We start from the raw sequence: 288358 nt of genomic DNA on the forward strand, positions 1-288358 counted from the left end.
AATAGTAATGCCTAATATGATAAACTAGTCCTTGTTCAATGGCAAACACATAAACAATAGCCTTAGCTGGGAGGAGTCTTGCCACAAAGTCACCACTCCTTTAATCTGTTTATCTCCTTGAACTAGGATCCAGCTCCATTTCATTTCCTGGTGCCCCTTTCTTTTTTTTATTTATTTATTTTTTTTTTTTATTAACTTGAGTATTTCTTATATACATTTCGAGTGTTATTCCCTTTCCCGGTTTCCGGGCAAACATCCCCCTCCCCCCTCCCCATCCTTATGGGTGTTCCCTTCCCAACCCTCCCCCCATTGCCGCCCTCCCCCCATAGACTAGTTCACTGGGGGTTCAGTCTTAGCAGGACCCAGGGCTTCCCCTTCCACTGGTGCTCTTACTAGGATATTCATTGCTACCTATGGGGTCAGAGTCCAGGGTCAGTCCATGTATAGTCTTTAGGTAGTGGCTTAGTCCCTGGAAGCTCTGGTTGCTTGCTGGTGCCCCTTTCTTACTTGAACCATACGTTTTTTACATTTTTCCTTTCTCTGCTTGCTATGCGTGTTTAAAACACTCTTCATGAAACTTAACCAGACAACAAAGTCTGTGTTGGGATTTCTTGAGACTTCCTTTGTCAAAGCAATCAATATAAAATCTCTTTACCTTAGCCTCAGATAGACTCTTCAGACAAGGGCTAAAAGCAGCCACATTCTTCACCAAAATATCTGTACATATTAAAATTCTCCTCTGAAACCTCTAGAGCCAGGTTTCCACAGTTCAAATCAACCTCAGCAATGTCTTACATATTCCTACTAGGACAGTACATTAAACCCCATTTTAAAGTACTCCACTACGTTCCAAATCCCAAGTCCCTAAATCCATATTCTTCCAAACAAAAGCAAAGTCAGCTATCACAGCAATCCCAGTACCTGGTACCAACTTCTGTCTTGGTTTACGTTTTATTGCTGTGAACAGACACCATGACCAAGGCAACTCTTATAAAGGACAATATTTAATTGGGACTGGCTTACTGGTTCAGAGGTTCCGTCCATTATCATCAAGGTGGGAGCATGGGAGTGTCTAGACAGGCATGGCATTGGAGGAGCTGAGAGTTCTACATTTCACCCAAAAGAAGCCAAGAGCAGATTGTCCTCAGGCAGCTAGGAAGAGGGTCTTAGAGCCCACCCCCACAATAAAACACTTCCTCCAACAAGGCCACACTTCCTCAATAAGGCCACACCTCCTCCAACAAGGCCATACCTCCTAATAGTGCCAATTCGTGGACCAAGCATATTCAAACCACAACTGCTGCCTAGTCTTGCCTCAATAGAAGATGCATCTAGCCTTACCACAACTTGATATGCCAAGCCTAGCTGATATGCATGGGAGGCCTCGCCTTTTCTGAAGAGTAAAGGAGAAGGTGTGGATAGGGGAGGGGTGTCAGGGAAGGACTAGGAGGAGAGGATAAGGGGAAGCTGCCTGAGATTGGGATGGATGTATAATTAATTAACTAATTAATTAATTAATTAAAGTTAATTTGAAGTCAGCCTAAGCTACATAGAAAGTTTGGGGTCAGCTTGGATTACCAAAACCCTACTTTAAAAAAATCAGAGTAATATATATGTAGATGTATATGCATATATAGATGCATATATATAGATATATATGTATAGCGTGTGTGTGTGTGTGTGTGTGTGTGTGTGTGTGTGTGTGTGTGTGTGTGTGTAGGAGGAATAGGAAGAGGAGAGGAGACAGAGGTTGAGGTTATCTCGATCTTGCCCAGGCTGGCCATATATTTCTGGATTCAAGCCATTTTCCTGTTTCTGCCTTTTTCTCCCAAGAAATGGGATATAACAGGTTGCTTCCTGGATTCTCCCCCTTGATTCAGTCTTCTCTTGAATCTGTTTAATCCAGCACTTTCACTGCTACATGCTGTCTTCCCACATCCTCAGTAATTTTTTTCTAAGTCTATACACACATGCTTTCAGTTTCCCGTTCTCCATTCCAGTCTCACTTCTACCCCCAGTGTTCATGATCAGACACTCCGGCAAAGAGAACAAACAGCATTTATCTTGCTCAAAAAGACTTAACATTCAAACAGGATACAAGAAACAGAAACATGCCATATACAATAATGTCAAGTGACATTAGGTCCTTTGAAAGATGAAGAGCTCCTGGAGTTTGCCCAAAGAGAATGGACAGAGGAAGAGTGGTTCTTCTAGGAACTGAAAGAGAGTTGCAAAGACGTGGAGAGTTGTGCAGTGGGTTCCTTGCACAAGAGTAAGCAAGAGAAGAGGCAGCATGTGAATTCGGGGAGACACTAGCTTGTGAAATCATGTGTGGTTCTACAGACCCCAGAAAAGGTTTCTGAGAGTTCACAGAAGACTCTGAACAGAAGAGAAACCCTGTCTGATGGTCATATTCAGAAAGATCACCATCTGGGCTGAGGACATAGCTTTGTGGGAGAGTATTCTCCTAGCAGGTTTGAATTCTGCCGCAACAGAAAAAATTGAAATAAAATGTCATAAGTAATAATTCACCCTTGCTACTGTGTTCAAAATAGAACACAGTGGGGGGGGGTAAGGGGGGGAGGCACTGAAAGCAGCAATAGGAGCACTGTTATATAGTCTTAGGAAAAGCCAGGCATGGTGAAACGTATCTACAACTCTAGTATTCAGAGGTCGAGATGAGAGGATGGCCAGGTGTTCAAGGCAAGTCTGAATCGCATAGTGAGTTCCAAGCCAGATTGTGGCTATCTTGTCTAAATAAAAACACATAGTTTAGAGGGAAGACAGTGGCTGTGCGGGCTGGGGAGAAGGCAGTGTTTCAGGAGCCTGAGTCCTGGTGTAGGCTGAGAGAGGAGGCCCATAGCTAGTCTTCCTGTGTCTGAGAACTTGTCTCCATTCCATTTCTAGTTTTTTTTTCTTCTCTGCCTTTTCCTTTTTTTTTGTTGTTGTTGTTTTTAGGTTAACAGATTGCAGTGAGGATTTGAACTAATTTTTATGTATTTATTCAACTTATCAAAGAGGATTTATGTCTTCTTAGTGTTAAAGGACTTTAAACATATTCAGAATTTGCAAGAAATGGAGTTGGCTGATGTTCCTAGGATTCTTATGCTGAATGGCCAGCAGCCATATTGCTTCCCAGTGTTTCACTTCACATGAAAACAGTTTCCTTTTAGCATGTAGCTTTTAAAAAGGTATTATAGTAGCATCTTTAGGAAGTATACAGTAGCTGATTCTTTACCGGCATGGCATTCATCCATCCATGTTCAAGGCCAGCCTAAGTTACATAGAACCTGTATCAAAACAAATCCCAGAAGGCAATTTGAAGAGACACACCCACTGGCAGTAATTGGACAACTGGAACAACATTACCAATTACCACAGACTAGGTAACAGTGAATACACTCTGTGCAGGGAGACGACTGTGGGCAACAGTAAGATGTTAAAACTAGCCACTACTAGAAGATGAGGACGTTGGGCTGGAGAGATGGCTCAGTGGTTAAGAGCACCCGACTACTCTTCCAGAGGTCCTGAGCTCAATTCCCAGCAACCACATGGTGGCTCACAGCCATCTGTAGAGATCCGATGCCCTCTTCTGGTATATCTGAAGACAGCTACAGTGTACTTACATATAATAAATGAATAAATCTTTAAAAAAAAATGAGGACGTAGTCTCGTGTTCTACAGACCAGCAAAGGAAAAGAAATAAGACAGCATTTAAATAAGGGGAGTTTTTTAAAACCCGTGAAAAGTAGATTTAGTCAGGGTGCTGACAGTGACATTAGTTATTGAGAAGACTCACAAGCTGTTGAGTGATAATGCTTACAGATCTTTAGAAGGGAGAATCAGCCAGTGTGCGACCATTGCAACAGCATCACAGGCCAGTGTAACCCATGGAGAGGCTTGCCGCCCAGTCTCTCTGTGTCAGATGCACTGATTTACGGAGATGGCCCAGGTAGTCAGAAAGGCATGTGTGATGCAAGAAGAGCAGAGGCAATTTGGACCAGTGAGGTTCAAAGAAGGCAGAAAAAGGGCAGAGAGTGGAGTAAGTAAGAGCAAGTGTGCTTTCCTTGTGTTGCTTGGTTTCTCAAGGTGTTCATTTAGTGAACCTGGAGCAAGTCAGCCATTTCCATGAACTCTGTAATTAACAGAAACAATAGCATATTATTTCAAAAGAACTGTGTAAAGGGTTTACTTTATTAAGCTAATTAGGCCAGCTCCTCCTGGAAAGCTTATGTGGTTGTAGAAGGTGTGAAACCTGTGAAGAAAACCTTCAAACCAGAATTTCACCTTTACTTCCACTCCACGTGGCTCTTCAACCATGACAAACGCATCCTTGGTAGAAAGTAAAATGAAGAACAAGCGGCAGGGCCGAGAGAGCCCAGTCAGTACTTAGGATTCCATCTTAGGGGACGAAACATCTTCATGACAGAATGCATGAATGATGGGGCTGGAGACATGGCTCAGTGGTTAACAGCACTGACTGCTCTTCCAGAGGTCCTGAGTTCGAATCCCAGCAACTGCACGGTGGCTCACAACCATCTGTAATGAGATCTGATGCCTCCTTCTGGTGTGTCTGAAGACAGCTACAGTGTACTTATATATGAATAAATCTTTTTTAAGAATGCGTGAATGGTGTCAACATGAAGAGTCCCAACAGTTTAACTGCATCCAGGGGTGTGATCCTCATATTAGGTCTCTGCTCCCTATCGTTCCATCTCAGAATCACAACATCCAACTCATTTCTAAAGTGCAGGACACTTAAGAACTTTTATACAGTAATCACATAAAAACAGACAGTTAAAGATGATCCCCAAACTAAAAGCTTGCACGTCCAGAAACAGAACATTACCATGCCCACAAACACTTTACATCCATCCACTCATGCCCTCTTTGAGAGGTTAGCATGCTGCAATGAGAAATACTATATAGCACAAAATCTGTCCAGTGAGAGTATTTCAAACTCCCACAAAATCAGCACCACCTCCACTCTATAGACGGCCGCTGTTCTTTTCCTGACTTTGAAATGAAACAGAATCAAACACCCTGAATTCTTTTTTCTGAGTTTCACTCAATATAACACCCTGTGCTTTTTTCCATACTTGTCACAGTATTTCTATAAAATTGCTAAATAGTGTATACATATAAACATGTATAGAGACATACACACATGCATTCTGTGTTGTCTGTAGTGTAAAACAAATGGAAAAACAGACACTGACTTCCCCAACACGTTTGTCTATACATTCACTCATTGAGGAAGTGCCCTGGTTTCTGACTTCCAGGCATGTTGTTAAAAGCTGCAATAAACAATCCTTTGTCTGTTTTGCTTTTTGAGATGGAATCCTACTCTGTAGCCCAGGCTTGCCTGGAATTCATTAGCCTCAAACTCATGACCCTCTCTCAATGTCCTCAGTGCTGCGTTTACAGGCATGAGCCACGATGCTTAGCAACAAGCCTTTCATGTATGTGCATTTTCATTTCTCCACAATTAATGTGTAAGGCTAGAATTACCAATAATGGGAAAGATCTGTAAAATTCAATGTAAAAGCTGAAAACTACTATTTTCACTTCTATGTTCTCCACACCGTCCCTCCCCTACACTCATCAGCACTTAGCATCATGCCTTCCTGTAGACATTCTTGTATTTGGGAATGTGTACCTAAACCTTGATTTTATTTTGAATTTACCCTTACTTGAAAAGCTGAGATTGGAATGTGACTTGAGTTCAGAAGTTTAAAACCTGTTGGAGCATTGTAGGGGCATACTATCTTTGTTAATAAATATAATTAATATGTTTTATTAATGAAGCCATTTGGACCCTGTAGTGCTCTTGTGCTGTAGTTTTTCTCATTGTAAACTCCAGGCAAGCCTGGACTAGAATAAGACTCTATCTCGAAAGGTAAACAAAACAAGCTTGCTCAGTAAGCTGCTTTGTGTGTAACTTTTCCGTTTGTCTAGTTTGCTACATATGTTTGCTTATAGTCACACCTACATTTCCTTAGTACTATTTACATCTCTGTTGACAATGTAATTCCACTCTTTGTGTCTTCCCCATATATTCTAAGCTATATGGTAAATTGGCATACATTTGCTTATTCCATCACTTGATTTTAGTAAATAAATTGTTAGAATCTTCTGGAGTATTTTCCTGTGAAAGCCAGTGTTCTTCACTGCCTTGTGATATGGGTTTCGATCTGCGCTCAGTTTCCTTCATCCTGGAGCATTTCAACTTCTTTTTCAATTCAGGTAGCTGGGGGTGGTTATCACTTTATCTCTAGACTTCCTTGAGACACAACTTTCCCGGAAGCCCAGACTGGAACACTCTGGAAACTGCTGCCTCAGTTCTTCAAGTTTTGAGATTTTAGGTCACCATGCCTGACTAACTTTCATGTACCTTAAAAGCATCTTTGTTTTTGCATTAAAATTTATATTGATGTATGTATGATATTATTCTTATGATGAGGATGACAATGATGACAACAATGACAGTCTTCTGTAGCTCAGGCTGGCCTTGAACAATGTAGCTGAAGATGACCTTGAACTCTTGACATTTCTGCCTTCACCTTCCAAGAGCTCAGATTAAAAGTGTGTGCCATCACTGACTTGTCTTCATTTTTGACAGGTACTTTTCACTGGCTACAGAATTATTGACACTACTTTTGTGGGGTGATATTTCTATCATCATTTGACATACATCACTCCTTTGTCTTCTAGAATCCATTTTTTTTTCAACAAAAAGTAGCTGCATTCCTGGCCTCTCCATTCAGCGGCTCCGTTTTCTCTCTGTCTGCTTTCAAGTTTGTTTGTTTGTTTGTTTTTCTTATTTATGATTTTCAGTAGTTGGACTGAACTGAGTATATTTGTGCTTTCCTTTATCCATCTTTCCCAGAGTATTCAGAGCTTCTTGGGAATTGACAGGAGCTTATGCTTTTAACCACATACTTTTCCTTTCCTTCTAAGGCAAGTGTTGTATGCTCCTGTTCTCTCTACCCCCCCAAACCCCACATACACTAACATTCAAAATACTATCTTGCAAATATTTTTCTCTCTGTTGTTCAGGTTGAATAATTCATACACACACACACACACACACACACACACACACACACAAACAAACAAACAAACAAACACATATACAAGCATATATGTATATATATACATTCTGGCTTGCTAGATTTTTGCTGATGGGAATACCATGTAGGGCCTCCACAAAGCCCAGACAAGTGCTCCCCCACTCAGTTATGTACCCCACCCAGATAATTGATATCCATCTCCTTATTTATTGATATTTTTAATCTACTGTTCAGCCTACACATTTTTATTTATTATATAGTATTCTTCAACTTTAACACCTCCATTTGAATTTTTCATAGTTTTTATATTCTTGCAGATATACCCTATATATTTGATTGCCATATATTTGAATATGCTTATAGTAGTTACTTAAAGTCTCCTGTTCTCTCATTTCAAACTTGAGTTAAATAGGTTGACAATTTCCTCATCCTATGTCTCCTCTTCCTCCTATTCCTTCTCCTCTTCTTCCTCCTTCTTTCTCTCTCTTCCTTTCCTCCCCTCTCTGCTACCACACCTAACTAGAGAGGTAGGTTTCTATAGTTTATCTTGTTTGGTTCTGTCTTAAGGGCTACCTACCAGGCTTTGTAGTACCATCTCATACTTTGACTTGACATTTCTATGCAGAATCATCTTTTGGAATTTACTGGTTTCAGATTGCCTGGACTACAGTATTGTGGAACTAGAGTATCCTTTCCTCTGACTGAGGCAGCTTTGCTCTTAGGCCATGACCTTCCTGGGATCCCACTAGATTATTCAGGACACTCATCCTTGTGGTTTGAAAGCTGAAATGGGTGGGTAGGAGGTATTGCAGCTGTGACACACAGAACATTGCACAGTGCCTGGAGTTTGTGTCTTACACAGCAGCTGCACAGCACCTGGTCTTGTGCAGTGTCCATGTACGTGTGTTTGCTTACTTTGTGGTCAAGGCCTTAGGCTGGTGCTATGCAGAATTCTGAAGCGTCTTTTCTGCAAGTTCCCTATTTTCAGATTGTTCCAGAATATACCTGCTTAAGTGACCCTGAACTTCAAACAAAGTCTCCCTTAGAAGCAATTATGTTCTGGATGGCCTGCCTTCAGTACCTTCAACTACACTTTGAACAGACACCGGGTAGCAAACTAGAGCAATCTGTTCTTGTTCCATTCATCGCTCCTTTGTCCAGTGTCTGAAAACAATTCCTGCGTATCTTACCCTTGTTCACAATTATCCATAATAAGGCTGGCTTGTCTGGAGAGAAGGCTTTCTCTTTCCTCATTATAAAGGTTTTCCTCCCCTAATTCAGTCATCACTGAATAGCACATTCTTTATCTGGGATGCATATCAAACACCTCATTATTTATCCAAACATACATTCAGTTACTCTACAGGATAAAATTGGATTGATCGGAGGGGTTGCTAAGGGCCAAGCCCAGGTTCTTGGCCAAAGAAAGCACATCCTCTACCATTGAACTATACCCTTAGCCCAACCTTTCCTTCTTCTGCCCCCTCTTATTGTTTTACAGTCAGAACACTCAACAAACTATTTAATTAACCTGTGTTGCTTCTTATTAGCTATGTTTGTGTCCCTGGAGATTATAAATTGAAGTTCTCACTCACAGTACCTCAGAAAGTGACTTTATTTAGAAGTAGGTATCTTGAAAATGAGTTTGGGTTACTATTGTTGTTATAAAACACTATTACCAAAAACAACTTCAGGAGGAAGGGGTTTATTCCAGCTTGCAGGTCCATCATTGAGGGAAGTCAGGGCAGGAACTCAAGGTAAGATAAGATTAGGCAGAGGCCTTGGAGGAGTGATGCTGACCAGTTTGTTCCTCATGGCTTTCTTAGCCTGCTTTCTTATACAACTCAGGACCACCTACCCAGGGATGGCATGACCCACTAGGATGGTTCCCCTACATATATCATTAATCAAGAAGATGCCCCACAGGCTTACCCACAGGTCAATTTAGTGAGAGCATTCTCTCAATTGAAGGTGTGTCTTCCCAGCTTACCCTAGTTTGTGTCAAGTTGACAAAAACAAACAAACAAACAAGAAACAAAAACAAAAAAACAGTCTGCATATTGATGAAATCCTGAGTAGAAAGAATAATGCTAGAGAGATCATCATATCTGATTTCGAGTTATTCTACAGAGTAATACTAAGAAAATTAACATTCAACTGGCACAAAAGGAGACAAATATATCAAGGTGACAGAATAGAGGACCTGAATAGAAATTCATAAAGCTACAGCTACCTAACACTCAGTACGTGGTGCAACAAAAATTAGATATTCACATGTAGAAGGATAGAACTAGATCTGTATGTCAGCATGTTTAAAACAACAACAACAGCAACAATAACAACAGCAGCAGCAACAACAACTTTAGGATGCCAAGCAAGACGAACCCTCTAGGTACAATAATGGTAAGTCTGTTATGGAAGCAAACTAGCTATTTTCTGATTGGATGTGATGCTTGCTACACAGAGAAAACTCAAGTCTGGTACTAAACTGTCATAATGAAGCACACTACTATATATAATTAAGAGATGCTAATGAAAAAAGTTTAAAAACTCAACTTGGAATGGATCAAAGACCTTAATGAAAGATCAGAAACTAAGACTGATAGAGGAAACAGCAGGGAAAGCCCTTAAAAAGATAAGCACACACAAGCACTTTCTAAATAATTCTCCCAGCATTTAAGAAAAAAGGCCAGTGATGGGCAAGTTGTGCCTCATGAATTAAAAAGCCTTTGTATTGAAAAACAGTTACTCAAGTGAAGAATCAGTGTTCAAAATGGAAAAAGTGCTAATTGTACATCTGAAAATGGATTAATGTCTAGATTGTACAAATCATTTGTTATTGGGGAGGGGACTGGGCAAGCATCTCTACAACAGGGAAAAGATCTGCACAAAGTGAAGAAGGAAACTTAAGTCAGCACCAATTGTGCAGGCTCATTATCAAGACTTCCAGAGTCTGACCTTAATGTTTATTCTTCTGGCACATTTAAGCACAGGAAAATTTTTGAAAAAGGTTTCCCAATGGCAATTATCACAACAGACCTTTAGGCATAACTATATAGAAACTCCCTAGCAAAGTGGCAAAGCATCCATGAACTTTACAAAAAGAATGAGTTCTGGAAAAGAACTTCTGTGGGAATCACCATCCCATAGAAAGATCAACAATTGACAAATGGGACCTCATAAAATTGAAAAGCTTCTGTAAGGCAAAGGACAACATCAATAGGACAAAACGGCAACTAACAGACTGGGAAAAGATCTTTAACCATCCTATGTCCAATAGAGGGCTAATATCCTATATAGAGAGAGAACTCAAGAAGACATCAGAGAATCAAATAACCCTGCTAAAAATAGGGTACAGAGCTAAACAAAAACTTCTCAACTGAGGAACCTTGAATGGCCGAGAAGCACCTAAAGAAATGTTCAACAGCTTTAGTAATCAGGAAAATGCAAATTAAAATGATCCTGAGATTCCACCTCACACCAGTCAGAATGGCTAAGATCAAAAACTCAGGTGACAGCAGATGCTGGCAAGGATGTGGTGCAACCGGAACACTCCTCCATTGCTGGTTAGATGGCAAGCTGGTACAACTACTCTGGAAATCAGTCTGGCAGTTCTTCAGAAAATTGGACATAGTCCTACCTGAGGACCCAGTTATACCACTCTTAGGCATATATGCAAAAATGCTCCAACATATAGCAAGGACACATGCTCCACTATGTTCATAGCAGCCTTGTTTATGATAGCCAGAAGCTGAAAAAAACCCAGATGTCCTTCAGTAGAGGAATGGATACAGAAAATATGGTACATTTACACAATGGAGTACTACTCAGCTATTAAAAACAATGATTTCATGAATTTGCAGACAAATAGATGGAACTAGAAAATATCCAAAGTGAGGTAACCCAGTCCGAAAAGAATGCACATGTTATGCACTCACTGATAAGTGAATATTAGTGCAAAAGCTTGGAATACCCACAATTCAATTCACAGATCAAATGAAGATGAAGAAGAAGGAAGACCCAAGTGTGGATGTTCTAGTCCCATTTAAGGAGTATCTTAGCTAGGGTTTTATTGCTATGAACAGACACTATGATCAATGCAAGTTTTATAAAGGATCACATTTAATTGGGATTGGCTTACAGGTTAAGAGGTTCAGTCTATTATCATCAAGGTGGGAGCATGGCAGCATCCAGGAAGACACAGTGCAGGAGGAACTGAGTTCTACATTTTCACCAGAAGGAAGCCAGGAACAGCCTGAGCTTCCTCAGGCAGCTAGGAGGAGGGTCTCCAAGCCCACCCCCACAGTGATACCCCTCCTCCAACAAGGCCTCACCTTCTAACAGTGCCACTCCCTGGGTCAAGCTTATAGGCCTTCATGTTTAACAAGCTTATACAAACCATTGCGAGGGGGAACAAAATAATCAGGGGAAGTAGACAGTGAGAGGGACTTGGGAGGAAGAAAAGAGATGGAGGGGGAAAAGGGAGAGCAGGATCAGGTATAGGAGAAGACAGGGGTGGGGAGAGAAATACATGGAGTCAGGAAATTGAACAGAGGTGTGTAGCAATACGGGATCAGGAACTATGGATAGTCACCAGAAAGTCCCAGAAGCCAGGAAAGCAAGAGGTCCCAGGACCTAACAGAGATGACATTAGCTGAAATACCCAACAAAAGGGAGAGAGAACCTTTAAGATCACATCCAGAAGTTAGGCACGGCTCCCAATTGAGGGATGGGGCTACCCCCACCCATCTCCTGAATTGCTCCTGTCTAAAGGAAATGCAGGGACAAAGAGCAGAGCAGAGACTGAAGGAAAGGTCATCCAGAGACTGTCCCAGCTGGGGATTCATCCCATATACAGACACCAAACCCAGATACGATTGTGGATGCCAAGAAGTGCTTGCTGACAGAAGCCTGATATAGCTGTCTCATGAGAGGTTCTGCCAGAGCTTGACCACTACAGAGGCAGATGCTCGCAGATAGCCATTGGACTGATCACTGGGTCGCCAAAGGAGGTGTTAGGGGAAGGACTTAAGGAGCTGACTGTTTGCAACCCCATAGGAAGAACAACAATATCAACCAACCATGTCCCCCAGAGCTCCAGGGACTAAATCACTAACCAAAGAATACAGATAAAGAGACCCACGGCTCCAGCTGCATATGTAGCTGAGCATGGCCTTATCCAGCATTAATGGGAGGGGAGGCCCTTGGTCTGTGAAGGCTTGATGTCCCAGTGTAGGAGAATGCTAGGATGTCCAGGTAGGAGTGAGTGGAGGAACACTCTCATAGAAGCAGAGGAAGGGGTAATGGAACAGGGGTTTTTTGGCAGAAACTGGGAAAGAGGGTAACATTTAAAATGTAAATAAATAAAATATCCAATCAAAAATTAAAAAGAAAAAATAAGAAAAATACATAGTTATAAAATGGTTTAGACTCTATTAATAATTGCAATTATACTCATGATAAATATTGCTGTTCTAATATACATAAGAAAATGATGTAGATATTTATTGAAAACCAAAGTTGAAAATGTTTTACAAAACCAGTAAATATTTAGCTAGATATAAAATTAAATCAGACTCAAACTAATTAAATCATAATGAAAGTGGGGACACAGTTACCTACAAATCATTAGAGAACTGTCAATAATGGCCAGAAAAAAATGGTCCTATTGTCAAATTGCATTCCAAAAGTTTGTTTGTACCCATAGATTTGTGCTGTACTTAACTTTGTTCAGATATATTTCTTTTTCCAGTGGGCCATGGTTAACAGGAAAACTGAGGGCTGCTCAAGGTGGCAAGCATGCATTGTACTTCATTGTTCAGTCTTCGATGGGTTATCTTAGCAATCTTCTCCCATCCAAGGCTTAGGAGAACACCATGTCAATATGGTGAGTAGAATGTAACAGCAAGCAAATGGTGAGGAGATTTGTGAAAACTGACATTTGAAAATGATGTGACTTTTAAAATCAACCACATCCCCATTTATATATGGGCAGCACTAATAAGACTCAAGGAATTTGAAAGAACAAGAAAAAAAAGATAAGCTCTGAGACAGACAGTGAGGGGACATTAGAGGGAGTTTGTAGGAAGGTAGACAGATATCACCAAATACATTGTATAAATGTATAAAACTTTCAAATAATACATAAAATGTCATTTCCTAGAACAGTCAAAAGTTATAAAAACAAAACAAAACAAAAGGAATGAATACTATTAGCTGATAAACAGCACTCAGGGGAAGGCCTAACAAGGAAGAATTAATAATAAGCATTCAGACAGACTCTATTGATGGAAGATGCAAGGACCTGGGACCTCTTTCATAAGGATGAGAGACTAAGCTAAGGATTAGAGCCTAAACAAGGCTCACACTTTTGGAGGATTCAGGAGACTGTCTCCATATAATATAGCAAAAGACTACTGGGTTATTAGACAACATCTACTCCAGCCTTCCAGGTGACCAGGCTTCAGTCATTTCCTTCCTCTGAAGAAAATAGGCCTTCATGTTTAACAAGCTTTGTCCCGCCAATGTTTTCTGTGAACTGTGCCTTCTTTAATTTTAAAAACTAAATAAGATATTAAACAATCCAATAAATGAATGAGTTAATGAAAAGAGAAGAAATTTCTCAAAAGATGAAATATAAATTTCCTATAAACATATGAATAATTTTCAGCTCAAGTAGCCATTAGAGAAGTACAAATCAAGACTATATCAAAATTTCTTTTTACCCAAGCCAGAATGACAGCCATTAAGAAAATAATGTAACTAATACAGACAAGGATGTGGACAAAACAGAGCACTTATTCACTTGGGGGAATGTAAAGTAGCCTAGTCACCATGGAAACCATTATGGGGGCTTTTCAACAAACTAAAGATAGATCTAACCTACAATGAAGCTATACCACTCCTGGGAACTTTCTCAAAAGTTTTAAGTCAAGGTCAGAAAGATTATGTATACATCAGTATTTACTACTATTCAGAAAAACTGAGTTATAAAATCAAACAATAGAGAAATGGATAAAGAAAAATTGGTTTATAAATGACACTTTCAGCTATAAAGAAGGAAATTATGTCTTTAGCAGGAAAATGGGTAGAGCTGGTGATCATTATGTTAAAAGAACCACACCAATCTCAGAAAAGCAATATATATATATATTATATATATATATAAAAGCAGAGAATTCATCACAAATTGAATTTCCAATATATAGAAAAATGTGTTTCTGAGTTATTTTATTCCAGCATATACTTCTGTTTAAAGAACACCAAAAATAATACTTTTATTATAAAATATATGCTAGGATATATCTGTTGCATCATCATATTTTGGCGGTTTTGTTTTATTTATTTATTTACATCCCAAACTCTGCCATCTTCCAGTCATCCCTTGACAGAGTTCCTCCCTCATTTCCCTCCTCTTCTCTGAGAGGGGGTCTCCCCCGTTTCCATACACCCCCACCCTGGCACATCAAGTCTCTTCAGGATTAGGCTCATCCTCTCCCACTACAACCAGACAGGGCATCGCTGTTGGGGAATGGATTTCACAGTCAAGCTATACTTTTAGGGACAGCCCCCATTGCAATTGTTAGGGGACCTATGAGGAGATCAAGGTGCATGTCTGCTACATATGGCCTGGGGGCCTCTGTCCATCCAGTGTATGCTTGTTGGTTGGTTGTGCAGTCTCTGACAATCCAGGGATACAGGTTAGTTTACTCTGCTGGTCTTTCTGTAGAGTTCCTATCCTGTTCAGGGCTTTCAATCCTTCTGCGACTCTTTTGTAAGAGTCCCCAACTTCTGTCCAATGTTTGGGTGCTGGTATCTGCATCTGTTTCAGACAGCAGCTGCATAGGACCACTCAGAGAAATTATTCTAGGCTCCTGTCTGCAAGCAGAGCAGAGTATCATTAATAGTGTCAGGGATTGGTGCTAACCCACTGGATGGGTCTCAAGTTGGTCTGGTGATTGATTTATTATTCCTTCAGTCTCTGCTTCTTTCTTTGATGACTATGAAGTGTCCTTCCCCATCTCTTCTGATTATTTTTTAAAGTCTATTTTATTGGATATTAAAATAGCTCCTCCAGCTTTTTTTCTTGGGACTGTTTAGAAAATGTTTTCCTAGCCCTTTACTCTGAGGTAGTGTATTTTTTTGTTGCTGAGGTGTATTTCTTGTTTGCAGTGGAATAATGGATCCTATTTAGTATCCAGTCTCTTAGCCTGTATCTTTTTATTGGTAAATCGAGTTCACTGATGTTGAGAGATATTAATAAACAATTATTGCTAGTTCATGTCATTTGTATGTTGGTGGTGATACTCTGTGTGTATGATTCTGTTTTTGGTTTTGCTTTGATATGATTGATTCCTTATGTTTTTTGGGTGTAGTTACCCTCTTAATGTTGGAGTTTTCCTTCTTCTATCCTTTGTAGGGCTGGATTAGTAGAAATACATTGAATAAATTAGGTTTTGTCATGGAATATCTTGGTTTCTCCATATGTGGTGATTGAAAGTTTTGCTGGATATAGAAATCTGTGGCTTCTGTGGTCCCTTAGAATCTGCAAGGCATCTGTTCAGGATCTTCTGGTTTTTAGAGTCTCTGTTGAGAAGTTGGGTGTTAGATCTGCCTTTATATGTTATTTGGTATCTTTTCCTTACAGCTTTTAATATTCTTTTTTTGTTCTGTACATTTGGTGTTTCAATTATTATATGGTGGAAGGATTTTTCCTTTCTGGTCCAATCTATTTGGTGTTCTGTATGCTTCTTGTATGCTGCTTATAGGTTTGGGAATATTTCTCCTATGATTTTGTTGAAGATGGCCCCTTGAACAGGGAATCTTCACTCTCTTCTATTCTTATTATCCTTAGGTTTGGTCTTTTCATAGTGTCCAAAATTTCCTGGATGTTTTAAATTAGAAACTTTTTACATTTGGCACTTTCTTGTACTAGTGTGTCATTTTTTTCATTACTCTCTACATTTAAGATTCTCTCTTTTACCTATTTTATTCTATTGGTTATGCTTGTGTCTGTAGTTGCTGTTCTCTTTCCTAGGTTTTCCCTCTCCAGGGTAGCTTTCATGTGTTTTTTCCTTCTTACTTCTATTTTCATTTTTAGGTCTTGATGAATTCTATTCACTTCTTTCACCTGTTTGTAATTTCCTGTATATCTTTAAGGAATTTATTTGTTTTATCTTTAAGGACTTCTACCTGTTTAATTGCATTTTCCTGCATTTCTTTTAAGGATACTTTTATATCCTCTTTAAAGGTCCCTATCATCTTCATCAGATGAGATTTAATGTCACAGTCTTTCTCTTCAGGTCTTGCTGTAGTAGGAGAGTTGGGCTCTGATGTTGCCATAATGCACTGGCTTCTGTTGATTATGTTCTTGTCTTTGTCTTTTATCGTCTGTCTGTCTGTGGTTCGCTGGCTTGGTAGTCCCTGGGTGTTCTGGGTTGGTCCAGGCCTCCTGGGAAGGAAGAGAAGCTGTGAGGTTAAGAGTGGGGTGCTGATTTTCAATTGTAAGTGGGGGTATGAACAAGAAGGAAGATGGAGGTCTGATAGGGTGGGGCAGAGCTCACAGCTGCTGGGCTTGCTGGGGACACAGCAGGTGGGGAGATTGGGGTGTGGGTATCTAATCTGAGTATCCCCCAGGTTGGGGCTGGCCTCCCAGGAGGCAGGCAGAGCTGTGGGGTAGGAAGTATTATTTTATTTTAGTAGTGAAATTTGTCTCTATTTTTTGTAGTTTATCTTCTGAATATACTATTATGTGAACAGTATATATTAGGTATCACTAGTTATGAAGTATAACAACTACATATATATGATAGTCAGAAGATTATATTATATATTATATTCTTAAAATTAGTTAAACTTAGTAAGTTTAATGACTAATGAGATATGAGGTTTATTTTTACTCTTGAATATACTGCTCATATATTTATATAACAAATATAAATATTAGTTAAATGTAACTTTACTATGTTTATAAAATGTAAGTATATATTTAAGTGATAACTAATGAAATCCATCAGCTTTACCGAGATGTCATCATACATGCATGTATATGTGTTCTGTGAATCTGTCATATATAGATTCCTGTAACCACCTCAATTAAATACAGAACAACTCTAACACCAGAATACTCTGGAGTAAGTTTCCTTTTATAACCACCAACTGTTCTATCCCTCCCTTATTCATACTCAGCATGCTACTCTCATCTTTATTAGTTGCTGTTTTAAAAGTGCTGTATTAGTGAGGTTATATAACATGTAGCCTGTAGAGACGAGTTTTCTTCACTCAGTATCATTCTCTTGAGACCCATTCAAGTTGTGTGCTTCAATAGTTTGCTTTTGTTGATGACTAGTTAATTCCATGATGTGCCTGCATCCATTAGCCTGCTGGAGATATTTGGTCTATTTCTAATCTTGACAACCATAAATAGATTTATTATGTTATGTGCATATAAATTTTAATTTATCTAGGGTTAGTGCCCTATAGTGCAGTGGTTCTATCATAACATAAATACACATTACTTTATGAGAAGTTATCACATATGATTAATAATATTCTTCTTAGTATTGCAAGTAATATCTGTGATATCAAAATATAGTAATGCCCTGCATGTAGGTTCTTGAGAATTATGCTTTTATCCAGTGTTGTGTTTAATTAAGTTTTGTTGACTGTGGCTCTAGTTAACTTTCATTTTGCAAGTTTATTTTATTTTGTGAATACAACAACCACATCGTTTTATTTTATGACCAAATTGTACCATTTATGAATGTGTTATTTATGTGGAAAAGTCCTTTGTACATTTTCTTAGGAATGAGGATATTGAGCTTTGAGGATTTAATTTTTGAATGAGCTATATCAAACACTAGCATGGTGGGTTCACAATTCACATGCCCAACCAGCTGTACTTTTGTGTTTTTCTAATCCACATTCTTAAAACCAGTCAGTATCAATTGGGATCTTAGCTTTTGTCAATGCACTATACTGTTACATTCCTATTTCTAGATAAATGATGCTTTTGTCCTTATTTGTTCTTTGTCTGCAGAGCTTTGCTTCCCTGTTTCCCTTCTTTGAGGATGAACCATCACCATCTCGGCCTGCAAGACACATTCTTATTCCATTCTGTCCCTTCTCATATACAGACGGCTTCTTCTGGTTTTGCTTCTCTGAGGATTTTGGAAGTTATTTCATATTATTTGTTCGGGACTCTATGTAGATCATCCTCATTATCAAACATAAATATTTTTTTAGGCTTTTAAAGATGGGGTCTAGCACAGCTTAAGTCTTAAGCTTGCTACAAAGCCCAGGCTGGCCTAGAACTCCTGACTCTTCTGTGTCTACTTAGGGAAGAGGTTACAAATACATGCCACCATGCCTTGTCCTTCCCTCCAATTTGAAATCCTCTTGCCTTTACCTCTCATGGGCAGAGATTATGGTTATATAACCTTTGTTCTTTGCATTAATGGTTCTTGAGGAATGAAAGTTGAAAGTCGAGCTTTTAACTGTTTTGGGAACTTTTACATATATGTCCTAATCTATCAGAGGTGAAGATGCTAAAGGGCTCAACTATCAACAAAACAATAAGCATTGCTAATTCATCATAGCATCAACTGCTTGAAGAGACAGAAATATTATCTACACTGATACCACCTACTTATCAGGGCCAGGGTATTTAGCCATGCTGACACTTGCAAACATTTCTACTATTCCTTGTTTGCTCCTTTCTTGGCAGCTTTACTAATAAAGAGGAAAATCCCACTTGTATGAGTTTCTTTTATACTGTCAGGTGTTCTTGAAAACCCCAGTGACTTGACTGGAATGCAGGCTCATGCTCATTACAGATGTAGAACAGATGCGACTAAACCTGGCTACTCATAATCAGCCAAGAAGTCTTTAGCAAACATGGTGCTAGAACCTGCACGTCACTGTGATTAACCATTCTAGCAGTTTTAAATGTAATCTGGCAACAACAGAAGATCATTTGATGACATTAATATGAAGCTAGTTTGGAGAGAAACGACCTGTAAATCTCCAGCTTGGATACAGGTCATACCTGTTCAGGATGCTGTAACTCAGTGGCCTCATTATTTTCCCAACTGCTCCAAAATAGCACAGGCCTACTTTCTTAGATTTTGAGCTTTCTCAAGGGACCTCTTGGGGCAGTGTGGGGGTGTGGGGTGGGGAAATCACCTTTTTTATACATATAAAAATGTCATTGCTAACTTAATTCTATAATACATAGTTATCTTTCCACATATGCAGGATGCTAGTTTTAGGATCTGCTCCCCAGTCTTCCTCCTCTATGCAGATACCAAAGCCCCAGATTCTCAAATCTCTTATATTCAAAATTGCCTAATAGTTATTAAAACCTATGCACACTCCCGTATTTTAAACCATCCATAGATTTTTCTAATACCCAAAATTGTTGAAATGCTATGGAAAGAGTTAGACTATATTGTTCAGAGAATAATAGCAAAGACATAGATCTGTACATGTTCAGTGCAAATCCACTTTCCCCAAAATATTTTGTAGCTGTGATAGGTTGGATCTTTGAATATAAAATCTGTTGACAGGGACAGGCTGATATACTTCCAAACCACCTCCTAATTTATTGCCCTATTGGATCCTGCTGTGTTTAGCACTCATGCTCTATCTATTAAAAGTTCAAATCAGTCCTCTTCTCCCACGCTTTTGTCTTGGAGATCCATGCTTCTGTGCAACTGCAGCAAATACAGATTCAAACCCTGTCCCTCACAAAGGTAGTGAATCCCTGCATGCTGACAACTCCGCTCTCAACTTCTTGTATATTGACTGGCAAACCCTCCTCTTAGACCTTGGCCTTCCTGTCCAACTCTGTTCCTGTGGCTTTGCCCTATGGGGATGTGACAGTCGCCTCTATCCTGATAATACTGTGTTATTGCCTGCCCAGAAATAATCTGTTCTATCCCATTTATTAGAGATGCTCCCCCCCCAAGAGTGCTCAGACTTGTGTAATCATTTGCACATAACTCCCTGTAATGGCTAAAGAAACTTAATACGGTACCAGTCATCCCTTAAGAGCTGTTGACCATTGCCCTGGAATGCCTGTGAGATCCTAGCAGCCTGCAAGTGAGATGAGAATGAGAATGGGATAATGGTGTTCCTGCTATGAGGTATTTAACAACTCGCCTTTTGCTTTTGTACACTCACTTATTGCTGCGGGACTGGGAAGAAGTGAACGTTTTATTGCTATATAGCAAGAAAGAGAAACACCTGAGGGGAATAAAACCATTTTCTTGTCCAGGTGTGGATTCCATAGATGACTGTAATGTACATCTTTGATACTTACCCTTATAAACCCTTCCTTTCGACCACTTTCAGCATGGCATGCTGATTGGCTCTAAGGCTGCCATCCTGCTAGAAGTAAGAATAAATTCACTCAATCTAAATTTGAGTTGAATCTAAGTCTTTGGTCTTTCCCAGTAGATTTGAAAGCTATAACAGCACCAACTTGACACATCAGTAGATGGCAGTTTCAATTTCAGCCGCTTGGCCATATGCAGTTCTTTCCTTTATATTCTAACTAATATTAAATCCTTAAGCTCTAAGCAGCCCCCTTCCCCCTCCACATAACCACCTACCTGAGCCACTGTCCCCTATCTGCCCTGCAGTGACTTCTTACTATGCTGCCCGCTTTGCTTCTACTCCAGTCCTTGAGTTGCAAACCTGGATCCAATGACAAACTTCTCACCAGGATTCACATATCTATGAACATCCTGTTTCTGCTCCCTCACTTAGCTCCAGACACAGCTCTTCCTGCTGAACCTAGGCTGCTATAACTACCTATACTTGACATCTGCATCGCTCCTAGCCTCAGGGCTGTTGGAAAGTCTCCGGACTTCTTTCCACAGAGGCAGCAGCTGCATGCTTACCTGTCCTGTGCTCTGTGCTCCAGCATGTTCATGTCTTCTTTCTAGGGATTACCACACTGGGATACGGTGGTGTTCATGGAATATTCTCACAGACTCCCGCACAGGCTTGTATGCGTGTGTGTGTGTGTGGGGGGGGGGTTGTTTCCAAATGAATGACAGACTGTTTAAATTCAGTTCTAGAGCTGTCTGTCTCTGAGGCCTTTGTGGAGAATAATCTCCTCTGCCTGGCTCTACTACAAATCTTGCCTCACCCAGGTTTCATGCCTTGTTGACTCCCTCTCACTTATGTCTCCTGCACCTCTACAGGGTCCCACCTATGACTCTTGGGTGGTTCTCAAGATTTATTTTTGGGGGCTGGAGAGATGACTCAGCAGTTAAGAGCACTGACTGCTCTTCCAGAGATCCTGAGTTCAATTCCTGGGAACCACATGGTGTCTCACAACCATCTGTAATGGGATCTGATGTCCTCTTCTGGTGTGTCTGAAGATAGCTGCAATGTACTGATATAAATAAAATAAATAAATCCTAAAAAAAAAGATTTATTGTTGGTTGCATTCTCTTTCTGTTGGGATGTCAGTGCCATAAGTAAGCTTCTTGACCTTGACAGTTTTCCTTCTCATTCCTGCTGCCCACAAAATGCCAAGGTACTATGCCAATGTTGAAAAAGGCTTACTGAACAAGATGGTTTCAGTGATCTGCCCAGAACCCAGCAGCCTGGTGTCATATAAAGTACAGAGATTTGGGTGACAAGCACTGATCAGGCTACATCACAGCCTTGTTCTTGTCTGGTCAACCTTGGGTCTATGAATTATTCTGGTGGACAATGTCTATGCTCAAAAGTCCTACAATGCATGTGGGTGCATGCATGCATGCATGCATGTATGTGGAACTTTTGGGAGACTAGATGAGTTAAGCCCAATTGGAGATACTGAATTTGGATTGGTTAAGAGCATGTGGGGGAAGATTCCAGACTGGTGGGGTAGTGTGACTCACAGAATCTTGGAATCTTAGCATGGAATGTAGACAGGAGGGACACGGTCTGTTCTGAGAAGGGTAAGGAGACCTCTCACCCTGGGGTTGGCAGGGACTAGAAGGGGCAGAGTTAAACCAGCTGGTGCCAGTTCCCCTAGGGCCTTAAGGGACCTTTGCCTGAGGAGTCAACATTTGACTTTGAAAGCAACGGGGGAGTCCTAGGAGCTCCGGGTAAGGAAATGAAATGAAGTGCTCATGTAACTACTCTGACAGTGGGGACTGAATTGAAGCACAGATCTTAAAAGGTGGTAGACTGACTTGAAGGATTTCGGGCAGTGCTGGAATACCTGTAAAGACAAGAGACAGCCAAAGAACAGAGGAACTGGCAGACCTGGAACTCCACTGAGTTAGGTGATGGAATTGAAAGCAAAGTCATAGGTGTTAAGGACTAGATTTGCTCCTAATCCTGTTTAGGATGCTTCTTGTCTACTCTGAGATAAAATTCTCTTGGGAAAATGCAGACAATTTAGCCCAGTGTTTTTCTGATCTGACTTTCACCCTTCTAATTTGAACCTCTTACTGGGAGTAGGAATTTAAGGGAACTCTTCTCTTCTCTTCTCTTCTCTTCTCTTCTCTTCTCTTCTCTTCTCTTCTCTTCTCTTCTCTTCTCTTCTCTTCTCCTCTTTTCTTCTCCTCTTCTCTTCTCCTCTCCTCTCCTCTCTTCCCCTCCCTCCCTCCCTCCTCCCCTCCCTTCATCTCCTTCCTTTCTTTTGTAACTATTACTTTACTCTTCTAATGCTGGATTCTAGTGTATTCTGCGGGCTTGGTCAATGATGAGACCTCCTATAGCTGGGTAACATGTAAACCAAGGAGCACAAAGTTTGGACCACCCAAAAAGAGGGATAGGAGAAGACAAGAGATTTGAGTAAAGCCAGATCAGGACCCTTAGAGGAAATACCCAGGGCTAGCAAATGTTGCTGAGATAAGGCGAGAAAGGAGGGGCTAGCCTGTTAAAGGAAGAGTTGAAGGACCTCAAATCTGGACACAGAATACTAGCTATTTCTCATTTAGTTCCCCCAGTCATGCCCTCCCAGACTAAAAATATCCCCATTTCTCATCTCTGTATTTGTTAAGGGAGGCACACAGAGTGGAAGCTGTGGGACCTTACTTCACCTGTAGGGTGCTTCCCAGCTCCTTCCAAAGTCAACTTCAGTCTCCCAGTATTCAATGTATATAAACTCCTCGCTCCCATCTACAGGAAAGAAACCCTTTCCTCATATTCCCTCAGCTGCCCATCAGCCTCCCTCTCTGTATGGTCTATTTCTAGATCCCCAGATCAGAGCTGCTTAGGGAATCTCAGTCCTTCACCGGGCAGAGAAACAGTAACTCAAATGTCACTTTGGATGTATATTATAATCTTCTCTTTTATGAAGAAATAAGAAGAAAATCCTACTTGGGGAACAAAGAAAGTTGATGATAATGCTAGAAAAAAAGAATATTTCTGGTTCACCAAAAAAAAAAAAAAAACAAAAAACAAAACAAAACTCAAAGTAAGTGCAGGCTGGACAGTAGGGTAGTGTTTTCTTTGTAGAAGGACAGAAATAGTGACTTTATGGAGAGTTCTTAGGTGGCAATGCGGTCTCCAAAACATAATTTGAAAAGTGGAAAATTGGTATACCAGGGATTCTGGAGTTTTAACTCCAAGTGACCCAGCCTTGAGGAGGTCCTAATTCTGATCTCCAGACACCATTTCCTGGTCCAGGATCAAGTCTGTCTGCTTTAGTGAGAGCACGCGGGCTAGGAGGGATGGGGCGTCCTGATTCTCAACCCTGAAGTCTTCGTCTTTTATTTGCGGCTCAGTGAGTTTGCAAAGTCTCTGGGACTAAACTGGATGCCTCAGAGAAACGAAAGTAAAGCTCTCTAAAGTTTCCAGCGCCGGCTCTTTTTGTTTCCCGCTATCCGCCCAATCTGAATCTGAGTGAGGGCGGGGCAGAGGAGCCACCTCGGCGGAAACCGCCCAGGCCGCCTGGGTGGCGGGAGGGGACTGCGAGGGGCAGAGCGCAGGGCCCGCCCGCGACCTCCCGCCCGGCGGGGACTAGTAGACCTAGAAGGCTAGACGGGCTGGGCGGGCTGGGCGGACTGGGCGGGGCGCGGCACGCTGACCGTGGTCTCTGTGCGTCCCGCAGGAGGGGAACCCGTGCTGCCGCGCCCGGGTGGCGGGCAATGATCACCTAGGAGGCTGGCGCGAGCGGCAGAGGAGCCGGGCGCGGCGACACGCGGCCATGGAGCGGGAGTCCGCGGCGGCCGAAGAGCCCGCATCCCCGGGGCGGCGGCGTCCTCGACGAAGGCGCTGGGAGGGCCGGACGCGCACGGTGCGCTCCAACCTGCTGCCGTCCCTGGGCACCGAAGACTCCACTGCCGGAGCCTCCAAGGGCGAACGGCTGCTGATGCGCGGCTGCATCCAGCACCTGGCCGACAACCGCCTCAAGACCACCAAGTACACTCTGCTGTCCTTCTTGCCCAAGAATCTCTTCGAACAGTTCCACCGCCTAGCCAATGTGTACTTCGTCTTCATCGCGCTACTCAACTTTGTGCCGGCAGTGAACGCTTTCCAGCCGGTCCTGGCACTGGCGCCTGTGCTCTTTATTCTGGCGGTCACTGCCATCAAGGACCTGTGGGAGGACTACAGCCGCCACCGTTCGGACCACGAAATCAACCACCTGGGCTGCCTTGTCTTCAGCAGGTGAGCCAAACTGAGCATCCAGAAAAAGAGTATTGGGTGTGACTTGCACGAGACCAGGGTAGCCCGGGGAGTAGCCTGGGCCAGGTGAGGTCATTCATCCTCAAAGATGCAACAGCGTCCTTGATGCAGAGGTGTGCATTGGTCCCCCGTTCCAGACTAGCACTCAACTTCTAAACCAGAACAAACTCATGGTTGGCATCTGGTTGCACGTGGTCAGTCTCATCCACATTGCCCCTGGGCTTATGCCTAGGATGTGATCACCTGAAGTCCTGGCCTCAATCCTTGGGCAAATCTACATGGCATTCAACACACAGGAGTTTATAGCTCACTCTTAGATAACTGCTGTCTTGGGACAAAAAGTTCTGATTCATCTGGCATAGACCAGATTGAAGGTCAGGCAAAAGCAACGGGGCATCCACTTATAACTGTGATCCGGCCTCAGACTGGGTACCATTTTTTAGTCTCCTTGCTCCTTCTCCCTGTCCCTCTCCCTGTCCCTCTCCCTTCTTCACTCCTCCTCTGCCTCTCCTTTCCTTAAGCTTCTTCCTCAGCTTTCTGCAATGCTTTTGAGATAGGATCTCAATATAGCCCAGGCTGTTATTGAACTGCTGATGATCTTCCTTCCTCAGTCTCCCCCATGCTGGGAGTATAGCCATGAGCCACCACATTGGGACGGCTCCCCCCTTCCTTTTTCCTCCCTTTCTTCTTTTCCTCTCTTTCATTAGTTCTTTCTCTTCCTTCCTTCCTTTTCTGTTTTTTTGTTTGTTTGTTTTGTTTTCTGAGACAATTTTGTTGTTTAGGCCTGGCTGTCCCACAACTCACTAGGTAGACCAGGCTGGCCTCTAAGTCAGAGATCTGCTTCCCTCTGCCTCCTGAGTGTTGGGGTTAAAGATGTGGGCTCCCACTATCCCGCTCTGGCCAAAACTTGTTTCCAGTTTAAAAGAGGCCTTGAGGGGCTGCTTCCCAGGTTGGTGACCTTCAGAGTTACTTTCTTCCATTGGAAGTCTCCTACTCTCAGAACCCTAAGGCTCAGATGTGAGCCAAGGTTTCTTGGTAAACTTTTCTCCCTTTATTCCCCACGTGGATATCTACATGGAGGTGGATCATCTTGGAGCTCTCTGTCCATCAGCTGGGACACCCCTGAAGAAACCAATGTCTTGGCCATCATTTACAGTTCAGTTCATTGTTTGCCTTTGGCTTACCTTGTTGGACATGGCCTTCTAGGTGGATGACGTTCCTCATGTTCAGTTTCCACCAGGCCTGAAAGCACCCTAAGAAGCTCTGCTTTTCAGTAGGAGATTGAGCCTTGCACATATGTGTGATGTTGATGAACCTGTCCCTTGGGATAAGTTAGAAGACTGGGAATCCCTTTCTCTAGTCAGGGTTTTGTTTTTGATACAGGTCCATGCTTTGCTCCTAGGCCAACTTGATTGTTTTGACTGCCTGAGCAGTGTTAAGGCTCTGAGAGGCTAAGTGACTCGCAGCTACTGCAGAGTGGTCTGGGCCTCAAACAGGTTTCTCACATTCCTATGCTTGTGGTTTTCAAACTTTTTGTAAGAACTGCTGGCACTTTTTTTTTAAAGTATCAGCTCTTCAGTGTGTTAGACTTAGTAGGTCTGGGAATAGGCCCAGGAATGAGTAGGAAATAGCAAAGATGTGATTCTTATGTGATGGCCCACATTTGGGTAAGGCCCATTGCTTGCTCTGGAGAGGTGCGCATTGGCTAGTCACCAGACCTGATGACGTGGATGGGAAGGGCTATGGAATTTCCTGAATCCTGTTCACCAGAAGCCTCAGCAAGCCAGTGTGGAATCCTTCATACAAAGCTCTCAGTGTCTCCAACGCCAGGCAGCTGTGTGTCTGTCCTTTGCACACGTCAAGGTGGGGGCTCTAACAAGTCTCTGCATCTGTGAATATGAACTTCCCACTTCCAACCAGCCTGTCATTCCAGTTGCTTCCTTTTCAGAGCTTTAGGAAATAGTTTATTTTCAGTTGATGAAGTGCTGCCCATTTGTCATTCGTCTCTTGATAACAACCCTGCTTTGTGGATGAGAAAACTAAGGCAGAGAACTGACTTAGAAAAACCACATCTACTGAAGTTAAGGTTCCCAGTTGGTTCCTGAGCATTTAGTACAGCCTCCAGGGAGGCCTATGATATTCCCTGTACTCCCCTGCCTCTAAGTTATATTCTTAAATAACTTCCTGTGCTTACAAGGGTACTAGTCACCCTTGGAAGTTTCCCTTCTCTGCCAGGTCAGGCACTGGGTACTTAATGGGCTTGAGAGAGATGGTGGCTGTGTGTGGAGCCTCACCTCAGGTATCTCACCTCCATCTTTGACCTTGTTATCATTCCAGTGCAGAAGTTGCCCCCTCCCCCTTTTAATCACTTCCCAACTGTGGGAAGAGCAGTTAGGCTTATGCCCCACTTTTCTTCCTTGTTATGGGAAGACAGGTCAACTTCTTCCATTCTGAGGAGTCTGGGGTTGATGTTATCAGGACATTTGGGTAGAAGGAAGAGGAAACTGGGTTTCATGAAGGGCTGTTGTTAGGGCCGTGAGCTAGGCCCTGGGCTGGGCTCTTGATGCTGAGATGCTGGGTTATTACTGGGAGACAACTCTCAGAGAAGATAGGTAAGGATTGGCATTGCCATGTAAGGACCAGTGGGATTATGGCCAGAGACATGCAGGGATTAGGCGTGCTTCACACTAGAGATGGGGTAAATGGGGTAGCACATGTGGCCGGGGCATCCAGAGACCAAGAATGAGTTATAAGGCATATGGAGGGAGGATGGACATGAACTTTGACTCATGGGTCACTGCACTCGGTGAGCTCAGGTAGTGACCTGTTAGGTCAGTCTGACTAGTATCTTTGTAAGCACAGGAAGTCACAGGCTACTATAAAATGTGGAAGTCTGTCTTCCTGTGCCTATTCCAGGTGCCATGCTTCAGTTACAGTGCAAAATGAGGTATTTATTCAATCAGAGCATTCCCCCCTCTCCGTTTGAGATGTGTAATCTCAGTCTGGTGCCTAGGCTGGCCCCTGACTCCAGAGCTTAAGGAACCCATCTGCCTCAGTGATCAAGTAGCTTGAACTGTACTTTGAGCTCAAAGCATGAGAGCCCTTACCCAGGACCTGGTCCTTGAAGGTGAATTAGTGACGTGTCGTTCTTTATATGGCATTTCGTGTATCTACTTCCCAGTGCCAGGACTCTAGATCTCCTTGCTCTGAGGATCCTTTATAGTGCTTATCAGGAGTGCAGCTTTCTAGGCAGTGCATGTTAAGCAGTCATTGTCTATGTTCTGAACACATTTTATCCTCTAGTGAATTGAAGACTATTTAGGGAGATCCCCTGAGCCACACTTTGTGGGCTTGAGAAATATCTGTTTCTAGGGCAGGGGTTGAGAGAGACAGCCTGAGCTGGACAGCCCACTGTTAGAGTATGTCCTGATAGGAGTCCACGGTAAGAGTTCTTGCAATGTATAGCTAATAGCAGTCCACAGGGAAAGTGTGCAGCAGGGATTATGTGGGTACCAATTACCCAGTATGCTTCAGTCCCTTGTGTGAAGTGTGTAGTTCTTTGCATCAAACCTTCACACATCCTTCTGGCTACTTTAAATTGACTCTAGATGACTTAATACTTAATTCATTGAAAATACTGTGTAATGCATTGCTATTTTGTATTGTTTAAATTTAGTTCAAGGTTGGTTGGGGCTTAGATGTGTAACCTGCAGGTAAAGAAGGTTGGCTATGCCACTGTGAGATGTGGTAAAGGAACAGAAAGACCCACCCTTTTACTTAATGTCTGGAAGCTGCTCAGTTGTTAGCTTATCAAGGAGACACAGTTGTAGATAGACCAGTCAGAAACAAAGAGAGGCTTTGTCTGGCCCTAGGTAGGACCATGTTTATGCACAGAGATGGGATCATGTCACTCATGTATGAGATGGCCAAGATGTCTCCAAGGGAAGATGGGAGGTGGCCTCATATGGGGCAGAAGTGACTTCTGTAGTCTGCAAGAGAAGCTAGGTGTATAGACCTTGAACAGGAAACTGTCATTCATAACTATGAAAGGATATAAAGAAATGCAGGACAGGTGTTATTATCGCTGCTTTCTGATGAGGAGAGTCAGAGTGGGTGCCTCAGGGTCTTCTGGTCATGTAGCTGGGGGAGAGTCTTAACTCGATGGGCTATGATGGATCAGATGATTGCCATCCTACATTCCTAAAGAGACTCAGGAAATAGTTATGACAAGGCTCCAAGCAGATGGTTTGCTTACAGAGTCAAACAGATTTCCTGGGAAGTCTGAGGGATAGGGTGGAACAGAGGTGGGAGAAAGTGGACATAGAGTTGATTTGGGGTGACTGTGACTGCTCCCATGGGCAGGATTGTTGCACCACAATGAGCTAATAGAAGTAGCAGGGAGCTTTAAAGCCTCAGAGGAGAAAATAGAGGGACAATATAAAGAATTTACAGTGTAAAGGGCTTTACAGTAAAAAGGGTTCCTTTTAGCCAGAGTTTTGCCACAGCATTTTAAAGGTCCTTTTTTGTAGACATATTAGGAATATATGGAGCTTTTGTAGGAAGAGAGCTATTGGGAGAGCCTATATGGTACATTTTCTTTGGGTAGAGAGTAAAATTCAATAAGTAAAACATTTTAAAGGCAGGGTAAAACCATAGGTATGAGAATAATAAGGAGCCAGAGTGGGAGGGTAACAGAGGAATTCTTGCCTGGTTTAATAATACTAAATGTTATTAAAGCAGCATTGCTTGAGGAGGACATACATCCTGTCCTTAGCAATAGATGGAATGCTTTGTACATTTGGAGTACTGTATCCATCAAGGAGTCAAGATGGTCCTGAAGGCTGTTAGGCTGATGTGAGCTAGTGAGACAGAAAGGTTAATTGATGCAAAGAAGGCTTCTGTCCAGCTGTTTGCATCCTGAGTCCCTAAATCAATGTCCAGAGTGGCAAGAACATCGATGAGTTGGATGGACCGTGTCTCATTAGTACCTTTTTAGTGGTCTCCGAACTATTTTTATCTCTTGGTGACTGCTTCACGGCTGATAGTAGGGTGATAAGGGGAGGAGCAATTAAGAGGAGGTCCCATCCAAGGGGTTATGATAAAAACCTAATAGTTGACAGAGATATAGAACATAAGCCAAGAGATTATAACTGTACAACTTTGCGGGGAATATTAAGAGATAAGGATATATGAGGAAAACTTTCACATTGAGATTAACATGAGTTAAACTCAGTTGTACAATTGACCATATACCAGACTTCTGTAGAAGTTCTATTATTAGGTGTTTGTTAACATCAGACTCCTGTAAGGAAGGAACAAGAAACGAGTACTTTGGAAGCTTTGTAAATAGAGTCTGCATCCAAGGAATGAATCTGAACAGTAAGTGCCTGGCTTATTAGGGTTTCAGTGCTGTGAAGAAACACCATGACCACGGCGACTCTTACAAAGGAAAACATTTAATTGGGGGTGACTTATAGTTTCAGAGGTTTAGTCATAGTGTTCGCATTCCCACAGCATTCAGACTGATATGATACCGGAGGAGCAGAGAGTTCTACGTCTTGGTTCATAGGTAGCTGAAGGAAACTGTGCCACGCTAGGTCTAGCTTGAACATAGGAGACCTCAAAGCCTGCCCCCACAGTGACACACTTCCTCTAATAGGAACACACCTACTCCAACAAGCCTCCGCCTTAATAGCAACACTACCTATGGGCCAAGTACTTAAACATGAGTCTGGGGACCATATCTATTCAAACCACAATAATGTTTAAGTGACATCTTTTGCTTTCACATATGATGAACTTTGCGTATTTGTCTTAAATATTATTAAATATTAACAATATAGCTGTTATTTAATGAACAAACCGGACACAATTTGATAAGCTAAATATCTTACTGTCACCTTAAATGACCATATCTGGTATTTGAAAAACATGACATCAAATTGTTATACCCAAGGCTGTATTGTAAACACATTTTATATGTCAAGCTATGAAAAGAGATGATTGGTTGGGGATTTAGCTAAGTGGTAGAGTGCTTGTTTAGCAAGTGCAAGGCCCTGGGTTCGGTTCCCAGCTCTGAAAAAAAGAAAAGGAAAAAAAAAAAGAGATGATTTAATTTTAAGTTGTATTCTCCCCAAAAGAATTATTTTCAATTTTAATTTTAAAAGTTTACTCCCAGAGACAGTGACTGTCTTGCTTTTTCCTCAATAGTTACTTATCTAGAACAATCTAGAACAGTGGTTCTCAACTCTTCTAGTGCTGTGACCCTTAATACACCTCATATTATGGGGACTCCCAACCATAAAATTATTTCATTGCTGCTTCATAATTGTAAGTTTGCTACTTTTACCAATTGTAATGTAAACATTTGATGTGGAGAAAATCTGATATGACCCCTAAGAAAGGATCATTCTACTCCCAAGGGGTCGAAACCCACAGGTTTTTAACCACTGCCCTAGAGCATCCTGAGTCACTACCCAAGTAAGTGCCATGTCAAGAGTAAATGATTTACAGAGTTTTTCAGAATTAACCCCACCAAGAGAACCTTTATAAAAATCGACATTCCCATTCTGTACACTTAGCCAACAGAGGAAAGCAATCAGCCATATCACATCTGTAATAAATAATTTACATTATAGATTGAATTAACAAGGAAGGCTAGAGCCAATTCTTTACTCATTTTGCCCATGGGCAAATCTTTAGGTCTCCATGTACTGATAACAGTAAGCATATTTCATAACACCATTCTACTTAAAAATAGATGACCTTTAACGAGGGAACGTGGATGGTTAGTATAGAGTCCCTGAAATTATCTTTTTTTAAGAGGAAGAATTGAATGCCAGGGTAAAGGACATGACACGTTGAATTGTCATGTGGTTTCATACTAATTAGGTGATAGGCTTAGGTACAAGGTTTCCCTGTTCACAGCATCTCCTTATGTCAGTTTGGGAAACACTGAGGGCAGAGGAATTGTTTTTTGCCTCTCTGTTGCTTGAGACATTTAAGTTGTGGGTGCAGAGCCTGAGATCCTCCATTGAGCTAGAGAATCCAACCCTTTGTCATGTGAGACATGGGGTGTAATTTGTCTTTAGATAAGGTTTTATTTTTTGTTTTCTTCTCCCCTGCTTTGGCCTATATGACCGTAGCTGGTCAGACCTGCATAGCCAAAGGTGGCCAGGCCTAAGCATCCTGAAGCAAAAGCAGCAGACTCCTGGCAGATCTTTTTCCCATGTCTCTTTGTCCTATAATGGAGCTATCATTCAGTGTACTCTGGAGGGATAATTCTCCACCCAAGAGAACTGCCTGAGCCTGGGACTTTCCTGCTATGCAAGTGTTTTAAATTTAAACCAATTTACTCAAGCATTCAATCTTTTATAACCAATTTTAAACATATATCTGGTTTTGAATATTATTACACATTAAATAAACTTTACTTGTTTTGATTTACTCTTTTTAGGTGTAACTTTGACAACATACACAGAATACTATAGGATGGGAGATAACATAAGGTTATATGACAGCCATAAAAATTAGTGTCTCTCTCTCTCTTTCTCTCCACGCTTGTCTATTCTGTCAGAGTTAGGGAATGATACTTTTCTGCTGAAGGACTTCCCTTCTCTGTATCCCTTGTGGACTACAGAAGTCTTTCCTGCCCCATATAAGGTGCGGTCTTCCACCTTCCCCTGTATGTGTTTTGGTTACCTGTGCTTGTGGGTGATAAGATGCCCCTTCAGCATGAATAAACATGGTCCTCCCTAAGGTCAGGCCAAGCCTCTCTCTCCCACTTTTGACTTTCTATAGCTGTCTTTTTAAATCAACCATCGTTTCAGCTGTAGGCAGCAGAGATCAATAGGCTAACCTGGGGGCAGCAGTAAAGTATATCATCGATGAACTCCACTGTGCATGGGACCTTGGCGCTTGATCACCATCTCTCCCTTATTCAAACCCTATCTAAGTTATTACTTCCCTACATCTTATCTGAGTTATGTTTTTTTTTTAATTTCCTGCTACAGGGGACTAAACCTAGTCTTACACATTCTAAGTGTTCTACAACTGAGATACACTTCTATGTTTGACTTTGTCTTCAGTCTGCTGTGTGACCTAAATCATGTCTGTCTGCCTGTCTGTCCATCCATCTGCCCATCCATCTGTCTGTCTGTCTACCTACCTACCTACCTACCTACCTACCTACCTACCCACCTACCCACTTACCTATCGGAATTGTCCTGTTTCATTTCCTGTATTCTCAGTTGCTCAGGGAGCCAGGGTTACTTCTAACCTGCATTCACTGATCTTTGTGGCTGTTGTTTCAGTAGAGCCAAGAACAGAATACTCTCCTATTGTTTTTCATTCCTTCTACAATGCCATGCTCAGTATCCTGATTTCCTACTGCCCTTCTACCTCCATGTGCCTGCATCCCTTTCTCTTTTCTGGTGAGCTTGTTTCTTCCTCTTCAGAGCTTTGAGTCCCTGATAGAGGTCTCTCCCACAAGCATGCCTCCCTGATTTTACTTTTTTAAAAAGGCGAAAGTAGTGTGTTGTTTTGGGGCCTAGAGGTAGAACTGGGATTGTATTCTTTTGACTGGGGGGAGGCAGCTTTGTTTTAATGGGCCTCTGGAAAGCCCAGATTCTTTCACCTTTCATATGGTAATTGAACTCCTAAGGAGTGGCAAAGCTGTTTACACCTCTAGTGTTACTCAGGGAAATAGTGTTAGCCAGAAAAGAAGGATGTGAGCCCATGCCTCTGTAGCCTCTGAAGCTACTGTAATATGGCCAGAGTTGTTTTGTTTATGCTCCCACTTTCTCAGCTTTCGGAGACAAGATCTCCCTACGTAGTACAGCGTGGTCCCATAAACATAATCCTCTGTATCACCATCCACTTATTTTGGAAGAACTCTCAGTCATCGTAACATTTCATCTGTAGATGATTTAAAACAAAACAAAACAAAACAAACGGTTGTAGTAAATGAACCTACAAATACCATTATCATTCCTAAAATTCTTAGGTTCTTTAAATTATTAACTAGCCCAGTTTGAATATCCACAGATCTTAAGTGGATTGTTTTCAATTTGTATGTTTGAATCAGATCCACATAAAGGCTGTTGGTTGCAATTAGCTGCTAAACCTTTCAGTATGTAAATTGCTATTATAAGCCCTCTCCCGCCCATTTCTCTTGGTTTGACTTTAGAGTTTATTTTCAGCAATGGGGCTGTTTGTGCTGTAGGGCCTGTGGCTTGCTGGGGACACCTGTAGTTTTCTTACCGTGTTTCTGGATATTACCTTAGAGCGTCATCAGGCTCATGTTTAAATTTGCTTTGGCCAAAACTATGTTCATAGGTGGTATCTTCACTTAGAGACACATGCTGTTCCCTTGATGCTGTGTGACAGGGCAATGCTTGGGGACCTTCCCTGCACCTCCTGAGTTGCTGGAATGTGTGGATGGTTCTTACTTACAGGGAGTTGTTACTTTGTACAGCTCAAGTAGAAACAAAACAGAACAAAACAAAACACCCCAAAACACCAGAAGTACTTGGCGTTGTTATCTCTTTTGTCTTCCTATGAGAAACAATTAGCTTGCTAAGTTTACTAACTTTGTGCTGAAATAACTTTAGACTCACAGGCAAGTTATAAATGCAGTGCAGACGTGCTGTATCCAGTTCATTTTCTACCATCCTAGTCCCCCTGTGTGATGCTGAGTATTGAAACCAGGGCTTACTCTATCACTGAGCTTTTTCTTCACTTTGAGCTAATGTTACCATTTCCTCATTCCTCCAGTTTTACTACAAAGACTCAAAATGGAAACTGGTGTCTGAATAAAGCCATGAATTTAATACTTTTTTTCCTGATGCTGGGCACTCCACCGGAAAGCCCTTATTTCCAGCTTCAAAACATTAATTAGATTATAATGTTTTTTGTTTATCCCCCCCCCCTCATGTGTTTAGCCCTGGCTTTCCTGGCACTTTAGTTCAGGCTCGCCTGGAACTCTGCCTGCCTCTGTCTCCTGAGTATAGGGATAAAGGCATGAGCCACTCCGCCTGGTTATTCTTCGTTCTCTTTTTGATCCTGATTTCATATCCTCTCTCCCCCTTTCTTTTGCTGGCCTCTCTCCTCTCCCTAACTAGTCCTTGCTTTCCTGCGACATGTATTCCATAGAACATGACATGTCTTGTTCTTTCACCACTTAGCCCCGGAAGATCAAGCCGTTCCAGGGATCCAATATCATTCTCCTTTACAGTTAAGTATTATGCACCACATTTTCTTTATCCATTCATCTGCTGGGGAACATCTAGGCTCCCATGTTTTAGTTTTGTGAATAAACATGGATGTGCAGGTATCTCTGTGCTGGCTTAGGATCCTTTAGATATACCTCTAAGAGTGAGTAGCCGGGGATAGCACAGCCTGTTGTGGAACCTGCGTGTTGCTGTCCACAGTAGCAGCACTAATTATTACTGCTACCACCTCCACCCAGCAGTCTATAAAGTTTCTTTTATTCCAAATGCTAAGCAGCATTTGATGTCATTCTTTTTGATGACAGCCATTCTGACCATGGAGAAGTTGGACTCCCAAAGCAACTATAATTTTGTGTCTCCCTGATTCCTAAAGACGTGGTGTGCCTTTCAAATATTTATTGATCGTTTATATATATTTATTTCTTTTTTAAAAAAGATTTATTTATTTACTATACTACTAGTACACTGTAGCCGTCTTCAGACACACGAGAAGAAGGTGTCAGATCTTATTACACATGGCCCTCAGCCACCATGTGGTTGCTGGGATTTGAACTCAGGACCTCTGGAAGAGCAGTCAGTGCTCTTAACCACTGAGCCATTTCTCCAGCCCTTATATTTCTTCTTTGTGATATGGCTATTCAGTTTATTATCTATTTCCAGACTGGATTATTTGTGGGAGGAGGGAGTATTAGTATTTAGTTTTTGGAATTCTTTATATGTAGCTTTTTTTCCCCTGTTGCTATGGTAAAGCACCATGCTCAAAAGCAACTTAAGAGAATGTTTATTTTGACTTATGGTTCTAGAGCAGTAAGAGACTGTCATGGCAGGGTAGAGGCAGGTGTGGTGGCAGGAATAGAAAGCTGGGAGATCACATCTTTAACTGTAAGAATGAAGTACAGAGAGCAAACTAGAAGTGGAGTGAGACTATAAACTCAGACGTTACCTCCTGTGACATACTTCCTTCCAGCAAGGCCATACTTCCCTAGCATGCAAGACCAAGGTACATTTTACATTGTGTTTTGGCTTCACTCTATTGAATGAGAATTCCATACAAGTATATAATGTGTTTAAATAAAATCCATCTTCCATTCCCTCTCCTCCAGCTCTTGTTTACCACTCTTCCCACTCCTCCCCCAGGATCCACTTACTGCTACCAGTATGTGAATTCGTGTAAGAACATTCGCTAGCGCATTGGTAGCATCTTCAGGAGACACTTTCCTGAAGAAAACTGACTGCCTTTCCCAACTGCTATCCCTCTACAGCTCCTCATCTGAGCGTGCCATGCGTAGCCTCTGCCTCTTTCCATGCAGGGAGTTTACCTGGCTTTCATAGCATGTGCGCTCTCACAGCCATTGTCACAATTAATATGTTCAGCTGCTCTGTTGGGACTGGAAAGCACTGTTTCCATGTAGCCATCCACGGCAGTCACAGTCATTCTACCCACCTCAATGAGAGGATCACTGAGCCTTGAGAGGAGGAGTGTGTGACGCACGTGTCTCGTGGACTGGTGAGCACTCTACAGTCTCGTATTCTTTGCATGTTGACGAGTTCTGGGCCTTGGTGTGAAGCACCATCTACTGCAAAAAGAAGCTTCTCTGATGAGGGTTGAGAGATGCACTAATCTATTGCCCTAACAAGTCATTAGGAGTCTATTTAATACTATGTCTGTTTAGCAGAGTAATAGCAGTAGGCTCTTTCCTAAGGTCTATGACATTCCTGGCCTCAGATTCTTGGCCCTATTAGTAACAGCTGGCATAAGTTGACCTTGTGAAGTGGGCCTTAAATCTAATTATAAAGTTGTTGGTTGGCCCCATAATATTCATGCCACTTTTGCACTAGATGGCATGCTTTGCCAGGCTGGTCGCTTTTACAGCTTGCAGATAGGTAAGTGAGCATTTCAATACTGTGAAAGCTAGCCAGTAGGCATGAAGTTTCCAGTTCAGTACCAGCCTGATTTCTCCACATTCTCTGCCATGAATGTGTGGGATTTTCACAGTAGGGTCTCACCATTAAGTTCTGTAGGATAATCACGAACAATGGCAATAGCCTGTAGTTTGGGGTCTATTGGATGTTACTGACCAACAAAATGAAAAGAAGTAATGCATTCCTAACATTTGGCTTCTTATTTGCAAGCCCATGGTATCTAGGAGAATTAACATCACCCCCAAAATATAGAGTAAATTCACTAAAACTCTGGGTATGTGTGTGTTTGTGTGTTTGTGTGTTTGCGTGTGTGTGTGTGTTTGTGTGTGTGTGTTTGTGTGTGTGTGTTTGTGTGTGTGTTTGTGTGTGTGTTTGTGTGTGTGTGTTCATGTGTGTGTGTGTGTGTTTGCGTGTGTGTGTGTGTTTGTGTGTGTGTGTGCGCGCGTGTGTGTGTTTGTGTGTGTGTGTTTGCGTGTGTGTGTGTTTGTGTGTGTGTGTTTGTGTGTGTTTGTGTGTGTGTGTGTGTGTGTGTGTGTGTGTGTGTGGTTTTTGTGTAGGATGTTTCTATTTGGGTTTTTCAAGAGTCTTCAGTGTTAGTTATCTGGCGCCATCTTCTTTTTAGCCTGCCCTTCCATCCGCCATCCTACTTATCCCTTCTTACTTTATTAATCCCCATTCCCCTTTCATGCCAGCTACCATCTACCAGTCCTTACAAGGTACCTACCTCCTGTTTCTTACTGGTTTCCTGGGTTCTATGTGTGCTCTTAATTTAAACACATATCGAAAGGTTCAGAGCTAGCACCTACCACATATGATAGAGAATATACGATGTTAGTCTTTCAGGGTCAGGGTTACTTCACTCTAAATCACTATTTCCAGCTGCATCCATTCATCTCTAGAACTTCATAACGTCGTTATTCTTAACCTCTAAATAGTATTAAATTGTGACTATGTGCAGCACTTTAATTATCTATTTATCCATTGATGAACATCTAGACTGTTTCCATTTTCTGGCTATTGTGAATAGAGAAGAATGAATATGAATAGAGAGAATATAGAATCCTTTAGGTACATAGCTGACTCATATGGTAGACTTACTTCTAGCTTTCAGAAAACTTCAGACTGATTTCCATACTTACTGTTGCACTCCCACCAACAACGCTTGCTCCAGTTTGCAGTCAGCTACTTTCTTTTCTAGGGATTATTTCATTTAAACCTTTATTATTATGAATTTAGAGACTTAAAATAAGTAATAGGTTTGAGTTAAGTAAAGATGGATCAATTATCTGTCTGTCTGTCTATCTACCTACCTATCTGTGTTTCAAGTTAAACCCAGGCCTTTGTACATGGTAGGCAAGCAACATGCTACCTAGCTATATGCCTTTCCTTCTCCGAAGATATTTTTGTAACTGATACTCTTCAGTTAACGGGAAACATTTGGCTTGACTTCAAAAGCTTTCTGCTATAACCCCCCATCATTTCCTTTGGTCTTTATTTCAGGCTTATCTTACATATTTTCTACTTAATGACTGGATTCATAGATGGTGTTGCTCTTTCTAATGTAATTCTTATAGATGAAGCTCCCATGGTCTAGCTTGGGCCCATCATTTATTATGGTGACTACCAACCTCTGCAGGTTCTGTCTTTCCTGAGGAGAGTGTTCAGGTAGTCTTACTCTAGAGGGGTGACACTCTCAGGTGTGTGACCAAATATTTAGTTGTCACAGTGACTTCCATACTTCCTGGGACTTGATGCTCGTGAGCCACAACTGCGGAATATGATGTTCTTGTTCTGTTTGAGACAGTCCCACTTCTGAACATCATTATTACAAAGCATTTGGGGAAGAACGTTCTGGAGGCAGAGCTTAGCCACACATCTGTATTTCTGGGCTATGGGAGATTGAGATGGTGGGACCTGCAGGCTCTTTGCCCTTCGGAGTTTGTGGTGGCCAGCTTCTTCCTGCTGGGTTCCTGGAACAGGGGAACCCAGCAGGCTTATTTGTTCAAGACCTCCTTGCTATATATAGCAGAGTGAAATAACTTACAGGAAAAATCGCAGATGCTATTTTGATTTCTACATTTTTAGAATATCCTTAGCCTTCTAAGCTTAGTTGGTTTGCATTTGCTGAAGTAGAATTTGTGTACATTGTCCCATACAAATTCTCTGGCCTTTCTTCCACTGGAGATACTATATTTTGGAATACTTTGCAGACCAAGTTGGTTTTACATGGTTATAAGGAATTATTTTATTTACCTTAAATTAGTCAGAGATAATTAAAATCTCTGTGAAGCAGAACCCTTGCCAGCAGGTAGGTGCTGGAAAGTTGCTGCTTTTTATATCCACTCTCCTCATTTAAACCTGAGGAGTATACTCTCCAAGCAGATAGAAGCCCCTCCATGTTCTGTGAGGAATAAGGACCTGAACACAGAAAGGGTAGAGATCATCTGACAGGCAGGCGTACTTATGGTCAGTGCAGCTCTTCCTGGCCGTACTGCAATTTTCGTTTTACTAAGACCTTGACATCACAGTGTGACCAGTCTTCAATGTGATCTAAATGATCTTCCAGCCAAGACAAGGCTATCCTTAGCTCATGTAGCTTTATCATGGAGCACAGTAGAGTATGGACAACACATAATGTCAGGAAGACGCTGGGGGCTGTACACAATCCCAGGTTATAACAGTGGTGACTAGGATCAAATCTTTTGAAAAAGTAAAAGCTATTTGAATTAGCAGTTCAATAGTGTTATGTATATGATGACTTATTTTGTAAATATACCTTGGTTTATGTTTGTTTGTTTGTTTTAAGAAAGTGTTTCTCTCACTTATTTAGCCTTGGAGGATTTAGAATTTACCATGTAGTCCAAGCTGTAATCTGTCTGTCTCAGCTTAACTGATTTTATCTTAAAAGGATAAAGTGGTTGTAATTCACTGACGCGTTTAATGGTGCCTTTGAAATGGCCTTTTTAAATGTGTGTATGTGAATGTGTGTGTGTGTGTGTGTGTGTTTGTGTGTGTGTGTGTGTGTGTGAGAGAGAGAGAGAGAGAGAGAGAGAGAGAGAGAGAGAAAGAGAGAGAGAGAGTGGTGTGTATAGGTCAGAGGACAGCTTGCCTGTTGGTTTTCTTTTATTTCTTCTGGCTTTGAAAAATAATCATCTTCTGTCTGAATAATTATAAAAAACTCAAAAATAAGTCTCTAGTTTCTTAAAGGAATATAAATCAGGACCAGCCTTGCAGGGAGGGAGCTTCCTTACGAAGATGCTGTGGGAAGCCCCATGGAATACATTGGTACTCTGGGGAGCTGAGACCTTTTCCATAGTAAGGAGACGCAAGCTCTCAGAGGACAGGCCTTATTTGTACTTCAGCATCAGGCTTGTGGGAACTGTAGGGCTTTCCTAGAAGGTCCTTGGTGTACGAACAGCTTTGCAAGGGTGCTTTTCTTCCCTAACCAGTATTCCTCAGGGAGAAATTACAGCCTCTAAGGAATTCCACACTATAGGAGTTAATGAAATGGCAGGAATCCCAACATGTCATATTTGAGTGGAGTCATTTGTATGGTTTTAAACAAAACACTTTGCTTTGTTTGATTCTTTTGTTCTGCCTTTTTTCTTTCTTTGTTTTCTTTCTTTTTTTTTTTTTTTTTTTTTTTTTTTGAGACGAGGTCTCACTATGGGTATTCGGGAATTCTCAGGCCACTTGCTTGTTTGCTTGTTTGAAACCAGGCCTTACTGTGTTACACTAGCTGGCCTCTTGGTTCTTTTTCTCCACTTCTGAGAGCTGCAGTTACAGATGTAGGTAACTGGGTCCAGCGATTACTGTTTGTTTTATTCCTTGATGTGCAGGGGACCAAACCCTGGTACATACATAACAGCTGAGCTACATGCCCGCCTGATTTCACTATTGTTAGGCTTTTTGTGTTTGTCCTTCTAATAATGATTAGGAACACACACTCAGAAGTTATGGTTTGGTTCCTGGTAAGAGCCTTTGTCATATTATGATCCTTAGGGACCTTGGTAATCAATCATCTGCACTATCTCACTCGAATTGTTTTGAGTTCCCCAAATTAGCAGATTTTCCGAGCCACTGTGTGTTGGAGATAACTATGGTATTAAATCTGGTATTCTGTCACTGAAATGACATTGATTTACCTCAGGTGAAGCTGAGAGGTGAACTTGAAGATTGTCTCTGGTCTCTACTTCCACATGCCTCTCCTATGACTTCCCGCATTAGGCAAGCTGGCCTGCTGGCCTGGTTCGCCAGAGTGACTCAGGAGGGAGGAGGACATGAGTTCTCTGGTCTGCTTCAACCAGACACCACTCTTGTTCTGTAGTCTGGTTTGCCAGACTCCCAAGCACATGGAGGGCAGTTTGGAGACTTCTGACAATTGCCAAGCCAGAGGGTGTGGCCGTATCCTTCTCTGAGCCTTTCTCTCCAAGTTTCAGTTGGAGATTGTGCAGATTGCAACACACACTCCTAGGGTCTTTTCCTATTGGAACCCCCCTCCCCCCAAAAAACCCCACAAAATCCAAAAACAACAAAACGAAAACAAACAAACAAACAAAACACCCCAATGTCACTTCAGTGACAGAATACTGAACTTTTACTTTAGTCATCTCCAGCACACAGTGGCTCAGAAAATATGCTAACTAGAGGGAATTCAGAGCAATTTGCTTAAGCTAGTGCAGGAAGAGAGTGAGCTACCCAGAGGAGGCAGTTACTCCCAGGGGCTGCCATGGGATGTACCCTGAACAAACTTGTTATTTTACACAGAAGGGAACTTTTCTCTGAATGTCTTATGTAGATAATACACAGAGGAAACAGCTCAGGATGTGGGTTTGGGCAAGGATCTTTTGGTAATAACTCCCAAAACAAGGCAACAAAAGTAAAAAACGAATAGGGCTGTATTAAATGCAAAAGCTTCCACACAACAAAATAGTCAACAGAGTAAAAAGACCCTACACAGAATAGGAGGAAACCATTGCATAATCGTTCTCTCCTAAACAGTCTTTAAGATTATATACGTGCCATTTATTTAGTAAACAATAGTGCTTTTATTAAGCTCTGTGATTTTATTGCATACGTCCTGCCCCTCAGATCTCTTTTGTAGAAAAGTAAGTAATAACATTTTATAATGGTTATTGCTGTCATTATTTTATTTATTCCTTTTTCTATGAGCGATAAGTGAGATTTTTCTTGGCTTCTATTTCTCATAATTACTCTCTCTGAACAATTTTTATTTATAATTTGTTGTATACTGAGGCTTGAACTTAGGGTCTCAAAAATGTGTTAGGTAAACACTGCCCAGCCCTGTAGTCTATCCCTGTCCTTCCTTCCTTCCCTTCCTTTCTCCCTCACTCCCTTCCTCCGTCCCTTCCTCCCTCCCTTCCTCACTCCCTTCCTCCCTCCCTTCCCTTCCTTTCCCTTCCCTTCTCTTCTCTTTTTTTCTCTCTTCCTTGCTTTTTTCCGTCCCTTCTCAACCATTGCTTTGTTATACAAAATTCTGATTTATGATTGAGATCTGACGATTTTAGTTTGTAATTGCTGTGTGTGTGTGTGTGTGTGTGTGTGTGTGTGTGTGTGTGTACGGACTATGAGCAGAAGGTTCCTCTTGTATAGGCTATATGTAGTTAGTTGTATGTTCTCAAGGCCAGCATGTATGAAGGCCAGCATGTATGCCCTCTCCTGTCTGCAGTTGAAGGTTTGTGCTTAGGGCTAGCAAGTCATTCTTATACAAAGTAGAGTTGGTGGTGTGTGCAGGAGGGTTTCCTTCCCCATGGAGGAGAGAACACAGCCTGTGTTTGCACTCACCACTCCCATAATCAATCTCCTTATTTTCTATTTTCCCCTTTCAGTTTCCTTTTCCACTGATTTCTCAGTGAAGTATCTGGTAGTGCACAATAGCAAATGCTTCTTAATGCACCGAGGGACTTGCAGACGGGGAATCTGAGTGCAAGCACACGTATGTAACACCCAGCTCCATTCCCAACTCCTGCTTGCAGTAACATCTTAAATCAGCTCTTCTGTACTAGTCCTGCAATAGTCCTTTAATTTCAGTTTACTACTGATTCTGTGGCATCTGGGACATTGCTGGCCTCTTTCAGGGCTCAATAGTTCCTAGAGAGCAAATAGCTCTTTTGAAAGCATGCTTTAGGAATGCAGACAGGATCTGAGTTCATCCCTGGTCACCTCATTAGGCTCCCTTCATTACTTCAGGTCAGGCTCTATAAAACTAGATATGGGCCATATGCCTGGGGCCTGCTGACACATAGACACACACAGACACAGACACAGACACACAGACACACAGACACACACAGACACACACACACACACACACACACACACACACACACACACACACACACACACACCAGGCCTAAACCCATTTGCGCTGTCTTTTCTTGTCTGGTTGGTTACAGGGAATTGGCAATGGTGCCTTCTCTCTGGCACCTCCATGGCATGAACAGTGAGCCTCCTCCTCTTGAGAGTTGCTCTGAGTTAAAAACTACCTAACCCGGGTTGGGGATTTAGCTCAGTGGTAGAGCGCTTGCCTAGTAAGCACAAGGCCCTGGGTTCGGTCCCCAGCTCCGGAAAAAAAAAAAAAAAAGAAAAAAAAAAGCTACCTAACCACATGGTACACGCATTCATTCATTTATCCATTCATTCATTTTATAGCACTGGAAATCAAATCCAGAGGCTCTCTCAGGTTAGGTAACTGTTTTCCTCTGGATTATATTGAGATCCCTGCTTGTAGTCTCAGTTGCAGTTTCCCCCTATTCTTTGGATTCACCATCCTTGAAAATTAAAAGACAGAATGTATTAAAAATTATTCTAGGTTGTAGAGATGGCTCAACAAATGACGTATTTGCCCAGCAAGCATGAGGACATGGAGAACAGATCCTTAGAACTCAAGTAAAGACAGATGCCCGTAATATTAGGGTGCAGGGGCAGCGGAGGCAGGGGCAGGTGGGCACAGGAGTTTTCAGGAGCAAGCTGAAAACTTCATATATATTCATACATCCATACATATATGTATATATGTATATATATTAAAGTTTTACGTGTGTGTGTGTGTGTGTGTGTGTGTGTGTGTGTGTGCGCGCGCACACTCAGGCATCCACTGTGCTGTGGTGCATCTGTGGAGATCAGTAGAGGAAGAGCCTTCCCTGGAGTAGGCAGCTCAGCTATAAAGAAGTCTGAAGAAAAAAATGCTAACACTGGGGGAGGGTCTTCCTCCTTAATAAATCCCTCCAGGGGATCCCCTCTCAGACCCTTTTGTCTAGTGATCTGTCCAGTAATTGTTCCCAGATCCAGTCAAATTGATAGCCAAGATTAAGTGTCAAATTTTCTCTTATAAAGGATAATTTGCATACACAGGATTTGTCCTTGTTACCAAGAGTCTGAGCCCCTTGAGTACTTTTGTGCTTTTCTTTAAGTTAACTCATTACAGGAAATACAGAAACACAGCACTTATCATTCTGTTAATTTTAGTGGAACAAAGTATATTCACATCGCTCTGTGACCATCAGCACTATCCATCTCCAAAATATTTTCCAAGTCAAGTTTCATACCATTAAACACCGGCAGCTCAATTCTACCTCCCCTGGCCTCTGTGAACTACCTTCTACTTTATGTCTGTGTAGATTGTAGGCATACATTTTTTGCAACCTACTTTTAATAAGGGTTCATCCTCTCCTGTAGCCCATCACCCAGCAGAGGCAGGAGAGGAGAATTAGGATCTGGGTGAAGTGGACCTGTTCAACAATAGTTCTTTAGTGGCGAGCTTGATCTTTGGCATCAGTTCAGTGCAGTAGCAAACACCAAATATGATTAAGCAGCTGCAGACCTGTCTTGTAGGCAGGCAGACATCAGACATGATCCAGCAGCTACAGTTCAGTCCTTTCGGCAGACACCAGACGGCAGTAGTTCAATCCTGTAGAAACCTCCAGGCTCACCAACTGGCCTGAGGCCAGACTGCCTCATGAGCATTTGTTGGGTGAGTTTCTCCCTTCCATTATCACCAGTTGAGCTCAACAATGCTATGTAAAACAAACTAATACATGTCTGTCTTTAGCGAAGAATAGCGAAGCAGAGCAAACCAAACCAATGCTCAGTGCTCATCTCCCACTGTCTGTGGGGTCGTATTTATACTCCTTCATCAAGTGTCCTTTCACATGTTTGCTATATCCAAACTCCTTTCACCTGTGTTTGCCTCAGGAAAACAGTCTTTCCTGTGTGTGCTTTAGCAAGACATCCTTTCACCTGTGTGCCCCAGCAAAACATTTGGCATAGATAACTTTCCAAAGAACTAAAAGTTCCATTTCCACTTTAGTAGATGTTGAAATACTTCATGTAGGTGAAATCATATATTATCTATGTTTTTGATATTGGCTTATTTCATTCAGCATAATGTCTATGTTTTACATGTGCAAGAATTTGCCTCCTTAAGGTCAAATAATGTTTTATTTTATGGACATACCATATTCTGTTTATCTACTTGTCTGAACAAAATTGGTACCAGTTTTGGCTGCTGTTGTCAGCGCTGCTGTGCACATGGGTACACCAGCGTCTGTCTCCTTGAGTATTGGTGCTTTCCGTGCATGTAGACCATTTTTTTAAGATTTAGTTTCAATGCTCTTTTTGGGAGTTGTATTTAGGACAGCATGAGCAAGGAAAAAGACATAGCTCTACACTGCCACACTCATTGATCTGAAGTATCTTCTAAACTTTATAGAGACCTTGATTCAGGCCAAACTGGGGCACATGACTTTCATGCTGAAAAGAAAATCGGGACTAACTGATTAGGATGAGAACAAATTGGAAATTGTATATTAGTAGAAACTTAAGGGTCAAGTGTTTCTCCTCCATCTTTCATTAAAGCTTGGAGCCTGTTGCTTTGCTCATGCTGTGGTTCTGGTCTGGTAGTGAGAAGTTGTTGCTTCCTGTCATTTCTTCATAGATTCTGGGGCTCAGTGGCCATGGATAGAAAAGTAACAATCTCTCTGGATGAATGTTTACAACATTACACACAAGCTCCATTTTGTCTCTGCCTTTGGGTTTGCTGCTTATTCTTGACAGGACTACCTTACTACTCTTTAGTACCAGGCCATGGTACTCTGCTCCATAGGAGGGATGATCATGCTCAAATGGAACAACAATGCTGAGCGTCACAGCTTATGAACCCTTTCTTTTGTATGAGTTCTACCTGTTCAAAGTTTTATTGTGGAGGAAGGTACTTCTTGCTTGTTTGTTTTTACACTTTAGATTTTATTGCCCTCCTGGTCCACCCCCAAAGGTTCCACATCCCATTCCTCCTCCTCCTCCTCCCCCGTCTCCGCAAGGATGTCTCCACCCCACCAGACCTCTAAACTTCCTGAGGCCTCCAGCCTCTTGAGGGTTAGGTGCATCTTCTCTGACTGAACCCAGACCCAGGAGTCCTCTGCTGTGTATGTGTTGGAGGCCTCAGCTCAGCTTGTGTATGCTGCCTGGTTTGGTGATCCAGTCTCTAAGAGATCTCAGGGGTCCAGGTTAATTGAGATTGCTGGTCTTTCTACAGGGTTGCCCTCCTCCTTAGCTTCCTCCGGTTTTTCCCTAATTCAACCAGAGGGGTCAGGAACTTCTCTTTGTTGGTTGGGTGCACATTATCTGCATCTGACTCAACTGCTTGTTGAATCTTGGAGAGCAGTGATGGTAGGTCCCTTTTGGTGAATGCCCATAGCTTCAGTAATAGTGTGAGAGCTTCAGCCTCCCCCTTGAGCTGGAACCCACTTTGGGCCTGTCGCTGGATCTTCTTTTCCTCAAGCTCTTCTCCATTTCCATCCCTGCATTTTTTTTTTCAGATAAGAGTAGTTATGGGTGAGAGCTTTGGCTGTGGGATAGCAACCCCATCTCTCACTTGGTGCCCTGTCTTTCGGCTGGAGGTGGATTCAATAAGTTCCCTTTCCCTGTAGGGCCTGAGAAGGGTACTTCTGAAGGTAGAAGTGGGCCTGAGCTGGAGAAAGGTCAAAGGTTTAAGGGCCCCTGTTCCCACTTGCATAACACAGCGCCCCCCAACACCATGCTGTGTTACATGGCAGCCTTGATAGCTGGGTTTTCAGTCTTTTTCACTGATTTCTTTTGTATGATACTTTCCACTCTGATTTAATAGCCCACCACATGAACCTTGAACTCAAGATCAACTTCTGCCTCCACCTCCCAGGTGCTGGGATTACAGATATGGCCTTCATATCTCCATGTCCTTTCTACTGAATGGTCAGTCTTCACCAGATTGCAATGGTGTGCCACCAACAGTAGCAAGGAATAAGTATATGATCAGTCACCCTGGTGATGTTTAGTGCTTCTTAGGTGCTTTGTGTCCTTGTGCCATTTGTGGTATCTGGCTTCCTCATGTTATGGGTGTGTGTGTGTGTGTGTGTGTGTGTGTGTGTGTGTGTGTGTGTGTCTGTGTGTGACAGTAAATGAAAGCACTTCTCTCATCTTGGAGACGAATTAAGTATTTCTGTGCCATTTGTGGTATCTGGCTTCCTCATGTTATGGGTGTGTGTGTGTGTGTGTGTGTGTGTGTGTGTGTGTGTCTGTGTGTGACAGTAAATGAAAGCACTTCTCTCATCTTGGAGACGAATTAAGTATTTCTGTATTTTCACTACAAATATGTACTTTGGTAGTGTTGAGAATCAAACCCTGAGCCTGGGGCACACCAGACAAGGTCTCTATCACTGAATCACATCCAGAAATAAAATATTGTGATCTTAGGAAAATCCTCCAAAATTGTGTCTCAAGACGAAGTGGAGGAAACAGGTAAAAAGAACAGGCCTGCCCTTTATACCAGTATGCTCTTGTTTTGGAACTTAAGAGTTTCTTGCTTTAACTGGAAAGAGCTCCTCTAGAAATAGCTTTGGCACCTGTGAGCCTGGCAGAGAAGCAGAGTGCTCAAATGTTAGGGGTTTCATATTTATGGCTGTGAGTTTATTTTATTTTAATTTTTTTGTGGGGAGGAGATTCTCCGGGATACTTCCCAAACTTTATTCTATTCTATTCTGTGCTTTGGACAAGTTGAGGAGCTGGGGATTTATGGGATGAAGGCTTTTGGAGGAATGCCAAATGGCAGCTGTATAACTAGAAGTTTGCCTTTACAATCACAGGGTTTACAAATGTGCTTTTGCTGTGACACAGGATATACATGGTAGATCAGTGCAGAGAGGCTCACCCACCTGATGCCCCAGAACCTCTATCTGTCTATAGGGAGCAAATGCTCAGCCAGGCTCTTACTGGTTACTGTGTACCCTTCCTCATTTAAAAAACAATATTTCTTTTGTTTTTAATTCTAATTATGTGTTTGTGTCTGTGTGCGGATGTGTGCATATTAGTGCCGGTGCCCACAGAGGCTAGAAGTTTATGATATTCCCGGAGCTGGAATTACAGGTGATTGGGAGCCACCCTTGGACCCAAGGTGGATTTTATTGTCTTCTCTCACTCTCTGTCTTACTTTTTGAGACAGAATTGGTCATTAAATCTGGAGTTTACTAATTAGGCCAGAATTTCTGACCAGTAATCCCTCTAAGGATCCACCAGTTTGGTGGTTTGAATAAGAATCTTCCCCTAGAGAATCAAATGTTTGTTATTTGGCCCTCAGTTGATGAAGGTGTTTGGGAAAGACTAGAAGCTGTGTTACTGAAAGAAGAGTTTGGGGTTTCAAAAACCCGTGCCATTCCCAATTAGCTCTCCCAGCCCTGTGCTTGTCTCAAGATGCAATCTCTTGGCTTCTGCCTGCTGCAGTGTTCTTCATTCTGATTGTCATGGACTCCAATCCTCTAAACTTATATAAGCCTCATATAAACTCTTTCTACTGTAAGTTGCCTTCGTCATCGTGATTGATCACACCAGCAGAAGAATAACTAAGACAAGCAGTATCCTGTGCCAATATGCTGAGGTGACAGATACATACTGTCAGCCACTGTTACTTGGGTGTTGGGCAACTGTAGCAAGAACTGATCCATATCTCCAGCCCATTTGTCTGCCTGGATTAAGTTGCACATTTTGAACTGAAGAGGTTCCACCAGTCTCTGAATCTTAACATCTGTGAAGCTGCAGTCCTTGGACGCTTCAGCACACCCCAGTGGGGGCTGGCATGGTGAAACTTGGAATGCAACTGATCCAGCCCAGACTGAAGTAGAGGGCTGAGGGCTGGGCCTATTATTGTTGTCAGTTCACCATAGAAAAATGTGAAAACAGAGACTTTTGGTGCTAGAACAAGATGGTATCAATTCACTTTAACCTGCTCCTCCCTGTAAATACAACTTGACCTTCGAAGTAGTTCAACAGGCTACAATAAAAAGTCAAGGGATAATATCAGGGGACCTGTAGGATCAGAGGACAACTGTCTGGGCTTCTGTTCTAACTCCAGGTTCATTCAACTAGGCACAGGAGGTCAGAATCCAAACTACTTGTCTGTGTAGACAAAAGCTTTCACAGTACAGCTTATAAAAGGATCCCGTAGAGGCCCTCTGGATCCAGAGTACTTCATGCCAGGCCCACAGCTAGTGTACCAGTTGGCAGAATGACCCCTTTTGCTTTCTCGTTCTAGCCTTGTCCTTTTCAGGGAATTTTCTCACGTTTTGCTTGTTTTCAAATTGTGTTCTTTGTTTTGTTAATGTTGAATTTTGAGTAGTTGTTATCATCTTATATCTCACTGCTTTAAATTTTTTAAATTACATTTGTATGTGTCTGTGTGTGTGTATGTGTGTGTGTGTGTTTGTGTATCCATGAGTGTGTGTGCTCCTGTATACTCTACAGAGGACAAACAACAGCTTGTTGGTTCTTGTGGGTTCCAGGTCTTAGACTCAGGTTGTCAGACTTCTGGGCAGCTCCATTATCCTCTGAGCCACCTCACAGGTTCCATCCAGTATGTTACCTGTATGTACAGTCAAATAGCTATGGTCTAAAGAGATGTGCTAATGCACATATTCAGTACTGCTCATTATCCCTGTGCTAATTTAGGAATGTCCCAGCCCTTTACTTTTGATGTTGGCATTTTAACTGGTTATGAGGGGAGAGCAATATGAACCACTGTTGGCACTGGGTAAACATGTTAACACACTTACTAGAAGACACAGCATTCATAGAGAAACACTGTTGTATTGTGTTATGAGTTGTTCAGGAAATGCAAAGCTTATGGGTAGATTGGTACCTACTTTTTCAACACAGAGGTTCTCAGTAGGAATGTTTCTGAAACCATGCTGATCACTAATGGTCAGGAAGGCTGCTTTAGCTAGGGCAATAGTGCTCTGTACTATTCCCCATCTTTCTCTTGCTTGCTCAGGGAAACAGTTTAAGGACATATCATAGACAGTTCTATTATCAGGAGCCACAGTTCTTAGAGGGGTGCCTCTTCCTAGAACCCCCAAGAGACTTTACTGCATAGTGACTCTCAAGATGCAGGGCATCAAATTTACAGCCACAACCCTGTGAACTCGCAAGATCTTGGAAGCTAAGCAGGGTCAGGCCTGATAAGTATTTGAATGACAGGAATTCAAAACTTTATCTGAAGTTGAGTGATAACACTTAGTTGTTCAATCAAATTTAAAAAAGAAATCTATTCTAGGCTGGAGATGAAAGGAATAGCTGGGGGAACTGAGCCAAGCCCTGAGGTTATAATTATAATACTGTACAGCCTGTTGGGGAGAGACCTCCTGGACTTGCACACTAATATGTGGCTACCAGGTCACACATGAGTGGCTTTTATGGGGGTAGGACTGTGTTACCATTACTTAGCTGGATATACGGTGGGCCCTTTTCCATCTGACAATCTGGCACCCGTACACCATTGGCTGAAGGAAATGGATGGCTAGGCAGATGATTAATGTTCTAGTGTCTTCTTCCTGTGTTTGTAGGCAGGTAACCCAGTGTAAGCCATACATCCTTAAGCCTCTTGGATTCTTTTTCAGAGTAATGCATGCTTTGATTTTGGGGTGTTTTAGTTTTGCATTGAAAGAGTACAACTATGGTTGAATATCCTTAGTCCAAACATCTCAGAGCATAACCCAAAGCCCCTTTTCTCTTGAGCTGCTGATGACCCAGGAGGCTAAGTATCATTCCTGAGCTCAAGTGCTTTTCTGCGCAGCCACACTAGTGCTGTGATTGCAAGTGTGGGCTGTGGATCCAGTTGTTGGAAACTTTTCGATGCCAGAAGCAGAAAAGTGTTAAAATTCACCACATGTGATAGACTGTGGTCAAAGAGAAGGTGCACTAAAATTATCTTCATGCTGTGTGTTTTAGGGGAATTATAAATACTTTCAGAGTTCACACTTGGGTGCTGTGCTGGCTAGTTTTTATTGTCAATTTGACATAAGCCAGAATTACCTCAAAGTTGAGGTATGACTCAACCTGATTGGTCTCTTGCCATGTGTATGGGAGTCTGATGTGGGAGGGCCTGGTCCTCTGTCAGTGACACTATCCTTGTATAAAAAATCTAGCTGAGAATGAGCCAGTAAGCGATCCAGGAGGCAGCTCCTTTCCTGGTTTCTGCTTCAGCTCCTGTCCTGACTTCCCTCAGTGACAGTCTGTGACATGGGTGTGTAAGCCAAATGAACCCTTACTTCCCCAAGTTGCTTTTGCTCCGAGTGTTTATCACAGCAACAGAAAGCAAACTAGGATAGGTGGCATTCCCAAGACACAGCACTATAGTACAGTGGCTACATACACATAAACATTCCCAAATGAGAAACAGTTAACTGTGAACCACTGTTGATTCCAGCATCTTGTAGAAGGAATACTCTACCATACCGGCTTCTGTTATGTTTGAATTTGATCCAAGGAATGCCCATGTTACCTCAGGAAAACCTGTGTGCCTGGTTGAGTACATATATAAAGTGCTCTTCTATGTGGTTGGCTAGCTTCTTCTGCCAAGTGAGGTGGATTACTGGGAACGCTAGATGAGGAGAAAGTAGGCCTATACTCTTTCATGTACAAATCATAGTGATGCCCATCACCATGGCCTTTGACACCCTCTCCTTGGCTTACTTTTTCTGTAGCTACTTTTTGCAGGTTCTTAGTACTTTTTCACACTTTCCTGAGCCACCTTTCTACTATTTCTGTATATTTGAGTTTGGTTTGATTTTTAAATTCTACTTATGAGTGAAATTATGTGGCTTTTGTCTTTGTCTGTCTGGCCTAAATTCATAGGCTCATCTACTTTGTTATAAATATCAGGGTTTCCTTCCTTTTTTGTTGGTAATGGATACATTATCTCTAAGATACCATGTGATGTCTTGCCACATTTTCCATCTTTTTAAATGCCAAGTAGTAGTTCACTGTGCCTAAAAGCTACACGATTTACTCATCATTGAGCACCGAGGGTGATTTGGAATTTTGGCTACTGTGAATGCTGTTGCAGTGAAATGAGGAGAGAAGAATGTATAAACCTAAGCACTTATATTGTGTTGTATACTGGTCATTTGTTAAAAGCAGATTTGGGGATGAAAACTAACCAACAACAAAATAGAAATGATGGATATGTTAAAATCATCTTTCTGTGTAGTTGCCAAACAAAGCACTATGACGTATAGTTTAGATATATTTGTTGAAGTGCTGGTGACTGAACCCTGGGCCTCACACATGCTAGGCATGTTCTCTGTCATGGAGATACATCTCCATGCATTCCCTTTTTTACTTTACTTTCAGATAGTTTCACTGAATTGCCCAGGGTGGCTTTGAATTTACAATCTTTCCGCTAGAGTCTGCTGAGTACCTGGACTTTCAGGCCTCTACCACTGTACCTGGTATATAATACTATTTAAGAAGTAAAAGAAATCTCCATGTCACTTGCTACATGAGCAGAAAGGCAAATCACTGGCCTTGGTCTTTGAGAATCTTAGGGACTGAAAGTGTTATGGATGTATGTACTGATGGCTTTACTAGATAGGTGGATCCTATGGTTTTAAGGGTGCAGCTGCTGTCCCAGGGTTGCGGGATGGTGGTGGCAGGGATAACACTCATGAGACAGTGCTTGGAAAGTGCTAGGACAGTCCTGTCACTGAAATGATATTACCCCCATATCTGCTCAGAAGATAGGCATAGAGAAGACTGTCTGTGAGAACTGGCTACCGTCATTTTGGCTACTTGGCTGAGAAAGATGTCCTGGAAAAGGTTGAGTTCATGGTGGGTCTCAGAGCAATCTCAGTGCTTGAATAGGCGGGTCATAGTTATACAACAACCACATGTGGTAGCCTAACTTCTGTATTACTGACATTGTGTGCTTTAAATATGCCATATTTTGATGTTGGTATTGTTACTTCTATGGTCAGGAGCTTAGAGTTTGCCAACTGAAACCCATTACATAGAAAGTAGTCCAAACAACCTATCGAAAGGAAATTCGAAGGGAAGAGAATTCACAAAAAGAAAGGGCCACAAGGAGATCTACCTGGGAAGGATATGCAGGAAATAGGAGATGATGTTCCAGTGGAGTACAGCAGCACTCTCTTATTGCGGGCACATGTTTTGAGTTTCATGGCTAGTGCATATAGTATAGGTATCCCATAGCCCTGTGTGTACTGTGTTTCTTGTGTACACATATAGCTGTAATAAGCTTTCACCATTTCACAAAATGGAACATGTTTCTCTTTGCATGTCCAAATTGTCAGCATGGTCTCATGTTTCAGGACTGTTATCAGAGTAAGATTTTCAAGAGGACATAAGCATTGTGATGTCACAAGCATATAAACTGATGACTGAGCCCAAATGGCCAGTCATCTCAATTGATTAGTTATTTGGAGTGGAACAGTTGTTAGATCTGATGATTGTACTCAGAATGGCATATAATTTGAAATTTGGGAACCATTCCTATAAATTTTAATGATATTTTTGGGCTATAGTTGATGGCTAATAGAAATTTCCAAAGTAAAGCCTTCAATTAGAGACATAGGCAAATAAGGTTTTAATTTCTGTGTATCCTTGCCTAACCTCTTGACTATAGCTATTCTGAGATATGAATTGATTATTATGGTTTGATTTTTTTCCACACTTCTTCATCGTTGATGATGTTGAGCTCCTCATATGTTGAGTGACCAATGACATTTGTCAATTTTGGAAGAATACCGATTTGTTGTCCTTTTTAAATTGGATTACCTAGTTGTAATTTTCTTTTAGATGTAAGTAATTTTATTTTTAGATAATCACTGTACTTTAGATACAACTTGAAAATACTTTCCTGGACTAAGGGTGTAGCTCAGTTGGTAGAGTGCTATCCTTGCATGCAGCTAGCCTGGGCTTAATCTCCAGCCCTGGATAAACAAGGCACAGTGGCAAAGGCTTGTAATAGAGTGAGGAGGCCCAAAAGGTCGAGGTCCTCCTTGGCTACACAGCATTTCAAAGTCAGCTTAGGATGTTAAGACTACGGATGAGTCTCAAAAAAAGAAAAAAATATTTTCATATTACATGAACTTTTTTATTTTTGGCTTTCTTGAAGGAGTCTTATGAACTTTGTAGACTAGGCTACCCCAGCTTCAGCCTCCTAAGTGCTGGGATTACAGACCCATGCCATCACACCTGGCAGAGAATGTATAATATTAAAATATTTTTATCAATTTTTCAGTAAATGAAGATGACATGTAGCTTGGCATTTTGAAGTAGGTGTACATTGTAGATTAGTAAATGGGGACATATACATTAAAATTACTAATTTAATTAGTAATTTGTTCCACCCCAAAAAGCCTTGATTTAGCCAGTCAACAACCGGTGTATATTTTCTTAGCTTCAAGGGAAGAGGAATATTTGGCAAATGTGATCTGCCATCAAATGACTGCTTCTGTCCAGTCAGCGTCTAATACTGTGCTTCTCTGGCTGGTTGCTAAGTAACAGCCCTGCAGCATCTCGGTGAGGTCCTTCAGAGAACAAGTCCTACATGTTATAATCTTTTGTTCATTTGCTCTTCTCCCTTAGGAACATGGGTAATGTCGCTTGCGAAGTATCTGCAGTTTTAATCTTTGTAGCTGTGTCTCAGCAAGGTGTGCTCCAGAGCTTCTGCTGTAGTGAGACCTATGGCGTGGATCAGGGAGAGCAGGACACAAACTTTAACATCCTGCCAGATGGGAGTCCTAGGGATGCCTTACAGCAACAGGAATTGTGTCTCAGTTCTGGAACCTGCAGGTCTGCAAGCCATGGTTGGCAGGACCATGCTCCCAGAGGCTCCTAGAAGACTTCCCTGTCTAATGGTATTCCTTGGCTTACGGATGTCTCACACATGGCTGCTTGTTTTCTGAGTGAATCCCTGTGTGTATGTTATCTTCTCGGTAGATTAGGGCTGACCTTAATCCATTGTGACCTCATCTTAACAACTCGCATTGGCAGAGGCCTTGTTTCCTAATAAGGTCACATTCTGAGGTTCCAGATGGACAGCTGGTATTGAGGGATGAAACACAGCGTAGCACAATCACCACAGATTGTAATCGACACTTACAAATCTCCACAATGGGTCTTTTCTTTTCCTTTCTGATCATCTGTCTGTCCGTCTTTCTCTGTGTCTGTCTTTGTTTCTCTTTTTCTTTCTTCATTTCATTCAGTGTTTCCCTTTTGTACCAGATAATGAATTATTAACTGCAGGTGATTGTGTGGTTCTTTAAAAATATATGGTGTTGCTATTTTCTAGAAATATACAGGGACTTGTGTATTCAGACCAGCTCAAACAACCCCTGGCACATCCTGTGAGTTTCAGAAACTCAGAAATGGTACATTCAGTCAGTAGAGTATATATTTTGAGTATGATATTTTGAGGATATTCTACAGCATGCACGAGTCGTTTAAATTTGATAAAAACCTTTCATATCTTCCCACAGCATGTTTTGGATTGTGCTGATGTGTCCCCACCCCATTAGAAATTCCATTTCTCTGAACATTTTTATCAAGTAGATTAACTGTGCATGGATAAAGTTTGCATTTTTCTGGGCAAGGATAAACACGCAGAACCCATTACAGTTATAGTAATTGTCAAACAATGTGCAATGCAGTGTGGAGGACCTTGTAAGGGAGGAGTCCCCCAAAACCTTGAATGCCCCAAACCACACACAGCTTTGGAATGAGAGAGGGTGTGTGCAGATGATCCAGATGGTCAGATACAGTGTCGGGGCTGCTTCACCAGACCAGTGTATGACCTGTCTGCTGAATGTGTGATGGGGAAGGTGGGTGGGTGGGTGGGAAGTGTTTTCGTGCATTTCATTGCATATTCCTTCCTCACCCCAAATATAATTTTGGTTTTGGATAATGTAGATGAAGTACAGTCTGGCTCAACTTTAGGCTGCATTCTAGAAAGTACTGAGAGCTTCCTCAGAGCATTGTTCACTCAGCTAACTGCTTCTCTGGCTTCACTTCATTCTGGGAACTGAATTCTTTTTTTTTTTCCAGGGCTGGGGACCGAACCCAGGGCCTTGCGCTTCCTAGGCAAGCGCTCTACCACTGAGCTAAATCCCCAACCCTGGGAACTGAATTCTTATGTTTGAGGTATTGGTTCCCATGACAGTTACATTCTGGAGGTCTCATAAGGTAGCAGACTTATTTAAAGCTATGTGTGTGTTTTGAAAGGGCGTGGTAGTAAAAATGAAAAGGAGTTGACCATGCTAAGGTTCCATTCCTCCATGGGGCAGTGCTGAGGTAGGGAAATGGTTGTAAGGTTAGAGCTTGGATGAAAGATTACAGAAACAAATGAGCGAAGGAGGGATGGGGTGCTGAAGGGTGCTTTATAGAGATGACACGTGAGAGAGGAATGGAAGGATTCTGCAGGCTGCTTCTTAGAGATGATGTCACAGTAAGAGAAACAAAGAAGTAAGAACAAGAATTCCTGGAAAGAAGCTGTGTGTGCAGCAGCTGATTGATGAGACTTGCAGTGATGTAGGGAGGTTGGAATGTTGCAGGTCCAACCACAAATGACAGCTTAATGTGGACTATTCTTAGCCCCCTTCCCAAAACCGTTCTATACTTACCTCCATGTTGGAACTTACCTGTGATTAACAGATACAAATTCTTTGCAATGCATAGACAGATCCCTAGTTTCTTACAATCAAAGGGGAAAAATAATGCTGTCAGAAAGTATATGAGTTTTCTGTCTATGCTATAACCCAACTATCTAATATACCCACTGAAACCACTGAAGTGTTTAAAAACTGTCTTGATTTATGGCTATCTTTATTCTTTTACTATGGAAATGTCATTAAGCTGCTTTCATGCTGGAACATGGAATTTTGAGTGATTTAAATGTGTGTTCCCTGGCCATGGTCACTCTTACTTAGCTTCAGAATAAACTCTCTCCCCCTTTGAGGTAAGAGTTATTTTTATATAGACTGGAGGGGTCCTACATGGCACTTCTTGGAGGGATTCTGAGGGCCAGTTCTAGAATCTCTAAAAAGTCCAACTCAACATGATTTTCTTTGGAATTATAAATACTTATTACCTAAGATTCTGACACTGGAAACGGTGTAGCAGTAGGTATTTTTAAGATTGCACGTTCTCCAGCAAACCATGTAATTTTGGAGGGTTTGCCCAATTTCTAGGGCATACTAAAGTGACAGCCAGAACTTTCATGAGTATCCTGGCAGATAGCCAGGTGTGCCTTCTGTGAGGTGCAGGAAAGGACAGGAGGGGCTTGGGTTATACACACTCTTGCTGAGGTCCCCTGTCTCTCTCTACCTCATCACTCTGCTGACCCCGCTGTACTTCTGGCTTCTCCTAGTCTTGCCCAAGGAGCCTTGCCCATTCTGTTTTCCTGTACTTTGCGACCATTGTCTTGTTCCTAAATATGATAAGTCCCTTCGTTGTCCTCTGATTGTCACTACCCTTTGCTCTACCCTGGAGCCCAACACACACTACCTTTCAGCTAGAGTGAGGCCTGGAAAGCTGTCAGGGCCCCATGGAATAAGACCCAAGCTTTGTTAGTTCTACAGGACTCTGTCTGGTGCCTCATTCCTTACTTCTCATTACGCCACACCATGTCCTCTTTATTGTGCATGCTACTCCGAGGTCAGCTCCACTTCAGAGCCCTGTGTGGTCATTCTTACTGGAACCTTCTCCCAGCTCTTACTTGAATCTCACTTCACTTTCATACATCCCGATGTCATGTTCCCAGAGGGACCTTCCTTTCTTACACAATTTCTGCCTTACTGGGTTTTATTTATTTCTATAGCGCATACCACTTCCCTGCCCTTTTACAGATTTGTGCACTGGCTGGCTCCCAAACCTCTCTCAGTGTAAGAATGTAAACTCACAGGAGCAAGAACTTTGTTTTGTGTGTGGCTGCATGCCTGGTTGCTATAGTAGAAAACACCTGCCACATAAAAGATTCTCTCTCTCTCTCTCTCTCTCTCTCTCTCTCTCTCTCTCTCTCTCTCTCTCCCTCTCCCTCTCCCTCTCCCTCCCCCCCTCTCTCTCTCTCTGTGTGAAAAACTAATAATAGTAATACTGAGTATTTATTCCTTCCTATATTTAAGATTTTAAAAAAAGATTTGTGTGTCTGTACACAGGGGCAGGTGTGTGTGTGTGTGTGTGTGTGTGTGTGTGTGTGCGCTGCAGCTCCTGTGTGGGAAGCAGAGAACAACTTTAAGGAGTTAGTGCTCCCATTTAACCATTTGGGTCCTAGGGATCCAACTCAGCTCATTCGTCTGAGCTCCAAGTGCTTATATGCCCTGGACCATCTTGAGGGCTCCAAATTTATTTTTTGCTGGCTTTCCCATTTTGGTTCATCTTTAAAGTTCTAGCTGATGCTACATGCCTAACGTAAGTTCAGGGTAGTGAGTGCAAAGTCCTGCTAGTCACTGATTGGTCTATGCACAGAGGCAGAGGTATCATCGTCTTACTCTGTTGCCATGAGAACCTGTGAACCAACAACTCTCCTTTCCATCAACAGATTTGATTAAGTTGTGTAGTTTTTTATTTCTTCTTCTGTGTAAAGGCACATTTTACTATATTCTATCGTGGTACAGAAAGCAAAACTGGAAAGGCAAGGAAGGACACAGTAGACTTCAACTCCCCTGTTCCTATTCCTGCTTCTGAAGATAGGTTGGAGCTGTAGTACTCACTGCTCCATCCCCATTTAAAGGGATCGCAGGAACTGTGTGTCTGGTCTTAGCTGTGCTGTCAAGGTTGCTTGCTATAACCAGCCATATCAAGATCTACTCTCGTTCGTGTTTTGAGACAGAGTCTAGATATGTAGCTGAAGTTGGCCCTGAGTTCACAGTCTTCCTGCCTCAATCTTTTAAGTACTGGGATCATGGTCATATCACCATATTCAAGAAGTCCCTACCTTACTAGAACTCTATTACTAGTTTATCTTTGCAAAAAGAACCTTTAATGAAATTAAATATTTAAAGTGCTCAAATGACCCATTTTTAAAGCGGCAAAACCAGATGCTATGATGTATTCCTTTTTTGGGATGTTGTCTCATCATTAAATTAGATTTAACTACTTTTTAATTACAAGGAGCTGCTCAAGATTGGGTATGATAATACAAGGGATATTAAGCACAGGATATTAAGTTCTCTAGGCACCACTTTGGCTGCTTCCTGTCAAGTTTGGTGTGCTGCGTTTTGCATTCATCTCAAAGTATCCAAATTTATTTTGTCGGTTTCTCTTTGATTTATTGACTTTTTAGCAATGCCTATATATTTATGCTTTCCTCAAAGTTTCGGTTGCTGTTGCCACCTTTTATAAATTTAATTCAAGAAAGATGGTACATGCTGTGGAATTTGCCTCTTGTAACAATTGAGCTGCTTTACTGCTCACCATGCCTTGTGGGCTGCAGAGTGTTGCATGTGCACTTGAGAGAAATCCGAGTTTACTGCTGTTGGGCAGAGTATTCTACAGCTGTATCAGGCTGATTGGTTTACAGTTTTGTTCATTCTGTTTAAGTTCATGCCAGATAATGATGATAATGATGATGATTATTATTTGTTGAAAGCGGAGGCATGAAAACTTCAGTTATTGTTGAATTCCTGCCCTGTTGGTTTTGCCATTTGTTTCTGGCATTTCCAAATCTGTTTGGTGCATCTGGTGTGTAATTACTGTGACCTCCTGATAGAGTGGCTCCTTTATCATTACAGAGTATCCTCTGTCTTCACTCTCAGTGCTCACTTTCAAATAGCCAGTCTAGATAATGTTGTGGATGCTGTATACATTTTTCAACCATTTCCTTCAACTTACTTGTTTTTGAATGTTATCTGTCTTTTATACTGAAAATGTTTGATGCTTTAAACAACTTATTCTTGTTTCTTATGAGTTTGACCCATTTACACTAACTGTGTGTACCAAGAATGTGGAGTTTAAGAGTGTCCTCTTGCTTTCATTGTGTCATATACTTTCGTTCCTTTATTTCCCTTTTCTTGCCTTATTTTGCTAAACATTTGTTTCCTAGAATACCATTTTAACCCCCATTTTCCCTATCTTTTGAGTCATTTTCTTAGTGATGACGTTGGGAATAACTAACATCTTAATTTCATTTCAGATCAGCACTGTTTGGGTTGCAGCTCTGTTGAAGGCTTTGTTCCTGGAAGCTCCCCATGCCAGCTCCCCATTTGCCTGTGCTGTGATGCACACCACATCTTAACACCTCTAAATCTGTTAGCATAGACTTCTAAGTATTGCTTCATGCTGTTGTTAAGAGTTACAGCTCTAGTCTTCTGTTTATGAGGCAAACAGTTCCTGGTGGTTAGTAGCCCTTTATGCTCAAGTTCCGGTCCTCTGTTGGCTTTCATTTTATTCAGAGGACCCCTTTCCCTACTGCTTGAAACAAAGGTCTCTTAGTAGCAAATTCTCAGTTTTCCTCTCTTTATCCTTCACTAGTTGTATATGGATATAGACTTAGTGCCCAATAGTTTTTCTTTGAAAATGTCACTCGGTTCCCTATTGTCTTCCATTATTTCTGATCAGAAATCTGTTGTTAAGCTTATTGGTGCCCCTTGCACAGCAAGACAGAAAGCTCATGCTCTTTAAATTCTGTTACTGAAAGAACAGGGCACTGAGTCTATGCCCCATCGGGCTGTGATGTACATCAATTTAGATGTTTAATTTTTTTTAACCGTCTCCTAAGTTGTCCACTAAGCTTCTGTGACAATTTTATCACGTTTTCAGTTATTGAGATCTGTGTTCCTCTAACTGCTCATACATTTGTATGCACGATGGTATTGCATGTATTTCCAGGGTTCTGTGGACGACTCTGTCTTATTGCAGCCTCAGCTGATGGGTGAGATTGTGCACTGACTCTTCCCCACCAGGAATCTGCTCCAAGTTCCTCAGTCTCTCATTTCAGTGCTTTTCAACTCCAGAGCTTCACTTTGTTTTGTTCTCTCCTTACATGTTTTCTTCACTGATGTACTCTATTTCCAGAGATGTGGTCATCATACTTCTTGTTAGCTCTTTAGACTTTTAGTTCTTTAAATATAATTGTTTGGCCTAGTAAATTCAGCACTGTGCTTGCCCATGGGCTGTGTTTCCTATATGAGTTATACCTTCTTGTTCATTTTCATGTCTTATTAGTGTTTTCTCTTCCTTTTCACAGCCTGTGGAATTGTGGGAATTACAACAGTAGACCACAGTACCTGGCTGCATGACTTTTCTTTGTTGGAAATGATATTTGGAGCCAGTCGGAGTGGTGTGTACTTTTAATGCTAGCATACTCAAAGCAGAGGCACGTGGATCTCTGTGAATTTGAGGCCAACTAGTGTATACAGTAAATTCCAGGCTAGCCAGTGCTTCAGCGTAAGCACCTCTCTTTCTGAACAAAACAAGACAAAACAAGAAAACAGCAAACCATATTTAAGTAAAACAAAGAACAGAATCTGGAAATTGAATTCTTTTTCTTTCTTTGGGATTTCTTGTTGCTTTTTTGTCTGCCTGTTGACTTCTGAACAAACTGCAAGGCCTCTGTGTTCTCTCTTGTTGCACAGGAACGGAAGACTTCTTGGTTAGCACAGTGGTCACAAAGAAACTGACCTAAAAACAAAGAAAAAAAGCATGAAGCTGTAAGAAAGGGGGGTTTCAGCTACTTGGTTTGGTGAGCCTTTCCTTTTGAAAGCAGGAAGTGCTGGCTTTGGAGCATGTGCTATATGCAAACCACTTTGCTTTGCTCCAAGGCTTTGGTTATTGGTAGGTAGGTGTCAGTCAACAAACTTTGGAATGCATCATTGCCTCCTCCTCCTTTCAGGACTAGAGGTGAGCAGGGGCAATAGAGAGAGAGGCTTAAGAGTCTTACAGAACAAAGTCTGTTAAGCCTTCAAACAGAAAGAAGTAAGTTAGTGCTTCACATTACTTTGGTTCATGTGGATTCCTCCCACCCCCCATCAGAGGGTCTTATTGTGTAGCCCAGGCTGGCTTCAGAACCTCTGTACATTCCTTGAATTTGCCCTACCTCCTCCCCTTCCCTGCCTCTGAGAGTGGAGATTACAGATGTGTACCATCACTCCCACTATTTGTTCTGTATAGTTGTGAATGGGAAATATGTTAACTTAGTTTGCATATTGTTACATTCAAGAAGAATGAATTCATCAGAACATTTTTGATATGGAAATGTTTTGTTTTCCTTATGGAAATTAAGACCAACAGAAGCTGAATTAATTTGAGTAATGTTTTCTATGCTCTGCATATATTATGTTTTTTGAAAGCTTGTGTGTGGAAACAAGTTGGTTTAGCAACATGAATTTTAACATTTGAACTACAATATGGTAGATTCGAGTCTCAAAACAGGAGGATTGCTTGGTTAGGGCCTCACTCCCACAGAAAGGTGCCAGATTGGAGGGGAGTGTAGAGGCTCAAGCTTTCTGTCATCAACTGTGTTAACTTGTGCTGGGGAGTCTACTTCTGACCTTCCTTTTTTTGTTAGATTGGTATAATACAGCTCTCATGAAAAAATAGAATACATGGCCCAGGGAAGATGGCTCACTCATTAAAAGCACCTGCTACTCTCTCAGAAGATGGACATTTGGCTCCTAGCACCTATGTATGTACCCATGTCAAGTGGTGCTCTGCTGGCTGTAACTCCAGCCTCAGGGAATCACATGTCCTCTTCTGGTCTCTCAGAGTAACTGCACGCATACACAAGTACCCACAGACACATACATACACATAAATAAATGAATCTTAATATTTTAATATGAGTGAATCAAATGAGGTCATACGTGTGATTATCGTTCAAACTGTAAGAGCTTGAAAGCTACCCTTTTTACTATTATTACTAATAATATTGCTATGCATATAAAGAAGATGCAAAGGAATTTTCATCTGTTGCCAGTGCCTATACTATTTTGCCTTTTAAAAACACATTTATCAACCTCTTCCAATCTATAGCAACTTACTCTTCATCTTTCTTTTAGTCTCCACATAGGAGAGAGAATGAGTGCTGCCTGTTGCTTTGTGTCTGGCTTATTGCATTGAGAGTAATGTTGGTCAGTCCTGTGTGCTGTGCTGCGGGTCAGGCTTTCCTTCCTTACGGCTGAGTGAAATTTCACTGTCTGTCTATACTCTACACGCTCTTTACCCTTTCATCTGCTTACAGTCAGCTTCTGTGTCTTGCCACTTATAAATAGTATCGAGTGAGCATAGGGAGATATGGGTCTATTTGATATAAGATTTTATTTCTTTTGGATCTATGTCCAAAAGTGGGATTGTGGGATCACATGGCACACCCATTTTCAGTGTTATTTTCTTGGTGTCTGTGTGTGTGTGGGGTCATCCATGCTGTTCTCCATGTGACTACATTGTTGTGTTCTTAATAGCAGTATAATAGCATGCTGGCACAACCATGCGATTCCTGGGAACTGAACTCAGAACCTCTGGAAGAGTAGCTGGTGCTCTTAATTACTGAGCCATCTCTTCATATTTTATATTCATTTAATGTAAATAACATTTATTATAGATTTTATTTAGAATATAAAATAATTTGTTATTGTAAACAAATATTTTATGGTACTTTTATTATAAATGGAATTTTATTTTTATTAACGTATTTATTTTGATAATATCTGTTTTCACTGAAATAAGCTGGCATCACTTTGTGATTTGATTACATTTGCTAGATGGCTAATGACATCGAACATTTTTCCATATCTTGTTAAGTTCTTCAGGCTTCTTAAGCATTCTGGATATTAACCCTTTGTCAAATGGGAGTTGGTCATACCTACCTGTCCTTCGCTCATCTTTTCAGCTGCCCCTCCCATTGGCTGTGGAGGAGCATTTCAGGCTGATGGAATGTCATTTGCCAGTTTTCCCACTGTTCTTTCCTGTGCTCTGGGATCCTACCCAGAAAATGGGAGCCTGCATCAACTTGTTTGTTTCACCTGAGTGTTTGTTTGTTTGTTTTTAGAGCTTTACATTTTGCATTTAGGTCTTTGAAACCAAACTTTCATTAAATATGTATTAATGAGTACTCTTAACTAAAAATCAATTCAAGGTTTCTAAACTGAGGACCAAATTTTGAGGTCTCTAAAAATTGTGCTCTACTATGTTAAAAAAATATTATCAATAGTTGGTTAAGGTCTTTAAGTTCACACATTGCAGAAACATTGGGAATTCTCCTGTAGGCTCATAGGTTCATAACTTCATGGATGTGTAGTGTGTGTCTGTAGATGAAAAGTTAAGTGGAGGAGGATGATTTCATAAGAAATTAATTTGCGTTTATTTTAGGGTGAAGATGCAATTCGGTTTGATTAGCTTTAACTTACCACAGTCAAATATACACTCAGTCTGTAGAGTGGGGGGGGGGGAGTGAAGGAGAGAGGGGAGGAGGGAGGGAGAAGGTCAAAATTAACAGAATGAATGAAGTGTGTGTTCAGCCGTGAACTGATAATGCACCGTATAAGGTTAAAGAGTATGTGAGACACAAGGCAAGAGCAAGAGAAATAGCTCATAGGAAGAAGAGTGTTAGAGCTCTGTGGTTTGCATGTGTTGGGAGGCAGGCCTAGGGTTTGTTTCCCTGGTGCTAAGGTGATCTTTTTTTTTTTTGGCAGTTGTGTATGAAACTTATACATACCCTTTGTTTCTCTAGAAGTTGGAATACTTTGTACCTCTCATAGCCTTGTTGTGTGATAGACCATAGTAGTATGATCTTGGCACTCTGATCCTTTGGTCACTAGGGACAGGACAGAACATGGATCACATAAAATGCAGTCTCGCACAGTTATACATCCAGGTTAAAATTTTAATGTATTACTGAAATAAATACAAGTTATTATTGATGGGGACATGTTTTGGCAACAGTTCCCAGGTGGAGACTTAGGATTCCACAATATGAATCAGATTACATCATTGTTCTATAGGATAATTCCCTGCCACTTAGTCCATCCCTGTTTTGGTGTATATATTTTTAGCTTTTTATCCCCGTTAGTTCACTATGATTACATTTATTTTGTCATAAAATATTCTGGTGGAAAAATGTGTTTTTTTCTTTCAATGAGACAAGGATTCTTTATATAACTCTGACTGTCCTAGATGTTGCTTTGTAGACCAGGCCGACCTCAAACTCAGAGATCTGCCTGCCTCTGCCTTCCTAGTGCTAAGATTAAAGAGGTGTACTACAACACCCAACTAGAAATGTGATTTTTAAAGACTACAATGTTTGTGTTTACAAGATTGTTATCATTACTTCAGTGCTGGCTGAGTGTAGTAATGGTGGCCATATCTATTCACAGACAAATTTGTGTGAGTGTGCGTACATGCATATGTGTGTATTGTGTTATTGTGTATGCATATGCATGTATGTGCCTGTGTGTATATGGCTCTGTGTGCATGTATGTGTGTTTCCCTATGGGCATGTTCGTGTGTTCGTGTGTAGGTGCATGCATGTGTGCATGTACACAGGTGTGTTATGGCACATGTGGAGGCTTATGGCACAAGTCAGAGGACAACTTTAGAAGTTAGTCCTCTTCCACCTTGCTGAGGTAGGGCTTGTTTCTGCTACTGCCTTGCATTCTGCAAGCTTCTAAATCTGATCGTCTGTCCTTGACTATCCCCATAGGAGTGCTGAGATTGCAGCACTCCTTCTACGTGGGTTCCTTGGTTGTCAGGCTTGGGTGCCTTGTTTAGCCCAAGCAAAGCTTCCTCTCTTCGATATTCAGTGTCTCTTCTTAAAATACCTTCTTCACCTCAGGATCTTTCCCTAGCCCCTAAATCAAGTCTTTGTCTCCAAGACATACAACTTACTGGCTTATGTCTATCTGGCTGTGTCTCCAGGGAGAGTGAACACCATTTATTTAAAATCATTAGACACATTTTATTTTTTCTTAAAAAAACTGATTTTTTTCATTCCCTTAAAAAATTATGAATTTTGGAAGGTTTTAATAATCAAATCCAGAGCCTTGGCATGCTGTGTTCATCCACCAAGCTACACCTACAGTTCTGGGTTTGTAAAACCTGACAATCCTTTTTTTCTTAATGTGTAAGTGGAGTAAATGTATAGACACAATGCACACAAGTTTCCCATGTTATCGTTAGCACCAGTAACTGTATTTTTGACATGTAAATGTGAAACCTTGGTTATCCTCAAGCTTATACTTTTTTGTTTTCTATACTTAGAAAAACAAAAACCTAAGTATTCTTTGAAACTCTGTCTTCTTACAGTTTGTCTCCTGTTGTTGTGATAAAAACACTCTGGCCAAAGATAACTTAGGAGAGGAAAGGGTTTATCTGGCCCACTACTGCCTAGGGACAGTACTGTCTGTGGTGTGCAGTCCTCCTCCTGCATCAATTAGAAGTCAGGAAACTACTTCACAGATTGCCCATGGGCCAGTACTATCCAGACAGTTCCCAGACTAACACACTCTGAGATAACGTTGACAAGCATATGCTGCGTCATGCTGACGGACACCGACTAGGAGAGATCCTACGTGGTCCCACTGGCTCTTCCTGGAAGTTGGATGCAGATCCGCATGTGCACTCATTCATTGCTAGGTCTACCCAGTTTTCTTGTCTCATTATTTTCATATCTCAATTTGTCACCTTTCTTTGATAGTGTGTGTGATTGAACATAGGGCTGTGAACATGCTAAGCAAGGGCCGTACCCCTTCTTCTATTCTGAAATAGGATCTGTAGTCTAGACTAACTTTTAACTTCACTGAGTAGACCTAGGTTAGCCTGGATCTCTCTGAGCCTCATGCTTCAGCCTCTTGATTGCAGACAGGAGCAGTGGCCTGGGTTTCATCTCATACCCTTTAAAGTTATATTTCCCCTTTCATATAATGAATTGTCCCAGGAAGCATTATTGAATTCTTTCTTCTGCGTCAGCTAAAAATTGTTACCTTTATTGTCTTTACTGGTATGGAAATTGCATGCGAATTCATAAACATTTTTTTTTACTCTAGCCACTGATGTTATCACACACAACCTGAATATACATCTATAAACTTTGTAGTACACACTGGTGAAATTTTCTATCACGGAGATTGGGTCTTTATCTATTTTTATCTATTGTTTTTTTTCCCACATGAAATATCTACTGCCAAGTTTCCCACCTGGTCTGTGTGTTTCCACTCAGGCCATTTGTTTTTGCATTCTCCAACCCCTTTAAGCCATTCACAATGCACTTTCCTCTTGTATCTTATGATTATACTTTGTTATTTTTTTCTCACACTTTCTGGTTCAAAAAGCATGCTAGGTGAACACATTTTTTTTTAATTTGCAACAGGATCTTGAAGCACAGGCCATTGTTATTTTCTCAGTGTGAATGCTACACATAAGTTTTATTTCTTTGCTTTTTGTCATTTTAAGCTCCTGTCTTAGTTAGGGTCATTGCTGTGACCAGACACCATGCCTAATGTAAGTTTTATAAAGGACAACATTTAATTGGGTCTGCTGTACAGGTTCAGAGGTTCAGTCCATTGTCAACAAGGCAGGAGCACGACAGCATGGCAGCATCCAGGCAGGCATGGTGCAGTAGGAGCTGCTTTCTATATCTTCAGGAAGCCAGGAACAGACAGCACATCCACAGGCAGCTAGGAGGAGGGTCTCCAAGCCCACCCCCATATTGCCACACTTCCTCCAACAAGGTCACACCTTCTAATAGTGCCACTCCCTGGGCCACGCTTATGCAAATCATCACAGCTGCTGTGAATGGATCCCTGTCCCTGAACCCCTCTGACCCCTCTCCTGAAGTTCTGAGCTACCTGTTACTGGTGCATAAGAAGCTAGTCCTGAGACTCAGGCTGTTCCATTTAAAATTTTAACTATGATCATAATCCTACCAACTATAGTTTAAAATTTTTGCCTCTATAATTTGGTTTATTCTTTAACTGCCTTCTATTTTAAAATGTTTAACATTAATTTACTGCTTTTTCTTATGATTTTTCTCATATTGAGGACCAATAATATATTTTTCCAGTTTAAAGTGGTCTATTTTTTGTACATTTTCAATTTATTTTTTAAGGTTAAGACTGGCATTTAGAACTATCCCTATAGACCCTGGGGATGTAGCCCATTTGGTAAAATGCTTGCCTAGTTTGAAGAGTGTCAGGGAGTAGGGCCCAGATCCCCATAAACAGGAGTGATAGCATGTGCTTCTATTATCAACACATGGAAAGTAGAGGTAGAAGAATCAGGAATTCAGAATTATCATGGGCCATGCAGACTTCATTTTCAACCTAGGGTACATGTGGCTTTGTCTCAAAGAAACATTCAGTTCCCTTGTATTGTTCACTCAAAGATGATTTTTATGGGATTTAAGATTGAGTTGGTGGTGTAATGTGTTATTTGTTCTTCAAGGTAGCTGTTAGGTTTGGGGGTCTAGTGGTTCTTGTTTTGGAAGCTTGTTCCCCAGTGTTTTGAGAAGCTTGGAGACTCTAGGAGGTGAGGCCTGACTGGTAGAAATAAGCCACCAGGGGCAGAACATTGAGAGTAATAGTCCCACCTCTGGCTTCCTGGTGGCTCAGTGACATGAGGAATTTATGTCATGTGCTCCTGCAATATATAACTTCCCACCATGACACACTGAAGTCTCCCGGAAACCAAGGGCCAAAATAAGCCGTTCTTTCTTTAATACGTTTATTTTTTTGCTCACAATAACACAGCAGTAAATAGTACAATGTATATAGTACATAGTGTGTAGTGTGTGTGTTGCATGTGTGTACATGCACATATGTGTTCAGGAGCATGTGTTGCCCAGATATTTCAATAGAATTCAGTTAAATAGAACATTAGAATTTCTAGTGGAAAAGAAGAATGAGTGCAAGTATGTGTGTGTGCTATCTGTGGAAATGTATTGTACAAGTAGACGTTGATCCATAATCCTCACCATAGTACAAGTAATCCTTATGATTTGTGGGCACATTCAATTTTATATACAAAAGGTCTGAGCACAGGAAAGGTAAAAAACTGTCTAGAGATGAGTGTGCATCTGTTAAGGGTTGAGCTGGTTATGAACTTCAGTGTCTTCTTAAGTCTAGTGGTGGTTGGTATACTGTGGCCATGAAGGGGGTGGGCAGGCAGGTCATGGACAGGAAGTACAAGTAGCTTGTGTACATCTGGACAGCTGTTGTCTGTTCTCACATGTAAATTACTGTAATCAGTTTTTAGACACTCTTGTAATACAAAGTAAACTAAGTGAAATTTTATTTCCAGACATAGGTTGTGGTATGTTTGTGTGTGTGTGCATGCGTGTGTGTGTGTGTGTGTGTGTGTGTGTATGCTTCATTCAAAATGCTAGCATATTCTTTGAACAATCTTCCTGTAACTGGAATTTGATTTTTCCAGTTTATTTTAATTAGTTATTAATTAATTTATGAGACAGGCACTCATATAACACAGGCTGTCCTCTAACTTACTATATAGCTAATGATGACATTGAATTCTTGACCCTTGTGCCCTCGCTTCCCAAGTGTGGGGACTATAGGTATATGCTACTATGCCTGGCACTTAAATTCATTGTTGATTGGTCTACCTACACATGTAGTATAATGTCATCCCTCATTACATGTCTATATTGAGTAATGTTGACTTACTTTCCAGTTGCATACAGATTTGCATAGTTAGAAAAGAATAGAGGAACATTTGATTATAGGTGCATAGGATTTCATAGGTGAAGTAAGTTATAAATATCAAGCAGAAACATTTTTATTTTTTACTTTATTTTTTTATCAAATTCTGTTAACAAATTCTAATCCAGCGGCACATACTTTCAGTAGTCTGCAACATGAACAGCAGGAAGAATTCAACTCCTATTCCCAAACTGAGCTTTTGAGGTTCAGTTTTCCCCGGTGAGGTGAAGGCTTCAAGATATGTTGGTTTTGTGTATAAGCCACAGCTCAGAAATGAGCAAGGATTCTGGGTTGTAGCTCAATGGCACCTCTGTACAATGCTATGGACCTAACAAGTTCATAGGAGGTTTTGGGTTCCATTCCCAACACTGCCAAAAATAAATAAAACAATGTAGTTTTAAAAGGCAAGACAGTCATTATTTTTTCCTCTCCTTAATTTCTTGTAAGACCCTGTGTACTGTTTCACATCTGTGACCTGACTGTTGATATTAAGGAAAAAGAAAAGCTTCTGTGACTAAGGCTATTCTTTACTTTTCAACAGAACTACTAATGGATTTGCAGGATTTTGAAAATGTTGAATAAAAAATAAAAACTACACACAAGTTTTTTTTTTTTTTTTTACGGAGCTGAGGACCAAACCCAGGGCCTTGTGGTTGGTAGGCAAGCGCTCTACCACTGAGCTAAATCCTCAACCCCTACACACAAGTTTTAAATTCTGGTTTTTATTTTTTTTTTGTTCTGCCATGAATCATTGACAGAAATGTGAATATTTGCGCTTTTTTTTAAAAAAATTTTTGCTTTCTATGTAGCCCAGTTTATTCTTTAGGCAATATTGGAAGGGTAAGTCAAAGACTTTGACTTTATGTAGGTTTCCACATTTTTCATCTTTTTTTTAAAAAGCAAAGTTAGAGGAGAATGAGTTTTATTTCATTCATAATTTTTATTAGTCAGCAAATTCTCAGCAACTATGAATATTTAAAATCCCAAATTTAAATATCTTGCTAATAAAGAAACAAATAGGTATCACTTGAGTTAATTTTTCTGGTTGTCCTATAATTTAATTTTTAAAGCTGTTTAGTTTCTCTGCTATGAACATATTTTTATGATATCATTTTTCTCTTAAAACTTTTCCATAATACATGATTCTAAAATAAGTCTTGGATTCTCCAACTGGAATTGGAAAGGTGAAGTTTCCATATGCTCACAAAAGCTAGAACTAATATGAGTCAATTAAAGTAAAACGGTACTGCTCCATTTAAAACAAAAATGTAGCCAAAGGGAGCCTGCCAGTTGCTATCTTCCCTAAACAGCTAGCAAATGAAAGTAGTCTGCTGTGTAACATGTCTGAAATTCTCTCTCCATTAAATCAGACATTTTTTATACATGCAGTCATTTTAAACATTTTTATTTCCAAAAATACATTCAGGTTTGCCCTTAGCATTTGTTCCCTATAATAACCAGTAGAAGGAATTCAATGTTTTGGGCATTTGTTTTGCCTTTGATGAAGCTGATATATTTAAATCCCCATTCTTGGGGCATGCCAGACAAGTACTTTACTACAGAGCCACAACCTCAGTCCAAAATGTTTCCTCTTACTAACTGGTCACTCTTGTCACAGGAAAGTTTTGAACTGGTGGGAGGTTCTAAGCGATGTGAGGATCCAGGACAGGTGTGTGTGTGTGTGTGTGTGTGTGTGTGTGTGTGTGTGTGTGTGTGTGTGTGTGTGAGAGAGAGAGAGAGAGAGAGAGAGAGAGAGAGAGAGAGAGAGAGAGAGAGAGTGTTGGTTGATAGTCTAGCTAGTAGAACAGGGGCCTTGGCTCCTCGGTGGAGGCACTGTGTGTTTGCAAAAGTCAGTTTGCTGGGATGTGGGCCTGTGTAATTGCAGTATTGGCTGAGTTTCCCAACAAATTAGACATGGAGATTTTTTACAGGTATCTTTTTGATAGCCATTTTTAGAGGACTTTGCCACTTGTTGACAGCTTATCATAGCAGCCCAATGCCCCATAGAATAGAATTTCTACAGGGTCTCGGGAGTGCTAGACTCAGAACTTTTGACTAGCTAGTGCTACCTTGACTCTTGTGTGGAATGAGAAGATTCTGTATGTATACAAAGAGAATCCGGTCTGGGAAATGTGAATGCCCTGTGTGGGTCAAAGCCCTTGTACACAGTTCCTTGCTAAGGACACCAATAATCTCCCCTACTCAGTACCCTAAAACTAACCATTACTATGTGCTGGTTAGTCTATCTCTGGTCTTGATGTTGGTGCTGGATAATTGGGTTTTATCAAGTTAAACCTCTATGCTTTGTGGCTTGAGTAAGTTTACTGGAGAGTATAGGGATTGGGGGGTATTCTGTTCAGTTATGCAGACTAACCATCTGGAACTCAGTTGTACCATCATTTTCTTTAAAGGGACATTCTGGTCCCTGGAGAGAACTTTCTTGCAAACTCACTGTTCATAAACCAGATGGATATTTCTGGTTTCTAAGGCACATTGTGTACATACAAAACAAAAGCAAAAAATACCCCCAAATATTTGTGCATGTAGTCTTCTATCTTCAACATGGATCCCAGACTCTGACAGACTTCATAGTACCATGTGATATAGCAGGCTCCATCTTCATTGTCTTCTTGCTCTCAGCTGGGAAATGCAAAGTAGTTCTTTTCACCTTATCGTAGACACAAAATGAGTTTCCAAACTAGAAAGAATACAGTGCCAAAGGCAGTGTGCAATAGCCTGTTTGAAGAAGCTGGCTCCTGTCAAGCCAGTTTTACAACTCGACATCCCCAGGAAATAGATACTTCACGGAGTCCCACTTACCTCAGACAGTGATGTTGGAAGACAAATGGGTTTGGATCCATGTCTCTCAGTGTAGATCATCAGCCATTGTCAGGGAAACTAGGTAGGTGGCACCATCTCTAGTCTGGAAGCCTCTGTTCTCTGGCACCCTTGCAGATTCTCCCAGACTGTTTAATCCTGCTGGAAAGGACTAACTTTAATTTTCCATCTTGCTGGTCTGCCCTTAGTATGTTATGTTCATTTTTATAAGTTTAGAAATGTCTTTAGATCTTCCTTGTTTTGAAAACACATTTTTTGAAGGTAGAACATTATAGGGTTTATCAATTGTCTTTTCATTAATCTTTTTCAGTCTGTCCTTTTGCTTCATTGTTTCCCATGGGGTTTGGTCATTGTCTTTATCTCTACCTCCTTGAACATCATTATTTACCTATGTGTTTACAATTTAATTGTTAGCTTTCAGTAGTTTTGTGAGCCTGGATTCAGATCCCCCCAGATCCCCCTTGGGATTCATTGAACATTTTGAATTTGTGGCTGTAGTTTTACATCATATTTGGGAATTTTTGGGAATCATTTCTTTAGCCACAGCCTGGTTTCTGTCTACAGCTGCCTCAGCGTACTGATCTTGCTCTTTTTGACTGGTTCATATGGGTTCTCATGTTGTGTTTTCAGGTTCAGAATTGCTCTCTCACACAGTTCATATAGTCTGTTAATCTCATCTATCTTTACAGATTTTAAATCTACAGAGTTAGTTCACGTCTTTACAAGTATTTTTAAAATCCATTCTATGTATGTCTCTATATGCTGAGTCTTCCTTCTGACATTTTGGACACGCGGACATATCAGCTGCTCTGACACCCCTGTCAATTCATTTTCCCCATGTGTTATTTCTGTATTTTTCTCTCTTGTGATTCTTACTCTCTCTCTTTGTAGTATGTGCATTTTCCTGCCTTTTTGCATGCCTGCTGTCTTTTTTGTTAGAGACTCCTAAGGTGCACTGTGTCTTACAGAATTGAGGCATTTCTGCTCCTGTATGGACAGGTTCCTGAGTGGTTTTAGATGAGATGGGCTGTATTCAGGGTGGTATGGCTGCAGACTCCCAAGTGGTTTTAGGATCAGTTAACTTACTCCATTTGGTTCTCTGGAGGCCTCTTTTGCACTTTGCCCAGTTGGGATCCAAGCTGCTCTTTCCCCAACCACTGAGATAATATCCAGAGGCCTATTGGCCTCTGAACTGTGGGGTTTTCTCTCCTGACTGGTGAGACCTAGAACTGTTCCTGAGATGCTCAAATCAGGCAGTAGTCTCTGTGACTCCTGTTCTTCTCTTTCCTCATCAAGACTTGGTCAAAGCTCCAGTGGGACCCTTTGAAGACCCCCAGAGGGTACTTTCTAGGGTTCTACTCTGCAACTTCTTATTCCCTTGCTCTTTCTATACCCCAAGCTCTACAGCTTTCAAATTTGAGACCAGGGTACTGCCAGGCGCCTTGTCTTGTTCCTGGAGACTGCAGGAAATGAAATGGGCCGACATGGAAAGGTCATGCTTTTGGCCTTAAAGGAGCATCATTATCTATGTTTCTTTAGTTCAGTGTATAAAGCACAAGTTAAAAATGTATCACTTATTTGATGAAGGTGGGTAGATCCTGGACTGTAATGGCATCTTTGTCAGAAGTGGAGCTCTGGTCATTGTTGAAAAATAATTTATGTGGAGTTGGGGTTCTCACTCACTTTTCAGAGTGCTTGCCACATGCACAGAACCCCTAGCTTCTGTCCCCAGCATCGCATAAAACCAGGACATTGGTAGCACATACCAGTAATGCCAGCACTCTAAAGTGGAAGTGGCAGGGTCAAGGTCATCCTCCCCTAGGAACGAATTAGAGTAGATCCTGTCAAAGAATTATGCTTTGTTTTTTTTTCCTTAAAAAGTCCAGTTCAGAGATTAATAATGTATTTGGCTGCCAAGAGAAAATAATACTAAATAGTGTGTTCCTCTGAGTTGAAAGAACAATAAAGACAGCCTCCAAAATAATAATGATAAAAAACCCAAAACAAATAAATCCTGCTGTAATTTAAAGTGGAACAAAATGAGTATTTTTTTCCTCTGTACTTGAATCAGGTTGATTGCAGATAACTTAAGACTTAGATACCATCAGCAAAACATTCTTACAGACTTAGAAACAAATGTAAAGTGTTCTAGGGAAAGGCTGTGGGCGTGCTCGGGGCGCCCTGGCTATTTTCCTTCACTTTGAATAAGAAAAGAAACATATTTATTTTTATAGTGATAGTTCCTTAGAGTGATCGTGTAGCAGTAGAACACAGCATTGCACGCTACAAAGCAGAAACAAACAGTTTTGTCCAGAGTACAGGGGATAGTATCAAGCTACAGAAGTTCTCTGTGACAGGCGAGAAGCTTCGTGTTGGTTCCTGTTTCCTGCTTTGTTGTTTTGAGTGTGATTGATAGCATGGGCTTTGCCAGTGAATACTCAGAAGCTAAAGAAAGCAGTTTTAAAAAACAAAAGACACTAACATAAAAAAATGATTTTGGTTTTAACTCCTAGCTTTCAGCTCTCCACAGTTTCCAGTTTTTCCCTTAGGAAACATTCACTCTGCCTCTGGTGTATGTGTGTGTTTTAAATATATATTATATATTTAATATTATTATATTATATTTTATATAATATATTTAAAACATTTTAATTAAATATTTGATTATTTCATAGGATGTATTTTGATCGGATTCATCCCAACTCCTACCCATTTCTTCTTCCTAATTCACCAAACCTCTTTATGCTAACCCCTTCAACTTGGGCTCCTCTTTAAATAAATTAACATTCCATTGATTTGAAGTGTGTGTGTGTGTGTGTGTGTGTGTGTGTGTGTGTGTGTGTGCACCTGCCTGCAAGACCATTCTTTGAGATTGATAAATAAAACTATTTATGGAATGGAATAAAACCATTAGATATCCTTAGCTCCCCAGATAGGTGTGGGAACTCACAAACCCATTTTCATTTCAAGCTAAAATGTTGACTGACTTGATCATATAGAGGTCTTATGCAGGCACCCACAGATGCTGTGAATTAATGAGTGTAATGGTCTTATCCAGAAGACACTTTCTCATTCTGGTCCCCTGGCTTTTACACTCTTTCTACCCCCTCTTTCATGATGGTCTTTAAGTCTTAGAGATGAAGGTGTGATTGAGAGGCACCATTTGTGTCTGAGCTCTCCACTGACATTCTTTTCACTCCTAAGTTTCTGTGTTCACCACTATTGACCGCATCAACAAACTTCGCTAATGAAGTCTGAGAGATGCTTTAATGTGTGGATGGAGGGATATGACTTAGGGAAAAGTTTAATATAGTTCCATTTAGTTAAATAATAGTAGTAGGTTCATCCCTGAACCTATGAGCTCCAAAGCATGTATTATTGGTCAGATTTATAGTACCAGGTATGTGTTCCCTCTTGTAGAGTGGGCTTTAAATTTAATAAGGAAGAGGATTTTCACCCCAACCTTCCTTTCACTCTTATACCCATAGACATAGCTTGCCATGCTGTTAGAGTTCACAGAGTTCATAACTAGGTAAGACTGCGAGTGATTTTTCTTCCCCACAGTGAGCAATGTACCTTCCTAACTATGTTTTGATCCATTTCAGAGGGGGTAAGTGTTGAATTAGGCTATTAGAGCAAGTGTTGAATGAGTCTGTAGTCATTTGAGGCTATGTATCCACTAGGGCTATGGCACTCAGCCTGCCTACAACTTCTAGTAGCACGTCAAAGTTTCCTCTGGCAGAAGAGCATTCTGTGCTGTCTCAGAACTTACATTAAGGAAAGCAGGGAAGGTTCAGTCCTGGCATGACAGATGGGACCATGGAAGTCCTGGGAGGCTAGGTGGTTTAGGGTGTTCTGGGCATATTGGGATGTCAGGTCAAGCATCTTTTAAAAGCGCTGATGGTGTCTTTCCGTTCTCATAAGCACTTTTAAAATCTCCTTTCTTGTGAGTTTTCACATTACTTTCTGCCTATAGTCCTGCCACAAACACTTTAAAAATAGCAGAAGTCCAGGCCAGCAAGGGCTACATAGCGAGACTGGCTCTAAATAAAGAAATAAGTAAAAATAGTAGCATATGCACCATCTCTAAGGGATGCTTATTTTTTTTTTGCTGGGTCAGAGGGAGCCAATGAAAAGCCAGAGGAGTCACTGAAGTGTGGAGTCTCCATACTGGCAGGTAGGAGAGCTTTCTCAGCATGCCTCATGATGCTCTTTTAGGTCTTTCCTTGGTCTTTACCTCAGATTTCTTTCTTAGTTCTATCTTTTTTCTTCCAGCTGTGTGTTTTGCTCTGAGGAATTCTTTATTCTTAGTGGCAAGTCCAAGTCTGTAAGAAAAGATTGCTTCTGTCTCAGAGGTCCCTGTATGTTTTCCAGGTCATGATACTCTAGAATATCCCCCTTCTACCTAGGAGAGTCTTCTGGATTTGGACAGGGTCTATCTCTCAATGAGTTACGTTTGGCATGCTCCTATTGTTGTAAAGAGAACTTACAAGTATTTATGGACTTTAATAAATACCATGGCACAAATTCTTGCCAAGGCATCCTCTAGACAAGATGGAAGGTTGTGAGCTCTGCCTGATGATACAATTCCAGACCCTTTTAACAAGTACAGCTTGTGGCTCAGTGTGTAAAGGTACTTGTCACCACACCTGATGATCAGAATGCAATCCTTGGGACACTCTGGAAGGAGAGTGTTTACACCCACAATTTGTACTCTGACCTTCACATGCACATAGTGGCACATCCTTGTCCCTCTCCCCATATCAATAAGTAAAAGCGTAATAAAAACAGTTTTAAAAGCACAGCTTAGTGGGCTTGTGAGTGTGGTTCAAGTGACAGAGGTCTGGGTAGCACCCCAGCACTGCCTGCTGTGAGTAAATAAGTAAACACGTGCAGCTCAGTTATGACTAGGTTAGATTGGGACTCAGATCAGCATTGCACCATCTAGATAGTGAACCTGTAGGTAGCAGGGAGGATGCAGGGTGACTTCCATTTAGCTCTCATGGTTTACTGTGTTTTCACACGCTCTCATCCCCTAGACTTTGATGCTTACCGTTGGACTTCCAGAGATCAGGCCATCCCTTGTCTGCTCCTGTAGTCAGAACTGCTTACTCTGTGTGTACCATTTGGCACACACACATCCCATTGATTTTGTGGCTATTAAAGGCAGTGATGGGGCAAACCTTATTGGACCCACGATATGAGCTTTGTTTGGCTACCGTTTGCTTCTGTCAACCTCCATCAATGCGTACTCTTAGCATTTTCAGAACAATCAATGTATCCAGACCCCGATAGGCATCACTCTTTTGAAAACAAGTACACAAGAATCATTTCTTGGAAGTCTCAGATATAAAGAAACGACATAAGAGACAGGAATAAGCATCAGGCCATGCCTGTCCCCAGACTGAGTGCAATGTACATGCTGAGCATTGCAGACACCTCAAGTTCCTTTGGAGATAGGATGATTCTCTGAACTTGGGGATTTCTCCTGTGGAACCTACCCTCAGCAAATCCATTGTTTCTTGTAACAGCTGTACTGTGGATAACAGTGACTAGGATCCAGATTCTTTGGTTATCTGGCAGCAGATCATACAGAAAGTTTTGGGGTGTGGAAGATCTTTTCGGATTCTTTTCCGTCTCTGCTACCATCTCCTCCCTCACATGGCTGTGAGGTACAGGGTGTTAAGGGAGCACTTGGCGCTCTTCCCTCATCTGATGACCAGGGTTTTCGATTTGTGTGTCCTGGGAATTGAACTTGAGGGTCTGGCGGATGCTAAGCACTCCAGTTCTGCCATTTCGTTACAGTCCCTGTGGGTAATGCTGGCATTTAAGGCAAGTCTCCAAAATAAATGCCACTCTTTTTGGTGTTATAAAAAAAAGAGTAAACAACCTTGGGATTAATTTCTTCTGCTCAGACAGTTTGTCAGGCATGTCCTGGCTGAAGTGTTTGTATTCCCCGGCGTGGGCAGTTCACAGCTTGCCTTGGTGGAGGAGCTCAGTTTCCCCTTTGGATGATCAGGGTAGTACCACCTGGGTGGCTGTAAAGCAGAGGTGAAACTGAGAAGAGCCATAGGGAACGGGGGGGCCATCTGTTTTTTTTTCCTTTTTTCTTCTTTCTTTTCTTTTTTCTCTTTTCTTTCTGTATCTCATTGGCCCTGTATTTGGGGACTTTTGGCAGGCGGCCTCCTTCAGTTACATGGTATCATTCCTCTGATTACAGAAGGAATGTGGTGTGGAGGCCCCTCCTGGCCAGCTTTCCTTGCTGGGAAGCCCATTCACAGGCACAAGCTTCACATATGGAATGTGAAGGACTTTGGAGTTTTCCCCAGAAGAAGATGAAAATGAAATAAAAACGAAGCATTTAAGACACAAATATAGTTTATGTATTACTTTAAATGGGCTTTATTGCATAGACAAAAAAGAAAAAAAAAATCTTGTATTAATGTCCTACATGTTCATTCTTAAAAGCTCACAGCAACTTTCTGATTAAGTGCATGTATTTCTTCAGTTAATCTTTGACACGTCATGTGAGTTTTTTTCCCTTTGGTTTTTAAAAGGAAATGCATTCCTGAGGAAAATAAGAACAAAAAGCACATTTGCCCTCCCCCCGCCCACACCAAGTCTCTCTGAAGCTTCACCTCCTAGGCACAAGCTCTTTCCCAGGCTCATCTCTCTGGTTCTCCTCCATCCGGTATCTTCTGGACCCTTTCCCTCCCTACACTTGGTTGACTCTTTCGTATTCCTCTCTGTCACCACCATCCAACATGCAGCCTGGAAGCCTCTGCAGAACACAGAGCGCACTGTAGTCATTCAGTGTCCTCTTCCCTTGCTTGCTTAACTAGGGCCTGTGGTGTCTTATTTTTCTAGTAGTGTTTTACTGTCCACTGAAGACTTTCAGGTCCTCACAGTTATTTTTGGGGACCCTTTCTAAGCCTGGGAAGGTCTGTTGTGACTTGAGTACTGAGGTGAAACTCAACCTTCTACATTCAGGAAAGTTCTGCAAATTTCCCCAAAAGTGGCACAATGTAATTGGAGCAAAGATTCCAGCTGGTAACCTTGTAGGTGAGAGCAGCGATGTAATAACAGGAAGTGGTCCCTTATGTGGACTGTCTTCCTACCCCGGAACTGAGCTCAATTGGAGGACAGCTGTGGGTTGTGATGAGCAGTCCTTTAAGCTGTCTGCCACAGTGACATAAGCGAATGCCCCAATGAAAATGAGTCACAGGAGTGGCTAACACTTTTGATATGCATGAAGTCTTCGGGTTACTGTCATTTGCAGGTTTAAGAACTGTGCTTATTGTGCATGGGGACAAAGTTCAATCAGAAGGAACATCTTCTCAGGCCACTGATGTATTTGGCCTATGTGACAGTTGATATGATATACTTAACTCTACACATTCTTTTCCTTTAAAAAAAATCAATAATCTTCCACCATGCGGCAGTGTCTTCTACATGCTGTTTGTAACAGGGGATTCTTGTTACAGTTAGGATAAGTAGATCAGGGAAACTGTTTCAGTACATTCATACATTTGAATGAATTAGCTACTAAATTTGTCCATATCTGGTATAGCAGCAAGAAAGGCCAGTGGCAGATACAGAAAAGCTCCTCCAGGGATTCAAGCACAACCCAGCAGTACACTCCCTGTAGCATGAAGTAGCCCCGAGAACCCTGGATGACGGGCTATGCCATTTCCACAGTGCATTTTGCAGTTTCTGTACTGTTCTCCAAGAAGGAGAGTATCCAGATGGAGAGGTCCCAAGGAATTCTGGCTTAAGCAACATCTTGCTAACTTAATACAGGAAAATAGTCTTACCAAGCCCACCAGATGAACAACGGCAGTTTTGTGTTTGGTGTTGAACCTTGTTGAACCCGGTCATGTGGAACACATGTCTTCTTTGTTCATAAGAGTGCTGATGAGACCCTTGGCTTTGGAGTACCAGGAAGTGTCCAGCCTTCTGTCCTGGCAAGCAACTACTTAATAACCTGTGTTGATTTTGTGCCATCCCATTAGTCGACAAAATTGGTCTCAGAAGTAAGTATTGGGGGGCTTTTACCTGGTGAGCTATGATACCACTGCTACCGTATTGTGTGGAATGCAGGGAGAACAGGCCAGAGTAGGTATAGTGATCTCAAGGAGCTGCAGAGAACTGAAAGGTGTGTTTTCTGAAGAAGCAGTTCTTCCCCACCAGATTGGACCAGGAACACCATGGGTAAATTTAGGTCTGATAAATAAGAACTCAGATGTTAATATTGCTTCCTGGGAGTTGAACAGAAATGGGCCTGTGCAGAGTGGTTTTGTGTGTCTTGGAGACTCACAAACTTCTATATGTCACATGATATATACCCAGCTGTATTACCTGTGATGCAGACACACTATCCTCATTACCTGTTTTGAAATTGAGGATGCTGATTCCAAGACCCAGTGGGCTATGCAGCGCATGACTTCTCATGCCAGGGTTTAAGTAGAGAAATAACCTCTGTGTACTGTGACTCTGGTTCCTGCTTTGCAGTCGGCTCACCTGGAGCATAGGTTGCTGTTGGCTAAATGGCCTGCTCATTAGAGGGATGCATTAAATTCCATAATGTACAGGGCATGATGTGGATTAATGCATACTTTTATGAAGTCTCTGCATGAACTCCTGTCTCCCTGGAGGCACCTAACACTTCTCTCTTTTAAGGTTAGTTATTTCAATTAGGACAAGTTTCCTTTCATTTCCTTTCACCCAGAGCAGACTCACCAAGTCCGAGGTCACTATGTACACCCAGTGGGGTAGCACCAATAACTCATTTTCCCAATACTTATTCAAGTGATTTCAGGAATGCACTCATTTGTAAGCACAATTTCTGTGACCTTAGGTCCCACTGCCACACAGGGTATGTGTGTGTAGGATTTGCACACACTGTTGGTGGTAATGCAAATTAGTTCTAAAGAACACCATGGCCATTCTTCAAAGGCTTACAGTGTTGCTCTCTCTGGTTATCACATGTTCTAACATTGGGATAATTCTGGAAAGAGTAAAATGGTCTAAGTAAGAGGAAGACGTGTCTATTAAGGATGCACAAATATTAGTCTCCTTTCAGTTTAAAAGAATAAATAAGATAAAATAGAATTATATGACCCAGTCATCCCACTTTGGACTGTATGTTCAAACCATGAAGTCTGTGTGTGGAAGAGATATCTGCAGCACGTTGTTATTATTACGGCATCATTGACAAGAATTGAGGTATGAAGTCAGTCATCAGCACCTGAGTGGATGAAGAATATGTGTCAGATATCCATGATGTAATGTTATTTCACTTAAAAAGATCCTGTGTTTTTGCAGCAACAGAGGAGAACGTGCTAAGGAAAATAACTCAGATGCAGAAATACAACTTCCTACTTGTATCATCTCATGTACATGTGGAATCTAAAACAGTGGAGCTCATAGCAGCAGGAAGTTTTAGGAAGGTTAACAGAAGCTGAGGGCTGAGGAACTTGGAGATGATGGATAAAATGGTTAGAAAGAAACCATTATCACTGTTAAGGTGATGGATATGCTAATTAAATAATTAGCTCGATCCTTTCATTCCACCTGGCACACATATATCATATCATAGCACACTCCATAATTAATATAATAAGTTGGAGAAGTGGAGAGAGAGAGAGAGGAGGAGAAGAGAATGAGAGAGAGAGAGAGAGAGAGAGAGAGAGAGAAACAGAGAGACAGAGAGAGACAGAGACAGAGACAGAGACAGAGACTGAGACTGAGACTGAGGCCCTAAAGGGAGGAAGAGTTGTCTGGGTATGAAGTTGTCAGATGTTTGAGTAAACAGAGAAAGAGCTCATGTGTCCAGGGATTCAAAAGCCTGAGAAGTTTATAGAAGCCCAGGACCCCACTGAAACTACAATAATGTTCTTGTTCTTTCAGTGTTTTCTTTGTCAGTGTTATTTTGCATACATTTAAATACTTTTCTATTAAAAAATTTTACGCAGTAATGTAATTGTTGTACCTTTATTGCCCTCTGCTTTTTTTTTTTTTTTTTTGACTGTGACAGTGTTCACATCTGCTCTACCCAGGCCCCATGGAGCTCAGGTGAGAGTCTTACTGATAAGCTTTTTAAGAAAAATGAATAAAAAAAACAAAAACAAACAAAAACTCTAAAAACTATTGGAGGTCATGTATTGATTAAGTGTTCTGATTTAAAGATTTTTCAGTGCAAATGTTTATGGAAACAGTGCATTAAACATCTATAAATGGACAAAGTACCTTGTGAGATTAAACACGTAAAGCTGGATGGATTTTGAGCAGCATGGCTGAGCATCGAGCCCTGAACATGAAGCACTGTTGCTGATCTTCCTGTGCTTGACTTACATGTTGGGAGAGGGCCAGAAGGTGCTATGGTCTAGAGTTTGTTTATGAATCCACCCTTCCAGTTGATCTGGGTCACACCCGCTCACACTGCTGTTCCTGGGCCACGTCTTCTCTGGATTTTTACTTTTATTTCCTTACAGAGTGAGTTGAAGTCACTTAGTTGAATGTTTTGTTTGGTTCTTGTTTTAAACAAAAGGTTTTTTTTTAAAAAAACACTTTTGTGGTTCATCCCAAGTTGCTGGCTACCTAAGACTTCCTCAGCCCTCCTTCTGTAAAGGAGGGAGACACTTCTGGTGAAGAGGAGAACCTGCTGGTCCACATGGGGCCTTCAGGTGGGATTATTCTTTCTGGCTTGTGGATCTGAGGGCCTTGTCAGAGAGATCTAAGAGAGGGGATTTGGCAAGCTGTCAGAATGTCCCGGGGGCTGGGCTGTGTCCCCAGTCTGTTGTGTTCTCCGCCATAGGAACCTGGAAGCCATTGTACCAGATTACAATCTAGTACTTCACAGGCAGAAAAAAGGGCCTCTTTTTCTGTTGGTGATTTGAAGCTCCCCTTTGTTCTGGTGTGTCCCGGCCATTCTGTCAACTGTCCAGACCGGCTGTGGAAGGCCATCTGATACCCTGACTCTCCCAAACCTTTTGATACTAGTGTCTTCCGGTGATATGTCATTCATATGGGCCTTTTTTTCTATAGCAAATGATCTATACAGCTATTTTTAAGAGTCTTGGGAGACCCTCCAGACTTCTGACCAGAGGTAGAAGAGTGCTGACAGTATGTGCTGCCCCTTTCTACACAGCAGGGAATGGGATTGATCTGGGTATGGCCCTTCCAGGGACTCAGGCCTTGAAACAGGAGGAACACATTGTTCCAGGTGCTTCCAGTGTACATTTTACCTCAGGGAGACCAGGATTTTTTGTTGGCTTTAGGGTTCCTTTTTCCCACCAGGCAGGATTTTTGTGGCCAAGCATACCCACTGTGGGTGGTGTAGACAAGCTTTGCCAACAGGTGATTTGTAACCAATAACAAGAGGAAGACAGCCTGTGAGGAGACTTCCCTGTTAAGAGTCTAGCTTCCCAAATTTGTAGCCCAACAGATTTTGTAGATGTCCCATTTTTTACAAAGGTCAAGTGCTCCACAGCAAAGTGTCATTTCATTCTTCATAGAAACCTGAAGTAGCAGAGGGTGATCTTTCTGGGCAACACACTTTTGTTTTGGCGGATGTCATTGTAGAGTGTGACCGAGACATAGAACCAATGCTCAGGGGGGAAGTGATGCTTCGCTGTGTTGTGCATTTTAGAAGGGGTATCTTTAGGTTCCTATTTCCCACTAGAAGACAGTTGCTACTTGTTATGGGTGCCAAGTACTCATGTAAAGGAACTCTCTTGGGGTTATCTGCCCTTGGCACTGTACCTTGGTAGAGCCTGAGATCCCATTTCCAGTTGTCCAGTGCTGAAGAGTCAGGTGCTAGACCAGACTGAAGATATCTCAACCCTGTGAGAGAGTCTTTAAATAGTAATTTAAAATAAAAAAAAAAACAGTACAAACTTTAGAAGTGGGAGAGAAGGGAAAGAGGAACTTGAGCTGAGGTGAACAGAATCCTTGAAAGATGTGTGGAGATCTAGAGGCTACAACCCCCACAGGGCTAGTAAGGGCTTCTCCAAACCTAGCCAGTGGCACAAGGAGTCCAGAGACTTATATTTTGTAAAACTTTTTCTGGAAAAAAAAACTACAGTGTGCTGTACTGCAGAAAAATCTAGAAGAGATGTATGAGATAATCTAACTATAAACAAACATTGATTATCTAGACTGGCTGATGATCTCTTCTCTGAAATTTGTAGGACCAACATTTTGCAGATATTTTTTCAGACTTGGATGTTTGTATATACACAATGAATTGTCTTGGGCTAGGACATAAGTCTAAGCATGAATGTCATTGCTGTTTATATATTTTGCATGCCCCATGTACATAGCATAAAGGAAATTTCATACAATGCTCTCCGCATACTTTTGCTTTTACTGTAACATTTCACATGAAACATGATTTAAAAAAAATTCTTGTAGAATTTTGGGGACACACGAAAACTTTTCCATGTTCTATTGAAGGTACTTAGTATGAGTGTGTACACAAACACACACACACACCAACCTGCACAGAAGTAGGTAAAATAGCTGGCCAGGGACTGGAGGTAGGAGGCAGAACAGCTAGCCTTGGTGCTGCCAAGATGATCCAGAGGGTATGGGTGCTTGCCTGCAGGACTGAGGACTGTAGTTCAATTCCAGGAAAAACACATTGTAGAGTGAGCTGACATTTGCAATTTCTCTCTCTCTCTCTCTCTCTCTCTCTCTCTCTCTCTCTCTTTCTCTCTCATACACACACACACACACACACACGTTCTTTCTCACACTCACTAAATAAGTGTGATTAAAAATTAGAGATTACACACACATTAAATAAGTGTGATTAAAAATTAGACAATAGCTAGCTGTTTTTCAAAGTATCCAAGGTTTAAGACATTGCACAGATAAGTTATCTGTAGCACAGCATGGTTGGTGATTACACTTAATGTCTATTTGAAGATTGCTGTCCCCACATTTGTGTGTCTATAAACACACAAATGACATGTGATGGTTGGTATGTTCAATAGCTTGCCTTGCTCATTGCACTGTGCACATGTGTCAAATTGTCACATTGTACCCATACATGTATATTGACAGTTATTGATCATTTCAAATCTAAAACATAAAACAATGAATCTTTCTCAAAATGCAGGAAGAAGGAAATCTGTCCAGTAGGAGCAAAAATTCCTGCTGCCACTGCCTTCTCCATAAATTATCCCTCTGCCTGGCCAGCCAGTCCCAGAGGAAATAGACAGCATTCGGTTAGTGCACACCTGTCCAGGATGTTTGTGGCTGTAGCTACCTGCCCGTGCTCTTCTAATTGTGAGAGTCACCTATAGATTGATCCATTAGTACAGGCTATGTCCTACAATGTCCATGGAGGACAACAGTCATCCCTGGTGACTCATCTTCAAGGCATTTATGTATGTATAAAACCATCATAGCCCACTTGTGGAGCCCTCTGGATTCCAGTCATAGATAGGATGCACACATGGTCACAGCTAGATCTATGATGTACCGTCTTTGATGAATGGCTTTGAATTCATCCTTCAGCCTCAATTTCTTGAGAGTTACAATAGCAGGTGGCTACCATCACACCTGGCTTGCATTTGCGTGCCAGAGTGGTGACATAAGACACTGATACATAACCGCTTTTAAAGTAGCTACTTCCTCTAAGGAGAAGGAAATGTAGTTTTTCAAAGTTAAAGGCAAGAGCAGCAGTTTAGCATCATGCATTTTTCAACATGCTTTCCGTCAGACAACCTAAAATTAGAATATGGGAGTTAATTTATTTGGGGGCTTTCAGTGACTCCCAGCTGGGCGTTGTCTTAACCTTTGCTTTTCAATATCTCCAATTGCAGAAGGAGGATATTACTGCTCACAGGAACATAATAAGAACAACATAGTCATCTTGGGGTTCCAGCTCATGGCTTCCAGTTTTAAAGGATGGCCACCAGTAGAGAGGGAAACAAGGTTTTCTGTGAATTCTAATACCATTGCTTATTCTCTGCATATAATTGATGAGGGCAATTCCTCTAGGTGCTGCCACCTCTCTTACTTTACTGAAGAAAGCTGGGAGGTGAACTCCAAGCTTAAATCACAGAGGTGTCTTGTCACCCCACAAGTGGTATCTGAAGGAACTGCGTCCTTGTAGCACTTTTAAATTTCATATGTAACAACTGTCTACTCCAGTGTCTGCATCCACTAAGAACGCAGTGTTTATTTACGATCCCAGAGTGATCATAATTGTGTATCCTGCCATGATTTAGGACATTTGCTGTAAATATATTATCAGGAGATATTGCTCTGGTGGCATTTTTAGAAAGCCCCCCCCTTTTTTTTTTGGTCTAAAAGTGGTTGCTTTTTATGATGTCTAATTTTGCACTGTGAAGAGAAGGTAGCACCTAGAAAGGCGTGATTGGGGTGGGTTGGAAGGGGGTGCTTTCAGTGAGGGACTGCACCAAGCCTCAGCAAGCACCTCCATCATGGGTGCAAGCTGCTCCTCTTTGTGTATAAGAAAGCCCATTTGCCTTTCTGGCTGTCAGTCTTCTCATAAGGCGAAAGGGAGGGAGGGCTCTTGTTATCAAGTGCTTTAACATATCCTTTAACATAGTTCTGATTTGAAAGACATAGGGGCATTGCGGAAATGGTGGTTTGGACTAACTGTTCTTCTATTTCACACCCTGGGTGCCATCTGTCCAGGGTTCGGGGATAGACCTTGACTTCATACAGGCCTGTGGACAGCACTAGTCACATTTCTTGATTGTAGAGACTCAGGACAAACACACAGAGGAGCCCTGACTTCAGTCCTGAGAAGCAGAGCCTGCGGAGGTTAGGGGACCACCACTGTGAAAGGTACAAGGAAGGTAGCCAACCCTGGGCTGATTCTCTTTGCTTTCATGGCAAAGTCTGCCAAAAGACCTACAGGAAGCTCTAATTGCCTATTCTTGGGACACCACTTCACTTTGCCTTGGGAAAGAACCTGGCATCATGTTAGAAAGCAAACAGAGCCTGAATCTGATAAGTAAGAACAGTAATTTTTGACATAAGGCATCTGGCTACTTCAGAAGAGTATAGAGTCAGACAATAGAACTCACACCTAGAGAAGACAAGCCTCCTAGGAATATTTACAAAAATGCAGAGAGCAGTGAGCACTTAGAAGGGGAAATGGTGAAAGCACTTCTGATAGAAAGGACTAAAATCAGTATGAGGGGTAAGTGCAACAGTTACATTGCTGGACCTACGTAAGGAGAGGAAGAAGCCTGAGTGCAGTCCCGAGTCAGCACAGCCATATCCAGGATCAGACCCATGGAGGACATGGCAAAACTTTCTCTCTGGGGGTGAAACTCAGAGGACAACAGCAATGCCTTCCCTTCTTGTCCATGTGTGGATATTGTAGCCCATGCAGAATACGTACTCCGTAGCTTTTCCCCTCTGGTATGTTAATGGAATACAAACTGCTCCTTCACAGAGACTGCTCCTACTGAGACTAACTAAACCTACCTTGCTGATCCAGCTGTGTATAACAACTATGCCTCCTTGCTTTTCTGCGCATAATAACCCTGCCTTCTTGATCTACCTTTATGTAATAACCCAGCCTCCTTGACTCTTCTGTATATACTAACCTGGTTTCTCTGTTTCTTTGTTTCTCTACCTTCTCATTCTGCTGTGTGCAATAGTCCTGCCTACCTTGTTCAACTCTATATAATAAACACACTGAGCTTTCAGGATGCTGTTGTTTGTTCAGTGGGGAACATAGATAAGCTTCTCTCTCTGTCTCCGTCTCTCTACTCCCTCATTGTCCTAGTCCGTTCCAAGTCCCTGGAAGCTATACAAGGACCCAGAAGACTTCTATTAAGAAACAAACAAACAAACAAAAACAAATGATAACAACAAAAAAACTCCAGCCCCCCCAAAAATTTAGAATGCTGTGTCCTCTGAGTAAATTACATCCCCAGTCCCAACTATCTTCAGCCTCATCCCCAATAAACTACAGAGTATATTTTAAGGAGTGAACAAGAGTAAGACCATATATCATTTTCCTTGGCCCTACATGGGAATTTACAGAGATGTCTTGTCACTCCACAAGTGGGAGCAGAAGGAATTGTATATTAGCAGCACATTTCAATTCATATGTGACAGCCCTTCTATTCAAGTGTCTGCATCCATCAAGACATGACAGTGCTTCGTTATAGACCTTGAGTGATGAGAAGTGTACATACAGCTTGTCATGATTTAGGACATTTGCAATGAGTATGTTACTGGGAAAAGTTGCTCTGGTGACATTTTTAGAAAGCTTTTTGTTGTCGTGGAAAAGAGTTTGCTTTTATGATATCTAGTTCTTGATTGCGGGGAGAAGGTAGGACTGAGAGTGGTGTTGGATGGGGTCAATTGGAAGGAATGCTTTTGTGGAAGAATAGCAGCAAGCCTGTATATATTCTGTCTGGTTCCACCGAGAGAGTTGTATTACCAAGATGTTTAAAAGACAAGAAACAATTTTTGCATCAGACATTGTGACTCACAAGTATTCCAAAGCAAACAATGTAGGAGCTCACCCATCACATGCTCTGAGTCTCACGGGCACAGCCTTGAAGCTTCTCTTACCCAGAGGGAGAGGATACCTTGGTAAGTTTGCAGGAAAGTTCTTCCCTATTCCGGTCAGACAAGTGTGGTGTTGACATGAGAAAACAGAGAGATTGCTAGAATACAGTAGTCAAGCCCAACCATTCTACACAGAGCAGAGGGTGTGGTTTGAATGTGAAATGTGCTCAAGAGGTTTGCATTTTTGAAGACCTGGTCATCAGCTGATGGTCCTCTTTTGGAACCTTTACTAGGTGGAACCTCACTGGAGAAAGTAGGCTACTGTGGGGCAGGCCTGGGATGATTATATAGTTCAGTCCCACTTTCTGTTTTCCCTCCCTCTGCACCCAGACTGTGGACATGATGTAGCCTGCTACCTCACACATTTTACCCTTTAGGTCGTTTCCCCACCATGATGGCTGTATCCTTTTCATGGATTAAAAAAAAATCCTTTCTTCCTTTAGCTGCTGCTTCTCAGATATTTGGTCATAATAAGAAAAGTAATATAGACCCTCACTCAAGTTATAGTATAGAAAACGAGTATCAGATGATTTGAACATTTAAACTGTTTAAGGAAAATACTCTACTCACCTCACAATAAAGTAAACAAGGAAACACCCCCATCACCAGATGCTTCTAGAGGTCTCCTGGAGGTATCAGGTGTATTTAATGATCTACAAATGTAAAGCCATGCGTCATACCACAGGCACAAAGCGCAAGAGAAGTGTTGGGGGAGGGGAGGGAGAGAAATAGGAACCATATCATAGTTTGATGGGAAAATTTCCACAAGGGAAAAGACAGAGAAAGATTTCTAGTTTACATGTAAATGCTCCCACAGGTCAGGTGGTCAAGAAAGGAACAAAGCAAAACATAAGAAAAGAGGAGCTGTGCAGGTGAATTCAGTTCATATGGATTTGAATATCCAAGTGAAGTCCTGGCTACGTCCCTGTGGATGCCAAGGACCTAGTGTGCTTTTGAAAATTCCTTACTATCAAAAGAATGACCACCTTAGAAACAACCGTCCAAAAGTGTTCTAATACTCACAGAGTTTGTATTCCAATCTTGATTCAGGTATCATTTTGCTCTTCTGGGCTGGGAAAAAGTTATTTATCATGAGGATTCAGTGTCATATTAGCATGCATAATTGTTCTCTTTAAATAGTTCAGTCTGTCCTCTTCTTGGACTGTGAAACTTGGCCTATTATAGGCTACCAAAGAAGCCAAGGGGCTTCATGTCTGCTTGATCTCTGCTAGGACATTGCACAGAGCTTTCTGACTTTACCTTGGAGTAGCCAGTATTTCCCATTATTTTATTTATTTATTTATTTATTTATTTATTTATTTATTGAGCTTGGTCTTGTCCAGTAGCCTAAGCTGAGCTCAGACTCAATAGCCTCGTGGCTTAGTTCCCCATTGCTCAACAGTAGATGTGTGTGCTTAGTTCCCCATTGCTCGACAGTAGATGTGTGTGCTTAGTTCCCCATCGCTCGACAGTAGATGTGTGTGCTTAGTTCCCCATCGCTCGACAGTAGATGTGTGTGCTTAGTTCCCCATCGCTCGACAGTAGATGTGTGTGGTTCCATGCTCAGCTATTCCATTCATCTTGATGTGTTGCGTTTAGGACACATGTAATAGAAAATTTAGGAAGTATTTTTTGTCTTTGTTTTTACTTAGTTATCTTTAATTGGCATGCCAAAGTTGTACCTATTTACAGGGTACCATCTGATGTTTTGACAATGAATGTATTATGTAATGTCCAGTCAGAAGGAGCATATGAATGAAACTTTGTGGTGAAAAGTTCAGTCTATTCTCCTGGTTGTCTTGAAGTGTATGCCATTGTTATCCAGAGTCATGCAGCTATGTAGTACAAGACAGAGTTCACTTCTCTGGTCTGACTGTAACTTAGCACATATCTACCAAACTCCTCCTCCTCCAACCTCCTAACTGACTTGTGTCCTCTGCTTTCTTCTCTGCCTCGCTGAGCTCCCCTCCTTTCTTCATCTGGTGTTGTCTGGTTTTTGTGTTTTGTTTTGTTTTTTCCCCCTTCTCTACTTTTGTGAGATCAACTTTTCTGTGAGATCAGAAAGTACACTTCATGCTGATAATTTAGCCGATGGTATTTTTAGTAGTTTAGGAAGGCTCGGTTCAGAAGAGCCACCCCCAGCGTCATCTTTCGCTGCCTCTGACTTCATGTCAGCTTCTGAATCAGTTAGCACATGGTGCTGAAAGAGCAGATGTTTGAGCTGTGGTAGAAGGAACAGCCATCCTGGGTGTTACATAACACATTTGGCTCAGGATTCTGCTTTGGATTTTGCCCATTCTGTTTCAGTGATGAGTTCGCACCTAAGTGATTTTTAAAATATGTTGCACCACGAAATGTTTACTTAATAATTCATTTTCTAGAATATTTTCGTGGGTGCACCAGTGCAACGCCTCTCAAGCAGGGCTGATTCTGATGCCCAGGAAGCTTTTTGACAATTTCTACAGCTGACTTCTCTAGTCAGGAGGAAGGGTGCTGGTATCTTTTGAATGCTATTTGAGTACTATTCGGTGTCCTGTGATATGAAGACACCTTTCTATAGTCAACTACTTCTTGGCTTCCAGCTCCTGGGGAGGCCCAGGAAGTAATTTGGCAAGTTCAAAGATAGCCTGGGCAACTTACTGAGACCCTGTCACAAAACTAAGAAAAAAGAAGTAGAAAGCAAGGCTATCTCTCAGTAGTAGAGTACCTGTTTAGTGTGTGTGAGTCCTGAGCTCAATATCCAATACTGGGGGAGTGGAAAGTGAAGGAAACCTGCCCAGCTCAGAATGTCAGTGGTGTTGAGACTGTGAAACCCTTTAAAGCTCTTATCTCTTATTCTGGGCTTTCTGTTTCCCTGTTTGTTGAGTAAACAGGGTATATAACATTTAGATAATTTTAAAAGTGTAAATTTCTGTTTCTTTCAGACTCCATCTATCTCTGCTTTCTTGCTTCTCTATTTTCTTCTTTTAAACACAGGTACACATGCATGTATACATATACTTGTCTGTCTCTCCATCACCTGAAAAACAAGTCCCACGAGAGGATTCCCTATTCCAATCATAGGATGCCGTCTCACTACTTATTTTAGGAGACTCTGTAAACCAAAAGATCACGGACAGACTTGAAATAGAGCAAAGACAGTTTTATGTGGGAGCAGACTAAGATTCCAAATTGGGAGATAGTGGGTATACTTTTTCATCAGGGTCAGCAGGTGAAGCCTGATGAGGAGGAGGTGATTGTACTTGTATATTCTGTGGGTCTCTAAAACCTCAACATCCAGGGTGAATTGAACTCTGCAGCAGTTTTCACATCCTGTAATGGATTGTTAGGTTCTGAAATGTCTACTGGCAGTCTGTCTCCTGGAGTAAATCTCTATGACCCCACCTGTGGCTTTTTCGTAAGCATTTATTTCCTTTCCTCACATTCTGCAGTCATTGGCTTTTTAAAAAATTTTTATATTTCTTGCAAAAAGACTTCTCTCTGTAAGCCAAAGTACCAGTCAGTTTCAGGGTGCTTGGGATCAGAGGAGTTGATTTGAGTGGTGGGCTCAGTTCTGTGTGCTTCTCATTTTCTTAGATGAATCTTCTGTGGACCTCACTAGTTGATTTACCTTTACATTTACTGGACCGTGATGAACTTTAGAGTACATAAAACACGTCTGACTGCTTTTAACGTTTTCTTTTTTTTTTTTTAAGATTTATTATATATAAGTACACTGTAGCTGTCTTCAGATACACCAGATCTCTTTACAGATGGTTGTGAGCCACCATGTGGTTGCTGGGAATTGAACTCATGACCTTTGGAAGAGCAGTCAGGTGCTCTTAATCGCTGAGCCATCTCTCCAGCCCCTGACTGCTTTTAAAACAGGACACATGGACACATCCAGGCATGCTTGGCCAACTGCATTTCTTTTGGTTTTACAAATTAACCACTTTAATGGTAATGTGCTCACTGTGTCTTAGCAGTATGTCTTAGCAGGAAATATAAGCTGACAGAGACCAGAAGCCAACGTGTTGTCTATAAAAGACCTCTGCTGTTATAGGGATTGTAATTAAATTGGAGAAAGAGAAGACCCTAACAATGTAGTCAGGTTTATATGATTATGTTGAAGTTGTGCCTCTGTGTTTTATTTCATTGAAATCTTGTGAACAATTGCAGTGTCTTTCTCGTTAAAAATGGGCCAGTCTTTGTTTTCATTTCATACCACAATTAACTGTAAGAAGTAACTCCTGGCTCACCTGACCTTATTAGTTAAAATGAAAACACTTGCTTCAAAGGCAACACTGGGGAAAAGTCACACACAAAGTAGCCTGCAAGGTCCAGCTGTCAGGTGCCAAGAGAGGGTAAAGTGCGTATAGCAGGGGTAAAGAGTTATGGGAAGCCTTGTGTGAAGGGGCAGGCTCGCTGGGAGACCGAACTAGCTTAGACTCCTCTTTTATAGATCAGGAAGCTGAGGCATTCAGAAACGAAAGCCTGGTTCTGGGGATGAGTCACATCTCAGAAGAGAATGTGCGTGCACCTGGCTGTGTGACCTTAAATGAAAGCACTGGCCAGATGAGAGGCATCATTAGCAACAGTTGATCACGCCAAAGTCAGTGGCTTTGCGGAAGTATCTTGTTAGGATATGTAGAGTGACTTTGTACCACACGGGACACAAACCTTAGGTCTGTGGCTTCTTCTGCAATGAGGTTTGATTTGTCTAAGGAGGGAGCAGTGCTCAGAGATGTCACTCAGGAGAAAAAACAAAACAAAACAAAACAGCTTGCATGTCAGAGAGAACCCCAGAGGGAAGTGCCCAGATAGGAGGCCACAGTGGAAGACTGTCCTTCTATAACCACAGCTCAGATGGTTCTGGACACATATGGTCCTAGGAATAATGGCTTTTCTCTCAGTCTGCTCAGGCCTATTTAGGGTGCATGTGCCAATTTGTAACACAAACTCTAATTTTGTCTTTTGATGTTGGATGAGGTCCCTCTGTTTACAAATGTGTAGGCATTTTGACAAAGTGAACTAGAGTTGCTGTTCTGTGCCTCTCAAGCCCTTCGATGTTTGCTCCAGCTGCCTTCATTTCTTTAGCATGCATTAGAATATGCATTCTCAGCCTACAGACCTGTCTCTGGCTACACAATTTCAAATGGGCAGGGAAGGTAGATTTCTTATTCAGCATTTTCCAAAGTCTATGTGAGACATCCCTTCTTTAGGCCACCAGATCAGATGTGCTTTTAAGGTCAAACCTCCTTCCACGTCTTGAATCCCAGAGTATCATGCGTTTCTACAATGGACTGCTCAGTCTCTTTAAAATCATTGTTAGGAACAAAAGAGGGTTTCCTAAGATGCAGGCTGGAGAGTGCGCTGTGTGGTGACTTCATCTGGTGTGGTGTGGAGGTTGCAGTGATCATTTTTTTGTTGTAAATCCTACTAGTACTAAGATGATGGAGTCAAAGTGCTGAGAGAAGCTACGATGTAAAACATCTAGACCAGCTGGTGTTTGCCGTAGACACCAAATAAAAGCACTGGTCACGCTGTAGTATCCATGTCCCTTGTCCAGAAGGCTGTTTCTGAAGAGCAGTTGTGTCTAAGCAGTCTGATGTATTTGAGTGCTGCGTAAGTCTCTGGGAAGATGAATGCATGCCAGATGTTTGCAAAGATGACCCTGTGTGTTCATGGGTGAGTCACTGGGAGCTACAGTTTCCAAACACTAGAGGATGTGGCAACTCCATGCACACATTCCAGGACTGTTTTGCAGCTGTATTCTCTCAGCATGGAAGGATAAGGCAGGATTTTTATGCAGAACACACAGCATTCTAGTCTCTTGCTTTCAGTGCCCACAGGACATGGGTAGGTGCCATGGACCCCTATGCTCACCTTCCAAATATGGGCATATTCTTCATCCATCTGGCTTCATTTGATGGTGTATGACCTTCCAGCTGCCCACAGTCTAAGCCTCCCAGTGAACCAGCCTTTGGCCTTTCATTTTTCTCTGCTGCTGTCTGTCCTCTCAACATTCCCTAACTCTGGGATCAAGCCTCACCTCTGCCTGTCCCTGCCCCTCCCCAGAATCTTTTTGAGGATCTTGGAAGAGACATGCACGGGCATGTGTAGTACCATGTAATATTTATGGGCATTCTCAGAAGCATGGACAGCATGGCATTGCTAAAGCTCACGGCACTTTGTGCTTACAGCAGCATGATTGCTGTGAAGAAGACTGACTGCCAAGTCAGACGTGATTGTGCTTTTTATTTCCACAGCTTCTTGTGAAGCGTAGAAAAACTTACAGATGAAACCATTACATTTACAAATTCAGAGGCCATGCTGGGCACAAGAGTAATGACAATTTGAATAATTACAATGACTATTTGTGGACATGGAACAGCAATAGGCCACCAAGGTATTAGCTGGTTGTGAGAAACACCAGATTCTGTCTTCTCCTAACAAAGCAAAGCAAAGCAAATCAAAGCAAAGCAAAACAAAACAAACCCTTTATTCTTTTACTTCTGAGGGCAAATAGCCTAAATGTAAATCCTCTTGAGAGCAATGCACTTAAATAGAAGAGTAGACTTTATTTTCCGTATTAGTTACTTCTCTCATTTCTGTAATAAACACCAGTTAAGAGCAGTGAAAAGAAGAAAGAGCTGATTGTAGCTCACCATTTGAGGGTATAGTCTATTGTAGCAGCAGAGGCATGAGGCAGCTGGTCATGTTGTGTCCACAGACAGCAAGTACAGAGGCATGATTGGTGGTTCTGCCTTCTGAAGTTTTCAGTTTATTTGGTCTGTCACTACAGTCCACGGAATGGTGCCAGTCTTCCCACATCAGTTAAACATCCATTGACACAGAGGTGTGTCTCCTGGGTATTTCGAAACCCAGTTATAATGACAATGAAGATGAACCATCACTCACTTTTTCCTAGAGTTTCCTCCATGCTCCATTCTAGAAGTAGATCTTCTCTACTTTAGATGCACAATAGAGACCATCTCTCTCACCATGGAGACACTGGAGAGCCAGGAGAATTATATACTAAGTGGAAATCATGATATATATGTTTTTAATCAATGCTTAAATCTTCAAGTTATGAAGAACTACAAAGGAGTAATATCAGTTTCCTGGCCTAAAAAAAGTGATTTTTAGCTAGATAGAGCAATTCCTTTAAATTCTACATTACTTTTAATAGTTTTCAAACTATGATTTTCGTAAATAAAGCAGTTTTAGTCAAGCTTAAACTTTTATCAAAATAATGAGTTAGGAGAGCATGAAGTGAACTTGGTCATTCTAATTCTTATACCAGATTCCTTCACCTTTGGAGTATCTATGATAGACAAAGTTCAGATGACAACAGAAAGCAACATGTGCTGGGTTGTAAAGGGTTAATAACTTTTCTCCTGAACAAAACTGCAGAAACCTCAGATTCCCTCATTTCTGTTGAGCACCTTCACTTTCTAGCTGAGCAAACAGAGGCTGAATGGTGATGTCGCAGGGACACAGGTGATCTGTGGCTGACCAGGCCACATTTCTGTCCCATTCTGAGGGTGACAGAACTTGCTTATGCTTATAAGCATAAGACATTCTTTTACTATTTTCTTCTTTGTTTCTTATTTTTAGTACTATACTTCTTATTTAATTTGTTTTAGAATTTTATACATGAGTACTATATTTATTTAATTTTCACTCCTCCTATTACACCGACTCCTCTTGTTATCCCTCAGATTCATGATCTCATTATTGTTACATACATGCACACACACACACACACACACACACACACCCACCCACCCAAAACCAACCAATCACTGACCCCATTTAGCTTTGCTCCTATATACATGTGTTTAGGGATGATTACTTGGGATTGGCTAATAACCTATCAGGGAGCTCACCACTGGAGAAAATTGAATTTGTCTTTCAGCTTTTCAGCTGTCACTGCTTGTAGCTCCTGTGAGATCTCTCCCAACTTCAGCATTCCTTCTGGTGCTGTCATTATGCAGGTCTCCCTTAGACATCCATGTTATTAAGATGTAATGGATGCCAATTTCCTTATCCTATTCAGATACCACTGTTTTGCTGCAGGTATCTCGGTCCTCTGACTTACGATATTTACACCTCATTTCCAATAAGCCTTGAGACTTATATGTAAAGATTGCATAGTAAATATATCAGTTGGTGCTGAACATACCACAGCTACTTATTCTGCACAGTCTGGTGAGACTCATTCTGTAATGGTCTCTATTTGTTTTCTGTAATGGTCTCCATTTGTTTTAAAAAGAGGAGTATTTGATGAGGGCTGAGAGCTACACTTATCTGTAGGTAGAACAGTAAGTATTTAGAATAGTTAGAAAGGAAATTGGTTTAGAAAGGGGACAGAAAGTTATCCTCTAGTGCAGTGGTTCTCAACCTGTGGGTCACAAACTCATTGAAGGAGAAGTTAATTGAAAGACCCTTTAACAGAGGTCATTATTTAAGACCATCAGAAAACATATTTATATTATATTTCATTACAGTAGCAAAATTACAGTTATGAAGTATTCATGAAAGTAATCTTTTGCTTGGGGCTCACCAGAATATGAGGTTATTAAAGGGTTACAGCATTAGAAAGGTTGAGAATCACTTTTCTAGGGTCTATGACCTCTCCAGCCACTGGTAGTTGGTAAGTCTCAAGAACCACACGCCTATTCTCTCTTATAATTGCTCTCTGAACTCTTCTTGGACTGACAGTTTTAGGTTCGTCTCCTCTTGAATCTTGAGTGGTGAACCCAGCTAATAGAAAAGTTGGTTGTTATTCCTCTTGAGTGACTTTGATTTATGATGTGTGACCACATCCCAGCTCATGCTTCAAGGCTGTATGTACACTGTCAAGTTCCTTTGTTTATATGTCATTTCACCCTCTGGTGAACAACACTTCCTTTTCATGAGGTAGTTCTTTCTTTGGCATGGACATTGTAAAACTAAGTGCTGGGCATATTTCTTTTTTACTGCCTGGTTTATATAGACTGTGGGGCTGCCTGGGAGAGAGAAGAGGAGAAAAGAAGGGAGAAAATGGAGTAGGAGGAAGAGAGAGCAGAGAGGAAGGGAGGTGGTGGTGGGGGTGATGGAGGGCCCTGGTCTTAGTGTAGGAGTTAGAGATGACATGTGTTGGTTTTATGGCTGTGTAATAAAAATCACACATAGAAGCTGCTAAACAGCAATCAATCAAACATCACACTTTCTATGGCCAGCAGGGATTAGCGGGATTGTCTGCTTTGAGTCTTGCTAGGCAAAGTTATCAGCTGTCCTCAATAGAAGGTTCCAAGTCTTCTGTATTTAGGAGAAGGTAGTCTTGTCCACCTCTTTCCATTGGGTAGGTCTGGGCTATAATTAGAATGACCCCATAAAAACTTATAAGAAAATTTAATCCTCATTGTAAGTGACTAAGAGATGGGACACTGATCTATTAATTCTTCCACTGAATAAGGAAGTGCTGGGTTATTTCAAGACTGTCTCTGTCACAAAAACCAGTTTGGCTCCAATCCCTGTAGCCCTTTCACATAACTTGTGCTGCCTTGTATGTCTGCAAGTTTCCTACCTGCAAAGACATCACTCACCAACATTGCCTGTTGGCTTTGAACCTCCTACTTTTCATAACTGTGGCCATTTGATTTGTATATTGTCCAGTCTCTGGTATTCACTTATAGCAACAAAATAGTAAGTAAGACAGTCTTAGTTTTTCTGGGTAATAGGTGAGGGCTGCACACTCAAATTCTGGCCATGGGACCCCTTCTTTGCTCTTGTACACATCCTCGTCTCTGACATCAGACGCATGAATCATGACACTCTTGAAGTTGCCCCATGTGTCAGCTTATAACACAATGATTGGTCATCTGGGTTCCATGACTGACTCCATCTCACTCACAGAAGCCATGGAGGATCCTGTTTATCAGTGTTATGAGTCTTTGAGTCATCTTGGAATCTCCTGCACATAGCAGTAGTATCTGTCCTAAAAGATAATTCAATATGGTGGTATTTTTAAAAAGTGTCACTTCTATAATTGTTATAAGGTCATCTGCTGTATTGAGGACTAGATTGCTGTAAACCCTATTTATTTCTCTTCTTTCTTTCTTTTTCTTTCTTTCTTTCTCTCTTTCTTTCTTTCTTTCTTTCTTTCTTTCTTCCTTCCTTTCTTCCTTTCCTTTCTTCCTTTCTTCCTTTCTTTTTTTCTTAATTTCTTTCTTGGTTGCTTTCTTTCTTGGTTGCTGCTTGCTTGTTTTATTACTTTCTGTATTCATGTATGTCTGTATGCATCCATCCGCCCATCCATCCATCCATCCGTCCATCCGTCCGTCCGTCCGTCCATCCATCCATCCATCCATCTATCTTTCTATGTGGGTTAGGATCAAACCCAGGAACTAATACAGGCTTGACATATTCTTTACCACTGATCTACAGCACCAACACAGTTCTGTTGCTGTAGAAAGTGCAACCATGTATCTGAGGTGACCGAAGGTATCCTGGAAAAGAGTAGCTTTTTTTGGTTGGGCTAGACTGAAGATATCTGCAGAGAATGGAGTATGACTCCTGGGATGCTCCCCCTGTAGAATAATAGTTAAATGTGTAGCCACTTGAGCACTGAATACAGAAGCCTGAGAAGAGTGGAGGTAATCCCAAGTAGATCACCTGGCCAAAGCCTCACTGTGTGTCGGGTGAATTTACTTCTGCCTATTCTACAGGCCTGTGCCCTGGTTCGTAGAGCACAAACATGGATAAATCACAGTGTGTTGCGCTCACCCAACCTCCTTCCTCTACTCACCCTTTCTGGTAATTCAGCCTGTGAACTATTCCTAGCTAGATACATAAGATTCACAGTCCCAAGAGAGGTAGTAGTCATACAGTGCCTAGCAGTGGGGATGCTTTCTCACACAGGCATCATCAGGCCATCTTGTTTTGTGGGAACATTCAGAGCAGTTCACACAGTTACAAAGTCTTATATGCTGGTCACTCCGTGTGGTCTCTTGATTCAATCAAGAGACACAGGTAACCATGGGTGCACGAATCTCCTCCCAGAGGAAGCAGCTCACTGCTTTACAGTAAACATTATTTATAAGTGGACGTGTGCGTTAAAATTATCATAAGAGGTTTAGCTCTGTAGTAGAGCAGCTTGGTTCCCCAGCACTAGGGGGAAAAAAGGAAAACATAAAATATATAGTGGAGTAAACATACAAGCCAGTGACATCATCACTCATCATCTAACTTCATATCTTGTACATGGTTGTCTCTGCTGTGCTAAATACAGCTTGCAGTACAGCAGCTTTGTTTGTACCAGGATCACTGCAGACATAAAGTCATGTGTGACACTACGGTGCTACACAGCTTTCTTGTCATTATGTGATGATAACCTTGTAGCTCACTGTTGCAGAGGTCTGGCACTAAGCAGACCTTGTTGAAATAGTTATGTGCTGTATTAACCTATGTGGGCTGCCATGGCCAATATTCTGTTCTAGATCCTTAGGACTCATGTGTCCTTAGTCTGTAAATGGCCATCTAACAGGTGTTCTTACATTCGTTTTGTGTGGACATCTCGGATATCTCTTCCGTTGTCATAAGGGCACAACTCAGACTAGAATAGTTAGGACACCGCTTTCATTCAATTTTCCCTAGAGCAGTGGTTCTCAACCTTCTAATCCTGTGACCTGTTAATACAGTTCCTTGTGTTGTGGTGGCTCAACCAGAAAATTATTTTCGTTGCTATTTCATAACTGTAATTTTGCTACTGTTACAAATTGTGATGTAGATAGAAGTCTGCCAAAAGAGTTGCAACCTACAAGTTGAGATTTACTTTTCTAGAAAGACCCTGTCTCCAAATACTGTCTTAGGTAGTAGGAGTTAGGACTTGAACATAAAAATTTGGTGGAACACAATTCAGCCCATGATTAAAAAGAAAGACTGAAGAGAAGTGGGCAGCCTCTATTATTGTTCCCATAAGTGGGACTTGTATGTATTGCATATAAGCATACGTGCGCAGACATTTATCATGAAAAGAATACAACTTGAGGAATCCTTGACCTGTTGTGGCAATATGTACTCTTATTTTACAAATAATTCCCAACTTCTGGTTTCACAGCATCTGTCCAAGATAGGAACTCCTCCACCTGCACCTGGACCTTTCCTCAGAATCTTATTTTTTCAGGTATCCTACAGAAGGGATGCTGCTCTCGGTTACAGCCTGTCCTGTGACTCATTGAAGACTCGCCTTGGGATTTTTGCATAATGCCGCTGTTGGTTAGCTATGTTAGGGAATCACCTTCAGGATGTACATGCTCCTCTCAAGTACTGTTCTAAAAGTGAGCTCTAACTGGGGAGGCAAGCTAAGCTTTCTAAGTTTTGATTCTGTGTACAGACTTACCAGGGATGGGGTGCTAAGCATTCCTGTTTCCTGTCATCGCTGTACTACAGAAGCTCTATGACATCCATACGGGGGTTCCATTGGACCAAAGCTTTATCCATGAACTTGAGGACATCTATTGCCATTCTTTGTAATGAAAAATGTTTTCCAAAAGGACTGGATCTTTAAATTACTATGCACTCTTTTTTTTTTTTTTAGAAAGTTAGAGAGAGAAATTAGAGGCAAATGCTTCTAATGATATAAACTCAGGGTTTGGCCTTTGACCTTTGGAAATGGAATTATAAGTATGCCTAACGTCTAATATATTTGACATCATGTTCATATTTTTCTAAGTTTGGAAACAACCAGACTAGTAATCAGCAAGCAGTACGTGTGATGGAGTGTTATTTCTACGTGCTCTGTTAGAGCTACAAATCTCTGGGTGGGGTGGAGAAGGGCAACGGGAATCTTAGTGTGATCAGTGGGCCATATAGTTCCCTGGCTAAACATAGTAAGTCTATATGACCATTACAGTGGACACAGAAGGAAGCATGTTTTGTTGTATGGGGTGTTTGGTCAACTATATGGACTTGATTGTTACAGCACACAGGGTGCTCTCTAATAGTTGTGTCTGTCTTTGTGTTTATATTCTAGGATAGGAGCTACATTTAAATCTTATTTTATAATGGTCAGTGTGTACTTTGCGCATAGTTGGTTTGGTGGATCTTGAAGTAATAAAACATAGGAAAATAGAGGCTGAAGATGGAAGAATAGTCAAGGGTGTGGTGTGTAACTGCTACTTGAATTTCTGGGGTAGGGTCATTTGAGTCCAGAAGTTTGAGACCAGCTTGGGCAACACAACCTCTGTATGAAGAGAGTGATCGAGACAGAGAGAGATAAGACGAGAGAGACAGGGAAGGGACTCACGGGAGAAGCCAAAAGTGGCACCTAGAGCAGGAAGCCCTTGAAGTTTGTGGAGATATCCTCAAATCCAGTGTGGAATTTAAGACAATTGAAAATATTCACAGCCAGCTCTCTACCCTCTATATCTAACATCCAGGAAACTGTTAAAAGTGACACTTGTATTGGATTAGAAATTCATATGAATGACCTAGTGAGGGCATTCTGAAGGGTACAGAGGTTGGTGACTGTAGCTGGCATCATGGGATTCTTCTTGGGTCAGTGCGGAGGATGGATCTGGTCTAATGTTCATTTTGCAGACCAGACACTGAGTTGTGGCATTGATCAGAGGTCCTCCCCAGTCCTGCAAGAGCTCTAAACCACCCAATGTCTTGTTAAACTTATGCCATATTATTCTAGTTTCACAGGCTTTAAAGTTATAAACATAACATAAAGATTGCCATTACAATTAAGTTATATTTCTGAAATTACAAAAAAAGTGGCCATTGTAACTATTTTAAGTGTGTAAGTGTATAATTAATGATGCTGTGCAGTTAAAACATCACCAGTATTTCCATAACTTTACCATCATCAGGTAGCAACTATATTCATGAAGAAATATTTTTTCTCCTCCCGCAGCCTTTGATAACTCTAACCTCTTTCTTCCTCTGTATAGTTTTAGGTCCCGCATGAGCGGAGCCATGAGATAGGCCTTTTGAGAATCCTCACTTCACTTAGCATAGCATCTTCAAGGTTCACCTGCATTCTAGGTTTCTTTCTTAAGTAATGGGTAATATCCACTGTATGTGTACTGTATTTGTCTGCCTGTCCATCAGTGGGAGGAAGGGGTTGATTTGACATTGTGGTTGTTGTCATATGAACATTGATGATCTGTATGAATCCTTGCTTTCTGTACTTTGGGGTCTGGGAGTAGTCATTTTGACTATTTTCAAGGAAAGAAGCCCATGGCATTTATGGTCTCCACAGTATTGAGCTCCCATATCATTGTCCAGCTCCTGACCATTTTGTCAGCCCGAAAGCACCCTCCTTGCTCCATAAGCAGTCAGTCTCCATCACCCTTACCATCCAAGCACAATAGCTTTCTATTATCCGTCCCTCTAGTTCTGTCTATTCTGACCATTTCAAATAGAGTGATATGCATTCATAGCCTTAATCTTGTTTTTGTTTTTCTTTAAATAATGTTTTATAGTGAAAACATAGAAATAGTTTTTAAATGATTCTCAAGTTACTCATCGGCCAAATTCAGCACAGTTGGATCTTGTCAACCATGTTAATCAAAGTCTCTCACTAGGGAAGAAAAGAAGTATGTGAATCGATACTGGAAAGAAATCCGAGTGGGCGACTTTGTCCGTCTTTGCTGCAATGAAATCATACCTGCGGACATTTTGCTGCTGTCATCCAGTGACCCTGATGGGTTGTGCCACATCGAGACTGCTAACCTGGATGGAGAGACCAACCTGAAGCGGCGGCAAGTGGTCCGTGGCTTCTCGGAGCTTGTAAGTGGTCTGCATTCTCAAGAGCACCACAGGCATCAGTCTGTCCTGAAAGCCTTTATTGTTTGGCTGGACCAATTTTCCTAGTAATGGAGAGTCTGATAGCCCTTTTTCCTGCCTAAGCCCATGCTTAACCTGTTCCTGTGAGGTAGGGCTTTTTCTGACTGTGATTTCCAGTGTATGCTTTAATGGATTTCTCAGAATGATATTTATTCTTTGAAGAATTGTGAGTGAACACTCTGAAACAGTCAACGTTTACTGAGTCATTGTGCTAGGTCACCAAATGGCAGTATAGTAGAATCACGGCCTGTTCCTGTGTAGGTTGGGAACATTATCTCCTCAAAGGACTTGTTCAGTTCAGCCTCAGGGCTTCCAAAGTTGAGCTCTCCCTCAGATGTGTTAACCAACAGCTAAGAGTGGGGTTGAGTGGGGAGTAGGAAGGGAGGTTTTACCTACAAACAAGCTAAGAAATACAGAATCCTCAAGGGGTTTTCCCACAGGTGTTCTTAAGAAAGGGTTGCCATTTCTAAGTCTGTGCAGGGACATCCACTGCTAAACACCAGGTGAAATAATGCCACACAAGTCCCCAGACATCGGAAGTGTCTAAAAGGAAGTGAGAAAGCCTGCTCCTGACCATATCTACGCTATCCCACAGTGCTTGTCTGAGTCACACCTTCAGGTCTGGTCATTGCGTATGCTGAGGATGCTTTGAAAAGTAGTCAAAGGAAGTGAGTCCTGCATTTAAAGGAGATGTCATTGGAGATTTCTTCTGTCACATGGCGTCATTCTATTTCTCCAGTAGATAGGGCTTAGAAACAGAGTCCTCGGGGCTGGTTTTAGTGACTGGCTTTGTTTAATAGTTTATAGATCTGAAGGAAGACACTGCAGGCATTGTGGATGAAGTGATTCTCTGATCAGGATTGCTGAGGGTCTAGGAGCCCTGCCTCCCATTCTTGCAATGTCTTGCAGTTTACTTCACTTGCCATCGCTGGCAGAGATGCCACTTCACACTCTGAGAAGGCCTCAAAGGGAGATTAATGCTCAGACCTGTGGCAGGAATTTTTGAGCCAGCTGTCTCCATGGATGTGACTTCATTATAAGCCCTTGCCTAGTGTCCTGCTCTTTCTTGTTTCAATCACAATTCCTCATTTATATTTGACTATGAAACAAAAACAAACAAACAAACAAACAACAAACAAAAAAACCCTCTCTGATTTCTACCAAATATATTTTATGAAACCATAGACTTAAAATTTTAAAATTACTGTATTATAATGGTACATGTTTATAATCAGGGCTGATGGAAACTGAGGCAGGAGATGGAAAGCTATGTAAGAAGTCAATATTAAAAACAAAATAATCATGAAAAACTTTATACATTAAACATATATACATATATGTTTTTACATATACATTTAGAGCACTACATATGCATCCACACACACACACACACACATACATACACACACACACACACACACACACACACACACACACAACCAGTCAAACATACACATTCATCTGTTTAAGTGGAGCACTTCTTTCATCCAAGGACAGGAAATCACCAAGCCTGTTGGTTGTTGAGGGAAAGATGATGATATGCAGAACCAAGAGTGTAGTGTTCCTGTTTAACATGGTAGCAGGGATGGTCACAGGACTGACTCCTTAGCTAACTCTAAAGAATTTATTCATCTCATGTCTTTTATTTTCCAACTTCTGAACTCACCTAAACCCCTCTCATTTCTCAAGCAGCAACTGCAACAGTTTGTAGGGCCATCATGCTTTGTATAAAAATGTCAGGTGTAAGTTGGAAGCTTAAGATTCAAAGTTGTTATGTTGGTGAATCTTTTTAATTTGATGGGATAGAGAATCTCCATGGAAACAAACCTTGTACCTCAGACACTCACTCCTGTTCACTTAGGTCTGCCTCATCCTCTAGGCACTGCAGTACTTCTGTGCTGCTCTTTGTACCCCATCCTGCCTCTTCCTTCCTCCTGGTGAGACACTGACAACTGGGAAGGGGTCTTGTGTCCTTTGCTACAAAGTGTTAGTTCCCCACACATCATGTACTTGTCTGTGAGGGATTGATTATGTGGTTCACTGAAGTGAGAGATCCACCTTAACTGTGGGAAACACCATCCCCCGGCCTGGGATTCTGGACTGAATAGAAAGGAGAAGGCAAGCTAAGCACAGGCATCCTTCATGTTCCACTTCCTGACTCCGGATGTCGTGTGTGACTAAGCGGCTTCACATGTCTGCCGTCATGATAGCCATGACTGCCATGGTAGACTATGTCTGTGAAAGTGCAGAAATAAACCCTCAAGCTGCTGTCTGTCATGTGCTTGTCAGAGCAGGAAAAGTAGCTAATACAGGAGGTTGTTCTCTATCACCCTCTAGGGAGACTTGGGGAAGCAAATAGGACTGAGTCATAATCTAGTCAAATTGGAGAACTCTGACTTTTTAGTAATGGTTTCTTGGACAGCAGCAAAATTCTTGAAGATGTATACACATTTGGGTTTTCATATTGATGCATTTTTTCATTTCCATAATTACTATTTTCACACTGTTCGTTCTGAAATTTATGTATTTATTTTCTTTACAGAAAGTAAAAGCTTTGAAATGCCTAACAACTGACAAGACAAGCCTCTCATAGCAGTATTACAGTGCAAGTTCTCTGTAATTAGGTGCTTTTGCTTGCTTGCTTGTTTGTTTTGTTCTTATGTCATAGAAAGATGAAGAATGGTCCAGATCTTGATTGATACAAGAATCAAATATTTTACCCATTTGATAGATAGTAAATTGGAAGGTGTGGAGTGCAGGAAAACTTAAATCAGAAGAGGTTTTTATGTTTGTATTTCTTTAATAATCAACAACCTGACTGTTTCCACCTGAGATGAGTTGTGTCATCAGAGTCCAGTCAGGAGACAAGTCATACATGATTGCATCAGAGAAAGCCTATTAAGGATTTTCATGTGTTCTTGTGGTGCTAGTAATGGAGCACAGGATGCCTGTCTCACTGGTCAGGTATTCTGCCGTGGAGCAAAAACTCCAGAGCACATAGGAAGCCAACGTAATGTGTGACATAAGCAGCTATGAGTGATGGTAGAGAAGTGGCTGTTGCAATCAGAAGGTCTAAGATAAGACACGGGCTTCTACTCAGGGGACTTCCGTAGCCTGTGGCAGTTGGGAGGGCTAGTGAGGAACTATACTTTTGGAACTTACTGGAAGTCTACCACAGAAGATCTTAGAGAGCTGCCAAGCTTGGAAATTTGCTTAATACCATGGGACCCTCTAATCATTGGCCACTGGGGAACACACTCTGTGTGTTCCTGAGTTGGACAGCCTTGGCAGTTTCAGTGGGCCATAATCAAGACAGGCAGATGCTTTCTAGACAGTCACACCAAGAAGCCCTAGCCTTTGAGCCTAGCCACAGAAGTTTTTATGTTTTGTTACTGTGTAATAAATCATGGAGAAAGTGTAGCTAAGTGACTTGAAGTGGGCAGAACAGTGTCCCCCACCCCCTCTCTTTCTCTCTCCCCTCCCTCCTCCCTCTCACCTGGATTTACTCATTTACTCCTCCACCTTCTACCAGCGCCCTCTACTGACAAAGTAGAATTTAGCACCTCTCCTACACATACAAGGTGGATGAAGTGTTCATCTGTTGAGAGACTGTAAAAAAGAGATCCACCAGCTGATGCTTCTGTTAGGGCCTAAAACTGTAGAAAGTGCTTATATTCAGCGATCAAGGGACGTTTCTAGAGAGAGGAGCTTGAATGTAATCTGAAGGTTAGAAAAAAGTTAAGATACCAGCTCTCTGTTGCAGTCACACAGACCTACAAACAGCCTTAAGGGGAAATGTGTTTGTTTAATGAAGATGATTGAATAAAACTGAACATAGTTGAGGGGCTATAGGATGGGTAGGAGGTGGTGGTCATGCCTCACCCAGAACTAATATAAGGATAAGGGTTCCAACTGGGCAGATGGCTCCATCATCAAGCTTTGTCAAAGGAAACTTGAAGTTTTTGACTTAAAGAGAAATGTTTGGTTTAAAGCTTGGAGTTTAATAATAGCATCCAAGAACTCAGAAAGGAATCCCATTGCTAAAAATTACACTCTTTTTGTGCATCACATATGTTATGTTCTCTTATAATGCCTTTGCAATTGAGGTTCAGTAAGCATTTTTAAAATTTACATTCTAAAAAATGAATCCTGTGAAATAATGATCATCCCATGGTGTTACCAGAGTGAAATAGATAAGGCAAATGAAGATATTCTGCCTACCGTCTTTCAGACTGCTGGTCTGAGTGGAGTTGGAGCAAGCAGGGACTGTCTTAAAGCTCAGGGAGGGGTCAGAAGCATTCAGGTTTTCTCTGGGTTTCACCAACCATTCACATAGACTGCAGACCTGGCGTGAGGCTGTGCTACCTCCACCAGAGCCCAAAGAAGTTCTCGCTCACCTGTAATAGTTGCATGCATTGCTCTGAACAATCAGGTATTTTCTCTGCAACTCAAGTCATATACAACTTTGTAAATTTTGATTCACTTCAACAAATATCTGTTGAGGGTCCATTAGGCATCAAAGCTGCATTAATCAAAACTAGGAGCATTTTCTTCTACTGATGTTCATGTCAGCTATGTAAGTAAGTGAATAGGGTGGAAGGTTGGAATGGTAAGTGGTAGGTGGAAATAACAAAACAGAAGTAGTGTCATGGAACACTGGGGTCGGGGTGGGGTTGGAGTTTCAGATAATGGTGGGAAGAGGAGGGCAGGGTAGTCCAGAGGCTGCTACTGTTGGCAAAGAGTCCTCTATGAGAGGTTTCTTTGTCAGTTGATTTACTGAAGGTATGTATTCTGGTGGTTTTTCTTGAGTGGATCTGTTGTCCCAGTTGAAACTAAGTTTCTGTTTATAAGTGGTTTTATGTTTTATGTATTCTTGGACACAGGAATGTAAATGCATAAGTATGTACAAATATTGCTCAGTACTTTTGTATTTTGTTATTACTGACAAGAACTGGTTACGTAGCTCAGGTTGACTTCAAGCTTGTGATCTTCCTGCTTTATCTTTATTTAGTGCTGAAATGACAAGCATGTGCCAGCACATCTGACTTGTATTACTTTTAAATTTACAGAATGATAAGTAATCTTCTCTGCACTGATAACACTGTGTTCTAGAAACAGTGGGTCTCTCAGATACTGTTTTGAGGAACAAGTCTTGTCATTGACATGTCTGTGAATGCAGGACTTAGGTCAGTGTGCCCAGATTGTCCATCCACTACAGAGTGGACTAAAGAACACTCTGCTTTTCGTTGAAGGGGCCCTTCCTGGTGCCATTTATTCCCAGTTGTTTTGGGAGCAGAGTGCCCTGTAGGCAGAAACTTCTCCATGTCCACGGAACACAGCAGGGACAAGCTTGCTGCCTTTTAGTTACAGCCATTGTTTCTGAGGTATAAAAGTGTACCTGTACATTTCATCACGTCGTTTGTTTAGGTTGCATGTGACCGCCAAGAGAAAAAGCTATGTTTCCATTCTCGTTGTGGTGAGAGTGCCTCTTGGAGTGTCACCTATCCACAGGTAGAGAAAATGGAAGCCGAGATCAGGATGTAAAGCAGACCTTATAAGGCATGAAACTGACTTCAGAACACGTTGTTACCTACGCAGGTGTGGATGGAATCGTGGCATCTGACAAGATCAAACTGGGATTCAATAGTGAGATGAATTCAGAGCCTTCCACTTTATTTATGCTAATGAATGACTCATGTGCTGAAGAGTGACTTAAGGGCCCCTTGAGAATCTTAACTAATCTGAGACTGGGACAAAACCAAACTTCTCTAGCCTGTCAGATTCAGTAAAGCATTTTTTAGTCACTCATACTAAAGTGCGCGTGTCAGAATGCCTTACTTCCCACTGTTCCTTACCTACTAAAGGTCAAGAAATGTGGGTGTCACTGACTATGATGAGAAATGTTCTCCCCTAAGCTCCAAAATCAGTTACTTGGGGACATCAGGGAACAGATCTATAGGCCAGGAATTTGCCTAGAACCCTTTAAAGATATTCTCTGTCTTTGTCTTTCTCTTTGTCTCTGGCTATCTCTGCCTATCTCTCTGTCTTTCTGTGTCTCTGTCTCTTTTTGTGTCTGCCTGTTTACACCCCACCCCCATGCCCACGTCTTTCACTGTGGACACTTAGGGTGTATGAAGCCCTGAGATCAACAGCCAGATATTCAATTTGCTTCCCACTCCAAAGATTCAGCTAAGTAAAAATGTTGAATTTAAACTTTGTCTTTGAGTTAAAAGAACAAATAGTTCTTGTTTACCTGGAGTTACTGACTTTCATCACTGGCACCTGACATGGGCTGAAAGTAAGCTTTTCATTGTGTGGTAAAAAGAGGCTAACTTAGGTCAACTTCAAAGGCTTACAGATCTACGTTTGTTTTGGACAAAACATCAAATAGTTGGTTGGTTTTCTCATCCGGCCTTTATCAAGTATGAGGAGCCTTGACCACCAGGCAGGAAATTCTCCAGAGTAGACTCTGAAGCCTGTGCTTTTGCCTTGGCTCAGGAGACCCTATGTACTGTGGGCTGTTGTCATTTCACTTAGAAAGGGTGGAAGGGATTGTGCAGGGTCAGATTCTAAGGCTAAAATCAGACTATTCTAGCATCAAAAATCAAAGGTCCCTTACTTTTAGGAGTGGGGAGTGGGAAAGAGAATCTGGAATTCACTCTTATCCTCAGCACCATAGTGAATTTGAGGCTATCCTGGGCTCTGTGTCTTTCACTGAAACACTTGCTTGGGAAAACTAACTGACGAGACACACAGACTTTTTTGATTCATTGTTTGGGAGGGATCAGTCCATAGCCTGTTGGTTTAGTAGCTGCAGTGGGAACACAAACTGAACAAACTCACTCACTTATGGCCAGACAGAGAAGAGGGAAAGGAAGGGGCCAGTGGTCTCATTGTTCCCTAGTGACTTCTTCTGACTGACCCAGTGTTTTAGCAATTCTTTCAGGTTCCGATGGCATCACACAGGAGACTGCTGTAAAATTTAGGGGATACTTACAGTTTGCACTGGAATATCTTTTGGTAAAGTGGCAAGATACCCTCACTCTCTAGCAGTGCCAACTATACTCCCTTCACCCACTGTGTGGTGCACCCTTTCTCAAGTATGCACTGACATTTTAGGGTTTTTTTAATATGGAAAATACTTTCATACAATATATCCAGATTATAGTTTTTCTTCTCCTCCACCTGCCAGTTCCTCCCCATCTTCCCTCCCATCTAGACCCATACCCTTTCTGTCTCTTGGTAGAAAACAAACAGGTATATAAAACAATAAAATACAATAAGCGAAGACAACACAAGTCAGGATAGCATTAAAACAAATGGGGGAAAAGACACGAAGAAAAAGTATAAGAGAATGCAGAGACACATATTTACATACACAAGAATCCCATGAAAACACAACATGGGAAGCCAAAACTTAAACATGCATAGGTTAAAAAAAATGCCCTGACTCAACATTATGAGGCAGAGACCCTCCAAAGATGATACTGAATTCATTTTGTGTTGGCCATGTACTTCTGGGCATGGATCCTGCCCTTAAGAGTTTCTTCAGTGAGACTCCCTTTGAGAAAATCTACTTTCATTTGCAAATAGTTGGAGATAACTTTAGGGTCAGTAATGTGTGCACTTCTTTTTACAGTTCTAGGAGCCCATCTGGTGCAGACCCATGCAGGCCCTGTGCTTGCCGCCACAGTCTCTGAGTTTTTAATGTGCATCCCTTGTGCTGTTTCTAGAAGGCCATGGTTCCTTGTTCTCCATCCACTCTAGCTCACACACTTTCCACCACCTCTTCTACAGAATCCCCCGAGCCTTCAGGGAAAGGCTTTGTTGGAGACACCCCATTTAGTGTGGAGTGTTTCAAGGTCTCTCATTCTCTGCATATTTTCTGGCTGTGAGTTTCTGTATTTGTTCCCGTTTGCTAAAGCAGAAAGCTTCTCTGATGATGGCTGAGCAAGACACTCATGTATGAGTATAGCATACTGCCATTGGGAGTCCTTTTATTGCCGTAAATTGCTCCTTTGGCTTTCCCCTGGATCCGTGACCTAGTTATTCTCAGTTTTTGGCTACCAAAGAAGCAATGGATATGGGTTTTATGGAATGGGCCTTCAGTCCATTTGTTCTCTAGTCCCACAACTTTGCATTACTATTGCCCAGTGTATCTTGCTGCAGAACACAATTTTAGACTGATGGGTTTGTACCTGGGTTGTGCTTATGTTTTTCCTTTTGTAGTGCACAAAGTACCTTCCAATACTTTGAACACTGAACACTAGTCCATGAGGTGAAGACTCTAGATAGACATCAGCATGACTTCCCCATATTCAGTGGATTGTGTCTTCATCAATAAGGCCTACTGTCATTTGTGGAGGGCCACAAATAGTCTTGGAAATAGCCTGGATTTTCTGGGGATTCCCATGGGACTCCACTAGCCAACAACTCAATTAGATGTTCATGAGTCCAGACTGGAAACTTCTTTTGGTAATGAGACATGTCCAGCTGGGCTCAGTCTCCCCTATCATTTAAATCTCCTTTATATAGGTATATACTCTAGGAGGAAGCTTCTACTCTATTAGGTTTCTCTATGACTCCTCACATGGCCCTTAGTTTTAGCATCCCTCTTTTTTTAAAGTATTTATTTACTTATTAATATAAATAAATACACTATAGCTGTCTTCAGACACACCAGAAGAGGGTATCAGATCTCATTGCAGATTGTTGTAAGCCACCATGTGGTTGCTGGGATTTGAACTCAGGACCTCTGGGAGAGCAGTCAGTGCTCTTAATCACTGAGCCATCTCTTCAGCCCAGTATCCCTCTTTGTATTTGTTCCCTTGTTCCCTCTTTCCTCATCTTTCCTATTCGATCTTTCCATCCCCCCACATCTACAAGTCCATCCTTAACTATTTATTCTACTTCCTAGGAAGATTCATCCCTCCCCTCTACTTCCTTACTCTATACTCACCTTGGTGATTATATGGTTTGTAGCTTGTTTATCAATGTCTCAACAACTAACATCCACATATATAAGAGAATGCATACCATATTTGTTTTTCTGGTTCTGGGTTACATCACTCAGTATGATTTTTCTAGTAACATGCATTTACTCATGAGTTTCATGATTTCACTTTTTAATACCTGAGTGAAATAGTCCCTTTTGTAAATGTACCTCATTTTCTTTAGCCATTCATCTATTGATAGACGTCTAGTTTCTAGCTATTATGAAGAGAGCCACAAAACAAAACAAAAGAACATGCTGAGCAAGTGTCTAATAATAGAATGAAGGTTCCTTTGAGTATATACCCAAGAGTAGTATGGCTGGATCTTGAGGTGGATCCATTCCCAGCTTCCTGAGAAACCCCCAGACAGATTTTTCTAGTTGTTTTACAAGTTTATATTCCCACCAGGAATAGATGAATACCCCCCTTAGTCCACATTGCTGCCCACATGACTTACTATTTGTTTTATTGATCTTGACCATTCTGACTACGGTAAGATGAAATCTCAAAGATGTTTTTGCTTCCCTAATGACCAAGGATGTTGACCATTTCTTCAAGTGTTTTTGGGAATTTGAGTTTCTTCTTTTGAGATTTCTGTTTAGATCTATACACTATTTTAAATTTTGGTTGCTTTCTTGATGTTCAGTTTTTTATATATTTCAGATATTGGTCCTCTGTTGGAGGTGTAGTTGGCAAAAATTTGTAGCCTGCATCTTTGTCTGAATGATGTTGTCCTTTGGTGTGCAGAAGCTTTTTAGTTTTATGAACACAGTAATTGTTGATCTGAGTACATATGCTAATGGAATTTTGTTCAGGAAGTCTTTTCTTGTGCCAATGAGTTCAAGACTATTCTACATATACTTTATCTTCTTTCAAATTCACTGTGTTTGGCCATATGTTGAGGTCTTTGATTTATCTGGTGTTGAGTTTTTGTAAAAAGTATGGGTCTATTTAGATTCTTTTTTTTACATACATCCAGTTTGACCAGCACCATTTGTTAAAAATGCTGTTTTCTTTTCAGTGTGTATTTCTGGGGTCTTTATCAAAAAGGTGTACATAGGAATGCAGATTTCTGGGTCTTCAATTCAACTTCACTGATCAATGGGTCTATTTTTTCCCCAATACCATGCTGTTGCTATTAGTATAGTTCTTTATTATAGTTTGAGGTCAGAGATGGTAACACCCCCAGCAGTTCTCAACCACTCTAAGAAAGGATTTGTCTTCTCATCCTGTGAGGACAGAGTTTTCCTGGAGTGCTACTCTGATGGAAACAGGAAGAAGTGCCCTGTGCTGCCCAGGTCTACCAGGCTCTCCACAGTTATGGAACCTGAGTGGTGTCAGCTCATCCATCACAGGCTAAGAACATAGAAACTCATCCCTTAAGTCTTCACAGAAATAGGAGAAAAGCAGCAGTGTCTTGCCAAGAGAGTGATACCTCATGTGATGGTGTGGATGATATTCTCAATTCATGTTCTGACTTCCAGACCTCAGGGCCTAGCACTACTCAGTCATCGCTGGTCATTTTCAGTTTCAGTGTGGAGGAGTCCAGGAGTAGAGACACCCGCTGTTATGTGTCAGCTGCCAGCTCTAAGAGCTGTTACAGCTGTAGTCATGAGCGGAGTGGTTGAGGGTTCTAACATACATGTTTTAGACTACTAAAGCCAAGAATTACACATTCTGAAACTTAAACTTGAATTTATTTTTCACAGTTCTGGAGTCTGGAAATTAGGGGTCAAGATCCAGGACTTGGTAGGGTTGGCTCCTTCTGAGCTTCTCTCTTCAGCTTGTGGGTAGCCCCTTCTTCATTGTCGTCACAGGGTCTTTCCTCTGTGACCTCATCTTCTTTCTTGTCAGTCACAATGAGTCAGGGCTCTCTCTAATACTCCGTTTTAACTCACATCTTCAAGGGCTTATTCCATGTATACAGTCATGTTTGGTAGTTCTACATGGGACTTTGAAAAGGGAATAATTCAACCATCAGAGTGTGTTTACAGAGGAAAGTTTACTCTGATCACACGGGTCATCTCCATGAACGCTCAGTGCTTATTCCATTTCACTCTGCTTCTAGAATTCTTGATGAATTTCTGGCTGGAAATGTCAGCAATAGTGGAGGAGAACCTTGACTCAGTAATATATGGCTACATTCTTCCAGAAAGCTGTCAGTGTATTATTGTGCTAATTACTAAAATCTGCAAATGACAGGGCATCAGAAGGAACCACAATCTTCCAGAAAGCTGTCGGTGCATTATTTTGCAAATTCCTAAAATCTATGAATGACAGGGCATCAGAAGGAATCAGAATCTATGGTGTAACAATTTTCAGAACTTGTACTAAAGGGGTTTGTTGATTGATTGATTGATTGATTGATTTTAGAGATGTGTCAAATGTCAAGAAATCAGTTGCCAAAACAGAAAATCTTTTTTACCATGTTTTTTCTGTAGATATAGTGAAAGAACACCTTTCAACCCCTGGCTAAAATCTACTTTTGCTTGTAGAGTTTCCTTAAAGGAAGACTAATTTCCACAGGAAGAGATACCTTGTGTTTTCCTAGTTGGTGTTTGTTTTACATTATAAAAAGAGCCAGTCCTTGGGTTGCTTTATTCCCACAGTTGTTAATGAAAAATAGCAAGCAAAGATCTGCTGAGAGTCAGTTTAGAATCCTGACTTGGTGGTGAAGGTAGGCAGGGTGCCGTGGGCTGGAGGAGTGGGGCACATCTATGGCTTGGACCCCTGCCCCACTGCCCCATTATAAACGTGTATTTCTAAGGCTGCATCTGTGAAATATGAACATCAGAAAGCAAGAGCACTGTTTTAAGCAAACGGAACAATTTTTCTCTGATTATAGTGTCCACCCAGTGTCCTCAGTTAACTGTGTCACGAGCACTGAAAAAGGTTTCATTCCGACCTCATTCCACTTTACTGGGTTGTGTCTTGACTGACAGCATTTTATTAGTGGCCTGGTCACTTCCTGGCCAAACTCAGTTCTGCACCCGGAGTCTCACTGACCTCTTGTGTTCAGGAACACTTTGCCTGTAATGGTGATTACCATTTACCCATACACACGGGCTTCTGCTAGTGGGATCAGAACCTGATCCCCAGGAGTACCCAGCAGGCTCCTTGACTATATGTAGCAAACAGGAATAGACCTTTTGATGCACTATTGTGAGGTAGGTCATATCCTGAGGTATCTCTGGGTTCTAAGGGGTGTCTATGCTTGAAGCACTGTGTGGTGGCGTCCTTGTCTTAACAAGCAAGGGGCTAGGTTTAGAGAGGTCACACTTTTTAGTTGCATATCACACCCAGCATTGAGGCTCCAAAGACTATCCCAATGAGCCTTCTGCTTCCTACCTGTGTCATTTCATGTGTATGTATGTATGTATGTATGTATGTATGTATGCATGCATGTAGGTATGTATGTATGCTGAGTCTTGTCTCTTATGTACTTTGAGCACAATAGCTTGGCTCCCTCAGTTGCCTTCCCAAGAGTGCTCCATCATGCTGTGTCATCAGTCTCTGCAGTCAGCCTATTCTTTGCAGCAGCTGCTGCCAGGATGTCATGCCTAAATAATAGCTCTGACCTTGGAACTCTGGCTCAAGAATTTCACTAAAAAGAGGCACATTGAGCTCTCTGGTGACGTAGAGGAATGAATCCCTAGACCAGAGCAAGTGGCAGGTTATTTGATCACCATGCACAAAGCTGACTGCAATATGCTGTCTTAGGGGAAGCTGTGCATGCCAAGAAGCCAGGAAGAACAAAATGTCTATGCATATAGATATCTTTACACACAATGCAACATTAGGGGCAACACTATGGGGCTCACTTTTAGGGGTCATGGGTTTGAAAAGCAGTCTGCACTAATTTAGAATATTGACAAAACCCTCACTAGATTGTTTCTGAAATACTTTCCTATGGTTGATACCTCACTACTTGACAGCTCCGATCCCCAACTTAGCTGTTCTCCCAGTGTTTTGGCAGAGGCATTGTGACCCTTTGCCATTAAGCACACACAGTGAAATCCAGGATTGCAGAATAGTGGGGCCTGGGCTTAAGGAGTCTGCTTTCCTTACAGATGTGGGAACTGGGCCTCTATCCTTCCTAACATGAATAGGGCAGGAGCCATAAGGAGATCTGTTGAGGTTGAAGGGGATTGAATGGTCGAGGTGCTCCATGTGGTCTGTTTAAGCACATTACATATTCAGGAAAGGTAGAAGTGGCTCTCAGTTGGGCAGACTCAGATGGGAGGTAGCTGATCCACAAAGACCTACAGTGTATCAGAGCCCACACTGAGCAGTGGAATGCATTGGGGCTCTTTGGACTTTATGGTGATGTGGCTGTGGTGTGGAGAATGAGATGGCCCTTACTGTGCATTTTATTCCCCCGTTTCATCTCTAGCTCACCTGAGGAGTGCACAGAGCAGAATGGGATGGGTGGGGTAAGAGCTTCTAGAAGCAGATGGCCAGTGTCTACACATAGCTCTAAAAGGTTTCTTCCCTCTCTCAGATTCTTAGAGCACTTTAGAATGTCAGGTCCTGTAGTAGAAACAAACAAACAAAATTTCAAAGGCCAAACTCTTTTTGCTTGAAGTAAGAAACCTGAGTTGGTGGGCAGAACTGAATCAGACTAAAGCTTTCTTAAGCTGCTGAGACCAGACATCAAGAAACGAGAGGCCTTGAGCTCCTGGCCTACACTTAAACACAGAGGGGTTTTCATTGTTGTTGTTGTTGGTGGTGGTGGTGGTGGTGGTGGTTTTGTTTTGTTTTGTTTTAAAGAATGTCTGTATCTTAAGTGCTTAGCACTGGACACCTAATTCTCTCCGTTACAGCTGTCAAAAGAAAGCCTGTGGTTCTCAGGGCAGAGGAGCTGGGCCAGTAGACTAGATACCTGCTGCTGCAGCCCTGGCCCTTATATTGTGCATGTATGGCCACACCTTCTGTGACTTGTGGCTGCCTGCCTTTCTGCCTCTTCCTGTTGGCTCACTGGAAGAGTATGGGAAAGAAGGTGTTGATAAGATCCTAGCTGGATGGCACTTGAAGTTATGTGAGCTGGTATAAAAGTCCGTGTAAGCTGTGAGATCTGTCTTCTGCACTGGCTGTGTTTTGATCTAGAGAAGTGATTTAGTCTCTGTTTTAATATGTGCAAAATGAGGCTCTCATGTTTGTGTCGATCATCCTGAACACAGTATTAGTCTATATTAAGTATCCTTATCAGGGAAACACCATTTTACAAAGGAGCTGTCCACTGGCTGCCCCAAAGACAGCAAATTTGAACTTGCAGGTAAAGTAACATAGAGAAGTAAAGAAGGATCTACCCTATTAGTGGACATCACCATCTGTACAGGCAGGTTGTGCTGCTTGTGACAAAGGGACTCCTCAGCCCAAGAAGCAAAAGCAGAGTCCTGCAAGTCTAGGTATTGGGTAATACCTTGCCAGAGCTGTGGATTCTTGCTCAGTAGGACTTTTGAGGAGGAGATGGTTGAATCACACTGCTCACTCCCTTGCTTAGGAATCCACAAGTGTCTTTCGTTCTGTGCACAGGGCAGGACAGAGTGTTTGCAGTGAGGGTCATGTTGACAGAGGTGGGTTCCTTGTTTATTGTCCTATTTTCTAGACACTTGTGAAATAGACACCCTGCTCTTCTTACCTTCCTATTCCTTCCATAATTCACTAAGACACGTCTTTAAAACACACGTTTGTGTGTGTGTGTGTGTGTATGTGTGTGTGTGTGTGAGAGAGAGAGAGAGAGAGAGAGAGTTTCTTTACAAAGAAAGTGCTTTTGAAAAGCTTTGTTTCAAGAAAGTTTTAAAAGCTTTCTATACAATTGTCTTTAGATATGCTTTGTTCAGGTTGACTATTAATTCATACACGTGGGAAGAACTCACTGCTATGCAACAGTATTCTATGAAGCAAGAGGAGCCTGTTTGCTGGGGTGAACCATCATAGAGCTGATGCTGCAGAACCAGTTCTTGTTCTGTTGCTGTGTCCTGGTCACAAACCTGCAGCCAGTGTTCCATCCAGTTTCCTTAGGGATGACAGACACACACAGCAAAAAGTGTTTGACTTAGACACCCACTCTAACTCACTCATGCAGTCCACCCTCACATGAGTGTCATTGGTGTCCAGTGGTATTTTTCTTGGCAACAGTATGAAAGAGGGGAAGAGGGGTTCTGAAACTCCACCTGAGGGTTCTGGCAGAAGAACCATTCTGCCAGAGATGCCTTTAGAGGTCCATCATCATCTTGATTACCCTCCCACTCTGACCCTAAATGGAACAAGGAGTGAAAAAGAAGAGGGTGGTACACACTGCCTAGGAGGAATGGAGCTGGGCAGTAAGTGGAACTGAGTGAAGCCAGGGTTTCAGTCAAGTCAGTTCTCACCCAGATCCATGATATTTGGCATGAGTGGACATGGTAGGACCACAAGGTCTCTTGAGTCCCCCTCTGCCCTCTTCCATTATATAATACATTTTATGAAAAAAATGCAGACCTTGTAATGGATGGTGTCAGATAGGAACAAACAGAATGAGTGTGCACCTGTGCCCCAGTTATCACAACCTTCTGAACTCTGTGACCTCTTACCATCTGACTCTAAATTTGCCCTTAGCAGCTGGCAGGTGTGAGGCTCTGACTGGCTCTATTTTACAAATGCAAACAACACACAAGAATATAAGGTTCACTTTTGAGAGAGACACAGTGCTCCTTTCTTCACACTACATTCACAATTCCAGTTTCCTTGGGAAAGAAGAGACTCAGACTCTAAAGGGTGACGATTTGAGTTGAACCCTAGTTTGTTATTGCAATATAATGACTGTATCCTATCCTTCTGTAGGAAGGCTAGGGTGATGATCAGAATTTTTTCCTACTTCTACAATGAAAGAGTCTGGCAAAAGAAACTTAAGAGAGCCAAGGAAGGTTGTTGGAACTGTTAGGGGAACAGCGCATGAGAGACCTGATTTTCCAGTTGGGTTTGTCTGGCCTTTTTGTCCTTTGCCCTCACAGTTAATCAGTGGTTTCCAGACTTTCCTGTCATGTACCCCAATCTGAAAACTGCTTGAGTGTTTATTTCCTTATAAATTAGATTACGCATGTTGGGTTAAACCACTCTTCAATTTTGTTATTCTTGGGATCTAACCCAGGTCCTTGTACGTGGGAGACAAGTTCTCTACCAGGTACTTGCACACCCAACCTCCATTACTATTTTGTACGTCAGAATACTAGTACTCAGCATGAGAATTCCTAAAAATCCAAAAATCCAAAATTCTCCAGAACCGAAAACTTTTTTTGGTGACATCACTGACCCATGAGTGGAAAATAATATTTTATTAAATTTTGTTCCATGAGCAAAATTATTTTTTAAAAAATTATAAAAGTGCATTGAGAGTATAACTTATGTATGAAATATAATGAATTTTGTGTTTAGATTTGGGCCTACCCTCAAGATATATCATAATGTGTATGTAAATATCCCAATATAAAAAGAAATCCCAACCAAAAACCCTCTGACCCCAAACACATATAATTTGCCATATTTTACATCCATTATAAAGGTTAAAAGGAGAAAAATTTAAGGATAAGTTTTAAAATAAGCATCAGCAGAAGGCCTACCCCTAAATGCTTAGTTTGCCACTAGCTGGGTGTATGTACCCTTTGTAGGCCCTTGGATAGATGTGCAGGTAATGGTTTACACTCATCACACATTACTAGAGCCTACTTGCTTGTCCCAAAGTGGGGCTATTTATGTGGTCTCTGTGGCCCCGTTGTCTTGAATGTACAACATCAATTAAACATTACTGCCTATGCTGTCCTCAAGATCAGAGACAGATTAAGGTACAGTTTGCTATAGCTGAATATCTCTCCTGAAAGTTCTGCTGAAAACCTGCCCAATTTTATATGTTGATCATATTTGGAGGTGGGGCCTTGTGACTTTATAAGAGGAAGATTGTCTTGGAACATAATGCCTCCAGAATATTATGAAGTAGCAAAGCGGTTCTCACTAGATATGGGTTCTATGTTGTTGGACTTTCCAGTTTCTTACCCAATGCCTCATGTTTTGCTGTAGCAATCGAAAGGAACATAACTTTTGTTCAGGATAAAAGTAGTATGGTTGTGAATAGTTAGTTGTCAGCTAAATGCTGCATATTCTGGATGTTTCTAAGGTCAGAGTGGGAAACAAGCATAGGAAAGCCGGAAGATGAGTTGACATGACTTGGGTTGGGGAGGGTTTGAGTCAATGAAAGGCAGATTGGAGCTACTCTTATAAAGCCGACCATTTTACTGGGGCTGACTTACAGTGTCAGAAGTTTAGTCCATTATTATCATAGTAGGAAGGATGGCAACCTGCAGGCAGACATGAGCTAGAGGAGCAGAAAGTTCTACATCTTAATCCAAAGACAGTCAGGAGGAGATTGAAGATTGTGTTCCACACTTGGCAGAGATTGAGCGTAGAAGACCTCACAGCCCACCCTCACTGTGACACATTTATTCCAACAAGGATACACATACTCTAACACCTCCTAATAGTGCCACTCCCTATGGGCCAAGCATTCAAACACATGTGTCTATGAGGGCCAAACCTATTCAAACCACCACACCCAGTGTGGTTAGGAACAAGGAAAGTTTGAATGTTCTAAAAGTGGGTCCTGAAATGAAGTGAAGGGAGTTGCCGCCAACTGGAACCTTGCTGTCATCTGGAATTAGTCAGCTTCGCCAGTGGCTGATACTCTGAAGTTAATAAACAGATGTTTTATTTATGAGTTAGAATGAAAAAAGAAACCCAGTTCCACTGACAATCATTTAGTTAAAAAATTACATACACAGCCAGGCAGTGGTGGTGCATGCTTTTGATCCAAGCCCTTGAGAGGCAGAAGAAGGTGAGCCCCTGAGTTTGAGCCAAGCCTACTCTACAGAGTGACTTTCAAGACAACCAGGGCTACAGAGAGAAACTCTGATTTGAAAACAGGTCAGAACAACAATACAAAATATATACACATGTATTTTAGATTTCAGAAGATTAAATCGGGACGCTGAGCAGGTAATTTTGCTCATTTTGTAAGTGTGTAGAGGTGGAAAATAATTATGTTATTAAAAACACAATCTCTGTAAGAGGAAGCTAGCATCCATTGGTCAGATGACAGTGCTGCTCCTCTCAGCCAGCTCTTTTAGCTTCCTCTTAAGAATTTCTCAAAAAATAAAGAGAAAACTAGTGTGCCACCAAGGCAAAACACACATGCACCAGCGCACACATGCATACATGTTACCAATTTTAACTTCTTGTCTTTATACTTGTTTTATCGAGATGAGGTTGACACATAGCCAACTGTGCATAGTGAAAGTGTGTACGTGCATGAAGGAGCCCTGGCAAAAGTGAGAAACCCCACAACAGTCAGGCAACTGTCACCGTCAAGTTGAGAGGAGCTTTCTGCCCTTCTTGCTGAGTCCCCAAACTATTGATCTTTACATCACTTAAGACTGGGGTTTTCTAGAAAGTTATGTAAATGCACTTTGTAAATTTGGGGCCTGGCTTCTTTTTCACTCAGTATGTATGTTTAGAAGTTGAGCTACATTGTGTGGATGAATAGTTTGTTCCTTTTTTATAACTGGTAGTGTTCAGTTGTCTAAATGTATTATGTTGCCTTATTCAGTAGTTAATATTTGAGGTAATTACAGTACGAGTTTAACAAAAAAGAAAATCAGATATGGACTGACTTGATCGGTTGGAGAATTTTCTTTTTTTTTTTTTTTTTGTTTTATGATAGCAAGATGTATTTTTTTTTTAAATTTATTTAATACTTAATAATAATTCTTTGGTTTCCGGGCAAACATCCCCCTCCCCCCTCCCCTTCCTTATGGGTGTTCCCCTCCCAACCCTCCCCCCATTGCCGCCCTCCCCCCAAAAGTCTAGTTCACTGGGGGTTCAGTCTTAGCAGGACCCAGGGCTTCACCTTCCACTGGTGCTCTTACTAGGATACTCATTGCTACCTATGAGGTCAGAGTCCAGGGTCAGTCCATGTATAGTCTTTAGGTAGTGGCTTAGTCCCTGGAAGCTCTGGTTGCTTGGCATTGTTGTACATATGGGGTCTCGAGCCCCTTCAAGCTCTTCCAGTTCTTTCTCTGATTCCTTCAACGGGGGTCCTATTCTCAGTTCAGTGGTTTGCTGCTGGCATTCGCCTCTGTATTTGCTGTATTCTGGCTGTGTCTCTCAGGAGAGATCTACATCCAGCTCCTGTCGGTCTGCACTTCTTTGCTTCATCCATCTTGTCTAATTGGGTGGCTGTATATGTATAGGCCACATGTGGGGCAGGCTCTGAATGGGAGTTCCTTCAGTCTCTGTTTTAATCTTTGCCTCTCTCTTCCCTGCCAAGGGTATTCTTGTTCCCCTTTTAGAGAAGGAGTGAAGCATTCACATTTTGATCATCCATCTTGAGTTTCATTTGTTCTAGGCATCTAGGGTAATTCAAGTATTTGGGCTAATAGCCTCTTATCAGTGAGTGCATACCATGTATGTCTTTCTGTGATTGGGTTAGCTCACTCAGGATGATATTTTCCAGTTCCAACCATTTGCCTACGAATTTCATAAAGCCGTTGTTTTTGATAGCTGAGTAATATTCCATTGTGTAGATGTACCACATTTTCTGTATCCATTCCTCTGTTGAAGGGCATCTGGGTTCTTTCCAGCTTCTGGCTATTATAAATAAGGCTGCAATGAACATAGTGGAGGACGTGTCTTTTTTATATGTTGGGGCATCTTTTGGGTATATGCCCAAGAGAGGTATAGCTGGATCCTCAGGCAGTTCAATGTCCAATTTTCTGAGGAACCTCCAGACTGATTTCCAGAATGGTTTTACCAGTCTGCAATCCCACCAACAATGGAGGAGTGTTCCTCTTTCTCTGCATCCTCACCAGCATCTGCTGACACCTGAGTTTTTGATCTTAGCCATTCTCACTGGTGTGAGGTGAAATCTCAGGGTTGTTTTGATTTGCATTTCCCTTATGACTAAAGATGTTGAACATTTCTTTAGGTGTTTCTCAGCCATTCAGCATTCCTCAGCTGTGAATTCTTTGTTTAGCTCTGAACCCCATTTTTTAATAGGGTTATTTGTCTCCCTGCGGTCTAACTTCTTGAGTTCTTTGTATATTTTGGATATAAGGCCTCTATCTGTTGTAGGATTGGTAAAGATCTTTTCCCAATCTGTTGGTTGCCGTTTGGTCCTAACCACAGTGTCCTTTGCCTTACAGAAGCTTTGCAGTTTTATGAGATCCCATTTGTCGATTCTTGATCTTAGAGCATAAGCCATTGGTGTTTTGTTCAGGAAATTTTTTCCAGTGCCCATGTGTTCCAGATGCTTCCCTAGTTTTTCTTCTATTAGTTTGAGTGTATCAGGTTTGATGTGGAGGTCCTTGATCCACTTGGACTTAAGTTTTGTACAGGGTGATAAGCATGGATCGATCTGCATTTTTCTACATGTTGACCTCCAGTTGAACCAGCACCATTTGCTGAAAATGCTATCTTTTTTCCATTGGATGGTTTTGGCTCCTTTGTCAAAAATCAAGTGACCATAGGTGTGTGGGTTCATTTCTGGGTCTTCAATTCTATTCCATTGGTCTGTCTGTCTGTCTCTGTACCAATACCATGCAGTTTTTATCACTATTGCTCTGTAATACTGCTTGAGTTCAGGGATAGTGATTCCCCCTGAAGTCCTTTTATTGTTGAGGATAGCTTTAGCTATCCTGGGTTTTTTGTTATTCCAGATGAATTTGCAAATTGTTCTGTCTAACTCTTTGAAGAATTGGATTGGTATTTTGATGGGGATTGCATTGAATCTGTAGATTGCTTTTGGTAAAATGGCCATTTTTACTATATTAATCCTGCCAATCCATGAGCATGGGAGATCTTTCCATCTTCTGAGGTCTTCTTCAATTTCTTTCCTCAGTGTCTTGAAGTTCTTATTGTACAGATCTTTTACTTGCTTGGTTAAAGTTACACCGAGGTACTTTATATTATTTGGGTCTATTATGAAGGGTGTCGTTTCCCTAATTTCTTTCTCGGCTTGTTTCTCTTTTGTATAGAGGAAGGCAACTGATTTATTTGAGTTAATTTTATACCCAGCCACTTTGCTGAAGTTGTTTATCAGCTTTAGTAGTTCTCTGGTGGAACTTTTGGGATCACTTAAATATACTATCATGTCGTGTGCAAATAGTGATATTTTGACCTCTTCTTTTCCGATCTGTATCCCCTTGACCTCCTTTTGTTGTCTGATTGCTCTGGCTAGAACTTCAAGAACTATATTGAATAAGTAGGGAGAGAGTGGGCAGCCTTGTCTAGTCCCTGATTTTAGTGGGATTGCTTCACCTTTCTCTCCATTTAGTTTAATGTTAGCAACTGGTTTGCTCTATATGGCTTTTACTATGTTTAGGTATGGGCCTTGAATTCCTATTCTTTCCAGGACTTTTATCATGAAGGGGTGTTGAATTTTGTCAAATGCTTTCTCAGCATCTAATGAAATAATCATGTGGTTCTGTTCTTCCAGTTTGTTTATATAATGGATCACGTTGATGGTTTTCCGTATATTAAACCATCCCTGCATGCCTGGGATGAAGCCTACTTGATCATGGTGGATGATTGTTTTGATGTGCTATTGGATTCGGTTTGCCAGAATTTTATTGAGTATTTTTGCGTCGATATTCATAAGGGAAATTGGTCTGAAGTTCTCTTTCTTGTGTCTTTGTGTGGTTTAGGTATAAGTGTAATTGTGGCTTCATAGAAGGAATTCGGTAGGGCTCCATCTGTTTCAATTTTGTGGAATAGTTTGGATAATATTGGTATGAGGTCTTCTATGAAGGTTTGATAGAATTCTGCACTAAACCCGTCTGGACGTGGGCTCTTTTTGGTTGGGAGACCTTTGATGACTGCTTCTATTTCCTTAGGAGTTATGGGGTTGTTTAACTGGTTTATCTGTTCCTGATTTAACTTCGGTACCTGATATTTGTCTAGGAAATTGTCCATTTCCTGTAGATTTTCAAGTTTTGTTGAATATAGGCTTTTATAGTAAGATCTGATGATTTTTTGAATTTCCTCTGAATCTGTAGTTATGTCTCCCTTTTCATTTCTGATTTGGTTAATTTGGACACACTCTCTGGGTCCTCTCGTTAGTCTGGCTAAGGGTTTATCTATCTTGTTGATTTTCTCAAGAACCAACTTTTGGTTCTGTTGATTCTTTCTATGGTCCTTTTTGTTTCTACTTGGTTGATTTCAGCTCTGAGTTTGATTATTTCCTGCCTTCTACTCCTCCTGGGTGTATTTGCTTCCTTTTGCTCTAGAGCTTTTAGGTGTGCTGTCAAGCTGGTGACATATGCTCTTTCCTGTTTCTTTCTGCAGGCACACAGCGCTATGAGTTTTCCTCTTAGCACAGCTTTCATTGTGTCCCATAAGTTTGGGTATGGTGTACCTTCATTTTCATTAAATTCTAAAGAGTTTTTAATTTCTTTCTTTATTTCTTCCTTGACTAGGTTATCATTGAGTAGAGCATTGTTCAATTTCCACGTGTATGTGGGCATTCTTCCCTTATTGTTATTGAAGACCAGTTTTAGGCCGTGGTGGTCTGATAGCACGCATGGGATTATTTCTATCTTTCTGTACCTGTTGAGGCCCGTTTTTTGACCAACTATATGGTCAATTTTGGAGAAAGTACCATGAGGAGCTGAGAAGAAGGTATATCCTTTTGCTTTAGGATAGAATGTTCTATAAATATCTGTTAAGTCCATTTGGCTCATGACTTCTCTTAGTCTGTCTACGTCTCTGTGTAATTTCTGTTTCCATGATCTGTCCATTGATGAGAGTCGGTGTTGAAATCTCCCACTATTATTGTGTGAGGTGCAATGTGTGTTTTGAGCTTTAGTAAGGTTTCTTTTACGTATGTAGGTGCCCTTGTATTTGGGGCATAGATATTTAGGATTGAGAGTTCATCTTGGTGGATTTTTCCTTTGATGAATATGAAGTGTCCTTCCTTATCTTTTTTGACGACCTTTAATTGAAAATTGATTTTATTTGATATTAGAATGGCTACTCCAGCTTGCTTCTTCTGACCATTTGCTTGGAAAGTTGTTTTCCTGCCTTTCACTCTGAGGTAGTGTCTGTCTTTGTCTCTAAGGTGTGCTTCCTGTAGGCAGCAGAATGCAGGGTCCTCGTTGCGTATCCAGTTTGTTAATGTATGTCTTTTTATTGGGGAGTTGAGGCCATTGATGTTGAGAGATATTAAGGAATAGTGATTATTGCTTCCTGTTATATTCATATTTGGATGTGAGGTTATGTTTGTGTGCTTTTCTTCTCTTTGTTTTGTTGCCAAGATGATTAGTTTCTTGCTTCTTCTAGGGTATAGCTTGCCTCCTTATGTTGGGCTTTACCCTTTATTATCCTTTGTAGTGCTGGATTTGTAGAAAGATATTGTGTAAATTTGGTTTTGTCATGGAATATCTTGGTTTCTCCATCTATGTTAATTGAGAGTTTTGCAGGATACAGTAACCTGGGCTGGCACTTGTGTTCTCTTAGGGTCTGTATGACATCTGTCCAGGATCTTCTGGCCTTCATAGTTTCTGGCGAAAAGTCTGGTGTGATTCTGATAGGTCTGCCTTTATATGTTACTTGACCTTTTTCCCTTACTGCTTTTAATATTCTTTCTTTATTTTGTGTGGTTGGTGTTTTGACTATTATGTGACGGGAGATGTTTCTTTTCTGGTTCAATCTATTTGGAGTTCTGTAGGGTTCTTGTATGCCTATGGGTATCTCTTTTTTTAGGTTAGGGAAGTTTTCTTCTATGATTTTGTTGAAGATATTTACTGGTCCTTTGAGCTGGGAGTCTTCACTCTCTTCTATACCTATTATCCTTAGGTTTGATCTTCTCATTGAGTCCTGGATTTCCTGTATGTTTTGGACCAGTAGCTTTTTCTGCTTTACATTATCTTTAACAGTTGAGTCAATGATTTCTATGGAATCTTCTGCTCCCGAGATTCTCTCTTCCATCTCTTGTATTCTGTTGGTGAAGCTTGTATCTACAGCTCCTTGTCTCTTCTTTTGGTTTTCTATATCCAGGGTTGTTTCCATGTGTTCTTTCTTGATTGCTTCTATTTCCATTTTTAATTCCTTCAACTGTTTGATTGTGTTTTCCTGGAATTCTTTCAGGGATTTTTGTGTCTCCTCTCTATGGGTTTCTACTTTTTTATTTATGTTTTCCTGGAATTCTTTCAGGCATTTTTGCGATTCCTCCCTGTAGGCTTCTACTTGTTCTCTAAGGGAGTTCTTCATGTCTTTCTTGAAGTCCTCCAGCATCATGATCAAATATGATTTTGAAACTAGATCTTGCTTTTCTGTTGTGTTTGGATATTCCATGTTTATTTTGGTGGGAGAATTGGGCTCCAATGATGCCATGTAGTCTTGGTTTCTGTTGCTTGGGTTCCTGCGCTTGCCTCTCGCCATCAGATTATCTCTAGTGTTACTTTGTTCTGCTATTTCTGACAGTGGCTAGACTGTCCTATAAGCCTGTGTGTCAGGAGTGCTGTAGACCTGTTTTCCTGTTTTCTTTCAGCCAGTTATGGGGACAGAGTGTTCTGCTTTTGGGCGTGTAGTTTTTCCTCTCTACAGGTCTTCAGCTGTTCCTGTGGGCCTGTGTCCTGGGTTCACCAGGCAGGTCACTCGCAGCAGAAAAGTTGGTCTTACCTGTGGTCCCGAGGCTCAAGTTTGCTCGTGGGACGCTGCCCACGAGCTCTCTGTGGCGGCAGCAACCAGGAAGATATGCGCCGCCCTTTCCTGGAGCTTCCGTGCACCAGGGTTCCAGATGGCGTTTGGTGTTTTCCTCTGGTGTCCGAAATGTGTGTGCAGAGTGTAGTCTCTTCTGGTTTCACAAGTGTATCTGCCTCTCTGTCGTTTTAGCTCTCCCTCCCACGGGATTTGGGTGCAGAGAACTGTTTATCCGGTCTGTTTCCTTCAGGTTCCTGCTGTGTCTCAGGCGCAGGGGTCCTGTCGCTCCTGGGCCCTCCCCTACGGGAACTCAGAGGCCTTATACAGTTTCCTCTTGGGCCAGGGATGTGGGCAGGGGTGGGCAGTGTTGGTGGTCTCTTCTGCTCTGCAGCCTCAGGAGTGCCCACCTGACCAGGCGGTGAGGTCTCTCTCCCACGGGTTCTGGGAGCAGAGAGCTGCTGCGGGCCGGGATCCGCGGGTGTCGGTTGGAGAATTTTCTAAAAAGGCTAAGCCATTTTGCAACCCACCACCAGCAGGGCATGAGTCTTCCAGTTCTTCCTTATTTTTCCAGGCACTTAGCATTGAGGAGCGGTCACCCAGTGTGCATGCTTGAACTGTGGTGGCATAGATAATGTATGATTTGCCACATTATAACTTTCAATGTACAGTTTAATGGTAAAAATTTCTTTCAGGTATTGTATAGTGTTAACACATCCCTCCCCCACAAAACCTATCATATTTCAAACAGAAACTCATAAAAATACTAGGCAGGAACTGTCCATTTCTCCATCTTCTAACCCCTGGTAATCTGCCTACTTGTGTCTCTACACAATTACCTTGTGTGGTTCTCTCTCTCTCTCTCTCTCTCTCTCTCTCTCTCTCTCTCTCTCACACACACACACACACACACACACACACATACACACACACACACGTTTTTGCTTAATGAGGCTTCTCTTTTGTTTTTTTGAGATGTATGTGTGTGTGTATGTGGTGTGTTTGTGTGTGTGTATGTGGTGTGTGTGTGTGTGTGTGTGTGTGTGTGTGTGAGAGAGAGAGAGAGAGAGAGAGAGAGAGAGAGAGAGAGACTTATCTAATTTTCTGTGGTCCTGTCTTTGATGATATATCTGAATTGTACTTGGAAGTTTGATTCCTACAAATGAATTGAGGACTTAGGTCATATATGTGTATTTGTATATGTACATATGTGTACATGTTTATTCGTCTACACAGAGAGGAGACACTCCTCTCTTGGGATTCTCTAACTGTGTGGAATCACTATGAACTGTATTTTTGAACTGAGATTTTCTGGCCTCCCAGCTGAGTAGCTATTTTAACTCAATGTTACAAGGTACTTGCCATGCCATCTCCATGCTGAGAACCTTCCTTTCAGTTCCCTCATCCTCTGGAGTGCAGTTCTCTATGAACTCATAAAAAAACATGACTGTTCATCAGATAGCCATGACAGGGTAAACTGAGGTTGAAAATGAGATTAAATGATTAGTCAGCTTCCTCCAAGATGCAGAGATGGTCCCAGATTATCCCTGTGAATTTAGTGTAACCAGACAAGAGAAAGAAGGCAAGTTATCAAAGTGATTCCACATGAGAAATGATCAGTCTTCTCAGTGCTGATTTTGAAAATGAATGGAACCCAAAGCCAGGGATCACAGTGAATTCTCTGCTGGAGCCTCCTTTGCCTCAGAGCCTGTAGCTAGACTTCAGTCCAGAGAGCAGCTAGGTACCAGACTTGTGTTGCTTTCTGAGTTCAATCTGTGGTTATTTGTTGCATTGACAATAAAGTGAATATGAACGCCCCAGGCTATAGAATTTATTCCACTAGGCTTTATTCAGGGGTTTGTCCTTCTCTTTCAGAGTGAGGAAGCCTCTAAGTTAAAGGGGCCCTGGCAAGACCTGACCTCAGCTCTCTTGAGTTTCTGGCTTATGTGAATCCTGGCTTGATGCCTCTTCATCTTTTGCTAAAGTTGGTATTTGAGATAGGTGATTTTAGCCTTCTGTCCCAGCATGTCCTCGTGTGGAGCTGGAACTCTGGTCTACATTGCCAAGGCCTGCAGTGCTGATATGTCTCTTGAAGCTGATAGAGAAGCTAATCTGGTTGTGCTTTAGACTGTCACATCCCAGCTGCCAGTCTTGCAGTCATTCTCCAAGTTGGAATAAGAATGCTTTACCTGACCATCTTTTTGTATCCCTCATCCTAATTTTTCTCAAAATTCATGTACGAGAAATGTACTACTACGTTCTTATAAGTAACCCTGAGACCTCTAGGTACCTGTCACTCTGTTTTTTGTGTGCTAGAAATCTTCCTTTGAATTCACTTATTCTCTGGGGTGCAGTTTTTTATGGCCTCATTTAAAAAACAAAACAAAACAAACAAATCACCCCCAAAACACAGGTGTTTACCAGATCTGTCCCAGCAGGATAGTCTTTTCTCTCACCAAGCTACGTGCTCAGTGGTATCTAAGACATATAGGTCACAGCCCTCAGCCCATCTTTGCCAACGTCATCTCTGCCACTGTTAGTGATGGAAGAAGCACAAAGTCGTTAGTGGCTGTGATTCAGACAGCAGAGTAGAGCCTGGACTTGTGCCCTGGCTGTGCAGATTAGCTCAGCAGCGCCACTGCAGCATGCTTCCTGTGGTGTCACCGTGTTGGAATAAGTACAGACTCTTTCAAGCCAGATATCTTAAAGAACAGCCCTCATTTCAGTGCTGGGTGAAACAGCATTCATTACTTGCTATCTAAATGCACAATCAGTCTTTGATGCACTTAAACACATTTGATAAAAGGTAATGTGGGGTTCTGCTGACAACTGGCCCACTAAAGCAGCATGAAGTATTTGTGGCCAAGAGGAAAAGAAAGGCTTTGATTTTCAGAATTCAGGCTCAAGCACGGCACTCCGAGCCTTTTGATTTTCGCTACCATCTAAATGAAGCTTCTAGGGTTCTGGGCTGTGAACCAGCCAGGAGGCAAGAGAACAAAGGATGAAAAGGCAGGGAGAGAGGGGAGGGAAAGGCTCCTACACACTCAGAAAAGAACTAGAGAGGGAAAAGCTGGCTTTCTACTCTCAAAGAAATATCACTTTAGTCTCTAATGCTTGGGTTTATGACAAGAAAATTTGCAGTTAGAAGGGAAATGTGCAAAACCCCAAACTCCCATCCTCAACACCTATCAGAAGTGTTGGGCTTCCTGAAGGCCACCTATGGTATGGACATGTGTGAAGTTGTTCCTGAAAAAGGACCATGATGTCCTGATGCTCTTCTCAGGGCCTCGCTTTGCATTTGAAAATGAAGATGTCAGAAAATGGTGAGACACACATCGACTTGTCATATACTGTTATTTGTATGAATGAGTATAATTGAAGTATCTTAAATAGCACCATCGCAGCAATTGTCATACATTAGATTAAATTAAATGGGTCCTGTGTAATATTTGCATCTGGGCATAAACTGTTAGTGTAAACAGTTCATCTGTGAAGCTAATTGGAATATGGTCACTGACTTTTTCCCTTATATGTTCAAAGTAGTCTACCCTGGGGGTGGGGGTGGAGGTGGTAATGCCATCTGAACACTTAATTATTTAACAAATGGTCTTGAATTCCCTCCTACATTTCAGAGGAGCCATAGTGGACTGGACCCATTACTTCCTTAACAAGTTGAAGATTTTGAGTAGTCCAACTCTTACTGGCAAAGAAGTTCACTCACTCATTGGGTCACCCACTCGTTTAGTATAGTATTGGCCCAGTAGCCTCCTGGGAATCCCTGCAATACAGCCAGGCTTGTGTGCAGCACTGATTGCTTTCCAAGTGCAGAAGTAGAAAGGGGTAATTACTTCATCAATTTGGGTTAAAATGCTTGCCTAAATTAGATCAGTATTTTTCACACACTGTCAAGAGATACAGAACAAGATTACAGGCTGTGGAGAAATCATCTTACATTTTTTTGAGATGAAACATGCTAGACCTTGTAAAAGAAAAGACTATGATGCTTAGAGCTATGGGGAAGCTCTCATAGCAGTTACACCTTCCCCAGTGCCAGTTGAAGCCTGTTTGCTGTTTACAAACAGCAGTCAATAAGCTTTCTACCCCTTCACCCCCATGAGCCCAGCACAGAGATTTGTGATAATGAAGAAGCGTGTAGTACATGAGCTCTTTTTAGAATAAACCGACATTAACTCTGGACCATCTCTAAGCATCAAGCTCTGTGCTGGCGCATGGGGTACAGAGTTCCTGTTCTCAGGGGATCTGTGGTCCAATGAAGGAGATAGAGGTCTCTCGGCCTTTCCAAGTGAATCAGGAGGCTACTCCTTTCTCTTTCTCTACTTCCCTCCTCCCTCTTTCCCCCCACCCTCTGTGTGTGTGTGTGTGTGTGTGTGTGTGTGTGTGTGTGTGTGTGTGTGTGTGTGTATGGTGTGGATGAAGGGCATTATGCAAGCTCCAAACAGTGGCACTTGCCTGCTGTCTTTAGAATGCTATCAAAAGTTCCTGGGAAGACAGCAGATTAAGTACAGGGCAGCTATCCATTTTAGTAGAGCGTGGACACAAGGAGAGCTATCCCTATCCCTAGGGTAGGAATGAGGGCAGGGAAGGTGGTCAGAATAGTTACCCTGACAGAGCCTCGTCTCTGGCTTGGGATGTGTTTTGGTTTCTATGAAATAGCAGAGAAATACTTCTGTGCCTAGGCTGGCCTGGTCTAAGCCTATGGCAAGCGGTAAGACCTAATAATGCAGGACAACAGGCAGAGACATTGTTCCAGGCAGCAAACATTTAGGGGCTGATGTCCAGAGGTGGCATATGGACTGGAGAAAAAGGAAGTACCTGGAGTTTCTTTTGACCTAGGAGTATTCTGACAAGTGACACTAAGGATATTTTCAGGATAGGGTCCAGATGCAACAAATGGAAGTGTTTTCCATGTGTTTATTGAAGAGGTAGAGTGGTTCTGACTAGCTGGGAGGTGCTGCTGCACACAGTATGCCCTCCGACCAGGGTCAGTGTCAGGAGGTCTCACTCTCAGTTCTACATGGTAGTTATGCAGGATTCCCAGTGTGCACTCATGCAGTCCACTTAACTCATCCGCTAAGCTTAAAGTTTGGCCTATTCCACTTCTATGAACTGGAAATATCCTTTTGGTTGCCACTGCTCATGTAGTAAGATGCAGGAAATCTGCTTTGCTTTCACTGAATAATTATGAGTGATTTAATTAATGCAAGTGTGAAATGACATTTTACTTTGATATCTTTTGGGGATTGGTTCAAAAAGACCTGAGGATATAAAAATCGGCAGGTGCTCATGTCCCTTGTGAGAAATATTTCCATAGTACATGTTTTGATCTTCCTGAATACTCGAAGTCATCTGATTTAAAGAAGTTAATGGAGCATTAGGCAGACACCCTGCTTTTGAGGCTTTGGGTGTCCCTGAAAGAGAGAACCATCACCTACTTTGGTGACTTTGCTTCCTACACTGATGCAGTTTCTAGCAGAATACAAGTGTAAGGAAAGGCGAGGAGGGCTCTCAGCTGAATCACCATGCCACTTCTTTCTTTTTAACTAATAAGGGCCACCTATGTTATCTCATGTACTGAAACTTCAGAGCTGTCTGAAGAACAGTCACTTAGAGCATTACACAGCCAGTGATCTACATAGCAACTGCTATGCAGTGGGGGAGCCTTCCCCATAGGCAGTTGCACTGAACCCAAGAATATTGGCAGCTTGTGGCTAGACTGTCGAAGGATGCAGCTTTTTTTTTTTTTTTTTTTTTTTTTTATTAACTTGAGTATTTCTTATATACATTTCGAGTGTTATTCCCTTTCCCGGTTTCCGGGCAAACATCCCCCTCCCCCCTCCCCTTCCTTATGGGTGTTCCCCTCCCAACCCTCCCCCCATTGCCGCCCTCCCCCCATAGACTAGTTCACTGTGGGTTCAGTCTTAGCAGGACCCAGGGCTTCCCCTTCCACTGGTGCTCTTACTAGGATATTCATTGCTACCTATGGGGTCAGAGTCCAGGGTCAGTCCATGTATAGTCTTTAGGTAGTGGCTTAGTCCCTGGAAGCTCTGGTTGCTTGGCATTGTTGTACTTTTGGGGTCTCGAGCCCCTTCAAGCTCTTCCAGTTCTTTCTCTGATTCCTTCAATAGGGGACCTATTCTCAGTTCAGTGGTTTGCTGCTGGCATTCGCCTCTATATTTGCTGTATTCTGGCTGTGTCTCTCAGGAGCGATCTACATCCGGCTCCTGTCGGTCTGCACTTCTTTGCTTCATCCATCTTGTCTAACTGGGTGGCTGTATATGTATGGGCCACATGTGGGGCAGGCTCTGAATGGGTGTTCCTTCAGTCTCTGTTTTAATCTTTGCCTCTCCCTTCCCTGCCAAGGGTATTCTTTTTCCTCATTTAAAGAAGGAGTGAAGCATTCACATTTTGATCATCCGTCTTGAGTTTCGTTTGTTCTAGGGATCTAGGGTAATTCAAGCATTTGGGCTAATAGCCACTTATCAATGAGTGCATACCATGTATGTCTTTCTGTGATTGGGTTAGCTCACTCAGGATGATATTTTCCAGTTCCAACCATTTGCCTACGAATTTCATAAACTCGTTGTTTTTGATAGCTGAGTAATATTCCATTGTGTAGATGTACCACATTTTCTGTATCCATTCCTCTGTTGAAGGGCATCTGGGTTCTTTCCAGCTTCTGGCTATTATAAATAAGGCTGCGATGAACATAGTGGAGCACGTGTCTCTTTTATATGTTGAGGCATCTTTTGGGTATATGCCCAAGAGAGGTATAGCTGGATCATCAGGCAGTTCAATGTCCAATTTTCTGAGGAACCTCCAGACTGATTTCCAGAATGGTTTTACCAGTCTGCAATCCCACCAACAATGGAGGAGTGTTCCTCTTTCTCCACATCCTCGCCAGCATCTGCTGTCACCTGAGTTTTTGATCTTAGCCAATCGCACTGGTGTGAGGTGAAATCTCAGGGTTGTTTTGATTTGCATTTCCCTTATGACTAAAGATGTTGAACATTTCTTTAGGTGTTTCTCAGCCATTCGGCATTCCTCAGCTGTGAATTCTTTGTTTAGCTCTGAACCCCATTTTTTAATAGGGTTATTTGTTTCCCTGCGGTCTAACTTCTTGAGTTCTTTGTATATTTTGGATATAAGGCCACTATCTGTTGTAGGATTGGTAAAGATCTTTTCCCAATCTGTTGGTTGCCGTTTTGTCCTAACCACAGTGTCCTTTGCCTTACAGAAGCTTTGCAGTTTTATGAGATCCCATTTGTCGATTCTTGATCTTAGAGCATAAGCCATTGGTGTTTTGTTCAGGAAATTTTTTCCAGTGCCCATGTGTTCCAGATGCTTCCCTAGTTTTTCTTCTATTAGTTTGAGTGTGTCTGGTTTGATGTGGAGGTCCTTGATCCACTTGGACTTAAGCTTTGTACAGGGTGATAAGGATGGATCGATCTGCATTCTTCTACATGTTGCCCTCCAGTTGAACCAGCACCATTTGCTGAAAATACTATCTTTTTTCCATTGGATGGTTTTGGCTCCTTTGTCAAAAATCAAGTGACCATAGGTGTGTGGGTTCATTTCTGGGTCTTCAATTCTATTCCATTGGTCTATCTGTCTGTCTCTGTACCAATACCATGCAGTTTTTATCACTATTGCTCTGTAATACTGCTTGAGTTCAGGGATAGTGATTCCCCCTGAAGTCCTTTTATTGTTGAGGATAGCTTTAGCTATCCTGGGTTTTTTGTTATTCCAGATGAATTTGCAAATTGTTCTGTCTAACTCTTTGAAGAATTGGATTGGTATTTTGATGGGGATTGCATTGAATCTGTAGATTGCTTTTGGTAAGATGGCCATTTTTACCATATTAACCCTGCCAATCCATGAGCATGGGAGATCTTTCCATCTTCTGAGGTCTTCTTCAATTTCTTTCCTCAGTGTCTTGAAGTTCTTATTGTACAGATCTTTTACTTGCTTGGTTAAAGTCACACCGAGGTACTTTATATTATTTGGGTCTATTATGAAGGGTGTCGTTTCCCTAATTTCTTTCTCGGCTTGTTTCTCTTTTGTATAGAGGAAGGCAACTGATTTATTTGAGTTAATTTTATACCCAGCCACTTTGCTGAAGTTGTTTATCAGCTTTAGTAGTTCTCTGGTGGAACTTTTGGGATCACTTAAATATACTATCCTGTCATCTGCAAATAGTGATATTTTGACCTCTTCTTTTCCGATCTGTATCCCTTTGATCTCCTTTTGTTGTCTGATTGCTCTGGCTAGAACTTCAAGAACTATATTGAATAAGTAGGGAGAGAGTGGGCAGCCTTGTCTAGTCCCTGATTTTAGTGGGATTGCTTCAAGTTTCTCTCCATTTAGTTTAATGTTAGCAACTGGTTTGCTGTATATGGCTTTTACTATGTTTAGGTATGGGCCTTGAATTCCTATTCTTTCCAGAACTTTTATCATGAAGGGGTGTTGAATTTTGTCAAATGCTTTCTCAGCATCTAATGAAATGATCATGTGGTTCTGTTCTTTCAGTTTGTTTATATAATGGATCACGTTGATGGTTTTCCGTATATTAAACCATCCCTGCATGCCTGGGATGAAGCCTACTTGATCATGGTGGATGATTGTTTTGATGTGCTCTTGAATTCGGTTTGCCAGAATTTTATTGAGTATTTTTGCGTCGATATTCATAAGGGAAATTGGTCTGAAGTTCTCTTTCTTTGTTGTGTCTTTGTGTGGTTTAGGTATAAGAGTAATTGTGGCTTCATAGAAGGAATTCGGTAGGGCTCCATCTGTTTCAATTTTGTGGAATAGTTTGGATAATATTGGTATGAGGTCTTCTATGAAGGTTTGATAGAATTCTGCACTAAACCCGTCTGGACCTGGGCTCTTTTTGGTTGGGAGACCTTTAATGACTGCTTCTATTTCCTTAGGAGTTATGGGGTTGTTTAACTGGTTTATCTGTTCCTGATTTAACTTCGATACCTGGTATCTGTCTAGGAAATTGTCCATTTCCTGAAGATTTTCAAATTTTGTTGAATATAGGTTTTTATAGTAAGATCTGATGATTTTTTGAATTTCCTCCGAATCTGTAGTTATGTCTCCCTTTTCATTTCTGATTTTGTTAATTTGGACACACTCTCTGTGTCCTCTCGTTAGTCTGGCTAAGGGTTTATCTATCTTGTTGATTTTCTCAAAGAACCAACTTTTGGTTCTGTTGATTCTTTCTATGGTCCTTTTTGTTTCTACTTGGTTGATTTCAGCTCTGAGTTTGATTATTTCCTGCCTTCTACTCCTCCTGGGTGTATTTGCTTCTTTTTGTTCTAGAGCTTTTAGGTGTGCTGTCAAGCTGCTGACATATGCTCTTTCCTGTTTCTTTCTGCAGGCACTCAGCGCTATGAGTTTTCCTCTTAGCACAGCTTTCATTGTGTCCCATAAGTTTGAGTATGTTGTATCTTCATTTTCATTAAATTCTAAAAAGTTTTTAATTTCTTTCTTTATTTCTTCCTTGACCAGGTTATCATTGAGTAGAGCATTGTTCAATTTCCACGTATATGTGGGCATTCTTCCCTTATTGTTATTGAAGACCAGTTTTAGGCCGTGGTGGTCCGATAGCACGCATGGGATTATTTCTATCTTTCTGTACCTGTTGAGGCCCGTTTTTTGACCAATTATATGGTCAATTTTGGAGAAAGTACCATGAGGAGCTGAGAAGAAGGTATATCCTTTTGCTTTAGGATAGAATGTTCTATAAATATCCGTTAAGTCCATTTGGCTCATGACTTCTCTTAGTCTGTCTACATCACTGTTTAATTTCTGTTTCCATGATCTGTCCATTGATGAGAGTGGGGTGTTGAAATCTCCCACTATTATTGTGTGAGGTGCAATGTGTGTTTTGAGCTTTAGTAAGGTTTCTTTTACGTATGTAGGTGCCCTTGTATTTGGGGCATAGATATTTAGGATTGAGAGTTCATCTTGGTGGATTTTTCCTTTGATGAATATGAAGTGTCCTTCCTTATCTTTTTTGACGACCTTTAATTGAAAATTGATTTTATTTGATATTAGAATGGCTACTCCAGCTTGCTTCTTCTGACCATTTGCTTGGAAAGTTGTTTTCCTGCCTTTCACTCTGAGGTAGTGTCTGTCTTTGTCTCTGAGGTGTGTTTCCTGTAGGCAGCAGAATGCAGGGTCCTCGTTGCGTATCCAGTTTGTTAATGTATGTCTTTTTATTGGGGAGTTGAGGCCATTGATATTGAGAGATATTAAGGAATAGTGATTATTGCTTCCCGTTATATTTATATTTGATGTGAGGTTATGTTTGTGTGCTTTCATTCTCTTTGTTTTGTTGCCAAGACGATTAGTTTCTTGCTTCTTCTAGGGTATAGCTTGCCTCCTTATGTTGGGCTTTACCATTTATTATCCTTTGTAGTGCTGGATTTGTAGAAAGATATTGTGTAAATTTGGTTTTGTCATGGAATATCTTGGTTTCTCCATCAATGTTAATTGAGAGTTTTGCTGGATACAGTAATCTGGGCTGGCATTTGTGTTCTCTTAGGGTCTGTATAACATCAGTCCAGGATCTTCTGGCCTTCATAGTTTCTGGCGAGAAGTCTGGTGTGATTCTGATAGGTCTCCCTTTATATGTTACTTGACCTTTTTCCCTTACTGCTTTTAATATTCTTTCTTTATTTTGTGCGTTTGGTGTTTTGACAATTATGTGACGGGAGGTGTTTCTTTTCTGGTCCAATCTATTTGGAGTTCTGTAGGCTTCCTGTATGTCTATGGGTATCTCTTTTTTTAGGTTAGGGAAGTTTTCTTCTATGATTTTGTTGAAGATATTTACTGGTCCTTTGAGCTGGGAGTCTTCACTCTCTTCTATACCTATTATCCTTAGGTTTGATCTTCTCATTGAGTCCTGGATTTCCTGTATGTTTTGGACCAGTAGCTTTTTCTGCTTTACATTATCTTTGACAGTTGAGTCAATGATTTCTATGGAATCTTCTGCTCCTGAGATTCTCTCTTCCATCTCTTGTATTCTGTTGGTGAAGCTTGTATCTACAGCTCCTTGTCTCTTCTTTTGGTTTTCTATATCCAGGGTTGTTTCCATGTGTTCTTTCTTGATTGCTTCTATTTCCATTTTTAATTCCTTCAACTGTTTGATTGTGTTTTCCTGGAATTCTTTCAGGGATTTTTGCGATTCCTCTCTGTAGGCTTTTACTTGTTTATTAATGTTTTCCTGTGCTTCCCTAAGTGTGTTCAGGTCTTTCCTGAAGTCCTCCAGCATCATGATCAAATATGATTTTGAAACTAGATCTTGCTTTTCTGGTGTGTTTGGATATTCCATGTTTGTTTTGGTGGGAGAATTGGGCTCCGATGATGGCATGTAGTCTTGGTTTCTGTTGCTTGGGTTCCTGCGCTTGCCTCTCACCATCAGATTATCTCTAGTGTTACTTTGTTCTGCTATTTCTGACAGTGGCTAGACTGTCCTATAAGCCTGTGTGTCAGGAGTGCTGTAGACCTGTTTTCCTCTCTTTCAGTCAGTTATGGGGACAGAGTGTTCTGCTTTCGGGCGTGTAGTTTTTCCTCTCTACAGGTCTTCAGCTGTTCCTGTGGGCCTGTGTCTTGAGTTCACCAGGCAGCTTTCTTGCAGCAGAAAATTTGGTCTTACCTGTGGTCCCGAGGCTCAGGTTCGCTCGTGGGGTGCTGCCCAGGGGCTCTCTGCAGCAGCAGCAACCAGGAAGACCTGTGCAGCCCCTTCCGGGAGCTTCAGTGCACCAGGGTTCCAGATGGTCTTTGGCTTTTTCCTCTGGCGTCCGAGATGTGTGTGCAGGGAGCAGTCTCTTCTGGTTTCCCAGGCCTGTCTGCCTCTCTGAAGGTTTAGCTCTCCCTCCCACGGGATTTGGGTGCAGAGAACTGTTTATCGGGTCTGTTTCCTTCAGGGTCCGGTGGTGTCTTCGGAAGGGGTCCTGCCGCTCCTGGGCCCTCCCCCACGGGAGCCCAGAGGCCTTATACAGTTTCCTCTTGGGCCAGGGATGTGGGCAGGGGTGAGCAGTGTTGGTGGTCTCTTCCGCTCTGCAGCCTCAGGAGTGCCCACCTGACCAGGCGGTTGGGTCTCTCTCTCACTGGGTCTGGGAGCAGAGAGCTGCTGCGGGCCGGGATCCGCGGGTGTGGGACTTCCGGTAAACACAGAACGTGCCCGGTTCTAGAGAAATTCTGCTTCCGTGTGTCCCAAGCTCACCAGGCAGCTTTCTTGCAGCAGAAAATTTGGTCTTACCTGTGGTCCCGAGGCTCAAGTTCGCTCGTGGGGTGCTGCCCAGGGGCTCTCTGCAGCGGCAGCAACCAGGAAGACCTGTGCCGCCACTTCCGGGAGCTTCAGTGCACCAGGGTTCCAGATGATCTTTGGCTTTTTCCTCTGGCGTCCGAGATGTGTGTGCAGGGAGCAGTCTCTTCTGGTTTCCCAGGCCTGTCTGCCTCTCTGAAGGTTTAGCTCTCCCTCCCACGGGATTTGGGTGCAGAGAACTGTTTATCAGGTCTGTTTCCTTCAGGGTCCGGCGGTGTCTGTCAAGGATGCAGCTTCAGCTCAAGCCTGGTCTGTGCATGTGAACATCACTCTTGTAGCTATTACTGTTTCTGTAACACTGAGCCACCATCACGATCACCATCCTTCTTTTAGAGAAATTTTATAGAATCTACTGCATAACTTCTGGTGTATTACATGTGGCATGGTCTCATGTTAAGACAGCATCAACTGTCCATCTCTGGTGAAACTGGGTGTCTCAGGGGCCAAGGCAGCTTTAGTTATTGCAAGGCCTCTCTGACCTTGGTCAAACGCTTAAGGATTCCAAATTCTCAATAGTGGAAAAACTGAGGAGGCTGGAGAAATGGCTCAGGAGTTTAGAGCATGCCCTGCTCCTGTAGAAGACCCAAGTTCAATACCCAGCACCCACATCTAACTTCAGGGGATCTGAAACGTTTTTCTGGCATAGGAGAGCATCTGCACTCATGAGTACATTCCACACAGAGACACATAACTAAAACTAAAATATACTTTAAAAAACTGCCCCCAGCAGAGTTCTGAAAGAACACTGCTAACAGCACAACCCCTGACATTTGTGTATTATTAAATATTTCTTCCTAGGTTGACCATGCTAACCCTGATATGAGTCAATGGGACTTTCAAAATTTGTTTATATTGGCAATGGCTGTGGCTTGTGGCAGTGCATGTACTTAGTATAATCAAAGCTTTTGGCTCACCCAGTCCCTAGGAAAAAAACTAAAAGTTAACAAAACTAGTTAAAAAAATAAAAACAGAAGAGGTAGATTCAGGCAAAAATACCCACATAGTCAGACGCCTAGTGTGTTACATATGCTAAACAGGGACCTAGGGTCTCACAGAGGCTGGACAGGGGCCTAGGGTTTCTCATAGGGTGGACAAGGTACCTGGGGTCTCATAGGTTGGACGTATGTGGTAAGTTCTCTCAGAGGGTGGACAGATGTGCTAGGGTCCCACAGAGGCTATGCAGCCACCTAGGGTCTCCTCTAGGTTGGATAGGCACCAAAGGTCTCATATATTCTGGACAAATGTGCTAGGATCTCACATAGGCTCCACAGGTGTGCTAGGGTCTCACGGAGGCTGTACATATGGTCTTACATATGATAGGCAGACAACTATGGTCTTACATAGGCTGACTGAGCACATAGGTTCTCATACATTCTGGACAAATGTGCTACGATCTCACATAGGCTGCACAAGTGTTCCAGGGTCTCACAAGCTGTACATATGATCTGCACTGATTATACAGTTAGACAGACTCCTATGGTCTCACATAGACTGGACAGATATTATGGACTTTGAGAGACTAGACAGGTGTTCTTCCACTGAGTTCCATCTCCAGGGTGAGAAATGTTTTAAATGAGAAACAGGAGTGTTCTTGGTATGGTTGTTGGGATTGCCACAGACTGAGGGTTGAACCAACAGACACGTTCATGGTTCTAGAAACTGAAAATCTGAGTTGAAAGTATCAGCAGTTTGCCATCTCCGGAGTCTTCTCCCATGAACATCTTCTCCATATAGACTCATCTTTGCCTCCTTACTCTCACCCCTGTGCCTGTGTCATATCTGCTGCTGATTATAAGGGTACCAGTGCTATTGGATTGGGCCTATCATCACAACCTCATTTAGTTTTAAGTAGTTCTCCAAAGGGCCTGTCTCTAAACAGAAGCACATTCTGTAATCTTGGAGGTTATAACCCCAACATATGTATTCTGTGCATGAGAGGAATACAGTTCAGTTTTTAATGGACCCTGAAGATTCCTCTAGTTCTGAAATCCTCCCCAGTTCCAGATGAAGCCAGACTTCTGTGCCCTGGGCATGTATACTTCCCAAGGCACGTGGTTGGGATAGAACATTACAAATGCTGTGATGGAACCCTGGGGACAGAATGTCCTACTGTTTCCAAGCTGTGCATATTGCTATTTTTCTTAGTGAGAATGAATAATAAACAGAAATGGAATATTTGAAGTCATACCTTCTTTGTATGCCAGAAACCATCCTGGGATTCTTCAGAGGCTACTTTCTTCATGACCATCTTGTATGCTGTAGCTGCCACTGTCTGCTGTGAAAAAGCAGTCAACTAGTTTCAACATAATTCATACAGCTTTAAATAAACACTAGAAGCTGAAGCAGAGCCGGACTCTGCAAATGGAGTGCAAGGCTATTTCAGTAAAGGACAGAGACTTACAATGACTAAGAGACTTTAAGAAAAGCCTTTGTAAATGGCATTCCATGACCCGAAAGTGGAGCTCAGTGGTAGAACACCCTTCTGATGCCAGAGGTTCAAACCCCAACACTTCAAAATAAGTAGAAACTTAAATGTTTTCAAAATCAGCTATTGCACTGGAGCCAGTATTGCCAGATAATTCCTCCTTAAGGTACACAGGACATGATGGGAAACATTAAAGTGTGACTTTTGAGTAATCCCATCTATGGCTATATTGTGTACAAGAAGATACATTGTTGTGATGGAATATAATTCACCTGGACTGATGCAGGCAGTTGTTGTACCCTTTTGTGACATTTCAGCCTGGTTTCCCAATGATATATATAAGCAAAGATAGCTCAGTGGTTTATTGTTTTGTGACACTTGACAGAAAATCCAATGAACCTGACAAGAGAGAGAAGGTTTCACTGGGCTCATTAGGGTTGTTGACTCCATTTTTCTCCTTTATTATCTGTCTCCCTCCTCTCCTTCTGACTTCTTTGGAGAAGGTATCATATCCATCAATGAAAAGATCTAAACATTCCCTTTACAGTGAATTGCCATTTCTTTTACAGCACAACCATAATGAAGTCGCCGAGCTCGTGGCTCATACTTGGCTATTTAAATTCTTTCTGGCAAAGGTCAAAGAAGAATCTTTTTTTTTTTTTTTTGGTTCTTTTTTTTTTTTTTTCGGAGCTGGGGACCGAACCCAGGGCCTTGCTCTTCCTAGGTAAGCGCTCTACCACTGAGCTAAATCCCCAGCCCTCAAAGAAGAATCTTTAAAGAACACCAAGGAAATCAGATGTTAGCAGAAATTCCTATTTTTCACGTAGGAATTGCTTCTTTATATTGCTATGAAGAATTAGAAAAGACCGTGTGTGTCTCAGGAAACCACACCCAACCCTTTTCCTCGCTGGTGCCTCCTTTGCTGTTATCTCAGTCTCTAATTTTGCATTAGAACTAATCATTTCATCTCACTAACTGCAAGTCTGTTAGTTGCTGTTTATAGTTAAAACAATTAGTTATTGCCTATTATTAAAATGAGAAATCATGCATTAAGCACTGGATGTGTGGCATTCTGCAGAGACTCTAGCCAGAGTCCATGATGATTCTACCATGGGTGTGAAACAGATGAACAAGAACCATTTAGAGCAGAGTGGCCAGAGCCTAGGTCTCTCTAATGTGTGTGTGCTATTATTTCAGGTCTCTGAATTCAATCCCTTAACGTTCACCAGCGTAATCGAATGTGAGAAGCCAAACAATGACCTGAGTAGGTTTCGTGGCTGCATGTGAGTATCAGCACCTTTGCAAGCTTTCTTATTTTTCTTTTGTTAAACCATATACACAAACAGATACACAGCTTTCATAACATGTTCTTCAATAGTCTTTGCCACATATATCATTGTTTTGGTTGATCTTGAAAGTAATTTGTAAGATCCTGTCAGCAGTGGGAACTTGTCAAAGGCACTGTGTTATTGAGGAATGACTGATTTTCCCTCTGAGAGATAGAGGAACATGAAAAGGGACAGGAAGCTTATGAGTGTTATATATGGTCTCAAAAATGGAAGTCAAAGGCCATAGGCCAGGCAGGAAGAGCCTGGGTGGAAATGCTTTCCTTCTTGATCACTGAACAACACATTATTGAGTATTTGCTGTTTATTGGTCCTAGCCATGCACTGATTATACAGCAGTAGTAGTTACTGCCTTAATGTTACTTAATTAAGATAAAGGAGATTTGTATGTGCAGTAAGTCAGCCTCCTTATTTGTTCCTAAGTAGAAAGATCAGAGGTGAACAAATGGCCCAGGAGTGGCTAGTGTAGTGATTCTTGGTGAATACTTGGGTATGTGGCACTCAAGAGGTCACTCACTATATAATTCAGTCTGCTCTTAATGTTTGTTTGGAAAATTTCCTAATAGCAATAATGGTAGTGTAGGGAAAACAGTGTATATGGAGTTGTATATGGAACTGCAAGGTGGAGCTGCATGAACTGTTTCATGGAGAATGAAGCAGCTGATAAAGATCTGAGGATACCATGGCATGCCACTGGACCCTTTCTGTAAGAGCCCATAGACTTAGATCCCTCAGCATCCTTGTGATACCACTGTCCAGAGCAGAGCAGCCTTATAAATGGACTCCTGAAAATGGGCCTCATATTGAAGAACTCTCTCTGTGTGAGTCCGTGATTTGCTGATAGTACCCAGCACTGCAGCCTCTGCCCAATCCAGACACAGGAACAGTGGGATTTGGTAGTAGATAGAAGCTTCACAGAAGAAGATAACGTGAACTTGTGACCTGGAGATGAACCAGCCAGTCACTGGACTTGCCCTGGAGTTCAAAACTTGGAAGTCATTAGATGACCCCTTTAAGAAACCAAAGGAGGCTAAACTCCCAAAGGAAAGTGTTAATGTGGTACTGCACAGCCAGTCTGCTGTGCATTTTCTGGTCCTTGTTGACTTCTAGCCTGCCTTCTTCTGGCCTGCTTAACTAGCTTCTAGGAGTTTGCACATAGAACACCAGTTTCAGGACCTCTGTGAATCCTGAGGCCAACTTAATTGCACAGAGGAGATACTAGGTCTTAAAGAAGTCTTGACATTAAATAACTGCTAAAGGAGGTGAAGGCAATTTGTTGCCAACTCAATGAAAAATAGAGGGTAGATCCATTTCCAATGGCTTTTGACCTAGCCCTTGGACTCCGTACCCATTTCCTCCTGTGAGTCCTGAAGGAGGTTTCTGACACTGCAGCATTCACATGCACAGATAACTGTTCATGGATTCATCATCTGTCATAGGGTTAGGTTCATAATAAAGAAGATGGAATTCTTCATCAGACACTTTCCATCCTTCCCCTGAGGACCTTCAGGGAATTACGTATTTTTGTTAGAAGGGAGTTTGAGCACTCAAACCAGCACTCAAACTGAGGTAGCAGGTTCCAGAGACAATACTTTCTGGATAACCTTGAGGCTTGGGGTAGTGGGCATAATTTAGTGTGCCCCTCAGGTCATTGTTGAAAGCTCATTTAATACATAGAAAGTTTTCATAATGGTAAGTGCCTTCTAAACACTGAGCACTGTCATTCTGGCAGCCACTGTTAACTTCACCGCTACTGGGAACATGTAGTGCCAACTGAGAAGAGCCAGGAGATAGAGGATAGCCCTTAGGAAGGTTATTTCATTAGGTGTCTAGGAGGACTTTCTGTCTTTTATGGATACTAGAAAGAACTATATGAGATAGGAAGGTGAATTTGGGGTTTGCTTAGTTTGAGATGATGGCAAATTCATAAACAGAATGACTGATTTGATAGTAAAATCTGGGTAAAGATGTTTATGTAACAGTTTCAAAGTCTGAACGTACAAATTGGTTCACACTGTGACAAGGAACCCCAGCCGTGTGTCTCCATGGTAGATGGCATTGTAGTGCGATTATAAGTGAGTAGGAACTCTATAGAGGAAGGCAGAGCTTAGGGAAGGCCAGTACCTCTCAACACTGACACACAAAATCAAGTGTCTAACACTTGTGTCCTTGGAAAACAACCATGTCAACATTAAACAGCATCAGGGACTGAGGTGAGGGTGGGAACTAGAGGTAAAGATTTGAAGACACTTTGCCTAGATGTATTTAGTCAGTGAAGAGGGCAGGCCATGAGGAGAAGAACATAGGAGGAGAAATAAAAGGAACACAGACAAAATAGCCCTAAAAACTAGGAACATCACCTTTGATGTGACAGAAATGCCACCATGAGGCAGTGTCCAAGGGGAGAAGACATAGTAGAGACATTGGAAGGGTTATTTTGGAGTCCAACAAAGGTGATGACCGCCATGAAAAATGAGATGGAAAGGCTTGTGTCCAGAAGATGGAGAAGCACATTGCTCAGATTCAAGAAGTATGTCTGGTAAATGGTCAAGGGATGAAGGCCTGGGATCAATAGACAGTTGTCAGAAGGAGACAAAGTAAGATTAGACTAGGACTAGTAATGTGTTTAGTTATATGCAAAGGGGATATGAAGGCATTAATATATGACGGGTGAGTCTTGAGTGCTGCAGAGTGGCTTGCGACCTTTTGCTCACCCACAGCACCTAACTCTTAATGTCTCAGCACCCTAGTTCTGCCTTCTCTTCTGGAAGCTGTGGAAGACACCTCATCTGTGGACTTCATTCTTCTAACAAGAGCTTTTCTGATGATGACAACATAAATGTCCTGATGGCACATTTCCAGAGTGAAACACCCATGACAGTATGACGGAGTTTATACCTGGCTTTCCAATTAGTCACTTCTTACTTCTACTTGGTGTCCACAAAGCTCTGGTTGAGGAATAATATGGAGACATAAGTGGTCTAAGTGCCACCTGCTTAGACCACTGTATCCTTATCCCCATCTCACTGATTTTCCATCTCTTTTTGGCATAGTAGTTTAAATAGGCTATAGAATTGACTTGGGGAAAATGGGCACCTCCTCCTGTGCTTATGTTCAGTGGGTCTCTGGAGGTGAGCTGTTGGTAGCAGCATACTAGAAATTTTCCTTCAACTCCGAGACACTACAGAGTTAGAAGCTCTGCCTCCACTCTCCAGACTAATGTTGTCTTCTTGGGAATAGTACAGAGGGAGGGTGTGGATGCAGGAGAGCAGATATCAGGATGGGATCTGTATTGAGGAGTGTACTTTCCCCAGGAGCAGGCCTGATTTGCTGAGTTTCTTATCTGTCCCTGAGAAGGAAGCCTCAGCCTACCTCATCCTGATACTTGTATCAGAGACTAACTCACAGCCTCAGCTACAGGATCTGTCCTTGGTCAGGGACTCAGGTGATCCCACTCCTGTTATCTTGTGTCAGTCTCCAGGAGAGAGAAGCTACTTGCCAGGGCTCCATGGTAAGCCTCTACTCTCACTGCTAGGCATGCCTGAAGATTGTGATCTCTTATGGACCAGCTAACCCAAACTTGGGTCTATAGTCATTGTTACTTAGAAAATGGAACTCAGGATTTTAGCCTACCTCTCCCCCTTGCCAGAGTTGGTGGTTCTAGGAATTATCTTGCATTTCTGAACTCTGGTCTAATTCTGTAGGTAGTATCATTGCTCTTTCAGCCTCAGGTTAATCTGAGAAGCAAGTGAAGTAACCATGTAAAATACCTTGCAATATAGAAGCCATTGTAGAGAGAGGGTGGTATTTGCCCCAGTGTGTGGTTCCATTGATAGGAAATGTATGTAAGACTGTCTGAGGAAAGAGAATAGGAATCAGAGGTAACCAGGGCTTGGGGAAAACAATATAGCCTAAGAAGGAGAAGGACTGGCCATGGTATAAGGTTTCTTTATGGCTAGGGAAAACATTCTTGAATTATTTCCTGGTGATTTTACAGCTCTGAATGTATAAACATGAGCTTTATGTTTTAAATGAGTTGATATTGTGATATAAGAAATACATTGGGTTATTAGGAAGAGATAAATGTCAGGGGCTTCATAATTCAAGTACACTTAAGTATTCTGTGTTCTTTAAATTAGTTTCTATAGTTAAGCCCTTATGAGATCCTCAGTACCTGAAAATACCAGCATTCTCCACCACTTTCAGCTATTTGCAAAGTTCTCTCATTAGCATAGGTCTAAGCCTTGCCTTTCCCTGTGAACAAAGAGAAAACTTTCTCAGGTAGCCTCTGTTCTATTACGTTCAGTCAACTTCACAGCATGTGATGATTTTTTTATTATTATTCATGAGTATGTGTGGGTGGGTATCCACAGAGCCCAGAAAATGTCAGAGCCCATGGAGCTGGAATTACAGGCAGTTTTGAGCAGGACATGTGTACTGGGAAGCAAAGTCAGGTCCTCTAACAGAGGGGTAAGCAAGCTTAACTACGGAGCCACCTCCTCAGCCCCTTATGTGATGATCTTTGAGACCATGATCCAGAGGAATAGTTGCACTTTTGCCTAAAAGATGAAGATGTAGGATGTCTAGTTGTTTGTATAATATAAAATTCATTTCACACCATAAAGCCAGTTGCCTGATCCTCTATTCAGATCTCCCTGTATTTGCTCCTGTATTTTACTGCTTTGATGTTGGGTTCATTTATAATTGCTATATCTTTCTGTTGAGTTGATTATTTTTTAAAAAAATATCATAGAGGGTATTGTTTTTGTCTTTCAGGAAGTTTTTAATCTCAAGCTTATTTTTCCTATGCAAGTATAGCCAGTTACTCTGCTCTCTCAGTTACCATTTTTGTCCTCTTTGTAAGCATTTACAGAGATTTCCTGCCTGCATGTCATAGACCTGGGTACAGTACCACAGCACCAGGGTGACAGCTGGATGCCCTTGGAATGTAGCCTACTCACCCTGGTGATCAGTGCAGGGACTGTTGTCACTTTGTGTCTTAGTTACTGTTCTATTGCTGGAAGAAGCATTATTACTAAGGCACTTCTAAGAGAAAGCATTTAGTAAGGGACTTGCTTACAGTCTCAGAAGGTAAATACTTTTTCATCATGGTGAGGAGTGTGGCTGCAGGGATGCAGGCAGGCACTGGACCAGGCGCTCACATCCTGATCCTCAAGCAAGAGGCAGAAAGATAGTAAAATTTGGCCTGGTGTGGGCTAAGCCTACACCCAGTGACACACCTCCTCCAACCAGGTCACATCTTCTAAGCTCTCTTAAACAGAATAGCAAGTAGGTACTAAGTATTCAAATATAAGAGCTGGAGGGCAGCTATTCTTATTTAAACCACCATATCCCCTGAGGTATAGCAGCAGGATCATTACTGACAATTGAATTGTTTCAGTTCCTTAACTTCTCCCAGCCAGTGTTGAGAGGGAGATTGGTGTGAAATGTATCCAAGCATCAGTGGCAGTGAGCAGGCTTTAAGGTGAACTGTAATCATATCAGCCAGACTCATCAATGTTTGAGTGTTTTCATTCACCTTCATAGACATAATTACCCCTTGAGAAAATGGGACATCAGCACAAAGCAGTTTGGTCATTTCCACATGTATTTGAATTAGATGATTAAAATCCTGAACAATGTATTATTATATCAAAGGAAAGTCTACCTGTGGTTTATCAGTTCCAAACTGCTATCATTTTGTCCCTCCTGCCTATGTCAATCAGTGTGCTCATAGGGGCAGATGTGCTCTCAAATTCATGGAAGTAAGAGTTCAGTTATCTGCATAGGAACGGAGGGAGCCTTGGAATGTGTAAGTCATTTTAGGATACTGAATCAAAAGCAGGTGTGTTGTTACCACCACAAGGTCCATGGATTCAAGGGCAGGAGTGGGCACTAGGTAAAGGTCTGTGTGGTGAAGAGACGCAAGTTAGTGCTCTCTGACCAAGAAGGAACATGAGATTTACTCTCTAACCTCTGTTGCTCCTATCTCCTCCTTAACCATCCTTCCCAACATTTCATCCAATAGATCCAACCTAAAGCCAAGGTCAGGGCAGCAGTCAGCATTTTACCAACTACCGAGGAGAACAACAGGGTGTGTAATGTAGTAAGACTGGAAGATAATGCCTGGGGATCTAGGAGTTTAACAGAGATGGATATACACGAAGGATGTAAAACTGAGCCCACACTGTAAGAGGGATCTCCTCTGAAACTGAAGACAGCACAAGGAGGGAAGGACATTTCTGTGGGTGGCTGCCCAGAACAGAAAGACTACAAAGAGCTAAGGCACTACAGAGCAGACAGTCTGCATGAGAAGCTAAGGAAGTGCACAGCCTAAAACGTCTTCTCCCAGAGAAAGAAGCACAGTGTTCATAGACATGCACAGAAGGTTGCATGCATGTCTTAAGATGCAGAATGACAAAGCCAGGAAGACTGGGCTGCAGGCCCCTTCAGAGAAGTTTGTAAAACCTAAATTGGAGCAGTGCTTCAGACATGGTGCAAAATAAAAGCCATGGATTTCAATATTTAGGAGTATAATGTTGAAGTCTGATGACTGTGGTGATATAAAAGCAAAACAGGAGTCTGTATCACACATTAGTGCAGCTCAAGGCCACGTTGATAGAGAACTACATCAGAACAGAACGGATTGAAGGTCCTGGTGACTGAGTGGTACAGATTGGCTATCCCGGGAAAGGAGTTGACTTGTAGCATTTGCAAATTGCTGCTCCTTGGCCCTGGGGGCTTTATAGGCATTACCTGAGCATCAAAGCCTTGTCCCTGTGTCCATGGAACTGGATGATTTTTCACCCCTATACCTATCCTTTGTCATGTATGTGGTAGCCAGTACTCACATGTCCTCCCTCATACACTACACTCAGAGAGAGCTGTTCCCAACAGCATGTGAGTTAGAGAGATGCAATGCTTCTTGAGAGAGAAGACATTTATCTGCTTGAGCACTGCCATTTCCCAGCATCACTAGACTTTACCAGTTCTTTAGAAAGGTTTGCTTCCAGAGAGTTTTCATTTAGAAGAACATGGTTAGATGAGTCAAGAAGCCTAAGGACTTGAACTGGGTGAGTACTTCCAACTAGGCTAGACTAAATGTTGAAGGATGTGCTTGTTGCCATGGACAGAGTACCACACTTGGGTAGAATTGAAAACAGAGGTTTATTTCTTCTTTCTAGAGCCTGAAAGGCCAAGGCCAAGGTATCAGTGGGTTGATTTCTCTCAATCTTTCTGTGTTTGGCTCGTGGCTGGCCAATTTGTCCCCATGTCTTTTTCCATTGGCATCTCTCTGCATGTCTGTGTCCTAATCTCTTCTTAGAAGGTCAGCCGGATTGGGTTGGAGACAACCCAATGCCCTCATTTAAACTAATTACTTTCTTACAGACACTGCCATATCCTGGGAGCTGTAGGAATTGAGATTTCAACACATGGTTTCTAGGGACAATGTAGTAAGGTCTATAACCAAGAAGCAGGTGCTGATGGCAGATTAGTGGGCTCTACTTCTCTTGAGCATCTTTGGAACTAAGTTACATGTCTGGGTCTGTTCTACTGTTGATGGCAACACCCTGCATCAGAAGTTTAGGGGAGTAGACCAGTTACTGAGTGCTGGGACCACTGCGTTATTCCTTTATCTAGTCTTCTTTCTACTTCAAATATGGGCACTCTTCTCATAGGAGTATGTTTGTGCCCCCTGCATCTGCTGACTGTTCCTGCAGCTATGGTCCTTATTTAGATTGGTTCAACTTCTGGTGATGTGTTTCCTCCTTAGTTGATTTGATTAGAAGGCCTAGTGTTGGACGCAGGAGTGTTGATCAGTTTCAAGTTCCAGTTGCCTAGCATTTTGGAAGACTTCAGTTTAATCCCTAGTACAACACACACACACACACACACACACACACACACACACACACACACACACACACACACACACACGAGAGAGAGAGAGATAGACAGAGACAGAGAGACAGAGAGAGTGAAAGACAATCGTTAAATCCTCAATACCTTGGAGGTTATTCACAGAACTCTTCACTGTGAGTACCAAAACTCAGACATTCAAGTCACATATAAAATGGCATAATGTTTGCATATAAACTATACATATCTTCCTGTAATCTCTAAATAATATGACATAAAAACTATACACCGTAAATAGTTATATACTATATTTTACAAGAAATAACAAAAAACATCAACCTGTTAACAACAGAGATTCCTCACATCCCCACACCCGCCTTGCCATCCACCTGTAGCTAGTTAAATCTGCAGATGCAATGCTCAGAGATACAGAGGGCTGGCTATAGTTACACATCATATCAAAGAAGGTTGAATCTGAACTGCTGTTTTTATTTTTGCTGAGTTCATCTTGTTTCTAGAAAACTGAGGTTATTGTCTTTCACTGATGCCCAGAGAAGTTTTTTCATGTCCAGTTGTCCCTAGAGAAATACATGAGAGATACATGAGCATGGAAGTTCTTTCCATGGTAATGGGACAGTAATGGGGCAGGGCTTTGTATGTATCTGTCTTTGTGTGCATCTGCCCAATCTCTTGGTGTTTGGCTTCAATCTTGAACCTTTGAACCTTTGTCTTGGGTTTGCTGCTGTGAGCCATTGGTACGGGACTGATTTAATTTCCCGTTGAGTGTCCCTTTCTACATATTCTGCAGAAGAACTGGCACTGCAGTGAGTTATGTTAAATTAACTACAATAAATTTAAATACAGTGAGCATCTTAGTCTTGATTTTATATAGTTTCTCTTCAATAGAAAATGTATTTATTTCTGGAGCTAATGTGCATCACTTTAGGAGACGTCAGGAAGGAAAGACTTTCAGAGAGGTCTGGGTTGCCAAAAGGAGACATTTTAACTAAGGGTGGATATGGAAAGGTGGCCTGTATATTGGGCTCCTGGGTCTGTTCCAGTGTAGTGATAGGGTAGGCCCTGTTGGACAGCACTGGTCTTTGCATGAAGAGGACAAGTTTTAAAGTCAATGACTTAAACAGTACTTTTGAGTCTGTACAGCACTGACACAATTTGTAATGCTCGTGGTTTGCATACATGCCAGATTAATATCTTCATAACTTTATGATCAGTAAATATAAAATGATGACAAAATTGGATTTGAGGAAAGGGCTCAGTGAATAAGAGAACTTGTAAACATGAGAACCTGAGTACAAATCCCCAGCATCCACGTGAAGATCATATGTTGCCATACATACCTATGGCACTAGCACTGGAGGCAGAAGCTGAGAGCAGAGACAGAAAGCCAGCTGCATTTGCTAGCCAGACAGTTTGGCTGAAAAAATGATAAGCTCTGGGTTCAGAGCTTGACCCTGTCTCAAGAAAATAAATCAAAATTGATAGAGCAGGGTAACAGACTCTGGCCTCCATGTTGGTACCTATATACACATGTTCACATATACACATATACCATAGACAGACAGCTTCACACACACACACACACACACACACACACACACAAACACACACACACACACACACACACACACACACACACACACACTGTTGTCAAAATTCATACCATTCCTTCTCGAGGGCTGTGTGTATTTTGTGACAACCCAGGGGACTGAATGGCACTAGCGTTTCTGGTAGAGTAGATAGATGTGCCAGCAGTCATCCAGCAAGACTGTCCTTGTCAGCTTCCCAGGTCTGCCCTGCAACTGCAGAATTGGCACTTTCTCTAGTCAGTTCCCAGTTAATCCCATTCAAAGTACCTAAATAGCAGCTCTGGGGCTTCTATGATAATTTGCAGCAGCTCCCTCAGAGTTGCTATGGAGACACAACCAGACAGCCATGATGGAGACTTTTTTCTGCTTCCCTGTCCAGCACCCAGGTGCCCCAGTGTTTTCCTAGGTATTTACAGAAGTGATCATGCAGTCATGTGACATGTTCTGCTCCATGTTCCTCCACAGAATCCACAGCAATGGGGAGAAGGCTGGGCTGCATAAGGAAAACTTGCTGCTTCGAGGGTGCACCATCAGAAACACAGAAGCAGTGGCTGGGATTGTCATCTATGCAGGTAGGCACAGGCTAAACCTTAGGCCATCCATCTACTGCCACACTGTGCTGCGTGCTTTCCAGCATTTCTTTCTAATCTCTATCTCATAATAAGGGTTGTGTATACCCATTGTAGAAAATTAGAAAATCAAAATTTAGGAAAACAGAAAAGTATCAAAAAGCAAGTTTGTTCTAATAACAACCCAATCAATATAGTTCTTTCTTTTTCTTTAGTATATTTCTTTCTGTTCATTTTGTAGTTTTTATATAATTCATTCTGAATTCTATTTTGACCAAGGTTCTTAGAGAACTGTAATCCAGAATAATTGCTCTGTGGATCCAGTCCCCAGTTCCTTGTCTTTACTGGTATTCCATATCCCTCCGTCCTCCTCTGCAGGACATGAAACCAAAGCCCTCCTGAACAATAGTGGGCCCCGCTACAAGCGCAGCCAGCTTGAAAGGCAGATGAACTGTGATGTCCTCTGGTGTGTCCTTCTCCTCGTTTGTATATCTCTATTTTCAGCAGTTGGTAAGTCACCTAAGATGAGTCCTCAGTGAGGTAGACTGCAGCACAGCCTACAGGCAAGCTTGGGGGCTATCCAGACTCCGCTAGACTCAGCACGTTAAAGGTCAAAACACCATTTTCACTACTTGGGTTCCAGGAGTGACTGCATCAGCATCAGTATGGCTACACTGAAGTGAATGAGCTCGCAGAGTAATGTTCCTTTTGGAGTTGAAGACTATGTGGATGGGAGGATGAATCCATCATAGCCTTAGTAATGAGTCCAGTGAAAGAGGATTCAGCAATGTGATGAACCAAGCTAGCAACAGGAGAGGAACATATAGCAATGAGGTTGTTTAAAAAAAGAGAAAACAACAGTTTGGATCTTACAAGGGTACCAAAAGGTTTCATAACCTCTGCAGTAACATGTTTTGAGACTAGCACTTGATTTACACCTTGTCCCTACCTTGTGAGCTTGGACTAGACAGATATAACATGGTCTTGAAGAATGGTCTCAGGTGATTAAAGCAGAACCGCCACATAGAACACCAAAAGGTTTCTATAACCAGATAGGTGTGGGACTTAGTTTAGGAAGAAACATGCTTGACCCTTGACTTCTTAGAAACTATAACATGTTAAAGTCAAATCTTCAAGAAGGAACCATATGGGTAGTACTAAGGTCCTAATGCGTGTTTACCCAGGCCCTTATGACTGTTTTGAGGCACCTGGATGATGAAGTCATTCTCCCAGCACACAGGCAGTTTTTATATCTTGACCAGTGGTACCATTCAGCACCATCAACAGGAAACCCTTGGGTGCAGTTGTGGGGCTCTTGTTATATTGTCCAGGATGGGCAAGAATGTTTGATCCTCCTACCTTAGCCTCCCAAGTGTTGTACCATACACCCTTGATGTGAGCAGAACACAAAGTGTGTGCTCTTTCCAGCTGCCTGCCAGTGGGTCCAAGAATGTTATGTACCATTCTTGCTTTTATGGCAGAGAAAGATGATAGAATATGTCATGTCCAGTAACAATCTTAAACGAATGTCTTAATTTTCCCAAGCAGCATTCTTTCTTTCCTGTCAGATGAATGATGCCTCTCTTTAAACATGCACAGGACATGGATTGTGGGTTCGGCGCTATCAAGAGAAAAAAGCACTGTTTGATGTTCCCGAGTCTGATGGCAGCTCTTTATCCCCAGCCACTGCTGCAGTTTACTCGTTTTTGACAATGATAATTGTTCTGCAGGTAACAGTAATAAATATTATGTGGTAATTACTATACTTTTCTCTAGAGAACTCAAAAATCTTGCTAAGAGTTTTCTATAAATCCTGCATCTTGAAGAATCACAAATGGATGTTGCCTTTTATTCTGTTTGAAGGTTCTTTGGTGACTTTCCAGTTGATGCTCTTCTTTGCTTTTCTTTAAATGATGAAAGCTTTGGGGATTGAGTTTTCCCATTGTTTCTCTGTTTTCCCCTTTCCTATTAATTAGTTATTATTAATTTATTATTATTATCCTCAAACATGCTAGGCAAGTGCTCTAACCATTGAGATACATCATCAGTACTGTTTTAAAAAATAAATTTAATCTGGGAACAATAGTTAGATCTACAGAAATTTTCAGACACTAAGAGAATATCCTCACCCAGTTCCCTGACGTGTGTTCTATTGATATACTTCTCCATGAAATCGAGGAAACCAACCTGAATATTTTGCTGTAAGCAAAACCCCAAGCTATTTCATTCACAGCATCTCTGCAGATGAGCCTCCTCTCCCAGGATTCATCCTGCTGCAGTTGCATTTATCAGCATTAGTATTCAGTAGCAGTAGTATACATTCACATGCCTCTCCATCTATAACTGAAAGGCAGCACCAGTCTGTTAGAGTGAAAACATCCCCAGAGCTCTAAGGGGCAGTGAGGATCACCACTAACCTCCGTGAGGACAGAGCGACCCGAGGCTGTGTCTAGCCTCACATTATCACAAGTGGTTCCTTCCTACGTGGGAAAATAGTCTCATTTAACATTGCAAATTAGGTTTTGGGTTTTGGTTTTTGTAGGGTTTTTTTTTTTTTGTAAATGTAAATTTTGTTCTAGCCTTGAGTTAGGAAAATAGTTGGTGCCTTATTAACATAATTAATTTACCAAGAGAACTGAATTAGTCAGAAGATGATATTCTGGGCTCATAAATATTAGTTCAGTGTTGTGGCTCTATAAATAAGCATTCATTTCCGGAAAGTTGGTCTTGAATGATCAAACCATAACTGAATTGTTTTCCTCAAGCCATCTTCCCTTTGCTCTCTATTGCACAAGATCAGAAAAATTGAACTGCAACATAAAACCAGCCTCTGAAACAACTGTTTCCATCCCATGGCTGCCCTCTGGACTATGAAGTACATCCTTGGGTAATAGACAGCTCCTGTCACTGGGGCTCAGGGGAAACATGAGGGAGAGTGCTGTTGTAGTTAGAGGTGACTTTGCTCATGAGGACTCTGACTGTGCCTGTTTTCTTCTCTTCTCTCTTTCCTTTCCTAGCCCCTCTCAAGCACAACTTAGTCTCCAGGCCATCGTTATCCTTCCAGACATAGGAGTGGATTTCCGCTCTACAATTGCACCAGCCTAGGCTATTCTAGTTTAAACTCTTTGCCAGTACTGTAAATCCTTTTCCAATAGTGACTTTAAGCCAAGCTATTTAAGCCCTTAAAGGTACAGTACAGTTCCTGCTTACTTGGTCATTTGTCATTTGATGCGATTGTATTAACTGAAAACTGCTCCCTGGTGCTCGTCATTCATCCTGTGTGCCTTTGTCTTCCAGGTTTTGATTCCAATTTCCTTATATGTTTCCATTGAAATTGTTAAAGTGTGTCAAGTATACTTCATTAACCAAGATATAGAGCTGTACGATGAAGAGACAGATTCACAGCTGCAGTGCCGAGCTCTGAACATAACAGAAGACTTAGGGCAGATAAAATACATCTTCTCAGACAAAACTGGCACATTAACTGAGAACAAGATGGTCTTTCGAAGATGCACTGTGTCCGGCATAGAATATTCTCATGATGCTAATGGTGAGTGTGAGGACAAGAGGCCTCAAGTCTGGGCTGGATTAGAAAACTGCTCTCTCCAGATCTGCATGAGCAGGAGACAGGAGAAACAGTCCACAAGCTTCAGGGCTTGCTGCTTTTCAAGGGAGGATGAATCCTTGGCGATCACTTGGGAGCCCAGAACTATTTATAGAATGAGCTGACATTGCCGTGCTCACTGCCGGGTCTGGAATGATATGCATCTGTTTTGGCTCATTTTCTGCCAGGCAAGCACAGCAGCCAGACAGAGCACCCTTCAAGTGCTAGTTTCTGCAGTGGCTTCGCTTTGTCCCACAGAGGGACAGAGAGATTTTCTGTTGTCACTCATTTATCTTTCAGGTATCAGCTGAAAATTCTCAGACAGGCACTGTGTACTTTATGCAGCATTCTTAGCCTTGGAACACAATGTCCCTTCAAGCCTGAGAGAAATGAGTGTCTATGCCTTTGGTTACTCAGGCAGCCCTGCCGTCTGTCTCCTTTCCTTATCCTTTGCTGCCTCCCTTCTTGCTGAAGAAAGAAAGGCTCAGGCAAAACCACCAAGATTTCTAAGCCCCTTGCCAGGAGAAGATACAGGGATGAAATATGACCTGCACTGCAGTCATATTTCTGGAGTAGTAGCCATTTTGAATGAGCCCCCCTCCCCAATCCCGCACAATTCCCTTCTTTCCAATAAGAACAACAAAACAGTACAGACTGCCAAGAGAATGGAGCTTTAAATGGTGAAGCAGTGAATGGCCACATCTGTAACTACTGAGCTATCTTTCCAGCACCTAAGAATTATCTTGATGGCCACTGTCTTCCTCTGTGTACACTACAGAAGGCATAGGGACCTACCTAGTGTTTAACATTTCGTGTGCACACCAGGTAAACTGCTAGTGGCATTTTCCATGCCTTTACCTATTTACCCTGTCTACCTTCCTACCCTCATTTCCCTGTCCCTACCATTAATCCTCTTGCCTCTCCTTCCCCTTCCCACCCACTCAGCTCTGTGCACTGGAGTATAGCCGTAGGCATTGTGTTTGTAGCAGCCTTGTAGAGCTGGGACTCAGTTTCAGACGGGCAAGAGCAGGTTTGAGATCTGTAGCACAGCAGTGCCTTCAATCAATGCTGATGTATCCTCTTGGTGAGGAGATGGATATATTAATAGTTTCATGTGTATATATAGCACATTTTATGCTATGTCAAAACAAAACATATGCACCCTCTAAATATGTTGTTATGAGTTGTCAATAAAAGATAATGTTAATAGCACAAATAAAATATAAAGTTGTCATCTGAAACTTCATGGGATAGAATTATAGATTTGACAGAAGTGCAAAGATAAGGCTAACAGGTTCTGTCACTTCCAGAGGAAACAGTTAAGTATCTGAGGAATAAAAGTCTTTATGCATCTCCGTGACATGATATGCAGAAGTGCCAGCCCTAAAACAGATATGTCCAGTTGGTTCAGTCCATGGTTTGACACTCAATAGTAAATGACTACAGATCTGTGCAATGGACCAGAGCCCATATACAAAAGCTAGCCACAGAGTCTATGGGCATATTCTTTTCTCATCTCATCACCTAATAATCTCCAGCTAGCTGGCTGCATGCCTATGCGTAGGCTTGTCTGAGGCCTCTAGGGTTAGAAACAGGCCTCAGTCCACAGTACAACAGAAGTGGCTCCTTCCTGGCTTCACAGCTTCAGGGGGAAGGAAGAGGCCTGAGAATTATAGGCTGCTCTTCTCCAAACTGAAGCTAATTCAATGTACAACCGCCAGAAAGTAGGTACAACAGCTACATACCCAGGCTTCTTTTCCTCCTTGAAATCCAGCTACCACACTAGGATGTATGTCACCAGAGAACACATGGGATGTTTGGCATCCTGGCACGGAGAAGTATGTAGTCTGATGACAGTGGGCAGGTGACTCCTATTTTATCCCTGTTCTTCTTATCTCTGAAGGAGGGACTGGTGATAAATAGAAAAGAATGGTTGATTGATGCCATGAGCACCCCTTTCTCTGGGCATCTCCCAGAAGTCCCCTGATGTTAGGCTGCCCTAATGTTTCCACCAAGTGCTGTGCCTGCACTTGAACTTCTGATTAAAGAAGTTTGAAGAAGTAATTCTGAGTAGGTTGCTTATTGCTCACCCATGTCTTAGAGAGCCATCCTCACCTGGCAATCCTGAGAAGATTTGTTCAAAGCCACTGGCCAAAAACAGTGGCATGAACTCCTTTTCATGCCATTTTTCAGGCACTCATGTGAATGTGGGAACCTTACTGGCTAGTGAATCCCCAAGGCTCAAGCTCATAACGGTAGTCAAGTCCTTTTTGGATAGAGCCTTACTGGCTGGGCTCAGAGCTGGCCACATACAATTAGGTTATGCAAACTCAAGAAAGTGAACCTTGCTCTTCTATATCACTTCATAGTCTAGCGGTGCATGTAGACAGCTCCCTCACTATTAGCTCAACTCAGTTCATGGAGAATGCAAGTGGGAAAGTTGTAGGAATGTTTTAAATCCCCTTGAACTGCTAAATATAGCCTAACCATTGAAGAGTGAGTATTGGGTATCCTCTAGGACACAGGCACATGGGACCTACAACATGCTGAATTAATTCAGTCTGCCCCCATTGATGTTTAGCATTTTGTCCCTGTGTCCATAGCCCAGCGACTGGCCAAGTATCAAGAGGCGGACTCAGAAGAGGAGGAAATGGTGTCCAAGGTGGGCCCAATATCCCACCGTGGCAGCACTGGGAGCCATCAGAGCATCTGGATGACTCATAAGACCCAGAGTATCAAGTCCCACCGGCGTACAGGCAGTCGGGCTGAGGCCAAGAGAGCCAGCATGCTGTCTAAGCACACTGCCTTCAGCAGCCCCATGGTGAGTGCAGGCAGTATGTGGCCCCTCTAGAGGGATGATAGCCCATCACTTTGCTTTCTTTCCACTGTCCTTTGTCTCTGATAATCAAAATTATCTCTTTTTAATCACATAAGTAAGCTCAGGCTTGGCTGTGCTCCATGAGCAGAGCTATCTAGCAACACCACTCTTTACCACTTTCTATTCCCTGAAACACTTATTCAGCCTCCTTACCATGGTATCTGATGCTGCGTGGTTGCTAAGTGAGCCATCTAAAGAGGGTGACAAAGAGGAGGAAGCCTAGCCAAATGAAATGAACAAAACGCCAGAACAAGATGACATGTGTGAACAGGCAGAGCCAATTACCTGCCCCATAAAGTTTTAATTAGATGAGCACACAGCAGATAAAACTGTTTCTCTCTTGTCTTCTCTATGGCCAGTGTGTTTATGGACTGCTGTCACTTGGCAGGGGAATTTCTCAAAGTGAGTAACAGATTCTTGAAAGGGTCCTTTTACTATGATTTTAAGAACAGAGGGAAATTAATCATGCTCACTTCGAATGGTCTTATTCTTTTAAGACTTTCTAGGCCTGTGTAGATGCTACCATTTATGTATAGGTATCTAGAATTGTGGATGCTAATCTTTGGATCCACATCTGTCATGTGGGAAGGAAGGCTCTGGGATGCAAGAGATACTATTTCCCTTCTAGCATTTTACAATGTATATCAAGACTACATGAAGTATTGAAATAATCTAATCCAGCAATTTAGTCACTTGGTCAACAATTACCGATATATTATTTATACCAGCAGAATGGTGAAGGTTAAATATCTAGTGAGGAAGATCAACAATTGATAAATGGGACCTCATTTTCAGTGAAACTGAAAACCTTCTGTAAGGCAAAGAACATTGTCAAGAGGACAAAATGGCAACCTACAGATTGGGAAAAGATCTTTATCAATCCTACATCCAATAGTGGGCTAATATCCAAAATATACAAAGAACCCAAGAAGTTAAACTCCAGAAGACCAAATAAGCCAATTTCAAAGTGGAGTACACAGCTAAACAAAGAATTCTTAACTGAGGAATCTCAAATGGCTGAGAAACACCTAAATAAATATTTAGCATCCTTAGTCATCAGGAAAATGCAAATCAAAATAACCCTAAAATTCCACCTTACACCAATCAGAATGGCTAACACCAAAAACTCAGGCAAGAGCAGATGGTGGCAAGGATATGGAGAAACAGGAACACTCCTCCATTGCTGGTGGGATTACAAGCTGGTATAACAACTTTGGAAATCAGTATGGGGCTTCCACAGAAAATTGGAAATAGTTCTACCTAAAGAACCAGCTATATCACTACGGAGCATATATCCAAAAGATGTTCCAACATATATCAAAGACACATGCTCCACTATGTTTGTAGCAGCCTTATTTATAATAACCAGAAGCTGGATACAACCCAGATGTCCCTCAAAGGAAGAATAGATACAGAAAATGTGCTACATTTACACAATGGAATACTATTCAGCTATTAAGAACAAACCCAGATGTCCTTCAAAGGAAGAATAGATACAGAAAATGTGCTACATTTACACAATGGAACACTATTCAGCTATTAAGAACAATGACTTCAAAGATTTGCAGGGAAGAGGATGGAGCTAGAAAATATCATCCTGAGTGAGGTAACTCAGACATGTTATGTACTCACTGATAAGTGGATATTAGCCCCAAAGCTCAGAATACCCATAATACAACTCACAGACCTTATCAAGCTTAATAAGTAGGAAGGGCAAAGTGTGGATGCTTCAAACCCATTTAGAAGGGGGAGCAAAATAATCATATGAGGCAGAGGAAGGGAGGGACCTGGATGGGAGAGAGAGGAAGGGAAAGAACAGGGGGCAGGATCATGTGTGGGAAGAGACAGGAGAGAAGTCCAGAGGGCCAGGAGAATGAATAAAAATAGGTAATAGTGAAAGGTGAGGAATGGAGAGGGAGGCAGGGAACCACAAGAAAGTCCCAGACAGATAGGAGAGGCTCCCAGGACCCAATGGGTATAACTTTAGCCAAAATACCCAACAGTGGGGAGATAGAACTTGAAGAGCCCACCTCTATTAGATAGACATGGCCTCCTATTGAGGGATAGGACCATCCACCCATCTCAGAATCTTTAACAGTATTGCTCCTGTCTAAAGGAAATGCAGGAACAAAAAAAAATGGAGCAGAGACTAAAGGAAAGACCATTCTGAGTCACCCCCACCTACCTTGGGACCCATCCCATTCGCAGACACCAAACCCCAACACTATTGTTGATGCCAAGAACTGTTTGCACACAGGAGCCTGGTATCCCAGCATCAGACTAAGACAAATGCAGATAATCACAGCTAACCATTGGACTGAGCCTGGGGACCCCAATGAAAGGGTGAGGGGAAGGACTGAAGGAGTTGAAGGGGATTGCAACCCCATAGGAAGAAGAGTATCAACTAACTGTACCCCTCAGAGCTCCCAGAAACTAAAGTACCAAACAAAGTATGCATGAGTTGGTCCATAACTCCTACTACATATGTAGCAGAGGACTGTCTTATCTGGCATCAGTGGGAGGGGAGGCCTTGGTTTTATGGAAGCTTGTTGCCCCAGTGAAGGGGATGCTAGAGAGGTAAGGAGGGAGTGGGTAGGTGGAAGGGTGAGCACCCTCTTAGAGACCAGGGGAGAGAGAGAAGTTGTGGAGGGGATATCGTGAAGGGGGGCAACATTTGAAATGTAAATAAATAAAATAACTAATTAAAAAAGTAAGTAAAAAAAATAAAGTCACAACGGTTAAAGAGAAGTTAAGTATCTAGTGAGACAGGATAGCTGATAATCATGCTGTCTCTGTCCACTTGCAGGATGGTTTTTAAAATGTGTTCTCATAATTTTAAGCCATGCAAAAGTTTCTATGATATGCTTTGAGAGAAAACTGTCAATTTTTATATAACATATATTGATTATGTAAACTATTTTAATTATCTAAATGTAAAGAGATGAGATCTCAAGGAAATGTATATCATGGCTTTCAAAAAGTAGATATTTTGTAGGTTCATGAGATGTAGACCTGTTGAGTTTTTCTATACTGATAGTATATTGTCTGTTTTATACAATGTAGAATTATAAAATGTTAGGTCTGTAATGGGATTGAATTCTATTCATAAATAAATAAATAAATTTAAATCTACCTAAATAGTTAAGGACCACACCACTTGACAAGTTAATGAGTCAGATACATCATGCAGCTCTCTTTCCTCCCCAGGAGAAAGACATTACCCCTGACCCCAAGCTGCTGGAGAAGGTGAGCGAGTGTGACCGGTTCCTCTCCATTGCAAGGCACCAGGAGCACCCTCTGGCCCATCTTTCACCAGAGCTGTCTGATGTTTTTGATTTCTTCATCGCACTCACCATCTGCAATACAGTAGTTGTCACCTCTCCAGACCAGCCACGACAAAAGGCAAGTTCTGCAATAGTGTGAGACCCCAAAGTGCTCTTGACACCCTGAGGCCTGCATTGTGACACCTGGAGGAAGGTAGTGAGCTTACTGTAGTGAGCTTCCTGCAGGAAGCTGCTCGTGATTAGTGTACGGGGATGCAGCAGGGTGCTTTATATGGGAGGAAAGAGGGCGTCACGCTGTCGGAGGTGAGAGGACAGATTGTTTAGATACCTCTCGAGCCCCTGACGGGAGGGGTCCACATAGAGGCCAGTGAAAACTAGGCCTCAAGGCTAACACATGACTTCAAAGAAACTACACTTACCCTGGGACTTCCTGGGCTTTGTGGCCTTGGGCAGAGTTGGAAGCATGGCTACCCAAAGTAATTTTATCCATAGCCTTGTGCTTCCAGCAACACACAAGAGGGATGATAAAGATAGACTGGTGAACAGATTCTGGGAGAAGAAGTGCAAACCTCAATCCTGACTGGAAGCCTTTTATACAGGCTATTCTAATCACTGTGTCATCTGGGCCATAGAGCTGTGGGGAGGTTTTAAAGGAATGTCTCAGAGTCAGGTTTCGGTATACAGAAGATATGAGGTGATGGTAATAAATACAGCTATCATCATCCCTCAGGCTGAAGTGAATGAGAAAGATTCAGTCAGACGTTGTTTGGCACTTTGTAAATAGCAGTAACAAAGTTGAGTTTGCTTTGGTGTACCATTAAAAGTCTTTTTGGAGAGAAGAAAGGTTCATGTGAAAAGAACTCCTGTGTAGCCCGTGTTCCTCAGAGAATTGTGCTCATGAATCAGATGGCATAATGGATGCCTGTGAGCCTAGTTGTCTATATCAAGTAAGCTGTGAATGGAAATGGTGTTCAGGGCTGAGTGTATGTCCCAGACCTGCCACCTTCCCACCTCCTGGCTCAGCTCTTCCAGCAGCCTCCACTAATGGAAGCCCTGGTGGATTATTTGGAGTGAGGAAGGTGGACCAACAGTCTTTACTTTGGCAGTGTATCAGAAAACATTTGCCACTTAGCTATGTTCTTAATTCTCACTACTTCAACTTAGCAAGGCCCTAAGAGGCCTGAGAGATCCTAAAACTGGGCAGAAAGATCCTAAAACATACACTCAGATGAAAAGTTTGTATCGCCAGCTCCAAGGAGAAGCGGATTCCTACCGTGATGCAGGCTGCTTTAGCATCCCTTACCTGGCTGTGGGAACTTTTGTCACAAAGCATTAAAGCCCTCCGGCCTGTATATCCCTGGAGCACTGAGTGTTTCCTAGGTTACATAAGGTGTGTTCTGATGGTTGCATATGCTATTATTCTACAGAGGAAACAATATTTACTCACCCACCCTAGTACTGCCCAATGAGTATGTTTCTGGATGCATTTCTGTTCCTGTATCTGGGTAAATATCATCTTCAGGAGCATTGGAGGCATGAGTGCTGCAGAGTGGTACCTTTCCCCACTTATGCTAAATATATAGCATATTTAGTCATTGTAGTGCACAAGGACATATGGCTCTGTGACAGAAGGTAGGCTTAGCATGCATGAGGTCCAGGACTCAGTTTTCAGAACCAAAAGAATCAAATAAAAAGATAGGCACTATGGGTCCAAAGGAAAAATGCTTTTCTCAGAAGTTTGGCCTGTGTCTCACTTCTCCTAATGCCTGGCTTATAGCAGGAAACTACTGTGGCAATCCACAACTTTGGTCCCAAAGGATCATGTTTAAAATTTTAATACTCTATACATTTCAGATTTGCATTGTGTCAACATTTGCTTTTTTCCCCATCTTTTTGTCATTATTATTATTATTATTATTATTATTATTATTATTATTCCTTATAGTGTGTTTTTATCATATTCATCCCTTTTCCAAGCTCTTAGATACACTCTACTTCCTAAGCCACTCAAATTTTGTTTTTCTTTCCCCAACTCCATTTTTTAATTTGCTCAAATATAATTTGTGCTGTCCATATACTTATGGAGGTATAGCCATCACTGGAGCCTGATCAACTTAGCGTGGGCAACACCTTTAAATCTGAGCTCCCTCGAGTCTTAGGAAGCTATCAGTTGCTCATAGCTACTTAGCTACAGGTGGGATTTCATGCTCTGTCCCTTCCATGTTGTAATTTGGTCTGACTGGAGCTCACCCTTGTATTTCAGATTCCTGTTTCAATATTTTCTCATCAAGTAAAGTGTGGCTTCATTGCTCTCTTGTTAATCTTTTGAACCTCTAACAATATTCTGAGTATGCCTCCCTTTTCTTTTTAGATGCTTGTTTAAAACTTTTTTAGTGATTTGATCACAAATCAGTCTTATTAATTCACTGGGAAAGATTTCTTTGGGTTTAGACATGTGTCAGGTATATAAGCATTTTTTCTGACGCAAGTCAAAAGAATATATAAACTAGTCTCTTAAGTAGCTAGGACTGGATTGGAATTTGTGATCCTCAGCCTCCTGAGTACTGAGAGTGCAGGTTTGATCCACTATTCTAGTTCTTTAAGTAGCTTTATCATTGGGGTGTAAGTGGAGCAAACAGGCTCAGTTTTGTGCCAAACATCAGTGAAACACTCGCTCCTCTGAGGCGCTTATGAAGAGTGAGGGATATGTGGGATTTTTCTCATCTGCCTTTGGACTGCTTCCCTTACAGGTAAGAGTGAGGTTTGAGCTGAAGTCCCCAGTGAAGACCATAGAAGATTTCCTTCGGAAGTTCACACCCAGCCGCCTGGCTTCTGGCTGCAGCAGTATCGGGAACCTCACCAACAATAAATCCAGCAACAAATCTGGATCAACTTTTCTGCCCAGCCTGTCTCAGGACAACATGCTTCTCAGGCTGGAGGAGAGGCTAGGTCAAACAGCGCCAGTCATTGCCAGCAATGGCTATGCCAGCCAGGCAAGCCAGGCGGAAAGCTGGACCTCAGAGTGCACCTCAGAGCAGAAGTGTCCAGGGGACCAGAGGGAGCAGCAAGAGGGGGAGCTTCGATATGAGGCTGAGAGCCCAGATGAGGCTGCGCTGGTGTATGCAGCCAAAGCCTATAACTGTGCACTGGTGGACCGGCTTCACGACCAGGTGTCTGTGGAGTTGCCCCACCTAGGCAGGCTCACCTTTGAGCTGCTGCACACACTTGGCTTCGACTCCATCCGCAAGAGGATGTCAGTGGTGATCCGACACCCACTGACTGACGAGATCAATGTGTACACCAAGGGGGCTGATTCAGTGGTCATGGACCTTCTGCTGCCCTGTTCCTCAGGTAACTAACCTCCTCTTACGTTGCACCCTAGAGCCAGGCAGGCCATTTTGAGAAATCCTACCCAGCTGTGTAAAGCTCTTTTTCATTAATCCTGCCGGTAGCACAGTTCCAGCATTCCTAGTGCTCAGTGGTATGAATTTAGGGGGCATTTGCACCTTGACCTCACCTTCTTCTGCCCTGTGAGCATAGTGGAATTAGAGATTTCTTGGAAAGCATCCCGCTTAAATTATAAGCAATGGAGAATGGGGAGACTTTAGGTCAAAAGTTAGATCTGGAAGTTTTCTTTCTGCTGTTGACTTGCGGGGGCAGCTTTGGGTTCTAGGCCACAATCTTTAGCCCGTTTGTTGGGCTGTATAAGAGTAGACTGGGGTCACAGGAAGCGGGCCTGCCAGCATCTTCATTCTGCTCTCAATGGGGCAAGCAGCCTCTCTCCATTTCTTTTGGGTAAATGGTGGTTTTGAAAGCACAGTGCAGTTAATCATCCAAAAGGTTATAACTCTGTCCAGCTAGAAATCCTCCTGACCTTCAGGAGGAAAGCAAAGGCCACCTTGTAAAGTAAACTGGGTTTATCCTCTGACAACACTGTTGTGAGAACCAAGGAGTAAGAAGGAATGTGGAGGCCAAAAGCTGAGGGAGGCCCAGAGGGGTCCAGCCCAGGGCTTTGCTGCTTGACCCCTGCTATCTTCCTGTCTTCCACATCCTGGAATCACACTGGGTACCACCTGTAGGGAGACTGTGGAGTTCCTGATGCTCATGACAGCAGAGAGGCAGAGTCCTATTAATGGGTTGATTTTCCCTTCCAAGATAACCTTCATTTTTTTCTTGACTTTTACTTACATCTACATAGCCCAGAGAAGGTAGCTATCTGAGCAATGTCCTTCTACTGGCAGTACCTTAAAGGCAGGATGATAGTTGATAAAGACTTCAGCCTCTAACACAAGTAAAGGGACATGTCAGAAGGAAGAGCACTGTAGAAAAAGGACTATGTGGAGGAAGGCATGTGTTGGGAGTGGGAGGGAGATTAGAGAGCTAGGGGGACAGTAATCAGGATGTGGTGTGTGCATGCATGAACTTGTGAAAAAGTGAAGTCACTGGCATGCAGGTAGGGAAGAGAGCAGCTGAAAAACCGATCCCATCCTAGCTGTAGGGGGCAGTAAGCCCTACATAGATAGGCAAGGAAACAGACTTTGTGAAGGAGGTCAAAGCCAGGCCACATGTATACTCTGTGCCAGTGCATATTTTAAGAGGTTTAAGAACATCACAACTGTAGACAAACCATAAAGAAACTATTATTATTAAATCTTGTAATTACATCATCCTTTAGTCAACTTTTTATCACTACAACAAAATACCTGAAAATATCAGCCTATAGAGAGGATTATTTGGGCTCACAGTTAAGAGATTTCAGTACACAGTTGTGTGACCCCATCACTCTCAGTATTGTGATGAGGCAGGGTGTCGTAGGCGCACCTCCTGGAACAAACTCCTTATCTCATGGCTAGGAAGCAAAAGTTGAAGGGGATGCAGTTCAAGTACGATTTACCTCTTCGAAAGCATATCCATGGTGATTTAATGAAATTCCAATCTTCAGGTTGTGGATATCATTCACCCTGCTCCAAAATAGTGGGACCAAATCTTTAATACACAGGCTTTGAAGGATTCAAATTATGTCACCACTGGTTCACTTTTAAAAGACACTTTATTTTTTCATTCATTAGTTTATTTATTCACTTTACATCCAGTTGCAGCCCTCCTCTCCTCCTATGCCACCATCACAGCCCCTCCCCCACTACCCCTTCCTTTTTCCCTCAGAGAAGGGAAAACCCCCCTGCGGTACCACCAGCCCTGGTGCATCAAGTTAGAGCAGGAGGTACATCCTCTCTCACTGAGGCCAGACAAGGCAGCCCAGCTCAGGGAAAGAGATCCCATGGTAGGCAACAGAGTCAGAGACAACCCCATTCCAATTGCTTAGAGACCCACAAGAAGACAAAAGTGTACAAATGTGTAGGGGACCTAGGTCCAGCCCCTGCATGCTCCTTGGTTGGTGTTTCATTCTTTGTGAGCCCCCAAGGGCCCAGGTTAGTTGATTCCGTAAGTCTTCTTGTAGTGTAAAAGACATTCTAAAATCAACGAAGGCTAAGGCTATCTCAGAAATAGATGACATTAAATAAAATAAATATAATAGTATGGGCTGCTTGCGATTTTATGCCTCATTTTCTCCTACTAGGCCACAGGGGAAGGAGCATTATCTGGGGCACTGGCAGGACACTCATTAATGGGTGAGGAGGAAGCATAGCAGAGTACCAGAGACGGTGGCTGCTAAGTGTGCCTAAGGCTTTGCTCTTGTGCAGCCTCTGCAAAGGAAAATACTTATCCATTATAAAACATAAACAGAAGCAACTTTAAAGTCAAGGTTGGGAGCCCACACTCTGGTTTGCAGAGCTTTGCAGAGCCTTCCACTTCATCATGCTGCCACAACACAGGGTTACTGCGCACCCATGTGCCCTCTTCCTTCCTGTCACCTATGGTGATCCTCAGGCAGAAGCCTGCCACCTGCAGTTAGCTGCAGATGAGAAGAGCGAAGCTCAAATCCCTTACATACTGGAAGGGTAGGTGATGACAGTGCTATCTTACCTTCTCAACTGCATGTGGCAAGTAGGGTAAATAAAAATCATTTGTTTGTGTGGATTTCCACCTTTCTCTGAGAATGTTGCCCTTGCTTTGGATAGGTAGGATGTATAAGTACTCTGGACATATTAGGATGGGAACAGTAGATAGCAGGGAGAGCAGCTGTGGCATAGCACTGGGATTACTGTGGACTCACCCACTTGGACACATGGCCGTGTACACACGTTGTTTAGTTTTTAGTTTGAGAAGATGAGACAAGTGTGGAGAAGAACAGACTGGTTAAAGATAGCCAAGAAGGAAGAGGCCACCCCACTTATGTATAGATAATGATAGTACCCAGGTCTCTTAGCTGGATGTAAGTCACACACTTTGTTTAAAGAGGTCACAGTGCTTTACCAGAAGTGAATGTGACAGGATAGGAGCCGTTATGTGGCATTATCAGAATATAGCCAGATCTTTGTCTTGCCTGTCATGGTGGGAAGTGACGTGGCATTAGGTACAAAACACAATCCCACCCAACTTACCACAGACCTCTGTTCAAATACCAGGTCTGGACTTCCTGGTTCTCCTCCAACCCTGGGTGAGTCATACACTTTCCGTGTGTCAATGCCTGCTTCACAGGAAGCCCTGTACACACTGGCTCAATTTCTAGTATGACAGGGACTTCTACTCCTCTGCTGACTCTCCTCAAGATTCCCTTGCCAGTCTGCTCTGCCCTCCTTTCTCTGAGAGCAAGGACAGAGTGCATGTTCACTGTAGCCCTCTGCCCAGCAGGGTCTCACATGCTGCTACCTACTACATTAGTAAATCTTTTTATTCTCTCTTCTCTCTCATGAAAAATCGAAGAATCACCTTTGCCCTGTTTTTCTATCTTAATGAAATAAAATTTCTTATTGAAAAAATATAATTTCCAAAGTATAAAAGAAATAGGACTTAGCCCTCTATAAACACATACATTAACATCAAGAAGAGAAACTGGTTTCCCTTTTGGGAGCCTCACAGGTTGTTAGCAGCAGCAGCAGCAGCAGCAGCAGCAGCAGCGTCTCCCAGTGTCCGGCCAGTTGTTGCTGTCTTAGTCCTGCTGCATTTGAAAGTTGGTGAACATGCAGGCCATCTTTCTAGAGTGTGGTAGGAGCTGTCACTCTGGCACTTGTCTGCCCCTCCCTGGTTCAGTCTCAGCAGCCTTCTGCATGGATCCCTCCTCAAGCAGTGAAGGCACTGGCAGTCTTTAGTCCACTTCTGAGTGTACTAGTATTCCATTATCTAGGGCACCGAACACCTGGCACAGAATTTCCTCTTATTAGTAGGTAGGTAAAAGCCACATGGATCGCTGTAGAATATCAAGGGAGATGGGGGAGGAGGCTTTTGCACAATTGTGACATCACATGCATTGAGAATATTATAACTTTAGCTTGAATCAGCAGACTCTGGCTCCAGTCCAAGATATGAGTAGACGAATGGGTGATGCATACCCTTGCTCCAGAGTGCAATCTTCTTGGACTCTCAAGTTCTTAAGTGATTCTCACGTGGAGCTTGAGTTCTTCCTAGCCTTCTATATCCGCCACCAGATCACATATGAATCCCAGCACAGAAACAGGTCCTTCAAGCCCCAGCACAATGCCTTTCCTCTGGCTACCCTGCCTTGGTGCTATCGGAATCTCTTACAGGAAGCTGCCTGATGGAAAAAGATTTCTCCCAAAGTGGTAGAGTCTTGTTTGTGTCCTTCTGTCTGGGCTGAGTGCAGGGCAGTTTTTGCAGTTTTTGCAGAGCAGTGCAGGTGCACCTTTACATCAGACCCTATGCAGATAGTTCTACACCTCAGTTTCCACCTACCCTAGAAATGGATGCCTATGGCCATCCCTATTGCCATCTATTTCAAGTCTTGAATGACTTAGCCTACTTTAATTCAAGTACTTGTTTTGTTTTTTCAATAACTCTGGTTGATCAGAGTCACTGCCCTACTTGCCTCCTCTCCTGAGCCATCCACCCCCACCTCTCCAGAGACCAATGAAAAGCTTGGTGGTTTGCATTTTAATTTCAAAGTAAAACAGTGAGCAGAGACTCAGGAAGCATGCAGGAGTGGTGAGAAAACACTATAAGGCAGTCAATCTGAGGATATCTTTGAAGTTGTCTTTCAGCAAATTTAAATCTGAAAGTTAAATCATCCAGGACAACACTTCATGTTCATCACTGACTATAAGAGGCCAGCTTTAAGGAATTGGCCTGCCAAGACATTTTCTCACCTTCAGAATTCTATTTCTTCATGTTCTGATTCATACAAGAGAATGAGTTGGTTTTTTGTTGGTTGTTGTTGTTGTTGTTGGTGGTGGTGGTGGTGGGTTCTTTGTTTTTTGTTTTTGTTGTTGTTGGTTTTTTTTTTTTTTTTTTTTTTGTGCCTCATTTGTCAGCCTCTTGAATCCTTTGTCATTCTCTGGAACTTCTGGCCAGGCCCAGCTTGTCTTGAGGTGAACTTAAATAGTAGACAAGCTTTCCTGGCTGGATCCAGAGGTCTCATGGTTCAGAATTGCCAGAGCTAGAAAATACAATCTATAGAATATTCAGTTCTACTTAAAATTCAAATTCGGTGTGTGTGTGTGTGTGTGTGTGTGTGTGTGTGTGTGTGTGTGTAGTCAAAGGTTGACATATACAACACTTGGACATCTTTTTTTCTCACTGTTGGGGAATGTTGTGGGGATAAAATGAGAATTTGTCTGAAATTCTTTTCATAAGTAAGTTAGTATACACTTCTAGTAGAATTTACAAAAACATGTCAAGCCACCTTTGATAAAGTTTTGTTCTCCTGAGCTTCTCAAATGGTTTTATAAGCAACCCTAAACTTGTGTTTTGGTGAGATTCCTTTGTAAAAGTAACAGCTGGCTGACTTTGAGCTCTATGACATTTGTACACCGTTTGTAATCACCATGTGTAATATGACAGGCACCAGACCCTCATGGGGGCACTCAGCTAGGGTACTCTTACTGATTCTGCTTCTTCTCTGACCTAGATGACGCCAGAGGAAGGCATCAGAAAAAGATCAGGAGTAAAACACAAAATTACCTCAACCTTTATGCAGTAGAAGGCCTGCGCACCCTGTGCATTGCCAAGAGGGTGAGTGAGGAACACCTTCATGAGGACACACATTGGCAACTGCCCCCGCCCCCCGAAACCTCCCATGCACAGCACCCAGTGCAGCATTCAACAATGTGTCTCCATAGGTTCTGAGCAAAGAAGAATATGCCTGCTGGTTGCAGAGCCACATAGAAGCTGAGACATCTGTGGAGAGCCGTGAGGAGCTCCTCTTCCAGTCTGCTGTTCGCCTGGAGACGAACTTGCACCTGCTGGGTAATGAGCTTTCCAGGTGCCTGTTGTATTGAGCAGTGCTGGTTGCAGGGGTTTTCGAGTGACTAGTGACACGGCTGCTCCTCTTACTCTGGCCTGTGCTGAGCTTATCTGAGGAACCACTTGGCCTGAAGTTAACTTGTTCCCGGGTTGGAAGGAACATATTCTGTAGACTTGTTCCATGGGCCGCACATGTGCCAGACACTCTAGGTTTGCGCTCTCCTTAACTCATTTAAGCTCTACTTTCCAACAAAATGGCTATGAGGAGCAAAGCTTTTGACAATAGATAGTTGGAAAGATTTCATTCCCCCTGGTAATCTATGTGAACATTCATAGAAATGCTGAGTTTTGCATTTCATAAATATTTCAGATTAATTTTGGATGAAAAGAAAATGGCTCTTATTTCCACCTTTATGCCTATTTAATTCTAATAAAATATAATTATTAGGAAGACATTAAGGTATTTATTACTTTGGTACCTATTTTAATATTTAATTTTTCAATGGTTTAACATTTTATATTAAAATAGTGAATAAGTTCAGCTGAGTGTCGCACAGTTGTATATGTGATGTATGTTCACACTGGTACTGGCTGTGACAATAATGTACTCTTTCTTTTGTGAAGTGTTACTCAGGTTCTGCTGGGCTTGCATACAGCTCCAGAGAATTCATTTTTCTTATCTAACAAAGTATGTACTCCCTTGTTCTCATTTTCTGGGCAAAGAAATCTATACTTCTCTATATACATGTCTCTTATAATAGTCACTGTTAATATTTAATAGCATAATGTGCTGTAGACAAAATACCACCACATATATTGTTTGACAGACCATAACCTACTCTGAAAGCTACAGAGCTTGGAACCCAGACACACAGTGAATACTATCTCTAGTAAATTAAATGAAGGCCTTCAAAAGTGTCTGTCTGTTTTACGCCACTGTGTTGATTACTGAATTGTGATTGCTCTCATAGTGAGACCGCTGTCTTCAGAAAGCAAACAGCAGGCAGTTAATGTGGGACCTTTAAGTCCTGGATGGTATAGTGTGTAGGATAAAATCTGAGACCAGCCTGGGCTACATAGAGGGGCTTTTTTTTCCTATAAATTCTCTCTGGCAATTGGACATCTACCACTTCCTCTCTTTGCGTGTCAGAACTGACCTAGTGCTTCTGTGCATCATGGGATTCAGGATCTACCCATCATAACCTCATCTAAACATAATCACCTATGCAAGGCTGTGCCTCCTAACACTGTCACATTGAGAGTCAGGACTTACTTCTGTGAATCTCAAAGCATTGTTGGCAGCTGGGGACACAGACGTGCAGGTCATAGCAGTGTTCCAGTACAGGGAGCTTGAAGTAGGAATGGCAAGAAGCCATGGGTCAGAGCTGAAGCCCAGGAATCATGGGATGCAGCTCACTTCTAGAGTAGGAATGCAGAAACCATCTTAATAGAAGAGAAATGGAGGCAGACTTGGGCACTGGATACAGCTTGAGTATTCTTCACCCAAAATTCTTAGGAAAAAAAGTGTTTTCGTTTTGAGTGTTTGTGCTTTCTTTTATATATACAAGAGAGTATGACCTTACCTTTTGTATGCTTTATACATTAGCATATCCGGAAGGCAAATTCAGACACTTTAGACCCTTGTGTTTTGACTGTAATATTTCATATGAGATCGTGTCAGATCTACAAGTCTGGGATTCTGGAGCTTTTCAGATTTCATCTTTCTCAACCCATCACATACTTTTCCAAGCATAATGAAGTCAGTAAGGGGATCTTCCTTCTTAAATTCTTTATGTTTGTGGAAAAAGCATTCATGATGGTATTCTTTAAAAAACTATTGAATCTTTCTGCATCATCCATTTGGATAACAAATGGTTAACATGGTTGAGCACAAACATTGAATCTTATAGTTGAAAGCTTTCCAAAGGAGGATAGGGGATGGGTAACTACTACAACTTTTCATTTAATCCTTTGGGCATATGTTAATTTCCTCTTAACATGGTCCCTGTTGTCAGATTATATATGTAAAGTTAGTTGCTTGTTAGTCAGAAAGATTTGATGGTACTCTTTATGATTGTGTATAATTATATTTGTTGACTTGTCCTTGTACATCTACATATCCTTGACTGAGTCATGTTAACAGCTATGGTAAGTGTCTAGCATAGTCCTGAATTGGCAAATCATTTTACCTTGCTTCCAGGGGGACCTTTTGCTATTTAGTGTCATCTGGCAGGTGATTCCCAAGAAAGTCTTAGGCAGTTAGTAGTGACACATCTGTCTTTAGTATATTGGGTACATGGTATTTGTACCCCATCATGAATTGTGATTAAGGACTCACTGGAACTATCATACATTTAAATAGGTGCCACTGGGATAGAAGACCGCCTTCAGGATGGAGTACCTGAAACCATTGCCAAATTACGACAAGCTGGCCTGCAGATTTGGGTTCTCACAGGTGACAAACAAGAAACAGCCATTAACATTGCATATGCCTGCAAATTGCTGGACCATGGTGAAGAGGTCATCACACTGAATGCTGATTCTAGGGTACGTAGCTTCCAGAGAGGCTGGACCTGATATGGGGGTGGGGGTGGGGGCTTATATTCTGTAGGCTCCAAAGACAGAGTTATGTTAGAAAGCCACCAAGACTTCCACTTTTAGTTGTCACCATGAGAATGCTTATCCATTGCATCCCTCTTACTATTCGTACTATTTCTGAGTCTTGAGACAGTCTTATTATCTTGGAAGATGTGGACTTCTCTGGGATTTTATTTTTAATTTTATATTTTGATATTATACTTACATCATTTCTTTCTTCCCTTCCTTCCCTCCAGACCCTCTTATATACCTCTTATTCTCTTTCAAACTTACAGTTTTGACAAAAGTTAATTGTTATGCCATACATATTTCTCCCACTCTCAGCATTCCTTGGCTACCTGTAGTTCTTTTTGTAGGGTGAAGACTCTTGGACTTCCCCCCATCCATGTTAGCTTGTCTTTTGTTGTCCTTGTTCAGGTCATGTTTGGGCAGCCCTGTTGATAAGACTTCATGGTTGTAGCTTCTGATATTTCTAGAAGAAACAATATCACAGCAAACTCTATGTTCCTCTGGTTCTTATGATCATTCTACCCCTTTTCTCCAATGATCCTCGAGCCTTAGATTTTACTTGCCTAATAATTGCATTATAAATGTATCCATTGGTACTGGGTTTCAGAACTCTGCATTTTGATTGGCTGTAGTTTTTTTGTTTGTTTGTTTTTTGTTTTTTTGTTTTTCTTTTTTAATTGTCTCTAGCTGTTGCAAAGAGAAGCTTCCTTGAGGAAGGATAAGGACTACCACTTATCAGGAAGTCCTGGAGAAGGATGTCTCCTGGGTGAAGAAGTTGGATCTAAGATTTCTTAATAAGGAGAGAGTGTGCATATGAGGTTTATTAATGCAAGGTTCAACTACTTTTTCATGCCACTGGAGTTTTTTAAATGAGGCCCTACATGTCTACAATACAGAGACCAGGCAGTGATCCATTTAGTATAAACTGCTCCGATTTCATCCACTGCTTCTAGGCACTTCTCTGGTCTAGTCACATTTATTTCCTTAAATCCTCAAGTATGCAGGGTGGTCAACTCACAGCCCCTCCCTGATCTAGAAGCTGATGTCTTCACTTGAAATCTCTACAGGATATCCACAAGCTTCTTGCAGAAGCCTGAGCCTCCCTCCATGCAAAGTTCCTCTTCTGTCTTCATTACCCAAGATCAAGGCCATGATAGCCTGTACAGAGATTCACAGATTCCTTCTAAGTTCTACATTGAGATCATCAGCTGTATAGTCCTCAGGACCCTGTACCTGAGAGCCACTCGTCGACAGTCTTTCCTTGCTATCTTGATGTTTGTGGGTCTTTAGTGACACTTTCTCTCTTGCTTATGACATTGGTGTTTGTTCTTTGTTACTTTTTATGCCAGTCTATCAATTATACCGACTCCTCAAGAACAAGGTTTGCATCGCCTTGATTTTTTTCTATTGGTTTGTTTCATTTTAAGTTTTATTGGTAGCAATCTGAGCCTTTTTCTTCTCCCTCTCTCTCTCCCTCTCCCTCTCCTTTTTCTATTTCTTCTCTGTTGTCCTCCTCCTCCTCCTCATCTTCTTCTTATGCTTCTTTGCTTTTATTTCCTGTGCTCAAACACTTTTTTCTTTTCTAATGCAAGATATACATTACAACTGTTTCACTCAGTACTATTTGTCCTCACCTCATAATTTTGAAGTGTATTTTCAGGTACATAGATGTCCTTTATAAATATTTTCTGTTTCCTTTTAGGTCTGTGGATTGTTGTAGAGTGTTTTGTTTCATTTCTAAGATTTTAAGATGTTTTTTTCAACTTTCTGTTACTGACTCCTAGTTTGAGTTCAACCTGATTAAATAATATTTCAGTTCATTTAACTTTATTAGCTTTTCGATAACCAAAGGAATAGTCTGTATTAGTTTCCACTGTGTAGACTTGGGTGCTCTCTTCACCAAAGTCAGAGCTATTCAGTTGACAAATAGAATGGTTCAGTTCTTGTGTCTTATGGGTCCAGAGACAGGACTTCCCGAGTTTCCTTGGCTCACTACTTCCCTTGTGTCTGAAGCAATTTCTAGAGGACACACACACTGACAACAAATATTGTTGCTTTCCTCAGGAAAGAGCTTAACTACACCTTCCTTCTGGAACCGTATCTTCCCTGTGTACTGAAGACTAAAATGGCAATTATTTCCACTCGCTTCCAGACACATGGTTTCAAATGAAATCAGCACAGGCCTTGAACCCTTGCTGTGTAATAATCAATGTTTCTGAGTGGCTACTGTTGCAATTTATTTCTCTGCTTCTTGTTCTAAGCAGTTTGAGCATGGTGTGTTTGTGTTTCAAGCTCACTGACTCTTTGTCTATACCATTGCCTCTTTACTACAAAGCCTATATCGTGAGGATTTTAGAAAATAAATTCCATATATAGGATGGTTTTAGATTTATAAAAATGTTTGGAAAAGCCTATGGAACATTTCCATATCCCATCCAATTTCTCCCATTAGCATCTCACAGTAGTATAGCTCATTTGTTACACGCACAAATGAATATTAATACATGCTCTAACTAAAGCTCCTGCTACATTAGATTGTCTTACCTGGTACCTCCCATCCTGTTTTAGGACTTACATCACCTCTGTTTGTCAAAACTCTCTTGAATGTCCCTAGCTGTGACAGTTTTTAAAGCTATCTTGTCTTTCATGTCCTCGGCACGTTGAAGAGGGCTGATAAAATTGTTTATAGACTATTTTGGTTGTTAGATTTACGTGATGGTTTTATTGTGACTACAATGAAGCTGTGAATTTCGAGCGAAGGGCATGAGGTATCTTTATTTAATCACATTGTATAATCATGCCATCATGTTCATGATGACCTAGTATTTGACACTTGTATCTGTTTTGCAAGGAATGGAGCTTTCCCTCCCACTCTTTTCTATACTGAACTCTCTCTAAATAAGTCCGTGTGAATTCACACTTAAGGAGTGTGGTGCTGCAGTCTACCTCCTTGAGGGCAGACATTCTACATAAATTATTTAGGATTACATTCACATTTCTATATGGTTTTTCTGTGTATTGCTCACAATGTTTCTCCCCAAACTCTTTTGCTACTGATTTTCAAAATGCTAATGCTTGCTTGGAGCTTTTCTGTGATGGCTGCTTTAATGTCCCTTTTACATTATTCTAGTGTCAGGGTCACCTGTTCATTGTGCTTTTCCACAGGAGCTGGAATTTCCTGATTCTTGTGACATTGGACTTTCATCATGTGACTTATGTCAATCATGTTATAACTCTCACCCCCCTTTTTTTTATTCCTCTGGAGCATGCAGTTTTGGAAACAGATGAGTTAGCCTATTGGATTTGTGCTTCAGGCTCTGCTCAGACTCTGGATGGGTCATTTGCTCAGCCTTTGTCTGGTTCCAATGCCTATCTTTGAATGTACATATTTTTTTCTCTTTTTATGTCAGTTTGGAGCAGGGGTAGGGACTACCAGAGTGTCATTCTCTGAGTGTTATTGTCCCTTCAGGATTATGCCCATGTGTGCACAGCATATAAGGAACCCGTGAATTCATAAATAGCATTTTAGGGCCAGCTAAAGTGTTTCCCTTTACCATCTTTCCAGTACTTTCTATTTTACCCAGAGTCCGCTTTAATGTCCTGTGGTGAGAAAGCCAGGGTGTATTTTTACCTCTTTCTAATTCCTATTTTCCTCCCCAACACCACCTACATGTAATGGTAGGAAATAGATAGAGGCAATCATTATACTACTGTCTTGACACCACTTGAGAGAAGAGTCAGGTTCCACTCCCTCTGAGTTTTCATTCCTAGATGGCGCTGTTTGCTGCCAGTATAGTAAAACCCATATAATGAGGATTAGGAATAAACAGAACAAGAAAAAAAAAAGCATCATGTCTGAGCTGAGCTTTCAGGGGTTTCTTCCCGAGCTCTGACCCTTTGGTGTCCTTATGATAATCTCCTTTCCATACTCAAATGCTACTGTTCTTTCAGAGTTCGTGAGTAGCTTCTTCATGCTCCTGGCCAGGTCCAACATCTATCTGGATGAGGGTAGAAACTGAATGGGGTGAGCCTGCTTCATCTCACAGAGAACTAGCTATGTTGGTGCTTTGCAGTAAGTTCAGGAACCTCATAACTGTCTATATCCACATTCTTCTTAAGTGCTTCCTACTCCCGCCCCGGTTACCAGAATGTCCTCCTCCAGCAGAGAATTCTATCTTCAGTCACAAGTCTGTGTGTTCCTCATCTGTAACTGGCAGTGGTCATGTCCAGGGGCCTGTCTTCTCCTCCAAGTCTTCCTAAGGGCACTGGCCATCTCTTTTCAGATTTATTAGTTTCCTCATGTAACAGTCTTCAATAAGTATTGATTGGCCACAGCTTGATGTTCACAGTGTGCTGTAAGGAACTAGGCTCTAGGCCAGTTCTGGCTGCAGGAAGACAGGAGCCTTTCAGACTTTCCATGGTGTGTTTGTTCCTGGAAATGAGCACCCTCTTTGGTCCCTGGTTCGTATCCTCAAAGGATATTACTATTTAGGTCTTCTAGTTAGAACTCAGCTCCAGTTTGGGAAGGACATGGATAATTTAAAAACACAGTAATTGGACTTCTTTTTTTCTTTCTTTCTTGAAATGGAGAGAAAAAATATAATATATAGGTAGGGAGGGAGAGAGAGACAGAGAGAGAGACATTGAGAGACAGAGAGACAGAGACAGACAGATAGCATGGGCTTTGAAATAGCTCTGTGTAACACTGTTGATGGCTTAGCATAAGGCAGGAATGTTTAGATAGAAGCCCTAGAGAACTTAAAGGCATACAGGTTGAACCTTCAGCCTAATCATGTAAAGTATAGCAGGAATACAGCCATGCCTATGAAGGTGAACGTGCTCCATTTCAACTTCAGCACGCCAGCATAGTCAATAAAGTATAATCCAGTGGAAGCTGAGTTCTTTTTCTCCTCTGCAAGAAGTCATTCTCTCTAGCTGTACTTCCTTTTCTGGAGGTCTAAAGAGCCATGAGCCAAGTGAATTAGAAGGGGGTATTGAGGCAGATAATCAGAATCAGTGGCATGACCTTACTGAAATTTGTTGTTTGTCAATTTCAGGAAGCATGTGCAGCCCTGCTGGACCAATGCCTCTGTTATGTGCAATCCAGAAACTCTAGAAGCGTCCCTCAGAACTCTGAAAGCAGCTTCAGTGTGGGGTTCTCTTTCAACCCAGCCTCCACATCCACTGACTCGAGCCCCAGCCCAAGCCTTGTGATTGATGGGAGAAGTCTGGCCTATGCCCTTGAGAAAAGCCTGGAGGACAAATTTCTTTTCCTTGCCAAGCAGTGTCGCTCCGTCCTCTGCTGCCGATCGACGCCTTTGCAGAAAAGCATGGTGGTGAAGCTTGTCAGAAACAAGCTCAAGGCCATGACCCTGGCCATAGGCAAGTACTTAAGCTGTCCCTGCAGCTGTCTCTTACTTAGCCACTCCCTCTCAATGTGACCCAAATTTCTGATCCTCTTCCACCTATTACTATGAATTAAGGAAAGCCTATTTACTTGTTCCCTTTACAATATTATGACCAGTGTGATAAAGTGGTGCATTCCAGAGATAACGCATACATCAAGCAGCACAAGATGTGGTAGCAGATAGATGTAGTATTATAAGATCAACATTTGCTAATTTAAGAAGACAAGGTGAAGTGTAAACCGATTCTTCAAAGACGGGACTTTAGATAACTACATATTCTACACAGTCCAGCCACAGTGATGTCTTGTGTTAGCGTATTTTGATTTGGTGGAGGCCCTTTTGATGGATGTTATATACATCTTGGCGTCAAGGCTTTATGATGTTCTAAGGAGCCAGACTGAACCAACAAGAAGCCCCAGTTATTCTTCTCAGCTGAATGTTCTCAGTGAGTGTTCTGAGACAAGCATCTCATTAAATACATCCAAGACAGAGCACACATCCATTTCAAGACAGCACAATTTTGTATCATACAAATTTGTATCTTAAATTATTTTTCTCTGCAGGTACTCTTGGCTGTGGAACCTTCAACTTCAATGACAGGGTAGAGGTCACTTAGCACCCTCTTAGGAAGAGCTCCTTCCCATTTCTAAATTGGCTATAGTCTCCTGCACAGGCTTAGCCACTTCCTGGTGAGGGCCAGAAAGGCAGTAACTATCATAACACCATTATAAATATGATCCACTCCTGGGAACTAGTAGGATAAGTGATAAAGATATCTTTACCAACTAGATATGAGTATTTATAGTATAATTTGCAGAAAGTATGTGGTATTTCCCTCTATCACCTTGGGTACTTTGTCTACTAGGAAGAATCCAACATTGAGTGTGAGACCTTGGAAGCCATAGTCTGAACACTCTTATGAGTTATAGAGATCAATAGTATCCACTAAGGAATATGCACAGATGGACAAAAGGGTGTGTGCTCAGGAGACATGACCAGAGTGTTCATCATGGCTTCCCTGGCCCAGGATGAGGGAAGGTAGCATCTCCTCCAGGGAAAGAGAAGCTAATCTCCCGTTAGAATAACACATCTTTTTTTGGACCATGTGTCTCAGTCTGAAGAACCCAGCTGTTAAGATTTAGAGAGCCCTATTGGGCATCGTAGTTCATTTTGAATGAGGCTTTATGTTATTACGGCTTTATAGGAAGCTAAAGGGATTCTCATTGTTCACAAAATTTTAATTCAACAAATAGTAACTGATCACCCATGTTGAGCTTAGCCAATAAAGAACAGTAAATCTACAAGGAAGAGACACCCTAATCCTGACCTGTGTCACACTTGGGTAATTCAACTATGGAAAAGGTTAAGACAAAAGGATTACATTTAAGGGTAGCCTTAAGAGTGTATAGTAAGTTCAAGGCCATTATGACAAACTCAATCAGACCCTGTCTCAAAATCAAAAGTGAAGAGAGGACTTGGGATATAGGTCAGTGGCATATAATACTTGTGAAAACCCTATGTTTGATTTCCAATACTGGAGGAAAGGCAGAAGTAAAAGGACCAACTATAGCCACATCATGAGTTGCTCTGACATTTGTGTTTCTTGGTCTTATTTTCACAGCTTGGCATATGTGTTTTGCCTTGGGTTCCTCTGAGTCTAGTCCTTAGAATGGCCACTATAGTGTCAATTCTAATCGCTATGTCTGTGTCTGATTTCCAAAAGATGTAAGGTTTCTGACTTCTCGTTTTAACATTCATCAATCAACAGCTTGTTGGAACAAATGGAAGTTCCCTTTGCTATGCCACAAAGAACCGAAAAGCAGATATTAGTTAATTCACAGGGGTAATCAGTACACATAAAATGGTGAACAGAATTCAACCTGCTTGATGTAATAAGAAAATTGCTAAGGCAACTATGAGTTGGAGCGCTCCTGATGCCCACAGTTGAGTCACTGCAACAGAATTGATGATTATGTTGGCTTTCCTTATTGTGCCAGAGATCACGTTAAGGAGCTTTTCTGTGTGAATCCTGACAGGATAGAACCCGCTGAATAAGATGGTGGCTAAGTGCTAGCTGATTACTGGGGCAGCTTGATGTGATTGGGAATTCCATGTTATATTGCGTCTAATTCTGATTCCCAGGAAATTGCTCTTCTGCCCTTTCCCCGATCTTTCTCACAGACCTCAGCCCAGCAGGGACCCAAGAAGCTCAACATGTTCGTGTGCTTCTATGCATCTCAAAATCAATGCTTCTTCCTGTCTGTGTTGTTTTTAGGTGATGGGGCCAATGATGTCAGCATGATCCAGGTGGCAGATGTAGGCGTGGGGATCTCAGGCCAGGAAGGCATGCAGGTAAAAGACCATTTGGGCTGTCCTATAGAACAAAATGACCCTATTTTCCCACTATAGCACAGGTTTTCCCTGCCTATGTCTGTCCTCTGATAAAACTGAAGTATTTGACTTCGGTATGATCCTGGGCTCACCTTCTGCTAAGCTAGTAGAAACTGAGATATATTGTCATTCTGTTAATGAAGCCATGTGTGGTAAACATCTTTGCCTGTATCAACCCAAGTATATTTTGGGAAACTCTGACTCCAAGAGAAAAGGTGAGTCATAGCCTCCCCTGGTTCATCCCTGGAGGCATTTATGTTTACTATTGCTCAACAGTATCTATACTCTGTCAAAGCTCCTTCTGCTTCATGACACTGTTAGGACCCAAAATTCCTCTGAAGATGAAATGTAGTCATCCTGACTCCCGTGGAAGTTCCATCTGTGCTTTTCATTTGTCTCTGTTTCAGTTCTGAATGTTCCAAAATTTGAACGCATTAGTTAACTTAAAATGTGCTGCTCCTGGATATAGCATTATATCAACTTCTAACATTTGAGCAAGTTTGAGCCTCATTTTTTAATATATATATATATATATATATATATATATATATATATATATATATATATGCTTGGTAAAGATTTTAGAGAACAAGTTATTCAGTGGGTTTTTTAAATCATAATCTTTACCACCATTTATATACAAGTTAGATCACTTATTCAATCAGAAATGATTTATGGAAAACTCACTATATATAAAGTTGTGCAGAGAACATTGATTTTCTGGCTTTTGTATTAAACAGCGGTCAGATGGCAGGCCTGGAAGAAGAGTTGGCTCTCACTATCCAGGGAGCTGCTTCAACATCAAAATGCAAAGATGCATTAGTCTCCCACTTAAACTGTTACATTTGCAGAAACTCTGCACACACCCATCTATACACTTTGAATCATCACTAGTGATTTCTTGTACTCAATGCAATGAAACACTATGTAAATAGTAGTTATGTTGTGTTGTTTAGAGAGAACGTTTCTACATTTTCAATACATTTTTACTGAATATTTTACATCTACACTTGTTTGAGCTTGCAGATTCTGTTCCACAAATACAAAAGGCTGACTTGTTTGCCTAATGGAATATCCATTTCTGAACCAAATGCTCACTATGCTCTGTGATTCTTCAATCATTTACCCCATTATTCATTGTTTCAAAAATCAATGAATCTCCACTATTGTCTGGCACATACTTAGAAACAGATACCGTCAGACATAGTCAGTGTCCTTCATGGAGTTAGTTTAGAAACTCATAAAGAAGCGGACTGTCATTGAAAAAAAGAGGAGGACACAGCTCTGGAGTTGTGGTATTTACCTAGCACACAGCGACTCCAGGTTGGATCTCAAGTGCTAAACAGCAAATAGATTAATAGGCCACGGGATAGACTTTGGGAATATCTTTGGAAATACCTTCAAAGGCTGAGAATTCCTGAAGAAGCTCATTTCTCTCTCTAGCCTTCTCCCTTTCCTACCCACCACAAATTCAGCCAAGACACAATTCCTGTTCCTATATAGAAATAGCCTATACCAATGTTATTAGGTTTCCCAGCTGTCTTGCTAGAATTGGGGTGGTAGAAGCTGTGTTGACTTTGTGTCTGCCTCTGTTGGAGCTTGACATGAGTGTGTTCCACAATATAGTGGACCAGAGGGGTCCACAGAGACTGAGTGTCTCAGGTACAGAAGCTCTGTTCACCTGGAGTTCCTTCCAGCTCCTGGCCCAAGATGACTATCCCACAGTGGCTGGGCTGGTGACCTAGCCTGACTTTATAGGGACTCAATCTAGATTTTTCACACCCATACACAACAAGAAGAGCTCAGGATAGTGGTCTCTCACTTACTGAAATAACACACTAGCAACAGGGTCAACAGAAGAGGTGTGGCCATCCTTCATTACATGTAACTAGAAGTACATACAGAAGTATTTAGCCATATCCTACCTAGAAATGTGCTTACTCAAAGCTACCTAGCCTCTGGGCCCTGCTGTTTCCAACACTGCTCATAAGATTCAAGTGACAAGTCTTATGGCTGAGGAATTATGGATTTGCCTCAATCCTAGGAACAGTGGTAACAGCCTAGTCTTCTCACTAGGTACTCACCATCAAGGTCTATCATATAAAAGGTTTCCTTTTTGGCTTTCTTTGCATATGGATTTGGCATGTATTTTCCTCCTTAGTCTTATCTTAGGGGAAATAAAGAAAACCAGCAACCTTGAAAAATCCTTCATGAATTTTTCCTTTTGTTCATTTAACAAATATTTTTTTGAGTTGTTGTGTGGGGCATTGTGAGGAGACAAAAGAAAATCAAATATGGACTCTTTCCATTTCATGAGTGAACAATGCTGAAGACAGTAGGAGAGGAAGGAGAGGGCTGAGAGTAGGCCTACACAACCCCTGCCCTTCATACCCATACGCTCTCCATCTATGTATCTCAGCACCTGAGAGAATGATATTTTGAAGCAAAATGCGTGAGTGCCAAACATGTAGAGATCTTTTTTTTTCTTGTCATTCCATAAAGACTGTTTATTCTCCTGGAAGAGGTGTCCAAAATGCAACTCTCAGGATGTCTTGATTCTGTCTGTCTGTCTGATACCCATTGGTGGGTCAGCTTAGCTAATGTTTGAAATGTGGGTATAATATAGAAAAATGTACCACTGGTGTTAGAGATATGTGGGGTGAGGGAAATTCCACACATCTCTGTTTTGTGTTTTCTTAAGAAACAACATTAGAAAATTTAAAGCCTGTATAAACTCATTATTCATATATCTAGTATTTGAGATCTTAAATAGTTCTAGAGAGTGCCATTCATGGGCAGCAAGGATTACTGAATGATTTTCCTTTTAAGTGAATGAGTTGATAGGACAAAGCCACACTTAGCACTGTGTTAGGCTGGAGTTTTAATCCTGTCCTGTTTGCTTTGCTTTGCTTTTGTTCTTCCATGCCAAGTTGGGCATCAGCAGTGATGAGAATTACTTTCTTTTTCAAGGCTGTGATGGCAAGTGACTTTGCAGTGCCAAGATTCCGATACCTGGAGAGACTTCTAATCGTTCATGGACACTGGTGCTACTCCAGACTGGCCAACATGGTGCTGTATTTCTTCTACAAAAATACAGTACGTATTGACATGGCTCTATAGAGTTTTACAATTTGTAGGATTGCTGCCTTCATAAACTATCAGAGTCTCCTGTCTGTCCCTCACCAGAACTCCAGTGTCAAGAATATCTTGTGCTTTTTTGAAAAGAGTAAAATAAGCTAAAAGGTTTTTTTTTTAATTCTTTATGAAAACCTTCATGCTAACGCTAAGCTGATGTCAGTACAGCTCTTTTGTGTTCTTAACAGTTCACTCTGGAGGCTGACACATTTTCCTTTCCTAACCTTCCCCACCCACCCACTCGCCTGATTTCCAAAATGTCTTCTAACAAATGAATACAATATGCTTGGAACCAATCAAGACATGGCTAATTGAGTAGATTTGGAAATTAAATCAGATTAAGCTCTGCCTGGGACCACATCCAAAAAAAAAAGTTGTGCTGTTTCTGCCCTTGTGAGTTCATTTCTCCTTTCATTGTAGGCCAGTATTGAATTGCCAGCATGGTGAGGCCTCAGATACTCAGAGCCTAGAGGCTCCTCACTTATCTGCAGAAGTGAATGACCCCTGTGGAGTAGGCTAGAATGGAATGTAGCCCCATTCCATTAGGTCCTTATAGTGGCATCTTAAGCATAGTTGCTCTTCAATTGATAGTAGGGTTTTGTTGTCTTGATAACAACCCATCACAAGTTGAAAATATCACAAACAAAAAAACACATTTAGTCCACTTAGATCATCTACTATCATAGCATAGTGGCATGATACACTGAAACATTGTTAACCTTGTGGACAGCTGGGAGCTTTGATTCAAAACCACTATCCATCATTTCATGAGAGAATAAAGCCCAGGCAAAGAACCAACTTAAAATTCAAAACTTGAGGGAATACATATTGCTTTCACTCCTGCATCAAAAACATGAAAAAAATCCAAATTGAGGCATCATAAGTTGTGGACCATATCTGTTTGACTTCTATGGGTTATAATTTCTTTTAATCTTCCCAAAACACAACTAGGAATTCAGCTAGCTGATCTCTGTAATCCCCAATTCAAGTTTGCCAAATTGGGAAGGTAGTGAGAATAGCTTATTTCAAGCTTTCCAATGTTTTAGAGGAAAATAGAGGGCAAAGTGGCAGCCTAAGGTGTGTACGCTTTCCGTCTGCGCTCCATGTTAAGCCTGCCTTTGTTGGAGAACACAGGGAGGAAAATTAGCCTGTTTTCCTTCATGTAAGATGCAGGGCTTTGTTAAGAACATTATCCACGTGAGGAGTTTAAGGGTAATCAGTCCTCACAGGAGAGAGTCATTAATTTTAAGAATAAATTGGCCTTTCCAATAAAAAGCAGAGAAGAACAGTTTCCATAGTAACAGAGGCTTAGGAATAAAGCTCTTTGGTACTATGAGAGGAGGCTCTTAATTATCTAAGTATTTTTCTTCCTGTTCCCTTTGACTCCATTTGCTCTACTATGACTCATAAGGCTGAGCCCACCGTGGGTGAGCAAGAGTGAGCTGTGGGCGGAAGGCAGGGGAGAAAATCAATGAAAAGCCCAAGACTGTCAGTGGTTGGTGTGAAGGGGGGAAGGTTGCATATTAGGAAACTTAAGTCATAGATTAAAACAGTACATGGGGAATTTAGTCATAGCTTCCACCCACATGGACTAGCATTTCTTATGATCTTCAGAAGTCAATTTCAAGGCAAGGAACTAAAGCCCAGAGAGAGATAAAGTAGCTGTGCCAAGAGCTAGAGACATAAAGCAACTCTTTCAAGAGCCACGGAGAGCTGCATCTCCAGCACCAGAACCCTGTCCTGACTGTGCCCAGTGGAGCATCCATCCACTCTACCACATCTCTTTTGCAGACTTGCCCCCTGCACCGTAAGCCAAGGTCCATCTGTGTTTGAACAAGTTGGATATGTTACTCAACTATGTCTGATCAAGTGTTTTCATATCTCAAACATTAGTTTTCTGTAAATGTTAAGAGGACTTTGAGTTTGAGCCTCAAAGAAGGAAATGAGGACAGTAAACTAGGAAGAGTATGCTTCTGACAAGAGCCACAGTATTCAAGAGATCTAATGAGTTCCTTAAAGGTATCGGATCCTTTAATTCTCAACAAGCCCCAACCCCAGCCTCAGCCCCATGTAGGTTTGGTATAGCCATGTCATGGACAAGGAAACTGAATTAGAGAGAGTGATATGATCTATTCTAGATTACACAGTGGGTCTGAAAATACATTATGTGTTGGGTTGTATCACTATTCTATAATAACTGAAGTAAATAAGTTATAAAGGAAATAGTTTTTATTTTGGTTGATGGTGTCAGAGGTGTCTGCCCATAGAAACCTGTTTCCTTTGGGTTTATGGTGAGGTAGCACTTCATGATAGAAACAAAGATGCTTACCCCATGGTTCTCAGACAGGCCGAGGGAATTGAGTTTTCAGTATTCAGTTTAAGGACATGCCCTCATTGACTTCCTTTCACTAGACTCAACTCTTTTTACTTCCACCACCACCAAATATCTCAATGATCTGGGAAACTAGCTTAAACTCAGGGGCCTCTGTGAGACACTTAAGATTTGGACCACGATATTTTATGTCTGTCCCCAGACCACATGCTCCCAATTGAAATGCAGCCCATCCACTGACACTCTGACCCAGTGAAAGTGGAAAAACCTACCTAACACCCAACACTGCTGAGCAGATTATTCAGGCTCTCTGTTTCTTAACATCCTTGCCTTGGCCTTGCATTTGTGTGTGCCTTCCTCTTATGGGAGCCATTGATGATTTTCCACTGTTCATTTTCAAAAAGAAACCACAGATGGGAGGATCATGAGTTCAAGGCTAACTGGGCTACACAGTTAACCCCTCTGAAAAAAAAGAGAAGAAAAAAGAAAACAGAAAGAAAATGAGGGTAAAAGAGGACATGGGCTTAGAGATATATCCTAGGGTACATAGGAAGTAGAAAAACGAAGGACCAACGGAACAAGCCACAGGCCCTCTTGAAAAGTGAGCCATTATAAGCCCCAGTCTCACCTTGATTGTTTAACATTGATCATCTCCAAGTCTTTTGGCACAAAATCTCATCTCTCCCTGAAATGTTTCTAGGCATTTCAAATTCCTGTTGGGAGTCTCTTGAAGACAGGAGGTTGTGGTAGAAGAGATCATGAAGCAGGCTAACAACAAGGCTGGAGAATAGGGCTGTCCTTTGAGAAGAAATCACTGTCTAGCCAGTTACCTACTGAAAATCTGTACAAGGATCTTGGGTTCTTTTGATGAGTCTCTGTAGGAACAGAAAAACAAAACAAAGCAAATAGACAAAAACCGTTCTTAATGCCTCTGTTCTCTCTTGCAGATGTTTGTGGGTCTCTTGTTTTGGTTCCAGTTTTACTGTGGCTTTTCTGCATCTGCCATGATTGATCAGTGGTATCTGATTTTCTTCAATCTGCTCTTCTCATCGCTTCCTCAGCTGGTAACTGGGGTGCTGGATAAAGATGTTCCAGCTGACATGTTGCTGAGAAAGCCACAGCTTTACAAGAGTGGCCAAAACATGGAGGTAAGCTTCCTGTGTCTCTGCCTTCATCTCCTGGCCCTCCATTCTCCTTTTCAACCTTCCAGAAAGTAAAATTCCCCCCCAAATCCTTACTAATAAACACTCCTGGAAAAAATTGAAATTGTAGAGTGGATACTGTTTTCTGGACTCTGTAATGCATGTGTTAGCTTTGTGTTGCTATAACAAAACACCTGAAATGATTGACTTACAAGAGAAGAAGATTGTTTGCACACAGGTTCTGGCAGTTGCAATCTTTGATCAGGCAATCCCAGTTGGGCTTCTAGTGATGATGCCTGATCATCAAGGCAATGGTAAAAAACACATACTAGGGCAAACTGTTCATGTCAGGAACAAAGAAGCAAAGAGAAAGCAACCAGGACCTTGTCAGCCATTCAGCAGCATGGCCACGATGACCAAAGGACCTCCCTCTGAGCTTTATTCCTGAAGCTTCCATCATCTTCCTCAAATGATACTATAAGAACCAAGATATAAGAACACAGGGACACATCCTAAATGAAGGCCATTGCTTGCATTCCTGAAAGCAAATACATTCAAGTATGTAAAACCATTCTCTACCTCGGCTTTTGGCAGAAAAAAACTTTGACAAATTTACCTTGGTCTCAGGTATTAAGCAATTTCTCTAAAGCAGGCAAAATTAAAGAAAAAACAAAGTGTCACTTTCAATGTGAGTTAAACAACAGACTCACATGGAAACCAATCATTGAGCAGACAGGTGTAAATATATGCTTACATCAGCACAGCACATTTGATAAACTGATGGCCAGTTGTCTCAGCCAGCCTTAAAGTAAACCATGTATGCTTCTCTTTAGCCGGTTTAGTTTTGATGTGTGCAGAAATAATGAAACACCCTATTGCTTCTGCAGTACGTCAGAGTAAGAATGGATTTGCTTCAAATTACCTTCCTACTGGGTCCTCTGCATACAGTGAGTTCTTGTAGGAACAGGCTTCACAGTTTAGGAAGCAATTAATAGGAAACAAAGGGGCTTCCATGCTGTACCCCTGGTCTTGAACAGGATTCTCATCCCAGCTGGCTTACTGTCCTCAGCCAATCATGAGACAACACACTGTTAATTTGTCATGTGGAGTGAGGTAATTCATGAAAATGTCACCAGCATTTCCTTTAAGTGGTAGAAAATGCAACTCCTGTGTGTATCCTGCAGGCAATCAAAGCCTTAGGCAGCTACTTAAGGACTTACTAGGCTGCTGTTGAGGAGAGGTGGGGTCCTGGTTGCTCCTTTAAATACAGCTTTGTGTCATCCAGGTACTGGAACAGTCTATTTGACTGTATCAGGACCATTTTGTCATGGGTATAGAGTTCTCATAGTGTGCTTGGCATTGTTATAACTTAATACCTATGTCAGTATTTTAGTTACTTCTCTATTGCAGTGACAAAACACTATGACCAAGGCAACTTTTAAAAAGTCTTTATTGGGGACTTCAGTTTTCAGAGGGTGAGTCCACTGCCAACATGGTGGGGAGCATAGCAACAGGCAAGCCAGCATACCTCCTCCAAGGACATACCTTCCAATTGTTCCCAAATAGTTTCACCAACATCATGAGAGGTTGGAGAGTTGGCTTGGTAGTCAAGAATTCTTATTGTTCCAGGCAGTGAATACATATCCTGCACACATACAGCTGAAAACACTCATAAACATAAAATAAGAATAGACAATTCTAAAAATCACTAAGAAACATCCATTTTTTGTTTAACTTTAAGATTTAAGGCAAATTGTTAAGAGTCTTTCAATGGATTCATCATAAAACCATTTCAAAGTGGAAGGAGGGCACAGACCCGGGGTGGGGGGCATATCAGGATGGGGTGCACATTGGGGGACTGGCTCAATATTTTAGATATTCTTCCCTGATGATAAGTCCCATAGTGAGCAGTGTCTGCTTTGTTTTTGTTTTTGTTTTTGTTTTTTCTCTCAGAATTTCATGATCACTGACTGTACTGATATCATTTCTAGACTTACCTCTTCTCCCCTCCAACTCCTCCTATCCCTCTGCCAACTCCCTTTCACATTCAGGACTCATATTCTTGGTTCAAAGGTTCCCAGTCACCTGGCTACCGGCAGCTCTGGTTCTGCCTGATTTGTTTTCTCATCCATCATGTTGGATCCGTGCTCGCCTCAGGTCCTAAAACAGAACATTTTCTTCCAGTACTTGGAGTATTTAGGGTATCCCATGCTCAAAAATTTGTTGGAGGAGACAAGCCCTTCTCTGTAATCTCTCTTTGTTTTTGTGTCTCAGGAATACAGTCCACGAGCATTCTGGTTAAACATGGTGGATGCTGCCTTCCAAAGCCTGGTCTGCTTTTTCATTCCCTATCTGGTAAGTAGGAACCCAGAATAGGTTTTCTCCTCAGCTGCCTCTAAGCAGCTATAGTCATACAGAACTTAGCCATTTTGCTTTCTGTCTTTCAGGCCTACTATGACTCCGATGTGGATGTATTTACCTGGGGGACCCCTGTCACAGCAATAGCATTGTTCACCTTCCTGCTGCACCTGGGTATTGAAACCAAAACCTGGGTGAGAGCCATGGGCAAGGTCACACTCCGAAAGGAACTCACATTAGGGGTCAAATACTTCTCAGAAGTTGTTTTGCACATTTAGTAGGCTACAAAACTGCCCTACCTTTGTGATAAAAAGAAACATAAGACCTACTCAAAGCTTTGAGTGACCCATCACTGACTTTCCTGAGCAGCCCTTTATCTGTTTGCTTTCTTGTCTCCTTCATTGCTATGTCTTTGCCTTGCCCTCTCCTTTTGCCCTTATGCTCCTGTCCCAGGCTGCCTTACTAAGGCCAACTGGCCACCAATGACAAGAATCTTTGCTAAGTCCTGGAAAAGCACACTCTTAACCATCCCTGATAAACTCATGTTGCTCTGTTGCCACTATTAATGTGAAGTAAAAGCCCTTTCTCTCTGGTTCTTTTTAGACCTGGCTCAACTGGTTAGCCTGTGGCTTCAGTACCTTTTTGTTTTTCTCCGTGGCTCTAATTTACAACACTTCCTGTGCCACATGCTATCCTCCATCTAACCCTTACTGGACCATGCCGACATTACTGGGAGACCCTCTGTTCTACTTGACTTGTCTCATCGCACCTGTTGCTGCATTGCTGCCCAGGTGAGTATCTGAGTTAGTACCACCAAGTGATAAGTAAGTGCAGCATACACACATCCCTTGGCCTTGCTGTGCTTGGACCTGGGTGAGTCTCATGAAGCTCAATCATAGACCAGTTTAGAATCTGTTTTTTGTGTCTTCTTTCTAGATTGTTTTTCAAAGCCCTCCAGGGGAGCCTTTTCCCCACCCAACTCCAGCTAGGACGCCAGTTGGCCAAGAAATCCCTCAACAAGTTCAGCGTTCCCAAAGAGACTTTTGCTCAGGGACAACCACCTGGACACACAGAACCTGAGCTATCAGAAAGGAAGGCCATGGGACCTTTTGAGTCTCTCCCTAGAGACTGTGCCTCTCAAGCTTCCCAGTTCACACAGCAGCTGGCCTGTTCCCCAGAGGCCAGTGGGGAGCCCAGTGCAGTGGATACAAACATGCCACTGAGAGAGAACACCTTGCTGGAAGGACTTGGCTCTCAGGCCTCAGGGTCTGCTATGCCCAGAGAGGCTATTTCAGAAGACTGTCCTGGGGACTCCAAGAGGAAATCCACCAGTGCTAGTCAAACAGCCCCCTTGTCGTCACTCTTCCATCTGCCCAGCTTTGGCTCACTAAACTGGATCTCCTCACTATCACTGGCCAGTGGTCTGGGAAGTGTCTTGCAATTGTCCAGAAGTAGTTTACAGATGGACAAGCAGGATGGTGAGTTCCTGTCCAACCCACCACAACCAGATCAGGACCTGCACAACTTACAGGGACAAGTTACAGGCTACTTCTAGTATCACCTCCAAAGGGCCACAGCCAATTGTGGTGACAAAGAAATCCTTGAAATGGCCTTTTATTTTATGTAACAAATGTTAATGTTATTTATGTTTATTATTTGCACAGAAGAGTTCTAGAAAGATGTATTTTTTAAATGTTTCCAAGACATATATAGGAAACCAGAGGTACCAAAAAAGAAAGTTTATTTTTTAAAAGTTCTAAGTAGAGTATACTTATGAAAAATAACACATATCTTTATCTATCTATATATAAAGTTTAAAGAAGAGTGACACTTAAAAGGTGTGTCGAGATTTATTTTTTCATCTCATTTTGTAAGGAAAAGCAATATGCATTGTTTCTTCAACACACATGACCCTTGCTTTCTGCAGGAAGGCATAACCATGTGGCCAATCCCGTAAAGCCTGGGGTAGCAGTGGCGGGTGTGGAGACAGGGCAGGGAGGAAAGAGGACAGAGAGAAGGGCGTGTGGCCTTTGAGGCAAATACCTCCATTGGCTTCCAATGTTACCATCAGTGAACAGGACAGTGAAACCTTGAGAAAAACCCATGTGAAATCCCTGCCAACACTCAAACTTCTGGGCAGGCATTTCATTAGGTTCACCTCATAGGTTTGACAGCTCCATTGTTGTGTGTATTTCTTGCTAAAATCATCACAGGCAATAAACAACCCCCCACTTTGCAACAAGAGTGTCTGGTGCCACTGTTGTGTGAAGATCCTGGTGGATGACATAAGAGAGAGTGTTCTGAATACTGTGGGGACACTTCCTCATGCAAGTCTTTTCAGATACCAAAGAAAACAGTACTATGGTGTACAGAACAGGGCTGACGGGTGACCTGTTATCTGAATCTCCTTGCACAAGGCCATAGGCAACACATTTTGAGTAGCTACTGTGAGGCTTTTGTTTGGTAAGCTATCATTTCTCTTCATTCAAAAAGGAAAGGGGGAAAGGAAATGATTAAAACTCTGATGATAAACTATAATATATCGATGACATATTAACTCATCCCTGATGTAGTGCCCATCCTGTCCCATACTCAGGATAGGAAGTAAGCAGAGTGTCTCAGGCTTATCCAGTGGGTAGCTGTCTTAGACTGCAATGCAGAATAACAGAGGATAAAGGTTTTGGAAAGAACTACCTGCTAAATATGGTCCTTGTCAAGCAGAATGCCCCTCATTCTCAGAGTGGAAGCTGTGAGGAAATGGGGAGGGGGTGTATCCTTTCTATGATGCTGTGACTTGCCCTGACAAGCTTGGTAAATGAATGAAGAAATAACTGACAAACAGACAGATAGAGGAGGGACAGGAAAAGGAGGGAGGGAGGGAGGGAGAGGGGAAAAGGGAAAGGGAGAGAGAGAAACTGCAGTTTGGTGGAGTGGGCCTCCAATGGAGAAGCATTGTTACCCAGAAGCACAATATGTTTATTACATGGAGTTGAACAGAGTGCCAGGTCTATTGCACCCAGATAAACAAGGAGGCAGGGTTTTTGGAATACAGCTGGATCCAGGAGACAGGCTTAGGTAAATTAGGGGGGAGAGTCTCTATAGGGGAGTGGTGTGAGGCCTATACACATCCAGTGAGTAGGATACTGTGGATACATTTTTGATATACACTGCCAACATCCACAGATGGAACAGAAGGGAAATCTTTAGCATTTCCCTGTGGGTCTGAAGCCATGGTCCTTGACACATCTGTGCCCATATCAGCAGTACACATTCACCTAGAATTTCATCCACTAGGGACTTTCCCTGCTCCCCACAGTAGGTTCCTGGATAGCTCTGGCAGGGACACCTGGGCACTATAAGATGTGGGTGGCAGAAGTTAGCAGGAGGCAATTTTTGCACTAGTAATGCATGATCAAAGGCAGCAGCTCTCCTAACCAGGATTGTGTAAATCCCTACCATGCCTAGTGCCACCTTTTCTGTTCTTGGGAGCCACACATCTGAAAAGTTTTAATGTGCAAAGCTGGGTTCTTATCTCAAGACCACAAGAACAACAAGCATGTGTGTGTGTGTGTGTGTGTGTGTGTGTGTGTGTGTGTGTGTGTTAGTATCTGACTTCAAAATGACCCAGTGTCCAGACATCCTGCACTCACAGCCTTGCTTCATTCCAGGAGAAATCTTCCCTCTGAGGATAGGGCTTCTTGGCAAAGGATCGGGGCATTAGCTTCAGAAACTTTCATAGCAAAGCAAGGTTGGAGAAATACATATTTCAAAAGGTATGGATGGCAATTGGCTGTTTATGGGGTGAGAAATACTCATGCAATTTACTGTAGTCCATTCCAGTCAACCACGTTCATCTCCACATAGCATAGTATGGGGTGAAAGTTCATGATCCCTTCTAAAATGTGCTGCCCAAAATACATTGCCAAAACCTGACAAAACTATAGAAAATTTGAATATTTAAAAAAGAGCGATTAGTGAAAGGCAAACAACATTATTCATACATGACTGGGTAATATGCCTAGAAATTCAAATGAATTAGAAATTCATAGGCAAATGGAATGAACTAGAAAATATCATCCTGAGTGAGGTAACCCAATCACAGAAAAACACACTTGGTATGCACTCATCGATAAGTGGATATCAGCCCAAAAGCTCCAATTACCCAAGATGCAATCCACAGACCACAGGAAGCTCAAAAAGAAGGATGACCAAAATGCGGATGCTCCCACTCCTTCTTAAAAGGGGGAAAATATCCATAGGAGGGGATATGGAGGCAAAGTTTAGAGCAGAGACAAGAAATGGCCATTCAGGGCCTGCCCCCATGTGGCCCATATATATACAACCACCAAAACTAGATAAGATTGATGAAGCTAAAAAGTGCATGCTGAAAGGGACCGGATATGGATCTCTCCTGAGAGACACATCCAGAGCATGTCAAATACAGAGGTGAATGCTAGCAGCAAACCACTGGACTGAGAACAGGATCTCCTTTAGGGAAATTAGAGGAAGGATTGAAAGAGCTGAAGGGGCTTGCAACCCCATAAGAACAACAATACTAACCAACCAGAGTTTCCAGGGACTAAACCACTACCGAAAGAATATACATGGACTGACTCAGGGTTCCAACTGCATATGTAGCAGAGAATAGCCTTGTTGGGGCACCAGTAGAAGGGGAAGCCCTTGGTCCTGCCAAAGTTGGACCCCCATTGCAGGGGAATGTTGAGGAAGGTGGCAGTAAGGGAGGATGGATGGGGGAAACACCTGTATGGGGAGGAGGCTGGGATGGGGGCTTATGGACAGGAAACCAGGAAAGGGAATAACATTTGAAATGTAAATAAAGAAATATATCTAAAAACAGATAAATAAGACACTGTAGTGGGGTTATAATAGACACACGTTTTTATAAAGTACATACAATATAGATCAATCCAAAAAAAAAAAAGAAGAGGAGGAGGAGGGGGAGGAGGAGGAGGAGGAGGAGAAAGAGGAGGAGGGAGAGGAGGAGGAGGAGGAAAGAAGAATAATAGGCAGCTCTCAATTATCAAAGGAGGAATTCTATCAGCTCACTATGTTGGAGGATGGCTGTTCTTGAGGCCTCACCCAGGTCTGAGCATCAAAGTAACTGAACACTAAAACAACTGAACACTGACAGCTAATGAACCCTGCACAGCATGGACACTTGCTTCAAAATCAAAACCAACATTTCAGGCAGCAGATACAGTGTCATTTTGCCTTGTATGTCTGACTTTGCACAGAATCTAACATCTTAGATGCATTCAGCAAATATTGGTAAGTAGAAGAATCAACCTATTAATAAAAATGAAAGACATTCCTATTAAAATCATAATAAAAATTGCTTGCTATAACTTATTATTTGTTTAATAGTTTCCCAATTTTCCGGCGGATGCCATAGTATATTCAATTTAAATGAATTTCTAGAGTGGCAGAAATTAAGATAACCATTGTCCATACTGGAAATGATTTTATACCTGGAAAATCCCAAATGAATAAGTTAAATGGCCCTCGGAATTAATAAAAGGAAGAAGTAAATAGCTTCACTGAACGAAAAGTAGCAACAGTTTCTATAGAGAACAGTGGAAATCATAAAGATGTACTGGTGAGGGCTGGAGAGGTCTCAGTTGCCACAATACAAAAAAAAAAAAAAAAGTACTGAAATACTGAAGAACACTCTTTGGGAGTGTAGAGGGCGTTCTCTCTAAATTAGAAAATGTGAAGCTGTCTCAGTCCATACGTATTTTCTGTCAGCCATATTCAGTTCTCAGTTTCTTTGTTTGGGTAGTTCTGAAATTAGCAAGGTGGTTCAAAATTTTATGTAGGACACTATATGGGCAAAAATACCAAAGAAAATTCCATCAAATAAGTCATGAACAGGAAATGTCTGCTTTCCTCAGTAAAGTATTAGTTAATCCTAGAATTGAACGTAAACCCAATTAAGATCATTAAGGGATAATGGACAGTTCAGATAGAAAAATGCTTTATGACATTCAGATACTTAATGTTCAATTCTTTCAGGAAAGAAATGAACAGAAGAAACATGCCATTTTATAGTAAATTTAATTTATGATTAAAAAGATTAAGTGAGACCTATAAATTCATATTTAAAATAAATGTATATCACATATAACCATATGTGATATAGAAAATATTCATTTTATATACATATATAATATATTATAAATATAATTTGTATAAAAATAAACTTGAAATTTTAAAGTAAAAGCCATAGTATATGTAGTGGAACTCTGAAGGTGACATCTTAGGCATTTGTGGCAGTTTCTGAGGTTTTGGCTGTCTTTTGGTTCCTAAACCTGAATTCCTTCCCTTGGCCCTGGACACTGGGCCTTCAATGCACCTGGCTCAACCTCAGTGGTTCATCTGCTTTTTCTGGTTCTGTTAGCCCTGTTCACTCCTACTTCTTAGGACTTTTAGAAGCCTCTAGTATTAGAAGCCTCTAATAAACTTGTGATTCCAAACTGCCATAAAGTGAGAGACACTGTGATGAGGACACTTCCCTGACCTGGTCCTAGAATGTCATCATCAATCTATTCCTGGGCAGCTTATTTGCTGAGAAAAAATCTAATAAGAAAGTTTGTTATTAACTGAAAAATGAAAGTAAAAGCTTCAAAGAGGAAAGCCATTGGCCTTTAAAAAGTTTAGTATTTGGGTATTAAGTAAGAGTTAAAACTGAAAGGTCTAATCTCATGGTAAAAGAGGTATATCATGCAAATGACTACCATGAATAACAAATAAGAAATCATTATTTGCCCAAAGACTGGACTGGTTGAATACTCATATTTTAGTGAGAACACCCTACCTGTTTAGAAGCTTAAGCCCACTCCTCTTTGACCCAGTAAACCAACTTTGATGGACTAATTTTTGCATATGTATGTGTTGTACATGCATGTGCAGGCATGTTCACACAGGTATGGCACATGTGTATACAGGTATACATCACAGTTGTGAAAGTATGTGTGTATGTTCAAGGTTAGTATGGATTATCATTTACTATTCTCTATCTTATGTATTCAGGCAGAATCTCTGACTGAACCTTTAACTCCCGCTTTGACTAACCTTTAATCTAGCTAGCCATCTTGCTCTGGCAATCCCATCTCCATATGCCATATGTCTAGTCAGCACCTACATACCCACACAGATTTTAAGAGAATTCTGAGGATCAAAACTCTCATTCTTGTGCTTGCACCACGTGTTCTTTACCTAAGAAGCTATCTCCCAACCCAACTTTTGGGACTAAATTTGAAGAAAATATCTCGTTATATTCATTTAAGATATTCCTACAGAAATTAAACAGAGATGTAGACAGACTAAGAGAAGTCTGAGCCAAATGGACTTAACGGATACTTATAGAACATTCTATCCTAAAGCAAAAGGATATACCTTCTTCTCAGCTCCTCATGGTACTTTCTCAAAAACTGACCATATAGTTGGTCAAAAAACGGGCCTCAACAGGTACAGAAAGATAGAAATAATCCCATACATGCTATCAGACCACCACGGCCTAAAACTGGTCTTCAATAACAATAGGGGAAGAATGCCCACATACACGTGGAAATTGAACAATGCTCTACTCGATGATAACCTGGTCAAGGAAGAAATAAAGAAAGAAGTTAAAGACTTTTTAGAATTTAATGAAAATGAAGGTACAACATACCCAAACTTATGGGGCGCAATGAAAGCTGTGCAAAGAGGAAAACTCATAGCGCTGAGTGCCTGCAGAAAGAAACAGGAAAGAGCATATGTCAGCAGCTTGACAGCACACCTAAAAGCTCTAGAACAAAAAGAAGCAAATACACCCAGGAGGAGTAGAAGGCAGGAAATAATCAAACTCAGAGCTGAAATCAACCAAGTAGAAACAAAAAGGACCATAGAAAGAATCAACAGAACCAAAAGTTGGTTCTTTGAGAAAATCAACAAGATAGATAAACCCTTAGCCAGACTAATGAGAGGACAGAGAGAGTGTGTCCAAATTAACAAAATCAGAAATGAAAAGGGAGACATAACTACAGATTCAGAGGAAATTCAAAAAATCATCAGATCTTACTATAAAAGCCTATATTCAACAAAACTTGAAAATCTACAGGAAATGGACAATTTTCTAGACAGATACCAGGTACTGAAGTTAAATCAGGAACAGATAAACCAGTTAAACAACACGAAAACTCCTGAGGAAATAGAAGCAGTCATTAAAGGTCTCCCAACCAAAAAGAGCCCAGGTCCAGACGGGTTTAGTGCAGAATTCTATCAAACCTTCATAAAAGACCTCATACCAATATTATCCAAACTATTCCACAAAATTGAAACAGATGGATCACTACCGAATTCCTTCTATGAAGCCACAATTACTCTTATACCTAAACCACACAAAGACACAACAAAGAAAGAGAACTTCAGACCAATTTCCCTTATGAATATCGACGCAAAAATACTCAATAAAATTCTGGCAAACCGAATCCAAGAGCACATCAAAACAATCATCCACCATGATCAAGTAGGCTTTATCCCAGACATGCAGGGATGGTTTAATATAAGGAAAACCATCAACGTGATCCATTATATAAACAAACTGAAAGAACAAAACCACATGATCATTTCATTAGATTCTGAGAAAGCATTTGACAAAATTCAACACCCCTTCATGATAAAAGTCCTGGAAAGAATAGGAATTCAAGGCCCATACCTGAACATAGTAAAAGCCATATACAGCAAACCAGTTGCTAACATTAAACTAAATGGAGAGAAACTTGAAGCAATCCCACTAAAATCAGGGACTAGACAAGGCTGCCCACTCTCTCCCTACTTATTCAATATAGTTCTTGAAGTTCTAGCCAGAGCAATCAGACAACAAAAGGAGGTCAAGGGGATACAGATCGGAAAAGAAGAAGTCAAAATATCACTATTTGCAGATGATATGATTGTATATTTAAGTGATCCCAAAAGTTCCACCAGCGAACTACTAAAGCTGATAAACAACTTCAGCAAAGTGGCTGGGTATAAAATTAACTCAAATAAATCATTAGCCTTCCTCTACACAAAAGAGAAACAAGCCGAGAAAGAAATTAGGGAAACGACACCCTTCATAATAGACCCAAATAATATAAAGTACCTCGGTGTGACTTTCACCAAGCAAGTAAAAGATCTGTACAATAAGAACTTCAAGACACTGAAGAAAGAAATTGACGAAGACCTCAGAAGATGGAAAGATCTCCCATGCTCATGGATTGGCAGGATTAATATAGTAAAAATGGCCATTTTACCAAAAGCGATCTACAGATTCAATGCAATCCCCATCAAAATACCAATCCAATTCTTCAAAGAGTTAGACAGAACAATTTGCAAATTCATCTGGAATAACAGAAAACCCAGGATAGCTAAAACTATCCTCAACAATAAAAGGGCTTCAGGGGGAATCACTATCCCTGAACTCAAGCAGTATTACAGAGCAATAGTGATAAAAACTGCATGGTATTGGTACAGAGACAGACAGATAGACCAATGGAATAGAATTGAAGACCCAGAAATGAACCCACACACCTATGGTCACTTGATTTTTGACAAAGGAGCCAAAACCATCCAATGGAAAAAAGATAGTATTTTCAGCAAATGGTGCTGGTTCAACTGGAGGTCCACATGTAGAAGAATGCTGATCGATCCATGCTTATCACCCTGTACAAAGCTTAAGTCCAAGTGGATCAAGGACCTCCACATCAAACCAGACACACTCAAACTAATAGAAGAAAAACTAGGGAAGCATCTGGAACAAATGGGCACCTGAAAAAATTTCCTGAACAAAACACCAATGGCTTATGCTCTAAGATCAAGAATCGACAAATGGGATCTCATAAAACTGCAAAGCTTCTGTAAGGCAAAGGACACTGTGGTTAGGACAAAACGGCAACCAACAGATTGGGAAAAGATCTTTACCAATCCTACAACAGATAGAGGCCTTATATCCAAAATATACAAAGAACTCAAGAAGTTAGACCACAGGGAGACAAATAACCCTATTAAAAATGGGGTTCAGAGCTAAACAAACAATTCACAGCTGAGGAATGCCGAATGGCTGAGAAACACCTAAAGAAATGTTCAACATCTTTAGTCATCAGGGAAATGCAAATCAAAACAACCCCGAGATTTCACCTCACACCAGTGAGAATGGCTAAGATCAAAAACTCAGGTGACAGCAGATGCTGGCGAGGATGCGGAGAAAGAGGAACACTCCTCCATTGTTGGTGGGATTGCAGACTGGTACAACCATTCTGGAAATCAGTCTGGAGGTTCCTCAGAATATTGGACATTGAACTGCCTGAGGATCCAGCTATACCTCTCTTGGGCATATACCCAAAAGATGCCCCAACATATAAAAAAGACACGTGCTCCACTATGTTCATCGCAGCCTTATTTATAATAGCCAGAAGCTGGAAAGAACCCAGATGCCCTTCAACAGAGGAATGGATACAGAAAAGTGGTACATCTACCCAATGGAATATTACTCAGCTATCAAAAACAACGAGTTTATGAAATTCGTAGGCAAATGGTTGGAACTGGAAAATATCATCCTGAGTGAGCTAACCCAATCACAGAAAGACATACATGGTATGCACTCATTGATAAGTGGCTATTAGCCCAAATGCTTGAATTACCCTAGATGCCTAGAACAAATGAAACTCAAGACGGATGATCAAAATGTGAATGCTTCACTCCTTAAATCTTTAAAAGGGGAACAAGAATACCCTTGGCAGGGAAGAGAGAGGCAAAGATTAAAACAGAGACTTAAGGAACACCCATTCAGAGCCTGCCCCACATGTGGCCCATACATATACAGCCACCCTATTAGACAAGATGGATGAAGCAAAGAAGTGCAGACCAACAGGAGCTGGATGTAGATCTCTCCTGAGAGACACAGCCAGAATACAGCAAATACAGAGGCGAATGCCAGCAGCAAACCACTGAACTAATAGGATCCCCGTTGAAGGAATCAGAGAAAGAACTGGAAGAGCTTGAAGGGGCTCGAGACCCCATATGTACAACAATGCCAAGCAACCAGATCTTCCAGGGACTAAGCCACTACCTAAAGACTACACATGGACTGACCCTGGACTCTGACCTCATAGGCAGCAATGAATATCCTAGTAACAGCACCAGTGGAAGGGGAAGCCCTGGGTCCTGCTAAGCCTGAACCCTCAGTGAACTAGATGGTGGGGGGAGGGCGGCAATGGGGGGAGGTTTGGGAGGGGAACACCCATAAGGAAGGGGAGGGGGGAGGGGGATGTTTGCCCGGAAACCGGGAAAGGGAATAACACTCGAAATGTATATAAGAAATACTCAAGTTAATAAAAAAAAAAAGGAAAAAAAATTCCTAAGCAAGACATAAAAATTTTCAAGCAAACAGACCCAAAAAGCCAGCTGGGTAGCCATTCTAATATTGGTGTTATGTTCAGATAATTTTCTGTTGTGCTCAAGGCTCTTTCCCAATTTCTCTTCTATTGGATTCAGTGTGTCTGGTTTTATGTAGAGGTTCATTGGACTTTAGCTTTGAATATAGAGATTAAAATGGATCGATTTGCATTTTTCTACTTGAGGATCACCAGTTGGACCAGCTTCCTTCATTGAAAATGCTGTCTTTTGAACACTGTATGTTTTGGCTCTTTTGTCAAACATCAAGTGACAATAAGTGTGTGGATTACTTTCTGAGACTTCACTTGTCTTCTACTGGTCTGACTGTCTGTGTCTGTACCAATACCATATCATTTTTATGACTATGGCTCTATAATACAACTTGAAGTCAGGGATGGTGATTAACCCAAAAATTCTTTTGTTTTCTTTTAACTATCCTGGGTTTCTTGTTATTACAAATAAAGTTGAGAATTGCTCTGAAAAAAAAAAGATATTCCTGGTAAGAGTGCTACAAGTTTGTAAACATTTTGGAATGTCATGGAAATCAGGAAAGAACCATTTAAGGAAGGAAATACAAGAGGTATCACAGATCCAAAATATGGAATCTATTGAGAGAAATGCTATGAATGGTCTTTCAGCATGTTAAAGACCAGGTATTGTGCAGTTAATGCCAAGGACAAAGCTGGTGCTTGCTATGCACAACATTTTCTGAAGCAAGAACCAAGTGACAGTGCATTGGAGCTTTGCTGCAGTGGACGTGTGACCCTTAAAACCTTTGAGTGAGGCTGTGAAACAGTGGGTATATGGCTCTTAAAACCCAGGGTATGAGGCCATTAGAGCTGGGAGATATAACAATCAAAATTTGGTGTATGTATTATTCCAAACCCAGGGTCACACAGACAATCCTAATGAAACCAAATAGGTAGGAAAAGAAAGATGAATATGGGAAAGAAACTAGCAGAGAAGAGGGGTTCTAGGTAAAAGGGAAACAGCATGGCTTGTGATAATAAGAATGCACTGGGGGTTGGGGATTTAGCTCAATGGTAGAGCACTTGCCTAGGAAGCGCAAGGCCCTGGGTTCGGTCCCCAGCTCCGAAAAAAAGAAAAGAAAAAAAAAAAAAAAGAATGCACTGGATACATGTGTCATGTCAAAGAATAAATACAATAAATTTAATTTAAAAAAAATCTAGGTATGGGGTGTTACATGTCTATGATCCCAGCTATGCAGGACACTGAGGCAGGAAGATTCTAAGTTTAGGCCATCTCAGAAAAAGGATGGGGAATAAAAGGAAAAAAAGGTTGAGAATGCACAAGAATGAATACACATTGACATGTTTGTGGTCCTGCTCATCAAGTTTACTGGATCTATAAGACTTGCATCTCTGGAAACATTGAGTTTTAGAGCCTCATCATTTAGAACAGCATAATGTTTCCACCAAATAGATATGAGTGTCACAAAACTGGATCTGTTCTCAGCTTGTGACCCAAAATGGTAACCCCAAACTGTCAACTCATCTTTTGAACTTGTTCCAGTTGAAATAAGTCCACGTCCACAATGTAAAATGTTACTTTACTTCATTATTTAACACGGATCATCCTATATAGAAAAAAAGATAAAGATAATGGTAAAAAGTTGAGGGTCTGGATGGAAAGAGTACTATCGTAGAGGATTTTTCCTGTCATTCATGAGAGCTGGGGTTCCATCCCAATACCATTCTATGTAGAATTTGGCATTCCATTACAGATGATATAATGAGTCACCCAGATTTATCCCTGGCTGCTCAGGTTGCTTTCTTGGCATGGTTCTACCCCATTTGGGGGTACATAGATATGCCATTGACTTACTCTCAGCCTCCATTCTGAACAGCATAGGAACCTGGTAGGATGATGAGCTGCGCTTTGCTTCTCCACCCAATCTTGCTGCTTTCATGCTCGAATTGTTCCAAGGCTATTTCCAGGTTAAGTCTACTGAACCTGAACCTGTTTCTATAAACTTCCTGCAGTTCTTGATCTAATGTGGAACTGAATCAAGAAATAATTCCCCAGGGAAAAAGCCAAAGTATCACTCCTTATAATTAATCATCATTATACACATAATAAGAATATGTATATGAAATATAGCTGAGCCAGGTGTAATGGTGAACATCTGTAGTTTTGGTACCCAGGGACTGAGGCAGGAGGACCACAACTTTAAGTCTAGATGGAATTAAAGTAAGAACACATACCTGAAAATGTAATGTAAATCTTATTGTGGAGCTAGAGAGATTTCCTCTTGCAGAGGACTCGAGTTTAATTCCCAGCACTCACATGATAGCTCACAACTGTCTGTAACTCCATGTCTAGTGGATACAATGCTTTCTTCTGACCTCCATGGGCACTAGACATGCAAGTGAGGCACATGCATATATGGAGACAAAATATGCACCATAAAATGAATGTTTAAAATAAAATAAAAGCTAACTGCCACATTGATCCATCTTATTTAGGATCTCTCAGTTTAGTTTTATATTGATTTTAGTCCCTGATATCTTGAATATATGTTTAAAAGCAAACCCACCTTTTTTTTTTACAACTTTTTCATCTTTATTAACTTGGGTATTTCTTATTTACATTTCTTTTATCTTTATTAACTTGAGTATTTCTTATTTACATTTCGATTGTTATTCCCCTTCCCGGTTTCTGGGCCAACATCCCCCTAACCCCTCCCCTTCCCCTTCTCTATGGCTTCCCCTTCCCATCCTCCCCCCATTACCACCCTCCCCCCAACAATCACATGCACTGGGGGGTTCAGTCATAGCAGGACCAAGGGCTTCCCTTCCACTGGTGCTCTTACTAGGATATTCATTGCTACCAATGAGGCTGGAGCCCAGGGTCAGTCCATGTATAGTCTTTGGGTAGTGGCTTAGTACCTGGAAGCTCTGGTTGGTTGGCATAGTTGTTCATATGGGGTCTCTAGCCCCTTCAAGCTCTTCCAGTCCTTTCTCTGATTCCTTCGACAGGGGTCCCATTCTCAGTTCAGTGGTTTGCTGCTGGCATTCGCCTCTGTATTTGCTGTATTCTGGGTGTGTCTCTCAGGAGAGATCTACATCCGGTTCCTGTCGGCCTGCACGCCTTTGCTTCATCTATCTTGTCTAATTGGGTGGCTGTATATATATGGGCCACATGTGGGGCAGGCTCTGAATGTGTGTACCTTCTGCCTCTGTTCTAAACTTTGCCTCCCTATTCCCTCCCAAGGGTATTCTTGTTCCCCTTTTAAAGGAGTGAAGCATTCCCATTTCGGTCATACTTCTTGAGTTTCATGTGTTCTGTGCATCTAGGGTAATTCAAGCATTTGGGCTAATAGCCACTTATCAATGAGTGCATACCATATGTGTTTTTCTGTGATTGGGTTAACTCACTCAGGATGATATTCTCCAGTTCCATCCATTTACCTATGAATTTCATAAAGTCATTGTTTTTGATAGCTGAGTGATAGTCCATTGTGTAGATGTACCACATTTTCTGTATCCATTCCTCTGTTGAAGGGCATCTGGGTTCTTTCCAGCTTCTGGCTATTATAAATAAGGCTACTGTGAACACAGTGGAGCACTTGTCTTTGTTATATGTTGGGGCATCTTTTGGGTATATGCCCAAGAGAGGTATAGCTGGGGCCTTAGGTAGTTCAATGTCCAATTTTCTGAGGAACCTCCAGACTGATTTCCAGAATGGTTGTACCAGTCTGCAATCCCACCAACAATGGAGGAGTATTCCTCTTTCTCCACATCCTCGCCAGCATTTTCTGTCACCTGAGTTTTTGATCTTAGGCATTCTCACTGGTGTGAGGTGAAATCTCAGTGTTGTTTTGATTTGCATTTCCCTTATGACTAAAGATGTTGAACATTTCTTTAGGTGTTTCTCAGCCATTCACCATTTCTCAGCTGTGAATTATTTGTTTAGCTCTGAACCCCATTTTTTAATAGGGTTGTTTGTCTCCCTGTGGTCTAACTTCTTGAGTTCATTGTATATTTTGGATAAAAGCCCTCTCTCTGTTGTAGGATTGGTAAAGATCTTTTCCCAATCTGTTGGTTGCCATTTTGTCCTAACAACAGTGTCCTTTGCCTTACAGAAGCTTTGTAGCTTTATGAGATCCCATTTGTCGATTCTTGATCTTAGAGCATAAGCCATTGGTGTTTTGTTCAGGAAATTTTTCCCAGTGCCCATGTGTTCGAGATGCTTCCTCACTTTTTCTTCTTTTAGTCTGAGTGTATCTGGTTTGATGTGGAGGTCCTTAATCCACTTGGAATTAAGCTTTTTGCAGGGTGATAAGCTTGTATCGATCTGCATTCTTCTACATACTGACCTCCAGTTGAACCAGAACCATTTGCTGAAAATGCTATCTTTTTTCCATTGGATGGTTTTGGCTCCTTTGTCAAAAATCAAGTGACCATAAGTGTGTGTTCATTTTTGGGTCTTCAGTTCTATTCCACTGTTCTATCTGTCTGTCTCTTTCCCAATACCATGAAATTTTTATCAGTATTGCTCTGTAATACTGGTTGAGTTCAGGGATAGTGATTCCCCTGAAGTCCTTTTATTGTTGAGGATAGTTTTAGCTATCCTAGGTTTTCTGTTATTCCAGATGAATTTGCAAATTGTTCTGTCTAACTCTCTGAATAATTGGAGTGGTATTTTGATGGGGGATTGCATTGAATCTGTAGATCGCTTTTGATAAAATGGCCATTTTTACCATATTAATCCTGCCAATCCAGGTGCATGGGAGATCTTTCCATCTTCTGAGATCTTCAATTTCTTTCTTCAGAGGCTTGAAGTTCTTATCATACAGATCTTTCACTTGCTTGGTTAAAATCACACCGAGGTATTTATATTATTTGGGACTATTATGAAGGGTGTCGTTTCCCTAATTTCTTTCTCGGCTTGTTTCTCTGTTGTGTAGAGGAAGGCTAATGATTCATTTGAGTTAATTTTATACCCAGCCACTTTGCTGAAGGTGTTTATCAGGTTTAGAAGTTCTCTGGTGGAACTTTTGGGATCACTTAAATATACAATCATATCATCTGCAAATAGTGATATTTTGACTTCTTCTCTTCCAATCTGTATCCCTTTGATCTCCATTTATTGTCTGATTACTCTGGCTAGAACTTCAAGAACTATATTGAATAAGTAGGGAGAGAGTGTGCAGCCTTGTCTAGTCCCTGATTTTAGTGGGATTGCTTCAAGTTTCTCTCCATCTAGTTTAATATTAGCTACTGGTTTGGTCTATATGGCTATTACTGTGTTTGGGTATGGGCCTTGAATCCTATTCTTTCCAGGACTTTTATCATGAAGGGGTGTTGAATTTTTTCAAATGCTTCCTCAGCATCTAATGAAATGATCATGTGCTTTTTATCTTTCAGTTTGTTTATATAGTGGATCACGTTGATGGTTTTCCGTATATTGAACCATCCCTGCATACCTGAGATGAAGCCTACTTGATCATGATGGACGATTGTTTTTATGTGTTCTTGGATTTGGTTTGCAAGAATTTTATTGATTATTTTTGCATCGATATTCATAAGGGAAATTGGTGTGAAGTTCTCTTTCTTTGTTGGGTTTTTGTGTGGTTTAGGTATAATAGTAATTGTGGCTTCATAGAAGGAATTCAGTAGTGCTCAAACTGTTTCAATTTTGTGGAATAGTTTGGATAGTATTGGTATGAGGTCTTCTATGCAGGTCTGATAGAATTCTGCACTGAACCCATCTGGACCTGGGCTGTTTTCGTTTGAGAGAATTTAATGACTGCTTCTATTACTTTAGGAGTTATGGGATTGTTTAAATGGTTTATCTGTTCCTGATTTAACTCCGGTACCTGGTATCTGTCTAGGAAATTGTCCATTTCCTGCAGATTTTCATGTTTTGTTGAATATAGGCTTTTATAGTAAGATCTGATGATTTTTTTAATTTCCTCTGATTCTGTAGTTATGTCTCCCTTTTCATTTCTGATTTTGTTAATTTGGACACACTCTCTCTGTCCTCTCATTAGTCTGGCTAAGCGTTTATCTATCTTGTTGATTTTTCTCAAAGAACCAACTTTTGGTTCTGTTGATTCTTTCTATGGTCCTTTTTGTTTCTACTTGACTGATTTCAGCTCTGAGTTTGATTATTTCCTGCCTTCTACTCCTGGGTGTATTTGCTTCTTTTTGTTCTAGAGCTTTTAGGTGTGCTGTCAAGCTGCTGACATATGCTCTTTCCTGTTTCTTTCTGCAGGCACTCAGAGCTATGAGTTTTCCTCTTAGCACAGCTTTCATTGTGTCCCATAAGTTTGGGTATGTTGTACCTTCATTTTCATTAAATTCTAAGAAGTCTTTAACTTCTTTCTTTATTTCTTCCTTGACCAAATTATCATTGAGTAGAGCACTGTTCAATTTCCATGTATATGTGGGCGTTCTTTCCTTATTGTTATTGAAGACCAGCTTTTGCCCATGGTGGTCTGATAGGATGCATGGGATTATTTCTATCTTTCTGTATCTGTTGAGGCCTGTTTTATGACCAACTACCTGGACAAATTTGAGAAAGTACCATGAGGTGGTGGAAGAAGTTATATTCTTTTGTTCTATAAGTATTTGTTAAGTCCATTTGGTTCATGACTTCACTTAGTCTGTCTATGTCTCTGTTTAATTTCTGTTTCCATGATCTGTCCATTGATGAGAGTGGAGTGTTGAAATCTCCTACTATTATTGTGTGAGATGCAATGTGTGCTTTGAGCTTTAGTAAGGTTTCTTTTATGTATGTAGGTGCCCTTGTATTTGGAGCATAGATATTTAGGATTGAGAGTTCATCTTGGTGGATTTTTCCTTCGATGAATATGAAATGTCCTTCCTTATCTTTTTGATGACTTTTGGTTGAAATCAATTTTATTTGATATTGGAATGGCTACTCAAGCTTGCTTCTTCCGACCATTTGCTTGGAAAGTTGTTTTCCAGCCTTTCACTCTGAGGGATGTGAGATTATGTTTGTGTGCTTTTCTTCTCTTTATTTTGTTGCCAACATGATAAGTTTCTTGCTTTTTCTAGGGTGTAGCTTGCCTCCTTATGTTAGGCCTTACCATTTATTATCCTTTGTAGGGATGGGTTTGCAGAAAGATATTGTGTAAATTTGGTTTTGTCATGGAATATCTTGGTTTCTCCATCTATGTTATTTGAGAGTTTTGCTGGATACAGTAACCTGTTTGGCATTTGTGTTCTCTTAGGGTCTGTATGGCATTTGTCCAGGATCTTCTGGCTTTCATAGTCTCTGTTGAGAAGTCTGGTGTGATTCTGATAGGTCTGCCTTTACATGTTACTTGACCTTTTTCCCTTACTGCTCTTAATATTCTTTCTTTGTTTTGTGCATTTGGTGTTTTGACTATTATGTGACAGGAGGAGTTTCTTTTCTGGTCCAATCTGTTTGGAGTTCTGTAAGCCTCTTTTATGTTTATGGGCATCTCTTTCTTTAGGTTAGGGAAGTTTTCTTCTATGATTTTGTTGAAGATATTTACTGGTCCTTTGAGCTGGGAGTCTTAACTTTCTTCAGTACCTATTATCCTTAGGTTTGATCTTCTCATTGAGTCCTGGATTTCCTGTATGTTTTGGACCAGTAGCTTTTTCCGTTTTACATTATCTTTGACAGTTATGTCGATGATTTCTATGGAATCATTTTGCTCCCAAGATTCTCTCTTCTATCTTTTGGTGATGCTTGATTCAACGGCTCCTTTTCTCTTCTTTTGGTTTTCTATATCCAGGGTTGTCTCCCTTTGTGCTTTCTTTATTGCTTCTATTTCCATTTTTAATTCCTTCACCTGTTTGATTGTGTTTTCCTCGAATTCTTTCAGGGATATTTGTGATTCCTCTCTATAGGCTTCGACTTGTTAATTTATGTTTTCCTGCGTTTCTCTAAGGGAGTTCTTTATGTCTTTCTTGAAGTCCTCCATCATCATGATCAAATGTGATTTAAAATGCAGATCTTGCTTTTCTTGTGTGTTTGGATATTCAGTGTTTGCTTTGGTGGGACAATTGGGCTAGGATGATGCCATGTAGTCTTGGTTTCTGTTGCTTGGGTTCCTGAGCTTGCCTCTCACCATTAGGTTGTCTCCGGTGTTACCTTGTTGCTATTTCTGACAGTGGTTAGACTGTCCTATAGGCCTGTGTGTCAGGAGTGCTGTAGACCTGTTTTCCTGTTTTCTTTCAGGCAATTATGGGAACAGAGTGTTCTGCTTTCGGGCGTGTAGCCTTTCCTGTCTCTGGTTTTCAGCTGTTCCTGTGGGCCTGTGTCCTGAGTCCACCAGGCAGGTCACTTGGAGCAGAAAATTTGGTCTTACCTCTGGTCATAGGGCTGAAGCTGCTCCTGGGTGACTGCTTTTGAGCTCTCCATGACGGTGGCAACCAGAATGGCTTGCCCCACGTTTTCCCGAGGCCCCTGTGCACCGTGGTCACAGATGGCATTAGTTGTTTTCCTCTGGCGTCAGAAATGTTCGCAGAGTGTAGTCTCTTCTGGCTTCTCCCACCCACGGGATTTGGGTGCAGGGAGCTGTTGATTGGGTCCCTTCAGATCTGGTCGGTGTCTGGACCGTAGGGGACCTGCCGCTTGAGTGACCCTATCTTCCTGTTCTCAGAGGCCCTATACAGTTTCCTCTTGGGCCAGGGATGTTGGCAGGGGTTGGCCGTATTTGTGGTCTTTCCTGCTCTGCAGTCTCAGGGGTGCCCACCTGTCCGGGTGGTGAGCTGTCTCTCCCACGGGGTTTGGGAGCAGGGAGCTGTGGCCCAGGATCAGCGAGGTTTGGGCTAAAAACTAAAAACTTCCAGTCCCAGAGTAATTTTGCCTCTGTGTGTCCTGAGTCCACCAAGCAGGTCACTTGGAGCAGAAAGGTTGGTCTTACCCCTGGTTCCGGGGCTGAGATTGCTCCTGGGGGGCTGCTTTTGAGCACTCAGTAAGGGCGGCAACCAGAAGGGCCTGCACCGCCTTTTCCGGGGGCCCCTGTGCACTGGGGTCTAGATAGCGTTAGGTGTTTTCCTCTGGAGTCAGAAATGTGGGCAGAGTGTCTTTTTTTTTTTTTTTTACAGTTTTTGAGAGCAGACAGTACTTAAGTGATTGATCCCCAGAGTGGCCAACTCTGTTTTCAAGGCCCACAACACTCCATCGTCACAGATCACACCTATCTGTGGCTTTAAGCTTTCCCCCACCCCCAATATCTCAGTTCTATCCTCTTGTCTGCTTCTGCTCATTGTCTTGCTTCCCCCTCATGCCGTGCACTGCAGTCTGGTTTTCCTGCTGAGCTGTGTCCTTGTACTAAACCATTAGTACTTCTTTCAGTCTGAATTCTTCAGAGTTGGCAATTCTCCCAAGATATGTTAAAATTGCCTTAAGAATCAAATTCAAATTAGCTAGGCTGTCAATGCTATTCCTCTCTCCCCCTGACTTGGGCATACTCTAGTTCTCATCGTGCAGTCTTGTCTTCCCAGTACTGTATGTGAAAGCATGCATGGATTGCGTTCTGATTGTCTCTTAAGCAGGTACAGAGGTGGGGGTACTTTGGGAGATGTGGGATCTAATGGGAGGTCCTTAAATCATTGGGACATGCCCTAGAAGGGGACTGTAGGAGCTAAGGTCCTATTTTTACTTCCTGTTTTATTACATGAGCTCTGCCATGTGTTCACCTCCTTAGCTATCCAGCTTCTTCACCAGGCACTCAAGCAATGGGTCCTCTGATCTTCGACTAAAAATGAAGTGAAAGGGATATTTAGCTGTCATTTGCACTTTTGCAAGAAGGTATACTTTTCTACCATTACCACTGTAGACAGTTTCTGTCTCTGCTACAATAGCTAGACATCAGGGTGCAGGCTCCCTAGCATACCTTGAATGTACTTCCACACTAAGGTCACCTCACTGATCCTTTCATTCTCATGCTTCTCATATTTTTTATTGAACCATCTATAGACAACCTTTGTGAGTTTTTAACCTTAAGACTGTCATCCAGTCTAACAAATCCCCTTCTATAAAAATATGTATTCTATGTAGTCTCTAATTTCATATTGAACTTGGTAGTATCATAATTACATTTTCTTAACTAAAAAGGCTCTAGCAGTCACCAAGTGGTACAATATTTGGACTGAGACTTATAGAGAAAATTGTATGTGTAGAATAAACTGAAAATTAAAATTAATCACAGTACAAAGAAGGACAGCTTTGTAAAAAGAAAAATGTACACTGAAAATCTAACAACTGACTTATATAGGTCTTCCAATAAAGACTGACTAAAAAGGTAGCAGCCAAGGAACCAAGGACAGGTAGACAGTAAGAAGTAACAGACCAATCATGGTGGGGTTTGACTAGAATACTAGATCTTAGGGATCTGAGACAAGAGGTTCATGACTTTAAGGACAGCCTGGATACACGGTGAGACTGTATCTTGGAAAGGAAAGAAAACAAAATGAGAGGAGGGGAAAGAAAAGAAGGGAAGGAATAACAAAACAGTTTCTTAAAGCAATTATGTCAAAATTACTTTGAAATTAGGTGGATGAAAAGGTTTAATAGAAAGGATTTCAAAATGAATTTATGAAAAATAAACTTGCAGGCCAGTGAAGAATAAAGATACAAGTAGATAGAGTGTTGGAAAATGATATGTGCAGGCAGAGTGATATTAGTGTTGGACAAAGCAGAGTTGAGAACATAAAAGTTGCTTACATTATGAAAGGGTCAGTCTTAGGAGTGCATAATATTAGTCCTGAGTGACATATCCCTAATAACAAAGCTCCAAAGTATATGAAACTAAAATTTATGGAGGAAAGAAATATAATCACAAATAGAGTCGTCCTCCCTCAGAAATTCACAAAATAGGTGGAAAGAAGGGAAAGTAAATGTAGGATTTGGAGGACGAACAACTTGCTTTTGCACTGAGTGCTGGAAAACACAGGGCCAACTGTAAGTATGTATGATGTTAAATGGACATAACGACAATAGAGTTACTAGTCTTTGGAAACAAAATACCTGGTCCAAGGCCAGACCAGGAGAGGTAGAGTGGGAAGTGTGCAGAGAGGAGCAGAGTGAGAAACTCCAGAAAAGAGCAACCCAGAGATCTGGAGACTCTGGCTCTGACTGGCTGGTAGGTAATCTGGCCTGTACCCATGACTCCATGAAGAAACCCACAGGTTTATTGGGCCTACAGTCTGCATAGCCGTTTATAAGGTGTACCTGCTTCTACCCAGTTTCACATTTGGCCTGCTTTTCTTATCTTTTCTTATCTCTACTGAACAAGCACCCTTATCCAAACCCATAAAAACTTTACTTCAGCATTCAACCAGCTACTGCAGTAAAGCCACACCTAGGGCACACATTCCACAAACAAGGGCCTATACATTTGTAGATCAGGACTTTTTACTTGATGGCCTTTGACCCTGCGAGTAGACTGTAATGAAAACAATCTCAACCTTTAGCCTTCTTCCAAGTCAACATTTGATCTTTTTCAGAATGGAGATCTCTGTTGAGGTCCCTCTGCCCTGCACAATATTGACCTGTGTGGTACATGGGCATTAATTGCACACATTTAGATCATCCCAGTGGCTCTGCCTGCCACAGTTTCTTTACCATGTCAGCTTACCTAGGTCTAACATGTCAGCCTGATATTTTTCACTAAATGAATCCCTTCTCGTGCTTGCACTTTAAGGCATGAAAACTCTTTTGAGCAATTTAAACTTGGTTTATACCTAACTCAAGGTCAGTGTTTGAGAAAATGAAAGTGACAAGTGTTTTCAGCACAATTATACTGCTGTTACTTTTCTCTCTGGCCTTCGTTAATGGAAGCAAACTTCAAGTCCTCACTGGAAAGTTGTGGCATGGCTCAGACACCAGATGGAATGGATAAAACCCTCCTTCCAGAGCCAAGTCCCTACTAGAACACAGCATGCCTTCAGCTTTGCCAAAGAAAACAGATTACCTGAGCGGTGTGCTCATGTCTACCACAGTGGATCCTGTGAGTTTAGTATTTCCAGCCACAGCAAATTTTTGTCTACTCTTCGATTTGCTTTGCAACTAGGATTTCAGTTAATTTAGTTCTTAGTTAAAGCAGCACACAATTTTCCAAGTGTTCATGAAATTAAAGTATTTTCTGGTCCTCATCTTCCTCTACATATTTTGGATTAGGAAAAGGAAAAGGAAAGAGACTTGCTCATTCTTCCAATTTTTAGCAAGGCCTTGTTCTCAAACATCTCCAGAAATTCATGTTTGGGGAGGGTTTTTAATAACCACAGGAATTTCTAGGACTGAGCCCATCAATTCCTGTAAAATAGAACTACAGATTTTTAAAAGACTTACCAGGAATACCATAAATAAAACGAAATTAGTTGTCTAATTTGAACAACTCAGCTATTCATTATAAACATATCATATGATAGACACCTGAGGCCTCCTGGCAAATCATCTGGGTTCTTTCTCTTACTGGGTCAAAATGTACACAAGCTTAAAACCTGGATCAATAACTAGTGCTCCTATCTTCTGGTGTATAGGTGGCCACAGTGGCTACTACTATGGAAGATTTGTCAGTTCTGGCCTTAAGTTAGAGTATAAGGCCTTGGGGTGTAGGACAGGTTTGACCTATTATCCAGAAACCCAGAGGAAACATAATGTGAGCCTTCCTTTCCCCCAGCACACCTATCATATCATGATACTAGATGCCTCGTGGCCAGGTACACCACCTTGATAGCTTAGCGAGAGTATCTCAGGCCAGAGAATGGCTATCAATACTCATCATCACCACCTTTCATAGGCCTAAGGAGAATGATTGTCCAAGAAATAGGCAACCTCTTCTCTTTTCCTGCAAAATCTTGAAGCAAAACATAGTCAGGTCCATCTCCATCAGCACTTTCCTGTATAGATAAGTTTAAGACTGCTAAATCTCACGAAGTAGAAAGACATCCCTGCCTAGTGCCTGAGAAAGGACCAAGCATCCCAGTGAAAAATGTACTTCACACCAAAGGGAAGCATTAATATCCACACATTATTCAAACACAAAGAAAGGACATCTTGGTGTTTTAATATTTGTGAGATTTCTAACTATAGCAGCCTTATCAAAGCCTGCAAGGAATATTATGTAAACTCGTCATGGGAAGTAGTCACAGAGGGCAAAGCAGTCACTTCAAAACACTAATGCAGCCTTGCACCTCTGTCCATTGTGAAGTTACATTCACCCTAACTTAGGAGGCTGAAGGTATCCTTCAGCTGCTGAGCCCAGTTCCTTGTTCTGAGTCCCCATTGTGTGAACTGAGATCTGGGTAGACACCAGAGCTGTTCAGAAGTAAGGAGAGTGTGGTGTGCACAATGAAGACACTTCTGCTAGGAAGTCTTTCTAAGCTGTCATTAACTGTATCTCATTGGCTGTTTCACAAAACAGGGAGCTGCACCCTGCAGAGACCCAGGTAGCCCTAGGTAACTTGGCTCTTGTTTATACTTTTACACAGAGAAATTTCTGGGGCAGAGCTAGCTCTCTCCTAACCCTCCCTAGAGCCTGTAGAAAAGCTGGGCCTGCTGGGAAATCAGCCTGCAGGTCTTCCCCTTCTCATTCCATGGCTAACTCACACAAAGCACGTTTCACTGGCAGATGGTCTGAGAATTTATCTCCCTATAAAATTAGCACAGCAACAAATGTGTCTGCCCTGACTTGGAAGCTCAAAATAACCCATTAGAGCCCAGGCGGTCATAAATCTCTGACCTGTGTGATGGCTCACAAGAGTGGGAAACACATCAGACTTGAACTTCATAGAGGAAAGTCCTGCTATTTTTAGCCCCCTGCCTTCTCTCAGAGAAAACATTCTTCCAGAGCTGCCCTCAGCCCCTCAACTAGCCTCCCTAGAAATGCTCCCATACCTGACCTTGCACTCCAGTGTACGCTTTATGTTTTCTATAGCAGTTACCTCCTCATGGCACCTGCTTGTTCATTTTTCAGTTGGTTATTATCTTCCTGTTATCCCTGAGTGAGTAAGGGTCTTTCTGAGAACACCAGAGAGAAGGAACTGAATTCTTCATGGTTAATTAAGGGTGTTCTTCATGATTGTCAAAGCTTGTTCTCATCTGTGATATTAAGTAATAGTGTCATTGCGTATCAGGGAACGAATATATTTCATGGGATCTATTTATTTATAAATAAACAAATAAGTGCACAGAATCTACCAGCTTATCTGTAGACTGGGTTTTTTAAAGCATACATTATTAAATTATGCATTTTGAAGTAGTTTTTATAAAAGGTTTCTTATGATTTATAACTAATTTTATTTGAACTTGTAAGATTATCCAAAGCTCCGAGCTCTCTATGGGTTTTTCTTTTTTCTAGGATCATGCCTTGGAAGAAAACCATGACAATTTATTGCTTAAGATGACATGAATTGCTTTGTTGCTTTCAAAGAAATCTATTATTACAATATAATATTCTTCTATATGAAAAAGGGGGATGAAGTTTTGGCTATATCTAAAAGTACAGTAGTCCGGGGGATCTTGTATTTTCTGGTACTCTCTGCTGGGGGGACCTGTGTTTTTGGGAGCCTGCCCCTGAAAACCTTCCCCTGATAAATGTTGCCAAGGGCTATCTTATGATCCTAACAAACATGTTACAGATTTGGTGGACGGCGTTGGAGTTAAGAAAACACCCAAGCGTTTGCTGTTATCCAGTGCACAGATTAGAATAAGCCAAAGCTGCTGAGCCGCTTTGATTTTCTCATTGCTATGCTCAGAGGCCCTGGAACACCACTCCCAACAGTGGATGAAAAATCGTGCCTTTGCCAGCCAGGAAGTGTGAGGCTTTGAGCTATTTTTGTCTTCATTTTCTCAGAGGGCTGGTCACGTGGGGCTGCTGTCTGCAGCTTTCCTGCTGGTATGCGGCAGAAGCAGTATTGATTCATCCCTCCCTCCTCCAGTGCTCTCCCTTTCCTCTCTCTCACCAGAGGAGAAGGCCCCAGCCAGAGGCTCCAGAGAGATCTCTTTGAATAAGAATACCGTTTCTTATTCCCCAGGTTTTCCTGAATATACATACATATGCATATACCTAACATTTATTTAAATTGCCATTTTTTTTTCATTTTTAGTTCACTCAGCTTAGCAGACCTTAGAGAGTTTTTCTCAACCCTCTACACATTATGGCTTGAGTGTGTGTGTGTGTGTGTGTGTGTGTGTGTGTGTGTGTGTGTGTGTGTGTGTGTTGGGGGGGTGGATATCATGTACTGAAGGGGATGGGAGAGAGGTACAGAGGATCAAGAAATCAAATAAAAATATGTAGCGGTGAGGGACAAGGAACTGTGGCTAGCCAGTGCAGAGTCCCAGACACCAGGGAAACTCCAGAGGCTCCCAGGACCCAGTGGGATGACTATAGAGGAAATGGGAAATGCGCAAGAAGGGGAGACAGACCCTGTAGAGACCACCTCCACTGTCGTGGGATGAGGTCACCTACCCACCTCAAAGTTTTAAACCCAGAAATGTTCCTGTCCAAAGGAAGAACAGGGACAAAAAAAAAATGGAGCAGAGACTGAAGGAAGGATCATCCTGGGACTGCCCCACCTGGGGATCTGTTGCTGTTCCCAAGAGGCACTTGCTGACAGGAATCTGGTGTGGCTGTTCCTAGGGATGTTTTGCCAGCAACTGACCAATGCAGAAGTGGGTGTTTGGAGCCAATCATCAGACTGAGCTCAGGGACCCAGGTGGGGGAGTAGGCAGGACTGAAGGGGGATTGTAACCCCATGGGAAGAACAACATTGGCTGGCTGGATCCCCCAGTGTTCCCAGGGAGTAGACCACCTAGTGATAGGAGAGGGTGAGTGGGTGGAGGAGCCAAAGGGGAGGGAGAAGAGGGCAGATGTGGGAAATGAGGTGGAGGGGTAACCGGGAAGTAAGATATTTGAGGTATAAATGAATTGAATGGTTAATTTTTAAAAAGAAAAAAGGAAACGTCCCGCCAAGGCTTTTGGGTCTCAGCTCTTGATCTCCTGAGGGTGGCACTGTTTGGAGAGCTCAGAGACTTTTTAGGAGGTGCAATCAAGGTAGAAGCAGCTGACAAGAGGAGGGCGGTGCTTACCAGTTATGTCCTAGCAGATTCTTGTCCAAACGCTAGCTAGTTCCTAGTCTGCTGAAAGGAGTTCCAGCCACACTCTCCTGCTACTTTGAACCCTGTCATGTCTTTTCTGATCTTTCTCTTTGACAGGTAGTTTTGGCTCTGGATATACGGAAACAAGAAAAATGCAGTATATTAACCCAATACACACACACACACACACACACACACACACACACACACACACACACACTACACATGCACAAAGACGTCTACTTATACTTTTAAATAAATGATTAAATATTTAGTAAATGGTAACTTAGTCCCCTGAATCAGAGGTACAAGTTTTGTCTTTGAGGCAGTTTGGTGAGAATAATGTGTGACGATATTATGCCTGTCCACCTCCTAATCCTACTTTCCCTATGCTCTAGTTATTGATTCCAAAAGCATTCACCCCTCTACATGATTGTACTTGTGGACTATGCTTGTCCCTCACAGTAGTTGGTTGAGAATGTGCAAACTTCACCTATCTTGTGGGTGGGTAACTTTAATAGCTGTAGTGAATGTGTTCAACTCACACCGCAACTTATATAGTATGAACTCTGAGTCATTACCACCACACAGTGCTGGATAACCACATGAGTTGCAAATATTCACTTTATGTGAATATAGACATATGAAGTGTCATTCTCAGATGTGAAAAAAACCTTAAAATACATAAACTAATTCTAGTGGGACTCACGTTACTTACTTTTAACTTTTTTCTGATATAATAACAATTGCATTATTCCTTTTTCCTCTCTTCCCTGCAAACCCCCACATACTCCCCTCCTTTCTCTTTCAAATTCATTACCCCTGTTTTTGCATTAGGGCTTTTTTTTTTTTTTTTTTTTTTTTTTTTTTTTTTTTTTTTTTTGGTGGTGGTGGTGGTGGTGGTGGTGGTGGTGGTGGTGACAGTGGTGTTTGTTCCTAAATACAACCTGCTCAGTCTGTATATTCCTTGTCTATATTCTGGTCTGCCCATCTAGTGTTGGATAACCAACTGTTGTGCCCTTCCCTGGAAAAAAACTATTTCAAAATCCTGCTCTCCAAATAAACATTACATCTAAATCAATGATCCTATAGTGCCAACCATTTAACTCATTTTATTTCTTCATTCCAGGCAAGATGGTCAGTCAGCTCAGACCTGTCTTGGCAAATTATAATGGTATTGGTACGTAGGACATACCGTGAGCTTAGTGTGTATCTATGTTATGTAACTTGGAAGAGCTGCCCTGGAAAAAGGATGGAAGGATTCGGTATGGGCATGGGGAATAAGGGGAGGGAACACATGACATTGGGAGAAAATTCCTAGTTTGAACAAAACAAAGAAACAGGAAGGGGTGTGACACTTTGAAGGGTCAGGGCAACAGTGGAGACTCCAGAAATTACACATACAGATCTCCACACTATGGGAAAACTCCCTAATGTCAGTTAAGTACACCACACATAACCAAATTTTTATAGAATGATTTCTAGAAATTTTTCTAGAATAATTATAATATGCTTCCATATCTATTCTATCAACATAGAAGAAGGACCAAGCTGAGTTTTTTTGTCCTTTTTCCAAATGTTCTTTGTGAACATTCCTTCAGGGCTACTCAGTCTCTAGCCTTGTTCTCAATTCCATACCACTCTACCTTGTACCCACTACAGCTTTTAAGGCAGCTCCTAGCTCTGCGAGTGATGGGCCTAGAAGACTTCAGGAGAGCAAAGGCTTCAGGTGTCCCAAGACTGCTTGCCCTCTGTTGATTAGGCTGACAGGGTCTACTGCCTCACTGCTGAAATCAGGCCTGTGAAACCCATGTTCTACTCCTCAGGGATAGAGGAGGAACCTGCAGCCTCTGGCATAATACATGCCAGAGCCAACTTCGGTGTCACTTGAGAGAAGCAATGAGGCCTGTGCTTGGAGGTTGGATGTACTGCTGGAGTTCATCCTTCCTAGATTCATGCTTCTTTTTAAAAATTATTATTAGTATTATCATTAGTTTCTCTGTGTGTATGCTGTTTCAGGAGTGAGGTACACATGCCCCAGCATGTATGTGGAGGTCTAAAGACAACTTTATGCAGTCATTCTCTCCTCCCACCTTTATATGGCTTCTGGGGATTGAACTCAGGTCTCCAGGTTTGTACAACTAGTGCTTTTTCTCACCGAATCACCTTGCTATTCCTCAGATTCATGTTTCTAAGGTCATGAAATAAAATATATCATATGACAGTGGACACCAATTATGTTATGATAGTAAAATACCTTCAAAAAGACAAATAAAATTTCTGTACAGAAATAAGTGTATCTCATTAAAAAGCTAAATGATCTAACTCTTGATTTATTTTCTGTTGCAATTTTATACAGGCAATGTTTCATAATAATTGCCATGATATGATTGGACATGGCTGGCTGCCAGTAGGACAAAATTTGAGGTTCCTGACAAAATATAGGATGATCAGTTATATTTAAATTTCAATTTTTTTCCAAATACTGTATGTGGGGCATGATTATATTAAAACATTATTTATTTTCATAAAATTCAACTAGGTAACCTCTAGTTGAATTGTTGTTAATTCTGCAGTCACTTAATAACCACATCTGTAACTGAAAGAAACACTAAATATTTGTTAGCAACTTGTGGGGAAAAATTTATCTATCTATTCAAGTCAATAAGCAGCTCTTCTCCATGTCGGTAGAAACTACTGCACACCAATATGTGTTGATGAAGGTTCTCAAATCAGAGGGTACCTTTTCTTAGTTGTAGAAGACATTCCGTGGGCTTGAAACCCTATAGCCCTACTTACTAAACCTCAGCTGGGACTTGCAAGTATTCTAGGCTGCTGAAACCCACTGGGCACCTGACCAGTGTGATTAGTCCAATCTTCTCATCCTAGTGCTCGGTCACAGAAAGAATTCTTCCCTGCCATCTCTGGTTCTGTTACATTTGATCCACCAAGTACACTCTACAAAGCTAGATTTCTCTCTGCTACTTTATAAATCCCATACAGACTGAGACTAGTCCTTCCTGCTCACCATAGTATTACTGCTAAAAATTTCCCTGTACATGAATGTTTGGTAGTTGGTGAATGGACAAGTAAAGTAACAAGAATCACACTCTAGTTATATTCTTGGCTGTGGTTGTGCTTCTCATGTGTGGGTAAACATACCCAGAGAAATAAAACAGGCCATTTGCAAATCACAGTGAGAAATTAATTTTGTGAATTGGAAACCTCAGAGCCATGGCAAGCTTCTTGAGAAACAGGGATACGTTCCTAGTGTTAATTCTAGAAGGAATATTTTGGGTATTTTAGTAGAGCAAGTGGGAACAAGGAAGACAGTATCATGACTGTAGAAGTCACTAGAGTATTATGGACTGGTTGCTAAAATCTGTTTCAAACTCCTTTCCATGTATAAAATATGCATTACAGATTTATTTTCTCATGGATCTTCTTAAAATCCTACTAAAATCTAAAGAGTTTTTCATAATGTGTCATATAACATCCTCCCTTAATCTGGAAGACAAGCAGTCTATGATTCAGGACGAGACCTCAAGTTTCAGTGCCTCTGGGATGGAGAAGTCTGAATTAGGAGATGTTTTACTTTTCCAGCAGTTCCTGGCCAGACTTTCTTTTCATTTTTTAAGCTCTCAATGAAAAGAATATCTTCAGGTAATGTAATATTCATCTGAGCTTACTTCAGAAGGAATGTGGATGACAACATAGCAAGCTATCAGTAAGCATTCAAGCTCCCTATTGAATGTAAAATGAGTAGGATATCTGGAGGAAGCCACATGCACAGCCTATGGCTGATGTGACTCACATTCCCATTTTATTTAAATATCCTAAGAAAAAAGGTGCCACACTCAACTGAATCACACTTAACTCCTCTCCTCCCCTGCTGGCTCTGGCTCTGATTTCATCTAACCCTGGCTGAAATCTTACTGGCTCAGTATTAAAATGTGGCCAGATTCTACTGCTTTTTCTTGTGACTAATTCCTTCATTGCTTATCTAAGGACTGCTCTCCTGGTGCATGACAGTTCTCCTTCACCCTCCACAGACAGCAGGCCCATTTCTATTAGGAGGTGCTTTTATTGGATGCAAGGCCCCCAAGTCTTTGGGCTCTTCCTTTTGTGCTTCATGGGAGCTCCTATACACTCATCCATCATTCCACCTATCCTACAGTGATCAAAGCCATCAATACACTCTATAATTGAGTTATAAACAGGCTCATTGGTTCTTGTTTCTATCATGTAATAGAAAGGTGGGAATCTGTGTACCGTCATTTCAGTACCCCCTGTACCAAAAGCATTCCTTGGCTCACCCAGGACACAAGTAACCTTGAAGTGAATGTGTGAATAAACAAAAGGCAAGCCAGACTCACCCACAGTGATTCAGGGTATAGGTTAACTACCAAATTAGAAGAGCAGCTAAGAAGAGAATGACACCAAGGTCAAGGTGACTGTTCAGACCATATACACTCTTGTTTCTCTCTCTCTCTCTCTCTCTCTCTCTCTCTCTCTCTCTCTCTCTCTCTCTCTCTCTTCTCTCTTCTCTCTCTTCTCTCTCTCTCTGCTCTCTCCTTCTCTCCTCTCTTCTTTCTTTCTCTCTCTCTCTCTTTCTCTCTCTCTCTCTCTCTCTCTCTCTCTCTCTCTCTCTCACACACACACACACACACACACACACACACACACACACACACACACATGCATACATACCACACTCAAGCATGCATGCACACACAGTCTCTAGTTTTCTGGAAAGTCACTGTATAGAAAAAGTTGAAAAGTTAGGGTTAGTATTAGCCTTCAAGCCAGAGCTACATAGCCCCCCATTTTCATAGGAAGAATCTCAACCCCACAATTAGGTTCTGTGTATCCCTCTTGGATGGAGTGCTGCCAGGGAAATGAGCTTTTGTGAAGTGACTGAAGGGTTTCTTAGAAAATGGTTTCAAAAGTGTGGGACTCAGCATCTATCCAATGCCAGATCAAGTTAATTGTTTGGTAAAGCCAGAAATCCTTTGTCATATAAATGATCTATATTTTAATTAAGATGTCATTTGGGCTGGGCATATAGTGACAGAGTGCCTGCTGAGCAAGGGTCTGGATTTGACTCCCAGCACTACAGAAAGTAAAAGGATCTCATTTCTGAAACCAGAGTTTCTAATGCAATGGATTTGCTGAAGATGAGCTACCAGTCAGTTTCCTATTTGATCAAGATTCATTTCAAGGGCTTGAAACTGATGGAGGATAACCAAAGACTTGCTGATGGAATGAGACATTCCAGCACATGTAGAGAAATATCTCTGCTATCAAGCAGAACAGCTACCAACCAGGCAGTGCAGAGAACATCGAGTCATCTGCAGATCTATAGGAAAAAAAGCCCTGTATGCAGATGGCTAAGGAATGTATTAACAGAGTCTGAAGCATCATGGTACACTCTACTGCAGAGTTAGGTCACTGTCAGACTGGAAGCGTGACATATTGAGCAAGTTCTGCTTTCTTTTGCTCTTACATGCTCTCTCAAAGGCATATGTGGAATCTTTGGGGCAAAATGGAAATTGACAAGATGTCAGCCTAAGGTGTTCTGTGAAATATCAGAACAGAGTAGGGTTTTAGCTTTCCTTCCTGTGGCTATAATCAAATAGCACGACAAAAGCAGCTTAAAGGAGAAAGAATTTACTTGACTCCTACCTTTAGCTTAAAAATCCATCTTCATGAGAAAGACAAAACCGTAGAAGTCACATTATGGTCACTGTTAAGAGCAGAGAAGTGTGATTAATTCATATATTGTTGTACTCAATTTCTTTACTCTTGTACAGGAAATGGTGCTACCAGAGTGGGTAGTGCTTAAAACCTCAATGAATGAAATAAAGACAACCCCCCATACACATGTCCACAAGCCAACTTGAACTCGATAATTTCTCATGGAGACGTTTTCTGAGGGGACTCATATTGTGACAAGTTGACAACAGAAATGAACCACCATATGTATGTTCGCTGTACCTCACCGACAAAGCAAAAGTGTTGAATGAATATTTTCTATAAAGCTGACAAACAATGGAAGTTCAGGAAAACCCCATCAGACACTTATAATTTGATGTGACCTCTTTCTTTTATCCCTACATGAGACACCACACTTAACCCTGTTCTGTAGTTGATACTGTCTATCAGGATCAAGCAGCCCCACATAGTCACTGTACTATAAGATGCTTCAACACCAGCACTTAGTCTATCACTGTCCTCTGTAGCTTCAGGACACACCCTATCATCGGAGTGTAAGGTAATTTGCTCCTGCCCAACCCTCCAGAGGCACAAAGCACCACTAAGTGCATTTCTCCAGTTCACAATGCCCCTGCTCTATCAGCCATTGCAGGATCAAGGGCACTCTCATTGCTGACAACTGAGCTCCTGCTGAGGGTACCTGGAGTCATCTGGTCACAAGTCTGGCGAAAGAGTGGTTGTTACTGTTAGGTTGGTCTATTCATAAGGAAAGTAAAGGGTTAAAAATGGACAGAAATGGGTGAGGCTTGGCGGTGGGAGGAGAGGCATAGGTGGAAGAGGTCAGGTTATGTAGTGTGAAGGCATCTCACCAAGTGCTAAAATGATTTTTAAGGAACAATAAAACAAGATCAACAGTTTGTTGTTGTGTTTGTGGTTGTGGTTGTGGTTGTTTTTAACTTAAGGAAAGCAAAACCAAGGGAAATTATCCTATGAATTCCGGGTGTTCACTCATGGAGTTTGGGTTTAAGAGGTAGAAGGTCAGCAAGGTAATGAGCTGTGAAAAAAAAAAAAAAGAAAGAAATAGTATGCCCTTTGTTGGGAACCTATGAAAACTGCACACAATTTATACTTAAAATACACATGCTCTTACCAAATCAGGGTCTTCTTTGTACCTCAGAGTTAATTCATTTAGAATGTTGCCACCCAGAAGATTTTCCCTGGAAGGCAGCTAGCATTAGGACAAGATTTACTATCTTTAAGTACCTTTAGGCCTGGTGGTATACATCTGTAATGAAGGCTAAGGGAGGAGATTCTTCAGTTTGAGGCCGGTTTGGACAACTCAGCAAAATCCTGTTTCAAAATAAATCAAACAGGGATAGGATTATAGCTCAGAAGTAGAGTGATTGCCCCAAGCATGTCTCTAGGCTCAATCCAGGACAATGCAAAAACAAAATAAAACAAAACAAATTTCTAGCTATCATTCACGTACCACATAGATGGCTACTTTAAAGCAGTTGCTATTGTTGTTGATGGGGATGTGGGGAAATTTAAACCCTCTTTGTTCCTGGAAATGTAAAGTATTAAATTCACTACAGAATAAAATGAAAATGAAAAAAAAAAACAAAACAAGCTAAAGTGGAAAATACATTTTTTATCTAAAACACCACCAACAACAACAACCATAGAATTGTTGTATGACCCAGCACATAATTGTTCCTCTGGTTATTTATCCAAAAGAATTAAAAATAGGTTCTCATATATATATTGATATGTCATGTCCATAACAACCATTTTCAATCACTTCAAAAAGTACAACTGAGACAAGTGTTTATGGGTGGATAAATGAAGAACAAATTGTGGTCTTTATTTCCAAGGGAATATTATTCTGCCTTTAAAATGGAAATGTGTTTTATCTATCTATCTATCTATCTATCTATCTATCTATCTATCTATCTATCTATCTATCAATCAATCTATCATCTATCTATCTATCTCTTTCATCTATTTATTTATTATTTATTATGATGACTGGTGTCAGGGGTGACTCGGTCTTACTATGTAGCATTGGCTAGCATTAAATTCACTACATAAATCAGGCCAAGCTCAATCTCACAGAAATCTGTTTGCCTCTGCTTCCAGTGTGGATTACAGTCAAGAGAAAAAAATCTTTTCTTTCTTTCTTTCTTTTTTTTTTTTTGAACAACATTCTATGATTTTTATTGAGTCATAGGCTTAAAAAATGCTTCTTTTATTTAAGTTTCCAAATAGGTGGTACATTAACATGATTAAAAAACACAATATATACTACAAATACAATGTCTTCCCAGCTTCCTATAGTGCACACACATGCCTTCTGCCCACGGCCTTTTGTATTTCCATCCATACCCCCGTTTTTAAAAAATATGCCAACAAATATAAATGTAAAACCTTATTTCTCTATCCACTTTTATTTTACTTGAAGCAATATCACTACACACCCTCTGCTTTTTATCACCTAAGTTTTCAGTGGCAGTGTATTGCCAGATAGCCTTTTCACTTTACTGGTTGCTTGGTATTCTTACTATGGCTATGCCAGTATTTAGTTGAGTGGTACCATTTTTGAGCATTTGAGTTGTTTCTAGATCTTGTCCACATATCACATCACATATGTTTATGTACATTTCTAAGTATTGAAAGGTGAAAGGCCACACACACTTGGAGATTTGAGAGGTGCTGACTTGGACTTTGCTCTGCACAGGAACTAGCTCAGTCCATATATACTTGTGCTTGCTCACCCGCGGCCTCACTGCCAGAGATAGTGTTTAAATGCTAGATTTGGACATTCTGATAGAATGTAAATTTAGAATGTGCATTTTTAAACCTAAATGTATAAAATTATCAACTAACTCAATATATTAAGCAGTCCCTTGATTTTTCTTAGCGTTCTTTGTGCACTAAATTTTACAAGTTAGAGCTATTAATTTTTCAAGTGTGATGAGCTGTATATTCTTCCAATTTGTACTTGGCTTTATTCTAATGGCTTTATCGTGCTGTTATATGAATTGACTTCCAGTTTTTTGGTAATTTCTGTATCAACTCACCCTGTCTTCCCCACTTTAGACCAAGACAGAAATCTCCTGGCATTTTTTTTTCTCTGAAGAATTGATGGCTTTGCTTTTGAGAAGCAATCTTAAAGTCAGACAGAACAGCCCACATCTGTAATCCTAGAACCTGGTAACCTGAGGCAGATGGATTGACTGGGTCTGAAACTACCATAGACTACAGAGTAAGGCCTTACTTATTAAAAAAGTGGAGTGATGAAGGAAGGGGAGGGATTCCAACACATGCTACAACACAGTTCACATGCAGATATGAGGCTGAACGAAATAAAGGTCATATCAAACTACAGTTGCTTGGTGGGGCTTATTACTGTCATGTTATTTTCAGCCTTAGCCTTAGGGAGAAATGTTCATTCAACATTTGGCCGGGGGAGGTAAGGTTCAGAAAACAGCACAGTGAGGTCCACGTGGAAAAATATATTAGTTAATTTATGGTATCACATGCACAATTTAAATATTTCAGGGAAAAAGTAATTTGGTTTACAGTTTTATAATTTCAGTCCATGGCTGCTTGGTGTCATATATTTGGGCAGAATTGATGGCAATGGAAGACAGCTGTTCCCGTGGGCCACCAGAAAACAGAGTCAAAAAAGAAGTGGTCAAGAACATTATACCACCAAGGACCCACTTCCTCATGCTCAGCACCTGTCAGAATAACATTCCCAACTAAGGAACACTCATTTAAATTATGAGTCCATGGGGGACATTGCATATTCAAACCATAACATATGAGGTACCTGTGGGTCAAATTCATAGAGATAGACATGTAGAATGATGGTCCTCAGGAGATGGGGAGGTGTGAAGAATGGGAAGGTGGTCTTTTAATCTTGTTAAATGGAGAGCATCAGATGTACACTTGTGCTGTTGACAGTAAATATGCTTAACACTATTGAACTATAGATTTTTTAAAAATGGTTAAAATGTATGATATGGTATATGACTGTTATCCTAGTATGTGAGAGATATCTTGATTTCCTGACTCTCATGTACTAGGATTACAGCTATGGTTATAAGCAAGGCCAGTTGGGATTGGGTGAGATCCTATTTTAAAAAACTGATTAATAAATGATTAATTTTATGTATTTTTTAAAAAAGGTTATAATTTTATTACATATTCTTCTTTTCCCTCCCTTCAAACCCTCTCATATACCCTTTTAGTCCTTTTCAAGTTCATGCTCTCCTTTTACATTAATTACTATTATATGCATATATGTATATGGAAATAAATATATACTCCTAAATATATCATGTTCAGTCCATATAATGTTACTTTCATGTATATTTTAAGGGATGACCATTTGGCGTTGGATAATCAATTGCTGTGCTCTTCTCTGGGGATGACTACCTCTCCCAACCTCAGCTTTCCTCCATTCCCTATATTTCTTTGCTTAGAATCAAGACTTTGTAGTCTTTTCCCTGTCTGGTTTGTCAATCCCATTGATGTTGCATTTGTTCATCTCACATTTGCATAATCCTGTTGGTTAGACTTTAATGAGTATAGCTTCAAATATTATTAAGTGTCATAATTTCACAGCAAAACAATAATCCCAGTCCACCTCTCAATTATTCTCTGAAAATAATATTTGAAATTTCAATCTGAAAATTCACTTTCCTTCCTTTTGGTCACTCCCTTATATTAATTTTTCTCCTTTATTTTGTGATAATTTTCTCTGGAATATGTGTCTCTTTATGTATCATTATCCCACATTTCTTCTCTTTTGTCTGTTATATCTTTAAACCTATAAATAATTCCTAAAATATTGGTTGAGTTTGTTCATTGGATTTTTGTTATACTCTTACCTTACAAAAATGAATTGATTCTTCAGAGTTTTCTTCAACCTGTTGCTCCTCCTCTGACTCTTCTCAAATCCAATCTCTCTTCTCTACCCACAGATGTTGTGTACACACCCTTGCCTTTCCCCTCAACATTTTGGAAACCTATCAAGACCAATTTATGTTGCCCAAAATTTGTGACTGTGTAGTATTCCACTGCAGCTTGGTTGAGGTTATATCTGGACTTTACTCTTGGAGAAAGCTAATTTTCCCTCTTCCAGCAGCTAACAACCGCCAACAGCTCTATGGCTGGGATTTGGTCAAGCATGAGTTTGCAGAGGTTTTCTCCTTGCTATCACAACTATTGTATGTTCATATGTAAGACTAGTTCCAGAAAACACTGCTTCCTTGGAATCAGTTCTATTCCCTTTTCTACAGTCACCCCTGAGCAAAGAAGAAGGAGTGAGGTATGTTCCATTTAGATTGAGGTATATGTTCATTCCATTTAGAATGAAGCTTTCACAGTTGCTTATTATATAAACATTGATCAGCTTTGGCTCTCTATTAATTACTATCTACCGAAAAATAGACGTTTATGCAAGGAGGAAGGATTGAGAGAAGAATTGGTTTATGGATATAATGATAAGTCAATAGGGATAAGTATAATACAACATTCATGCTGTGCTACAATACTAGTAGGTTCTTTTCTGGAACCTGGAACCTACCTAGCCATAAGTTCTTGGCTTGATAATGTACCTAGTATAAATTTGATGCTATGGAATAGATCAAGCAGAAAGTAGTTTGGTGTTCCCATTACTTTTTTAACACTCATTTACTAGTAGGCATACTGCTCCAGGGCATTTTTTATTGTAGCTCCTGCCTTTTGCAGCCGAGTCAGAGTGATGGTTACTTTTCTCCTTTGGTAGCATATATAGCACCTTCCATCACTAAGAAAGCTAGCCAGCAGGGTTGAACCTTCCAACTCAGTACCAGTTTTATATCTCTATGTTTCATTACTCAATTATGTGATATCTTCAGCAGTAGGGTCTTACTGTTCGGTTCTGAAGGGTAACCAAATCAATGGCAATAGCCTGTAGTGGTTGAATGACTATCGTAACTCACTGACCAAGAACTCAAAAAATATAGCTCATTTCTGGCACTAGGGATTTTATTTGTTAGCCTCTAGTGATTAATAAGGGCATTGTTGTATAGTACCTCTATTTTAACTCTCTCATCTGTGTAACTATCTCTATCTACATACATACACATATGTGTACCTATGTGTACACACATATGTATACATAAGTGTATGAGGAGGCTTGTCTAGTTGTATAACTTTTTGAAAGTCCTATGGTATTAGTTATCCTACCCATTGCTCTTCTACCCTGCCTCCCCTCTTTCACCCCACTTTAAAACCTATTGTTCAAAGGAGGGCTCAAGGCAGGGGATTCATGGATTTCCCTATAAAGAAGAAATGGAATAAAATTTATGGCTGGATTGGGGGTTGGGTGAGGGGTTATGAGAATGGGAGAGATACACTCAAACTAACAGAAAAAAAAAAACAGGGAAGAGTCTCAATCACATGGGCACTGGGGAAAATTTCCTGAACAAAACACCAATGGCTTATGCTCTAAGATCAAGAAACAACAAGTGGGACCTCTTAAAACTGCAAAGCTTCTGTAAGGCAGAAGATACTGCCATTAAGACAAAATGGCAATCAACAGATTGGGAAAAGATCTTTACCAATCCTACGTCTGGTAGAGGGCTTATATCCAAAATATACAAAAAACTCAAGAAGTTAGACTCCAGGAAGACAAACAACCCTATTAAACAAAGAATTCTCAGCTGAGGAATATCTAATGACTGAGAAGTACCCAAAGAAGTGTTCAACATCCTTAGTTATCAGGGAAATGTAAATCAAAACAACCCTGAGATTTCACCTCACACCAGTCACAATGGTTAAGATCAAGAACTCAGGTGACAGCAGATGCTGGCGAGGCTGTGGAAAAAGAGGAACACTCCTCCATTGTTGGTGGGATTGCAAACTGGTACAACCACTCTGAAAATCCGTCTGGAGGTGCCTCAGAAAATTGGACGTTGAACTACCTGAAGACCCAGCTATACCTCTCCTGTGCATATACCCAAAAGATGCTCCAACATACAACAAAGACACATGCTCCACTATGTTCATAGCAGCCTTATTTATAATAGCAAGAAGCTGGAAAGAACCCAGATGCCCTTCAACAAAAGAATGGATACAGAAAATGTGGTACATCTACACAATGGAATATTACTCAGCTATCAAAAACAATGACTTTATGAAATTCATAGGCAGATGGATGGAACTGGAAAATATCTTCCTGAGTGAGGTAACCCAATCAGAAAAAAACAAACATGGTATGCACTCACTGGTAAGTGAATATTAGCTCGAATTATCCAAGACACAATCCACAGACCACATGAGGTTCAAGAAGGAAGACCAAAGTATGGATGCTTCAGTCCTTCTTAAAAGGGGAAACAAAAATTTTCATAGGAGGGGATATGAAGGAAAAGTTTGGAGCACAGACTGAAAGAAAGGTCATTCAGAGCCTTCCCTATATGTGGCATACAATATATATATTTCCACCAAAACTAGATAAGACTGATGAAGCTAGAAATTCATGCTGACGGGAACTGGATATAGATGTCTCCTGAGAATGGGATCCCCGTTGGAAGAATTAGAAGAAGGATTAAAAGAGCTGAAAGGGTTTGCAACCCCATAAGAACAACAATGCCAACCAACCAGAGCTCCCAGGGACTACCCAAACACTATACATGGACTGACCCATGGCTCCAGCTGCATACGTAGCAGAGGATGGGCTTTTTGGGCACCAATGAAAGGAGAAGGTCTTGGTCCTGCCAAGGTTGGACCCCCAGTGTAGAGGAATATCAGGGGAGCAGGAAGGGGGTGGATGGGGAGGGGAACACCCTTATAGAAGAAGGGGAGGGGGATGGGATAGGGGGCTTATGTCCAGGAAACTGGGAAAGGGAATAACATTTGAAATGTAAGTAAAAATATCCAATAAAAATTGTTTCTGTTTCATTATATCCTTTTAGTCCTTTATAACAGCATATTTTATCTCTTCTGCTTTGAAAGTCCCACCTTCTAGCTCTTAGTGATTTTATAACCTCTATGGGTATTCCAAATGATATACACACATCTGAAGACTTAAATCTAGTATCCATAAATAAGAGAAAGCGTGGGATGTTTAGCAGGAAGTTGTAGCTGAAAAATGTTTCATTGTATAAAGATACCACATTTTCATTATCTACTCATAAGTTGATGAACATCTAGGATATTTCTATATACTGGGAATATAACAGTGCTGAACATGGAAAAACAACTGCTGTAGAGAAAAATATGTAGTCCAAGAGTGGTATCGTTAAGTCATAGGGTAGATCTACATTGTCCTGACTGTTTTGAAGAACCTCCACACTGATTTAAATGTTTGGCAGGTATTTTTCACACATGACGATAAAAGTAAAATACAGAATAAATAAATCCTGGAGATAGAATACTTAAGAAAGAGATCATAAACTGAAGCATCACCAACAGAATACAAGAGATAAAAGATAGAATATCAGGGAAAGAAAATACCATAGAAAACATTGACACAATAGTCAAAGAAAATGCAAAAAGCAAAAAGCTTCTAACTCAAAATATCCAGGAAATCCAGGACACTGTGAGAAGACCAAATCTAAGAATAATAGGAATAAAGGGAATGGAGATTCCCAATAAAGGACAAGGAAATATCTTCAACAAAATTATTTAAGAAAAATTCCCTAAAGAAAGAGGTGGCCATGAGCATGCAAGAAGCATACAGAACTCCAAACAGATTGGACCAGAAAAGAAATTCCTCACATAATAGTCAAAACACCAAATACACGCAACAAAGAAAGAATATTACAAACAGTAAGGAAAGAATGGTCAAGTAACAGATAAAGGCAGACCTATCAGAATTACAGGAGACTTCTCAACAGAGACTATGAAAGCTAGGACATCTTGGACAGATGTTATACAGACCCAAAGAGAACACAAATGCCAGCCCATGCCACTATATCCAGCAAAAATCTCAATTAACATAGATGGAGAAACCAAGATATTCCATGACAAAACCAAATTTACACAATATCTTTCTACAAATTCAGCCCTGAAGAGGATAATAGATGGAAAACTCCAACACAAGGAAAGAAACTATGCCATATAAAAGCAAGAATGTAATCTTGCAATGAAACCAAAAGAAGAGAAGCGCACAAACATAATTCCACCTCTAACAATGAAAATAATGGGAAGCTACAATCACTATTCCTTAATATCTCTCAACATCAACATACTGAATTCTGCAATAAAAAGACATAAACTAACAGAATGGATACGTAAAGAGTATTTTGCTGCATACAAGAAACAAACCTCAGGGACAAAGACAGACACTACCTAAGAGTAAAAGGCTGGGAATTTTTTCCCAAGAAACAAGCTGATGCAGTCATTCTAATATCCAATAAAATCGACTTTCAACCAAAGTTATCAAAATTATATGAAAGGACACTTTACACTCATCAAAGGAAAAATCTAACAGATGAATTCTCAATCCTAAATATCTATGCTCCAAATGCAAGGGCACCAACGTTCATAAAAGAAATTTTACTAATGCTGAAAGCATACTTTGCACTGCACAAGTAATAGTAGGAGACTTCAACACCCCACTCTTGTCAATGGACAGATCATGGAAACAGAAACTAAATAGAGGCACAGTGAAATTAACAGAAGTTATGAACCAAATAGATTTAACAGACATCTATAGAACATTTCATCCTAAAACAAAAGAATGTACCTTCTTCTCAGCACCTCATGGTACCTTCTCCAAAATCGACCATATAATTGGACATGAAACAGGCCTCAATGGATACAAAGAGATTGAAATAATCCCATGTATCCTGTCAGATCACCATGGACTAAGGCTGGTCTTCACTAACAACAAAAGCAACAGAAAGTCCACATACACATGGAAGCTGAACAACACTCTACTCAATGACAACTTGGTCAGGAAAGAAATTAAGAAAGAAATTAAAGACATTTTAGAATTTAATGAAAATGAAGACACAACATACCTAAACTTATGGGATACAATGAAAGCTGTGCTAAGAGGAAAACTCATAGCTCTGAATGCCTGCAGAAAGAAATAGGAGAGAGCGTATATCAGCAGCTTGATAGCACACCTAAAAGCTCTAGAACAAAAAAAAAGAATACACCCAAGAGGAGTAGAAGGCAGGAAATAATCAAACTCAGAGCTGAAATCAACCAAGTAGAAACAAAAAGGACTATACCCACATCTGGCTCCTGTTAGCAAGTACTTCTTGGCGTCAACAATAGTGATTGAGTTTGGTGGCTTAATATGGGATGAATCCCCAGGTGGGGCAGTCTCTGGATGACTTTTTCTTCAGTCCCTGATCCACTCTTTGTCCCTGTATTTCCTCGTGAGTATTTTGTTCTCCCTTCTAAAAAGGAATGAAGCATCCACATTTTTGTCGTCCTTCTTCCTGAGCTTCATACAATCTGTGAATTTTTTCTTAGTTACTTGAAGCTCTTGGGCTAATATCCACTTATCTGTAAGTGCATTCCATGTGTGTTCTTTTGAGACTGGGTTACCTCACTCACTAGGATGATATTTTCTAGTTCTATCCATTTGCCTACGAATTTCATGTAATTGTTTTTAATAGCTGTGTAGTAGCCCATTATATAAATATAACACATTTTCTCTATTCATTCCTCTGTTGAAGAACATCTGGGTTCTTTCCAGCTTCTGGCTATTATAAATAAGGCTGTCATGAACATAGTAGAGCATGTGACCTTGTTATATGTTGGGGTATCTTTTGGGTGTATGCTCTCAAGTGGTATAGCTGGGACCTCAGGTAGTAAACAAACAAACAAACAAACAAACAAACAAAAACCCCAAACCAAACCAATCAAAAAATTATCTATGCAATACTCTGTACAGATCCTCTCCCTCAGGTCATGATGGAGGTCCAGTGACAAAGTCACAACAATCAATAACAGTATTTGGGAGCAGAGAAGAGCCTTTGAGTTCCTGACCCAATTCAGTACCTCACTTGCTACCTGTCTTTATCCAATGGACACATGGCTGGAGAGAGACTGATGTTGCAAAACTTCTGATTTATGCTTTCTAACCCCAAATGAACAACCTGTAAAATATTACAAGGCACAGGTGAACTTCTTAGCAAGAATTCCTGTCTGCTGTTTAATGGGCTGTATTCAGCCCATTCCCTGCCCACTTACCAACTGGTGCCTCCACTTGATTGTCAGACATAAGCTCACAAATCCTTTCACTGTATCAGGCTAGGAAACTGCCATCCTCTGCCTTTACAGAGTGAGCTTCCACTTTGATCAGGGACTTTCTTTGCAGTTTAGAATCTTTCCAAAATGAGTTCTGCTCTTAATATGGAAATTCTGAATGTTTACATTTTATTTATTCTGGGATTTTGAACCAAAATGAAAAAAAAGTGAAGCATGGAAAGGTGTTTTGGCAATAAAGTTTCAGAACTTGTTCCATTCCAACTGTTCTCGACCAGAAAAGCTTAATCATTTTGTGAAAGCTAAGATAAATCCACCATAGCCTTATAATCTATTTATAAGGGCCCCTGTGCTTGCTTGTCTCCTTCTATTATTATAAAGCCATCTTTCGTCCCAGCCTATATAATAATAAGAAATGTTCACCTGCCGTTACTTAGTTCTGGATACTGTGCCTTTGTAGGAGGGGGCTTTGTGAAAGAAAGGCATGGGCAAGCTGAATGCATCCTTGCTGTGTGGTGTAAAATTTAATGCAACTGAAGACAGAGGGAGGATGACATCATCTCACTAAGCTGTCCTTTGTTCCAAGGAAAGAAGGTTAGATGGCCTCCTATTACCCACGCGCTCTCTCTGCTCTAATGAGCAGGACTCTCCCCTCTTCATTCTCCCTCCTGCCTTCACTGGTGTTTGGATTATAAAATTTTAGTGATTACATTCAAGTTACCAGTAATTTATTGGCGTAGTATTAAGTAAAGACATAAAAATCTTCCCCCTTGGAGTCTCTTAAGCAAGAGTGAATCAAAATTTAAATTCTCCACTTTAAACTCTCTATGTCTTCCATTCCCTGTCTTTCTATTGTGTGCACCTGAATTTGTGCCTGCCTGAAGGCTGCACTATGAATCCATTTATCCCTGTGTCTATGCATGTCTATCCCTGTGTGTATACTATGTAGATTGTGTGTGTGTGTGTGTGTGTGTGTGCGCACGCGCACACATGAGTAAGCACGTCTATCTGTCCGTGTCTGTGGGCTTCGCGTTGTCTTTATTGAACAGCATAGAGAGCATCACATGTGGAAAGAATGGGATACTTTTCAGACATCTTTAACAAACAAGGGATTTATTCACTGGCTCAACTGGCCCAGGTAACACAGATCATTGTTTACCAACCAAATACCCAGAAACAGATGCTTTCAATCTTTATGGTAGATTTTTAGGAAGCTGCTTTCAACTTCTGTATTTGCAGCTTTCAGCAAATGATAGACATACATTATCTAGGTCAGGAGCATGGGAGAGAGCAAAGTTTAAGATTACAGCTATGCATTAGCTTAGGCTGTAAACATTTATTTTATGAGAAATCCAAAGCAGGTAAGGTTGATTGTACATTGTTTCTTAAAGCAGGTTGAACATAGTATGATAACAGTCTTCAGTCTCAATTGACCTCAAGATGTATTATTAACAGTGGTTGTGAGGTTCAGCAAGAAAGTTCAAGTCTCCACATCAAACCAGATACACTCAAACTAATAAGAAAAAGTGGGGAAGCATCTCGAACACATGGGCACTGGAGAAAATTTCCTGAACAAAACACCAATGGCTTATGCTCTAAGATCAAGAATCGACAAATGGGATCTCATAAAACTGCAAAGCTTCTGTAAGGCAAAGGACACTGTTGTTAGGACAAAATGACAACCAACAGATTGAGAAAAGATCGTTGCCAATCCTACAACTGATAGAGGGCTTATATCCAAAATATACAAAGAACTCAAGAAGTTAGACCGCAGGGAGACAAATAACCCTATTAAAAATGGGGTTCAGAGCTAAACAAAGAATTCACAGCTGAGGAATGCTGACTGGCTGAGAAACACCTAAAGAAATGTTCAACATCTTTAGTCATAAGGGAAATGCAAATCAAAACAACCCTGAGATTTCACCTCACACCAGTGAGAATGGCTAAGATCAAAAACTCTGGTGACAGCACATGCTGGTGAGGATGTGGACACTTCTCCATTGTTGGTGGGATTGCAAACTGGTACAACCATTCTGGAAATCAGTCTGGAAGTTCCTCAGAAAATTGGACATTGAACTACCTGAGGACCCAGCTATACCTCTCTTGGGCATATACCCAAAAGATGCCCCAACATATAACAAAAACACATGCCTCCCTATGTTCATAGCAGCCTTATTTATAATAGCCAGAAGCTGGAGAGAACCCAGATGCCCTTCAACAGAGGAATGGATACAGAAAATATGGTACATCTACACAATGGAGTATTACTCAGCTATCAAAAACAATGACTTTATGAAATTCATAGGGAAATGGACGGAACTGGAAAATATCATCCTGAGTTACGTAACCCAATCACAGAAAAACACACATGGTATGCACTCATTGATAAGTGGATATTAGCTCAAATGCTTGAATTACCCTAAATGCACAGAACACTTGAAACTCAAGAAGGATGACCAAAATGCGAATGCTTCACTCCTTCTTTAAAAGGGGAACAAGAATACCCTTGGGAGGGAATAGGGAGGCAAAGTTTAGAACAGAGGCAGAATGAACACCCATTCAGAGCCTGCCTCACATGAGGCCCATACATATACAGTCACCAAACTAGATAAGATGGATAAAGCAAAGAAGTGCAGGCCGACAGGAATTGGATGTAGATCTCTCCTGAGAGACACAACCAGAATACAGCTAATACATTGACAAATGCCATCATTAAACCACTGAACTGAGAAGGAGACCCCTGTTGAAGGAATCTTAGAAAGGACTGAAAGAGCTTGAAGGGGCTTGACTAATAAGAAATAAGAAAAACAATGCCAACCAACCAGAGCTTCCAGGGACTAAGCCACTACCCAAAGACTATACATGGACTGACCCTGGGCTCCAACTGCATAGGTAGCAATGAATAGCCTAGTAAGAGCACCAGTGGAAGGGGAAGCCCTTGGTCCTGCCAAGACTGAACCCCCAGTGAATGTGATTGTTGGGGAAAGGGAGGTAATGGGGGGGGAGGATGGGGAGAGAAACACCCGTAGAGAAGGGGAGGAGTTAGGGAGATGTTGGCCCTGAAACCAGGAAGGGGAATAACAATTGAAATGTAAATAAGAAATACTCAAGTTAATCAAGATAAAAAAAAAAAAAGAAAGTAAGAGCTCTTTTCAGAATATTGCTTTTCACACTCTGCTTCTTTCATTCTTCTCTGGTCAGTGCTATTAGCCTGATGGTCATAAGGGAGCTGATACTTAGCTTCCACCAACAACTGAGTCAGATGGATGCTACTTGCAGAAAGATCTGGGTTCTTGAACATGGTGCCTTCATCACTGATTTCTGCTTTCCTTTCCTTCCTTCCCCCTATTCCCTTTTCCTTCCTTCACCTCTACAGAATGCTGGGTTCTTTCTGATGTCTTACAGAAAAATATATTAAATTTTTGTATATCTTTTCTTATTTAATAACAACAACAACAATAACAACAATATCCCCATTTAAAAATTGGTATCTGTGTAGTAGACTGGTAGAATTTCTTAAGGGAAATTCATAGACTGGAAAGTCTCAAACCAGATAAAAGACTGTGTAAAATATCTTTCTCATTGTGTACTGAGGGCTACACAATGAGTAAGATATTTGCTTAACTCCTTTTTCTAAACTCAGGATACTCAACTGTGAACTACAGGCTCTTTGAAGGCAGTCCCAAAGTAAACTCAAATTAGTTATCATATCATGTCTTCTGTTGAAATTAAATTTCCACTTGTGATAGTAATATTGATCAATTCGGTTTCTGAAAAAGCATATTCAAAGTAGAAAGTAGTTAATATAAAGAAAAGGTGGGTAGGTAGGAGGGTTGACTGGTTTGGGGGGGAAATACTATTCATAAAAATGTGGGACTTTTGCCTATGTAGAAATTGCTCTTTGACTATATATATATATATATATATATATATATATATATATATATATTAATTAGTAAATGAAGAGTTTCTAAAATGAATGTGTTAAAAAGCATGTGTACATCTTTTGTTTGTTTGCTTGGTGGCATAGCCATGGCTCCAGGCTCTTGAAGTTTTGTGTAAGAGGCTACTGTGAATATAATCAGAATACTCATGGTGATTATTATCACAAAGGTCAATGAAGAGAGAAAGAGCATATATTTTTAATTTTGTTGTATGCATGTATGTATGTTTGTATGTATGTATGTATGTATGTATGTATGTATGTATGTATTTTAAAATTTATTATATCCCAATCAGTGCCCTTCTTCCCAGTCCCTCACAGAGATCCCCCCCCACCGTCTCCTCTGAAAGCATGGGTATCCCCCAACGCAGGCACGTCAAGTCTCTGCAATGTTAGTTTTATCCTCTCCTACTGAGGCCAGACAAGCCTGCATGACATGTTTCATAAGGGTGTTCTTTATTTAGAGAGCCAGTGATCTGAGAACGTAACAGATTGTCATCATATCTCATCTTTAGCCAGCAGACTTTACAAGAATCAGGGTTGAAGTGGGGGACAAAAGTATTTATTCAAATTTTGTCTCCCCGATCTGCCTTGGCAGTTAGCTGCATTTCTTAGACTTGTGATATGTCATCCCCTCTTTTTATCATTCCTTGCACCCCTTTTTTGTTCTCTGGTTTTGGGGATCAGATCCTTCTTGAAATGTTTAGTCTAGTTGGTATCTGTTATTATAAACCTGTACTCTTCCAGCAGCATCTGGACTGTGGTAGAATTCGTTAAGATGAGGTTACAATGAAGTAAGAAGTATCCTCATCCAATATTCTCTTATAAAAAAGATCACCGCGTGAGGGGCAGTGCCTCACACAAATATAGAACCTCTGACTATGGATTAAAAGAATACCATGGGAGTCACAGACCAACAGAGAGAAGGTAGATGAGAAAATGTGGGTGAAAATGGGCCATTTGGAAGTCATGGAGAGAGGCTTAGACAAAAATCAGTCTGTCTGACATCTTGATCCTCATTTGTTTAAACCTTCCTATTACTCAACTATAAATGACAAACGATAGGCTCACTTGCCTGAAAGTATATGCTATACAATACATGGGTAATAGACATCTTTGACATGGTCTCTGACTTTGGCATTAGAGTCTAGGACGCACACACTGTTTCTCATTTCAGTGCTAGAATCTCAGAGGCATACATGACATCTGAGTTCAGCCTCAGAATCTTGCAGACACACATGGCTTCTAACTTGAGTGAGACTCTCTCAGGCCTTTTGTGACCCTAGTGTTATAGAAATTCAATGTCTTGAAGACCACTGCAGAAAGATTCCTTTGTTTAAGTTAGTTCTGGAAATTACATTTTATTTATTTATTTATTTATTTATTTATTTATTTATTTATTTATTTACATAGCACCATTAATGTCACCTCTCTTAGGATTTAAATTACTACATGGAAAGACGCAAAGAGGCATTTGGACTCTATTGAGACCCATGAAGGTAAAGGCATTCTTTCTTTATTAAAAGAAGATAATTTAAGTTTTATTTGTAACTCTAGTCAGAAACCTGGCATTTTAAGTTAGGCAAAACATTATACACTATTGATTTTTATAAAGTTACTTTAGTTTTGTTTATTTCATTGCCTGACTAGGAATTTAGCCCAAAGTTGGTGCACCTAAAGATATGTTAAGGAGAGAGGAGGACTAATTAAGTTTTTAATGAAAGGAAAACAACAACAAAAATAAGACATAACAATACAGAAGAGACTGCTCAGCTATTGCTATTTTTCCAGAGAGGTAGAGTTTGGTCCTCATCACTTATATGTCAACCCACATTTGTCTGTAGTTCCAGCTCTAGGGCATCTGGTTGTCTATTCTGGTCTCTGAGGGCACCAGACATATGGTGTATTTACATACATACCAGCAAAACACACACACACACACACACACACACACACACACACACACACACACACACACCACATAATGCTAAATAAAAATTTAAGACAATATTTAAAAACAATGTTTTATATTGAGATAGGTATGATGGCATAGACCTTTAATCCCAGTACTCAGGAGGCAGAAGCAGGCAGATCTCTGAGTTTGAGGCCAACCTGGTCTACAGAATGAGGTCCAGGACAGCCAGTGCTCAGATAAACCTTGCCTCAAAAAACAACACACAAACCAATCAAAACAACAACAAAAGCAAACAAAAAAGTTTAATGTTTATTGGGATGTCATTGGGAAATTTACATTGTTAACTGTCAAATTAGTGTCAGCAACTTGATATTGAAATCGAACATTTACTCAAAATGATTCTGTTCCCATGAGTCAGAAAGAGTACAGCAGGTTGGTCAAGGTATTTTTTTGTGATTTGTTAATATTACATTATAATTGTTATAATTATCCTCTGTTGATTTTTAATATCTAAGACAAAGAAGGATTACCATTCACAATAGCACTGATAGGTAATGTCTAGCTACTTACTCCCTCCAATTTTATATTTTTGACACTGACAATAACTAGACAGAGAATGCTATTCATTCTGAAATAGAGTGGGAACTCCAGATTTGTGTCCTCTTCTGAAAGCTCTGGAATAGGCCATTGGATTGACCACATGAGAATGAACCTCACCAAAACCATGAGCCAATCTATCTGGGACAGATTCTACGAGTTTCTGGTATATGCCGTAACTCTCTGTTGTCATTCCTTTTTTCCTTAGAGCTTGAAATGAGTTCTTGATTCTATAGAGCAGCAGGGCCCGTGTGGTATTTTTGTTGCTTTAGAATGTGTCTTTTGGAAATAAGCTTCACCTGAGGATGCAGCAGTATAATGCTTCATCTATGAAGCCTAAGGAAGAAAAGAAGGAAGAAATAAGATGGCAATTAGTTCACAGTGAGTAATTGCAAATCAGAACATTTCAAATCCTTTAATCCTACCTACCAGTGTTCTATGATGCTTTACCCTGATGCTTATTTATCTAAACAGAAAGGCAACTCTTACTATGAGTTTAAACAAAGTATCCCTTCCTGGCATTAGTTACAACCATGAGGCAGTAGGAGTGACCCAGCTGATCCCAGGGAGTTACACAGAATTTCTGCAAACCACAAGGCACAAATACCCACCATCATACCCCGAGTGACAGGACAGGCAAAAGAATGCAGATTTCTGGTAAAATTGAAACCAGGATGGTCATAATAATGCATGTGTATAACTTTATATTCCCCAGAAGGGACTTAGTAAGCCTGAGTCAAGTTGGACTTGAGTAGAGAATGATTGTAGCATCTCATTCTATACATACCACAATCTCTCTAACTGTCATTTTTGTGGGGCTATTACTGAATGATGTATTTTTACTCTGTGATCTCCATATGAACATGGACCCTAGGCCATGTGCTATATTCTTTTAGCCCTCGTCCAGTTGGCTAAGACCTACTGACAATGGTATTTCTGCCCGTTCTGTAGGGGCCATTCTGTCTTTTCTTTCTATACTCGGTATTGTCTGCAAGAAGGCTTTTGCTTCTCAATAAAGTTCACACCAAATATGAATTATCGGGATCTTGCAATACTATGTCCTTGGAGGCATCCTCAAGCACCATCTGTGTGTATAAAAAAGGAATTGCACAGTGCACAACTTGTGAAGAGATACCATCATCCCAGGCATCTGCTCCCTGTGATTAATAACTCCCATGTTTCAAAGAACTCAGAGAAATTGTGCTTAGAGCTTGACCACAATTCATTGTGCCTTGTAACTGTACTAGCCAATGTCTCTGATGCATGCTCATCTCTTCTGTGTGAGTCTATGTAAAATGTATGTCAATTATTCCGTGTCATGGTACAAAACTATTTCCAGTAATTATTTGCTTCTCATCTTTCTATAATTTTCACTTTCCTCGGTCTCTCCACTTCTCTTGTGGCTCACTTCTCTCCAATTTTGCAAGTCTTATTTTGTTCTCTCTCGATTATTTCTTCACAAACCTTGGTCACCTTTAGATCTTTGTTGTAACTGCTCTACCCTAACAGTTACATTAAATTTCTAGTTCCTCTAACATATAATCAGCATTGGTTCCCAGACAGCTGAAGACAGGTTCTCAGGTGGTCTCTGAGGCCTCACCACCGAGCAGTGCATGTTATCAGAATTCATCAGTTGCTAGTCCTCAAGCAGCATGGCAACAGTAAAACCATATATATTCTTTTAGAATGTGAATGTTCTCTGATATTTTCTTAGTACGATCTAAGGAAGCTACATTCATTACTATAGTAAATCACACTTTCACTAGCTGAACCTGTGACACCCATTGTCCAATGTGTACAGAGACATATCACCTATGGGTCAGGAGAGGATTTGTTACTCCACTTTCATGAGTGATCATTAAAGATATGCATTGCAAACCACACTCCTCTAAGGTGCTTTCAACTCAATTCCTACTCTGAACTTTACACTGAAGTTGAGAGGAGATAGAAAACTCACAAATACCTGCTTATATTAAATGTTTAAAAATTCTACCAACAAGATAGCCAAAGCTCCATGAGTTTAGGTTTATATTCAGTCATAAAACATGGGCATGATCCAGTTAAGGCTCAGTGACATGCATTTCTGTTTCCAAACTCCTTCCTACAAAGTTGCACTGTTGTTGCGCCCATGGTCCATTTACAGGGGATAGCTGATATATGATTAAGAAAGATTCTGGGACTGAGATGAGAATGGAGGCCAAAATATAAGAAAGCTAGGAGAGGCCCCAGGTTCAGATGGCAGATCCGCTGCAACCCACTAACAGAGGATTTATAATTTAGAAGAGTTATAGATTAGGATGCTAGTTGCTGAGCCCAGCAAGTTCATGAGGTTTTTTGTTTGTTTGTTTGTTTGTTTGTTTTTGTTTTGTTTTGTTTTTCCATTCTCGCAGCAATTCTATGTGGTTCCAGAGAGAAAGATCAGCATATTAAAAATTCAAGTACTGAGAGAGCTCACCGCCCAGACAGGTGGGCACTCCTGAGACTGCAGAGCCCACCTCTGCCCACATCCCTGGCCCAAGAGGAAAGTGTATATGCTAAAATCTAAGGATAATAGGTATAGAAGAGAGTGAAGACTCCCAGCTCAAAGGACCAGTAAATATCTTAAACAAAATCATAGAAGAAAACTTCCCTAAACTAAAGAAAGAGATGCCCATAAACATACAAGAAGCCTACAGAACTCCAAATAGATTGGACCAGAAAAGAAACTCCTCCTGTCACATAATAGTCAAAACACCAAGTGCACAAAATAAAGAAAGAATATTAAGAGCAGTAAGGGAAAAAGGTCAAGTAACACATTAAGGCAGACCTATCAGAATCACACCAGACTTCTCACCAGAGACTATGAAAGCCAGAAGATCCTGGACAGATGTTATACAGACCCTAAGAGAACACGAATGCCAGCCCAGGTTACTGTTCCCTGTAAAACTATCAATTTACATAGATGGAGAAACCAAGATATTCCATGACCAAACCAAATTTACACAATATCTTTCTACAAATCCAGCACTACAACGGATAATAAATGGTAAAGCCCAACATAAGGAGGCAAGCTACACCCTAGAAAAAGCAAGAAAATAATCATCTTGGCAACAAAACAAAGAGAAGAAAAGCACTCAAACGTAATGTCACATCCAAATACGAATATAACAGGAAGCAAAAATCACTATTCCTTAATATCTCTCAACATCAATTGTCTCAACTCCCCAATAAAAATACATAGATTAACAAACTAGATATGATATGATAGTATATTTAAGTGATCCCAAAAGTCCCACCAGAGAACTTCTAAACCTGATAAACACCTTCAGCAAAGTGGCTGGGTATAAAATTAACTCAAATGAATCAGTAGCCTTCCTCTACACAAAAGAGAAACAAGCCAAGAAAGAAATTAGGGAAATGACACCCTTCATAATAGTCCCAAATAATATAAAATACCTTGGTGTGATGTTAACCAAGCAAATGAAAGATCTGTATGATAAGAACTTCAAGCCTCTGAAGAAAGAAATTGAAGAAGACCTCAGAAGATGAAAAGATCTCCCATGCTCATGGATTGGCAGGATTAATATAGAAAAAATGGCAGTTTTACCAAAAGCGATCTACAGATTCAATGCAATCCCCATCAAAATACCAATCCAATTCAAAGGAGCCAAAACCATCCAATGGAAAAAAGATAGCATTTTCAGCAAAAGGTGCTGGTTCAACTGGAGGTCAACATGTAGAAAAATGCAGATCAATCCATGCTTATCACCCTGTACAAAGCTTAAGTTCATGTGGATCAAGGACCTCCACATTAAACCAGATACACGCAAACTAATAGAAGAAAAAGTGGGGAAGCATCTTGAACGCATGGGCACTAGAGAAAATTCCCTGAACAAAACACCAATGGCTTATGCTCTGAGATCAAGAATCGACAGCTCCCGGAAAGGGCGGCGCAGATCTTCCTGGTTGCTGCCGCCACAGAGAGCTCATGGGCAGCACCCCGCGAGCAAACTTGAGCCTTGGGGCCACAGGGGCCAACTTTTCTGCTGCAAGAGACCTGACTGGTGAACTCGGGACACACAGAGGCAGAATTCCTCTAGGACCGGGCACTTCCTGGGTTTACCGGTAGTCCCACACCCGCGCATCCTGGCCCGCAGCAGCTCTCTGCTCCCAGACCCTGTGGGAGAGAGACCTCACCGCCTGGTCAGGTGGGCACTCCTGAGGCTGCAGAGCAGAAGAGACCACCAACACTGCCCACCCCTGCCCACATCCCTGGTCAAGAGGAAACTGTGTAAGGCCTCTGGGTTCCCGTGGGGGAGGGCCCAGGAGTGGCAGGATCCCTGCGCCTGAGACACCTCCGGAACCTAAAGGAACAGACCGGATAAACAGTTCTCTGCATCCAAATCCCGTGGGAGGGAGAGTTAACCTTCAGAGAGGCAGATACGCCTGGGAAACTAGAAGAGACTGCACGCTGCACACATCTCTGACGCCAGAGGAAAACACCAAACGCCATCTGGAACCCTGGTGCACTGAAGCTCCCGGAAACGGCGGTGCAGATCTTCCTGGTTGCTGCTGCCGCAGAGAGCTCGAGGGCAGCACCCTGCGAGCGAACTTGAGCCTCAGGACCACAGGTAAGACCAACTTTTCTGCTGCAAGTGACCTGTGTGGTGAACTCAAGACACAGGCCCACAGGAACAGCTGAAGACCTGTAGAAAGGAAAAACTACACGCCCGAAAGCAGAACACTCTGTCCCCATAACTGGCTGAAAGAAAACAGGAAAACAGGTCTACAGCACTCCTGACACACAGGCTTATAGGAGAGTCTAGCCACTGTCAGAAATAGCAGAACAAAGTAACACTAGAGATAATCTGATGGCGAGAGGCAAGCGCAGGAACCCAAGCAACAGAACCAAGACTACATGGCACCATCGGAGCCCAATTCTCCCATCAAAACAAACATGGAATATCCAAACACACCAGAAAATCAAGATCTAATTTCAAAATCATATTTGATCATGATGCTGGAAGACTTCAAGAAAGACGTGAAGAACTCCCTTAGAGAACAAGTAGAAGCCTACAGAGAGGAATCGCAAAAATCCCTGAAAGAATTCCAGGAAATCATAAATAAACAAGTAGAAGCACATAGAGAGGAGTCACAAAAATCCCTGAAAGAATTCCAGGAAATCATAAATCAACAAGTAGAAGCCCATAGAGAGGAGTCACAAAAATCCCTGAAAGAATTCCAGGAAAACACAATCAAACAGCTGAAGGAATTAAAAATGGAAATAGAAACAATCAAGAAAGAACACATGGAAACAACCCTGGATATAGAAAACCAAAAGAAGAGACAAGGAGCTGTAGATACGAGCTTCACCAACAGAATACAAGAGACGGAAGAGAGAATATCAGGAGCAGAAGATTCCATAGAAATCATTGACTCAACTGTCAAAGATAATGTAAAGCGGAAAAAGCTACTGGTCTAAAACATACAGGAAATCCAGGACTCAATGAGAAGATCAAACCTAAGGATAATAGGCAGAGAAGAGATTGAAGACTCCCAGCTCAAAGGACCAGTAAATATCTTAAACAAAATCATAGAAGAAAACTTCCCTAACCTAAAAAAAGAGATACCCATAGGCATACAAGAAGCCTACAGAACTCCAAATAGATTGGACCAGAAAAGAAACACCTCCCATCACATAATAGTCAAAACACCAAACGCACAAAATAAAGAAAGAATATTAAAAGCAGTAAGGGAAAAAGGTCAAGTAACATATAAAGGCAGACCTATCAGAAGCACACCAGACTTTTCGCCAGAAACTATGAAGGCCAGAAGATCCTGGACTGATGCCATATAGACCCTAAGAGAACACAAATGCCAGCCCAGGTTACTGTATCCTGCAAAACTCAATTAACATAGATGTAGAAACCAAGATATTCCATGACAAATCCAAATTTACACAATATCTTTCTACAAATCCAGCACTACAAAGGATAATAAAGGGTAAAGCCCAACATAAGGAGGCAAGCTATACCCTAGAAGAAGCAAGAAACTAATCGTCTTGGCAACAAAACAAAGAGAAGAAAAGCACACAAACATAACCTCACATCCAAATATGAATATAACAGGAAGCAATAATCACTATTCCTTAATATCTCTCAACATCAATGGCCTCAACTCCCCAATAAAAAGACATAGATTAACAAACTGGATATGCAACGAGGACCCTGCATTCTGCTGCCTACAGGAAACACACCTCAGAGACAAAGACAGACACTACCTCAGAGTGAAAGTCTGGAAAACAACTTTCCAAGCAAATGGTTGGAAGAAGCAAGCTGGAGTAGCCATTCTAATATCAAGTAAAATCAATTTTCAACTAAAAGTCATCAAAAAAGATAAGGAAGGACACTTCACATTCATCAAAGGAAAAATCCACCAAGATGAACTCTCAATCCTAAATATTTATGCCCAAAATACAAGGGCACCTACATACGTAAAAGAAACCTTAATAAGCTCAAAACACACATTGCACCTCACACAATAATAGTAGGAGATTTCAACACCCCAATCTTATCAATGGACAGATCATGGAAACAGAAATTAAACAGAGACGTAGACAGACTAAGAGAAGTCATGAGCCAAATGGACTTAACAGATATTTATAGAACATTCTATCCTAAAGCAAAAGGATATACCTTCTTCTCAGCTCCTCATGGAACTTTCTCCAAAATTGACCATATAATTGGTCAAAAAACGGGCCTCAACAGGTACAGAAAGATAGAAATAATTCCATGCGTGCTATCGGACCACCACGGCCTAAAACTGGACTTCAATAACAATAAGGGAAGAATGCCCACATATACGTGGAAATTGAACAATGCTCACTCAATGATAACCTGGTCAAGGAAGAAATAAAGAAAGAAATTAAAAACTTTTTAGAATTTAATGAAAATGAAGGTACAACATACCCAAACTTATGGGACACAATGAAAGCTGTGCTAAGAGGAAAACTCATAGGGCTGAGTGCCTGCAGAAAGAAACAGGAAAGAGCATATGTCAGCAGCTTGACAGCACACCTAAAAGCTCTAGAACAAAGAGAAGCAAATACACCCAGGAGGAGTAGAAGGCAGGAAATAATCAAACTCAGAGCTGAAATCAACCAAGTAGAAACAAAAAGGACCATAGAAAGAATCAACAGAACCAAAAGTTGGTTCTCTGAGAAAATCAACAAGATAGATAAACCCTTAGCCAGACTAACGAAAGGACACAGAGAGTGTGTCCAAATTAACAAAATCAGAAATGAAAAGGGAGACATAACTACAGATTCAGAGGAAATTCAAAAAATCATCAGATCTTACTATAAAAGCCCATATTCAACAAAACTTGAAAATCTACAGGAAATGGACAATTTCCTAGACAGATACCAGGTATCGAAGTTAAATCGGGAACAGATAAACCTGTTAAGCAACCCCATAACTCCTATGGAAATAGAAGCAGTCATTAAAGGTCTCCCAACCAAAAAGAGCCCAGGTCCAGACAGGTTTAGTGCAGAATTCTATCAGACCTTCATAAAAGACCTCATACCAATATTATCCAAACTATTCCACAAAATTGAAATGGATGGATCACTACCGAATTCCTTCTATGAAGCCACAATTACTCTTATACCTAAACCACACAAAGACCCAACAAAGAAAGAGAACTTCAGACCAATTTCCCTTATGAATATCGACGCAAAAATACTCAATAAAATTCTGGCAAACCGAATCCAAGAGCACATCAAAACAATCATCCACCATGATCAAGTAGGCTTCATCCCAGGCATGCAGGGATGGTTCAATATACGGAAAACCATCAACGTGATCCATTATATAAACAAACTGAAAGAACAAAACCACATGATCATTTCATTAGATGCTGAGAAAGCATTTGACAAAATTCAACACCCCTTCATGATAAAAGTCCTGGAAAGAATAGAAATTCAAGGCCCATACCTAAACATAGTAAAAGCCATATACAGCAAACCAGTTGCTAACATTAAACTAAATGGAGAGAAACTTGAAGCAATCCCACTAAAATCAGGGACTAGACAAGGCTGCCCACTCTCTCCCTACTTATCCAATATAGTTCTTGAAGTTCTAGCCAGAGCAATCAGACAACAAAAGGAGGTCAAGGGGATACAGATCGGAAAAGAAGAAGTCAAAATATCACTATTTGCAGATGATATGATAGTATATTGAAGTGATCCCATAAGTTCCACCAGAGAACTACTAAAGCTGATAAATAACTTCAGCAAAGTGGCTGGGTATAAAATTAACTCAAATAAATCAGTAGCCTTCCTCTACACAAAAGAGAAACAAGCCAAGAAAGAAATTAGGGAAACGACACCATTCGTAATAGACCCAAATAATATAAAGTACCTCGATGTGACTTTAACCAAGCAAGTAAAAGATTTGTACAATAAGAACTTCAAGACACTGAAGAAAGAAATTGAATAAGACCTCAGAAGATGGAAAGATCTCCCATGCTCATGGATTGGCAGGATTAATATAGTAAAAATGGCCATTTTACCAAAAGCGATCTACAGATGCAAGGCAATCCCCATCAAAATATCAATCCAATTCTTCAAAGAGTTAGACAGAACAATTTGCAAATTCATCTGGAATAACAAAAAACCCAGGATAGCTAAAACTATCCTCAACAATGAAAGGACTTCAGGGGGAATCACTATCCCTGAACTCAAGCAGTATTACAGAGCAATAGTGATAAAAACTGCATGGTATTGGTACAGAGACAGACAGATAGACCAATGGAATAGAATTGAAGACGCAGAAATGAACCCACACACCTATGGTCACTTGATTTTTGACAAAGGAGCCAAAACCATCCAATGGAAAAAAGATAGCATTTTCAGCAAATGGTGCTGGTTCAACTGGAGGTCAACATGTAGAAGAATGCAGATTGATCCATGCTTATCACCCTGTAGAAAGCTTCAGTCTAAGTGGATCAAGGACCTCCACATCAAACCAGACACACTCAAACTAATAAAAGAAAAACTAGGGAAGCATCTGGAACACATGGGCACCTGAAAAAATTTCCTGAACAAAACACCAATGGCTTATGCTCTAAGATCAAGAATCGACAAATGGGATCTCATAAAACTGCAAAGCTTCTGTAAGGCAAAGGACACTGTGGTTAGGACAAAACGGCAACCAACAGATTGGGAAAAGATCTTTACCAATCCTACAACAGATAGAGGCCTTATATCCTAAATATACAAAGAACTCAAGAAGTTAGACCGCAGGGAGACAAATAACCCTATTAAAAAATGGGGTTCAGAGCTAAACAAACAATTCACAGCTGAGGAATGCCGAATGGCTGAGAAACACCAAAAAGAAATGTTTAACATCTTTAGTCATAAGGGAAATGCAAATCAAAACAACCCTGAGATTTCTCCTCACACCAGTGAGAATGGCTAAGTTCAAAAACTCAGGTGACCGCAAATGCTGGCGAGGATGGGGAGAAAGAGGAACACTCCCCAATTGTTGGTTGGGTTGCAGACTGGTACAACCATTCTGGAAATCAGTCTGGAGGTTCCTCAGAAAATTGGACATGGAGCTGCCTGAGGATCCAGCTATACCTCTCTTGGGCCTATACCCAAAAGATGCCCCAACGTATAAAAAAGACACGTGCTCCCCTATGTTCATCGCAGCCTTATTTATAATAGCCAGAAGCTGGAAAGAACCCAGATGCCCTTCAACAGAGGAATGGATACAGAAAATGTGGTACATCTACACAATGGAATATTACTCAGCTATCAAAAACAATGACTTTATGAAATTCGTAGGCAAATGGTTGGAATTGGAAAATATCCTGAGTGAGGTAACCCAATCACAGAAAGACACACATGGTGTGCACTCATTGATAAGTGGCTATTAGCCCAAATGCTTGAATTACCCTAGATGCCTAGAACAAATGAAACTCAAGACGGATGATCAAAATGTGAATGCTTCACTCCTTCTTTATTTTTTTTTAAATTTATTTAATACTCAATAATAATTCTTTGGTTTCCGGGCAAACTTCCCCCCCTCCCCTTCCTTATGGGTGTTCCCCTCCCAACCCTCACCCCATTGCCGCCCTCCCCCAACAGTCTAGTTCACTGGGGGTTCAGTCTTAGCAGGACCAAGGGCTTCCCCTTCCACTGGTGCTCTTACTAGGATATTCTTTGCTTCCTATGAGGTCAGAGTCCAGGGTCAGTCCATGTATAGTCTTTAGGTAGTGGCTTTGTCCCTGGAAGCTCTGGTTGCTTGGCATTGTTGTACATATGGGGTCTCGAGCCCCTTCAAGCTCTTCCAGTTCTTTCTCTGATCCCTTCAACGGGGGTCCTATTCTCAGTTCAGTGGTTTGCTGCTGGCATTCGCCTCTGTATTTGCTGTATTCTGGCTGTGTCTCTCAGGAGCAATCTACATCCAGCTCTTGTCGGTCTGCACTTCTTTGCTTCATCCATCTTGTCTATATGGGTGGCTGTATATGTATGGGCCGCATGTGGGGCAGGCTCTGAATGGCTGTTCCTTCAGTCTCTGTTTTAATCTTTGCCTCTCTCTTCACTGCCAAAGGTATTCTTGTTCCTCTTTTAGAGAAGGAGTGAAGCATTCACATTTTGATCATCCGTCTTGAGTTTCATTTGTTCTAGGCATCTAGGGTAATTCAAGCATTTGGGCTAATAGCCACTTATCAGTGAGTGCATACCATGTGTGTCTTTCTGTGATTGGGTTAGCTCACTCAGGATGATATTTTCCAGTTCCAACCATTTGCCTACGATTTTCATAAAGCCGTTGTTTTTGATAGCTGTCACTCCTTCTTTAAAAGGGAAACAAGAATACCCTTGGCAGGGAAGAGAGAGGCAAAGATTAAAACAGAGACTGAAGGAACACCCATTCAGAGCCTGCCCCACATGTGGCCCATACATATACAACCACCAAACTAGATAAGATGGATGAAGCAAAGAAGTGCAGGCTGACAGGAACTGGATGTAGATCTCTCCTGATAGACACAGCCAGAATACAGCAAATACATAGGCGAATGCCAGCAGCAAACCACTGAAGTGAGAACAGGACCCCCGTTGAAGGAGTCACAGAAAGGACTGGAAGAGCTTGAAGGGGCTCGAGTCCCCATATGTACAACAATGCCAAGCAACCAGAGCTTCCTGGGACTAAGCCACTACCTAAAGATTATATATGGACTGACCTTGGACTCTGACCTCATAGGTAATAATGAATATCCTAGTAAGAGCACCAGTGGAAGGGGAAGTCCTGGGTCCTGCTAAGACTGAACCCCCAGTGAGCTAGACTGTTGGGGGGAGGACGGCAATGGTGGGAGGGTTGGGAGGGGAACACCCATAAGGAAGGGGGGGGGAGGAGGATGTTTGCCCGGAAACCAGGAAAGGGAATAACACTCAAATGTATATAAGAAATACTCAAGTTAATAAAAAAACAAAAATTAAAATGGAAAGAAAAAAAAGAATCGACAAATGGGATTTCATAAAACTGCAAAGCTTCTGTAAGGCAAAGGACACTGTGGTTAGGACACAACTACAACCAACAGATTGGGAAAAGATCTTTACCAATCCTACAACAGATAGAGGTCTTATATCTAAAATATACAAAGAACTCAAGAAGTTAGACCGCAGGGAGACAATTAACCCTGTTAAAAATGGAGTTCATAGCTAAAGAAAGAATTCACAGCTGAGGAATGCCTAATGGCTGAGAAACACCTAAAGAAATGTTCAACATTTTTGGTCATAAGGGAACCGGAAATCAAAACAACCCTGAGATTTCACCTCACATCAGTGAGCATGGTTAAGATCAAAAACTCAGGTGATAGCAAATGCTGGCAAAGATGTGGACAAAGAGGAAAACTCTTCCATTGTTGGTGGGATTGCAGACTGGTACAACCATTCTGGAAATCAGTCTGGAGATTCTTCAGAAAATTGAACATTGAACAACCTAAGGTCCCAGCTATACCTCTCTTGGGCATATACCCAACAGATGCCCCAACATATAACAAAGACACATGCTCCACTATGTTCATAATATCCTTATTTATATTAGGCAGAAGGTGGTAAGAACCCAGATGCCCTTCAACAGAGGAATGGATACAGAAAATGGTACATCTACAAAATGGAATATTACTCAGTTATCAAAAACAACGACTTTATGAAATTCATAGGCAATTGGATGGAACTGGAAAATATCATCCTGAGTGAGGTAACCCAATCCCAGATGGGTGCTTTGATTACCCTAGATGCACAGAACACATGAAACTCAAGAGGGATGACCTAAATGTGAATGCTTCACTCCTTCTTTAAAAGGGGAACAAGAATACCCTTGGCAGGGAATAATGAGGCAAAATTTAAAACAGAGGCAGAAGGAACACCCATTTAGAGCCTGCCCCACATCTGGCCCATGCCTGTATAGCCACCCAATTAGATGATATGGAGAAAGCAAAGAAGTATAGGCCGACAGGAACCGGATGTAGATCTCTCCTGAGAGACACAGCCAGAATACAACAAATACATAGGCGAATGCCAGCAGCAAACCACTGAAGTGAGAATGGGACCCCCGTTGAAGGAATCAGAGAAAGGACTGGAAGAGCATGAAGGGGCTTGAGACCCCATATGAATAATAATGCCAACCAAGCAGAGCTGACAGTGACTAAGGAACTACCCAAAGACTACATGGACTGACCCTAGGCTCCAACCTCATAGGTAGCCATGAATAGCCTAGTAAGAGCACCAGTGGAAAGGGAAGCCCTTGGTCCTGCCAAGACTGAACCCCCAGTGAATGTGATTGTTGGGGGGAGTGTGGTAATGGGGGGAGGATGGGGAGGGGACACCAATATAAAAGGGGATGGGGAAGGGTTTGGGAATGTTGGCCCTGAAACTGGGAAAGGGAATAACAATCGAAATGTAAATAAAAAATACTCAAGTTAATAAAGATTAAAAAAATAAAGGAAGATTCTATATTCTGCCTGTCAGAATGGCGAAGATTAAAAACCTATGCTAGTAAACATGTGAAATACTAGGAACTCTCCTCCATTGTTGGTGGGAGTGTAGAACTTGCACAATCACTATGGAAATCAGTGAAGTAGTTCCTCAGGACGATTGAAATCAACCTATTTTAAAACCCAGCTATATTGCTCTTGGGCGTGTACTCAAAGCACATTTACCCAAACATATTCATGATTGTTCTATTCATAATATCCAGACGTTGGAAACAACCTAGATGTCCCTCAACTAAAGAATGGTGTTTTTAAAATGTTGCATACTTCTTTATATTTTATTGGATATTTTTATTTACATTTTCGATGTTATCCTCTTCCTCAGTTTCCCAGCCATAACCCCCCATCCTATCCCTTACCCCTTCTTCTATGACAGTGTTCCCTCACCCATCCACCAACCACTTTCTGCCTCCCTGCCCTGACATTTCTCTACACTGGGGTGTGGGAGGTTGAGCCAAGGGCTTTTGCTGCTTTTGGTGCCCAACATGACCATCTTCTGCCACATGAGTCTGTCCATGTGCACACATTGTGTCGTGGTTAAGACCCTGAAGTACTGGTTGGTTGGTATTGTTGTTCTTATGGGGTTGCACACCCCTTCAGCTCCTTCAATCCTTTCACTAACTCCTCCAATGTGGGCCCCATTCCCTGTTCAATGGTTGGCTGCAAGCATCCTCCTTGGTATTTGTCATGCTCTGGCAGAGCCTCTCAGTAGACACCTATATCAGGCTGCTCTCAACATGCATTTCTTGGCATCAGTAATATTGTCTGGGTTTGATTTGGTTATGGATGCCCAAGTGGGGCAGTCTCTGAATGGCCTTTCCTTCAGTTTCTGCTCTAAACTTTGTTTCTGTATTTCCTCCTAAAAATATTTTTGTTCCCCCTTCTAAGAAGTACTGAATCATCTGCACTTCAAACTTCTTGAGCTTCACGTCGTCTGTGGATTGTATGTTAGATAATTTATGCTTTTGGACTTATATCCAGTTATCAGTGAGTGCATATCAGTGTGTGTGTGTTTGTGCATGTGTGTTTTGTGAATGGATTACCTCAGTCAAGCCTGCCCACTCTCTCCCTACTTATTCAATACAGTACTTGAAGTTTAGCCAGAGCAATCAGACAACAAAAGGAGGTCAAAGGGATACAAATTGGAAAGGAAGAAGTCAAACTAGCATTATTTGCAGATGATATGATAGTATACCTAAGTGACCCAACAAGTTCCAGCAGAGAACTATTAAGCCTGATAAACAACTTCTGCAAAGTGTCTGGATATAAAATTAACTCACACAAATCAGTAGACTTCCTCTACTCAAAGAATAAACAGGCTGAGAAAGAAATTAGGGAAATAACACCCTTTACAATAGTCAGAAATAATATAAAATACTTCTGTATGACTCTATCCAAGCAAGTGAAAGATCTGTATGACAAGGACTTCAGGTCTCTGAAGAAAGAAATTGCAGAAGATATCAGATGATGAAAAGACCTCCCATACTCTTGGCTTGGCAGGATTAATATTGTAAAAATGGCCATCTTGTCAAAAGCAATCTCCAGATTAATGCAATTCCCATCAACATTCCAACTCAATTCTTCATAGAGTTAGAAAAAGCAATTTGCAAATTCATTTGGAATAACAAGAAACCCAGGTGAGCAAAAACAATCCTCAACAATAAAAGAATGTCTGGTGGACCTCACCATCCCTGACGTCAAGCTGCATAAAAGAGGAATAGTTATAAAAACTGTATGGTATTGGTACAGAGACAGGCAGGTAGATCAAGGGAGTAAAATTGAAGACCCAGAAATGAACCCACACACCTATGATCACATGATCTTTGACAAATGAGCTAAAACCATCCAGTGGAAGAAAGATAACATTTTCAATAAATGGTGCTGGTTCAACTGGTGGTCTACAGTAGAAGAATGCAAATCGATCCATTCTTATCACCCTGTACAAAGCTCAAGTACAAATGGATCAAGGACCACCACACAAAATCAGGTACACTCAAGCTAACAGAAGAAAAATCCGGGAAGAGCCTGAAACATATGGGCACTGGGGAAAATTTCCTGAACAGAACACCAATGGTTATGCTCTAAGATCAAGAATTAACAAATGAGACTTCTTGAAATTGCGTAGCTTTTGTAAGACAAAGAACACTGTCATTAGTACAAAATTGCAACCAACGGATTGGGAAAATATCTTTAGCAATCCTACATCCAATAGAGTATTAATATTTAAAATATACAAAGAACTCAAGAAGTTAGACTCCAGAGAGCCAAATAACCCTATTAAAAATGGGGTACAGAGCTAAACAAAGAATTCTCAGCTGAGGAATACTGAATGGCTGAGAAGTACCTAAAGAAATGTTCAACCTCTTTAATCATCAGGGAAATGCAAATCAAAACAATGCTGAGATTCTACCTCGTACCAGTCAAAATGGCTAAAATGAAAAACTCAGGTAACAACAAATGTTGCTGAGGATGTGGAGAATGGAGAATGAGGAACACTCCTCCATTGTTGGTGAGATGGCAAGCTCGTACAACCACTCTGGAAATCAGTCTGGAGATTCCTCAGAAAATTGGACATTGCTCTACCTGAGGACCCAGGTATACCACTCCTGGCCATATATCCAAAAGATGCTCCAACATATAACAAGAACACATGCTCCAATATGTTCCTCTTAGTCTTATTTATAATAGTAAGAAGCTGAAATGAACCCAGATGTCCCTCAACAGAACAATGGATACAGAAAATATGGTACATTTATACAATGGAGTACTACTCAGCTGTCAAAAATATGACTTCCTGAAATTCATAGGCAAATGGATGAAACTAGAAAATGCTGTATACTTATACAGTGGAGTATTACACAACTGTTAAAGGAAAATAGGGACAGGTGGAAAAGTGGAAGAGGAGAGGAAGGAGGGAGGCCATGGTGGTAGGGAAGTGAAACTGTGGGTCAAGATGTAGTATATGAGAGAAGAATAAAAAGTAAAAAAGGAAAAAAGAGATAAAACATTAAAAAATAAAGTGCAGGGAAATGTGCAAGCAAATGGAACTGGACAAAATCATCTCTATTGAGATAACTCAAACTCATAATGAGAAATATGCTTATATGGCTATGTTAGCCATTAAGTAAATGAAAAACTGCTGTTCTGTGTCTACTTCATCCCAGAGTAACCAGGCTTGTTGTACACCAGTCTGGACTGGAATGAGGGAAGCTTAGCTGGACATAGGTGGAAGCAGAACAGGATCTTGGATAATGATGTGTGCACAGGCAAAGAACACACCTAGAAACAGCTTTGGAGGACTAGTTCCGTTTATCGTGTGTGGTGGTGAGAAGTGTTTATGCCCCTTGGGAGGTGGCCAGGGTCTCTCGGATAAGGTTTTTGTGGCCATGTACCATTGGCGAGGGCAGGGGTGTTGGAAGATATTTATTCTGCATACTCAGAAGCTGTAGTATATATGTGTGTGTGGGAGATTTAAGGCTCATTTCACAAGATGAACGTCATACTTCACACTTCTTATGTGACCAAAACCACAAGACTAGATAGCCCAGAGACATAAAATCAAATCAAATACTATATGTTTGCATAACAAGTATATAAGTAGTGATAGTATGACTCCTAATATTCTCCTGTACTCATAGATCAGTGCCTTATTCAGCCATTATTAGAGAAGTTTCTCCCCAAAGCATATGGGAACAATTGCAGAGACCGAGACCCACACCCAGATATCCCACAGACACACATACACACATACAAACATATGCACAGACACACACACACACACATACACACACACAGAGAGAGAGAGAGCGAGAGAGAGGGAGGGAGGGAGGGAGGGAGGGGGGAGGGAGGGAGGGAGAGAGAGAGAGAGAGAGAGAGAGAGAGAGAACTCTAAATGTTATCTCTCTTTCAAACCAGGGAACTCTACAAAAAAGATAGATAAGGTATAAGAGGGTATAAGAGCCAGAAGAGCTAGAAGACACCAGAAGAACATGAACGAGGCTCATATAAATTCATAGACCCTGGAGCACCAAGCACAGGGTGTGCATATGATTCAACCAGGTGCTCAGCTCTATAGCTTTCAGTTTAGTGTTCTTGAGAGACTCCCAAGTATATGAACAAATAGGTCTCTGATTATAATTCCTACTTTGTGGCTTTTTACTTCTGTTGGCTTGCTATGTCTTTGATGTGATATTTTTTGTTTTTCTTAGTGTATTTTATTTTGTTAAAAAAGGAATTGGTGTGTTTAATAAAGCTCTTCAATCCCAGCATGCACTGGACAAAATGACCCATCACCCAGAGTCAGTGATCCTCCAAGTCCTATTCAGCACACTGGCCTTCCAAATGGAGCAGAGAACTGTTTCATCCTCTCTGCTTCATGACTGTTAACTCCCAGATGAACCACTTTTCATTACTGGTGTCCATCTCTATGGCTGCCTAAGTCCCCATGTGCACATATAAACTGCCTTCTAAGCAGGAATGTTTCCAAGGTCTCATAGGCAAGTTAGTGAAGGCAGAAACATGTGCTAAGAATAAACATCCCAAGTGGAATAATGAGCTTGGAGAATGTGCAGAGCATAGCCCCACTGAGCAGGAGAAAATGTCTCTTTCTGTCCCACATGGTTAGTGGGTCTTGTCTGGGCTTTAGGGGATAATTTTCAAATCAAGCTAAAGAGGTTCAGGGAAGTTTTGGAACAGAGTGCCAGCTGAAATTACATCTCATTCCCATTAAAGATTATCCTTCTGAGGACGATGCCTAAATCTTCTCATTTTGTGTAGAAGAACAGCTGATATACCCAGCAGAGTCTTTGTCACAGGCTGGGGTTGCCAGCATCAGGTCAAGGGGCTATGTTAGAAAAATTCTTCTTATATGAAAGGATAATACAAGCTAGGTGACAGAAAATATAAAACCAGGCCAGAAAATTATGAAATCCAAGATGAATGCATAATCATGGACATGCACAAAGTCAGAGTAAAGCCAAAGATCTGGAATGTTAAGTGAGTAAAAGTTAGCATGTTACAATGAAAGAAATATTGTGTGGGTTGGGGACTATGTAAGAGAAGATGCAGGGACTACTGAGCAGGAAACAAGACAGCCCAATGCCATGAAAACTTCAAGGGCAGTGTGTGTGTGTATGTGTGTGTGTGTGTGTGTGTGTGTGTGTGTGTATGTGTGTTTGTGTATGTGTGTGTGTGTGTGTGTGTGTATGCACATGCATCTGTGCATGTGGCTTATGTTTCTGTATACTTGTGTGTCCCACGCGCAACCTCGCCAGCAAGAAAACACGCGGGGACATACGAATCCTTGCGGCAGCCAAACTTTTATTAAAATCTTATGGAGAAACACATGGGCACTGGAAAAAATTTCCTGAACAAAACACCAATGGCTTATGCTCTAAGATCAAGAATCGACAAATGGGATCTCATAAAACTGCAAAGCTTCTGTAAGGCAAAGGACACTGTGGTTAGGACAAAACGGCAACCAACCGATTGGGAAAAGATCTTTACCAATCCTACAACAGATAGAGGCCTTATATCCAAAATATACAAAGAACTCAAAAAGTTAGACCGCAGGGAAACAAATAACCCTATTAAAAAATGGGGTTCAGAGCTAAACAAAGAATTCACAGCTGAGGAATGCCGAATGGCTGAGAAACACCTAAAGAAATGTTCAACATCTTTAGTCATAAGGGAAATGCAAATCAAAACAACCCTGAGATTTCACCTCACACCAGTGAGAATGGCTAAGATCAAAAACTCAGGTGACAGCAGATGCTGGCGAGGATGTGGAGAAAGAGGAACACTCCTCCATTATTGGTGGGATTGCAGACTGGTAAAACCATTCTGGAAATCAGTCTGGAGGTTCCTCAGAAAATTGGACATTGAACTGCCTGAGGATCCAGCTATACCTCTCTTGGGCATATACCCAAAAGATGCCTCAACATATAAAAGAGACACGTGCTCCACTATGTTCATTGCAGCCTTATTTATAATAGCCAGAAAATGGAAAGAACCCAGATGCCCTTCAACAGAGGAATGGATACAGAAAATGTGGTACATCTACACAATGGAATATTACTCAGCTATCAAAAACAACGAGTTTATGAAATTCGTAGGTAAATGGTTGGAACTGGAAAATATCATCCTGAGTGAGCTAACCCAATCACAGAAAGACATACATGGTATGCACTCATTGATAAGTGGCTATTAGCCCAAATGCTTGAATTACCCTAGATCCCTAGAACAAACGAAACTCAAGACGGATGATCAAAATGTGAATGCTTCACTCCTTCTTTAAATGAGGAAAAAGAATACCCTTGGCAGGGAAGGGAGAGGCAAAGATTAAAACAGAGACTGAAGGAACACCCATTCAGAGCCTGCCCCACATGTGGCCCATACATATACAGCCACCCAATTAGACAAGATGGATGAAGCAAAGAAGTGCAGACCGACAGGAGCCGGATGTAGATCCCTCCTGAGAGACACAGCCAGAATACAGCAAATACAGAGGCGAATGCCAGCAGCAAACCACTGAACTGAGAATAGGTCCCCCGTTGAAGGAATCAGAGAAAGAACTGGAAGAGCTTGAAGGGGCTCGAGACCCCAAAAGTACAACAATGCCAAGCAACCAGAGCTTCCAGGGACTAAGCCACTACCTAAAGACTATACATGGACTGACCCTGGACTCTGACCCCATAGGTAGCAATGAATATCCTAGTAAGAGCACCAGTGGAAGGGGAAGCCCTGGGTCCTGCTAAGACTGAACCCCCAGTGAACTAGACTATGGGGGGAGGATGGCAATGGGGTGAGGGTTGGGAGGGGAACACCCATAAGGAAGGGGAGGGGGGAGGGGGATGTTTGCCCGGAAACCGGGAAAGGGAATAACACTTGAAATGTATATAAGAAATACTCAAGTTAATAAAAATAAAAAATAAAAAAAAAATCTTATGGAGAGAGCCCTGCGCGCCCGCATGGCACGGCTTATATACACCCTAGCGCGGCGCATCCACACCTGATTGGTCGCTTACCCATGATCTCATAAGGCACGCCCCGGAGTGGGCAAAGACCTGGCACGAAGGCACTCTTGCCCATGCGCACACAGTTAACTTCCTGAAAGGAAGTCGGCTGGCACGGCGGAGGCCAGCGCCAACTTGTAATGGCGGAGGCTATCCTGGCCTTCCATGTGGGGCGCAGTGGAAGCCAGCGCCATCTTGTGGTGGCGAATGTTAAAGCGGCCCTTTACACTTGTGTGTGTACATATGAGTTTAGATGTGAATTGGTATATATGATTATATAATTTTGTGTGTAAGTATGAATGTGCATCTGAGAATAAGTAAGTTTGAGTGTGTTTGGCTATATGCATAAATATATGTGTCAGTATGTGTCTAATTCAGTGTATGGATGTACCCACAAGGTAGGGAGGGTTATACATAATGTGTAAGGAGAGGTGTGGAAGGTGGCCTGAATTACTGAGAATGTTTGTGGGTTGCTGTCATTTCTGAATAATTTAAAACTGTTCACAGTCCTACCCATTTATGACACCTATGAAGCACAACCATGACCAGCATTGCAAGATAAATATAAAGGTACAATAAGTGGCACTTATATACTGGTGGTAACAAACAGCTGTCTAATTGGACTCAACACTGTAGGAATTATGCCTAATAATAAACACCTAAATGACTTTCTAGAGCTAGTAAGGTCATTGAATAGTGCCACTTTGTTTAAAAAAGCAAAATTCCTAACTATATTCCAAATTGTATCTTTATGCCCACAGATAAAAATCTATTATCAGTTATTTAAAAGAGTTTCTCTTTACAGCAAATCATGACCATCACAAAAAAACACAAATGAGAACTAGAGAGATGTCTCAGAAGTTAAGTACATTCACTAGCTTTTCTTCCAGAGGTCCTGAGTTCAATTCCCAGTAATCCTATGTTGGCCCATAAACATCTGTAATGGAATCCAATGCCCTCTTGTAGTGTTTCTGAAGACAGCTACAGTGTACCTATATACATAAAATAATAAATAAATCTTTAAAAAAACACAAACAAATACAATGGAGATATCAATGTATTGTGGGGAACCCCTTTATCCCTGACAAATGCGCACGCAGCATAGCTTCTTCATCTGTGGCTCAGGAGACAATGTGGAAAGGGGTACAGAAAGATTGTGAGAACTAGGATTACCAGCAAGTCTTCTAGTCTCCTATAGAAATGGCTGAATAAACAATATGGAAACAATGGCACTACCAATAGACAGGTCACTTGTAAGGAGAAAAATCTAAAGTGGTTCTACTGCTCAACAAAGAGGTACGGGAAACTAATGACTGCTAAGAGAGGGAGAATTTGACTTTCCCAGAGATGAGTACCAACACAAAGTAGTCATCCCAGAAACCATATGCGTACATATAGCAAAAACAAATTAACTTGGATATATATTGGATGTGTGTGTGTGTGTGTGTGTGTGTGTGTGTGTGTGTGTGTGTGTGTGTAGCAATAATAAGAAAAGAAAAAGAGCCTATTAATTTGAGAGTGAAAGACCATGGAAAGAGTTGAAGGGAGGAGACTTGGGTTAGGATATGCTCTCTACAGGTTCTCTCTCCCCTTTCTTGGACCTTTCGGCTAATCTCATCCCTGTTTGGGTCCTGGGAGCATCTTGCTTCCCTGGCGTCTGTGACTTGCTGGTAGGTACCCCAAGCTCCCCATTCCCCATTGCTACACACATTTCTTCAAATTCCTGACCCTCTATATCATCCCTGTCCTTTCATACATGACCCTGCCCCCCTTTTCCCCCTCTCCCTCCTCTCTTTCTTCCAAGTCCTTCCGACCCTCTACCTCCTGTGAGTATTTTGTTCCCCCTTCTAAGAAGGACTGAAACATCCATATTTTGGTCTTCTGTATTCTTGAGCTTCATGTCAACTAAACAGATCCCCCAGTACTACCAGAGACTAAATCACCAATCAAAGAGTACACATAGAGGGACCCATGGCTCCAGTTACATATGTAGCAGAGGATGGCATTGTCTGTCATCAATAGGAGGAGAAACCGTTGGTCCTGTGAAGACTCATTTTCCCAGTGTAGGGGAATATTAGTGCGGTGAGATGGGAGTGGGTGGGTAGGAGGGTGAGCATCCTCATATGCAGAGGAGGGAGAGAGGGGGAGCCAGGAAAGGGGATAGTATTTGAAATGTAAATGCATAAAATATCAAATTAAAAAAAGAAAAAAAGATATTACTGTCCTAAACATACATGCCTCAAACTGTGTGATAATTTCCCAAAAGAAATAATAATGGAATTATAGATATAATTGTCATCAACCTAATAACAGTACATGATTTTAGTACTGTACTTTCCCCAATAGACTGTTTACATGAACAAATGATTATAAATGTGTCATAATTAAATGACAATGCATATCTAAAAAAAAACTAATGTGTTGTGATTTGAATATGCTTGACCCAAGGAGTGACACTATGAGGAGTTGTGACCTTGTTGGAATTGATGTAGCCTGGTTGAAGGTAGTGTTTCACTGTAGGAGTGTGCTTTCTCCTGCTAGCTGCCTGGAGATAGTCTTCTCCTGGTTCCATTCAAAACAAGATGTAGAACTCTCAACTCCTGCTGCAACGCTATGCCTGTCTGGATGCTTCCATGCTTCCTGAGATGATGTTAACAGACTGAACTTCTGAACCTATAAGCTAGCTCCAACTAAATGTTGTTCTTTATAAGAGTTGCTTTTGTCACTTTTGTAAAGCAAAGGACACTGTGGTTAGGACAAAACAGCAACCAACAGATTGGGAAAAGATCTTTACCAATCCTATAACAGATAGAGGGTTTATATCCAAAATATACAAATAACTCAAGAAGTTCGACTGCAGGGAGACAAATAACCCTATTGAAAATGGAGTTCAGAGCTGAACAAAGAATTCACAGCTGAGGAATGTCGAATGGCTGAGAAACACCTAAAGAAAATTTCAACATCTTTAGTCCTAAGGGAAATGCAAATCAAAACAACCCTGAGATTTCACCTCACACCAGTGAGAATGGCTAAGATCAAAAACTCAGGTGACAGCACATGCTGGCAAGGATGTGGAGAAAGAGGAACACTCCTCGATTGTTGGTGGGATTGCAGACTGGTACAACCATTCTGGAAATCAGTCTGGAGGTTCCTCAGAAAATTGGACATTGAACTACCTGAGGATCCAGCTATACCTCTCTTGGACAAATACCCAAAAGATGACCCAACATATAACAAAGACACATGTTCCACTATGTTCATAGCAGCCTTATTTATAATAGCCAGAAGCTGGTAAGAACCCAGATGCCCTTCAACAGAGGAATGGATACAGAAAATGTGGTACATCTACACAATGGAGTATCAAAAACAATGACTTTATGAAATTTGTAGGCAAATGGATGGAACTAGAAAATATCATCCTGAGTTATGTAACCCAATCACAGAAAAACACACATGGTATGCACTCATTGATAGGTGGATGTTAGCCCAAATGATTGAATTACCCTAGATGCACAGAACACATGAAACTCAAGAGGGATGACCAAAATGCGAATGCTTCACTCCTTCTTTAAAAGGGGAACAAGAATACCCTTGGCAGGGAATAGGGAGGCAAAGTTTAGAACAGAGGCAGAAGGAACACCCATTCAGAGCCTGCCCCACATGTGGCCCATACATAAACAGCCACCCAATTAGATAAGATGGATGAAGCAAAGAAGTGCAGGCCGACAGGAACCGGATGTAGATCTCTCCTGAGAGACACAGCCAGAATACAGCAAATACATAGGCGAATGCCAGCAGCAAAACACTGAACTGAGATTGGAACCCCCGTTGAAGGAATCAGAGAAAGGACTGGAAGAGCTTGAAGGGGCTCGAGACCCCATATGTACAACAATGCCAAGCAACCAGAGCTTCCAGGGACTAAGCCATTACCTGAAGACTATATGTGGACTGACCCTGTGCTCCAATCTCATAGGTAACAATGAATAGCCTAGTAAGAGCACCAGTGGAAGGGCAAGCCCTTGGTCCTGCCAAGGATGAACCCCCAGTGAATGCGATTGTTGAGTGGGTGGTAATGGGGGGGGGAGGATGGGGAAGGGAACACCCATACAGAAGGGAAGGGGGAGGAGTTAGGGGGATGTTGGCCCAGAAACTGGGAAAGGGAATGACAATCGAAATGTAAATAAGAAATACTCAAGTTAATAAAGATAAATAAAAAAAGAAGAGTTGCTTTTGTCGTGGTGTCTCTTTACAGCATTAGGAAAATCTAAGACACATATCTACAGAATATTCTTTGTAAGCACCGAAGAGTATACATTCTACTCAAAAGGACATAAAAACATCTGTAAAACACAACACCTACTAAGATACAAATATTAAATTCTGAAAAATTCAAACAACTCACTTTATGTGACTAACGTGCAATAAAACTTAGTGTACAGCACAAAATTTTCATTAAGTGTGCAAACATGGAAATTCAAGGTCTCATTTCTGAATGGTGAATGGGTCATAAAAGAAATCATAAAAGAAATAAAAGTTTTTTGTAATTAAGTTAAAATAAAAACACAACACTACAAAATCCCTGGGACACAGTAAAAATGTTTTTGTAAGATACATTTATAGTTTTACTTGCCTAAATCAAAAACTCAGGAAGGTCAAAAAGAAATTAGTAATCTAACTAAAAAATCTGGGAAAACAGGAGCAATCCAATTATAAACTCAGTTAATAGCAAGAAATAATAAAAATCAGGTTATAAATTGATGAAATGAAAACATTAACAAAAATATAAAGAATCAATAAATTCAAAAGTTGGTTCTTTGAGAAGATAAACAAAGTCACAAGATCCATAGCCCAGCTTTAAACTTCCTGGAAGAGGTTTAGACCAAGTAAGTTGATTGAAAAGAATACTTGCCAATCTACTAAGCTGCCTTCTGCTTGTGCAATGTGCTCTAGAATCCCAACTTTTGTGAACAAACATCTCTACTGGGGTATGCTTTGGTAATACAACTCTCTTTGAGTCACTGCTGCTCCAGTAAGTAATCCCTCACCCATAATCTTGTTAGTGATATGAGTGAAACTTGTTGGTTCGAAGAATAGGACTTGGTGGTATAGGTACATTGGTCTGTCATGGGTGAGTACACCAAGATTAACTGCCAAGATAACCAAAAACTCAACAATCTATACAGAAGAACCATGACACATTATAAACAGCTAAGAACTTCTGAGAAGAGAGACACACAAACGTAATTCCACCTCTAAATATGAAAATAACAGGAAGCAACAATTACTATTCCTTAATATCTCTCAACATCAATGGACTCAATTCCCCAGTTTAAAAAAAAACATAGACTAACTGACTGGATATGTAAAGAGGACCCAGCATTTTGCTACATATAGAAAACACACCTCAGAGACAAAGACAGAAACTACCTCAGAGTAAAAGGCTGCAAAACAAATTTGCAAGCAAATGGTCCAAGGAAACAAGCTGAAATAGCAATTCTAATATTGAATAAAAGCGACTTTCAAACAAAAAACATCAAAAAAGATAAGAAGCGACACTTCATATTCACCAAAGGAAAAATCCACCAAGATGAACTGTCAGTCCTAAATATCTATGCTCCAAATGCAAGGGCATCTAGTTTCATAAAAGAAACCTTATTAAAGCTCAAATCACACATTGCACCTCACACAATAATACTAGGAGATTTCAACATCCAATACTAATGGACAGATCATGGAAACAGAAGTTGAACAAAGACATGGAGAAACTAACAGAAGTTATGAACCAAATGGATTTAACAGATATTTATAGAACATTCCATCCTAAAACAAAAGGATATACATTCTTCTTAGCACCTCATGGTACCTTCTCCAAAATTGACCATATAATTAGTCACAAAACAGACCTCAACATACACGAAGATAGAAATAATCCCAAGCATCCTATCAGATCACCAGCGACTAACAATAACAAAAATAAGGAAAGAACGCCCACATATACATAGAAGTTGAATAACACTTTACTCAATGATAACTTGGTCAAGGAAGAAATAAAGAAAGAAATTAAAGACTTCTTAGAATTTAATGAAAATGAAGGTACAACATACCCAAACTTATGGGACACAATGAAAGCAGTGCTGAGAGGAAAACTCATAGCTCTGAGTGCCTGCAAAAAGAAACAGGAGAGAACATACATCAGCAGCTTGATAGCACATCTAAAAGGTATAGAACAAGAGGAAGCAGATATACCTGAGAGGAATAGAAGGCAGGAACTAATCAAACTCAGGGCTGAAATCAACCAAGTATAAACCAAAAAGACTACAGAAAGAATCAACAAAACCAGGAGCTGGTTCTTTGAGAAAATCAACAAGTTAGATAAACCCTTAGCCAGACTAACCTGGGGGCACAGAAAGTGTATCCAAATTAACAAAATCAGAAATTAAAAGGGAGACATAACAACAGAATCTGAGAAAATTCAAACAATCATCAGATCCAACTGCAAAAGCCTATATTCAACAAAACTAGAAAATCTGGAGGAAATGGACAATTTTATAGACAAATACAAGATTCCAAAGTTAAATCAGGAACATATAAACCATCTAAACAAGTCCATAACTTCTAAAGAAATAGAAGCAGTTATTAAAAGTCTCCCAACCATAAAGAGCCCAGGACCAGTTGCGTTTAGTGCAGTATTCTATCAGACCTTCATAGAAGAACTCATGCCAATACTGTCCAAACTATTGCAGAAAATAGAAACAGAGGGAGCACTACCAAACTCCTTCTATGAAGCCACAATTATGCTTATACCTAAACTACACAAAGACCCAACAAAGAAAGAGAACTTCAGACCAATTTCCCTTATGAATATTGACACAAAAATACTCAATAAAATTCTTGCAAACCGAATCCAAGAACACATCCAAAGGAACATCCATCATGATCAAGTAGGCTTCATCCCAGGGATGCAGGGATGGTTCAATACTAAAAAAAATCCACCTCCTGTTGGGCATAGGGTCTATCCTTAACTGTAGTTTACATACACAGCTAAAGTCCATTGGAGATCTGATTTTTTTTCTTTGAAGTTAGTTGCCAATCAGAGAGAGCTTCTCGGTTGGGGGTGGGAGCTCATGTCTACATACCCTGAGTATTAGGACGCTGTCTAACTTGAACCTGTGAATGTCTTGTGCATGCAACCACAGTCTCTGTGAATTTATAAGTGCATTAGTCCAGTTGTGTCTGAAAGACAGTGTGTCCTTAGTGTCATTGATCTGCTCTGTTCTTAAAAGTTTTCCTTCTTTTCTGCATTGTTCCCTGAACTCAGAAGGTAGAGGTTTGTTTGAGGCATCTTACTTTGTTCTGAGTGTTCCAAAGTCTCTTATTCTCTACACATGGTGTAGTTATATGTCTCTGTGTTAGTTCCCATGGACTGCAAGAGGAACCTTCTTTGATGATTGCTGAGTGAATTACTGATCTGTGAGTATAGTGGAATGTCATTGGGAGTTTATTGCTATATCCATTTAGCAGAATAATGATATTTCATATCTCCCAAGTTCCTGGCCTATTTATCCTCAGGTTCTTGGCCTTTAGAAGAGCAGTATGAGGATGGATCCCATCTCATGAAGTAAGTCTTAAATTCAACCAGAAAGCCATTGGTTTCTCTTACAACATTTGTGCCACGATTGCCACAGCATTACTATAGACAGGTCATCATTGTAGATCCAGAGTTTAGCAACTGGGTTAGTGATTATCTTTGCCCCCTATTGGTGTGTGATGTGCCTTCCAGCATGAGGAACATTAGTTGATAGGTGTAAATTCTTTGTATGCACCAAGTCAGTTTCTCCATGTTCAAAGAGATATACAAATTTTGTCTTCAGCACAAGGGAGAACTGGGACTGAGAACTGGAATCTGTGGGCAAAGTTAGAAACCTAGGACAAAGGAAACTCCTAGGAATCTATGAGCTATGACTCCTAGCAATAGAGGATATGGAACCTGAAAAGACCCCCTCCTATAACCAGACAAGACTTCTAATAGAGGGAGGGAAATGCCAACTGCAAAACTTTAGACTAACATTTTATCTTGTCTATAAGATGTGCAGGGATAAAATTGGAGCAAAAATTGTGGGAACGGCCAACCAATAACAGGCCCAACTTGAGACCCAGGCCATGCAAGAGAGCCTACCCCTGGCACTGTTACTGGTATTCTGTTATATTTGCAGACAGGACCCTAGCAAAATTATCTTCTGAGAGGCTTCCACAGCTAACAGAGACACATGAAGAGACCCACAGCATATTATTAGGCATTGCTCATGGAATCTTTTGGAAGAGGAGAGGGAAGTATTGAAGGAGTCAGAGAATTCAAGAACACTAGAATAAAACCTAGGAATCAACTAACCTGGGCCCATAGTGGCACAAAGAATCTTAATCACTAATCAGAGTACCTGCATGGGGTAGACCTTGGTCCTCTAAACATATGTAACAGATGTTCAACTTGGTTTTCATATGGGACCCATACCAGCAGGAGCAGGGTCTATCTCTAGCTCTGGTGCTTACCTTTGGATACTTTTTCACCTATCTGGGCTGCCTTCTCTAGCCTCCGTAGGAGAACATGCACCTAGTCCTACTGCAAACTGATAGGGCAAGGTGGGGTGATATCCATGGGAGACCTCCCCTTCTCTGAGGAGAAAGGGAGAGGGAAATGGTGGAGGGGAATTGAAATAAAAGGGCTTGAGGAGAGGAGGGATGGGAAGCTGTGGTGTAAAAATCAATCAATCAATTAAAAAGAAAGAGAAAATGGCCTGCATATTTTGGGGTTCCCCTTGGCCAACAACTCAAGTAAATGTACTTTCATTACTAGCATCTACTAATTCACACGTTTGGGGGTAGCTCCTAAAATTAGAGTGATGGCAATTTACAGAAGAGAGATTGAAGAGAAATCTGTGTAAGTGAATGACAGAAACAAGATAGTAGACAGAGGCCAGAGAGAAAAGAGATTGCCAGATTCTCAGAATTCTCCCAGCATAATTGGAAGGCAGAGAGGGGCTGAAGGTGGTTGGCAAATGTTTCCTCTGTTCTAATTCCAAGTATTTTATGAGTTTTTGGTGACTTGAGATGACTATAAGAGGAGTTTACATGTCTATAACATTCTGGGTAATCTATTTGACAAGAGTTATATAGACTTTTGATAATCTTTATAATTCCTGCCATGGAAATATACTTTTGGTAATATATCCAACTATATCTTTATTGAAATATCATTTACTGTAGAAAAATCTACTTCAGTAATAGAATAATCTTCATCTATCTAAAGGATGGTACACTACTTAGTCAAAAGTAAGTTATATCTTGAAGCAATAATCATAAAGTTGGCAGAGTTCACATGGAGAGTGACCTTATCTCCTGCTCTTGGCATGTGGTTTTGTAGTCCTCATTAATGATGTGCCCTCTTCAAAATTCCTGACCACTTTAGAGACATCATTACTAAAGAAAATGGATAAATGGATTATAGTTCCCATATACTATGCAAACTGGTTGTAAGCTGACATGTATCCAACTATTAGCATTCTGAGAGAACATCTCAGATTTGTAGCTCTTGTCACTTTCTAGGTAAGAGTGATCCCACTGTGCCAACTTCAAGTCACAAATCAAGTTTGTGAATGCAGGTTTGTAATGACAAGAGTACTATTGGCCACATCAAGCTGATTTACTATACATTGGGTAAATTGGTCACTGTGTCAACATGTAATACACAAAACACAAATCTCTTAGTCTTGAAAGACTTCATATGATTTGTTCAAATCATTAGTGGATGTTGTCTTAAGTTTTCTATTGCTGTAACAAAACAACACGACCGAAAACCTTACTGGGGACAAAAGAGTTTATTTGGCTTATCTTTCTGTATTCTTGATCATCAAAGGAATACAGAAGAAGAATTTGAGGAGGTCAGGAGCCTGGAGGCAGGAGCTGATGCAGAGACCCTGGAGAGGTGTTGCTTACTGCCTTGCTCCCTATGCTTATTCAGCCTGATTTTTTATAGAACCTGGAATCACCAGCCCAGGGATGGCACTAGCCACAATGGCTTGGGCCCTTCACATCAATTACTAATTAAGAAATTGCTTTACATCTGGATCTTATGGAAGTATTGTCTTAATTGAGGTTCCCTCCTTTCAGGTAACAGTAGATTGTTTCAAGTTTACATTAGACTAGAGAGCACGGATGTCTTGAGTTGATCAAATAAACAGAGTACTCTAGCTTTGAACTTTGCTTCATACTCCCAGGAGCTCATGAGATTCTCATCATGTGTTGTGTGACAAGATTTTTCGTATTGAGAAGCAATACACATACCTACTCACCCAGAGAGGGAACTAATGATCAAAGTATGGACACTACAAAGTTTAACTTCTTGAACCAATGAGTTTTGTGGCGTTAATTTTAGCAATATGTGTGGAGTTACTTACAAGAACAGAAATGATCCTCAAAACAGCTGTATCACCAAAGCTTGCCCTGCCTCTGGTGATGTTTCACAAAAGCTTGAAACATGAAGCACACTGCACAATTTGCTGACAGCTCAAGAGGTTGAAAAGCGACTCAATTAGTCCTCACATCTTCCAGATAGTGTGGTTGCTCTCTGCTTCTTTCAGGCATCTGATCTACTCTCAGAATCTTTGCAACTTGGCTTGTAGCAATACTCAACAGTCCTCACTTGCTATTGAGAGAGGATCTTATTGAATATGGTCCATTTCAGGACCATTTCTTGAGCTATTTTGAGTTGATTACCTTCTGGTTTAAGGAATTTCCCTAAAGGGTAAGTATTTCAATTTCAGAGGAAACTGTTACACAATATCATGTTAGAAAACAATTTCTAAGAGATTTACTAAGCGTTCCCAGTGATAAAGTATCAAATGAAACGCAGTAAACAAGGATATTTCTGGAGAAAATGCTATTAATCATGTCCCTATGTCTGCTGCTATGACCTTATAGAACATTGGCCTTACCTTATGGAAACATCAAAAATTCCAGTGCTAAAGAAATGAATGGTGTGTGAAAGTTGGAAAGGTTCTGAAACAAGTGAGTTGGGACATAAAGAGTGAAAGATTCTCAAGAGTGAGGAAAAGTGCTGACAAGGATGTGTTGTTATAGGTTTGGGATAGTTCAGAGATTCATCATGAAGAGAAATATTTTAATAAGAAGAGGATTTTTCCCTTGGTCTTGTGAAGGCTCATTTTCCCAGAGTAGGGGAATGCTAGGTTGTTGAAGTGGGATTGGGTGAGTGGGAGTGGGAGCATCTTCATAGAAGCAAGGAGAAAGAGAAGGAGCTATGGGAGAGGGGGGAAAGGGGATAACATTTGAAATGTAAACACATGAAATATCTAGTAAATAAATAAATAGATATAAAAAAAGAGGAATCATTTTATTTAGATACTGGCATCTAATGTGGGGCCACAACAGTACCTGAGAGCGCTCACAAGATTGAGCCCCTAGTCAAATCAGCCCAAGACATATAAAGTCAACACTGAAAGATTACATGTATTCTGCCTAATTTTAACAAATGTGTTGACTTCTGGTTTCTGCCTGTTCCTGAAGCTGAACTGTTCCTATAGCTCTCTGTATCCAAATCCCATGGGAGAGATAGTTGGACTCTCAGAAGTGAGGACAATGCTGAGAGCTCAGGGGAGACCACCACTTCTGCTTATATTCTTGGTCCAGCAGGAACCAGCCTAGTGCTACCTGGATACAGGAACATAGGAGAAGTCAGTAGCAGAACACTTCCAGTTTCTGCCTGCATCCAGAACTGAAAGCTACTCATCAGGATCATTGATGCAACTCAGATTAGAGGTAAAACCAACTCTTCTGCTCCAAGCAAACCACCTCGTGGCTTCAGGACACACAAACCCAGGAGCAGTTCTCTGTTCCCAGATCTGGTTAAAAGAAAACAGGTCAACAAGAGTGATGACAGAGAGTATTAGAGGAGGGTGAAGCCACTGTCAGAGACAACAAAACCACCTAACACTAGAGACAACCTGATGGCAAGAGGCAAGTGCAGGAACCTAAGCAACAGAAAATAACTCCCTTAAAGAAATACAGGAAAACATAGGTAAACAAGTAGAATCTGTAAAGAGGGAAACACAAAAATTCCTTAAATAATTACAGGAAAACACAAACAAACAGGTGAAAGAATTGAATAAAACCATATGTAAATAGAAACAATGTAGAAAGGAACTTCTACATTGTTCTACAAGTCTGGAGATAGAAACCCTAGAAAAGAGATCATGAATCATAGGTACAAGCATCACCAACAGAATAAGAGAATCTCAAGGGCAGAAAATAACAAAGGCAACAAAGAAAATGTAAAACACATAGAGCTCCTAAGTCACATCATCCAGGAAATCCAGGATGCAATGAGATCAAACCTGAGATTATAGGTATAGAAGAGAGCAAAGATTCCAAACATAAAGGGCTAGTAAATATCTTCAACAAAACTGTAGAAGAAAACTTCCCTAACCTAAAGAAAGTGATGCCCATAAACATACAAGAAGCCTACAGAACTCCAAATAGATGGCAAAAGAAAAGAAATTCTTCTGATCACATAATGATCAAAACACCAAATGCACAAAACATAGAAAGAATATTAAAAGCAGGAACTGAAAAACGAAACATATAAAGACAGACTATCAGAATTACACAAGACTTCTGAAAAGAGATTATGAAAGTCAGAAGATCCTGGGCAGATGTCACACAGACTCTAAAAGAACACAAATGCAGCCCAGGCTACTATATCCAGCAAAACTCTCAATTAACATGAATGGAGAAACAAAGATATTTCATGACAAAACAAAATGTACACAATATCTTTCTTAAATCCAGCCCTACAAAGGATAATAGATGGAAAACTCCAACACAAGGAGGGAAGATACAACCTAAAAAAAAGCAAGAAAGTAATCTCCTTGCAACAAAACTAAAAGAAGAGAGCCACACAAACATAATACCATCTCTAACAACAAAAATTACAGGAACCAACAATCACTATTCCTTAATATCTCTTAACATCAGTGGACTCAATTCGACAGTAAAAAGATGGAGACCAACAGACTGGATATGTAAAGAAGAACCAGTATTTTGGTGCATGCAGGAAACACACCTTAGAGACAAAGACAGACACTACCTTAGAGTAAAAGACTGGAAAACAATTTTCCAAGCAAATGGTCCAAAGAAACAAGCTGGAGTTGGAATTCTAATATCTAATAAAATCACCTTTAACCAAAAGTTAGCAAAAATGAAAAAGAAGGACACTCCATATTTATCAAAGGAAAAATCCACCAAGATGAACTCTCAATTCTGATTATCTATGTTCCAAATGCAAGGACACCTACATTCATAAAAGAAAGCTTATTAAGTTCAAAGTACAAATTGAACCTCACACAATAATAGTGGGAGATTTCAACACCCCATTTGCATCAATGGGCAGATCATGGAAACAGAAATTAAACACAGACATAGAGAAACTAACAGAAGTTATGAACCAAGTGGATTTAAAACATATTTATAGAACATTTCACCATAAAAAAAGAATATACCTTCTTCTCAGCACCTCATGGTACCTTTTCTAAAACTGACCATATAATCAGTCACAAAATAGGTCTTAACGGATATAAGAAGATGCAAATAATGACCATGGACAATGGCTGTTTTTCAATAACAACCAAAATGACAGAAAGCCCACATACAAATGGAACTTGAACAATGATAATGTGGTCAAGGAAAAGATAGAAAAATGAAAGAGTTTTGAATTTAATAAAAGTGAAGGTACAACATACCAAAACTTACGAGACACAATGAAAGCAGTACTAACAGGAAAACTCATAGCTCTGAGTGCCTCCAAAAAGAAACTGGAGAGAGCATACACTAGAATCTTGACAGCACACCTAAAAGCTCTAGAACAAAAAGAAGCAAATACACCCAAGAGGAGTAGAAGGCAGGAAATAATTAAACTCAGGGCTGAAATGAACCCAGTAGAAACAAAAAGGACTATACAAAGAATCAGCAAAACCAGGAGCTGGTTCTTTGAGAAAATCATCACACTAGATAACCCTTAGCCAAAGTAACCAGAAGGCAAAGAGAGTGGATGTAAACTAAGAAAATAAAAAATGAAAAGGGCGATATAACAACAGAATCTGAGGAAATTCAAAAAGTTATCAAATCCTGCTACAAAATCCTACATTCAACAAAACTGGAAAATCTGAATGAAATGGACAATTTTCTTGGTAGACACCAGGTACTGATGTCAAATCAGGATCAGATAAACTATATAAACAATCCCATAATTCCTAAAGAAATAGAAGCAGCTATTAAAAGTCTCCCAACCAAAAAGAGCCCAGGACCAGGTGGGTTTAGTCCAGAATTCTATAAGACCTTCATAGAAGACCTCATACCAATACTGTCCAAATTATTCCACAAAATAGAAACAGATGGAGCACTACCCAATACCTTCTATGAAGCCACAATTACGCTTATACCTAAGCCACACAAAGATCCAACAAAGAAAGAGAACTCCAGACCAATTTCCCTTATGAATATTGACACAAAAATACTCAATAAAATTCTCAAAAACTGAATCAAAGAACAAATCAAAATGATCATCCATCATGATCTAGTAGGCTTCATCCCAGGGATGCAGAGATGGTTCAATAAATAGAAATTCATCAACATAATCCACTATAAAAACAAACTCAAAGAAAGAAGCCACATGATCATTTCATTAGATGCTGAGAAAGAATTTGATAAAATTTAAAACCCTTTTATGGTAAAAGTCTTGAGATATTAGGAATTCAAGGTCTATACTTAAATATAGTAAAAAGAATAAACAGCAAATCAGTAGCCAGCATCAAACTAAATGGAGATTAACTTGAAGCAATCCCTCTAAAATCAGGGACAAGACAGGGTTGCCCACTCTTCCCTACATATAATATAGTACTTGAAGTCCTAGCCAGAGCAATCTGACAACAAAAGGAGATCAAAGGGATACAAATTGGAAAGGAAGAAGTAAAAATATCAGTACTTGCAGATGATATGACAGTATACCTAAGTGACCCCAACACTTCTACCAGAGGACTCCTACAGCTGATAAAAAACTTCAGCAATGTGACTGGGTATAAAATTAACTCAAACAAATCAATAGCCTTCTTCTACTCAAAGGATAAACAGGCTGAGAAATAAATTATGGAAATGACACTCTTCATAATAGTCCCAAATAACATAAAATACCTTGGTGTTACTCTAACCAAGCAAGTGAAAGATCTGAATAATAAGAACTTCAAGTCTCTGAAGAAAGAAAATGAAGAAGATCTCAGCAGTTGAAAAGGCATCCCATGCTCATGATTTAGCAGGATAAATATAGTAAAAATGACCACTTTGCCAAAAGCAATCTCCAGATTCAATGAAATCCCCATCAACATTCCATCTCAATTCTTCATAGAGTTAGAAAGAACAATTTGCAAATTCAATTAGAATAAAAATATCCAGGATTGAGAAAACTATTCTCATCTATAAAATAACTTCTGGGGGAATCACCATCCCTGACCTCAAGTATTATTACAGAGCACTAGTGATAAAAACTGAATGATATTGTTACAAGGACAGGCAAGTAGATTACTGAAATAGAAGTGAAGACTAGAAATGAGACCACACACCTATAATCACTTGATCTTCGACAAAGGAGCTAAAACCATCCAGCAGAAAAAAGATGGCAATTTTAACCAATGGTGCTGGTTCAACTGGAGGTCAGTATGTAGAAGAATGCAAATCGATCCATTCTCTGGTTTGGGACCAAACCCAGGGCCTTACTCTCCCTAGGCAAGGGGTTTACCGCTGAGCTAAATCCCCAACCCCAAATCGATCCATTCTTATCACCCTGTACAAAGCTTACGTCCAAGTGAATCAAGGACCTCTTTATAAAACCAGATATATTCAAACTAATAGAAGAAAAATTGGCAAAGAGTCTGGATCACATGGGCACTGGGGAAAATTTCCTGAACAAAACACCAATGACTTATGCTCTAACATCAAGAATTGACAAATGAGACCTCATAAAACTGCAAAGCTTCTGCAAAGGAAAGGTTAGTCTATAGGACAAAATGGCAACCAATATATTGGGAAGAGATCTTTACCTATCCTACATACGATAAAGGGCTAATATCTAATATATACAAAGAAGTTAAGAAGTTAGACCCCAAAGAGCCAAATACCCCTACTAAAATGGGGTACAGAACTAAACAAAGATTCTAAGCTGAGAATATCAAATGGCTGAGAAGTACCCAAAGAAATGTTTAACATCCGTATTCATCAGGGAAATCCAAATCAAAACAACCATGAGATTTTACCTCACACCAGACAGAATGGCTAAGATCAAAGACTCAGGTGACAACAGATGCTGTCAAGAATGTGGAGAAAGAGGAACAATCATCCATTGTTGGGATTCCAATCTGGTACAACTACTCTGAAAATCAGTCTAGAGGTTCCTTAGAAAATTGGACATTGTACTGCCTGAGGACCCATTATACAACTCCTAAGCATATACCCAAATGATGCTCTCACATACAAGAAGGACACATGCTCCACTATGTTCATAGAAACCTTATTTTTAATGGCCAGAAGCTGGAAAGAACCCAGATGCCCTCCAACAAAGGAATGGATACAGAAAATGTGGTACATCTACACAATGGAGTGCTACTAAGCTATCAATATCAATGACTTCATGAATTCATAGACAAATGGATTGAGCTACAAAATATCATCCTGAGTGAGGTAACTCAACCACAGAAAAACAAACAAGGTATACACTCACTGATAAGTGGATATTAACCCAAAAGCTCAAATTAATCAAGATACAACACATAGACCACAGGAAGCTTAATAAAAAGGATGACCTTCTTAATAGGTGGAAAAAATATTCATAGGAGAGGATATTGAGTCAGAGTGTGGAGCAGCGACTAAAGGACCAGTCATTCATAGCCTGCCCCACATGTGCCATATATATATATATATATATATATATATATATATATATATATATATATATATCTACCTGCAGTCACCAAGACTAGATAAGATTGATGAAGCTAAGAAGTGCATGCTGACAGAAATCAGATATAGATGTTTCCTGAGAGACACAGCAAAATCATGTCAAATACAGAGGCGACTGCTAGCCGCAAACCACTCTACTTAGAAAGGAACTCCCATTGGAGGAGTTAGAGAAAGGATTGAAAGAGCTGAAGGAGCTTGCCACCCCATGCAAACAACAATGCCAACCAAACAGAACGCCCATGAACTAAACCATTACCCAAAGAATATACATGGACTGACTGACCAATGGCTCCAACTGTATTTGTAGCAGAGGAAGGCTTTGGTGGGCACCAATGGAAGGAGAAACCCTTGGTCCTGCCAATGTTGAAACCCCAGTGTAGGGGAATGTCATGGGTGGAAGGAAGGGGGAATGGGGAGGGGAACATCCTTATAGAATAAGGGGAGGTCGATGGTATAGGGAGCTTAAGTCCGGAAAACCAGGCAAGGGAATAACATTTGAAATGTAAATAAAAAAACAGCCAATAAAATTTTTTTTTAAAAAAGGAGAAAAAAAAGCAAAAAAGAACGAACGAAAGAAAATATCATCCTCAGTGAGATAACCCAATCATCAAAATACACACATGGTATGCACTCACTGATAAGTAGATATTAGCCCAAATTCTCGAATTACCCATGATACAATCCACAGACCACATGAAGCTCAAGAAGAAGGATGACCAAAGTGTGGATGCATCAGTCCTTCATAAAAGGAGGACATGAATATTCACAGGAGGGGATATGGAGACAAAGTTTGGAGCAGAGACTGAAGGAATGGCCATTCAAAGCCTGCCGCACCTGGGGATACAGCCCATATACATACAGCTACCCAAACTAGACAATATTGATGAAGCCAAGAAGTGCATGCTAACAGGAGCTTGATATAGCTGTCTCCTGAGAGGCTCAGCCAGAGTGTGACAAATACAGCAGAATGCTAACAACAAACCATTGAACTGAAAATGGCATCTCCATTGGAGTAGTTAGAGAAAGGATTGAAGGAGCTGAAGGGGCTTGCAACTCTATAAGAACAACAATAACAACCAACCAGAGCTATCAGGGACTAAACCACTACCCAAAGACTGCACATGGACAGACCCATGGCTCCAGCTGCATATGTAGCAGAAGATGGTCATGTTGGCCACCAATGGGAGGAGACGCTCTTTGTCCTGCCAAGGCTGGAACCCCCAGTGTAGGAGAATGTCAGGGTAGGGAGGTGGAAAGTGGGGTGGTTGGGGATGGGGAACATGCTTACAGAAGAATAGGAGTGGGGGATTGTATAGGGGTTTTATGGTCGAGAAACTGGGAAATGGAATAACATTTGAAATGTAAATAAAGGATATTCAATTTCAAATATGGTCACTACATATTAACATGTTATGACATATTAAAATATTATTATATAGTAACGATTCATTGTTTTACAATTAATATGCCATACATAGTAATCATATTAATGTACTGTATAATCATAGTTACGTGACATCAAAAAAGAAGCTATAACAATTGTAAATACTTTATTCACCAAATGTTGGTGCTCCCTGTGTCATAAAAATTTCTGAAAGTTATGAAAGATCAGATGCATACTCATATAAAACACAATTGGCGACTTCATAAACCACTCCTGTCTTTGGGTAGGTTTTCCATACTAAAAACCAGTAAAGAAAATTCAAAGCAAAGCAATATCACAAATCAATTGCATTTAACAGCTATCTACAGAGTATATCATTCAAGAGATATGGAATACACATTCTTCTCATAGTCTATGGAAACCTCTCTAAAGTAGATTACATTACAGAGTAAAGCAATCTGAAAGGACTCTAAGATTTTTTTAGTTCACCTTTCAATAGGATCATACGAAAATTAATCAACAACTCTAAAATAAGACCTGAAACTCTGAAACAGCTAAAGGAGAATGTAGGTTAAAGTCCTTCAAGACACAAGCTCGGGAAAAGACTTTCTGAAAGTTTCTTGCACTGCAGAGAGTGATCCCAAGTGCTGGCAAATGGGGTTGGTTGAAACTAAAAAGCATAAGCAGAGCAAATGTGGAAAGAAAGACATTACAGAATGAGAGAACGTCTTTGCTAATGAATAATAAAAAGAGAAATCACATTTAGAATATAAAGACAAATATAAAAACTAAACACTACAATATCCTCAGTAATCCCATCACAAATAGAATGATGAACCAAACATAGTTCTCAGGAGAAGAATGGCTAACAAGTGTTGTAAAACTACACATTAAAACTAACACATTAAATTGGCTATCATCAAGAAAACAAACAACATATGCTGGTGAGAATGTGTGGAAGGAGGAACCCTTGTATGTACACTGTTGAGCAGAACATAAATTGGCACAGCCATTGCAGAATTTGCAGCCAGCCACTTTGTAAGTACAGAATTTTCTTTAAAATCTAAAAATACAACTACCATATGGTCACTTCTAGGATATACGTAAGGAATTCTAAATCCTGTCACAGACATACTTGCTCATCCATATTCATTTCAGCATTATTCTTAATAGCTAAGAAGTGGGCCAGTCTAGATGTGCATCAAGCAGTGAATGGATAAAGAAGAGATGCTATTAATATACATTGAAATTTAACTCAGCCATAAAGAAAAACGAGAGTAGTCAGGAGAGTAGTCAGAAGTAGAAATACTTATGTTAAAATAAGCCCAACTTAAAAAGATGCTTCTACTCATTCAAAAACTTAGATTTTAATTCACACACACATCCACACACATGCACTCATGCATGCACACATGTGTATACACACACAGAGAATTTATAACATATTTTTTACCATAACAAAAGCTCACTTAGTGTGTGACAAAATCTTATTCCATTTTGACCTTGAATCATATTCCATTTTACACATATAAAACACATTTTGTACATTCCTCCAGTGATGGATATCCAGCAAAATCTCCCACTTTTTTAAAATAAAATGTCCTTTCAAGCATGAATATACAAGCAGGGGTTAGCTTAAGCCCCTGCTTTAAATTCTTTAGTATATTGCCCTTAGAGGTAGAATCACTAGATCACATCACAATTCTTTGCTTACGTTATAGGGAGAATCATAACTTTTAAAGATTGTATGGTAAAATTCCTGAACATTCTAATTTTAATAAATACACAAATGTAAACAAATGCTTACCCCCTTTTCTTGAAGTAAGTCAAATTTTAGTTGCCAGAAACCTTATCTTACTGGAGGCATCTTATTGGATCTGTATACAATGCTTACTCCAGTCTACAAAAATACAAAGTGGGACAGGTTTGAAGAGAATAGCCCAGGCTGATGGACAAAGAATTGTAAGAACCAATATCAGAGGTGACAGAATTGTTCCTCAAAGCCGCCAAATACAGCAAGTTATAAATTCCAGAGATGTTTTATTAATAGGAATTAAAGGTGGTAAATGCTATGCCCTGGCTTAAATACGCTAACTTAGGAAGAACCTACCTTGCCTTGGTAAAAAGACTGAACTTCTGTGTTTCAAGCTTTTCATCTTCTAATCAAACTGAAGGGAGCACAGCAAGTCAGAAACCAGGATGTCAGGCTCTTTTTGTTTTTACTTTCTTATATTCTTTTAGAGCTATATAATTTTCAAAATTGTACCACATTTGAGGAAAGCTTAATCATATTGCCTTATACACATAAAATGGGATGTGAAAACGGACATAAAAAGAAGACAGAGGAAGGAAAGGAGAAAAGTACTGAGAAAGAACAGGAGTAGGGGACAAGGAAGGGAGAAAAGAAGGGGAGGTGAAGAGGGGGAGGAGATCGATAAAACAGACTAGGTGGTAAGTGAAGTTGCTCATGCATACTTGACTGGACATATTCAACAGTGGGGTAGAACAATAGGGAGTAACTGCTCAGTCCTCACTGATCTGCCCACAGTCATAGGGCATGCAAATAGCAGAGGAAGGAGAGTAGTGTCTGGGAAACCAGTGTGAGCCAGCAATGCTCTATCTGCTCAAGGGAGGTGACTGCTTCATTCTGGAAATTAGGCCTGTACAGGGCATTAGGCTTTTCAGTGCTCAGGATTTAACTAAGAATCTGGCGGTGGGGACGGGGGGATGGGGGACATTTATATTCATTTTTGTTTTGTTTTTGAGACAGAATGTCTTAGTTAGGGTTATTATTACTGTGTCGAAACACATTGATCAAAACAACTTAGGGAGGAAAGAGTATGTGTCTTATGCATTCACATCACAGTACATCATCAAAGGAAATCAAGACAGGGACTCAAGCAAGGCAAAAACCTGGAAGCAGGAGCTGATGCTGAGACTGAATAGATGCAGAGGAGGGAGGCTATTCACTAGCTTGGTCCTTTGGGCTTACATGGCTTGACTATTTTTATAGAACCCAGGATGACCAACTCATGGATAGCACTACCCACAATGAGTTGTGTCCTCTCCCATCAAACATTAATTAAGGCAATACCCTACAGGCTTACCTAAAGCCTAATCTTATGGAGGGATTTTCTTAATTGAGGTTCCCTCCTCTCACATGACTATCTATCTATCTATCTATCTATCTATCTATCTATCTATCTATCTATCTATCTATCTATCTATCTATCTATCTATACCACTGATTCACAGCTCACGACAGAAAGCAAGAACTCAGCCCTTGATGACTGAAATTATTGATGACTACAAGGCAAGGCCTCAAGACTTCCAGGCTCAAGTGACAGTTAACTACCAGCACCCATACAACCTTCCTGTGTAATATTTACACACATTCCATTGCCCAGCACATGCCAGAAAGACAATGGCTACAGCCCTGGAAAGAAGCTTCTGTTGCACAGGTGGCATATGTGTGTGTTTAAGAAACAGTATGTATGCGTAATAACAAATAATGGAAAAAGAGGCCATAAATTTGAAGGAGAGCAAATAGTTATATTTGGAAATGTTTGGAATGAGGAAAGGGACAGGGGAAATGACATTATAACCCCCCAAAATAAAACCATAAAAATGGATTATCTTAAATTTGTTTTCTCTTGTGTTCTCTTTACTGGGAAGGCTACTTCTCCCACTCTCACTTTCTATACTTACCTGTAGATTATTGCATAGGGTTGCAGTCTCTGGCCTTTCTCTCTTCTACTTTAATGTTTTTATTGTTGTCCTTATTTAGTTCATGTTTAGGTAAGTCCTGTTTTTTAGATGTTATTGGTGTAGCTTCTCAGATTAAGATCAGACACAGTCTCACAAAAATGCCTTGTTTCTTTGGCTTTCACAATCTTCATGTCTCCTCTCCTTCAATGATCCCTAAGATGAAGGTGCAGGAGTTTTATAATGTATGCATTGAGATGAGGCTCTACAACTATGTATTTTGATTGCTTATGTTTTTCTGTAATGGTCTTTATTGCAAAGAAAAAATTTCTTGATGAGTGTGAGCTCTACGTTTGTCTGTTGACATAAAGACAAGGACTTTGAATATAATTAGAGATTATGCTGGCTTAGTACAATGACCACTTTAGATTTCCCTATATTCCATGAGTTATCTATCCCTGAATAGTTGTATAGGTTTTCAGAACCAGTCACAATTTCCCTCTTGTTGAGTGAGTTAATTCCAATTAGAGATCTGTTGTTGTGTGCAAGCAATGTATGCATGCCACTTTTTTACTGTGGTGGTTTGAACAAGAATAGCCCTCATAAGCTTACATGGTTGAATGCTTGGTCCTTAGTTTGTGGGATTCTTGGGATTAGGGTGTGTGGCTTTGTTGGAAAAGGTTTGTCACTGGGGGTTTGGGGGAAAGGGTTATCTTGTGGTTTTAAAAATCTCATGCCATTCCTAGTCTGTTCATCTCTGTCTTGTGCTAGTGGATAGAGATGTAAATTCCCAGCTACTGTGCTCTGGAACCATGGTTGCCTGACTGTTGTGATGCTCCCCACCATGATTGTCATGGACTCATTCACTAGAACAATTAGCCCCAAATAAAATTATTTCCATTATAAATTGCCTTAGTCATGATGTTTCTTCACAGCAACAAAAAACTAAGATGTGATCACTCAGAATTTTCATAAAATGCTTGTGTCCGTTGTAGTTCATATATACCATACCTAAATAGAACTATGGCTGTTTCTCTTCCTTTGGAAACTTTCATGATTCCATGAAAGCTAGTCCTCAGGGAGAGGACTGTTTGGTAAGTTGCATTTCAGGGACCTTTGAAGTGCATGATATCTGCAGTAATAGGGAATTACCTTCCACCTCTGAGGGGCATGAGAAGACCTCTTTTGTGTTATTGTCATAGTTGTTTAAGATACTCCCATGACATTAGAGGCTATTGCACAGATGGTCTAGTTCTCGTTTTAAACACAAGCATCAAAGCTGATGTCTAGCTTCTAGATATGCACAAACTTTTCATTTTAGTATTTTCCCCAGTCAAAAAGGTAGTGTGTTTTTTCAACAATGGCAGAGTAGGTAATTCAGACCAACTTCTAATCTGAGAAAACTAAAAGTATGTGGGTGATGTTAAACTTTATTCCCTTAAAAGTATAATTCAACCACATAGTAAAACATTCCTATTTTACACCTTGAATGAGAGCCAGAAAAAGGAAGCTGAAATGTCAGAGTAAAATTTTCTCAAGTGGCCTTTCGATTGTATCATGGGTAATTGGAGTTTTTGGGCTAATATCCACTTACATGCATTAGGGGAAGGATTGAAAGAGCTGCAGGGGCTTGCAACCCCATAAGAACAACAATGCCAACAAACCAGAGATTCCAGGGGACTAAACCACTACCCAAAGACTATACATGGACTGACCAGGGCTCCAACTGCATATGTAGCAGAGAATAGCCTTGTTAGGGCACCAGTGGAAATGGAGGCTCTTGGTTGTGCCAAGGTTGGATCCCCAGTGCAGGGGAATGTCAGGGGGGTGGTAAGGAGGGTGG

The 288358-nt window shown here is 41.2% G+C and overlaps 1 protein-coding gene across 6 annotated transcripts; it reads left to right on the plus strand.

Moving 5' to 3' along the window:
* Nucleotides 1-21991: 21991 nt before the first annotated feature.
* Atp10a (ATPase phospholipid transporting 10A (putative)) lies at nucleotides 21992-195653 on the plus strand. Of its 6 annotated transcripts, none has more exons than XM_039084993.2 (22): nucleotides 21992-22030; nucleotides 24136-24692; nucleotides 103815-104019; nucleotides 144770-144855; nucleotides 154851-154957; nucleotides 155333-155464; nucleotides 156554-156684; nucleotides 158252-158504; nucleotides 161162-161379; nucleotides 164644-164838; nucleotides 167471-168071; nucleotides 173704-173807; nucleotides 173915-174041; nucleotides 176401-176585; nucleotides 181703-182027; nucleotides 184329-184405; nucleotides 187415-187540; nucleotides 190859-191059; nucleotides 193328-193408; nucleotides 193501-193605; nucleotides 194015-194202; nucleotides 194348-195653. In XM_039084993.2, the coding sequence occupies exons 2-22, from the start codon at nucleotides 24232-24234 to the stop codon at nucleotides 194964-194966; spliced, it is 4527 nt and encodes a 1508-aa protein (XP_038940921.1). In that variant the 5' UTR covers nucleotides 21992-22030; nucleotides 24136-24231; the 3' UTR covers nucleotides 194967-195653. The 6 variants fall into 6 exon arrangements, with proteins under 6 accessions (XP_038940921.1, NP_001135407.1, XP_063125284.1 ...); NM_001141935.3 differs by having other exon boundaries at nucleotides 22014-22180; nucleotides 194348-195650; XM_039084995.2 differs by lacking the exon at nucleotides 21992-22030 and adding an exon at nucleotides 22231-22360.
* The last annotated feature ends 92705 nt before the right edge of the window (nucleotides 195654-288358 follow it).

This window comes from Rattus norvegicus, chromosome 1 (assembly GCF_036323735.1).
Source record: "Rattus norvegicus strain BN/NHsdMcwi chromosome 1, GRCr8, whole genome shotgun sequence".
In the NCBI taxonomy this organism is placed as follows: Eukaryota; Metazoa; Chordata; class Mammalia; order Rodentia; family Muridae; genus Rattus; species Rattus norvegicus.

Bases quoted from the DNA above. Each gene is read 5' to 3' on its own strand.
- Atp10a (XM_039084993.2), top strand. From the start codon at position 24,232: ATGGAGCGGGAGTCCGCGGCGGCCGAAGAGCCCGCATCCCCGGGGCGG. The intron at 156,685-158,251 runs GTAACAGTAATA...TTTGTCTTCCAG, and splicing joins CAATGATAATTGTTCTGCAG to GTTTTGATTCCAATTTCCTT. The intron at 176,586-181,702 runs GTACGTAGCTTC...TGTCAATTTCAG, and splicing joins CACTGAATGCTGATTCTAGG to GAAGCATGTGCAGCCCTGCT.